General features: G+C 52.0%; 4 protein-coding genes across 13 annotated transcripts; 2 read left to right on the top strand and 2 right to left on the bottom strand.

Annotated features, from left to right (window-relative positions):
* Positions 1-14,166: 14,166 nt before the first annotated feature.
* TCERG1 (transcription elongation regulator 1) lies at positions 14,167-48,767 on the top strand. 4 transcript variants are annotated; one of them, XM_086621794.1, is made up of 21 exons: positions 14,167-14,252; positions 15,294-15,519; positions 19,203-19,355; positions 19,553-19,796; positions 22,497-22,739; positions 26,552-26,614; positions 27,938-28,138; positions 29,427-29,542; positions 30,653-30,741; positions 31,971-32,131; positions 32,960-33,026; positions 34,096-34,231; positions 35,191-35,280; positions 36,035-36,153; positions 38,234-38,384; positions 42,624-42,788; positions 43,617-43,799; positions 44,891-45,070; positions 46,032-46,115; positions 46,372-46,472; positions 47,705-48,767. In XM_086621794.1, exons 1-21 carry the CDS (start codon positions 14,167-14,169, stop codon positions 47,904-47,906), a joined length of 3,060 nt encoding a protein of 1,019 aa, XP_086477920.1. In that variant the 3' UTR covers positions 47,907-48,767. The 4 variants fall into 4 exon arrangements, with proteins under 4 accessions (XP_086477920.1, XP_086477921.1, XP_086477922.1 ...); XM_086621795.1 differs by having other exon boundaries at positions 14,224-14,252; positions 30,656-30,741; XM_086621796.1 differs by lacking the exon at positions 26,552-26,614 and having other exon boundaries at positions 14,224-14,252.
* A 5,407-nt stretch (positions 48,768-54,174) lies between these two features.
* Positions 54,175-147,019, bottom strand: PPP2R2B (protein phosphatase 2 regulatory subunit Bbeta). 3 transcript variants are annotated; one of them, XM_086621338.1, is made up of 10 exons: positions 147,010-147,019; positions 146,787-146,864; positions 76,231-76,328; positions 74,827-74,992; positions 73,040-73,152; positions 61,835-62,012; positions 60,140-60,304; positions 55,922-56,091; positions 55,264-55,355; positions 54,175-54,454 (listed from the first exon to the last, which is right to left on the bottom strand). In XM_086621338.1, exons 1-10 carry the CDS (start codon positions 147,017-147,019, stop codon positions 54,175-54,177), a joined length of 1,350 nt encoding a protein of 449 aa, XP_086477464.1. The 3 variants fall into 3 exon arrangements, with proteins under 3 accessions (XP_086477464.1, XP_086477462.1, XP_086477463.1); XM_086621336.1 differs by lacking the exons at positions 146,787-146,864; positions 147,010-147,019 and adding an exon at positions 140,717-140,795; XM_086621337.1 differs by lacking the exons at positions 146,787-146,864; positions 147,010-147,019 and adding an exon at positions 112,248-112,317.
* Positions 147,020-165,188: 18,169 nt separating this feature from the next.
* STK32A (serine/threonine kinase 32A) lies at positions 165,189-189,142 on the top strand. The gene is made up of 12 exons (XM_086621505.1): positions 165,189-165,240; positions 170,355-170,410; positions 171,607-171,758; positions 173,905-174,078; positions 177,635-177,672; positions 182,950-183,039; positions 183,944-184,041; positions 185,974-186,090; positions 187,001-187,126; positions 188,123-188,251; positions 188,603-188,667; positions 189,052-189,142. Exons 1-12 carry the CDS (start codon positions 165,189-165,191, stop codon positions 189,140-189,142), a joined length of 1,188 nt encoding a protein of 395 aa, XP_086477631.1.
* A 4,458-nt stretch (positions 189,143-193,600) lies between these two features.
* On the bottom strand, positions 193,601-231,145 carry DPYSL3 (dihydropyrimidinase like 3). Of its 5 annotated transcripts, XM_086621802.1 has the most exons (17): positions 230,997-231,067; positions 227,617-227,677; positions 222,139-222,181; positions 221,332-221,353; positions 209,295-209,381; positions 206,773-206,957; positions 205,562-205,726; positions 205,240-205,301; positions 205,033-205,113; positions 202,694-202,762; positions 200,112-200,232; positions 199,169-199,325; positions 196,242-196,383; positions 195,727-195,897; positions 194,947-195,126; positions 194,163-194,325; positions 193,601-193,689 (listed from the first exon to the last, which is right to left on the bottom strand). In XM_086621802.1, coding segments are annotated over exons 3-17 (1,695 nt in total). In that variant the 5' UTR covers positions 222,140-222,181; positions 227,617-227,677; positions 230,997-231,067. The 5 variants fall into 5 exon arrangements, with proteins under 5 accessions (XP_086477928.1, XP_086477925.1, XP_086477924.1 ...); XM_086621799.1 differs by lacking the exons at positions 221,332-221,353; positions 222,139-222,181; positions 227,617-227,677 and adding an exon at positions 230,828-230,868 and having other exon boundaries at positions 209,295-209,383; positions 230,908-231,145; XM_086621798.1 differs by lacking the exons at positions 221,332-221,353; positions 222,139-222,181; positions 227,617-227,677 and having other exon boundaries at positions 209,295-209,383; positions 230,828-231,145.
* Between the last annotated feature and the right edge of the window lie 991 nt (positions 231,146-232,136).

Raw genomic sequence — 232,136 nt, 5'->3', positions numbered from 1 at the left:
AGCGCGCCCCGGGCAGAGCCGCCGGGCCTCGCCTGGCGCCCCGGGGCCGGGCTGGGCTCTCCCGGCTGAGCTGCCGCACCGGGCTCGGTCCCGCTCCCCCCCCCGTCGGTCCGTCGGCCGCCCCAGCCCCGTCCCGCCGTGCAGAGCCCCGAGCGAGCGCCGCTCCCCTCCCCACTCTGGAATAAAGCTTTATTTTTCAACCCGAAGGGAAGTGTCTTTTCTCGCCGCCCGCGCGCGGCGGCGCCGGCAACACCGGAGAAAATATTTGCGAGCGCAAAAACAACGAAAAGCCTTCGGGGGGGCGTCCCCCGGGAAACGGGACGCAGCTTCGTCCCGCCGGGCCCCCGCGGTGCCATGGGTGCCCCGACCCCGGCCCCGCTCCGCGTTCGCGAAGCTCCGCGGAAGGTGGCCCGGCGGTGCCCCCTCCCCAGCGGAGCCCTTTGAGCGCCGGGGCGCGTCCCGCCCGTCGGATGGAAACAAAACATCCCCCCCCAAAACCTACCGCGGGTTCATTTCTAATGCTCTTTAAAAGGGGAAACGGCTTTTATTTACGATTCCCAGAAGCACCTTAACGATTAAAATTAATGATCGAAGCGCGAGTCTCCTCTGAATATTTCACTTCAGCATTTCAATGAGTGACAAACACCAAACCTTAGAACCGGGTCTCACCCTCCTCCCCCACGAGGGAAGGACCTTGCAAATTCAGCCTTTGAATTGCGGGTCGCCGGGAAGCCAGAACGCTCCCTCGCTCCGTGTCTTTCCAATCAGCCCCAATGATTTTTCCCCAATCAAATGTCCTTTAATAATAAATGCCCTTATGCCATTACATTATATTGTGGGTTCTGAAAATTTAAAATAAGGGTGATGCAATATTAATCGCCTACCGTAGTATAAAAGGGGCAGAAGGCAACTCAGACGGCATCCTTCCCCCGCTGCCCGCTCGGACTTCGGCAGATGCTCTCCGCTGCGCGGCTCCCGGTGCCGCCGGGCGCGGGAGCTTCGGGCGGGGGGGTTTGCACAAACGGACCAGGTAAGAGGCGGTTTCATCTCGTCCCTCGTCCCCGTCCACGGCTGGCAGCGGCCCTCGCCGCCTCCCCCCGCGGTCGCGGCCGCTCCGCGCTGCTGCGCGCGTCCCAGGCTCGGGCCGGGTACCGGCCCCGGCGGCCGTCGGGGCGGCAGGCGAGCGGGCGCGTCCGTCCCGGCACGGCCCGGCTGCGGCTGGACGCGGCGGGGGCGGGCGCGGGGCCCGGGTCCGGCGGTGCCCGGCGGAGGGGCCGTGCCCGGCGCTGTGTCGCCCGCTCGGCCGTCCGGGAGCGCGCACCGCCGGCACCCGCCGCCCCTCGGCTCGCCGCCGCGAAGGGCCCGTCCGAGGGCCCCGTACCGGGCAAGAGGCAGCACCCGGCCCGCCGGGAGCGGCGCGGAGGCGGCATCGGTACCGCCAGCCCGCGCCCCGCGGGAAGCAGCGGGCAGGGTCGCGGGGGCCCTGAGGCTGCTGCCGGTGTCGGGGGCGAGCGGGGGGCTCCTGCGGGAGCGGCGGGGCCGGGTCTCCGGGAGGTCCGGGGGGGCCGGAGCCCCGCGCTCACGGCGTGCGGAGCTCTGCTGGAGCCAGGCCTGCCGGGGTTCGTCCGTGCCAACGTCCCGCGGGGCGCCGGCCCTCGTGGGTAAATCCCAGGTGTTATTTTTGACAATCTGCATGCCGAGACGTTTTGGAACAGAAGGTGTCCAGGGCCCCGAGGAGCCGGGGCGCCCGTGGGAAGGAGAGATCCAGCCTGAAAGGCAGGCAGGGCACCGCAGAGTCACGCAGTTTCACAAGCCTTTGTGTTCCAGTAGGCAACAGAAATAACTTACACCTCCGAAAGCTGCCCTCAGACAGGATTATTACCCTCCCCAGTTTGCGTTAAACCAAGCTTGAGCCTGCCTTAGCCCGTGATTCTGCTCACCAGTGTTTACTAAGACAACCTCACAGCTTTGATGCAAGAAACTCATCTGATCTTCCTGGAGCTGGGGATTATGTTCCTTCGACTTCAGTCAGAATAGTTCAGAACCGGTATTTATTGCTGAGGAGGCACAAAGAAGCAGCCGGCGTTTTCTTCTTGGTATAACAAGTAGTGCCCTAAAGCCAGAAGGCAACGAATCCAGAGAGAAGCATCACCGGGTGGAGCCTGGCAGCGGGGTGCAGCCCCTCGCCCGCAGCGTGCTTGGCCTCCGTCCCGCCTGGCCTCCGTCCCACCTGGCCCCCATCCTGCCTGGCTGCCATCTCACCCGGCCTCCATCTACCCTGGCCTCTGCCCACCCCTGCACGCCTGGGCCGGAGCTGCCTTTCAGCTCAGCCCGGGTCCTGGCTCCCTGCCATGCCCGGGACCCTCGACGGAGGCCCGTGCCATCCTCTTGGGGTACCAGTTTTGTGAAGAGCTGCCACCAAAACGCAAACCTCTGTTGCCTTGTGCCCCGTTGATCTCTCCAGGTGCCTGAGGATCAGGACTCTCAGTTTTCTCGGAGAGCTGGGGCTCCTTGTCCTGGGCAGCAGGTCTATGGGATATACCCTGGGACAGTTAATTCCTTAACATGCCCCCCCCTCCCACAGGTAAAATAAAAAATGTGAGCCAAACGTCCTGAGAAACAGAATTCCCTTTTAGTGGCAGCCAAGGGGGAGGGGAAAATGAGACCTGGCCAAACTGGGAGACAGACAGGGAAACGCCTGGTAAAGCCCGTGTTCATGAGACCAAGGTTCAGTGGGCAAACCCCTGTCTATGGTTTCTGAACCACTAACAATTGATTTATTATTTTTTTCCCCATTCCGTGCTTGTTCCTTAATATCCTGCTCTCTGTCTCCCAGGGACTGTGCACAAGAGATGAAAGCACAGAAAACCAAACAAGCCACTGGCGGTGCTCACTCAATTGATTTTTACACAAAATTTGCCTTCATGCACGAAGGATGGAAAAATGATCCCATTAATAATGAATAACAAAAACAAATGCAGGGAGGAAATCAATAGCAGCACATCTGATATCACGGGAGCTGCCGGGGGGGGGGGGAAAGCCCCCAGATGTACAAAAGCATGTGCAGGAGGGGAGGGGAGGGAGGTGGGAAAGATGGGTGAGGGCCTCAGGATGAGGCACGTGGGAGCACCCAGCACCGGTGGGTTTAGGGTGGGGGTTGGGGCTGGGGGAGGTTGGAGTGTGCAGGGGTGATGCAGCGAGCTGCAGGGCCCTGCTGAGGGGTGGCACCGGGGGTGGTCAGAGGAGGCAGCTGCTGGCACTTGGAGCACCAGCCTGAGCTGGAGCGTGTTTACTTCCCAGAGAAAACTGGGAGTTTTCAGGTGCAAAAATTCTAACTTCCAGTCTCTTTTTTCTCCACACTTCCTCTCCTCCAAGATTTCATTTCTCCTGAGTTTGCAAGGAGGAGGTTCTCCTTCCGCAGGAGACACGTCCGATCTGGGATGAAAAATGTTCAGGAGCTCCCTGGAGACTCACTGGCTCAAGAAAATGCCACTTTACACCAATACAAAGCAGAAGGAATTCACTCCAGTTGTACAGCTTCACTGGTTACTTTCAGAACAGAGTGTTTTAAAGCAATTAAGCAGATTTGTCTTTAACGACACTAGTTGTGCTTTGCAGTTTGCCTGGAATCGTTATATACAAATTTATTCCATCATCAAGATACGGCTTAGACTTAGTTTCTTTAAGCAAATTTAGAACTATGTACGGAGATACATGTCACAACATTTTCAACAGAATTTTCTATGGAGGAGTAAAACAATACACAGTGGAAAATGAAACACTTTGGCTGTGTTTAAAGCCAAAGAGAATTAAAAATGTGCAATCATGCTACATGAATCTAGATCAGCTGTTGTAAAATAGCACTGACATACGCTGAACGTCTTCAACCTGCCTGGTGACAATGAAGCTCCTCAGTGCAGTGTAGAGTAGAGGTGAACTCAAACCTGCTGAGCCCCCACAGCCCCTCCTCAGGCAGCGGAGCTTGTGGGTGCTGAGTCGGCTCCGTGCCTGACGCTCCGCGCACTGCACGTGGATCGGCAAGGGCAGTGCCGTGGCCAGAGCGGGCACCCCTGGCCATGGCGTGTGTCAAAACGGAACGGGCTGCGTGGGAAATGAGGAATACATTCAGGAATAAGTAAGGGGCATCTAGTGCCCTGTTGTATCACACCAAGACGAGGGAGGGTCTCCACACCCCTTCTCTGTAGCAGGAAACACCAAGTGGTGGGATGCCGAGGGCTGAAGGGTCCGGACCTGCGTGGGCAGCGAGGGGGCTGTGGCGAGGGGCCCTGCCCTCCAGCGGGGTTGCATCTTCCCTGGGTGCCCTTCCTCCATGCCTTCCACAGTCAGCACGTTACGTGTTTTCATCCTCTCCAGGTGCACAAGAGGAACAGGAACCGACTGCCGGCACCGGCCGTGTCACCCGGCCCGTGCTGGTGGCTGCGTGGGAGCCCGCGGGGTGGGCAGCACCCGGCGCTGAGCCGCTCCCAGGACCAGGCGCCGCAGTGCTGCCTCCCACCCTGCCTGGCTCGTGGGTTATTCCTGATAAATGTTTGAAGAGTGCGGTATCTCCCCATTTCCTCACTGTCGTAACAGAGAAGGTGGGAGGGAAACGGAGCCGTCACCCACCAAAACAGCAAAGCATCTGGGTGGGGTGAGGGCACTAAATAATTCAGCGCCTATTTAAAAGCGTAGTGTTTTGTAATTTCCGTGGAACCATCTTGGTTTGACTCCCCACATCCTCACCCTGGAAGGAGACGCTCCCAGGCAGGTGAGCTGAGCTGCTCCTTCCAGGAGAGCAAGCAGCAGGGAGCAGGTGGGGAGGTTAATCACACCGTCAGCGTTTACTTCTTTGTTAAACTTGCACGAGTTTGGAGATCAAAATGGAGAGGAGATGTAGGGCAGATGGATTTGTAGGGAAACCTTTGATTCTTCTCCTCCCGAGGCTGGTGTGTCTATCGCGTGCCTTCTGCAAGTCTACCAGGGCTCTTGTTCACACGGGGCGGGCCCTGCTGCTGGGGCCCGAAAGCGCTGGGGATGTTGCCGGAGGGAGGTCCGCGATACTGGGGACAAATTCCCCCCTGGGATTCCTCCCCCCTCTGGCAGGGGCTGAGAGGCAGCGCCCTGGGCTGCCTGGGGGAGCAGCACCCTCCAGGGCTGCTGCCGCTCAGCTCAGCCGAGAGCTGCCCCAGCACCCCGGGACAGCGGGTGTGATGTCCGGGGCCCCGTCGCCCTTGGAGCTGCCTTCGCCTGGGCAGCTGAGCGCTGGCATCCTCCGAACAGACCTCTGCTGAACAGCCTGACACAAACCAAGGCGCTTCCCTGAACGGGAGGGGAGCACCAGCACCACAAACAGCCGGTGTCCAGCCCCTGCGCTCATCCCTGCGGAACAGCGCGGGAAGCCATCGCGTGGTGCTCTGCACGTGCCGGAGGGCTGGGGGGAGCTGGGTCTGGTGCCGCTGGGGACGGAGTCGTTGTCTCCCCTGGTACAGACCCCTCGGCCTCACAGCGAGGGGTCCCACCGCCGTCCTGTCTGCATCTCCATGTCCCATCCAACAGCAGCTGGAGCTGTTCTTGGGCTGAGGAATGGCGAGAGAGGGCTGGCGCGGGCAGTGCCCGGGCAGGGTCCAGCCTTCCGGCAAACAGCAGCTGCCCAGGACTCCCCGCAGTGCACGGCCGGAGGGGCGGATGGAAACCACGGACACTGTGGTGTGCTTGGGCTTGTCTGTGCCACCGGTTCCGGGGAGAAGAGACAGGGACGGCTGCAGGCGATGGTGCTCTGCGGACGCACCGTGAGCAGGGCCACGCGCACGAGCTGCAGTGTTTGTGGCACACGGAGAACATCCCTTTCATCTGCCGTGTTTGAAATCCTCCTGCAGAGCTACCCGGGCACAGCGCTGCTCAGCGCACGCCCAAACACACCGTGTAAGTCGTGCAACAAAAAACACAGAAAAGGATGTTGGGCCTAGAAAACAAACCCACTGAAAAATCAGGACATGATTAGAGAAAAGGATTAAATTTTCCAGACCTTTGCAGGACACGTAGCCAAGGGAGGCTCAGCTGAGCACCCCGTACAGGGTCACCTGTCGTTTGCCAGAGCCTGAAGTATTTTTGCAAGTCCCTTGGCAGATGTGCCCTTTGCACGCAGGGTACCTGCAGCTCCCCACGAGCCGGCTGCAACCCAACTGGCTCCGCCGGAGCAGCCCGGAGCTTGCACCAGCACATCCCCAGGAGCAGCCCAGAGCTTGCACCAGCACATCCCCAGGAGCAGCCCGGACCTTGCACCAGCGCATCCCCAGGCCAGAGCCCGAGCCCCACGTCTGCCACGGTCAGCGCCGGCTCCTGCCAGAAGCGTCGGCGCCTGCCGGGAGGACCCTGCACGCCGCAGCTCGGGATGAAGGCAGCCGGCTGGTCTCCCACCTGGCCCTGTGCCTGCGGGGCGCCGGCCATGCTGCCCTGCACCCGCGGGTTGAGCTGCCCCCCGAGCTCGCCACCCCACCACGCTGCCCCGGTGGGGCCTGGCACGTCTGTGTCCCTCCAGCAGCTCTGTGAGCAGGAACAGAATATGTCAAGGATCTGAGTCAGAGATGATGGTTAAAGTTTGATATCTCGGTTGTTTCAGAATACATCTGTTTTTCCCCAAATGCCAAACCAGATTAGATGACAAACGTTACCACGTTACCGTGTGAGTGCAGTTTCCTGCCTATTAAAAAAAAAGCAAAACTCAGAGATCCTCCTTGAAGCGATGTAGTGAGAACATCCGAAAAAACATCGGAACTTCTGGCCGTTGCTTGCTCGGTTTCACGCCCTGCGCTCCCCAGCGGCCGGTGGCCGTGGCTCTGGGGACTCGCAGGGGCTTTTCTCTGCAGCACGTGCCCAGCCTGCTCCAGCTGTGGCTGGAACGTGCCTCTGCCTGCGGGGAGGGTCTCCGTCCATCACCAGCATGGCGATGGCTCGTGGCCCGCTCCCATCCCTCCGCCCTTCCTCGTGCCGCGTGCTGCCCCTTCCTCCTCTGCCAGCATCTCCTCCGAAGCATCGTGTTCCCGTGGAGCAGAGGAACGAGCGTCTGGGTCTCCCTGGGGTAGCAATGGGATGGGAGGCTTAGGGACGGTGATTTTGGGGAGGCAACAAGGATGGGTCCTCCCGGATCCCTTTGCTGGGAGGGGAACGGCAGCGGCAGGTGCTGGTGGGATGGGGATGGAGGGGGCAGCTGGCCCGGCTCCATGGGCAGCACCGGGGTGTGTTCTGGCTGAGGCTGATGCTGCCAACAGCATCGAAACGCCTCACAACTCGAGTTAACTCTAATCTAAAGACAGAAGGAAATATTTAGGGAAATCTTTGATATTTCTTTAAATGCTGGACTTTTCAAAGAGAGATTTAGTGCTTTTTTTCAGTAGCTTGTTCTGGGGGGAAGCAGTGAAGGAACCTGAAGTATTTTGGATGAAGCAGGTGTTTTCCTTGTCAGACATGGGTAGGAGGAGCTGTTTGCTTCCTCCTTTCATGAGGAAACCTGAAATATTGTAAATTTGGGATCAGTCCAGGCCAAGGCTGCCTGGAGGAGCAGGGCGGGGGCGATGCCCGCAGCCCCGTCCCCCCGCGAACGGGGCACGTGAGCCGGTCATGCAGCATTGGTGGCTCCACGTTGCAGACGGGCTGGATGCCACGTGCCGGCACGTTAACATGGAAAACACATTAGCCCCCCCGAGGAAACCTGAGCAAATCGGCCATGAGATGCGGTGTCCTGGGATTTAACATCGATGCCGTTCCCCAGGATGCCACAGCGGAGCTGAGGCGGAGCCCGAGGAGCGGATTGACTCCGATTCACCGCAGCCCCAGGCAGCCAAAGGAACACCGGATCGGGAGCACCCCTGGAGCCGAACGGGCCCCCTCACCCTGCTGCAGCCCCCCGTGACCCCAAGCAGGGGCTGCTGTGGGCGGCTGCGGGTGCCACGGCTGCCTCCGCTGGCCACGTGCCCCACAGGGCAGCCCCACGGACACTGTCCTGGCGGCACTGTGACCCTTCGGCACCGCAGCACGAGCTGGAGAGCACGTCTGCCCGGCCCTCGGCAGACAGCTTCCATCCTAAAACCATCTCATTAAATATTAACCCCAGAGATGAAGCATTTCTGGTCTCTCAGGGAAAGAGGCACATTTTCAGTGCTCCGTGGAAGATCTCCTTTCCCTGCCATCCCGTCACGCGTACTTGCACAAGGCTGGCACGCCGCCACCCCGTGCCTCCCACCGGGATGGGACGCAGAACTGCTGCCGGGCCGTCCCCTCAGCTGACCCTGCGGCGCTTCCTGACGGTCGCCCCAACCCCGCTGTCCTGGGGTGATGCTTTGTGGGGACACTTCTGGGGTCGGGCACCACCGGTCAGCACTCTGCCAAATCGTGTCTGCACCATGTGCCCTGTGCCATGCGCCCTGCGCCCTGTGCCCTGCGCCATGCGCCCTGTGCCCTGTGCCCTGCGCCATGTGCCCTGTGCCCTGCGCCATGCACCATGCGCCCTGTGCTGAGGGAGGGAGCTGGGACAGCCTGGAGGAGAAGCCCCTGACAGCACAGGCTGCAGAAGAGACCCAGGGACAAGCAGAAGCTGTGGTCAGGAGCTGGAGGAGAAGACCTTCGCCTGAGTGGAGAAGCACATAGGGCATCTCCACATCCATGTAAAGCGCCCACCCGTGCCAGCCAAGAGCCCAGGTCTGCGTCCCAGCGTGGGGACTGAGCTGCTGGGTGGCGGGGGCTGCACTCAGCTCTGCTGCGGGGACACACGGGGGTCCGGGCCCCTGCAAACACCTCCCGGGGCATCGCCTGGTGGCAGCTTGTCCCCAGGATGGCGTGGGTCTGGTGCGGCTGCGGCAGCGGGAGCAGCGGCGGAGGAAACGGGAGAGCAGCAGCACCTAGGCACATCAATAATGCATAAAATGCCAGCAGCAACAAAGGGAGAGAGGGACCAGAAGCAGAACAGAATATCACAGAGCTTTTTAATGGTCTTTTTCTATTAGTGTCAGCTCTGTGGCTGGGTTTCAGGCAGGGGAAGTTTCCCTGAACGCCCCCAGAAATTTGGGACAGGGGCTGAGTGTGCCCTCCTTGGCCAGGGCCAGCTCCCGGGGCCGCGGCCGTGGCTGACAGTGGCCACAGGTCTCAACGCTTTCCGATGGCCTCGCAGGGTGGGGTGGCATGGCCCGAGCACGGTCCCTCCTGGACAAGGAGCTGCAAGAGATGAGACTGGGCTCGGCTTCGTTGGCGGTGCTCCATCCGTACCCTCCGAATGGGCCCGAGTCTGAGCGAAGCCCTCTGCTCTGGCTAACTCTGGGCACCCTCATCAACCTGGTGCCCGTCTCTGCAGCCGTTGCCATGGCTGAGCTCCGCAGCCATGTCCAGGGGAATCTACAGACTCCCCACATACAGAAAAAACAGGATTTTTCCATATAAATGCAGGGAAAGCATTAGGCTGGATCAGGGAGCAGCCAGCCCTGTGATTCCAGCCCCAAAATCTGCCTCTGGAGCCCCATCACAGTGTTACTGAAGGGTTCAAATAACATTATCCCCTCCCAGAGCTGCAGAAGCAGAGGGGTGGGTGGTGAGCGGTGCGGCGCGGTGTGATGTGATACGATGCGGCGTGGCGCAGCGGGTACCACGGCTGCAGCGTGCACGTCGAGGGCTGGACTGCCCACCGCTGGCTCCCTGGGCGTCCTTGAGACCACTCCTGCCTCTGCGTTTCCAAGGTATAGTTTCCAAAATCAATAATTATTTAAACTTCACCGAAACCCACGACCATCAATTCTTTTTTCTGCCCTCAGTGTAACAGCCTAGCAGTCGGAAAGGATGAGGGGATTTTCTACCAACGGGTTTGCTGTGAAATGCAATCAGCCCGTGCAGCCCATTACTGTTCTAACCATTGCTGTTCTGCGTAAAAAAATACACCAGGAGAAAAAACGGGTGTATTGCCAAAAGAGCGAGGACTGAGAACCTTGGACAGTGAGAGCCACAGCCCAAGACCTTTCCGTTTATCTCACCCTCTGCAAGTGTCTGCTGTGGCTGTGGCCGAACCCCGGGGAGCCCCCGTTAACCCCCGCAGTGCTGCAGGACGGAGACCCCCGGGGACAGCTCAGATGAGGGGGTGCGGGTGGCTGCTCCCCTCTCCCTCCCCAGCCCCGCTAGCCCAGCCGATGCCGAACACAAAGCCGGGCTCACATCTGCCGACGGCGCTGCGTCGCCCGCGGCTTTGCCAGAGCTGCTCTTCTCCGGGAGAAGCATCGAGGGACGCGCAGATGCAGCGCGGCGTTCCCCTTTGCCAACGCCGTGCCGTGCGTTTGCCGAGCGACTGTGGGCAGTCAGGTCGGGCTGGAGCCCAGCTGGTCCCTGTGCCAGGCCCCTGTAGGGACCCTCCCTCCCCGGGCACCTCCCTGGGCCCGCATGCCTCCGTGGGTGGCAGTGAAAGGCGAGGGCGAGTGGCGAGCTGGGAAGGTGAATGCCTCCATGGCCCGTGCCGGCGGGAGCACCCCCCGCTCTGCTGCCCAGTGCCAGCTCGGGGCTGTCGCCCTCCGACACGGGACCTGGGGGTCTCCCTGGCAGATGCTGGCACTGCAGGAGCCCAGAGGCCCTGCAGACAGCCCAGGGCAAAATTTTTAATTCAGCATCATGCTTCAACCTGAAATCTGAAAAAAAACGAGAGAAGAATGACAAGATGTCAGTGTCTCTGAGCTGGCACAAGCGAGCGGCTGATCGCAGCCCCGCGGAGCGGGCACAGAGCTCGGCAGTGGTGCGGGGTGCCTGCCCTCGCGGGAGCTGCCACGGCACCAGGGCCGTGACACCGCCAGAGGAAACCAGGGACAGTGCCGAAACCCAGCCCATGTCGCAGCTGCAGAGAGCAAGAAAAAAGGCACTGGCTTTGGACCGAGGGAACTGGGGGCGATTTGAGAGGGAGCATCCAAACCACGACATTTCCAGCATCCTTCCTGCACGCCTGGCAGAAACGCTGGATCACTTAAGAAATAGTCCTTTAAAAATTACAAAGAAATAAACTTTTTAAAAAGGTTTACAGCTTAAAACTCTCCACAGAGAATGCTCTTTCTCGAGCAGCGGCAGCAGCTCCATGCCCTTACCAGCTTTTGAGCTGCCCCGGAGCAACGAGCCTGGGGGCAGACTGGTGAGAGGGAGCGGGGAACGAAGGCTGCTGCGAGTCCCCTGGCCACAGATTTTTATGAAAAGCTGTCTGGATACTCAGCTGGCCTAAAAGACATCACATTCGCACTGTCGCATCAGCAGATCCCCACCACTGCCAGTTGGTTTAGGTTTGGTGTCCCCCCTGCCCAAGCACTCGCTGCAGCCCCTTTTCCCCAAGGAGCGGCCGGCGGTGCTGTCCCTGCGCGGGGAGCAGCGCCGGGGCACCCTGGGGTGCTGAGCGAGCCAGCACGGGCAAGGTCCTGCGCTGCAGCCGCTTTGGGGTCAGCCTGAGCGTGTCCAGGGTCTGCGGCTCATCGGCCCCCTCTCGTATCTGCGCTCCTGGAGCCTGACTCCGCTGGTTAATTAGTGAGGGTGTCCTGCAAACAACAAAGTGCCTTATCAGAATCCAGATTTTTAATGAAATCTAGGGGAACTAGGCATTAGGCACAATAAATTGTACTGTTTCCAAAAGCCACATCCTGCTGAACAGGTAGCTTGCCATCAAATTTGTCAAAATGACTCGTGTTTTGCAGCTCACAATTAATTGCTCTTGAAAGAGCTGCAGTCTGAGAATTACTGGCTGAAATGTTTTGAGGAAACAAAGAGAAAAATGTTTTGAGAAAACAAAGCTGAGCGGCAAGGGGGGGCCGCGGCACAGCAGCACGGGGCTCTGCGTGGAACGGCGCCAGCTCTCCCCGAACACGAGCAAGGGCCTTGCAGATGCTCCTATCTGCCAGCCCGTAATTAATAAATTATTGAGACAATCCTGGAACAAGCGGATGAAAAGGGGGATGAAAGACACTGGTGGAAGACAGACAGCCTCACTGTTTGGGGAGGATCTAAGCGATCATGTCCAAAAACCGTTTTCATCTCCTGCTGTCAGAAAGCACGGATCACTCGCGGCGCTGGCGAGGGAGGACGCGGCGTGGGGACTCCCGGCTCCATCTCCCGTCCCCTCGCAGGGCCCAGACGGGCACTTTGCACTCGCCTGTCGGGCAGAGCCGGCGGAGATCATCCCCAGCGCTTCCCTCGCAGAGGCCAAGGCAACAGGGAGGACCCCCAGCCCCCCGAGCTGCTGTCACCGGGGTGCGGGGCCAGGACGGGCTGGGGACACGCCGTGCCCTCTCCCGGGGAGCCCTGGCCCCCCCGAGCTGTCGAGAACCCCCACAGCAGCAGCGACTTCAAGCAAAACACATGAATAAAGAAACCGAGCAGTGAAATCGAAGTACGTAAGACGAAGTACGTCTCTTTAGCACAGCACCATCCAGAGTCCCTTAGTAATGCCTCTGACTTTTATTATTTAAGAAAAGACAGCTCTTTTTTTGACAGAAGGAGAGGAATGGGAAAAGTGGGATCACAAAATCAAGGCAGTTAGGGATGGAGTGACCCGATGGCTCCCAGCGTGCTGCCTGCAGCGGGAGGGGGCCCATGTCCCCCTGCACACCAAACAGCCTTGCTGGGGGGGAAGATCTGCTTCCCTGTTGTTCGGGGGTTTTTCTTTTGAAACGTGCAACTCAGCTGCAGGAGGCTTTTCCACGGAACATTTTATATCTCGTTACGTCTCAAACATGGTGTCAGTGCCACAGCCGAGCTCCCAGTTTCTGCAGTGGGTTACTGCAGGCTTTACCGAGAAATTCAGAGTTTTCTCAGTCCTCACCTGACGAGTCAGCGCTGGCAACAGTTTCACAGTCTGTTGTCCCACGTGTTGAGTGTTCCAGTCACGAGCCATAAACCAAACCCAGGACTGGGTGCACAAACTGGAAATGTGTTTCCTTCGCTGACCGCACGGTTTCCCACACACATCACTGGGACATAACGAGTCCGCAGCTCGTTACCCGCCTGCCGGGCCCCCCGGGCAGCCGGGGGCCACGTCTCAGGGGGACCCCCCGCCGCTTGCCCACGGTTCGGTTCGCCACAAGCAGCACCTCGGCCGGCCGCCGAGCCCGGAGAGAGGGCGTATGGCCGCCCGCCGTGCCCGCCCGCGGCGGGGCAGCCCCGGAGCAGCGAACCCCGCGGGCTGCACCAGGCCGTGAGCCCCCGAGCCTCCTGAGCCGGTTCTGCCCCAGGCACCCGGTGCACACACGCTCCCTTTCCCCTTCCGTGCTCTCCAGAGCCGCCGCCGCCGCAGGAGCGAACCACCGGCTCCGCCGGTGCTGCGGCCGGGCGCGCCTGAACGCGCTCCGCTTCCGCCCAGAGCGTGCGGACTGCCGGGCTCCTCCGCGGCCGGACTGCGAGCCGCGGGGCCGGTGCCCGGCAGCAGGGAGCGAGCTGGGCAGAGCTGGCACCGGCGCGGGGGGAGGGGGGGGACCGGCGGGGGGGGGGAGGCACCGGGACACCGGCAGGGCCTGACCGCGCCAGGGGCCCACGAGACGACGGGCACCCGGCCGGTCGGGTCCCGCGCTGCCGCCCGCCGGGAAGGGCCGGGCCGGGCCGCCCCGCCCCGCCGGGCCCGCGGGCCCCCGCCCGCAGACAGCGCCCCCCCGCGGCCGCTGCCCATTGGCGGCAGCTGCCGCCCCCGCGCCCACTCATTGGCTGCCGCCCGGTGCCCGGGGCGCTTGCCCCATCCTCGTGCCCCGCCATTGGCTGCTGCTTGAACCCCGCCCCTGGTGACGTAACAGGGCGGGACGCTTCTGCTCTGGCTTTCTGGTTGGGCGCGCGCAGCGGGGTGCGGGATGTGATTGGTGCGCGGGGCTCCGCCCGCTGATTGGATACAGCTCCCGTCCCCTCTTTCCCTGCGACCTGTTCCGTCTTACATGAGATCAGTTCCGGTGTTCTCCGCGCGTCACGCCTTACGTGATCCGCGCCGCTTGCGGCGCGGGACGCCCGCGCGTAGCCAATCCCGGCGCGCCTAGCTTCCTCCATTCAAAGTCGGCGGGCGCGGCGGCCAATCGGAAGGCGCACCCGCCTCCGCGCGCGCTGACGGGCGTGGGGGCCGGCCAATGGGGCGCGGCGGGGCCTGGCCGGGGCGGCAGCGGCAGGGCTCGGCGGCGCTGCGAGGCGGCGATGGCGGAGCGGGGCGGCGGCGGCGGCGCGGGGGCTGGCGGCGGCGAGGGGGAGGCGGCGGCGGAGCGGTACGGCAGCGAGCTCAGGTACCGCGCGGCGGCAGGCGCGGGGGCGGGCTCTCGCGTGGGCTGCGGCCTGGCCCGGCCCGCCCGCCGCGGCCTTCCCGCTGAGCGCCCGCGGGCCCGGCCTGCGCCCGGCGGGGGGAGCGGGCCCGGGCCTGGGCGCGGCCGGCGGGGCGGGGCCGGACGGGCGGCCCGGCGGGAGCTGCTCTCGCTGCCTCCATTTTCTGTCCCCGCGCGCGGCCGGGGCCGGGCCGGGCCCCGCGGGGGCGGCCGAGCCCTCGTCCCCGGGCCGGAGCGGGGCGGGCGGGCGGGTGGGGCGCCCGGCGGGCCCCCTTTGCCGGGGTCCCCGTGCCAGCTCCCGCCGCCCGCGGCCCAGGTGTGGGCGCCGAGCCGCGCGCGCTGCCGTTCACCTTCTCGTCACCTTTGTTTTTCCGATTTGAGCTTACGCCAACGGCGGCGTCGCACTGGCACCAAACGGTGGGCAAAATTGTTTTCCTGAGAGCAGCGGAAGAGCGTTTGTTGGCTCCAGAGGTGAACGTTTCTCTCGGTATCCACATTCCCGGAGCTCCCGTGCGGGGGGCTGGGGGCGCGGCGGGCCGAGCGCGATGGCCGGAGCTCACATCGTGCCGCCGGTCGCAGGTGCGAGGACGTGGGCAGCCCTGGCGGCACTCGCGCTGCGGAGCCGGTAAAGCCCCCGGCGCTGCCCTCACGCCGCTCGAGAAGCCACGACGTGCGCGCAGGCAGGAACCGGTCGCGGGTCGTGCGGAAGGAGCTCTGGTGGATCCGGATGCGGTTCCGCAGCGCCTGCCCGCCCTGACCCCAGCTCTGGGCTGTTCCTTGCTAGGGCTAAAAATTAACGGTTGAGGACTAACGAACTTCAATGGTGAAGGGGAAGAAACTGTTGAAGTAGTTGCACGCTTAACTTTGTTTATTCAAACTTGATGTTTTTTTCCACACCTCTTCCATTTTCATTAGGGGTTTCCCCTGTTTTTTGGAAGAATTGATTTTCCTGCAACTCCTCAGCAAGTGAAAATGAACTCTGTTTCCCTTTGGCCTTATCCACAGGATGGCTCAGCAGCAAGCACTGAGGTTCCGTGGCCCAGCTCCCCCACCAAACGCGGTCATGAGGGGCCCGCCGCCCCTCATGCGGCCACCTCCACCTTTCGGTATGATGCGAGGTCCTCCTCCACCACCTCGCCCCCCTTTTGGACGTCCTCCGTTTGATCCAAACATGCCTCCGATGCCGCCCCCAGGAGGGATTCCCCCGCCAATGGGACCTCCACATTTACAGGTAAAGAGCGGGAGATTCTCTTGGTTTGTCGAGTTGGGATTTAGGGACTTTTCTTGTTTGTTTCCACAAGGGGAAATGATCAGAGGAGGGACATTGACATGGATGAAAAAAATAGCAAGGCATGACGAAAACAAAAGGCCCATGCGTGGTGTTCTAAAACTAATGCATGCCTGTAGTATGTAAACACAGCTTCTGTTTAGCTGCCCGAGGCAATTCTAAATTAATCAATTATGCAGTTAGAATGTGCTCAGTGGCAGAGTCTTTCCTGACACCTGACGTGGCGTTGGTGCCCTGTGGCTGTGCAGAGTGCTGGGATTTCTGAATGCCTCCAAGCAGGCATGTGAAATACACAGCAGCCTTCCAGGCTCGTCTTGGTTCTGCCCGCGTTCACCGAGTGGGTGGTGATGGGTGCACACAAAGCCTGGCAGAGGAGGTGCTGCTGAATTTCGTGTGGCATGAGCTGTGGTGGTTTGTTGTTACTGGTCACCAAGGGATGGGTGAGGTGGGCAGGCAGCAGTTCTGAGAAGTGGGTATGTAGTCAGTGACGAGGTGTGCTTTGTTTCAGCACCGGGTTCAGGAGGGTGTATCGTTAGTGTGCCAGAAATTGTCAGCACCTTCACAAAGGAATACTTGACATTTGGAAAAAAAACCTAAGAGTAGGCTCAGTGTTTGACTGGAGCAGCTGCAGGTGGCCCTGGTGCTGACATAAGTTTACTCTTGGCAGAGGGAGAATGCCCTTTATCTTACATTTATTGTTGTTGTGCTTTGTTTTTTAAAACTTACAGCATTCCTAGCCCCTACAGGGGTAGTATGAGCCCGCTGGGCTGGAGTGAGCTAGATTTCTGTTTGTGTTTCAGGGTGATGTATGTTTAAGTTCCTTTGACTGCTTTTCGGAGACTAGGGCAGGTTGAAAGTTACAACACGTTTGCGAGTTAGAAATGCATTGTGAGAGTACAGTGCTACTGGGGCAGTGTAGTTACTCTGCAGGGCTGCAGGCGGGCCTGCACGGAGGAACAGTACGATGTGGTTTATAAATAGTGGTTTAATTCCACCATTTGTAGTAGAATAGTGAAAACTTTAGTGCTGTGAAATTTCCTTTAAAACGCAGAGGGTGTGGGCAAGATGGAAAGAGAACATGCTGACGTGGGTTGTTTCATGGTGTTTGAGGCTCTGCTTTGCCTGTGTTTTCTGGGAGCAGGGCGATGGGAGCGTTCCTCAGTGCAGATGGGCTCACTGTACAGCTCTGCTGACACACAGGGAGCAGCAGCAAAGCAGCAGAGCATGAACAAACACACGCTGGGCTTCAGCTGGAATAAAGTGACATCAACCCGCAGCCTAATTTGGTGTGCTGCTAGCATCCTGAGCACAAGATTTGGAGAAGAAAGCAGTGTATGTGTTCCGTAGCAGTTTATCTCTGTCCTCTCTAAGAGGATGCACACACTGTGGTGTGAGAACCTGGGCTGCTCAGGGATGTGGGTTTTGTTTCACTGAAACGTTTGCAGCTGAACAAAGCTCCTGGGGGACTGACAACTGAAACGGTGTGTTTGAGGGATGTGAACAGCCCCACTCCCCTCCCTGAATGTCATCTTCTCTCTTCCTTTTGTTCAGCACGAGGGGCCTTGTTCTCCGGTACGTTTTCATGCTCAGCTTAACTTTCTTTAAGACTATTTCCACCTGCTGCGCCGTTTTTCTGGTGCTTTATGATCCCATTTCCCCCTTGCTTGGTGTTCAGGTTCGTGTGCCCGTGCACTGCCGTGGAAGCTCTGGAACAACGAAGAGCATCGCAGCGTGCGGTGGAACTCAGACCGAGAGGGGAGAACGGGACCTTGCTGCTTTCTTGCAGTTTCAGGAATCAGCCAGAGTTAATGTGAAGCCCCAGGCCTGGCTGCTGCTGTCCTCTTGATTTGTGTGTGGTTTATGTTCTGAACGTGCCTCAGCTCTCAGCTGTTAATGGCATGGCTGCGTTACCGTGCCGTGCAGTAAGCGTGTCTTCTGCAGCTCATTGCCACACATGGAATCCGTGCACCAGACGTGTCTCAGTGTTGCGTGCCGTGTCAGTGCTCTGCTCTGCACTGGCGGTTCGGGTTTTAGCTTCTTGTCCTGGTTCTGGTGCGAGGGGCGACACGGTGCTGAGAGGTCCTGTGTAGGAATGGAGGAGAGGGCACGCCTAGAGTGGAGCCCAAGGGTGCTCCGGATCCCCTGGCCGTGCACCTGGGGTCCTCTCTTCGCTCCCAGGGCTGCCCTGGGGTGGTCTAACCGTTTTTTTGGGAGGGCAGCAACAGCAGGCAAAAAGTGAGCTCTTCTGGGTTCTTTTTACCGATTGTAGAGCATCAAAGAGAAAGATCATCTCGTGGCCAGATGGAGGAGCTGTGGAGAAGAAATATGGAAGGAGAGAAAGGCTGCAGTTACCTTAATGGCTTTTTTGTTTTGAATTCTGTCCGTGGACTCTTGATTTACTTTATATGGTATTTAACAAAAATCAGAGCTGGTACATGAATTTAAAAAAGCAGTTTACAACATCGCTCTTACCGCAGAAATTTTCATCGCAAGGCCACTGCTAAAGGAAACCAAGCGCAGGCAAAGCCAAGGATGTGGCACGTGCTGGGAACTGCCAAGGGCAGGATTCCCAGTTCCCAGCACGCAGGTGCAGCTCGGGGCCCACGTGTGCGGCACGGCACAGCGCCCGGGGCCGGTGGTGCGGGTTTCCTGCACCCAGCTCAGCGCCAGCCCCAGGCCTGCTGCAGGGCACCTGCCGGGCCCTTCGCTGCTGAGTGCAGAGCTCGAGGGGTTTTACTGGTGAGCTGTCGGGGTATTGCCTCTGCAGAGCAGATCTTCTGACTCACAAGCTCAGTTAGAACCGGAGCGGCGGAGGTGATGAGGTCAGCTGTGCCTGTATGCAGAGCAAGTTCAAGAACTTGGTGAATTTTGTCAGCTGCCTTTTTTCTAGAGGCGTGTTCGCTGTGTGTTAGGAGATTTCAGAACAGCCCAGATAAGCAGCTGGAGTAAGGGAATTCAAGGCACCTTGAACTGGAAAGCAGGCTTTCGGTAACGGTGGTGCTAGGGCAGCTCTGGATTTCTTACAGTGGCGCAATGATGAAAATGTAATTTGATTTTTTTTTTTTTTTTGAATTTGCACTGGTTAGAATTTTAATTAATGGGAAATCAAGAAGTAAATGGGTCGCGATGAAATGCCCTGCTCTGCTGTGCTAATAAATTGGAAGCTTACTTGCAATTTTTTTTGGGTGTGTATTTCTTCACCAGGAGGGTCACTGTGTAACTGTTCAGTGGTGTATTTAATTCACAGCTGGGGAAGTCTGAGTGGCAGCTATTAAGGAACAGTCCTTCTGTTCTTTCTCCTTCTGGTATTGGGATATTTTCTCCTTTTCAGGAGAGGAGTTTTCTCTCACCCCGCTTCTTTCCATGCCACCTTTTTCTGATGCTTTCTATTTATGTCAGCATCTCAGATGTGAAATGCCTACTGCAGCTGTTCTGGCATAGGTGGTGATGTGTCAGGAAGTGCGTTCCCTGAGTTGGTAGCATTAGATTTTTAAAGAAGCTCTTGAGACTGGTAGAGTTAACCTGTAGTGCTGTCATTGTACTGTCTGCTGGTGCTCTAGTAAAGGAAAACTCTGCTTGAAAATTGCATTATTGTCATCACCATTATTGTTGTTATATGCCTTTAGAGACCACCATTTATGCCTCCTCCCATGGGTAGCATGCCACCACCTCCTGGTATGATGTTCCCTCCAGGAATGCCGCCTGTCACCGCCCCTGGGACACCAGCAATGCCCCCGGCTGAAGAGATATGGGTAGAAAACAAAACTCCAGATGGCAAGGTGAGACAGTTACCAGGAGCAGCGCAGTAATGGTGGCTGTTGTGAGCATTGTCACACACAGCCTGGCACTGTGGCAAAATCCTGCACTCGTGTCTGTCCTCTCGTTAATTATTGGTAAAACAGGAGGGACTGGACCGCTTATAGATGCTCCTCCTCCAGATAAGCAGTCGTTTGACGGTGACGTTTCTCGATTGTAGGTCTACTTCTATAACGCGCGTACGCGCGAGTCGGCGTGGACCAAGCCGGACGGGGTGAAAGTGATTCAGCAGTCGGAGCTGACGCCCATGCTGGCGGCGCAGGCCCAGGCCCAGGCAGTCGGTGCCTCCACGCCGACCACCAGCAGCCCTGCGTCTGCGGCGGCGCCGTCCACCTCCTCGAGTACGCAGTCCTCCACAACCTCCACCACAACCACCGCCACTTCCGTGTCACAGACCATTTCCAGTGAGTAACGGGGTTTCGCAGCCCGTGCGGCGGTGGGGAGCGGGTGGTGGGGATGGGGCTTTGGGGAATGACTGCGGCAAAAACTTCGTGTCCAGGAGGAAGGTGTTGCAACGTAAAGTGGAGCATGAGTTTGCAGTGCAGTATTTAATCCAGAAAAACTCTGCATGCAAAGCCTTTTTTTTTTTCCTTCCCAATCTCAATGAGTTACTTCAGGAGAGTAATACTAGATTGGTACGCAACTCTTTTTCTTTAGGTCTTTGTGTATTTTTCTTCTCCTGTTATCACATCGTCTCAAAGCTATTATGCATCCATTTCCTTTTGACCATGGATAAAGCTGATTTAAAAGTATTTGACAAGAAGAGTTAATCTGAGTTTGGTTTTGTAGTTGTTGCAATTTCCTCTTTGTTTCCAAAATGTCATCTGTTGCTTTAAGAGGCTGGATCTGAGTGCTGCTCCTGGGCTGCAGAGAATTGGTGGATGGCAGAATAGAGCTGCTTCTGGTGTATTACTTTTATTAGCATTATTGTTCTGACTAAGCCTCTGTAAGTTCCCGTTTGCTAGAGCTGCACAAAAGAGGAAAAAGAAAGTCCTTAGAGCCCCGTTTAGTTCACTCATGACCTTTGAATAATAGTGTGAAGATGACTGCTGTTTGCATGGGCTGAGCCTTTGCTTCTAAGGGTTTGCCAGCCTAGGGAGTCTCAAGAGGAAAGTGGAGTGAATTTATGGCAGCGTGTGCACGATGCCTGTTTAGGCATAGTATCTGCATATAATAGAGATAGTGTGATCTATACTGTGGCACCTGTGTGCTACCAAAGTGCCTCTGGCGCAGAGCATCTGCCCAGAGATGTGTCTGAGGTGCTGTTTGCACACGAGTGTGCCACCAGCAGACCATGAGCACCATCACATCGCCCGAGCGAAGCCCAGTGCACCCGTGGAGGAGCAGAGGGGTCAGCGCTGCTGTCAGCCCGCAGGGCTGCCGACCGCACGCCGCGCACGCCCACCAGGAATCCCGGCCTTTGGCAGCCGTGATCCTTGTAGCCGCGCTGGCAGGAACGCGTGCACCAAGTCAGGCCAAAGAGGATGAGCAATTGCTGAGCTCCTCTAACTCCAGCTGTAGTGTGTAGTTGCATCCCTACTTCATCTTTTTCCTCTAACAGGTGAGGCAAGTCAAGCTTAACTCACCGTTTAACCCAAACTTCAGAGATCTTTGTAGGAAAGGGAGTCAAATTTAGGTAACTCTCAAATTGTGCTTTCGGTTAACACCGGAGGGAGGACAGGTCATTAGAGTAGCAAATAATTTGTGTTGCTCAAAGCATTTTAGGGCTTTTATTTCATTTGAAAAGTGACTTAGTGCTGCATTCAGCTGCTTTGCTGAAATACGGTCTGCTCTAACCGTTTTGCTGAGCAACAGGACTCAGGTAGGAGGTGATTGTTAGCTTTGAGCTAATGCCAGGCTTTTGAGAACGGATCCTTCTCTGGGAATAGCACTTTATGCACCTTTTCTGAAGCAAAATTTCCTAATATCGAATGCTGAGTCTGTTCCACTTCTACCTGTTCTACCTGCTAAACTTTGTCTTTGCTTTCAAGAACTGTTACTGTTGGTGTCTGTGCCTAGGTGATAAAATTTTATCATTTAAAATAATTTGATAACTCTCAGTCTTGTCCTGCAAAAGACCTGGGACTTCTGACTGAGCTTCATTCTTACCTGGTACTGATTTGACTTAGACCTTAAAAAAAAAAAAAATCACATACAGACTGTCTGCTCTGTTTCCCTAAATTTCAGGCAGTGCTAAGAACTTTCACCCTTTCTGAAACACTTAATAACAGATCAAAAATCTTTATTTAAATATGTTAATAGTGGTGTGTTACTGGGAATGCTTCTGGTAGTCATTGAATACTGAAGAAAATGCACAGTATGCCCATATATAATACAGTCAGAAGTTGGTGTGGTTTCTTTGTTTTTCAGTTAGCTCATTTTTACAACAGTTCCCCTTCCATCAAACTTTCCAGTGTAAATTTGCCAGGCTCGTCAGTGAGTTTAATCGGTCACATCTCTGGTTCTCGTCTGTCGGTGCTTTCATGCATAGCACTACTGATTCTCCGCTGGGGGCTGATTTCAGTCGTGCTGCAACCATTACGGAGTCGAATGCTAGTAGTGTGTTTTTCCTCTGGGAGGCACTGAAGACCAAGAGAGTTCTTGCAGCTTCTGAACAAAAGTACTTTCCTTTTCCTTGCTTATTTACACGGTTTTTAATTGCCATTTCTCCGTTCTTGGATCACAGCTTAATAAGCGTAGTTTTAGACAGACAGTTGTCATGCACACACTGCTGCTGTTATTGTTAAAAAGCATTTAACATAAGAACAATCTATTTCTGTTTGAAACTCTGTAACGTTCCCTTTCTAGTAGTGTGAACAGGCATACAGAGGCTACCCCTGTCCTTTAGTACACCCTTGCTACTGCCATAGCGACTTGTTAGGTGTAAAGAATGGGACAAAATAAAATTTGAAATGGACTTTCTTGGTGAATATTTAATGCTACAGAGAAGGCAAAGGTTTTTTGTCCAAGAGTGTCTTCCTGCTGATTATATCTAAGCGTATCTGCTTATATAATGTCTGTTGGGAAACAGAGAGCCAGTGTGTTTGCAGCAAATATATTGTAGTGTCGAAGATACAAGGTGTTCTTTGTTTTTTTTTTATCAGCACCTACCACACAAGACCAGACCCCGAGTTCGGGTGTTTCAGTTGCCACACCATCAGTCAGTGTTTCAACCTCTGCTCCTTCTGCTACACCTGTGCAGACTGTACCCCAGCCAGTCCCACAGACATTGCCTCCTGCAGTTCCTCATGCAGTACCTCAGCCAACTGCAGCAATTCCTGCTTTTCCACCAGTAATGGTACCTCCATTTCGTGTCCCCCTTCCTGGCATGCCTATTCCACTTCCAGGTAAATTGGCGAACTGTAATTGTCTTGTCTGCTACATGTCCATGTTGTCAATTTGTTTGCACTCATGTGTCCACTGTGTATGGAACTTGCCTGAATCCTCTCCACTCAGAGTATTTTTTGAAAGAATTCAGGGTTAGCAGACAGACTTTTTAATTAACAAAGAACATGAAATTTTTCGACTTCTAGTTCTTTCGTATCAGAAAACAGCTGCCTTTAAACATGTAAACCTTTTCGTTTTGGACGATAGGAAAATATAAGAATTGCACTAAACAGTTTTAATCTGATGGCACGTGTCTATCTTGTCATCCTATTTAAAAAAAAAAGTGAGCTTCTGAACAGAATCCATGTGTGACTGAGAGTATTGTTGCACTGTATTTTACTAACTGCGATGTTGCTATAATTTTTTTCTGCTTGCTTGATTTAGACCCTAAGTCTTGTGCATAAATATTTGTTAGGACATGGGTTATAGCTGAAAGAAATGAGAAGATGATATATTTGTGAACAGGCAGAGCTGCTGTTCGTTGCTGAATGGCGTTAGGTGCCTGCAGCTGGCAGGGGTGGTGCTGAGCGGGCACAGACCGCGGAGGGTGAAACGGAGGGCCCTGATGAAGGCGTGCAGGGGTGCCATTCACGGGCTCTAGATGTAAAGACTGTGGAGAAGAAATCTGAGATGGCAGCCCACGGGTTCCTGGGTAAATCCTATTTTCTTCAGGTTTTTATAAAATCTTTAGGTACTTAAGGAACTGATTTTGGGCCGGCCAAATGTGGGACTCGACTGCTGTTTGTGGTCGCTGCAGAGGTCCTAAGAGGCCGCCCAAGCCTCTCACTGCCTAAATACCATGTTTCGTTTTGCACGGCGACGGCCGAGTTCCTGCTCTGGTACAAAAGCCGTTGACGTGTTTTGGTGTGCAGTAGCAGTACCTGTGTACCGAGCTGGTGGTTTTCTGCTGCAAAGGAAGGTTTGAGGCTGCAGTTGGGTTGGATACAAGTCAGTTCCTGATTAGGAATTACCAAGAAGCATCTCTGAGCAGCGTCCTCACGTTTTTGACTCTTTGTACAAGCTGAGTGAAGCGGCTTCTTTCCTGGTGTCCTTTTAACGCGCCGATCCAGTGCGTATGAAGGAAGGAACTGGTTGGATGAAAAGTAATCTTTTGGAAGGCTTGTTTGGCAAAGAGTTCAAGTATTACTGTAGTTAAAATGGATATTAGTGCTGCTAACTAGAAGAGAGGACCAACTTGTAATTGCCTCTGCTTTTAGGATAGTCTTCTAAAATAACTGGGTGAAGCTACTTTGATCTGTAATTTGCTTGAGAAGAAAATCGCAGTGTAGTGCTCATTTTAGGGCAGGAAACAGGTACTGTTCTGAACAAGATATTCAAGGCTGAATGAAAAATGGATAGAGAACTGCGATGTCTGTATATTTGTGAGGTTTGGAAGAACAATAAAAAGGGTGAAGCCTTAAAGGTGGTCAGCTGAATGTTCTTAACTGCAATTTCTGATATTGCCAGCAAGGGATCAGCATAGAGTGAAGAGTCCTTACGTACCTTTGAAGGATGTAATTACCTACTGAGGTGTGAACTGTCGGGTAAAATGTGGATGGTCAAAGCAGTAGAGGAGCGTGCCAGAGAAAATAGATACACCAGAATGTGTGCTTGGGTTGGATTTTTTCATAAGCTCTCAGTTAAAAAGTTTTGGGAGTAGTGCAATACAGAAGGAAAGACAGAGCAAGAACATCGATCTCCTCCTCCTTAAACTCGTTTTTTGAATTTTATTTTTTTTCCAGAACTTTTCCGGTAGCAGGTCTTAGATCTGGTCTCTTCTCTGGTTCTCACAGTGAGATGAGCCTTTTGAGTGGAACCCATAATACATAAGAAAGATGCCTAGCAGTAAAGCACATACTCCCACTGATGAATCTGATTTGTCATTTTGCCTGTTTACAGAATAAATTCAGTCTGCTTCTTTCAGCTAATTCTGACTTGAGTTGGTTGTAATGGTTTATAAACACTGAAAAAGAAAAGGAAACGTTTTAAAATATTTTACAGTGACAAGAAACAAAAGAGAAGTCAAAATTACTTGATGGCAGTGTAACGTGAAGTCAAAAAGGCTTGCCAAGTGTTAAAGTGTAGATGTTTGGGGCTTTCACCACGGATGCTCTGATCAGCCAGACTGCTTTCAAGAGACAGAGCTGAACAATACGGTGTCAATGATTTCACAGTTAATCTCTGTGTTACGCTAGAGTAAGACGGAACAATGGAAGAGTTGATTAGTGATATCTGGTAATCTCAGATCTTAAAAAGTAAGTCTGCTTTCTCTTAATTCGTACGTTAAAAGTTAGTTGTGTGTTTGAGAATGAACTTGGCAGAGGAAACAGCTTGAGTATTTGCTCAGTCATATCTGCGCTGCAGTATCGTGATTTCAATGATCCCGCAGATGGCATTATTTATACTGACCCAGTTTTGAGACATGCTGTAACTTCCTTAACAAAACGAATTTTCAGATTCATTTTCAAATACGTAGCATGAAACCCTCCCCCAAAATTTAGACAGACACTTCATTCAGTGCTGCTTAAGTCAATGTTTTTGTGTCTCAATTCATACTACTTTTTATAAAACTAGTTTTGGATTCTTTCACTGAAATTATTATTAAAGAACAGTACAATCCTGTCTTCTCACAAATATTTTTTTTAAATAAATTGGCAGTATTTTTGTATGCTTTCCATACTAGACCTCTAATGAAGAAAAATATAAATTACTTTCGTTTTAAACACAGGGGTTTAATTTCACTTTGCACTGGAGAATTTCCAACCTCAGATGATGGAATTGAAACCATTTAAGGGGAAGTTTCAGAAGTCTGTCAGTTTCTGAGTGTCCAGACTGGACCAATGTAGAGAGAATCTCTACAGTTTCCTTCTGCACCCTAGAATGAAGGTTTTTGCAAACGTGTTCCCCTTCCCCCTGTCTAATTTCCTACTGAATTTTGCATCTAATTGAAGAAGATGAGATGCTTTCCTCTTTGTGACCTTTCTACGTCATTTCTTAGTGAGCTGGAGAGCAGAACAGTGCATGGTGCTGCCTTTTTTGAGGGCTCGTTATGCTGCTTTTAGAGCATTTTTCAGCTTGTGACTTCTTTATAATGAAAAATAAAGAAATGTTCGCTGCCACTGACCCAGTGCAGCTTTGTGTACCTCTGCTTGCAGCTTCATTGCTTTTATTTCTTTTTTCTCCCCTTCTTCCACCTCCAGCCTTTCCGTGATGACCCTCACTCATAACCTGAGCTTTCCCTCTGGGTTGAGCTTGGCTTTCACCCTGCTGCGCCTTGCTAGTCCGAACAGTTTAGATCTGTCCTGCTCTCACCACTGCTTTCTGAAGGCAGCAGCAGACTGAAAATAGTTTCACTTTGTTGCTGCTCCCCTGATGGATCTGTCTGAGCAAAGGCTGTCAGTGCAAAACAGCACCGGTCGTATTTTCCCTCGGTCCTGCCCTGCAAGGAGAGCCGGGTTCCCCCTTGAGTGAACTTAAACCCCTGAGTCTCCATTGAAATGCCTTTTTTCTTTTTAATGACGTCCCAATAATTTGCTGAACAGCGGTTTAATGTAGGCAGAAACTGTTGCTGCAGCTCAAAATTAGTTTTATATTTGATCTGGCGTAAAATGCTGGAGCAGAAAGCATTCACATTTTGTTACTGGGAGGCTTTGCTCTTTGCCGGCTGCAGACGGCATTCCAAATTGTAGCAGGAAATCCGTAGCACCCAGATCCCCGTGGTAGCTGACATCCGATGGCAGCTTTCCAACGTGCTTGCTTGTCCCTTTTACAGGTGTAGCAATGATGCAAATAGTCAGCTGCCCGTATGTAAAGACAGTCGCTACCACCAAGACCGGTAATTTTCAAACCCATCTTAGTTCGTTTTGTCTGTAAGTTGGCATGGTAGTGAATGTTGTTGTTTATCTTTTCTTTATTTATTTGCTTCCCCAAGTGAATGAGTATATATACTTTATTTTCAAAACCAGTATAAATGCAAATATCGTATTTGGCCAGGAAATAGCTGCCCCAAATAACTGTTAGCGTTAGCTTATTTTATAAAAAATGTCCAGTGCAGTTTGCTGTAATCATTGAGTTCTGTAATAACTGTGACTCTCTTCATGCCCATACTTCTTAGTTACTGGTTTCTTGTGTGTGGATTTTTGTTTTTCCTACTTCCATCCGTGTAGTGACATGACTGTGCTCGCATGTTGGTGTGCGTGTATGTGCGTCTTAGTATAAATTTTCATTTTTTCAAATTGTGGGTTTAAGAAAAGTCACTTACTGAGAACAGTTTATGGCAATGTGTAATGTGTGCTTTTCCATTCTTTAAAGAGATAGGCTTTTTCAAACAAATGTTAAAGGCTCAAATTTACAATCTTGTAGTTCTAGTCTTACCCAATTCGTTTTCTAGAACTTGTCATCCAAAGATGTTCAGTATATCCATCTTGTTGGCATGAGCTGGGAAACGATAGGATAATGTAGCATTCTGGCTTTCTTATCTTTGGATATTTACTTGCCACTTTGCTTTAGGATGTGAATAAAATGTTTTGTTTTTTTTTTTTTCAAATTGGTCTGCAGTACTAAACAAAACCATCACCCAACCTGAAATTATTTCATTCTCATCAGTTTTAATCCAAGGTTTGAATTAATGTTAACTTAATTTAAGTCAGGATTTAAGATTTAACAAGAGCCCTGCTCTGTATTATATGGCTCAAATTCAAGCCACTGTTGTTTGTTTTTCGAGAGCAATAGGAATATCTCTTAAAACAACAGCATAATTAAACAGTGGAGTAGACTTTAAAAAAAATAATTATTTGCTATAGAGATCTAATAAAGACTTTTTAAATAAATAGAGCACTTAATTTTGAAATACTAAAGCAAATGTCCAAAAACTAGCAAGCTTTGTGCTGTGCAGAATTCACGTTACTTTAATGAAAATAAAAAGCTATCTAATTTGCCTGGTAATATGGACATTACTTGTTGCAAAACACAGGAAGGAAATTTAGTAACAATGCATTGCTTTCCAATTTAATTTTGAAAACAATCTTTATTTATATAGCTTGATTATTTGTAAATTAAGTCAGTAAAGTGGTAGGTTGTGGGTCTCGGGTACTTCATCGTCACTTACTGTTTTCTCTCCTTTTTCCTTTTCTTTCTGTTTCTCCTCTCCCTGGTGCAGGTGTCCTGCCAGGCATGGCCCCCCCCATCGTGCCGATGATCCATCCGCAGGTCGCTATTGCCGCGTCACCGGCGACGCTGGCTGGAGCAACAGCAGTCTCGGAGTGGACGGAGTACAAAACAGCAGATGGAAAGACTTACTATTATAACAACAGGACTTTGGAGTCAACGTGGGAAAAACCCCAGGAACTGAAAGAAAAGGGTACTTCTTGACAAATACAGCTGTATACTGGGCAAAACTGCTTAGGCCGTTAGGTCGTTTGAAAATGTGAACGAGACTATTTCTAGTCCTTTATCTCCCTTAAAAATATTTTGAAATCCTGATTGTAAGTATCCATTTGAGTTGATCTGGACTCTGGAAGTTATAGTTTCTTTGGTTTGCCCTGTATTGTAAGAGTGTTTGGCTCTAGAGTTGCTTCCCAGCCCTGTGACGTTTGGGTAAATGCATGTTTCCGCTCCAGTAGAAAGTAAGTACTTCAGGTCCTCATGTGTTTGAGAAGATCCCAGTGCAGAAATGTAGAAAGTGAGGGGGAAGGTCAGTTACTCTGAAGAATGTAAACCAGGAAGGAACGAAGATCGTTGAAATGACAAATTTCAGATCTTCAAAAACTAAGCATATAAACAGGTTTGGAGCACGAGGAAAGAATAAACTACCTGCCCCCTCCACATCCCTCAGCGGTGTTCTGGCCCTGTTCCGTGGCTTGTTTTTGCTTGAACCCACGTGATATCCACGGGTGGTGGTATATTGGAGGGAAATTGTTCTTGCATCATGAATAAGGAAGAAGGGGCAAAAATCATGTGGCTTTTATTCAGTTTAGAAAGTCTTTTAGGAAAACAAATCCAGTTGGATCCAGATAATTCTTCCTTTTATTGTCTGCTGAATTTTTCAGTTACAAGAAGTCTTTGGTTAGGTATTCAGAACACTTTCACAGTTAGCTACTTTAATTAATGCCCATCTTTCTAATAATTCAGGTTTAAATAATAAGTCTTTTTACTGAGGTGAAAACATCTGAGATGGCAAGTATCGGTTTCATTGAGTAAAGATTATACATTTTATCCTTTTTTTTTAGATAGGTGCAGAGCAAGCCTCAGATGATTCTTCATGAATTTTCTCTGATTTTTTTTTTTTGTCAACACCATTTCAAATCTGAAAGTTGTCTTCAGTGTTGCACTGTTGGTTGCAACTGCTGGTTGATATTTTTCTTGGTGTTTCATCCATTTCTGTTGGTATGTTTTAGTTGGCTTTTTAATGTCATAGGCTGCCTTACAATATTTTGTTTTCCAGTCCCAAGTAGATCTTGGTACAGGAGATAATCGTGTCTTTATAAGCAGACTCTGTAAAGCCCAAGAAGGATAGAAAGTGGTGAAAATACATTAAAAATAAGTTTTGTTTGCAGTCGTGCTTGAAAAATCATACCGATAAAAATAAATTTGTTGTGATTCTATAATGGTTCCTTAATAATACTAAGGAAAATTCTATCTTTATTTAGAAAAAATGGAAGAGAAGATTAAAGAACCAATTAAAGAACCAACAGAGGAGCCTTTGCCAATGGAGACAGAAGAAGAAGAGCCAAAAGAAGAACCTATAAAAGAGCTTATAAAGGAGGTAAAAGACCTTGCCACCAAATAGTCAGTATTGCCATTTTGAATCCTGCATCCTACAGGTGTGGATGCATCTGTAGATCAGGCATGTGGGCAAGAGGCATGGTTAGGTTAGTAGTTTGAGTTCTTACGTTCCTGGGGTGATTTTGAAAGCCTTCCTTTCTGGACTCATAGCTTTTTGTTTCCCCCTTTTTTTTAATTGTTTTTTTTTTTACATAAGGAAAAAAGGACATTTAAAAGAAAAACACGGAGTATGTGAGTTAAGAAATTAGTAAGAACATGGAAAAAAGCTAGCTCATTACATAGACATGATCTTCGTTTGCTGATTTTAAGATATTCAGAAAAATGAAGCTTGTCCTGAATGTTTGAAATCTTTAAATTAATAGCTTTTTCTCTGTTTCTTTTTTACTTTGGTTTGAAACAAAACTTACACATTCTCCCTGTGCTACAACTGATAAGTTCAGTCTGTTTAGGAACACCTGTCTGAGAAAATGTGTGTAGTGTTTACACTGTAGAAAACAAAATTAACTTTTTTCTTGTAAGGCATTTTGTCACGCTGAGAAAGCATAGTGCTTGAAGATGCTAGGATGTTCGAATAAAAATTAAGGCTTTTATACAGATTTCTGTGAACTTCAACGTAGCTCAGTGGGCAAAGGCACAGAATTCAGTTGCTGTTTTTTATTACTGCTCTATCCTGTTTACTTTTGAGGTAGTTGTTAGTTTCCTTATTTCTGCTGCAAAGGTTATTGCAGATTTTTGACTGTTTCATACTCCGTGTCTCATTTTAAAGGAAAATTTTAAGAATATATCAAAATTTCTTTGCGAGAAGCTACACCCTTGCCCCTGTACTCAGACCCTGGTCCAAGGATTCGTGCAGATCTAGGATGGCATTTAAATAAGGTTTCATTGAAGTCAAAAGTTAAGTAAACACTTGGAAAATTGAGATTTTTGCATAGCAGGCACTGTTGGAATTCCAATGCCTCTGTTTTAAGCAGGGATGAAGCTGTTAGCGTTGTTTCAACACGCATTTGGTGGTTTAAACAAATGAGCTACTTTACAATAAATAATTAGCTAGCTGTCATTGCCTGAAACCCGTAACTTGTCTTCCCTTGAGGAGCCCAAAGAGGAAGAAATGACTGAAGAGGAAAAAGCGGCGCAGAAGGCCAAGCCGGTTGCGACCACTCCTATTCCCGGCACCCCGTGGTAGGTGGCGGTTTTCCCTGCGGCCCGCTGCTGCGGGGCTGAAGGTTGTGTCCTGTGGCCGCAAGGAAGGTCGCTGGGCAGTGGAGTAATGGCGTGTGAAGATGCTGTTCTCGGTGCGCTTCCGTCGCAAATCAAGTTGGATAGTTGTAGAACACTGGCACAGGTTGCCCAGAGAGGTGGTGGATGCTCCATCCCTGGAGACGTTCAAGGCCAGGTTGGACGAGGCCCTGAGCAACCTGATCTAGTTGGAGATATCCCTGTTCCTTGCAGGGGGGGTTGGACTAGATGACCTTTGAAGGTCCCTTCCAGCCCTGACCATTCCATGATTCTATGATCCTTCAGCCCGCACTGCGGGCACTGCGCCAGCGCCCCTGGTGCTCAGCGGGGTGTGCACGGCCTGTCTGCCACCCGCTGGCCGCAGTCCTGTCAGGTGCCTTACCAGTATGGATTCTGTGTCCCTGCCCCTTCATCTGCCACGGGTTCCTCCTGATCTGGTGTGAAATACTGGCCAAGAAAATATAAAAATATATTTGACTTCTTTTGCCCTTATGCCATGGGGAAGGAATAGCTGCAGCTACTGGCCAAAGCAATCAAAACGTTTTTATTTTCTTTTTTTTTTGATCTTGGCATAGATTTTTGTCAGCTGCCTATGATGAGGTTACTTTTGCTGTAGTATGTGTAAAACATATTTGTGTGCTTGGATAACCAAGGTAAAAATCTTACTCATGGGAAAAGGGATATCATTTTAATTTTTGCAATTTAGCTGTCGATGCTTTTTATTAATGTTTGATATTTAAAACTGTCTCTTCAAATTATCTCTGCGGTTCCTTCATCCCATCATTTATAAAATTCTGGTAAGATCATTAGGTTGCTTTTTCTCATATTTTGGGGGCATTGAAGAGATGAGGGTATGTTTTATCCCAAAATCCAGTTCAGCCATCTGAAACATTTTTCTAAAGAAGAACTGAATATGCTACAGCTCCTGATAAATAGCATTTTTAAAATGACATTAAAAGTGCTAGCAGGGAAAAGCAGTAATTCAGAATCCCATTTGGCCAGTAGGAATGCCTGGTACTTGTGCAGTGAGTATGACCTGGATCTGTCTGTGACCGTTACGCTTGCTTCAGGCTTTGCATGTGGGAACAGGTGTATAGATATGAATGAAGATAAAGATAACGCAAGAATGAAGATAAAGGTAATACAAGACTTTGTGTCTGTCAAATTTCTAGGTGTGTGGTGTGGACTGGTGATGAGCGTGTTTTCTTCTATAACCCTACCACTCGTCTCTCCATGTGGGACCGACCAGATGACCTAATTGGAAGAGCTGACGTGGACAAAATTATTCAAGAACCTCCTCACAAAAAAGGAATGGAAGAAGGAAAAAAACTTAGTAAGAGCAATCTTACTGCCTTCTTAAGAAGTCTGAATATAGTTTAGCACTCACTTTGTGTGGTTTTCCAAAGCTAGTAACATAGTGAAAGAAATGTAAGGATGTAATGAAAAGTGTATATAGCTTTGGAATTGAAGAAGGTTGGTGGGAATGCAGGTATACAGAGTCCTTTGGAAAAAAACAGTCTATTGAAGAAAGATGCTAACAAGGTTAATTTTTTCCTAAATGCCAACAGGCTGAAAAAACCCACAGTTCTTACTGACTAAAAAAAAGGGACTGTATTTGTTTTATTAGCAAGAAGAATTTGGGGGCCAGAAAAGATTAATCATAACTTACAAATGGGTTCTCACAGAATAGGATTTAACTTAGAGAACATCAACTGGAATACAGTTTTGGAAGCAGCTGCCAAGAGCAGAGAACATTCAAGAGGCTGCTGAGATGAGACTTCTTTCTGGCATGAGTTCTAGTAAATGATCCTGGGATGACACGTGGGCTTGGTAGTTGGAGGAGAGCGAAGTGCAAGTAGGTAATCAGGAGATCCACATGTGCCTCGTTAGACTGTTTAGCCTGACTTTTCCTACCTCCCAGCCCCCAGGAAATGAGAGGTCAATGTTTGTCATTTTAAATCCAAAGTTGACCACAGGTCCGTTAGTCCTGCACCAAATTCCAATAGTGCTGTTCTGGAATCAGCTGAAAAGCGTGTGTCTTCCGTTGTCAGAATACATTATTGCTGCACGCGTTGTCCTCTGGTTTTGCGCAAGGTTTCGTTTGTGATTTGCAAACTTCTCATAAAGATAAAATCTAAAGTATTACGGAAATCTGTTACAGTTAGAGAAGAGCATGAATCTACAGAGGACGCAAATGAAGATGAGCCTATTAAAATTAAGAAGCGCAAGTAAGTTTGCTTTTTCAATACTAAGTGGCCTGTGTGGTAAAATGAAGTTTTTAATCTGAGCAGTGTGTATACTGTTGTGTTCAGCAGAGGAGAACAGGAACTAATAGGACAGGTGAAACACGATCATCAACTTTCTGCTGTTTTACTTTAGCAGCTCAAGTATTTGATCTTTCTGTGAGAGCTGAAATTCATGTACAGAGGTAACAGCGTCTCCTTTGGAAATCATTTGAAATGGAAATAACTTATGCCATTTATTTGGTGAATCCAAGGAATATTTTGAGTGCAGTTTATCTTAAGTAGTTTGCTTCTGTTGCTTGTTAATTTCTGTGCACAGGGTTTCATTGCCAAAAAATCAGCCATCAGATTTTCATAGTGATTGCTCGGTTTCCACTCTATTTCAAAGCCTTAAGAGTTTTGTTTAGGTCTTTTGGTCTGTTTTGCGTATTGAAAGTGGAATACGTCACTACGCTGAGTTACTGTTTTGGCAGTGTTTTTACCATTTATCTGTTATTGTGTGCTGTCAGGGATGATCATAAAGTCGTGAGCAATTAGGGCTTTGAGTTTGTGTTTGGGACGAAGCGCGTTTGCTCTCAGTAAACGTACATCAACAAACGGCACGCTTGTTTCCGGCAATGCTTCGGTGGGTGAATGCCTCCTGTGCGTTACGGCGCTTTCTGTTCAGTGATTGCCAGGTATCTCAGTTTGAACTAACTCCCTTGGCCGTGGTCTTTTCACAGGGGCCTCATGGTCTTGAACAGGAGGTAAGAAAATGAGCGCAGCTGATGTAAAATCTTATCGCACGTCTGGCAAGACCATTGAACGCAGCCAGAACGTGCTCACTTCTTGGAGTCGTTTGCTAGAGCTGAAGTTACTGAGAATGCCTTTGTTCTTGAGCTCTTGCAGTAGGAAAGCATTCAGAGTTGAGTCTCAAAGAATGGCTTTCACCATTGTAAGCCTGTGCTTCTGAAGTAGTCAGTTATATCCGTTCTGTCCTGGTCTAGTTCCATTCCTAACGTACACGGTTGACCTGTTACTTCTCAAGTTACACTGTATATTTAATTTTTTTCAGGAAAGATGATAACAAAGATATTGATTCAGAGAAGGAGGCTGCTATGGAAGCTGAAATTAAAGCCGCACGAGAGAGAGCCATTGTCCCTCTGGAGGCTCGGATGAAACAATTCAAGGACATGCTTCTAGAAAGAGGGGTCAGAGAAATCAGTGTGTGTGTGTGAGAAGGGGAGGGAGGGAGGGGGAGGTTCAGTCTCAATTCCTAGCGAATTCAGAACCTGCAGTGCTCTATGTATGGAAAACAGTCTCACCCTTCCTCTGATTGAGGGATGCATTTGGTACCAGACTCCAAAGAATGTTACAGTTATAGCAAAATTTTGATTTCTAAGTAACTTATGTTAAACAGTATCAAGACAGGTTGTTTTTTTATAAAGTTGTTTCCAAGTTAAATAATTATGTAATTGAAAGCTGCTGTTGAAAGTAAATAGAACACCCAAACTGGAGGCATCCTTAATGTTTTTGGAAATGTTCCTACGTGAGAAAAGTAGTAAGTTCCGCTGTAGTCTGTACGCTCTTATCCTTAAATAGGAGACTTCTTGCTTTTAGTTAACTAAATTTGAAATCTGCTTGATACCAATCAGTTTTGATAGATAAATTAGACTATTAGAATACAAATTTGTATAGTAACTTTAAAGAATGGAAGTGATTCCAGCTACCTGTGCAGCTTTAATTTAGTTTCAATAACTGGATTTTATGGAATAGTTTTAATAAGGCTTATTCAAGATGAGCTCAAACATGTTTAAATTGATCTCTTTTGTAGCAGAACTGTTTACATGCATAACGTTTAGAAATTATGTAGAGCAGGCATGGGATTTGAGAATATAGAATCTCAGGGCTTTTTTCTGGTACACTTTTTTTTAATGTCACATAGTAGTAGTAATTAAGTGTGTGTTATTATTTAGAAGTTTTCAGAGCCTGTTAGTGTTGAAACTGGCTGTGGCAGCCTCCATCATCTGTTAGTAATGAAAACTTCAGTATGAGTTTGTTTCCCTCTTTTCATTGAATCTCCTATAGTTGTCAAGCAAAACTGTACAACTGCTGTGTATTTGAGGGAACTTAACCATTAGTTTAAAATCTGACTTTTTTTTAATTAAAGGTCTCTGCTTTCTCAACATGGGAGAAAGAGCTACACAAGATAGTTTTTGATCCTCGTTACTTACTTCTCAACCCTAAAGAAAGAAAACAGGTAAAACAGAAGTCAAATTCACTCCCCATCCAGACACAAATATTACAGACTTTATCTAAATCCTCAGTCTCCTATTTTTGTTCCTGCTAACCTTCCAGACTAATCAGTGTTGCAAGGGATTTTTGTTACGATTAAGAGTTTGTCTGGAAATAGAAAAAGCTAGCAAGAAAAGTGAGTTGATAGTTTTTATTTTTCCTGTGGTTGGAAGATCTTGTATTTGAACACAGTTGTACGCTTGCAGAGAGCTCCCAAAAGCCTGAATGAGATGATAAAAATCGTCATTATCTCTTCAAAATATCAGCATAATGAATAATCTGTCTACTTTAAAAAAATAAAAAAAGGTTGTTGGGGGAAAAACTAAAGTTCATTTTTATTGTTAAGCAAGTTCTCACTCCAGAAGTTTTTCTTCAAGTGGATATAAGGAAATGGAAAACTTCAAGAATACAAGCAGTGTCTGCTGTCTTAAACATATGACCCAGAAAAATGTTAACCTCACATGAACGTGTAAGAAACTTCTTCGCAGGTCTCGGACTACATGTTTAAGTGCAGTACGTTCAGCAGATGGGAGTAATTTACATGTCCAGATACAGAGTCCCTAACCCTTCTTTGTACCTCTCCTATGTCAGTTCTGTGGTGAGAGGGAAGGAAACAGGAGAAGAGGAAAGAAATGGTATTTTTTTCCTCCCTCTTGCCCCAAGCTCATCATGTGGCCTCAGGTTTGTATGTTTTATGTCGGTGACTGGTGTTTCTGTAGGTATTTGATCAGTATGTGAAAACGCGAGCGGAAGAGGAGCGCAAGGAGAAGAAAAACAAAATAATGCAGGCCAAGGAGGATTTCAAGAAAATGATGGAAGAAGCAAAGATTAATCCAAGGTAGGAGCTTCTTTCTTGTTCGTATGCATAAGCTCTGTTAGCATCAAGTAGTTGGGTGGTATTAGGTAGGTTAACCTCTTTCGAATAGGCAAAGAGGAGAAAAATAATCAAATATTGTTGAAATCTTCTTTCGCCTGTTTGTATTCACCTAACCCATGAAATAATAGAACTTATGATTTATAATGCTTTACATATTTTAAGTAATTTTGAAGAAATCCTCAGCATGCTGTCCAGATCATGAGAAAGGCCTCATGATCCACCACAAGTTTTCTTTAATAACCTTGTTTGTTTTTAAGAATATTAGTAGTCACTGAGAAGTACTAGGGAGGGTTCTTCAGTTTGGAAGGACCTGAAGGATGTTTTTTTGGTTACAAAGTGCACTGATGATAATGTGATAGAATGTTCTAGTTGCTGTAATACAGAAATTACTACATACCCATCACGTTCAGACCTACTTACAGTGCCAGCAGCGAGGCGATGCCAGTGAACGGACTCACGCTCCAGATTTAATTGCTAGAACTGTTTGCTTCACAGCTTTCTCGTATAGAGTTCATGAAATATGTGCTTTTGTTGCCAGATGAGCTCTAAAGCGTTCTCTTTCAGCATCTCTTGGTTTATCTGGCATTAATTCTTTTACAGTGAAATAACAAGTCATTTGTTTCACTTCAGCTTAATTTTTTCCAGTGATCTGTTTTTGGAAATCTGGTGGAAGCCAATGTTATGTTAAATTTTAAATTACTTCAAATCTGATTAATAACTCTTATTTAAAACACCTGTCTGCTCATTTAATAAGGGAGCAGTTTCAGCAGTAGTAGACTGGGAAGCATGGAGGCATGGAAATGTTTTAAGAAAAAGTTCATCAGGTTTAATATATAATTCAGAGACTAACATGGACTATTGTGCTAGCTTTATCATCCTCAGCTTCCGAGGCACCTCCAATGTGTCATATTGGGACTGACTCTTACCCGGTCATGGGTTGGGGTGGGAAGGAAAATTCCAGCTGAAATACTGTCTTGTTTAATCTTATCCTTTGTCTTCTGGTTTCAGTTTGTCTAAAGATATTGCTGTACTTCTGTGAGTGCCAGACGGGGTTTTTATCATCTATCTCAGTCCAACATGCTCAAGAGTTTGTGTTCCACTTCACTTAAACAGCTCTTGTTCTTCGATATAGCTGTACATTCACTTTATCTTTTTGAATAAGCTACCAAATTCTCTTCTTGTTTCAATTTACCCTACAGCAACAGTAGGCTGGATTTTCCAAGTCTAATTATTTCCATGCTGTGATGAAAACATTCGTATGATTATAAGTGTCTCACGTATTCTTGGGGCCAGATTTGCATCAGAGCTTGGAAAAAGCACAGTAGTGGTTTTTTTCGAGGTAAGTGGCAGTACTATATCTACTGCACAGATTGGAATCTGGCCCTGGAGGTGAGAGAATGGTCAGGGAAATGCTATGGGGATAATGGGTCGAAAGCCCAGTTGTGCTGCATCTGCCCATAGTGTTTAAAATATTTTCAACTCCGTGTGCTTTAAGGTTAGGCTGTACAATGTTCACTGTAGGAGGAAAAGTTGATTCAGCCAGTGTTCTATTGTGACTAATACCAGAAAGTGATTTTCTTGGTGGACTCTTAGCATGGTTTGGCTGCAAGTGAGTGCACGTAAAATTTTCAGTTTCACAGCTGTGAAATACCTGGACAGACCGGTGGCTGAACTGCTAACCCCAAAAAAGAAGATTTTTGTAGACAACTGAGTTTTTTCATTTCTTCCTCTTGGTTACGTTGTAGTCTCTCTTCCTACACCTGCACTTTCTGCAGGTAGCTGTATTGAAACAAGCAAACAAAACCCCCCTGTAAGTCTCTAACGATACCTTTCATGTGTGTGCCTAAACCTGACTCCTTTGTATATAGCCCACTGATCACGCATCTCTATAGTGAGGCCATAGGATGTTGGCTTTTTTTTTAATTTTTTTAAATACATTGTGCTCTGGCATGTATTGTAGCAGAAGAGACATTTCTCTGCTGAACCTGCTTCCCAGCAAAGACAGCTCTGCCAAATGAGTTCACTTGCCGTTTTGTTGCAGAACTACTTTTAGTGAATTTGCAGCCAAGCATGCTAAAGACTCGAGGTTCAAGGCAATCGAAAAGATGAAAGATCGAGAGGCCTTGTTTAATGAGTTTATCACAGCGGCAAGAAAGAAGGAAAAAGAAGACTCGAAGACCAGAGGTGAGAAGGTAAGGTGGCCTTTTTCGTTCCAGCGGTGTGAGTGGTGTGAGTCTGAGTGAGGTGGGACAAAGCCAGCACTTGGTTTCCAGTGAGCCCTTTCTGAGCCTCCTCTTTCCGTAGAGGTTTTACCATGTAAACACTTCACAGATGTCCCTTTGGTCTTTCTGAACTAACTATTTAAGTTTGCAGGTGTACTGACTTTTAGAGTACATCAACTTGAATATGCATTTACTTGTGAAGCTGAATTTGCTTACGTAATCACACTTTTTTTGTTTGCCTAAGCAGGTAACATTATATTCTTAACTGGAATAATGCCTGATTTTTTTTTTTTTTTTTTTTTAAGTTGTGTTATCACGAAGCGTTAAAAAGGAAAGGATTCTTATCCTGTTTGGCTGGAAACCCCAGAACTGGCCATTACCTCTCTGTTCTCTCAGTGGAGGCAGTAAGAACTTGAAATTCTCTGTAGGATACTCCGTTTAAATTTCAAACAGCTTCCATATCTTCTCCTTCTGTCTAAAAGCTAGCACTTTAGTGACTTTTTAATCTTTCAGTAAATATATCTTAGGTATAAACTGCTGCTTATTAGAATTAAAGGTCAACTATTAAAGATTAATGAACTCCAAATGTCACTGGAGCGCGTTGTCAATAGCAGGAGCAGGCGCTCTCCGCTGGGGAGGCCACTGCGGAGGTGGCATCAAATGTGATCAGGAAAACGTGTGGCCACTTCAGTGTCCCTGTGTGTTGTGTGAATGGAGAAAATAACCTCTAACACCCAATAATGTCTGACAGTTTAAAGTCTGCAATATTTATTTTGTTGTATAAAGTTATTGCAAATTTCACCTACTAAGAATGCTTACAGGAGACAAAAATGCTGAAGAACAGGTTAGATTTGAGGACAATTTTGTTACTGAATAAGTTTTGCTTACTGTTTTTAATCTAGGTACTCTGATTTAGTTTGATTCTGTACTTGCTTTTTTTCAAATGTTGACTTATTGCTGATATTTTCAATAAATGTGCTTTCAGAGGAGAGCTGATGTAGTTCAAAACTAGACTTTTACATACTGCATTTCAATTATGAATATGGAATTTTAAAGCATTCTTGCAGCTTAATAGTGCAGTTGAAGACTTGATAAAAAGTAAATGTTGTGTTGTTGCATGATTGTTCTAAAGTTGAAAAGTTAAAAGAAGAGAGATTGTGTTTGTTTGCTTTTGAAATAATGTTTTTTTTCTCCAAAAGCCTTTTGTAACCATTTTATGTATTCTGTTTTATAACAAGTGGATAGACTTTACAGTTATGTGCTGTGCGGCCTGTCAATCAGTTCAGTCTGACAGCTGTCAATCACTGACACGCAAATATTATGGGATTCCCTAGTGAGGAAAGAATTGGTATCTCTGTGTGGTGACTTTAGCCTCCCGCTGTTCCGGTACTTTACATTTTTTTAGTTTTTTTCCTTGTGAAGTGATGAGAGTTGTACCTGCAATGTGTTAACTGCCAAAAAAAAAAAAAAAAGACTTCTAAATACACCTGAAATATTTTCAGTCTTATTCCTTTGATTTTGAAAGTGCTTAAAACATAAAAAAAAATTAAGGCATTTAACTTGAAGCTTTCTCAGTCTGTTTTAAAAGTCCAAAATCTTTGTTTAAGGAGGATCAGCTTCACAGAAATCTTTAACGTAAGGGTTTCAAATTATGTAACGTTTTGATTTTGCTTCATTGAGTTGTGGCTTATTGGATGGTGATGGAGCAGCCAGCTTTTCAGATGGTTGGTTTTGTTCCCGTGGCTCGTTTCAGTGAGTAAATACAATGCTAATACTTCTCAGATGACAGAGATAAGGAAGTACATGTGGGTGAGAATATTGGGGAAGGGACTACGAGCTGGTGACATGGACCAAGCTGCTCACGTGCTGTCCCAGGACACAACATGTTCCATGTCCCGGAGATGAGCTGTGCCAGATGAGCCTGACGTCCCACCCTGCGCAGCCTTACTGAAACGCCCAGCGGCAAAGGTCCCGCAGCCCGCTGTGCCGCTGGCTCTCCTCTGTCCCTATCCTGAGTCAAGATCTCCGAACAGCTTCCTTACATTCTGCATAGTTGAGCTAGTTGCTGTGTTAGGCAGCATCATAGAGCTGTGATCTGAAAAGGTTATTCCTTGAGGAGATGGTTTTGACTCAATTTTTTGAGAAATTTTTGCCTTTTTTAACAATCGAAACCCAAATTGCAATACTTGCCCCATATACGTTGCGGATGACTGAAGTTAAACCCCCGCTTTAAGAGCATTAAAGGTCTGGATGAGTCATTTGTTTTTCTCGGGGGAGTTGGCTGTCCTCTCCCCGTTCTCTGCTGTGTCCCTCGCTGGCAAAACAGCAGCCGGCGCAGCTGGCATCGCGGTGCGGGCGCACGGCTCCTCGGGGCGCCAGGCAGGGTGCTGCGGGCAGCTCCTGCGGAAGCTTCTTCCTGCAGACGGTGGGTGGTGGTCTTGGGTCTGGTTTTGCATTGCAGCTGGTGCCACGGTGGTGCCAGCAGTGTTGCGGGTAGGCGCTTTCGATGCGGTGGAATATAAATGTGCCGATGTGATTTGTGCAGAAGCTTTGAGATACCCTTACTTTATAGAATTCTGTGGTAACGTCTGGGAATTGTTCCATTTTTAACAAATATTTCTAATGTCATGGCTTAGAAAGCTTCATATTTTTGATACTGCATGCATGTTTTAAGATATTTTGAAACAACATTCTTAATTTTACAATGAATAAACGGTTTGCTTAGTGTTTTGTTCAGCTACTTTAAGAAAAAGTGATAGTGCTGTAGATGTAGAGCAACTTCCCACTGACGCTAACCAGTTGTTTTCTAATCTCTGCTGACTATCTTAATCTCTCTGAGATAGTAAAGAAAAAAGCCTATAAAGCCTTTCATGTTTGTATGTTAATATTGTGAAGAACTAAAATTATCGGTGGGCAAGGCTGCAGAATGTTGGTTCTGATCTTCGTTTCGTTCTTGCATTCTGTGACTAAACACGTTTTTAGACAACGGGGATGTGACAGTTCTCTGGCAAGCCGGAGTCTGTTCGCCTGTCCATCTTCTCACTTCCCTTCTGAACCTCAGTGTTTCGCAGCTAAATTGCTTTTGGTGGCTTTCTTTTTTTTTAAAGGGATGAGGAGGGAAGTTAAGTAGCAAAAAAACGAGTGGCCAGCCCTTCTTCTAGGTTTTGGGGATTTCTAATTAGCGTGCCATGAGGACGGGTTTGTCCTGTGGACCGGCGGGTCTGGGATGCTGCGAAGGCAGCATGCCTCGCCTGGCGTCTGGAGTCCCTGGAGTCACCCTGGCACTCGGCGAGTGCGGCGCACCGGCCCCTCGCCTCTGCTTCCGAGAGACGGAGGCTTACATGCCAAACCAGACTTAAAGTGATGGGAATAAAAAGGAGAAAATGCCTCGGAGCTAAAGTGCAGCAGGAACAGGGAAATCATCTACCCCAGAAAAAGAGATCTAATAAAGGCACAGTAGTTGCTCTTGCAACTGCTGGTTCTGGGAGTCTGGATGAAAACGTGGTGCTAGTTGTCTCGATAAAGAGCCTGATACGATTGGTCCTCTGCCAGCCCTTTGCAGTGGCTGTTCTTATGGACAGGGTGCTGACGTGCCATTTCCAATTGAAAACCTGGACTAAAACATTTCCTTACTCTTAGTATGTGCCTATCCATCTTAAATGTAACTTCCTGCATTACCCTACATGGGTAATTATTGATTAGGTCCACCTTAAGACATTGCTCTTTATCAGCAGATCCAAGTGTTTGCCTCTGTTCATTGTACACTTGGAGGATGAATCCATAAGTCCTTGATTTGTCTAGAGCCCTGTTTAAAACTGCATAGCTTCTGTAGCATTAATATGCAAAATGCTATAATGTAGAATCAGTAACTCTTTACTTTGCTATATATATAAAAGCTAAAAAAAAAAGCTTAAATTGGAGTAAAATAATAAAAACTATATTGGTGAATCATTCTTTAAAAGATATAGTTTGTAGCAGATCTTCTTACTGTATCTGCTTTAGCAAAATTGTCCCAAGGGGAACCGAGTTTTCGATGTGGTTATGTCTAAATTCAGAGTCCTAGCGATATCTCTAAATTGTGGTGGTATGTAATGTTAACATGCTTCCCTCTGTTGGAGGTAAGTTGACCCCTTTTCTCGTAAGAGCAAACTGTTGGGTATCAAAGTGCCTGTCTCAAGTATTGTCTTTCTGTTTCTGTCTGTAAAACAGATCAAAATGGACTTCTTTGAACTACTGGCTAATCACCACCTGGACAGTCAGTCTCGCTGGAGCAAAGTGAAGGACAAAGTAGAGACTGACCCCCGTTACAAAGCGGTGGATAGCTCTTCACAGAGAGAAGACCTTTTCAAACAGTACATTGAGAAAATAGCCAAGGTGTGCACGCGATGTTTGGAAGTGTAACTCGGGATGTTCTGCTTGTCACGTTGCTGTTAATGTGGGAAGTAACCAACTGGGAGATAGACTAGTGTGTGCCGTAGTTCCATACTAAGGAGAATTCTGTACCATAGTTACTTGTAGAAGTACCCCAGAATGACAGCTTGAAACTTAGAAGTACTGTCCCTGGTGGTGCTGCTGCAGGCGTTCACGGTACGTGTGTGCGTGCGTACACACACGTGGTGTTGGTGAGAATTTGTCTGGCAGAGCAAGAAAGGCAGAGCCTCCTGTAAAACCCCGGCTTGTAAAGGTGGCTGTGAAACTTCAGAAAATACAGACGCCGCATTGATTACTTCCTGCCAGGATGGGCAGAGTTTCTTTTGCTGTGATGTTTTTGTATCAGCTGAGCTTCCTTCAGGAATATAGATGGTTCATACACAGTTCCTTCGCTGGTTCTTCTCTCTTAATCCAGTGTTCCTGCCTCTCTCTTCCAGGCAACTAATGGTGGAGAATGTAAAACTGGGCTAATGAATAGTGACTACCACTCTCCCCCTGTCGCCCCGTTATTCAGTTTGTCACTGTACACAACATGCACAGAACAATCACAGTTGTTCTGGGATCTGCACTGTGAACAAACTTCTTTCCCATGTAAACCCTGTGATGCTTCAGCATAGCTGTTGAAGCAAAATTTTGTAATCCATAGATCTCAAATCACTTTGAAGTGTTTTGTTCCAAGATGCCTTAGTTTGATAACCCTTTAACTTGTCTAACGAAAATACAAAAGGTGGTGTATGCTTTTATTGAGAAAAGTTTGTTCTTACATTTCAGAATTTAGATTCGGAGAAAGAGAAGGAGCTGGAAAGACAAGCTCGCATTGAGGCGAGTTTGCGCGAGCGAGAAAGGGAAGTCCAGAAAGCTCGTTCAGAGCAAACCAAGGAAATCGACAGGGAGCGTGAGCAGCACAAACGGGAAGAAGCCATACAAAACTTCAAAGCGCTCCTGTCTGACATGGTGAGAGATGGACAGGCTTTCTCAGCTCCTCGGTGCATTCTGTTTCTAATTGTTGCACTATGTAAAACGTTTTGCCATTTGTAGCTAAGTTCTTATAGAAGGAGAATCCTGTTGCCTTCTCCCCACTGCCCTGCCCTGACTGTTGGGAGTTTTGTCTTGGTTGGAAGAGGAAGCTTTGCATTTAGGGTTCGTGTTCTGCCATCTTGCCCGGGGAGTTAGTGGACAGCGTTATTCCTGCTGTGCTTCTCTGGCGTCTCACGGGTGATGGCAGACTTTCAGTCATGCTACTGTAAACTTCTGTATATCTGTTGGAAAATTAGATGTTGTTGAGCATTAAGAATAGTCATTTTTGTGTTGTCTCTCTTCATGCTCCAAACATAGGACCTTTGTCTTACCATTTCTCTGCTGTGTTGTACGTTTACTTTGATCTGCTGGTCAAGCTAACCTGCGAGAGAGCAGCTCTGACGTGGCAAATGTCCTGTTAAGAGGACGGAATTAGCAGAATGAGTTTTCATCAGTATGGGTACTATGCCCTTGCTCCCTGGTGTAAGATATTAAACTCAAACACATTATTAGTGCTTGGTTCCACATTTCAGCACTGAAATTTTTATAAGGGGGCAGGGCATAAGCAGTTCATCACTCTGGTCTGGTGGTGTAGCTACTAACATAAAGCAGCAGCTCCTTGAGGATGCTCTCTAGGCTAGAAGAAAGGCACTGCAAAGCTCCTAGTGTCTCTTTCGAAATGATTTTCTCTGAGGCTGCCTTTCCAGACCACTCAGGGTTAATATGTTGCGCAGAGAGGACTAGGATGCTGGATTTTCCATTTTGAGAGAATACTCAGCCAAGTCAGTGGGGTATCTCTGTCTGAATTTGAACTGAAGCAAAGTAATTCCTTCTGCCACTGCCTGTTTAGTATTTGTGGGGAAGCCACTACGGTCTCTTACTTAAAAACTGTTTTGTTTTGGTTTTTTAATCTTTAATTTGAACCTTAACTTAAAAAAAGAGAAAAGCCCAAACTGAGTAGTATATAAGAAATATCAGTGAACTATAGGAAAAAATGGTTTAAAAAAAATGATCATCTTTTGGCTCAGGTGCGTTCTTCAGATGTGTCATGGTCTGATACCAGAAGGACCCTGCGGAAAGATCATCGATGGGAATCTGGCTCCTTGCTCGAAAGAGAAGAGAAAGAGAAGCTCTTTAATGAGCACATTGAAGCACTTACCAAAAAGAAGAGGGAACACTTTAGGCAACTTCTGGATGAAACTTCAGCGGTAAGAGCTATATACGTTCAAACTTCAAATCTTTGCCAGCCCATGGTGATTTATCTTTTTCTGGTTTTCTGTCACACAATCTGATATGTGTGGTTTTATTTCCAGGGCCCCTTTGCTTCACCACTATCTTTTTTTTCTTCATAACAGAACTTGTGCATTATGTTTCCTTACCTGTTTACCTTGAGTGTTACTTTGGTTTAACATACAGTTCATTTACATTTGAACTTCTAATCAGTGGTCTTTTTAAGTCCTGCAGGATGTTACATTTCTCCAACACTGAGTTATTTGATACTCTTTGCTGTATGGCATCTTGCCCTTGCAGCAGTATTTACCCTAATGAATATCAGTATACAATCTTACCACGTTCATCTGTTTTGATGGTTTCCTACCTTGTCTGGTGCTACTGAATCTGAACTTTTAGTCTTTGTAATGCTGTGGGAATCTGTCACCTGTTCTGTGTACAGTGGGGCTTTAGTGAGTCTTGCTCCTTTTCAGTTACGTGCCAACTTCAGATAGCATTCTTTTAACCTGAAAGTTCCTACCTCATTTTTTAACGCATTAGTTGAAAGTAGGTAGAACATTAGCCAGGCTCTTGGTGTGATGGAATAAAGTGACGGACATGTAACTCTGAAGCAAGTTTTCTGGAGGTAATTTTTAACAACACATTCATATACGTAAATATGTGCTAGAAAAAGACTTTGGGATGCAAATGGTGTTTGTGAGGACTTTGATCTGAAAATGCCACCTCAAAATACCAAAGAAAAGTAAAATATATAAAATCAACTAATTAAAAATATGAATGTAATAGCATAAATAATCAAACCCCAGCACTTAAATACAGCAACAACTTTGTCAGTGGACTTGGGAGATATTTAAAAGCTTCAGGTGTAGTAATATTTATGTTCTATATTATTAGAATCTAATTTTCTTTTAATTAAACTATTTTTGCATCTTTTGAAAGATAACTTTAACATCAACATGGAAAGAAGTGAAAAAAATCATTAAAGAAGATCCAAGGTGCATTAAATTTTCTTCGAGTGACAGGGTAAGTGTTTTGCAACACTGTTGGTAGCTTTCAGAATGCTGCAGGATACAGAGAAAGTAAGTTAATGGCTGCTGACGTGGTGTCTGCTTTATGTGAACAGAAGTAGTGTTGTTTAAATAAGATTTTTTTTCAAAAAAGATGTAAAAGATAAGGAAAAACATAATTAACATGTAATTATTGCTTATATTCAGTATGTTAAGTTGCACAAAGTACTTAACCTGCATTCAGTGTTTTAAGCTTATCTTTTTTCTTTCAGAAAAAACAAAGGGAGTTTGAGGAGTACATTAGAGACAAATACATTACTGCCAAAGCTGACTTCCGAACACTATTGAAAGAGACCAAATTTATAACATACAGGTGTGTGGCACGATGTGAACAAAAGTCTAATCTCTTCACTGTGCTTTTCTATGTGAAGGGCAACAAACTGATGTCTGTTTTTTCTCCTAGCATAAGTTTGTGTCTAAGTTACACTTCACAGCCTTTCGTAACCTGTCAAAAAAGCCGAAAAGTCTGCGGGAGCTAGACACCTCTTTTTGCTGTATTTTGACATTGCTGCTGGACTAACAAGTAATGAAAATCAAACCCACAGAGGTGTGAGGTTCTCTTTGGCTTCAGAGTCGTATTCTGTGAATAGTACTCTGGGCTGTCAGGCATTAAATTAATGTTGTGGTGAGGGCCATCTTTCATGTTTGTGTTAGTCCTTGGTTTGGGCTCTGGAGGGATCAATACTCACTTCAGTGAGGACTCTATTTCAGGACTTTGGAGCAGTCAGCAAAGAAATATTTGCTCCATTGAAATTTTGTCCAAAACCCGTAAATAATTTGCCTGGCTTCTGTGGGAGGATGCCATTGGAAGGGTGACCCTTACAGGTGGGGGGCTTACAGGGCAGTTGACTCTTTCCCTCAGTTTCAGAGGATGGTCAGGCTGCTACAGAATCTTGGCTATGGACCAAAACAAGTTTCCTATCAGAAACATGAGTTCACTTAAAAAGGAGAAAATGAAGTTAGGTTCTTTGGATGCTAACGAAGCGCGCGGTTCCTGTGCGGTCGGCGCTGGAGCGTGTCGGAGTTGTGGTTTCAGGTGGTGCCGCTGTCAGCGGGCTCCAAACTGGTGCTGTGGATGCAGTTCATCAGTCAGGCTGGACCGTGGCTGAGGCTTCCACATCGAAATTCTAATTCTTTGTCTCATTTAGATGCCGAATTCAAAACTCTGTTGTTTGGGTTTTTTCCCCTCTGCTCCCCCGTAGGTTTTAGCATTTGTGTAGTTCCTGTCTGGCTGCAGTGGCCTGGTACAGCACTACATGAGTCTTCCACGGCGCTTAATTAGCGTAGCGCAGGCGTAGGCAGCAAGGCTTGATGTCCTGTGCGGAGAGAGCTGTTGATGTGCCTCGTCCTGACCTGAAGCGGCATCTTCCTGGCTAAGCTGGTAGCCAGGTCTCTGCTCCTTTGCCCTGCGTTGCCTTTCCACCGACTCCCTGTGCTTTCGCGTGGCGAGGGCAGATCTCCGGCTCGCGGCGGGAGCCGGGGGCGCTCCCGGGCGCCGCGGGTGCCCAGCACCACTGTGGTGGTAACTCTTACACTTACTTTCAGATCCAAAAAGTTGATCCAGGAGTCAGATCAGCACCTGAAAGATGTGGAGAAGATCCTACAAAACGACAAGCGGTATCTGGTACTCGACTGCGTACCGGAAGAGAGACGCAAACTCATCGTGTCCTACGTGGATGACCTGGACCGCCGAGGCCCTCCCCCACCACCCACAGCTTCAGAGCCTACGCGGCGGACGACGAAGTAGTTACGAAATGCTCTTAAGGCAAGAGTGTCTGTCAAATCAAAAAGCTTGCATGAGCCATCTGTCAGGTTTATACGTATACGTTACCGTGAATATATCGCAAAACCATCTGAGGAGCAGAGGAATAAATAAGCAGCATTTGTGAACATGAAATGGTCTCGGGGAGGGCGGGGCACGGCAACACCACCACCACCCCCACGATAAAAGTATTTCTGAGTTCCTTTGGGACAGGACTGACAAAAATCCGAACGTGTGGGCTGCGTTTGGCAACGCAGCTCTTGGAGCAGTGCAGTGTGCGTACGGGAGGTGCGGCTGTCCGACAGCGGAGGCGTTCGCGGCGGCGGCGTGCACGTGAGTCTTAAGGACGTTCACACTTGTGGCTTGGGCTTGTGCTACCTGTGTGCCACCAGCTTCCTGATGGCCACCCGCGGTCCCTGCCAGGGAGGTGAAACGCTGGCTGATAGCTTAAATTATTGATCACTGAAGACCACGTTCTGGAAACACGAGTCCCAATTCTCTGCTTGCTTTCCCCCTTGTAAATGGAACTAAATCAATTAAAGCCAGAGTTAGAACTGAGAGAGGAGAATTCGGACTAAGAGACCAAATCAAATTTGTTCACAGGTCTGCTTTGTTCCTTATCCTATCCATGAATTAGAAGCAAAATCAGGTTGCTCTGCCCAAGTGAAGATTTGTCTAATAATTTTTACTCAAAGCTGGAAACACTTGGTAAATGATAGTGGTTACTGGAGCAGAACAGGACGGTTGTATAAACACATTTTTATTTACAATAAAGTGATCTTTACATACTTTGGATTCGACTGTGGATTTCCCCTCTGGGCAATTCTTGTAAACTATACTCCTGTTTTGAATGTTAAACTTGTGTTTCTAAAGTTTAATTTTGAAATGTTGGGATTGTTCAGTTTATGTATTTGAACTACAATAAACCAACCCTTTTTATATATGGATTGTACAGGCCTAATACCAGGGTTTTTTGATTTTGTTGGACTTGTGAGTTTACGAGTAAAGCAAAGAACTGAAGTCATATGGCCTAAATTCTTGGCTGTGTTTGGCAAAACAGTACCTGTGGCACTGTGTAATGTCGGATTAACCTTCCTCAGCAGCAGCGTTCGGGTCGGCACGCGTGCAGTGGGGGCCGGGCAACGTTCTCTTCAGGGTTAGTTCAGTCTTCTGCTGAAACGTGAGAGGGTGGGGATGGCCATGTCCAAGTATTTCCTGCTGTTTCTTCTGTGTTTGATATGGATTTCTTCCTCTGAGTTGAGGGGTGGGAAAGGATTGATTCTGCCATAAGAAAATTGATTGATTTTTTTTTTCTTTTTTTTTTTTGGTCAGCAGTGCTGTTCTGGTGGCCAGCCGTTGGGACTGGCAGTCTGAGCACCGAGTCGGAGGGTTGTTCAGGGAGGTGTAGACAGCTCGGGAGGGGTTGGTACTGCGGGCAGCTGAAGCACAGTGCTGGTAGTAGGAACGCGCTCCCAAAATTCAGGGCAGGCATCCCTCCTGTCTTCGTGCCTGCCTGCTCCATCAGCGTGGCAGTGCCCACGGAGCCGTTGGAGACCAGCATCGGGCAGCGCCTTTGCTGGGAGTGGCGTAAGGAGGATTGTAGCTTGTGTAAGGCCAAAACATTACACCCTGTGGGAAGCAAAGTTCCCACCTGGAATGTCCAGCAGTTACTCTGGCAGTACGCCTGCCAGGGGAGCGGGGGCAGGCTGCCGAGCGGGCTGCGGGGTGCCCGGGCTGCGGGGCTGGGGGAGACGGCGGAGCTGCCCGGCGGACCTGGAGAAACCCCATCCCAGGGCTGCTGCCGATAGACTTGTTACCGAGTCAGACCATCAGCACCGTTTTCCTGATTTTTAACGTTCCTCATCCTGTGTTTGAATGTCAGATGTCTGAGTTTGGGGTCGCCCGCGTCAGGCAGGCGGGGCTGACGTTCATTCATACCTGAAGGTGGGAGCGGGGGACACGGGGGGACGCGGGGCTGGCGCGCAGCGCAGTGAGCAGGGCGGTTTGCCAAGGACAAAACGAAACGTCATGAAGGTTTTTGCTGCAGTAACAGCAATTCAGAAGAGCAGTGGTTCGATGACCCGGCCCCTGCTGCGGCGGGCGCTGTGCCCTGGCCTGCGGGTGCTGTGCGGGGTGCCCAAAGCGAACCCAGCACCAGGAGCGGTGGCTCCGGGGGGCTGGCGGTGGGCTCCGCGCCCTGCTGCTGCCGCCAGCCACGGTACAGCCCCGGCATGACCCTGGCCGTGCTTCGCCCACCGCGGGTCCTGGGGCCGCCCTGGTCGAGGGGAGCTGCGGGGCTGCCGGGGCCGGGCCCCGCTCCTGCAGGGAACCAGCCGCTGAGTCCCGGCCCCGCTGCCCGTTTCCCTCGTCCCCCATCCGGTCCAACCACTGCAGCTCCTCCTGAGCACCCTTTGCCAGCCCGGCGGTGGCTGACCCGCCATCCATCGCCACCCACCCGTGCCCCAGCCCCACCCTGCACCCACAGTAACGCGTTGCCAGCCGCCGTCACCCCCTGCGTGGTTCGAGTGCCCGTTGTATTTTCCTGCCTTTGTTAATTTGTCACCAGCGTTGTCACAACTTTCTGATTTCCTGCCCGTTCTCGCTGCCTTTCCTTAATCCCGCGTTTGTGGCGTGCGTGTTCCAACAGCTGGGTTTCCCACGGTGGGTTCCTGTGCTTCTCTGGCAATCGCAGCCTCTCCAGCCGGATCCCTGTGGGGCAACAGAGCAGCAAGAGTGGTTTCAATTTAAAGTTCTTTAAAATCTTATTTTTTTTATGAACAAACTGAGTCTGCTAAGCCACAGAATGATTTGGCCGTGAAGGGTCAGACGACTCCAGCAGACAGCCGTGATGCCGACGGACAGGTCAGCTCATTTCAGTGCTCAGCTGCCAACAGTGCAGCATCCTCTGACCCCCCCGGGCGCGGGGGGACCCCACAGCCGTCCCTGTGCCCAGCGTGCCCCATCCGTGCCTGCCAGCCTGCGCAGCGCCCGCGTGTCTCCCAGCAGCAGAGAGTGAGCCCCGGCCTCAGGCTCTGTGATGGGTCGGAGCTGTTGGCGCGGGGTCCGGGCACTGCTCGTCACTGTGGTGGGCAGTACCCGACCTGAAGCAGAGGAGCCCCAACCGCCCCACGTCCCCCCGGCTCCTGTGCAGCGCTCCCCAGTGCTGGGGGAAAGTGCCAGGGGAACGGCCCGTGCCCATCATGGTGAGCTGTCAGTGTCTGCACGGAGCCAACGGGGCAACCAGCTCTGGAGCCACCGTGACACTGGCAGCAGCCCGCAGCGGCTCACCTGAGCCCTGGCCGGGACGGGGGGAGCACTCGGCCCCCGCCGCATATCGCTGACCTGTTGGCTTCAGCCGAAACACCGCTCGAGGTCACGGGGCTGCTGCGATCAGTGAGTGTGTTTGTGTTTACTGCCAAGCCTGCCTGTGGAGCTAAAGCCAGGTTTGGTTTCCATGAGAGACGGTGCGTGATCAGACTGCTGCACAAGCACGGCCGGATGCGGCAGCAGGCCCCTGGCATGGCACTGGCACCAGCACTGGCACCCGCCCCGCTCCCTCGCTTCCCCTCGGCATCTTTGGGAGCCACCGCACTCCACCACGGGTAACATGGCGCGTGCACGGGTGAGGCCAACGGCCCCTTCCCCTCAGGGGAAAGGCCACCGACCCGCTGGGCTCCAAGCGGGGCTCCGCGTGCGCGGAGCAGAAGCCACCTACCACGGACGGGTACAACGCCGAACGTCCCCCTTTACGGACCATCGCCCGAGTTTTGCAGACGCGATTCCTGGTGAGCGCGGGGCAGGACGCTGATGGCAGCGGTGTTTCCAAAAGCCAAAGTTCTTCCTGGCTGAGGCTGGTGACAGTCGCTGCAGGACGGCTGCGAGCTCCCTGGCACTACAGCCCACAGTGCCCGGCCCTGTGCCAGCAGCAGCTCTAACCCTCCCCACCTGTGCACAACCACATCCTGAGCAGGACAGGGCCGTTGGGCCCCGGGGACAGCCGCCCTCGCAAGTCCTTGAACTACTGGACCAAAAGGAGACGTTCGGTGTTACACATCCTTGAGTTTCTGCACCCCTTCCCACATGCTGTCAGCAGCGGCCGCAGGTCCGGCGGGACATCTGCTCAGCCCCACCACGGCCCCTGCACCCGAGGACTGACCCTCGCCACTGCGCCCGGCGGGAGGGGCAGGCTCTATTCCAGCTCTCCAGTCTCCACATCATCCACTGCCCCGATGTCCCGTACCCTCCGCAGGGACGCAGAACCCCCAGGGTCTCTGGCACCCCTCAGCCACCCCTCGCGGGCAGAGCCGCAGCCACCCTCCGACCAGGGACCCTCGTCAGACACCGCTGGGTGCCGCAGAGCAACCCTCACCCGGCACACGCGGGGCACAACAAGCAGCGACCACACAAAGACACGTTTGGGACAACTTTACTTCCGATACCCGACTGCAGGCTTCTTTACAGGAACCAAAAAAGAACAATTTTTTTTAAAAATGGTTCATTTACTCTTGCCTTTTTTTTTTTACCATTTCATTTAGAAAAAAAAAAAAGTTACTCCTGAAAGCCATCACTTGTCAGAAATTTCTAAGCCGGTGCACTTTGTTTTTCCCTTCTGATCGCTCCTCTGGAGGCGCAGAGCTCTCCCCGCCGCTCCTGCACCGGTGGGCGAGGGGGGCCGGGGGTCCCAGCGGGTTGGCACCCCGAGGCTCCGGTGCAGGGGCCGGGCAGCGGCTCCCCCGTGGCCCGGCTGGGGGTCCCCGCTGCTGCGCAGCTCCTGGTTTTCCGTGTGGTCCCTGTGCTCCGTAGGCGGCCGTGGGTCTCCTTGGGGCTGTCGGAGCCGGGAGGCCGTCGCGGGCCACGCTGGACTCCTGCGGCAGCGGCTGTCCCACGGGGCCACTTGGCCCTTACGGAGTCCCGCGAAGGTCCCTGCTCGGCCGCGGGCGCCCACTGCCCCCGGCAGACGGGATGCGCTGCAGGGTCACCCCTGCGGAGCCACTTCTGAAGTGACAGTGCTGGATTTTGTAATTGACTTTATTTATTCATTTGCTTTTTGTTGCAGGAGTTTTCAGATTGACTGAAAATTCAGTAGTTGTTTTTTTTTTTTTTATTGAACAGTTGCTCAAGTAAAAGAGGGACCTGAACAATCTTTCGAGTAGAAAGGGGCAGCCTTGCCATGCAAAGAGGAAGAGTTATTGTTTTTATTATGATGATCATTATTATTATTATTATTATACTGTAGGACCACAGACTGCCTCTCTCTGAAGCAGTCAGGTGCTAACAGCAACATATGGTTGGATTCTTTTTTAAGGTGGTCATAAATTAGCAGCTTATATTTGTCTTTAAAAAAATTGAATAAATAGATAAATAAATAAAGAAAAGCAAAAAAAGGGAGAGAAAGAGTCACAACATGCCAGAGCTTACAACAGAACAAGTGACACCGACCAAAGCAAAGGACAAGAAATGCAGAAGAAAAGCCCAGGTTCAATTCGGTTTGCACCCAATGCAGTTTGGAAGCATCATTTATAAAGGTATTTCATATACCAAAAAAGGCACCACAGTGTCTACAAAGCCAAATCCTCAGGAGAGTTTCTGTGGGGTGGGGCGAAGGCAGCAGCCGGGCCAGAGCAGATCCCCCCCCTTTACGCTTGTCCGCTGCAAATCTGAACCTTCCCATTTTACGTTTGGTTTTGCTGTCTCTGTTGGTAAAAACACAAAATGATAATAATAAAAAGACAAATGTGAAAAATGGCAAAGGCGACAACGCTGTCCTGATCTTGCGACGTAACAGGTGGAATATTTCTAGGATCGAGTTTAGAACAATCGGAGCGCGACGGCTGTAGCTAGAGCTCTCCCAGGGCACAGAGCGCGCCCCGCGTGCCCCCTCCCCTTCTCCTCCCCGGCCGCCTGCTGACAGCCCACGCTCATATGGGCATCGCCACGCTCGTACGTTGGCAGACAACCGCAGCCATCCCAGTGCCGCCCGGGACAGCGGCAGCCTAACGCCTCCCCACCCGCCCCACGTCACGTCTCAGCTCTCCGCACACAAATAAAGCCAACTCCGGTGCGCTGGGCGTGCCCCCGCTGCGCCGGGCACGCGGGAGCGCTCGCCGCTGCACAGCCGCCATCAGCAGAGCACTAACTGAACAAAGGAATAGGAAGGAAAAGGGGAAAAAAAATAAAGAAAGAAAAGAAACATTTGAAATCTTGTGTTTACTAGTATTCAGTACATGAGATTCCTAAAGAACAACTCGTCCTCCTAGTTAACCTTGTCCTGGAATATATACAGGTTATTTGTTGCTGCCACGGCGATGATGTTCTCGGAAGGGTGCCAAGCTGTGTGCAGGATCTTTTTGCTAAAGTCCAGACTGTCCACGCTGATTTCGTCTTTCCTCCGCTTGCCGCCCACGCAGACCTTGCGGGGCTTGAGGATGGCGCGGGGTTTGCTGTTCTCCCGCGACGCCTCCAGCGTCACGTCGCGCTTGGTGTTGCGGTCGAACATGCGGAAGAAGTTGTTGTAGGAGCCGGTCATGATGACGCTGCGAGGCGGGAGGGAGGAAGAACAGGTCACCGCGCGCGTCCCCGGCCCCGCTGCCCCCTGCCCAGCCCTGTCGCCCCCAGACCAGCCCCGCCGCCCCCTGCCCAGTACCACCGCCCCCAGCCCCGCCGCCCGCCCACCTGCGACACCCCAGACCTGCCCGGCACGGGAACCACAGTGCTCGGCGGCACAGCCGGGAGCCCAGGCAGCTCATGCCTGTCCTGCACTGCTTGGGCAGTGAAGCCACATTCCATGTCCTTCTCCTTAACCCAGGGAACATGCCCGGGGGAGGCAATTCCTTTCGGGATAAGTGTGTACGGAGATGAGTCTTTACGGCAAAGATCGAGCTGACCCGAACTGACTGTCACACCTTTTCAGAGGCAAACTGCCTCGTGACTAGAGGCTGGGTGAGAAAAAAGGGTGGCAATCCTGCAGGTCAACTGCTCTCACATGCCTTCTGCCACCTGGCTCGGTGTGATTTCTGCGTGGATAGCTGTCACCCCCGGATTTTGGCAATCTGGAGCCAAATGCACCACCACCCTCCTGCGGGTGTGGGTGAAACGGAGACAGGAACCGAACTGGGCCAGGAGAGAGCTGGGATCCCACCAGACACCCTCGGCAGTGCCAGGTACGAGGCTGTGGATTTAGGGGATCCCTGTTGCACCCCCAGGACAACTCTCCAGACCCCGCACCCAGCCGCGGGCGGGGGAAGGGGCCATGCCAGGACGCGGGAGCCACGGGGCCATCGGGAGCCCGCACCATTTGGGCCAAAGTCGGCACCGGCCGGAGCTGCGCCGCCAAACCGCTCACCTGTCCGACCCGTTCCAGACGCACTCGAACTTGTCGAAGATGCAGTCGTTCTCGTAGAGCGAGCAGAGCTTGCTCCGCAGGTAGTCGTGAACCTGCCGGCAGGGAGGGACGGAGCGTGAGCCCACCACGCCGGCCGGCAGAGCCCCGTGGCTGGCAAACGCCAGCCTGGCACCCACTGAGGTCTGATGGGGCCGGCCCAGCCCTGTACTCCGCAGCCAAGCTGGGCAGCATTGGGCACGGCCCGTTATCGCGTGGCCACCGCCTCGGCCACCTTCCGCTGTAAGCAGCAGCACTGGCACCACTTGGCGCACAGCTCGGGCAGCACCGGGCAGCGCCGGGGCTGTCCCCCCGCACAGGGTGCCACGGACCGCTGCCCTGCCCTGCCACTCTGCTCCCATGCAGCACTCCGGGCTGCCCGCACCAGAGCATCCCCTCCTCACCCACGCCCCGCCTGGGAAGGGGGCTACAATCCACCAGGGCACTCGTGCCCACGTCCAATGTTTTTTTGTTCACTGTGCCACAATTTAATGGCGCGACTCTCCCGTCCATCAGGTTTGTCCCTGTCCCCTCTGCCCCCGGCCCAGGAGTGCAGCTCGGGCGGGAGCGCGGCATGTGCCAGTGCCTGACCGCCGCAGGTGCCCAGCTGTGCCGCGCTCACCTGGTAGGTCTCGATGGGCCGGTTCTCCATGTTCAGGTCCCACACCTTGACGGTGAGATAGTCCCGAGTCATGATGTACCTCCCACTGTGGCTGAATTTGACATCAGAGATTGAGGAGATGATCTCGGAAAAAAACGACCGGTTACTTGGGTCTTCGGGCTCTTCAAAAACTGCGGAAGAGGAAGGGACAAGCGCTGGCATCAGCCGAGGCAGGAGTCCCCTGTCCCTGAGCCAGGGACCTGCCACCCTGCCCCGCACCCCAGGACACTGCTGGGAGGGGAGCCAGCATCGCTGGAGTCACGACACCGCATGGCAAACGAGGCTCCGGTTTGGCTGTGACGCCCTACAGACGGCACCGAGCCAGTGTCCCGGGGCAGCCACCGCCACCACCCGAACGGCCTCCGGCCCCGGAGCCGCCCCGCTCTGCCAAGCAGAGCTGCCCACGTCCCCACGCGACGTCACCACTGCGGGCTGTGCCAGCGCTCCCCTCTTCGGAGTCTGGCCTAGACCAGATAAGTGCCCATATTTTACGGACTTGGCTTGGCACCACTGAAGCTCCTTTGTTTCTAACGCGCGCGATAAGCAAGAAGGATCATCGGAGACCGATCTGCCAAGAGTGCCACAGAAACCCGCGGATTGAGAGCCCTGCATGCCACTTCTGCTCTCTAGAAATCAATGTGCAGCGTCTCTGAAAGGCAATGTAAATGTTTTATAGTCACTGCAACCTACTGATTTAATCTGATCAGTCTTTGAGTAAATCACAGCTTGAAGGAGACCGATGAAGTTCCAAACCAAATGTATTTACGAAATTGATTTCACAGTAGCACCAGCTGGGCACGTATGGCCTTAAAAAGCCATCGCAGAGACGCATCAGGAGCGGTGCTGCTGGCGTGGGGGCACCTGTCCAGCCTCCTCTCCTCCTCCACAGCCAGCCTCCGGCACGGCATTAAGGGACACCACGGTGACACGGAGCAGCTCAGGCCACCTCACTTCTCTGCCGGAGAAAAACCCAGCTCCCAGCCGTGCTCGTCCCCCGTTCCCAGCGCCGAGGCTCTGCCACAAACCCTCTGCCTGGCGGCCACTGCTCTGCTGCAGGGGATGCGGCAGCCACCGTCCCTCTGCCTCTTCTCTTGCTTCAAATAAAAGTTCAGAAGTCCACTGATAGTTCACCTAAGCACAAAACCAACCACGAGCATCACGGAGGAAAAGCTCAGCTGGCACAAGCAGAGAACTGAGCTTTGCTTTATGTTGGAAAAATCAACTGCAATCCGCACTTAGCCCAGAGGTGCAGGAGCCTTGCAACCAAGGAGCAGAAATCACTCGTCTGGTGCCAGTTTCCCCCGTGAACTTGAGTGTTTCGCTCTTCTGCCTCATTCCTCCCACCTGCAATGAGGCAACAAAATGTGTTCCTCTTCCTCACAGACTGTCTGTGGGGTGGCTGGACACTGCTGTCCCGCAGACCCTGCCGGCACCGTCCCCACGGCCACTGGGTAGCAGGGCCACAGCCGCCCCGGTCCTGGTGCCGGGAGCGGCGGGGCTCAGCCAGGACTGGGGTCAGAGCACACAGGTGGTGCCACCCAGCCCGCGACGCGGCAGGTCTGCGCAGCAGAGCACACGGCCGGGCAGCACGGGGGCTCGGGGAGCTATTTTTGCTTCCCAGCTGAAGGCTTTTATGTGGCTTTGCTCCTGCTGCAGAAGCAGATCCAGGCTGCTGAGCTCACGGAAAGGATTTCTGAGCACTAATTCTCTGTTACACAACAAACCCATTTTCCTGACAGTGAGCAGGAGCTGCCCTCCCTGCGCTGGCTCCGGCCGCCAGCCCCCCGTCCCCAGCAGCCTTCCTCAGCACCCTCTCCACGGGGACACAGACCAAACAAAACCCCAAGATGGCCCAGAAGGGACGCACAGCCCGCGGGGTGATCGGGGGGGCCCACCACCCTTCCCACCACCCGGCTGCTTCTCCACTGCTTGGAGCGCAGCTGCGACGCAGAGTCCGGCTGGGGCTCCCTCCCGGGGCTTGCCCAGAAGGCAGCAGTTCCTGCCCCAATTGAGGGGGTTGTCTCAGAAACACTTCTGCAACATCAGTGGGTGAAACCTGTCAGCTGTCGCTTGCCTTATCAAAGCAGCTTTGTGTGCTTCTCCTCGCCAACCAAAGCCGAACCTGCTTCCAGCAAAGAATAAATGGTTGGCAGCGTGGCGGTAACGCAGTCCGCAGTGAACAGACAAGCAGGCAAAGGTGCCCCGTGGGAAACAGGCTGTACTTTGAGCCTTTCATTTCAGGAATTTGGTAGGTACAATCACATGGCTCCTTAAAAAAAAGGTGGAAAGCCCAATGCCTTTTGCTATGGGGAAATAACTGCAGTCACCCTCACCAGGGTTTTTCCTCACTTTCCCATATCCTTTTTGGAGCAGGATTACTTCTGCCGGCATTACCAGCAGCTCCGGGAATCCCCATCTCCCCTTTGGCTTCTCGTGGAGCCTTGGAAAATGCCGGCGGTATCGTTGTGCGCGGTGTGTCCAGGTGGGCACCTCCCACAGCGCCGCTGCCCTCCCTGTGTGGCAGCACAGGGCTCCTGGCACCCCTGCGGAGCGGCTCCGCACGGGAGCTGCTGCTCCCGCTCAGCCCGGCCACGCGCTGGAGGTAACACACGTGCCACCATCGCGGCCGCCTCCGACACGGTGGGCAAACAGAATTTAATAAGAGAAGCGCACAAGTAAAAGCCGGCGCCGAGCAGCACATCTAAATAAACTGGCATGTGCAGAGCTCTCTTCTGCGTTTTTATTAAATGTTGACAGTTATTAAATGCCTCCGTTGGAGGGTTTGCCTCCAAAAGCCAATGTTGCTTTTCATTTTGAACTTTGATGAACTGTCTCAATTTCGACTCACACATCTGCTGAGCTGCAACTGACTGAGGCTGATGCTTCTGAGGGATGGAGGGAAATCAATAAGGAAATGTCACGGGAGAGGTCACACCGAGCCGGGATGCCCCGCTGCCGGCGTGCTCACCGAGCGCCGGAGGGACGCGGCAGCACCTGAACGAAGGGAATGCTGGGGGGGCTTCTGCCACTGAAGTGTCAGGAAAATGAATTTTATTTGCTCCTTAATTGTATTCTGATTCTCAGCTGGGCGCTGTCACTGTAGGACTGCAAGACACGCTCATGAAATGCAAGAATAGAAAGGTGTGTTTTGCTCAGAATTTGGGAAAACTGCCGTTCAGTACTTCTGAACCGCTGGACAGTGACCGAAGCTTTCCTCTCCCCCCCGTTTTACTCAGTTTAAAACCAGGTACCAGTCTGCAACCACAGCTCGAGGGCACAAAAGCAGCAGCTGGTGTGTAATTCCCAACTGCCTCTCAGAAACCTAAATCCAAAACACACCCGGGTGCCCTCTGGATGCAGATTATTGGCACTGGGCTCCAGTGAGCTGCTCCCACTTTGTGCATCTTGTTCTCGTAACACGATCCCATTTTAAATACTGAAAATCCCCCTAATTTCCCACAAGACGCTGCCCATTTTCTGAAGCAAACTCAACCAGGAACAGGAGCCGCAGGGTGCAGCTGCCCAGGCACACCGTGGCGCAGCCCTTCCTTCCGCTGTGTCGGAATTTCGCTGAGCACCTGCTGACAGGAGAATATTCCCAGTACCGAGCTCCTGACATGCACGGGCTGAGCAGGCACCAGGCTTCGCTCCTGCCTCAGCAGCAGCCACTCACTGCCTCAGCCCGGGGAGACCAAGGACCAGCTCCCCACCTGCCCAGCTTCCTCCACATTTGCAGGGGGCTTTTCTGCACATCCTGACCCCCGCGGCATCAACCACAGCCGACACCAGGACATGGGGCTACTTGGACAAACAGCCTGAAGACACACAGCACTCCCTGTCTTCTGGCATTGGCGGCACCACAGTCGCTGTGCACCGACACCCCAGTGATGCCTCGGACCTGCTGCTGCCGAAACCTCCCCACGGGGCTCTTAATGCGCACCCCAGAAGGGTGCAGGGCCGGACTCGGGGGAAGCTGCTCCTTTTGGGGACGGGTAGCACTGAGGGCAGGTGGCCGTGGGAACGCGCGGGCAGGACCAGAGCTGGCACACCCAGACGGAGAATGGGGCACGGTGGCAGGGCAGACCGGAGCCCAGCTTGATCTCTGCGCTCCCTTTTTTGGGCTCTTTTAACCCAAAGGGGAACCCGTCCCGGCCCTCCCGGCGGCGGGGCTGTACTCACACTTGGCGTGGCGGTCGCAGAGGGCGGAGGTGCGCATGTCGCACAGCCGGATGGTGCCTTTGCTGCTGCTGTAGACAAAGGTGTTGCAGTGGTGCGGGTGGAACTCGGCGGCCGTGATCACCTCCGTCAGCTCCTCCATGTTGGCTGGCTTGATGTCCACGATGTCTGGCAGGGCGAGTCAAGGAGCCCCACGCAGCCCAGCCCAGACCCCATTCCTCCCATGGGGTCTCCTCCCGCTGCCCCTCCTGCTGATGCCTCAGGGCCCCTAGGCTGCCCCTTGTCCCGGGCAAGCCTGGTGTTCCCAGGAGAGCAGCACCATCCTGGGGCAGAACTGCAGTGCTGAGCCAGGGCCAGCCAGCACCAGCGCCGGGGAAAGCCAACGTCTGCCACATTTTCTGTTCAGCCAGGGACCGCATGGTACCTTGGAGCCCCTCTGCGTGGCATGGAGATCTGGCTCTGCCCATCTGCCCCAGGCCAGGGTGAATTGTTATTGCAGCATCTGGGCACGGTGGGATGGGACATCTGAGTGGACATCTCTCTAGTAGCGACGTTTCCCCATCAATTCTCAGCAAGCGTTTCGGCTGCTGCACTTGCACCTTGGCCAAACTCCCGCGGGCCATTTAAACTCCCTGAGGTTTTACCGAAATTTAGTACTCCTCACCTTTTTCCCCAAAATGCAACACGCATTGCAGCCCTGCTCAACCGTACCCAATTTGAGCTCCCACCAGCCATACACCTGTGACTGCTGAAATCCTTTCCAGATGCCTAAATTTGCCACAGGCCCATGGGATTTCTCAGAAGAAACCACTCTATAAATATCACCGATGATTAGTGCCCCATTGTTATTATTTCTGATGCAGCAGTTACAAGGGTGACTGGCACGACCTCATTTGTACGGCTGTGACTGGCAGCCTGTCACCCCGCTGCAGGGTATAACGGAGACTGCACTATTAATATTTCCTCTCTCCGTCTTCCCCAAGGCATCTGTCTTCTCCATCACCCGCAGACCCCCCTCCCTCCCGCCCGCCCACGCAGGCCCTGCAGGCGAAATTCAGAAATGTGTCACCCACCCCGGGAGGCAGCGTGGCTACGATGCCAGCTGAGCCCCGCACAGCGCAGGGAGCGGCTCGGCGTGACGGCCGAGCGTGCCTGCCGGAGACAGCCCAGCGTCCTGCCGGCGCACGGCGCAGCCTGGCAGCACGGGCAGAGACGAGAGGGACGTGCCTTGGCGAGAGGGACGTGCCTTGGCGAGAGGGACGTGCCTTGGCGATGACACCCGGGGACTGGCGGTTTCAGACCTTCTGCAGTCAGACGCACGGCGGGCAGCACTGTTTTGTACTCCTGAGCCCCCGTGAGCCCTTGCCAGGGGGTGAAGCTCCTGTACCAAGGAACCGTGAAGGGGCTGGGGGGGACAGGGCAGGCGAGATGCTGCGCTGCCTTCACAGCAGACACAGGCACGGACAGCTCTGCTGCCTCCCGCACAGCCACATCTCACAGGTCCCCCCTCCACCACTCATCTTCACCGGGGACCTGTCTCCCCTGTCCAGATTTCTCATTTTCCCACTGACACTTGCACGTGTCTGGGCTCCCGGGGCTTTTACACCCCACCTGCCAGCCGAGGCACCTCCCTTACTCCTGCTCTTGGCCAGGCTGGGACCATCCGAGGGGCTGTGGGCAGCACACACCAAAGGATACTAAAACTTTGATTTGTGATTTCAAAGTTCCACAGGTTTATCCTCAGGTCGTCTGCCGACATGTAGGTCTCGTAGTCGCTGTTGACGGAGATGGAGTTGATGTGGTAGGTGTGCGCGTTGGCAAACACCCTCCGGGGGGTGGCCTCCACCATCAGGTCCATGGGCCGGAGCACGGGGACCTGCGGAGGGGAAGCAGAGCGTCAGCACCCAGGGATGGGCTCCGGCTGTCCCACCGACCCACGTTAGCACCCGGCACGGTGGGGACACCCCCACGGCCACGGCAGGCGCCCGCACAGCTCTGGCTGGCAGCGCCCCATCCCACCCGCCGCACTCTCGCCAAGGGAACCTCACGCCTTCTCAGTGTATGAGCAGAGGGAGGAGCAGGCACAAAAGCCTGTTGCTTTAGAAAGAGGCACGGGTACCATCAGAGCATGGTGAGGCAGCGGGAGCCCAGTACGCCGGGCTCGCGTCTCGGCTGCAGAACCATTCCTTCTTTGGCTGAAAAAAAGCCCAAAACTTCAGCCTTGTTTTGTCACCGTTAATCAGAATCTGAAACCCCTGGAGCACTTCTAACAGAAATACATTTCTTGAGAGAGCCAGGTCAGCACAGATTTATCTGTTAACTTTTTGCCTTTGCTTCACAGTGAAGTGACAGATGTAAGAGATGAGAAGAGACAGGGAGAGGGAAAGCACAAGGCAGGGAGGGATGGAGGGAACGGGAACAGAGCTACACACGTTTGCCTTTAGATTAACAAACATAACTCATGTAAACATCAGGGGATGTGGAGATGCAGCGTATGCCAGGAGCGGTGTAATAACTTCAGGCGTGACGCTCTTAAGGCAACTTCAGACACCAGAAAGGCGTCAGTCTGAGCTCCCGTTGCCGGTGAGCTGCTCCCTCCAGCTACTTCATTACTCCGCACGTTGTCTGTGTGCTGCCCAGAGAGATTTCCCACGGCGGCGAAGGTGGGGACGGGAGTGTGACAGCCAGCTCGAGTGACACCGCAGCACAGGGACTGCCAGCTCAGAGCCTGAGCTTAATGTGACGAGCGCACCCGCTAATTCGGCCCGACACGGGCAATGATGCGTCGTTTGCCGCCGAAGGACTCTGCTCAGCCATCCGGGGACGCGGGCGCGCGTCCTGCTCAGGGATTACAGCACCCGGCTGTCACTCAGACCGTCAGGAACACGACGGTTGTGCAAAGGGAGAGGGTTCAGCAGTTACACCGGGCACAAAGACAGGCGCAGCAAAGGCTTCAGCAGGGGATCTCACCCGGCGAGGCGAAGCTGTGCAGCCTGAGCGCACCGCGCTGTCAGACTCCCGGGCAGTGCCCGGCCCCATGCCCGGCAGGAGCGCAGCGGCACGCAGGGACGCAGGGTGAGGCAGCCAGGGCAGCACGGCTCTGTGCCAGCGCAGTGCGACTGTCTGCGCCCTCCAGTGCCCCGGCACCACTCCCGCCTGATTCCCACGGGGCGGCTACTCCCAACCGCAGGGCGCAGACCAACTCTTCAGCCAACAAAGTCCACCACACGTTACTTCAGAGCCAGCCTCTGGGGAGTGTTTTATCTCTGGAACTTGGTCTGTCACCAGGTAAAAACCCCACCGGAGGAACAGACCTGTCATCCCCGAGTGTTTTGTTGAGGCAGGATTTTTTTACCTGCTAGGGTGGCAAGAACCTGCACCGGAACATGGAAAATAACACGCGTCCGTGCCCCTCCTCACCATGCGCTGTGAGCTTTTGCTTAAGGGAACAACAACAAGTATTTAAACCTGAAAGCACCGACGTTTTGAGGCAGGAGCAGCCAGGAACGCACTGGGAGCACACACCGGCTCGGGGACCTCGTCCCATGCCAGCAGAAGCCCTGCAGGGACGGCAAGCCCATCTCCGGACAGCCACGGAGAGCAGCCGCTGGCGCGGGCCGGGTCTGATCTCTCCTCCGCTGAAGCCGGAGATGCCGCACCGCGGGGGAGGCGACGCAAGACTGTGCTGATGGCTCGACTGCGGTGCAGCGCGGACGCAGACCTGTGCCCGCACGGAATGGCAGGCAGGGAAGAGCCTCCACCTGCCCTCTGCCCGCTCCCACCACCGGACTGCTCTTGGCATCTGCCCTCCTGCACTGCGGCTCCTGGCACGGTAACCCCGGTGCCCCGGAGCCCCTTCCAGCAGCCGAGGGGCCCGTGGGACGCTGCCTCTCGCAGGTGGTGAAGGTGGAGGGGTGCAAGGGCGGACCCCGCGGGGTGCCCAGGGCCACCCCAGCCCAGCCGGGCACGCCAGGAGCGGCTCTGGGTTGCAGCCCTGGGACGGCCAACAGAGAGCTCCAACAATCGGGGCAATGAGACGGCGACTGAAACTTGGTCTTTTTTCTTTTTTTGAAGCATGTGGAGTCCAAGCCACCCTCCAGCTCCCACCAGCATTGCCATGGCAATCCGCAACAGCACAGCGGCCGCCTGGGCACATCCCTGCTTCAGTTCTGGAGCCAGCCTGCGGGGCAGGCTCTGGTATTACACACACCCATTATTAAAGGGTAATTCAGTGTAACAAACCGCATCGAGTACATAGAAGGGCTGTCAAATAAAATAAACCACTAATAAATTAAATTACTTTCTGTTTTCAGCAAGAGGGGGGGAATGCCAGTCATTTTTCATTTAAAATAAAATATGTCTTAATTTTTCTTTTCTGCCTTTAGCAGGCACCCCCTGCCAAAGAGCCGGTCCCGCTCATTCAAAGCTCACGTGACACTCGATTCCGCTCTCCCTCTCTGGCAAAGGCTTCCCCTTTCCAGAGCTGATGAGGCACTAATCCTCCCTTGAGCTGTAAAATTCATTGTTTCTGTGGCTGGGGGTGCGGAGGGAGCCGGTGTTTCCTGGCCCCCTCCCACTGCTGCATTTCCTCCTGCCACCTCCAGCCATGGAGCAAAGGACCACGCGCTCGTAATGCCACGGCAGTAATTGCTGCCACTTCCCTACTTTGCCCCCCGTTCCCATCAGGTTTCCCCCTTTCATTGTCTGTCATGTCAACTGTCACCAAACGCTCCCTGCTCCCGGGGCACAGCTCCGTGCGGCAGAGCTTCTCCTCATTCACGGGGCAGTGATGGACGTGGCCTGGAGGGATGCAGAGATTCGGTGTTTCTCGGGAAAACCTCGTCCTCTGCCCACAGCTGCGACACGGCACGCAGCGTTTTCAAAACAATATACAGGGGAAAAGGATGAAGACCTCAGCTCCTGGAATGGCCTGGTCACATAACCTCCCCCAAGCACAAGTCCAGCGTGTGCCCTGTCCGCGCTGCCCGTTTCGGGGGTCAGACCGCTGGCACGGACCCCCAGCACCGCCCGCAGCGAGAGGGGACTCAACCACCGACGTGTGTGGCGAAAGCGCTGCAGGGAATCGTTCTCATGGGACATGCTGGAGGTCAAAAATTCCTAACGGGTGTGAGTGTGACAGGGCTGGCTCGTGAGGGGAAAGCACAGCGCGGAGAAGCAAAGCAGCAACACCGCCTCTGCCCAGCATCGCCCTGGCGCGGGGCCCGCACACCCCTGGCAGCACTCCCAGCCACGGGCAGACGGGGAGAGGGCGACCAAGGGTGACCAAGGCTGTCAGTGTTGGGACCACGCACCCGTTTCTGTGCAACGGAGAAGCAGGTTTTGCTCTTGGGAGAACTGTGGAAATGCTCTTAACACAATGGAGCCGTGCTGGACTTACGCCGCGACCCAAATCTAACCCAGAGTAATAGCCATTAAAAAAAAAAAATCAATAAATAATCCATTTAGGTGTCTATCTAACCCACCTCATCAGGGGTTACCAAGCATTAACTGCAGTCGAAGCTCTGCAGTTACCTGCTATGTGCAGCGGGACTGGCAGCAGGTCAGCCCGCGGGCGCAGCGCCAGCAATGCCGACGGCAGCACTCGCCACTAACCGGCGATGCGGTAAACTGGCGGACAGGGCAGAGCTTTCCTCTCTCCTCCTGCATCTACAGCTGCACAGGCTCTGCCCTGCGTGGTGCGGGCCGAGCGGCGGAAGGTCGGGCGGACAGCAGCAGCGGGTCGGCGCGGACGCCCAGGCGTACCCCGCTCCCACCAGCCCACCTGCCCCTGCTCCGCACGAGCGCTGCCTGGCGCACCGTCTGCTCTGCCGCCTGGCGCAGCCTCGGCGAGCTGGCAGGGTTTGGCCAAGCGGGATTAGTCACAGCCGAAGCCCAGATTAACCCCAGCCTCGGGTCTGCAAGAAGGAAAATGTAATCCAGCTCCTGGCAAAGCGGAGAGCAGAGCTGGCGGCTCGGGGATAAGCCCAGCAAGGCTCCTGGCCTGCCCCAGCCGCTGAGCTCCTCTGAACGTGCTCCCCAATGTTTGTTTCTTACCTCCAAACGGCAATTCTGTGCTGTCAGCACCAGGAATAACTGGCCAGCCCTGCCTGCAGATTAACATTTTGCAGACAAAATACGCATCCAACACTATTTTGATGGCAGATTGACAATTTCACACTCTTCAGGATTTTGTCTTATTGGACCTTCCCCATGAAGTGTGGAAGGTACCTCCCTGTGGGAGGATAAACCGCTATCTCATCACCAGTCCATGGAGCTGATAGAGCTTCTGCTGCCATCTCTTTTCATAGAATCATAGAATGGTCAGGGCTGGAAGGGACCTTCAAAGGTCATCTAGTCCAACCCCCCTGCAAGGAACAGGGATATCTCCAACTAGATCAGGTTGCTGAGGGCCTCGTCCAACCTGGCCTTGAACGTCTCCAGGGATGGAGCATCCATCCTGGACACTTTCCTCCCTGCTAAGCATTATACCAACACCGCTGCTTCTGCCGCCCGTTACTGCGCTTCTTTCCACGCAGTGAAACGCAGGCACAGACTCGCTGCCAGCTGAAGATCCGCCTTCGCCTGTGCAGGTCCGAAAGGTGCGGGCTGCACCAAAGGCTCCGGGTCCCAGTCGCAGGAGGAAGACCATGGACATCAGGTCTGCAGGGAGGATGGTGCAGCCAGCACTGCAGGGCTGGAGTGGGCGCGTGTGCTGCCCGGCAGACCTGCCAGCCGGAGACGTGTCCAGCTTCTCAGTGACCGCTCTGCCACGGAGGAGGCTGTGGGCACACTGTGGGGTGCCAGCACTGGCACTGGCAGGCAGGCGCTGAGCGTATGCCCGCAGCTGCAGGAGTGGGAGCTGGAGGGGGAGAAGGTGTGACACGTACCTGGCTGCGTGCCGAGACCTCACCGTGCCATGGGTGAGGGTCCCTGCACCGCCTGCCCCGTGCCCCGTCCCGGCGCCCGCCGCCCTTGGCAAGGCAGAAGCAGGGCCATCGTCCTTCTGTCCCCACTCGGATGCCCCGGAGAAGACAAGAAGAGCCGTTTGTGGGCAGCAGGTCCCAGCCGCAACGGGGACTGAGCCGCAGGAGCATCCGCCGGGCTCCGCTCCATCGGCACAGGGTTCAAAGCCTGAGGGCAGCCCGTGTGGGCCGACTGTCCGGGCCACCAACACAAACACCCCCCGTCTTTTACAGGGCCAGTTCACGAAGGGTTTTCAGCGCCAGGCCGAGCATTGACTGCAAGTGTTGTTCCACATACAGCCCAAATCATCCCAGATTTCCCATTCTTTGCATCTTTCTATAGCACAACAGGATTTTTTTTGTTTGTAACTGAGAATTTGTCCTAGTTCAGTTATTACACTCCAGGATTACTTTGACCATCTGTACTTAAATTCTGAAATGTTTGCAGAAACCCTAAAGAACAAACAGAACATTTTTCTTATCTGAAGTTAAAAATCCTGAACTCTTCACGCCAACCTCATTAGAATTGCCTTCCCCTTAAAGATGTGATTGTTTGAAAAGATGTTTCTTAACTTATTTCTCCTGCTGAAAAAGAGCCAGTGCCAGTAAAATCCCACCAGGCAGTTGTCAATTTTCCTACTTTTCCCAGGAGAAGCGTGCAGAAGCACACCACGTTACCAAACACACATTCAAAGCAATCCACACCTGTTTGATAATTCTGCCCAGCACATTGTTTTTACAGTACGTCTAGACACGGATACCAGCAGCGTAATTGCTGTGGAAAAAGAGATGAAAAAAAATATCTGAAAGGTCAATTCTGGTCATCGGCATTTCAAGGCAAGTTTACAAATACTAAAAGGATGAATAATGAGTTTTCACCAGAAATTCTACTCATGGCCTGGGAAAAGCAAATAATTGAGAAAAGCCATGGCAAAAACTATCTGTGGAACTGAGCAGGCAGAGGTGCCGGCAGCGCTCGCGCTGGCTGGTGCTGCGACTGGCTCAGCGGCTCTGCAGACTCTGTGCGGCCGTGCCGCAAGTGCCCGTCCCCATGCCCAGCTGGGCCCCTGCACCCCGCAGCCCTGGCACTGGCGCTGCCTGTCCCAGGGGAACCACCGTGACTGCACCGTGACTTGGGGGCCCGAGCCCGGCCGTGCCTCGCCGGGAGACTGAGCCAAGCCCTTCCTTCTTCATGCAGGGTGGTACTTTGAGCGTGACACAAATCAAGCCCCTCCGAGCCAGTACACCCCGCGGGTCCCCGGCACGTCCCAGACCAGCGCGATGGCCTCCCAGAGATGGCACTGCGTGGTGGTGAGCCCAGTGCCGCCCGCTCGGGCCGGGCTGCCAAAGGGCTGCCGAGCGTGCAAGGGTTACAGACTGAGCTGCTTTAGCACAATGTAAGCGACTAATGAAAACGGGAAAATACTTTTTTTTTTTTTTTAATTTCTGTGGCAATGGTTTGATGACGATCATTTGAAATTGATTAGTTCTGCTGTGTGCATTTTATAGCCAAAAAAAGCCAAATGTCTGCCATTACCTTGTCATTTACATGATAATGCTTTGGAGAACGTACACAAGGAGAAGACAGGCAAATCTCCTTGCTGGGGCAGAAACGCAGCAGCACAGCAGTTCTCCGAAGCATCCCCCATCCCTTTCCCTCTCCCATCGCACAGCCGGGCTCCAGGGCTTCCCGTCAGGTGCATCGGATGCAGCAGCAACACAGCACAGCCTCCCCAGGGGCACTGCACCCAGGGGCCAAGAAATCTGAGCACTTTGGCAAAATGGGAGATCTGAAACAGAATTTATGATGGAATTTGCTGGAATTGAGAGAGTGAAGTGGTAGCTCTTAATCAGAGAGCTCTGTGACAGCTACAAACACCAAGAACCAGGCACACCACTCTACCTGCTCATTGTACCCACGTTGTACTTGGCCTGGGAGGGTCATTCTTCACCCAGGGAGGTGCCCAGTGGAGACCACAAAAAATCACCTTCTGCACCACCGCCACCTCCTGAGTCCTAACTAACCTGGGCGAGACACTGCTGCCCAGAGCACTGGGTCCCTGGGCTCGTTAGGTGCACACCAGCCGGTCTGCAGGGCGCTTCCGCACTTACCAAAATTTTAAAGTGCTTGGGGCAGAGATCAGCTGCCCGGGTCAGGGAAAGTTGTTCCCAAATGATCTGTCTGAGCTGTCCCGGGCTGCCCTGGGACAGGGGAGGGGAGGCAGCAGCAGCTCCTGCCCAGAGGCCCCGCCAGCCCCGGCTCTCCCCCCTGCTCAGGAGCAAGGGACTCGGTGGAGCGGCAAAATCCCAGCCTGGCTTGAGAACGCGCAGCGGCCCGACACAAGAGCATCCTTCGGCATGTGCCTCCCCCAGCACATCGGGAAGGCGGGAGGCCGTCCCTGCGGCGCTCGGACGCTCCGTGCCAAGGCAGCGCGGGCAGCACAGCCCGCTGCTGCTGCTGCTGCTTCTCTCTAAACAGCGTAAAGATCAGATCTCTGTGGCGGAGGGAGGCTCAGGAGCTGTATCTCTCCTGGCCGGTTCCCCCAGTTCTGCTCATCAGAGGCACAGACAGTGTCTCGCCCCGCACAGCACCGGGTGCCCGCAGCCCGCTCCAGCCGGAGGGACGGTACCGGTGGGAGGACGCACACCAGTGTTTCACCGCAGTCTGACCTGCGCTGTGAGGGATCGAAGCAAACACATTCTCTATTTGAAAAGACTTCAGCCCTGGACACTACTTGTGTCAATTATTTCCTGCACACAGCCCACGGTGCAGGTACGGCTGTACATCGCGCGGCACCCGGGAGCTCGCAGAGGCTGTGAAATGAGGCCGACGGGCTGTAGCTGTTAGACCGGGGCTATCCAAATAAGCAGAGCTCTTAACGACCGCGCCAGCCTTACTTTACACTCTGAGCAGAGTTAAATATTGCTTTTGCACTACGTGGGTTAGAAATTCCTCAGAGAGCAATGCTCATCAAGCATATTTAAACCATTATGACGAACGGGTACGAGATGATCGCAGCAAGGTGGTTTTAAAACCCTTTTTCGCTTGTCTGTGGTTGAAAATTGAACTGTGGATGGATGCGGCTTTCCTCCAAAGCGTGAGCACCGCGGAACAATTAAACGGCAAAGATACACCAAGCTGCAGCGAAATGGTTACAGCCATGTAAATACCTATCTAAGTAAAACCATCAAAACATTAGATCAAACTGGGGCTGGCGGAAAACTCCTCGATCTTCCGTCCTCAGGGACGGCAGGCGCTGCACAGGCAGATACTGACAACCGTAACCCCGAGCACTCACACCGTGTTTCACCTCTCCCCATTGCCGTGAAGCAGGAGCCGCGCGCTCCCGCGGGGCTGCTCGCCGAGCAGCGCCTCATCTCACAGCACGAGGCAAGACACCCGAGTAGCAAACTCCTCCAGCCCCACGGCACCGGGCTGCTGCTGGGAACGACTGGACTGGAAGTCAAACGAAGGCTGAAACTTTCTAGTCGGACAGCGAACACCAAGAAACAGCGTCCAGTTCTCTGACAAGTCAGTAGGACTTTCTGTAGGGAACACCACAGCGAAGATAAGCACGACGACTATTTATTTATTTTCACAACCACATCGCCCGTGCGCCCGCCGAGGCATCATCAACCCTCATCGTGAGCTCCAGTCGATTGACAGCCACTTCCCACCAGCGCGGCGGGAACAGATGGGGGAGCACAGGGGCACGTTGGGATGAGAGCCCGACCCGCCAGCTCAGCACCCCTGCGCCCACCCTGCACCCACACGCCGGTGGCCTTTTCTTCCCACCCCACTGTCTGTAACACAGGTAAGAAGCAGAAGGAGCAGCTAATCGATAGCATTAAGCCCCCGGGCACACACAGCACTGCAAAGCCAACGTGAGCGGTGCCGCGGGGAGGGTGGCAGAGTCGGCACCGTGTGCCGGAGAGGATGCAGTGCCACACGGCCAGGGCCACCCACCACCGTCCTTGTGGCTTCCTCTCACCCAGGAAAGGAGGAACCCACCAGTGGGTACAGGCAGGCAGGGCTGTGGCATACGTGCCCCCCACTCCCTGTGCCTGCCAGTGCGGGTCTGACCAGTCAGTGGCCACCACAGGCGAGACGGATGTCGTGGCACCTACAGAGCTGATACCCAGGTCAACCCAAACGACAAAAAAAGGTTAAAAAGTTTCATTTCAAAATGTCAGAACTCACTGTTCCCATAATGAAATATTTTGCTGAAGAGGTTACATCAATGTTTTGGCAGTTTTAATATCACTCGTGTTGGAAACGAAAAGAAATATGCATCACATTTATCCTGGACTCTTGAGTTGCTTCACTTCCCCCAGCTTAAAGAATAAATTAGAAATAAAATGAAATCAATATTAAAAACTCGCTCCCTTGCGAACGCTGACTTTGCATTTCTGGTTTGTGTGGTCTCCAGCAGAGCGCTGGGGTGCCCAGCAGCCCCTGGGCACGGGACCGATGCTGACAGCCGCCCGCAGCAGAGCTTGGCATGGGCACCGAGACGGCAGAGCTGGGCGGAACTGTGCCCTACGCCTCCTCGGTGAGCCCAGGGCTCTTCCAGCGCCTGTAGGCAGAGACAGAAGCACCAACTGCAGTAACATCCCTCATCAGTGCCCTCTTTTAAAACCTGCCCCCAGCCCCGCAGAGGGCTGATAACCACAGACCCCGAGCAGACTGCTCCAACCGCTGTCTAGGAAACGGCTGATTAGGCTGGAAATGCTGCCTGAAACATGACAGCAGGTACATATACACATGAAATAAAATGTTTTCTTGCTCTGTAAAGAAAAACGCCTGCCAGTCACCAGGAGCAGCTCAGTACGGAGATGGGAATTAACAGCCTGTCTGGGTTCTCAATGGCTTCATCTGCAACGGAACGGGAAGCCGTAACAGTGAGCCAGGGGTAATCATAGGAACAATTTTATATATATAAATATAAACCCCCAAGTACTCAAAATGCAAATTCTGACAGGATGTTAATAAATTACAAGCTGGTCTGGTCTGATTAATGTCATGATGAAATTCCTGCACGCTTGGCATTTCTAGGCCTATGGGTTAAAGGAGTCATTATCTGTTTCTGCTCTAATGTCAAGCAGAGGGGCACCCCGCTCGCTGCTGGAGCCCACATGCTCAGGGGTCTCCAGTGCTGCCCGCACCCGCTGCCAGGGTGAGCTCTGATCCAATTAACGGGGTGCGCTCCGCCTGGGGCCGGAGCTGGCTCTTTATACGCAAATCAAAGATCACAATCAGCTATCCCAGGGCAGCACTGGGGAACAGCAAATCTGCCGGCACCGCTGGCCAGGGCAGGCAGCTCTGGGGGTGGCAAAGTGATGCCCAGCAGACGGGCGCTGCCATGCCCGTGGGCCTCCCCTTCCGCACGCTCCCAGGGCGCAGGGCGGCTGCTTTAGTGGGGTCTGTGCACCCACCCCCCGTGCCGCAAACAGAAGACGCAGCCTTAAGTGTTTCCATTGGATTCGGGAGGCCGGTTTTAATCTCCTTAGGCTGGGAGGAAAACTCCTTCAGAGAAAGTACTTATGGTCCCAAAGCAGCAGTGCCCTGTGTAGGCACTAAGAAGGGAGAGCTCGTTAACCGCCTCCGCGCCGGGATGGGCATGCAGGGCAGCGCAGCAGCACCGTGGCACTGGGCTACCTGACATGAGATGAAAGGTGGCACTTCACGGCACCCAGAACCAGAGCCAGAACCAGAGCAGCCCAGGCACCGCTCCAGCGGCAGCTCCCTCCTCCGCTCCCGTGCTCACGCACCGGTCAAAGCACCGGCCTCCGGAACACGGCGCATCCCCCTGCCCTCCGACATCGACCCGCCGTGCCACTCCGGCATTACCGGCACTGCAGCGCAGGTGACACCGGCAGTAGTTCCCATCCAAGGCCCCCAGGTGAAGGCTCCCTGACAGCCTGGTCTCCCCGCACTCACCCGTAGCATGGTGATCATGGAGGGGTCTCGGAGACGGCCGTCCTCATCCTTGAGATTGTATCCCTCCGGTCTCTTGTCCCGCTCGCTCACCTTCCATAGCTTCACAGTCTTATCTGGGGGCAGGGGAGAGGAGAGCGTTATGGCCACCAGCTCCCCCCGCCCCAGCGATGGACGTGCCAAGGCCACGCTGGCTGATTTAACTGGAAAAGCCTGCTGCGTCCCCACCGGCAGCTCGCTGGAAGCGGCTGCAGAAGGTGTACCTGTCACCATGGCACTGCAGCCCCAGAGCCCTGGTTTTACTGCTCCTGCCGGACAACTGCCGGCGCGTTTATCCCAGACACAGGGAGGTGGATGAACAACAGAACAGAACTATTGGATTAATGGAGAAATAATAGAAGTGATTTCCCAGGGCTCAGAGCCCCAGAGGTCATGCCCTGAACGTTGGCGTTCCATATACCGAGTGACGGGGCCGTCACCCCAGAGGAGGTGACCCGTGGGGGCACCGGGACGGGGCAGCTCCAGGAGGCTGAACCCGACACCCCTGCAGTGGGCGGCACGGCGGCGGGTGCCTCAGCACTGCCAAGGAGCAGAGCACGTGCGGCCATACGCCGTCCCGGCAGCTCCCTGGAGGAGGTGAAACGGTGCCTCTCACTCACTCAAAAGTCACCCTGACCTTCCCCACCCAGAAACCACAGAGCCCAGCATTCACCATGGACTGAAGGCAGCGCCAAACTGCCCCTGGGCACCGCCCCATCCCCTCCTGGCATCCCACCCACCCGTGCCGAAGCCCCCAGGGAAAGGAGCCCCAGGAACACGTGGTTTTACTCTGAATAATGGTGTTTTCTTTCCTCTCTCCTGGCAGAGACTCTATCAGTAGTTTATCATCACTTCCACCAGGTTTCATACACAACCATATCATCCATCTTCATTTTCTCCTCTACACGGCAATTCCAACAGAGTGCCATTAATTTTGTTTTTATTAACTCGCTTTACTTCAGGGGGTTTCTATATATAATGTTAGTTTAACAGTAAGAAGAAAAAGAAACAGCAGAACACGGGAGTATTTCTAAAAGAATCGTTTTGATAACCTGCTAGTATATGAACCACCATCCCAAATGGAAAGATAATATCCCTGTTAATCAAAAAACTATTTAAAAACTCAATTAACAGAACATTATGCTCTATAATTAATCTTCATTGCATTTCAATGATTCTCCCCCCAAATGAGTTTAGTAAGTCTTTGAATTTTATTACAATGATCAATAGAGTCAATTCTATAATACAAAGTAAGTTGGTTATGGAATATAATTAGACCCCTCCTTTTCCCCTGAAGTAATTAAGTCACATCCATCTTAAGGTTCCATTCATCCCAAGTAATATTCCTGGATCCTCCTGATATTTATCTGAACATAACATGGAGCTGCTGGGCTGAACGCAGCTGCAAACTGAGACAAACCAGCTGCAGTTTCTCCTTTAAAAAAAAAAAAAGTTCCCAAGATCCCAAAAAAATAATAAAAAAAAAGTTGACAGCAGGGGCAAAAGACTCCCTCCCTCGCAGGGAACACACGCTGTGAAATAAGGACAAAGCTTCGTGCGAGGGAACCAGGCTCTGCCAGACAGCTCCGGCCAGGCTCCCGCTCCCTGACACCGCGTCACCCTGCAGGGACTCGACTTGTTTAACCGGTGCTTTTCCCAAAAAACACCACAGAGCAGGTCCCGCCTGGCTGCGGGGCGGCAGCACCGGTGCGTGCCCAGCCGCTCCGGCTGCCCGCGGCCACGGCACGTACCGTTGGTGGAGAGCAGGAAATAGGCTGCGTTTTGCTGCGGGAGCCATCGGATCTTATTGATCTTCTCCTCTATCTCCAAACTCTTCAGGTAATCGAACTCTGGCTCGTGGCTCTGGAAGGTGCTGTAGACATTGTACTCTCCTCTGCGATGGGGCTGGTTTTTGCTCTGCGGGGGGAACGGAGGGGTCTGAGGCACCGAGCGCCAGCTCCTGCCGGGCGCCGAAACCCGCCCCAGAGGAGCTGCTGGCACCACGGCACCCACGGGGCGAGCAGCGTTCACCCCACGGGCACGCGAATAAAGCAAGAACGGAGCACCCACGACCCGGACACAGCCTCCGCAGGAACCGACGCTGTGCGCCGCGGCTCAGGCTCAGAGGGAACCGTGTATGTGCCAGTCCCAGGTGGTGAACCACCCAGCGCCAGCTCGGAACGGCGCTGAGGGAACCAAAGGAAAACTACCGCGGGGATGAACGTCCTGCTCGCAACGATGCGTTTGGGCCGGTGAAGCCCCTCTTGTCCCTGGAGCACAGTCCTGCTGCAGAGCAGGAGCTGAACGGAATACACCCCACGTGATGCTGGGAAGCTTAAAGTTGAAGGAAAGCAGTAGGATAATACAGTGAGAGAGAAATGAGAACTGAAATACTGCTGGAAAGGTTGACGAAGTGCCTATGAGTGCAACCTTTAACCGGTCGGTTCTCTCCAGCGTATATAGAAATAATTCTGAGGTTGTAACTTTGAGAAAAATGTAAAACCATCACTGGACTGTGACATTTTTCATGGCTGAGCCCAACTCATCCCTTCCCCCGTCAGCAAACACCCGCAGGGGAGGTCAGCTCCCGCCGGCTCGGGCCGTGCGATGCCATGTGCGTGGTGCCAGAGCAGCTCACCGGGACGGCTTTGGGAACAGCGGAATCTCCCGCGCGGAGGGGCCCACGCAGCTGCCCCAGCCGGAGCGGCTGCGCGCACTCGCCACCGGGGTGGGCAGGGTGAGGCTGGGCAGGCTGCAGCCTCAGAAAGAGTTTGTTAAAATATCCTGGGGCAAAGTGTTTTGGAAGGGAAACATGATTGCTCCATCCATCTACGCCTCCCGGACATTTTGGCGGTATGAGAGGGTTTTGGGGGGGTGTTAGCTGGGAGATGGCACCCATGGCACGCTCGAGTGCACCACCTGATCCAACTCATGCCCAGCTGCAGAGAGCTGCAGCCAGAGCAAAAGGACGCAGGAAACACAACACGGCTTTGGAGGGTGTTTTACAAGATGGAATCTGGTCCTGGTTATGTTAACAGCCGCTTTCCAGTCCGCCGGAGAGACCGGAGGTTGGGAGTGACAATAACGGATTAGGAAACAGCAGGAAGCTCCTCTTAAAAGGATAAAATGGGCATTTTGCATTCACTGACACTTACCTCCTGCTCACGCTGAAATATTACAACGCGGCCCCCCTTGTCCCCTGTTGCTAGTAATTCTCCAGTGTGGTTGAATTCTACTGTAGAGATGATGTCAGCTGGAAAGAAGAAGACAAAGACAATTTAAGTAACCGCAGATTGGCTTCCACACATCTGGAAAGCACCATTCCCTGCGCAACCACACGCCCTGTCAGCGCCCCGTCCCCTGCGGGATCGCCATAAATCTCCAGTTTTCTATTGTCTATAATAACAACGGCCACGGCATTTGGGAACTTTGCTGCTGTGAACCAAGACCCGCTCAGCACTCCTGGCCCCTGCCCGACAGCCCAGTTCAGGGGCACTGCCAGCTCCGCGCTGTGCCTGTGCCGAATGCAGCCTGGCGCAGAGCTGGGCGGCACGGCATGGCACAGCACAGCATGGCACACTCCTCTCACGCCCTGGGGAGCCGTCCCACCACTTTGGGATATGTGATCGGATCCTGGGAGCCAGGGAGGGCTCAGTGCCGCCCGGTGCCCCAGCTGCCCTTGCCCGGCACCTGCCCACGGTGCTGTGCAAGGGGCAGCCTTCGCTCCCGACCATCTCTTCTGCTTCCTCGCTCCCCTGCGACGTGTGGGGAGGTGGTTGCCTTCACCCTTGGAGGAGCGGGAGCAGACGGGTGAAGACACCTTTGTATTCTCCACCCAAGCCCACCAGGCAGAGCAGCCTGGGTGACCACATCAACTGTGCCAGTTTCCTCCACCCGTTGCTGAATCTGCCACTGTCTATCAAGGTAAATTATGGTGACACCTTTCAGCCCTCCGTCACCCCAAAAACCACCATGCTGGTGCCGCTCCCTGCAAACCAACGTGCCATCACCAGGATGCAAAACCCCTGCGCAGGGGCCGGTGCTCGGCGCAGGGACCGGAGGAGTGAGGAAACGCTCACGGACCTGTAACTTGTAAACACTTTAATCTGCAGCGTTCACCCTTGAGGCAAAGCGAGCAGGAGAGCTGCTAATGATTGGATTTATTGGGCCTATTTTTAGAAGCATGTCAGAGGTTAATTCCACGACAATTACTGCCCAACTGCTGCTCTCCCACTGCCCGGGGCGCAGCACCGAGCTGGGGCAGGGGAAGGGGCAGCACGGACGCAGCCTCCGAGACCCAGCGCTGGGTGCGAGGTGGGTTCTGCAACCAACAGCACTTGGCTACGGTAACAGCCAGCTGGCTCCTGCCACGACGGCCGCCGGGATTTGCGTTTCTTTCCCCCTCGTTTCTGCAGCCCACCTGTACTGACGGGGTCGCTCAGCACACGGCTGTGGCCTCTGCGGCTCTGCGAAGGGGCAGACCCCTGGCACCGGCTGTGCCTGCAAACACCAGCCGCGCACTCCGGCCGCCGGCACTGCCCGACCACGGGCACCGGCACCCTCGGAGCCCTCTGAGCACTGCGATGATTTCTCTCACTTATTAGCTCTGTCATGTGCCAGTGGAGAAAACAACTGAACCACATAACCGGGATTGCCCCTTCTCCCTCCGAGGATTTTTATCCCTCTCAGATACGTAATAGAAAGTTACCACAGCAGATTAGAAAAGACAAGGAAGAAAATGCCATCAACCCAAATTCAGAGACTGGCACAGACTTCCAGAGCTGCTGGGGACACTTCTGACGGTCTGTCTTCCAGGACGTCAGCAGAGGTAGCACCAACCAAACGCACGCCCCACGCCATGGTGTCTCCCAGACAAGGCACCTCAGAGCCCCTTCCGCAGCCGCAGGCTCCCCCGAAACAGCACACCCGTGCCCCAGGATGGATCCTCAGTCGAGCCAGCGACTCCAGGAGGGTCTGGGAGTCAGAACAGCCACCGGCAGCAGGCAGCGCCCGCGCATCCAGCCGTCCCAGGGGAGGAGGGCACTTGCTCACCAGCACACATTGGCACACGCCGCTGCTCATCGGCACACACCGCTGCCCACAGGCGCACACTGCTGCGTGTCGCTGCCCTCAGTCCCCCGCAGCAGCACCCCGACCCCAGGCGCTCCCCGGGAGGCAGATGACTGCCGAGCCCCCGTTCACACGGGCTTCGCCTCCTCTGAGCCATGCCAGCCGGGACCAGCACTTCAGCGCAGAGGAACCCGGGACACCAGACCACTCCCAATTTATTCTCGCAGTCCACCACTCTGTGTCTCCAAGGGGACTTCCCGCTCCCTCTCCGGATCCCCTCTGTCCCCAACAGGGCACAACGTGCCCACTGCGTCTGCTGAGCTGTGAAATCCAGATGGCTGCAGGCACGTGAGTGATGAACTCTGGCTGCTCCTACTAATATTTGTGCATCTCCCCCATCCTGCCCCACCTCTCCTGCAGGATGCACATTTGTAGTGACACACAAACGCATTCTGAAGTTCATCTTAATTCACCTACAACAGTTGGTTGCTGTGAACAGACTTAGGGAGACAATTCCACTGCAGATGGAGATGGTACTGCAGAAGCAAAACCCAAGAGGTCAATGGTAACACCCCTGTCCTGCCGAGCAAACGGAAAGGGGGTGCGTGCCGGGGCCAAATTGGCTGGCACTGAGCTGGAAAGCTCAAAGGTGAAGCACTTTATTCCCTCGCATGGAACCCTTCTGCCTCAGAGGGCAGCAAAGTCTGCCAGGCAGGTTGTAACCACCCGCTGCTGAGGTCAGTAAAAGGGCTGAAAAGTGATGCAGAAAGGCCGAGCACGGCTCCCGCTTACCCCGGCGAAGAGCCAGGCTAACGGCCGGCTGCAGCGCTGGGCACAGCCCGCACCTCGGAGGGGTTTCAGTCTTTTGGGGTTAAAGTCACTGAGTGAATCTTGAACTTCTTCAGATCACCTCTTCTTCCTCTCTCGCCTGGGTCTGAACTGTTGGTTAAATATTGTTCCCATTTAGCAACCAAGAAAACAGGTCATGGGAGGTTTTCAGGGTTCTTCTTTTCAGGCAATATACTCTACACATACTCTGTGGTTGCTGCTGCTGTTCTTGCACACTCTTTAAAACCTCTTGTAACAGACCACCTCTCTGCCGGCAGGTTTACAACCCGTGAACGCGTCAAGGCGATGCCCAGCCTCTGACCTCTGGATCACCATTTCACGTCCAACACAGACTGGAGGCAGCCAGGCACGGTCTGGGGCGCCCGCGACGCCCCTGTGCTGGGTGCAAGATGACCCCTCCTCGCCCGGCTCCCAGACTACGCCGTAACACGCTGCTTGGCTACCTGGTTTTGGCAGAAAGAAACAGGAGTCCAGCAACCCGCGCCCACCGCACAGACACGGCTTTGATGCTGCTTTAAGCAAGCATCTACTGCGAAAAACAACCTCTCTCGTACCCACCCAGCTCTTTAACCTTGGATTCACCCAACGGATGGGCCAGAACAGCACGGACCCACGAAGCCCCTCGCACGAGGGAAACCTTTGCAGAGAGGCTGCACTGAAGCTGGAACCTCAGAAACTAAATTAGCAAACTGTCAGTGAACAAAACCATATCCACCTGGTACAGCTCCGGTTCAGCGAATGCCTCCCAAGGGGCACGACAGGTTCGAGCACCCGGTCAAGGCTGGCAAGGAACACCCGGACACTGCAAATCCCACCACGCTGCTGCAGACCTGCCAGACTCGCTGCAGCCTTTGAGGGTCCTGCTGAATCAGAAACCAGTTTACAATTTCACGGAAAGCACATTGGGTCTAAAAATATAAGGAAAAACATATCCCTGAAAAGTTGAGCCAAAAGCCGTCTCCCATTCTCACAGGTAACTGCATCCAGAGCTGCGGGCAGACGCTGCAGCCAGAATGAAACAAGCTCCAGCACTGAGAAACTTTGTGTTGGGAACCAACTCTGGCTCAGCAGCATGAGCTAAGCCCCAGTTCCCGCAGAGGTTTCCACTCCTGTAGCGGGTGACCCCATCCCGGTGAGCGTGGCAGCGACATCCTCAGCCTCGGCCGGCGTCAGCAGCGGTGCCACGCGGAGAACGCGGAGCGGAAGCTGCAGCAGCAGCCGAGGAACCGCAGAGCCCACGGCCAGGCAGAGTTGATGTGCACCTCGTGCTAAGCAGCACTTCTTCCTTCTAAAATTACTTGGTTGAAAATGTATCTTTTTGCACTATTTAATCTTCTCCATCACCAACTGCTGCTTTTAGGTCATTCACTTTTCAATGAATTAAAAATAACTTTCCATGCTGCAGCGAGACATTTTTCAGACGGTGCCTGCTACGTACTGCATCACCCTGTCAGCAGAGCGACCCGCGACACTGGGACCGGGCACCGCGAGGGTCCGCGTGCCACCCTGGCCCCAACACCCGTGGGGATGCAGGTCCACAGAACCTCCTGGACCAACCGTTCGCTCACACCTGCCATCAGGATTTCAGACAAGGATAACAACAGGGCCTGGCTAACAGCACACTTCCATGCCTTCTTAAAAGCTAACAACGTGAAAACCCTCTTGTGGCAGAAGTATTGAACCCAACCCAGAAGCCACCACTGCCGACAGGAGCATCGCCCCCGGCACCCGCGGGCTGGGCACGCGCTCCTCTCCCCCACGTCTGGGTAGTACCAACAGTCTGACGTCGCGCAGGAAAACATCCCCAAGGGTGAAATGGAGGAGGTTACAACTCGGGAGCACAGTGCAGCATCGGACCCCTTCCAAAGGCGGCTCTCGACAAACTCGGGCCCCTCCAGCACCGCTGGTCGGTCGCGGGCTGCTGCCCACTCATCCCTACCCACCGCGCTTGAGACACACAACAGGGCGATTATTAATTAAAATTCACATGTATTAGCACTGAAATGATCAATAATTTATGCCCGTTTCTCCTAAGATTCCTACAGCAGTTTCGTGACAACAGAAAGTAAAAAAGCTTCTCTCTTTTTTCGCTTTTTCATTTCCTTCATCACCTCCTACATGCTCAGTGCCCCGAATGCGGGAATTTAAAGAAAACAGTTTCCATGGAGATCCTCCCCTCCGCCAGCACCGCCCGGCTCCTTCCCTCAGCACCAGGGCTGCTTCACGCTTTCATGCTAAAAATATCGAAGACAGGATTTGATTTTCGCCACAGCGATACAGTTTTATCAGAAAAAATAGGAAATTCATAATACACACACCCCCTCCCACCCTTCCCCCTCTCGCGGTGTGGAGGGAAGGCTGCGCTCCGCAAGGAACGGGGAAATAAACCCCTTGTTCAAAGGAAAGACGACAAAACCAGGGGAGCTGCAGTCAGTGCTGAGACCTGCATCCCCGGAGCAGCCTGACCCGGAGCAGGGAGCTGCTCCCGCTGCCGCCCCATCCTCTCGCCCACCAATTCAGGGGCCTGGGCGCCCCATCCCTGCGCCCGCAGCATCCCAGGCACCTCATCCCCACTCCTGGAGCATCCCAGGCACCTCGTCCTTGCTCCCGGTGCATCCCTCCTGCCCCAGCATCAGCAGCAGCTCCATGCAGAAGAGCCCCAAGAACACCTGTCCCAGCTGAGAGGCCACAGGGACACGATGTGCGAACCATCACAGATGCCAGGAGCCCGTGCCCTCGATTTGCGCAGGATGACGCCCATGGTCCCGTCTGTGATGCCCAGGGCGTAGCAGGACAGCTGTCAGCCTGGTGGCTGGGGCATCGCCGGGCTCAGGCCCGCAGGGCAGAGGGGCATCCCCCCAGGGGCTCTGCCCGCTGCCCTGTGCCCCGTGTCACATCAGTCAGCGCGGCTGGTGCAGGGCAGTGGCCCACGCCCGGCACGGTCCGGGACAGCCCATGCCTCTCCCTGACTGGCATCGTTTTCCAGAGCCTGCCTGGCACAGAAGTGTGGAGTTTTTGCCCTTTCTTCCAAAGCCAACCAGTTTCCAGCGGGGCAGAACAATTGCACCTGGGGTGGGACGGTGCAGCCCACAGCGCGTTGCCGGGTCGCATCGCGGGACTGATCCAGCGGGCTGGAAGGGCTGTGAAGAAGTGCTCTGCACTGCCTGCACAGCGCGGCCAGAAAGAGGTTCAAAGCAGGGAAAGCCAGGGGAAAATCCGTCTGCAGTCAAGAATACCCTTTCCAGCTGAGGTACCTGTGCTACAGCAACCTTGAACACCCAGAGCTTTACTGGATGACCCACAATCTTTAATCAGCTTTTCAGAACCATACCTGCACTGTGCTTACAACGACTACAGAACGTGTTGGGTGACGTGGCCAGGCAGGCTGGTGGGTACCGGCTGCAAGGTGCTGCCTGGCATGGCGGCGCGGGCACTGCCTGTGGCACCGAGCTGCTGCTCAGACCAGCTCCACTGCCAATGCCGGGAGGGACGTCGGCAGAGGCTTGTTTCAAGGCTGGCAGCGCATGGCTGGCACTGGCCTCACGGTGACTGCCGGAAGGTGTGCCGGAGCGCCAGCAGTTTAAGGCAGGGGACATGCGAGTCGCTGCATGACAGCATCGTCCCTGGCTGCCTCTGCTCCTGCACCTCCTGCTTCCCGGAGCACCACGCAGCCCTCCTGCCCACCATCTCCTCATCTGCAGGGCAGGACCACGACACACAAAAATTTCTGCAAAGCCTCACTCTCTGTGAGCCCCAGAGAAAACCCTTTAGAGGCACGAAGAGCGATACGCAAGGATCATGGTGATAAATTGGCTACAGTGGGAAGATGACAAACAGCAAACTTTGTGTCTGAGGTCCACAACGAGTCAGTCGTACAGCTGCAAAATCAGCAATTGCCAACCCAACAAGACCCAGAGCTGACATCTCCACACTGCTATGCATGGTTTCACCCTAAAGCTTGTCTTGCTGCCATGCTCCTGCCTGCACAGTTCTGCTGCCGAGGGCCCCAGGAAGGCTGCACGGGGGGCTCATGACCATGGCTCAGCTCCAGATGCCCCATTCTTCTTATTATTTGTATAAATCACTTGGCTGATGGCACCGCACACAAAGCCTCCAGCTCTGCAGATGATCATAAATTGGGAAGCACCATAAATAACAGCAGACCAGGCTGCCAAATGAAGAAGGATTTAGATCATTCAAATCCCAGGCTATGAGTTGTCAAATCCAGTTTAATGCTGATAAGTGCGGGATAATAACTCACGGCAAACACGTCTCTCCTCCCGCCCCCACCAGCCCCTCGACCCGAGCGAGGGCACAGGGGGGTTTGCCGAGCGGACGGGATGCTGCACCGACCCGGAACGTACGGAGCTGTTGCACGGCGATCCCCCGCCCAGCCCGCTGCTTCACTGCGACAGAGAAAGCAAATGGGATGCTGACGGGTCCTGTGACCTGGGGAACAAAACCTACGTCCGACACCATCCAGGTGGATGAAGAAGGCATAAGGAGGTCATGAAAAATTAAAGGGCTTAGGGAGGGAAGTGAACGACACAGCCACGTCTGGTAACGGTGAGCCCACGAGCCCAGCCACGGCCCCTCTGCAGGATGTAGGCACCATCTCCACATCCTGCCGCTCTGTGCCAGGAGGTGGGCCCCAGGACCAGAAAGGGGTTTCAAGGAGGATGCAAACCTTCGATTTCCCACTGAATAATGCAGCATGACCCTCAGCATCAGCCTCCCGAGGAGGACTCCTGGCTCCAAACCTCAGTGGCAGCCAGTGGGTCTTATCTTGCTCAGGAAATTGTGCGACTCTGCATTTCACTGTTTAAAAGAGATTCCTTTGGTTTCCTTTTCTGTCTGTCTTAAAAAAAAAAAACCAAAAAGAGAGATAGCAGGGTGTTTTTTTAATAACTCTGCAACGCACGGGCTGCCAGCAGTGAGGAATTCACGCTGCATGTTGGAGCTTTAAATGCAGGGATTTGATGGAGAGTGGTGAAAGTGCCAACGTGCAGGCTCGAGCACTGCAAGGCGTTTTAAAAGGAACCACGACCTGCTCTCACTTTTGTAATTTCAGATTTACAAAAGAAAAAAATCAAAACAAACCCAAACTAACCAAACGCCAGTCCCAAATGCAAACAGGTCAATCCTGCCTTTCTGCCACAGCTGCCGACCGTCGACACACGGGAATGCTTCTGGGGCCAAGTCCCTCCTGATCCACAAGCAACGGGACCTCGGCAGGAGTCATCCTGGCCACTTCAGGGACTTGGAAGCTTTACAGGTTCACCTCTTCCAGGGATGGCCAGAGCACCTCGGAAACACTTGCCATGAAATGAAGTGGAGCATCCCGGCAGCTCCAAGGGCAGCACCGGCTGCAAGAGCAGGACCCAGCCCCGTGCCCCGCCAGCGCAGCCGGCAGCCCACAGCAGAACCAGGGCTCCCAGTCTCCACCCCAGCAGGCAGAGCAAAAAGCTCACCCAAAGACCTGAATGCAGCTTTCTCCCCTGCCTGCAAAAGTGTCAATGAGGAACCAAAACGAGAAGAACTTCAGGGCCCCTCGGCTACACAGAAGATGGGCTATGGAGGAAGGCCTGGGCAAGGCTACGGAGCTGGAAGGGGACAGGGAAGCACCACCTGAGTCCCACCAGAACGGGGCAAAGTGCGATTCGCAGGTGGGGCAGGGCTGAGCCCGGGCCATCAATCCTCCCCCAAACGGTGTGGTCCATGGCAGGGGGAGTGTGTGGGAAGGGAAGAGGACAGCAGAGGTTAAACTGGGATCTAATGGCATGCAAAATCACATGTGATTGATCTGCATTGATTTTTCCCTGCTGAGGTGAATGATAGCCTGGCAAACAGAAATCAATTCCACTGCATTAAGCCCAGTAAGGATCTAGTATCATCAGCAAAACGTCCTGAAACATCATTGCTCACCAACACCGCGAAGCGCGGCACGACATGGCACGGCACCTGCCTGACCCCTCCGTCCCAGCTGGGCCAGGGCTGTGGCGAAGGAGGGCGGCCAGGCTCTGCGGACAAACACCACGCCTGAGCACCCTGAGTCCTGGGGAAAGTCCAGGCCCCCTCCTCCATCCCACCACGAGTCCTGTTTTCTGCCGGAGTCGCAGCTTGGTCCAATTTCCCGGCAGCTCTGGGGAAGGCAGGACGCGCCGCTGAGCTCTGCCACCCATTACAGCTTCTCGTCGCGACGACGCAGTGCTGCAGAGCGAGCAGCAGCTGCTACTCTTCCCCAAAATGGAGTAACTCTCCTGGATTTAAGTGCTAAAAATACTGGCGCATTCAAAATTTCTCTGCCCTTGTTACGGCAAAGAATAATTTCGTGCTGCTGACTGAGAGGAAAGAAACTTCCATCTGGTACCTCCCGCGGCGCATCTCTGCAGCATCCCCCGCCGCAGCGCCCGTCTCAGCGCGCCTACACGAAACAATGTGCATTTACTCCTCTCTCACCGTCCTCGCGAGATTTAATTCACTAAGTGCTGGGAATGAGAGCTCAGGAGGAAATAATTCCATGGAAGCGTTTAGCATGAAGGCGCACGGAGAGCAGCGGTGCTCGTGGTCCCAGGTGCCCGGATGGCAGCCGCGATCGAACACTCCTCCGGAGCCGAATGCAATCAGCAGAAACCATGCAGCTTCGAAATGTGCCGGGTCGGTCCGTTGGCAGAAGCAGAACAATAAAACAGGAGAGACAGCCAGCAACAGCTCCACACAGAACCGTCACCTCGCACGGCACTCGACAGAGACGCTTTTTTTCACCCCAACACAGCTTGACCGCAGAGGGTCCCGTCACAGCCGATTACAACAGGCACACGTGGCGAAGCAAAGGGCAGGAGCCTCCATTCCAAGGAGCTCCGGGCCCCCTCCCAGCACGGAGCAGAAATGCGTTCGCTCTCATCCTCCCTCCGGAACGTGAGACCCCAGAGATGTTGGGCTCTGGCCCCTCCTGCCCGGCCACCCAGCGCGGCCACTGCCCCACATCCGGGAGTGACAAATGGCACCTTCTGCCCGCGCGCACTCCGACTCCCCGAGAAGCACGGGGAGGGGAGCAGGGGGCTACGACTGGAGGACAAAGGTATGTCCCGGGGCTCAGCTGTCCCTCGCCCGCCCGGCTGCCCGGGGATGAGCAAGGAGCACGGCGGAGAGGGAAGAGAGGGGGTGAAACGGAGAAGTGCCGGGGGGTGGCATATGTGACAGGCTGAGCCAAACCTCCTGCCCCTCCCAGGACACTTGTGTGCCACAGAGTGGGAAGGACGTCCCACGCTCCGGGCAGGAACACCCAGACCCCAACAAGCCCAGGGAACAGCCGTCCATGGGGAAGGATGTGGCCTCTCGCAGCACTGGTGCTGCACCGGAGCAGACCGTGAACGTCGCGCACAGCAGCCACGGAGTCTGGCAGCACGTGCAGCCGTCATTGCTCTCGGGGCAGAAAAGCTCCAGAAAACCGTGGTGGGTTTAGATGGCAGCTGTGGGCAAGAAGGAGAAAAGGCAGAGGCACGGGCTGGAAGCAGCACGGCGGAGGCTGGCGGACACGGTGAGCTCCCTGCGCCGGGCTCTCACCTCCTCCTTCCCCCGGCGTTAACCAGACACGCTCGCTGCGAGCGGACAGGACGTTAGCAGAGCAGAAGCAAAGCTGCAGGGCTGGGTTCAACAGCGGCCCCAGCGCCCCTGGCTCTGGCAGTGCCCATGGCGGGGTGGCCCCACCAGCCCCAAAACGCCGGCGCGTGCCCTGTGAGCCCTCACCGGCTGCGGATCTGCAAGTGCAAAGCAAAACTTCTCTCCCAGCATTAAGATGTGCATCTCGTTAGCTCTTGGATTAATGACAATTTTTAACTGGTCAGACTTTGAGACCCTTACAGAGCTGTTACACATTGCACCTGTGATGGCGGAACAGCGCGTTAATCAAGACAATTAACATGGGACCCAGAGAATCTTTTACCAGCGCAAATAATCCTTCTCACTTTCAGAGGAAACTTAACAGCTGCTTTCCGGTGTCCCAGACCACGTCACTTCGCAGGAGACCTGGAGCAGCCCCCTGCCAGCTCAGCGGGTGCTCCCCGGCCAGGACGGCGCAGCCTCGGCTGCTGGCACAGGCTCTCACCCCCACGGAGTGGGTCTGCGGTGAGACGCGGGTGGGCCCGGTGCGCACTGGGGAACAGGAGGTGGCAAACAGGGAACGCAGCCGACAGAAGATAAACACCTTCTGCACGGTGCAGCTGAGCCTTCTCAGCCATAATCTACCTTTAGAGAAAGCGTACGTGGAAGCCACAGCCTTCAGAGAGTGCCGATACTTGCAAGAATGCGCTTAACATCCCCCTTCTGTGTTTAGGAGCAAGCAAACACTACGGCTATGTACAGACAGTCCCTGGCATTCGTTGCATAGATTCGAATTTAATCAGCTAAAGATGGCTTAATCCAACATCTGGGGCTGTACCGAGTAGGGGGGCATGGCAAAAGCATTTCTTTCATGTTGGGCTCAAGCGGCTGCAGCCCGGCAGTGCCGGGTGATGGTACCCGAAGCACAGCACTGTCCCCGCTCCATCGGAGCCACCCATGTCCAGGCAAACGGGGCATTTCAGTTTGACATCGGCCACCACAGTGCTCCGCCCGGAGCGCTTCTCCTGCGTCCGTCCCAGTCAAATCCCATCCCCTGTAGGTCCCCGTGCTCGTCCCCCAGCCCATGGTCCCCTCCCCAGGAGGTGGCGTTGCCCATCGGCACCCACCACCACCCTCCCTGGTGCCTTTGGAGACCAGTGCCACTCAAGGTGCTCTCTCCGGGATGCATCCCACTCCCACAGGCGCACAAAAGTGCTGGACCTGTGGCAAGCGGCCGCTGTTGGACTGCTCGGGCTCTGCCACCACGTGGGGCTCAAGAAGAATGTCCGCCGTGGCTCCACCGCCTCGCTGGGAGCACAAACCCCTCATGAAGCAGTGCAAAAACTCACGTTGACCCAGGAAAAGCTTGACAGAGCCCCTGCACGGGGCCAGTCCACCACACACACTTTGTCTGCTTGGTTTAAAACTCATCATAAACTACATTTTCTGCCTACTTCAACATTTCTTCCGACGGAAGCTGGATGTCTTTGCCATCACTTTCAATCTGCCCCTGGAAGAGCCTGTCTCAAGACATTTTCCATGCAGTATTTTAATTAAACTTTCTTTCTTTCAATTTAGTGTTAGTTCATTAAGTGATGTTCTGAGCCACTGAAATGAATTGCTTAAAAGTAATTTGTGCAGCAGCTGAAGGAGGAGATTATAGCTATAAATGAGTCCATCTTTTGAACACCGCATTTGTTGCTGCATCAGTTCGCAGCGTGTGCGCTCGTAGCATTCAGCACCGTTCAGCAGTACGGTTCAGAAAACGTAACAGGTGCCGGGCTCTGCAGAGCCCTGCCCCATGCCAGCAGGAAGCAGGCAGCGGCGGACCACAGGAGGAACCTGCCTTCCTGCTGCCCACCCACGGCAGAACCCGCAGCCGCAGTGCCGGGGCGCTGGGAGCGCTCCCACGCTGTACACGCTGCCCTCACCCCGGCACTGGCCTATGGTCTGTGTGAGCCAGGAAGCACTCTGTCTCTTGCTGGCAGGTACCAGAGAGTAAAACATACTTGGTTTATCAATTGCAAGTGTAAATAACAAATATTTCCTTTTGAAACCGATCGGGAATTTCACACACACATCTGGTTGTTCTGCTCTTCTCCCGACTTAGATACGGATCTAATACACCACCGGAATACCTCCTCCTCTCTGCCCAAAAAAGAAGTAACCTTGCTAACTTCCCTGAGAGATAAATCACTACTCAATCTGTACCTGAAATGGAGAGGTCACGGTCGTGTTATTTTTAAGATCTGCCAGGTTGTGATAACAAGAATTCATCTTTAACATGGGAGAACGAATATCTCTAAGCTTAAAGTCGTCCACAGTTGGGTCCGAGTTGGGCGGCGAATCATCACCATCACCTGCAAGCAACGTATATGGCAGAGCACTGAGGGACCCTGCAACAACGCACGACGCGGGGCACCTGCTGATCGCTCCCTGGCAAAGCCTCTTCATTAGCACAAACCAGTCAGTTTTTTCTGGGTTAAGTGTGCAAATGACCAGGATTTCAGGGAGCGGAGCAGGTACAGGCGCTCTGGAGCAAGTCTGGAGAACTCAGAAAGTTCCCCTGCTTTTCTGCTGCCGTGCATCATGAGAACTTGTCTCAGGGTTACGGTCGGGGCTGTGCGAACGGCATCGCCCCCGCACGGGGACCCAATCTCCCACTCCCGGGACACTGTCCCCAAAGCACTCGACTGACCCGTTGGCTCGATGTACACTTGAGGACGTCCAACACAAACGTCCTTGTGTCCATTCTCCAGGTGACCCGTTCAGACCAGCTCCTCCAGCAGAGTGAACAGGCTGCAAGGCACCTTGCTGCGCCAGCAGCCAGCTGTGCCCGGCCCACCGTCAGCCCGGGCAGCCACGGAGCCACGTCTTGCACGCTGGCAAACTCAACTACAGTCCCCTTGCTTTTCATTTTTAATTAATCATTCTACTATGGATTTTGTCCTCTTGGAGGAAAATTTATTTGGATTTATTTTAATCTAACTGTATTGGAAACAGGCAGACAAACCTTGCTTGTTATCAGGGAATAAACTCCAGGATGTAACATGCTTCCAAATGGAAGCACGGACAGTCATTAGATCAAATGAAAACCCTCTCCCAGTCAGCTGGGATTTAATTAAGTTGATTCTGACAGGGAATTAGAGGTCTTTGCTGGGAGCTCTGTTTCTGGTGTCAGGGCTGTATCATTGAAGCTAAACATAGCACTTCCCGAGGCAGTGTTAATACTAAATATTTTGGACAAAATTGTTAGACCGAGATAATCTTGACAGTGTTCATCCACCACAGTGCAGGAACCAGAGTTGCGGCTGAACCTGATTTTTCCAAGTGAGGTCTTATCGTTAACACATGGCAAAATTAATTAGAGTGCATGGAAAACCAACAACAAATGTAGAGACAAATACAGAAAACGATCCTGCAGCACGATACAGCCAAGCAGAGGCAGAAAGCTATCGCCTGTCTGGACGTGGCGACTGCTATTTCAGAAGATCCACGTGCAATCAAACAGCAACACCGGTGCCTTTGCAGTAGAACACTCCATTCTCAGGTCCACCGATTTCCCATCAAACTGAGAGCAATTCTGATCGCACGGATCGCCCGCCCAGCCTCGCCACGGGGGTCGGTGGGGAACACGGACCCGCAGCTCCTGCGCCAGGAGCACAGCAGCTCCCAGGGGGCCACGGACCAGGCGCTGGGCTGGGGGCACGGCCAGCACGGAAAGCACCAGAGCCGACAGCTCCGGCTGAGGCTGAGGCCAAAGCTGGTGCAGGGAACTGCCCGTCCTGCCCCATCAAACTGCCCAGAGCATCGCCTCGGCATAGGGCCACAGCGGTCTGCAGGAGCCAGGATGGGTGGGATGGGGGTGTCAACACCAGCCAGAAAATGGGGGAAATCCCTCCAAATGTCACATCTCAGCCCTACGCGAGGTATGGGGGGCCCCTCCCGAGGGAGGCCAGAGCCCATTATGAGCACATCCCTTCAGCGCCGTTCCCGCGGTGACCTACGGCTCAGGGACGTGTCAGACCTCGGCCGGTCACGGGCTCACACCAACGTCTGATTTACGGCGCAGGCTGCGAGGCAAAACCACCGGGATTTAAACAGCCTTTCGCAGCAGCGCCGCTGAAAACACTGCGCTTTACATATATCCTGGTTTTTCACAACTGTGCAATTTCCCAGGAGTCGGGGCCTTGTCGCAAAAGAAGGTGGAGAACTATTTTTCTTCTATTGTCCACACTTTGTCCGAACAAAGCCCCGATTAGCGGCAAAGCGTGTGACTCCACGGCACGTACATCGCAGGTGAACGGCGCGGCACTGCACGGACGAGGGTCCTCAGCACAACCCAGTTACCGACACGAGGAGCAGGGTGAGCGTGAGAAACGGCCCTGAGCAGCAGGAGATGGGTTATCCAGTGTGCCTCAAGCACCCACGGTCAGAACAGACGTAATTATACAAGGTGCAACAATTTCCACCGAAAACCCGCAGTCACAAACACTGTGCTCTCCCACGGACCGTCTTCTAGAAAAGACTTCAAGGTTTGCAGACACTAATCACCGCCACACCTCTGCGAGATAAGAGCGAGGTTCCCCCTCGCCACTCCCCCCGTGCTGTCAGTGAGAAAGCAGGTTACCAGATGTTACCAGATGTTGGGCAATGCTGCTTCTACACGCCACCCATGGCCTGCCCAGTGCTCATCCGCAGATGAGGCTTTGGGCTTCCGCTCCTCACACTGCTGCCCACTGGGGTTCACCAAGAAGCGCCCTACGCTTCCCGAGCAAGGCCACGCAGAACAGACTGACACCCCGCTCTGGCTCTGCGTCACCGCCAGCTCCAGCTCAGCGCTCCCACCCGAGCACCGCAGCACCACCCTGCTCCGGCGACTCCGAGCGCCGCTGCCAGCCCAACCACGCCTTTCCAAGCCTGGCAGTGCCCTGTGACACTAATGAGCGTGAGACAATCTCTGCTACCAGGAGCGACTGGCACCAGGATTGCTCACACACCCGCCCTGGGCAGGGTGATGCGGTGCCCAAACACAGCCCTCGAAACCAGCTCACGCCAGGAAGGAGGATCAGCCGTTTCCAGGGACGGATGACACGCTGTCAGTGCCACATCCTCCTCGCGCCAGTTTGTCGCCTGCCTGGCACAGCCTGTGCCAGACATAACTGCTTCTGCAGACTTCCACTGTGCCCGGAGAGCCGGGGACAGCAAACGTTCCACATTCCAGAGCAATGCTTGGAGCAGATCAGCAGGCTGCTGCGGCAGCTGTGCACGCGAGGTGGGACAGTGCTTCATCCCGAGGACGGGGGACATGGAGAAGCATCGCTGCCCCAAAACGGCCATCGTGGCTACAGCGACTGCAGGACACCCAACGGCCAACGGGGCCCCTTCCAACACGCCCGAGGGCAACAATGTGGATTTTAGCAACTGTGCTGGGAAGCTGCTCCCCACTCTAATGAAAATCTGGGGATTACTTAATTCAAAATGGAAAACGCAAACTGCACTGCGGGTTGTGAGCACGTTTGGGCTCTTTTCAGAAGGGGAAAAAGTGAAAATACTAATTAACCTCAGTTGTTGGAAGAACGCCCTGCAGAAACGTGACTCGGAATGGGTCGCAAATCATAAAATAATAATAATAAAAAAGCCACAATGCTCTGGGGACATTAAGCGATTACAGAGAGTTGTTATTTGGCTGATTTTCACACTTCATTAGCATATGCATAATTTAACAAGTGAACGTGCTGAGGGCTGGCAAGACATAAGAGCCACTTTCTTGAAACACGAACTGTAAATTGGGACGGCCATAGATTTTTATTTTTTTTTTTTTAAATCATGATGGAACAGCAGCAGACATCAATTCCAGGCCTTCAGAAGCAACTGATTTTCAGGGACCGAGGGCTAAGTGGAGAGCTGCTCAGGAAAGGCAGCATCTCCTTCGGAGCAAGGCTGTACCGTGGCCCAGAGCACCCAGTTTTACATGACTGGGAGCTACTTCAGAGCAGTTTAACACAGAATTAGATAAATCTGGGTGAAAACAACACAGCGAGTCAGTGCCCTTCTATCAAAAAGGGGCACACATTCTGCCAGCTAAGAAGGGCTGTGCCAAACCAGCCCGTGTCAGAGGCTCTGGCTGCTCTAAGGCACAGCTCCTTGTTTTTGCAACAGCAAAACGGACTGTGACACTGACTGTCCGGGCTTTCCCCACGGATTAATTGCTGCTGCTAATTAATGGTCTGTCAGTCCCTGGGAGCGCTTCCACCATACCCACAGGCCAACCCATCTGACACCCTGGGCCTCCGATGTGCAAGTTGGTCCACCAAGACTGAAACCTGGGAGGCCCTTCGGGAAAGCCGGAGCCTTCCGCTGCTGCCGGCACCCCCGGTGCTCCCACTGCGCGGCAGCGCCCAGCCAGCGGGCAGGCACGGGACTCTCCAAACATCGCTGCTCTTTAAGAGCTGCGGTGTAGGTAACAAAGGAGATGCCACCCCCAAGCAGCTCCTTTTCGGAGGGGTGGAAGGGTGGACAGGTGGAAGGGTGAACGGGTGGACGCGCTACGGCTCACACGCTGTGGCCGGTGGGGTGAGCCCTGTGCACCGGGCACCCCTGCATGTTGCTGCCCGCTCTGGGCAGATGACAAGGGTGTTTGGGGTGAGGAAGGACTCCAGTCACCCACAGGCATTTTGTTTTCCACTTTCTAGCGGACCAGCCCAGCGCTGGTTTATTAACCCCAATTTTCAGTCCTCCCCGGGCACACTGCTGTACCAAACCCTTTCTCTGCCTTTGATCTGCTAATTGGCTTCCGCCCTCTCCGAGTCCTTTTATGTGGCTGACTGCCCCTGCTCAGTGCCAGGGCTGCCCGCCCCCCGGCTGGGCACCCACTGCTCCCCCAAGCCCACCCGTGCCACGGGACCACCCCGCCACTACCCAGGGCTCCCGGTCTGGACCCGGGAGGGCAAGGGGGGTTTGCTGTCTGCAGCAGCTGCGTTTCCAACAACTGTTCCAGACTGTAATTTCTCCATATTTTAACAGATGTTCTGTTTATGAAACTGCAAGAGGATTTAGGACTTATGAATAATGCCGTGAGGTCTGGGAGATGTTTCTTTATATGATTAACTGACCACAGCCCATTTGTTTTACAACAAAGATGCTCAATGATCCGTGCACCCTGATTTATTCAGACCCTGTCTATCGCAATGTTTGATGTCTCCCTGGTACCCTTCATCAGCATCCACACAACGATGGGAGGGATGCAGATCATGAGAGTAACTCCCCGTTGCTCTCTGTGATAGCCCGTTAGCCAGGGCAGAATCAGCTGGCAGGAAACCCAAGATCTGGCAAATCAGACATCTCAAGTACAGCAGGTTCGGTCAGTCCTGCTGTCAGGGCATCCCTCACACTCTGCTTACCGGGGCATTTTTGCACGTTTCACCTACTTCTCTGATTTTAGATATAATATTTGCTGCAAAGACAACAGGGCAATCTCTCTACTACCCCACCACTTGCTCAATGGGACTGCTCCCAATTCCGTGCCAGCACGGCTCGTCCTGTGCAGCAGGAGCCCATCACCGCTGCCCGCTCCCCAACGTGCCCAGCAGCACCTTTGTCTTTGCTAATGAGCCACTGGAGCAATGAGGATCCCTGAGCAACAGGCAGTCTCCCAAATACGACGCAAGGCAAAATCCGACCCTTTGAGCAATGAGTCTCTAGAGGTGAACAGAATCCTTCCAGTGCCGGAGTGCAAATAAACTGGGGGAAGCAAATAACATCCTTGTCGTACACGAACACTCCTTGACTTTGCTTTGCAGCTGAAATACTGCAGCACTGGGACAATGTGTGAGAACTGGCAAGTGGATCTCACTCTAAATGAAAGTGGAACTGACAAATACAGTTTAATTGTCCAAATTAAACAGCTGATGGTGAGTACCTGGCATCATCCAGGTAACACATATTTGCTTTCCACAAGCACTTGATTTTGGCCGGCCTAAGTTAATAGCTGCTGGAAAGGTTATTTTTATTCTGACTTTGGCTCTTAATAAATGAACAAGAAATTTAATGACAACAAAAGAACTTTGAGTTTCTCCATCAAACGAAACACAGCAATGTTTGGATGGCACTTAATGTTGTTTTGCTTTGTTTTGCTGCACATAAATAATTATGAGTGAGGATGCAGTACTTTGAAGTTGAACTTACAAGTATGAGCAAAGCTATAGTGAGAGTAATAAATTATGCAAAACTATTTGTGCTTGGAATCTCAATGTTTCAAGACGATGCAAATAGGCACTTTTTGAACCTCTTCTAAAAATCCAAAGAAGCCTTGGGACCAAACCATATGGTTCAAGTCAGCTACCCATAGCAAGCTTAATGCTTCCGCCAGCCAGGAAGGATTTGGTCAATTAGTTTATTAATGTGTTTATGCAAACACAGAGAAAAATAGTTGAGTAAAGTCATCTCGATTTCTCTCTGCCAAACTTACTGAGCAACACAGGGCTGAGAAAATGTTAATCTAAAAAAATTTAAAACACCCAACAAAACCCCCACATCAGCACCCCGACAGGCAGAACCGACGACCTCATCAGATGGACAGGGCTGGAACAGAGCTGTGTCCCACCAGCGGCCAAAAGAAACAGGCAAAACAGCCCCTTCCCACCTCAAAAAACTATGAAATCTTTGGTGGAAAGCTGCCGTATCAGTTACAGTTTATTATTATATATCCTTGGCTCAGGACCGGGAATATCTAATTATACTAATTGCTTCTGGTTTAGGCACCGACCCTTTTCACTCGGATAAAGGTGCCTATAAACAACAGCATTCCTGCCTGCTCAGCCCGCGGGTCAGGTTTTACACGCACTGAGAAGATTAACTTTATTCCTAGTGAAGAATTTAATTACAGGAAGTGATCAGCCAAGCGCTCCCAGTCAATACAGCCGCAGTACCAGCCAGGAGCGGGCGCCTCTTCTCTTACACGGAAAGCCCAAGAATGGCAAAATTGTAGCAAAACCGTTGGGGTTTTAAGCAATACCAGCAAGACCTGGATCTCCACAGGCCAATTACAACATGCTGACTCCAGCAACATTCAGTAGGGCTGGAAAGGGGGAAACCAATAAAAAGACAGCAGGAGACTGAAACTCCATTTTGAAATCCAGGAATAACATCATTTTATAGGCTTCTTGTTTTCTAATTGCAATGCTGCAAAAATCAATGGCTTTTGGAAAGTAAAAGAAATGCACACAGGAAACTGCTTGCAAACTCTGCCAGCCAGAAAACAAAGCTTGTTGATAAATATAAATATAAATATTGTTTTTCCCATCTTTTGGAGAGGGATGGGACAAAAGAATGCCTTGACTATCTCCCATCTGCTGTAACATTTTTCACTACAGGTTAATAATTGTACCAGCAGCTATTCGCTAAGCAAGAAAAAACTGTAATTAAATATACCTAAAATAGCCTTCCAGCCCCCAAACAGCGCTGCCAAGAGAGTAACAAAAGCTAAACCTGAGAGCCTAACCGAGCAGTCTGCTAGAATTCTCGCACTGGAGGTACCCAGTGCCGCGGTTAAAACAAGCTTCTATTTTAATGTCCTCTCACGCAGAGGGACTACTTGAATGGCACCGGGAAAACGCAGCCCCTGTTTCTACAGAAAGGGCCTGGAGAAGCGGCCACACCGGCAGCTCCGTGCCCGGCTGGGCTGGCTGGGGCCAGGGTCCCGCAGCCCCAAGCACCCGCAGAGTGACCAGCGGCCCCCGGAAAGGCGGCTCTGCAAGGACAACCAAAGGCAACAGAACAGCCAAGAACAAATGCCACCTAAAACCAAACGTTAACAGAATTAAAGTCTTTCCAAGCACTCTGCCAAGACAGGGTTCTCCCAACAAACTATTCCCAAAATCTTCATCAGGATGAGCTACTATCATCACCCATTGGGAGTGTCTCCCCATTTGATGAATCTGACCGTATTCCTATTCTCTCCGGCTAACCTCACTGACGAGGTCAAGTTCGCCAGCGGATGACAGAGCGATTGCAGAGCCCACATCAGTACCAACGCCCGCAGGTGCGTCTGCGGTACCACCCCTGAACGCCACAGCGACTCCTGCCCGCGCCACCTGCCGCGCCACGATGCTCCTGGACGCCAGGCTGACACACAACAGCTGCGTCCTGAGACCGACTGAAAACTACTCCTCTTCCCAGGTGACACAGTGCTGCAGGTGTATCCTAGCCAGAAAGAAGGGCGAGGGTTTGGTGAGCGATATCCAACACCCGACGGAGGGAGAACTCGCAAGGACAGTATCACAGCATGTTTTTCTTGTGCTGAATGTCACTCGTATCTCTGCACGTGCACTGACAAGGTATCACTGGACCGTGGGCCACAATCACCAGCCTGGCGGTCGCTGCCCACGGCTGCCGCTCCCAACCCGCTACACCGCGCATCGGCACACGGACTCTACAGGGGGGATGGTTTCATTTGAAGGCCTGAGACTGTATGTGCAGAAGAAAAAAGCCTTCTTTTTCTGGCAAGTCCTAGTCCACCAGATTTCATCACCTTGTCAATAACTTCACACATTGTCAGAAACAGATTGCGAGGAAAGAAAGCGGTTTGGTGAGGCAGTAGCTCTCAAAAGAGAGAACAAAGTGCCACAAGAGTCAGGAATTCAGCCGTACGGTGGTACTTCAAACCAGGGCACGTCTCCTGCCCGGAGCCATGACGATCACTGCTAGCCAGCAAAGTGAACAGTCATGTCTTCTTCAGCCTTGCTGCATCACCGCCTGGCGAACGGGAGGGCCGGGAAGCGGAGCAGGCAGCGGCGCTGCTGCGGCTCGGAGAGGAACGCTGGCGCTGGCCATATTCACCGCGACTACTGAGGACAGAGTCACGTCGCTGTTCGCTCCACCCGACAGTGCCGTGGAGGCGAGTGGCCTGATCCTGCTGCCAGGTCAGCCGAGATGGTCACTGCTGCCGCGGGAGAGCCCCCGGAGAAGCAGCAGTGGTGGAGGCGCCTTTGTGCGAGCGAGGTGAGGAAGCCCTGCGGGCTCCTCAGCAGCTCAGGGAGGTGTGAAATTCAAGCGATGGATCTAGGAATGATCTACAGAACAATGGCACGGGTTTATCAGATTGACACAGTTATGGAAAGACGAGGCAAAATGCAATGTGGGCAATAAAATTAACCCGAGTTCCCAAGACTCCAAGCAGAGTAAAGATAAATGCAGAAGTCCACAGCTTTGCATGTCACATTACCAGCACTGGAGTTCGAAATGAACGTGGCACTGTGTCCCACTGTGCCCTCCGTGCTCCCCGCGAGGCCGCCCAGTGCTGCTCGCGGCCGCGCACCCAACGCGGGGACGGTCTCACGGGAGCTCTCCCTGCTCCACCTAAGCTGTCCTGAGCACACCTAACCCAGCCCGTCTGTCCCACGTGCCCTCCCGACTGCTCCCAGCTAAAGGTGCTTTATCTCTTCTCTCCCTTTTTCCTACTACCAAGTGCCAAGCCCAGCAAGCAGGAGGAGGTTTACCAGTGGTAATGACAAACGTTATGTGCACGCAGTCGAGCACGCGGGTATGCAGGGTGGCACGTGGAGACACAACCACCCGCCTTCAGCTGTACGGGCTGTTGGATTCACTGCTGCTCATCCCTTGAGAGAGGGGGTCCTAGAAATGCTGGTGAATATTCCCATGCAATTCTACCTCCTCCCACAGGTAAAAGCCCCAGCCAGAAAGGGAGAGGAGGCTTCTCCCTGCCACACAGAAAACCCTCGGGCAAAGAGGGCAGCTTGCACTTTGGTTTTAGCTGCTCAAGAATATGGTAGGAAAGGCAACACGTCAAAGCCCTCAACAGCCAGCGCCTTCAAGCCACACACACAAGCTGTAGAGCAACGACTCTCCTGTCCTGGTGCTGTGAACCACACGGGACATCGGGACTGCACAGCCAGAGGTGTCGGGACCAGGATCTCCCATCGGCATTTAACAGAGAGACAGCGCTGGTGTCGCAGGACCGCGGCCGTACCCTCAGCCACGAGCGCGCCGAGGGGCTGTGTTGTCAGGACCCGCCGGCCAGGCCACGCACGGGCAACCGCACGCAGAACCCGAGGGCGGCATGTGGCTCCGAGAACCTCACTTACAGCAAGCGTAATTGTATTAAGGACTACGCTGTGTGTTGCTTTATTTATAATGAATTTCAGGCTTCAGAAGCTGAGAATCCCATCTGCAAGAGCAGACTGTTGCAGGATTCAGTTATTAATAGCCACTGGTACACACTTACTCCCAGCTGAGGGACACGAGGGGGGAGGAGAGAACCAGATGGAGATAATGCATTAGGGTGACACAAAGCCAAAAAAAGGATGATCCACTTCCCCACATCCTCACACACATACCAGGCTTGCAGCAGGGAGCAAACAAAGTGTCACATGTGATTAACTCATAAACATCCTAATTAGAAAGTTCTTGCACTAGATCAAATGCCCAAACATGAGAAGACTTCATGTCTTCTCCTAAGAGCCCTGTGCAGACAAGGTAACGCTGCAGACTTCAGCTCCAGCTTCAAAGCAGCGTCGTCACAATCAGCACCCAGTCTGGAAGTCCACTAACAGGCAAAAACCAGTAAACACATCCACAACACACAAGCAAGAAGCCTCATCTCGTTTATGAAGTGCTTTGAGACCTCCTAGTGAAGGGGTGCTGGGTGAGAACCAGGAATCCTGTTGCCCCGTCGACGTACATCCAGACGCTGATTCCCAAGCACCTGACTCAGTGCCAGTCTCCCAGGAGGGAATATTGCCACCCGACAGGCACCGCACCGACGGTGAACACCTAACTCTGACCAGCTTGAGACCCATGGGGAGAAACAGATCCAGCTCCACTGACACCGGGGACAGCCTCGGTACACGGTGATCTCTGTGTGGCATCACAAACGCAATCTTGGGCCAACTAAACCAGTCCGTGTCGCAAGTATTGACCTCTGACTTTACCATTATGCCCCACGACTAATAAAGGATGCTCCTTCATTACTTCCATTGTTGAAAAAAGCTTAATAACCTGTTAGACAGACACGCTTCATCAGTAACACCAAGCTGCTGTATTTTGCAGGACTTCTAATGAAAGTATTACATCAAGGTGTCAAACAACAGTTTGAAACAGGATCCATGACCACAACGCCCTAGCTGCAGGGAGACCCAGACCTCACTGGTGCTGGGGTAGAGGGGCTTCCAGCTGCACTCTGCTGGAGGTGACCATCCAGTAGATACCTCCAGGGTGCCAGCAGCATGACAGCCTGCCCAGCGCAGGGCCAGGCTGGTGGAGAGATGGCATCTCTCTGGCTTTCTCGCTCACATGCATCCTGACACACCTGGCAGCAACAGTCCAGAGACTCCTCACAGCCACTGTGCCTCCACCTCTCTCCCACGCCCAGACTGGTTTCTACTCCAACACAAAGAGCACAGCAGATGCAAAAATCACAGGCTCAGAGCATTGTTCCGTGCAGTTTCCTGCCTAGCAAACTCCTGGGACTCACAGGCACTGCCGGGGCAGTCAGGACCCCACTGCTGCACGACCTCAGCCACGCTCCGCACGTGGCCGTGTCTCAGCAGGCTGAGATCACGCCGGTCCGGGGGCTGCGCAGCCCCGCAGCCCAGAGATCACCACTAAGGCTGGGGTGGAGGGACACCTTCTCCAGAACTTAGCCAGAATTCAGCAGTACGTCGCTGTTTGGAGATGCGCAGATCCCACCCACCCCAGTGCCTTCGAACATAACGACTTTTTGCAGAAGGTAATTGCTACAGAGATGCTTGCAAAGACTTTGACGGGCCCATGCGGTGGGACTCTGGCTTCTGCCAGGAAGCCAGGCAAGCAAACCAAGCCACGGCTGGATACCTGCGTTATTTGTATCCTCCAGCTGAGAGCGTTACCCCCAAACTCATCTTACAACCAGAGGCAATCACAAGCAGACATCTGGCGTACCACTCCTGCTAGCCAGAAATTTCCAGTGGGGAACCAGTTACAAAGCAACACTGCTCATGCTGTTATTGTAATTAAGGGTCTGTCAGCCTACTGCAACCAAGGCCAAGTTCATTTAGGGATTGTGAGGAAAGGCTCTCAGAAACCACCTCTCTAATTCTCCATCTTCCATTCCCCCCATCCCATGCTGACGCACACTCCCAGAGATAGCTTGGCCGCCAAGGTCAGAACAGCTTCCACCTCTGCCAACATCCAACCTCCAGCAGCCGACCGCACCTTCTGCTCCGAAACAGCAAGGGCAAGAGTCCTGAGCCAGGAGGCACTAAGTGATCTGCTCATTATGGAGGCTTCCTCTACCTGCCAGACAGGTGGAAACCAGTTGATAGACACAAGTTCAGAAAGGAATTAATCTTCTATGTATCCACCCATAAGTGTTCAGAAAATTCAGATTAAAAGTGTGAAATGTTTAGCTTCCTTCTGTTACATCTTACACGAATTACGAACCCCCACCAAAACACTCTGCATAAGACCGAGCCGCGCTGCACGCGGCTGGGCGACAACCTTCCCCTCCCCGGTCAGCCCCATCATCTCCACAGAACAACGACCAACAACGGCCACGAGAGCCATTTCGCTCGCTCAGGAAACATCACGTGTGCCTCGTTTTCTGAGTGCAGAGCGCTCATCCTGGCACCCAGAGAGCTCATCGAACTGTGCAGCCCAGCTATCTGCACCCAGGACCCACAGCAGCATTTTACGACAGAACATCACGTAGTGCTGCCCTTAAAATGAAGCGGCTAAAGAGAAAGAAATTCTCTGTGCCACTCCCAAGGGAGCTGGGGACACACGTGAAGGGCTGAAGGGGCACCCGGGTTGTTCACTGCCCTGGCACAGTTTTATTACAACTTTAAAACCAGAGCAATAGCCAAAGCTCAGCACCAGCACTGTGACCTCTCAGTAGACTCCTACGCACCCAGAAAGCCAGATGGTGACAAAACCACGTAAAGAGGGAGCTGGAGTGGGGCTCCCCGGCCAGTACGGAGGTTTCCCGTGAGGTGGGAGCAGCAGAGACGTGGCCCATCTGGAGGCCATACCATCTGGGTACGGTGGGACAGCTCCTGCCTCGGGGGTCACGCCACGCACCCGACTTTCAGAACACCACATCAGGCAGCAACAGAGCAGGGGCCACAAGGAAGCAAAGCTCATTTTCTTGCCAGCAGTTTCACACTGGCTGAACAGCCCCACACCTGCACACCGCAGCTCGAGGCGTTTTCCGTAGGGCTGCCATGCCCCCGACAAGCCGCACTTAGAGACGGGCACTGTTCCTGGCAGAAGGTTTTTGCAGGAGCTGCACCATGAGCACGGGAGTACAAGCACTTAAGTGTTCTTCACCATGCACCTGAGCAAGTTTAGTGGGTAAGAGCCGGGCGTCAAACACACCACAGCCTCCTTCCGACACCGGTCGGCATCTGGCGCCCATCGGTCTGAGCTCTGCGGTCAGACGGATCCATCAGTGAGCACTGCAAACACGGCGAGGTGGAAGGGTTGGCTCCGCTGCGTCCCCTGACCTCCCTCCCCTTCTCGCTCGGTGAGATTTACTCAGCCTGAAGTGAAGCAATCTGTCACCCCGGCTAATGTGGCTCCTCCGCTGCCAACTGCTACGGGACCGATGGCAGAAACGAGCTGTCAATAGCTGGTGCTCAACGTCTGGTCAAACGCCTGCGTTCCTCGGACATGCTGATTTTCATCACGGCCACACTGCTCCTCCTTTACTCACAGAGCTGACAAAGGAAGCGCAGGGAAGTGCCTCCTGACTCACCCCAAGGCTGCCCCACTCGTTCTGGGACTGCCCGGTGACACAGCAGCATCCCGACTGCTGCCCCAGGCTGCGCCAAGGCTGGCGGGGCAGGCGGCACCGGCACAGCAGGGTGGCTGGCGCTGACCAGGAGGCACCCCAGGATCCGCATTGGGCACCAGGTGCCCGCCCGGAGCTGGCCGTCACCGCGCGCTGCCACAGCGGGACACCGCTCCGACCTTGACCGGGGAGAGAGTGCCAGGGCCAGGGAGGGCAGGGCTTTGCCCAAGTTGGTGCTGGCTGCAGGGCCGGGCATTAAATAACCACTGACACACGTTTATCTTGCTACCAACGTCTGTGTCACTGAGGGCTTCTGTGTCGAGAATGAAACCACCAAGCTGAAGCTTAAAATACCAGTCGTCTCCCGAAGTCTACAAAACCTTGGAAAAGAGCATGCTCGGGAAGCCGCACGTGCGGGGCCGGGCTCACTGAAGCTGCAGCTGGTTCAGGATCCGGGGCTTCTCCCGCTGCCGTACTTCTTGGGGAGCCTGTTATCAGCATTTCGGAGAGTTTCCACTTCAATGCCCCCACACTAAAATGAGTTGCAGATCAAACCAGGCAACCAACAGAATTTTTAAATTAAACTACAAAATTATTTAAAATCCCCTTTGAGGATGTTATCACAGGGTTAACACCCACTCTGGCTTCAGATAATACAGCAGCAATAAATGGTAATGCGCGCTATGGAACATGATTTACTTTTGCTGAGCAGGCTCGGCATCTATAAATCTCAGCACTCTTAACATTTAAAGTTGTTATTCCAATGACAAAATAGACATGAGGGAGATAACAGTCTTTATCTCCATTAACATTTTATTGTTATTCAGAGAATATGGATACGGACTGATCCAAGGGTAGGAAAATCACAGCAATTTGTTTGCATACCCGGGAAGCTGAGATAATGGTTGTGTTTTATGACTGCACTGGGGAATCAACTGAAATGCAGGACAGAGAAGATCGAAATGGGAGATCAGCTATTTTGGTTTCTGGCTTCTATTCTGGTCACCTTCCCATTCACAGGATCTGCTTCAGCACAGCGTTAGGAGAGATGGTCCATCACGGACCGTCGAGCAGCTGATTTGCTGCACAGGAGCAAGTGAGGAAACAGTTTTTGAAGGAAACAAAACGGCTGCAGAACAGTTCCGTGCAATGCAGACAAGCAGCATTGCTCAGGAGGCAGATCTGTCTGGATACGCCAGCCGCCTGGAAATGACCCTCCGCTCTCTCCCCCCGCCCTGCTGCCTGGACCCCGCTGCAGGCAGCAGGGGTCTTTATTTTTATTCCTGCAGCCTCCCACGAGGCTGGAATAAAAAGCTCCCAACCCGTTTGGCATTTTCCTTTCCTCCCAAGGTACGTATCGCACCTTGAAGTACTACAACATCCTCTGTACGCTGACCCCAAAACAAAGTGAGCTGCAGCTGCAGTGGGGGCTTGATCGCAGGAGGCTTAAGCAGTTAAAGACTGGAAACCAAAGCAAAACAGAAGAACCACACAAACCATGCCACCACCGGCCTGGTCCCGGGACCTGCTGTGCCAGGGAGGCTTCGCTTCCTGCTTCCGAGCGTCACCTCCCACACGTAAACAGCTCCGGGGGTCGCAGCCCCATCCATCGCCCGTCCCTCCTGGGCACTGCTACTGGCGTTTGCTGCACCCTAAAAGGCAACAGTGGCACTGTGGGCTGCCACTCAGCAGGCAGCTGTATTCCCACTCCAGGGCTGCTCCAGCTCCGAATGCCCCGGGCCAAGCACTTCTCAGGAGGTCTCATGCTGACCCGGAGCGGGTACGACACCGAGGAGGGGCGGCCGCTTTGGGGTTTCCTTCACAGGCACCCGGCCGAGCTCTGGGCAGGACCACGTCTCCTCTCACCAATTCGGCTGAGCCCCCGTCCCTGAGAGGGGGCACTTGTGACAGAACCTGGGTCTGAGACGGGCCAGCCCTGCCCGCGCCAACACCGTGCCACCGGATGGATTCAGAGGACCAAAGAGCTCTGGACGAGTTTGAATTTGACAGAGGGCGGCGTAAAGTCTGCGTTGCTCATGGGAAACACCCAGGTTATAGAAAAGCCTCAAAAAAAGGCAAAACTGTCATGAAGGGGCTACCTCAGACTCTCTCACCCGCCTGCTCCTTTACTCTGCTCACCCGCACCGGGCAGAGGGGCTGGAGCCCGGTCAGCTCCACAGCCGTCAGCCGCATTCCATCGTCGAGGGAAAACCAAAAAATCATCCCAACTCAGTGAACTGCTGGATGCAACTGCAAACCTGATGGGGAACGGCACAAGGACGCCAGGATGTCACGGACGACAACAGTGCCCAGGACTCCCTTCGCTCAGTGCCACACTGACGAGGTCCCGCTAATTCCTGCCTGTGCTTCCCGAGCGATTCGAAGGCCAGTGGCACGGTGCAGGAGCAGCAGTACCATTCCCCGCTCCGTCCATGACTGCAGCTGCTACAGGAGAACAAAACCACTCCATCAAAGACCCTTCAAATGTTTCCCCTCAAGAAATCAGGCTCACAACGCATCAGGAGAAAAATAGCAACCGATGCTGGAACGCCTGCTCTGAATGGAGACATTGACTCTAACGGCTCAATTACGCCGTCACTGGGGAGGGCGGCAGCGACAGGAGCTGTGCACAGCGCTGCTGACAACACGCAAACAACGCGCCGAGTGTCTCCGCACCCGGGCTCCAGTGTCCTGGCGCTGGGGCAGGACAGCCACGGCGGCACCTCGCCCTTTCCAGCATCGCAGGACCCGGCACGGTGTGCCAGGTTTGCTCTGCCCCAGCTGCCCAGCTCCAAGGCTGCCAGAAGCTCGGGTGCCCCTGCACAGGGCTGTGGGGTGTCGAGACTCACAGCAGTGCTGCGCAGAGATGCCAAGACAAGAAACCAGTGGGTGTTTTGGTGTTCATCCACCAGCTCCAGACAGACCTGCAGCTATTGCTGGGCACCCCGGATCCCTGCTCCAGCCCCATGGCAGCAGGTGCCCGTGCAGCACTGCCCAGCACTCTCCCTGCGGTACCCAAGCTCTGCACCAGCCCCAACTGCAGCTGGGGCTTTGTGCCTGCTCAGCACATCGGTGTAAGCGCTTCCAGCTCCCGGTCGCAGCCGCACAGCCAATATTGGGAGGAGCAGAGAGGAAGCAGCTGCTATTTTTAACCTGCCTGATCAGCATCCAGCCACAGCAACACGCCTCAGCTCTCTACGTGTGCTGTGGCTCTGCGGGTCGCACCTCTGTGCGAGCCGGCACACACCTCTCACGGCGTTTCCAGCAACCCAGCAGCTGGGACTTACGCTCTCAAAGGATCTCTTCCACGAGCCTTTATTCCCACAGCCGACCGCCACCAAGCCTCTGCTCTGACCCCCCAGTTCAGGGTGGCTGACAACTACCTGGTCTGCCATAGCATTTGCCATTAAGCCCTACCACCTACTGACCTTCCAGGTGCAGGATCTCACCTCCTCTTTGGGGAGGAGGCACGAGGGGTTCGGCAGAGCCCTGCAGACTCGTTCACACCAGCGACCACAAGAACCTTGCCCAGGAGCAAGGCCGTGCTGCGTCAAATCAAGAGCACATCCCGCCCAGTATCCCATCTCCAGCAGACAACAGGAGATGCACACAAACACGTAACGCGTTTCCACTAATATTCTCCCACCCTCTAACGACGTTCAGCTCAGGGGCCTCCTGAGCCAGAGGTGATCCCTCTGTGTTTAGTAAACCCTGACAGCTTTCATGACCTTGTCCAGCCTCTCCTTGCAGATGCTAAAAGATCAGGATGGTTGACTATCCCGCGGGACGGTTTCCCAGGTCTGCTCCCCCTCACATGACTGCTGCTTTGCCAGACCTTCAGAAGTTTCCCCACCGGAGCTCCCCATGCCTCTGCCCCACATGGCCCAAAGGAGACCCCGGCCACAACACGCAGCCCCACACGCACACCGATGGCTGCAGGACAGAGCGGGAGGATGGAACGCTCTGCATCACTGCCAGCCTCCTCGCAGCTGGCACCACAGCATGACAAGGTCACTCGCACCCAGAAAGATCCCAAACCACCAACAGGCCCTCTGATGAGACACCAGTGATCTACGGAGATGAGGTATCACCACGGGAGCTGGCAGAGGAGCAAGCACACTGGCACGTCCAAGGGGAGGCACAAAACGGAGGTGGGCACAGAGGGGACCAGACGGGAGGGGCACAGGGAAAGCCACTGTGTTACCCCCGAGGCCTCCATCACCACTTCAATGAGTTCCACAATCCCATTTGGAAACCTGAGGATCGGGCTGTCCTGCACCAGCACCCCGAGGCTGGCTGTGTGAGCACCCGCAGTGCATCCCAGAGCCCAAGCTCAGGAGAGAGACTGGCGTTGGGTTGTGACCTGATGCAGCTGGTCCCCAGCGCAGATGGACCCCCACAGCAGCAGGGACGGGGACAACGCTGGGTTTTAAGGCTCCATGTTTCTGCTGGTGCCTGCTGGGAGCAAACCAATTTCCCCAGCACCAGTGTGGGAGCAGGTCCCAAGCTGGTCCTCGTGCAGAGACGGGGAGGGAGAGACGCCGAGCTCCGCTCCCTGCAGACGGGTGTGAGCCCCGCAGATGCCATCACCAGCGACCGGGTGCTCCCACAGCCCATCTGCGGTGGGTCGGAGTCACATCATTATCTGCTCCCAGTCCTCCCAGTAATCCCTAGATTACAGAGTCCCCAGGCACATCTATTCTCTCATTAATCCCTGGATTAAAGTATCCCCAAGTCGGCTTTGACGCAGTGCACTACAAACGGCCGAGTTACACTGCTCTCCTCGCAGTGATCCCCGGATTAGACAGAAGGAGACATGGCGTGGGTCCTTCCGACCCGGCTGGAGCACAGGCTCAGGGAGGAAAGGAGCTCTAAACATAGTACATGTATATAAATAAAAAGCATAAAGGATGGGACTGTGTTTCATAATCAAAGTACTTATGCGATAAAACAACAACTTCAAGGAGGTTCCCGGATTAATTAAATCCCAATCCAGATGATCCTCAAACAGCAACTCGCATCATTCGCAACAACAAAAATACCCAACAGCGCTCTCTCCTCCCGAACCCAGTGCTGGTGGAAAACACCTCACTTCATGCTTTTCTGGGCACTTCACATAGATTTTTTTTTAAAAAAAGTCACTGTTGCTGCCCCAGAGAGCTCTTGGCAAACTGACCCGGAAAGTGAAAAAGCTTTTAGGGACCCAGCACGGCACAACAAAGCTGTGGGTTACGGACAGCCCCTCTGGACCCCCAGGGCAGGCGGAGGGAGGCAGGGGAAGCTCCCAGACACACACTCAGCCTCCCGAGGCAATCAGTGACCGACTGCTCAGGGTTTCATTGCATGGATTGCTCCTCTCTCCCCAAAACAGAATAAAAGAGCCTGAACTCGTCCTCTGTTGTACGCAGAGGCTGCTCACGCATCCGACGGCTCCCGGGTACCCAAAGGTCTTGTCGAGGTGCTGGTGGGGAGACTCGCATGGCCATATCCCCAGCACTGGGGCCGAGGGGGATCGGCAACAGAGCTCCTTCCCGAAGCACGGCCGCGGGCAGGGATAAAGGCAGGATGGGGATGGCTGAGAGCCGAGGGGGTTACAGCTGGAAGTAACAAGATTAAACCAGGAAAAGGAAATGAAGGCTTAATGATAGATTTCTCAACAGCAAAATCAATTCAGTTTGGGAAATGGTCCTCAAGCGGATTAAAGACTCGCTGGGGCATCAGCCGGCACCCCAGGAATAGGGGCACACGGGGACCGGAACGGCGGTCAGGGAGCAGCCGCAGGGTGTCACGGCCAGCACATCCCCGAGACCACACAGTCCCTTGGCAGAGCCAGCAGGAGTCGGGGACACCCCGCTGGGGGGTCGGGATGGCCCCAGGACACAGCGAGTCCCACAGCCAGCCCACACCATGGCTGTGGGACCAGGGCCCTCCCAGGGGTCCTCCTCGGACAGCACAACCCCTTGCCCACAGGCCACCTCCCCCCGGCAGCACAGGCACGGCCACCGCTCCTCTTCCAGGGGCTTCACCAGGAGCTGCGGGTGCCAGGGAAACACCCACGCCCGTATCATCTACGGCCATCGCCAGGCCTGGGGGCATCTGCACTACATTGACAGTGGAAGTGCACACCCCAAAACGCACACCCCATCCAGAGACTTCTCCTGGTGCCAGCTGCAGCGCGGGAGCAGCCGTCTCTGGAGCAGCACCTAGGGTGCAGGGCACCCGTCACATCTCATCAGATTTTACTGTCCGTCATACTCAGCTGGCAGGAAGGGGCATGTGCCCATGCAGAAGGCTGGCCCAAGCATGGCTATCGCCGGGCCAGGCTCTGCAGGCTGGCGGTGCGGAGCCCAGCACAGAAGGGGGTAGGGACAGAGCTGGAGAGTAGAAACCTGTCCCTGCCAAGGGGGTCATGCACCAGAGACTTGCCAGGTGGACAGCAACAAAGGTCACACCCACAGCTTGAAGGCTTCAGGAGACATGTTTTGGGGCAAGGGACTGGAAATGTATCAACTTTGGGAGGGGTGAGGGACCCTTCAACATCTCTAGCAAGCATGTCTAAAAGTGGACACTACTCAAACAGTTTGTTTGCATTCAAATAGTCTCAGTTTGTCCTACTTTTGAGTGGGTGCTCAGCAGAACTAGGAAGGAAGATGGATTTATGCAGCAGAACAAACCAAGCATATTTTCTGAACGTTTTTCACATGAGATCCACTGTTCTGGGGCAGTGCGGCGAGGTCTGAGCCAGCCAACAACCTCACTGGCATCGCCCTGGAACCAGCTCACCCGGCTGGTCACACCGTGGTGAACCCTGCGACAGCACCCAGGGCTGTGCATGGCAGCTCAGCACCATAATGCTCCCAGCAGCTGAAGTGGAATTAGCACAATGGCTGCCCTTCCTTCGTTAGCCCGGCTTCGGAGCACCCCTTCCTTCGTTAGCCTGTTTTCGGAGCACCCCTTCCTTCGTTGGCCCGGCTTCGGAGCACCACATGAGAACAAGGCGTTGAGTGTGTGCTTTTGAAATACCATCCTCACCCCACATTTGCATAAAAATACCAGACCTATTTAAGTGACACCACCACTTCCCCAAACCACATTACATAACCTCATTTGTTCCCTCGTTGACACACCAGAGACACTTTCATTTCCAAAGCAAGCCCTCATCTTCTCAACAGGCTCTGGAAGGATTTTTGGTTTAAACAGAAGACAAGTTACCAACCACATCGTTTTAGGCATATGCTGCTTTCACATGTAGAAAAAATAAAACTGAATTATCTTCCTTATTTTTTTTTTCCACACTAGCAAGATCTACCATTTCAAAGCATGTCCAGCCTTCCTCTAGCAGAACAGCCGCACAGAGAATCACAAGTCCTAAACAGCACAAGGTGAAGAGAAACTCCCAGCTGACACACAGCCATCAAACACTCTCCTGTACCTCCTGCCGCCCCGCCGCAGCGACGGGGATCACCCCGGCTTAGTCTGTTACCTACTGCACAGACCCTGCTGGCTATTTCATTTCTCTGGAGAGGTTTGCCATAGTTTTCTAGTACGACGCACCAGGCTCTTCTGAAACAGCCAGCTTACAGCCTGGAAAGCTCACCACAGATTACCAGACAGACTGGATCTCACCACCGAAACCTTGGGATGGAAAATGCCCAGACCTCCCAGTGTCACCAGCTGAAATCACTGCAGGCTCATCTCAACCCTCCATCCTTCCTGACCAGGAAAACCAAGTTCTCAGCAGGTGATGACAGGACAGCTACCTTCCCATCTTTTATTTGCTGGCTGCTGCAGCTGCCTTTATAATGCAGCAATGGCAAATTCACCCTTCCATGGACCACAGCACAAGGCAACGGGAGCCAGGTGACCGGGACATACGGGAGCTCAGCCCCATCCTGGCCGCATCACCCTCCAGGAAGCACCTCACGCCATCCCTCCCAGCAGACATGTCCTTCCACCCCTGGGCTGGCAAACTGGCTGTGGCGAAGTCAGCATGGCCTCCGCATGTCCGCCTGCCTCCCAGTCCAGTCCTGTGGCGTGACACGCCGGAGAGAGCAGCAGAGCCAGGGATGCACCGGAGTGTCACCGCCCCTGCGTCTGGGGGCTGTCAACACCGAGCACTTACGTTTTGCCTACAGACAAACAACACGAACTTGTACATGATCGTTTTTGGTGGCTCACCAGATATCCAAAGCTTTCCACTACTATATTAAGCCGAAGATTTTCCTGCTAGATAAACTCTCCTTTAGCCATATGCCAGAGTCATAAAATTCCCAAAGTCTGGTCGTATGTTGGCTTCCTCTAGAGCCTTAGGATAAGGGAAAGCCTCTTCAGCTACTAATTAAGCTATTAATAAGCCTGTTCAGCCTCTCTGGTGTGGAGCCTGTTTTCTGAAGTTTCATGCAAGGGGTCAGTGCTACTGGGAGGGATGGGGGGGAATTGGTTTTGCTTTGCAGCACCTGCATCTTCCTCCTGAGATAAAGGAGCAGAAGGAGGTTGTGGCGGAGCCGATGTGAAGGCAGCAGCTCTTCGGCTGTCAGGAAGGGCAGCAGAGGCAGCCGCCGCTCTGTCCCCGTCCCTCCATCCCCACCTCGGCTGGTGGAGCCTGCCTCTTTGTGGCAGCTGCAGCGTCATGGGCAGGCTGCAGCTCCCCTTCCATGCCTGAACCGAACATGGCCACACCGTCTCCTCCGCTCCCTGAGCCATCACGGGAAACCCTGCTCGAACGCACCCATCAGCTTAGCCGGGGCTATGACATTATGCATGTCTAACAGTTTTGGCATCTCCTCGCCTCTGCAACACACAAGTCAGAATACGTATTCCTTCCTGCGGAGGCTTGTAGGAAAAATAGCCCTGAGACACCTCTCTCATTCCTGTAACAGGAATCGCACTCGTATTTGCCGTATTTCCCCACCTCGCGAACGCAGCCACACTCACAGCCTACCTGCGGACGCCACTGATGCAGTCACAAGCTAACGAAGCGCATTTCGAAACCGCGCCCGCCCGCATCCCTCCAGCTCCCAGCGAGCCCCGCAGCCACCAGCAGCGCCCGGCCCTGGCACCGGCACCGGCCCTGGCACCGGCCCTGGCACCGGCCGCCGCCGGCCGGCTCCGCTCCGGCGGGGAAGGGGCGGCGGACGGGCCTGGGCTCTCCCCGCTCCCACCGGCCGTCCCAGGCGTCGGAGGAGCCCGGCGACGGGCGAGGGAACTGGGGCTCCCCGGAGGGACCGGGGGGGCTAGGAGGCTCGGCCACGGCCCGCTCCGGCTCCCCGGGCGGGAGGTGCGGGCTCCGGGCGCCCCGGGCGGGGCCGGGCTGCGCGCCCCGGGCGCTGCTGCGGGCGGCTCGCGGTTCTCCGGCTCGGCAGCGGCCGCGGCGGCGACGAGCCGGGTACCGAACGGCTGCTCCCGCAGCCGCCGAGGGACCAGCCCGGCCGAGCGCGGCGGCTCCAGCGTGCGGGGGGCCGGACCCCCCAAGGCCGGCTCGAGGGAGCTCACCCCGGCGGGAAGGCGGTGGGAATTCGGCCGGTACGGCGGTGCTGAGTCACCGGAGCGGGTCAGCCGCGCGGCGCAGCCCGCACCGACCCTCTGGGACCCTCGCGCCGCCCTCGGCACCCGCTGCCGCGGGGCTGCCCGGCCCGGCCCGGCGGCAGGGAGCGGTGCCCGGCCCCGGCCTCGGCTCCAGCAGCGGCCCCGGCTCCGGCAGCGGCCCCGCCAGCGCGGCCGGCGGTGCGGGCAGCCGCGGGGGACGGTGCGGGGCGATGCGGGCGGATGGCGGGGCCGGCGGGGGCCGCAGGCTGACGCGGGGCGGCCCCCACCTGCTGCGGGCGGGCAGGGGCTGCGGCCGCCGCCCCCGCGGCACTCGCTCACCTTCCGTGGCATAGCTGTGGTCTCGCAGGAAACTGCTGCTGATCTTGCGGGTCTCAACGTCCTCCTCCATTGACAGCGGGCTGGCGGGCGCGGGGCGTCAGCAGCCGCAGCCGCGGATCCATCATCCCCCCCCGCGCCCTGCTCCGCGGCGGCCGGCCGCGAAATGCGGCGGCGGTGGGGGGGGGGCGCAGGGGCGGTGGAGCCGCTGGCTCCTCCCATACGGCTCGGCTCGGCGCCGCCGCCGCGCTCCGCCCGCCCCGTCGGGCACGGCACGTCCCGGGCGGGCGGAGCGCGGCCCCCGCCCCTGCCTCTGCCTCGGGGACGCACCTGCCCCCCGGGGATGCTCCTGCGCGGGGATGCTCCTGCCCCCGGAGGCCACCCCTGCCCCGGGGGAAGCTCCTGCCTGAAGGAGAGCTGCTCCCTGACCTGTCCGCCCACCCGAACACAGCCGGGGTCTGACATCAGGCCCTTTTTCGGCAGAAAAAGAGACACAGGATGGAAAAGCTCGGTGTCCCGGGGCAGGGGATGCAGCAGGGGCCAGGGGGTAGCCGTGCCAGCAGCGATAAGGTGTGTGCCCATGGATGCCTCGCCCAGGCTCGCCCTGTCTCAGCTGGTGCTCATGGCTGCAAAGGTCAGCGCGGGTGGGGGGATCGGTGGCATCCGAGGAAGAGCACGAGCACAGAGACTATGGGGGAAGAGAGGGCTCTTCTTTTCAGAGTACACCTCTGAAAGGACAGGCTGTATTCTGGATGCATCGTCTGGAGCACGCCAAAGTGAAACTATTTTTTGGGAGGGTTTTGTGTCTTGACATAGTCCAGCAAGAAATACGTCTTGGCACTCACTGAGCCACTGGCAGACAAAGGGAAAGAAACTCACGGGGGGAAAGTTCCCTCAAATCCACTTCTGTTAGCTCTTGCACCTGAAGTTGGAGGTGAAACCCAGCCGCAGTGCCAAGACTCAAGACATCCCCAGCCAGGCAGCGATACGTGCCCTGGGCAGCAGCAAGGGGGACAGGCACAACTCCCTGCTCTCACGCCAGCGCCACAACTGACCTGCAGTGTCCCCTCAGCCCCTTGCTCTGCTCTGCCCCAAAGGCTGCTGAAGGGAAATAGGTGCCTGGACACAGCCTGGGGTCAGACGCGGGCCTGCACCCCACAGCACACCTCTGCTTCGCAGTCCAGACCCACCTCCACAGCACCCTTGATAGCAGCAGAGCCCTCACTGTCCAGGATCGTCGTCAGTGCTGGGCACTGGCTGGGTGCAGCAGGGGACCCAGGTACACACAGGCACAGGCCCCATGGCCCCTCTGCGCTGTGTGCCCACCTGCCAGCACAGAAAGCCCAGTGCCCCCGAGCCCCGCCACAGCACAGGGCTGAGGTCTGTCACAGGAACCATGGAGCTCGACAGAAGCTGTCTGACAGCCCAGTGCCACATCAGCAGAGAGCGTTACTGTCACTGGGGCCAGAGGTGAAATAAGGGATGCAGAGGGAAGGGACAAAGATGCTGGATAACATTATAAATACAGTGGTGTGCTGCAGCTCAATTTCCTCTCCTAACTGTAGTATCATAATTAAAATCTCATTGGCAAGGTGCAAGATTTTACAGCCTATGTTATTATTCTGCTGAGATCGCACTGCCTCCTTGGGAACTGCTTATTTCGGGGAAAGCATGGGAGACAGCATCTCTGTGTGGGAAGGCTCAAGGACTCCAGTATTTCCAGTATGCACTTCTTGTGGACAGGGTGCTCCACACCTCCGCCGCACGCCTTTTGGAGGAACACGTGGATCCCTTCAGGCGAGACACAAGAGAGAGGGAAAGCTTCTTCTGCCCCGTGTCGTGACCTTGCAAGGAAAGGTGAATTCCCAGGCTCTCAGCTGCCTGCCTCCCCAGGATGCTTCCTGACATGCTGTCATGTGCAGGTTGATATAAGGCATTGTAAAACTGCACCTTGAAGAACTCTGGCACTTACTCATGTGCATATGTAACTTCAAGGATTTGTCAGTCACCAACATCATACCACATTGCATCACAGACCACTCATTAATACAGGGATTACCGATGTGACAAGCCAGAAGCATTCATTCATCAGACAGGCATGAGCCTGAAGTCTCCATGCCCAAAGCCTTCACTGAATTATTCTGGAATGTGCATTCCTTGCTATGATCACCAGGCACGTGTTTAAGTTAAGCAAACACATTGTCTTTGTGGCTGACGCTGCTCTTGTTGCAGTGGGCGAGACCCATAGGTCAGTCCGAATTCACTCCCTGCGACGAGGCACGAGACCTGGCCATGGTTTCACGGCAAAGTGCACAGATGTATTTACCAACACTCTCTCCCAGGCCAGAAAGAGTCACAGCAGTAACACTGGGCTTTAGGAACAACTTTTGCGTTGCGGGTAGCTTCCTGTACACGCTACAGCGCAGGGGACCGGACCCGAACACAGCACAGCAGGATGCAGAACTGCCGCTGGCTCCGGGCAGGTCGACTGACGCCCCCGTGCCTGCAGCTCCCTGTCTCAAAGGGAAGGTCCAGATACGGACCTCCCACGGGAAAAGAGAGAAGGAAAAGAAAGGTTAAAGCCAAACCAAAACAGGAACCAGATTACCTCTGCCTTCGATGTGCGTTTGCCCACAGATGTGCACTGGTGTACACCGTGTCAGACACAGCATCTAGCTGAAACACTCCCAACTCCAGAAAAGAAAAATAAAGACAGATTTTTAATAAGCAAACGTTGCCGTATCACATCCTCCCTTCAGCTCTTAGATGCAAGCCTCTGTCACAAGGCAATGCCCAGCTGAGTACCAACCACTGCAACGCTTATGAATATTATTTAAGAAACATGAACACAAATCAGCAACCTCCTTCCCTTTCTTTTCAGCAGCCTCTGTCTTCAGTGTATTTCCATTTTAACAAGTGCCAAGTCCTTTCTCCTTTATTAACTAGAAAAATAATTCCTCCCATTGCGCATGAATTATAATTACGTATTCATAAGTCCCGCAAAGTTTTTCAATACACCATATCATTTCAATACATCCACAAGCCACCTGTTTGTTATGCAACGTGCATAGGAGCTGCATCATGAAATCCATTTATTCTCAGCTTTTTAAAATCCAGGAATGAGCCTTTACAATAACTAAAAGCATTAGCTGTCCTAAGCAGGAATCCATTTGCAGATTAAATTCGCCAAAGGTCAGCTTGTAGCTGTCACTGTTTTCCAAACCCCCAGGTGTCTACCACGTTATATACTTTGACATCCCTTGAAGAGCCAGGACACTTTCCAGTCCATTGATTTTTGCTTCAATTAGAATAGCTTTAAGAGCCCCTACGCACAGGCTTCTGAGGGACTGAAGCAGTGTGTTAATAATGATTGAATTAAACCTCCGATTTTACGCTCAGCACAAAACTTCCTTCACCTCATTTATTTTACCTTCACATCCACGAGCACTAAATCTATTTTCCTAATTGCGGGGCTGGGTTAGAACAACACCAGCCTCATTTTTTTAACTGTGAACTATATTATTAGGCAACAAAATTTCTTTTAAACTTGTAAGAATGATTTCTATTGATTAACCAATCACTAGCGCAGCGCTGTCACGGACGTGCTGACTTGCTGGACGGTGCCAGGGGGTCAGCCTGTGCAGAGGTCTGGTGACAGCACGTGCATGGAGCTCCGCTGCCCGGATCAGGGACAGGGCTGGCAGCGGGGTCCCCGCGGCCCCTCTGCGCTGCCCCAGCCGCAGAGCGTGTGGGCAGCACGGCTGCCTGAGGCCACGGGCCAGCGCTGCTGCCCCTGCTCTGCCCCTGCTCTGCCCCTGCTCTGCACCTTCACGTGGTCGAACGTCCTCCTGCACCAGAGCGGGATGGGGAAATGCTCCCCGGGAGCAGGACGAGCTGCCACCCTGCGCACCTTCGACCGCTGCGGGTACGTGGCGGAAGGCGGCTCTTTGGAGACCGAGCTGCTGAGCAGCTCCCCGCACGCCGTGATCTGTGTTTTAAGGAAACGGGCACCTCAGAGGGCACAGCGAGACAGGCCGTTTCTCTGCACCGCTCTTGGTCAGCACCGGAGCTGACGCCGCTTTGGAGTGTTGCAGATGCTCCCCAGGGAACTCGGCACGTGGTGGGAGTGGAGGTGCTGGGAAGAGGCACTAACTGTGCCTACAGGAGATCACAACAGAGATAAACATTGAATTGTGTATTTTTGAAAGAGAAATACCATCTTTCTCGACAGTCCACTTTAATGCATATGTAAATGAAATAGAATTCATGGCATTTGTTGTGCCAATCATGACTTCATGAAGTGAGGCAATCCCTTAGACCAGTATTGGCTTCTGCATGGCCACTGTCACTCTGCAAACACAGCTGACTCCACGTTGCTGTTTTCTTATGTGGGAAAGACGTTTTCTTCCCAGGAGTGCTTGTAGACTTGTCAAACTGAGGAGGCAACACAACGTGTGGCCAGCGCTAGCCGCACTAACCAGCTCTGCGTAACGTCGGCGTACGAGAGCGTGCCTTGGCTGAACGCCCGTCTGCGCGGGAAGGGAAACCAGTGCTACCACGACACCGCTCTCCCACCCAAGTTGGCCCCTAATTTTTGATCTGGGTGAAGGTCATATCATAAAATTAATATTGTGAGAGGGAGAGCACTTAAAGCTCCTGTACGATTTCTCTCATCACGTCCAGTTCCTGATGCATTTATAAATGCACTCCGAGTCCTTCGGCTTGCAGATTCCACCAGACAGAGCACTTCAAATCTGAGAAGCTAATTAAGCTGCAAAAATGGGGTAATTATACTCCTGTTATCCCACATGTAATTGGTGTCAGCCAATCGGGTTGGTGGCTGGCTGGCCCGTATTTAAGGGATGACCCGAAGGGAAAGGGGCTGTCCCAGGGCAGAGACTCTTATGCTGCCCACGCTGGAAGAGCCACGTTACAGGAACCCAGAGCTCCTTATGAGCCCCAGTGCTGAACACATCCGACGCTGGAGGTGAGGTGGGAAGCCCAGGCTGCTGCTACAGGGAGCAGCACCTCTGAGTGACCACAGCAGATATTCAGGGGTCTGGCTCCTCCTAAAACCAGGGGTCTGGGTGCCGGTAGCTCCCTCCTCTCCACCAGCCCTCCCTCCAGACCTGCATATGAGGGGCTGCCTGGGGCGCCCAGCACAGGACCGGCACGATTCATCACCAGCAGCGCATTGGGAAGAACTGACTGACCCGCAGACGGAGGGCCGGGCTGCTGCCGGGCACTGCGGAACGCGTGCGAACCCCACCGCATGCCAGCAGCCTTGCTGAGCCCCCAGCGCAGCCCCCGCCAGGGCTCCAGAACCGTGCCCCATGCTTCTCCAGTAGGCACCAAAGGTCAACTGGGATTTCACCACACTAAGTCAGTTTGTTTCTCACATTTTCAACTATAAGGCACACAAGCAAGCTGAGGAAGCTGTAACCCACATCCAGGATGAAGTCCCAATCACATGAACCTCAATTAGCATGACTTCAGGAAGACCAATAATTTACTGGATTAAACAGAGATCAAGGAAATCGGGAAGTCAGGTCACACGCAGAGGGCGAGCTGCAGCCCTCTCCTTCCCAAATGACGGAGAACAGGGGTCAGGACCTCGGGGCAGGAAAGGGAAGAATCAGTTCATCGAATGCAAAGTAGGTGAAGACTTCTGCCTCCCAAAGGCCATATGATAAATTGATCTACTTGGCCTTCACCCCCGCTACGCGCTGTTACTGGTACCGGTACAAGCTGTACATGATTAACAGCACACCAGTAACGAGCGCTGCCACACACCCAGCCCCGCTCAGGGAAAAGCTGCTCTCCAAGTGCTTTCTCTTGTATCTTCAATTAGACTGACCAGCTTCTGGGGCATTTTCGCAGGCCTTTCTTCATTTTTACTTTTTCTATACAAAGAATTTTACGCCAGGGTCCGAAAACAGCCTCCCTTTACCTATTTACTGCTTCTGCCCTCGTTCTGAGCAGCCCCGTCCATGCGCGTTGCCAGTGCTTCTCGCTCCTTTCCTTCTCAGCCAAAACTTTGCTCTCCCTATGTACGTGCTCAAACAGTTACAACTGAGCCAGTGGGACACGTTTTTTCAGTGCAAAACCACACAGATTTTGCTCAGATAGTGTCAGAGCTTGCACGTGTACGTGTGTCTGTGTGCACACTGCACGTGGAGCAGGGAAAGGTCGTGTCAGCACAGAGCTCTCCGCACACCGAACGGGGCCAGGCACTACACCACCATCAAGTGCAACCATCACATCTTGGCATCTTTGATGGCAGCAGAACCATTTAGAAGAAGAAACATTTTTGTGCTGCTAAATGATTAAGGTTCCACATTTTGTTCTCTGCTTTTCTGAACGCAGTGATAACTGACAACCATCGCAATCATTTGGGATAAAAAACACTAGGAACTCTTCCCCAAGTTCAGACTGGGATACAGATATATTAGATAAAAAATAACAACTTTTCTCAACCATGTTTTCAGGTATTTCCTTTGTATTATCTCATTGCGTACTTCGGATATATTGTTTACTGGCACTTTCATATATACATGAACTTTATATATGTAAGAAAATACGTATTTGTCTTACGGATCGCAAAGGTGACATGACAAATCAGGGAGAAACAACAATGGACTACATAGAAATTAGAAAGAGAAGAGTCTTATTTCTATGTCTCTTAAGCAGCAGACCTGGATTACGCACTGGCTGTTGCACAGCAAGTTGACTTTTCTGCAGTTCATCGCGCTGCCGTTCTCCCGAGCGCGGGACCATGCCGCCCGGCACGGCGGTAACCCCACCAGCGGTGCCGCGGCTTCGCGGGGCTCCAGCTGCATTCGTGGGTGCCTCAGGCGTGGCAACCTGCTCCCAGCCCTTAAATAAGGGTTCTTATTTAAGGCATCAGCACAGGAGCTTGATTTCAAATGCAGCTCTTGTAAAGCCAAACCATCTTTCTCTTTACCAAATCACTCCTGTGATGCGACAGACACCGTCATGGTGCAACTGCAACGCAAACACGTCACTTCCAGGAAAAACTTGTCATGAATTATTTCTTCCTTTACGGATGATCTATCCATAACACACTCATTTTCTCTAAATTACTAAATTATATTATTGCTAAATCCACTGCAGAACACATACAACACCCCCGAAATGGAATGAGGCACTGAGTATTCCATGAGGGTCCAGGACTTCAACGTCCTTTAAAGGATACAGTGTGAACTGTTTGTCACATGTTCCTCACATCAGAGATATAATTAGCTTAAATACTTACACAGTAAATAGGATTTGCCACTTCTGAAGATTAAGGCCACATGTTACAGCATCAGTGCATCGGAACCAGTTGAGCACTCTATGCTAAGGAGTAAGTTTTTGCTTGAACACAGCTTCTCCGAGCAGTGCTGCAAACGAGATCTTCTGTTGGTGCTGGGGTTTCGTTTGTTCCTTTGGTGTTTAACTGGATGAACAAACTCCACCGCACATGACTGGAAAGCCAAAACCTGACTGGTGTTGGTTGGGTATCCAGGTCTGAAACACCATCATGAGACACCAGCGCAGAAGGTCTCCTGGGGACTTGGAGCACTATATATAGACCACACAGCTGATGTACACAGCACCGTGTAATACATAAATACTGGCTCCCTGCCCCAAAATGCTTACGGTCTGCTGCAGCGAAATGTGATACAAGGGATAAAGAGGATGCAAGATGACACTGGAACATTGTTCCTGAGATAATCATTATAGGAAGTCTAAGGCTGAACAACTAAATCTAGTGAGCACAAAATGGAAAACTAAAGGCAGTATTTTGTTTCTGGGATTTCCCTGTTGAATTATTTTCAGTTGGTGCAGAAAATCACCATGTTAATGTCACTATTTCATACAGAGATACAACTCCCAAAATGCTTTATATCAAGTTAGGTCACCATACGGGAGGGGAACATGTGAACTGGCACACGCGTTTGAGTGGAACAGACACTGCAAAACTACACTGAAGGTCATCTGCTCATCTTCAGCCGGCTGCACACCTCAGCTGTGCGCACCCCTCTTCATCTGCTGCTCACGAAACGTACGGTGCACAGGGCTCTTGGCATCAGCTTCGGGCTGATGGCTGCCGCTGGCGCCTACGTGTGTGTGAACTGGCTTCCAAACACCATTTCTCATTCATCACTCTCTTTCTTAAGAAGTTTCAGTAGCCGAGCCAAAGGCAAAAAACAATTCCACGGAGCAAAGATGACAATCACACATCACTGTAATAAAAAAAACACGACCACAAACCAAAAAACCTGGAAAGCTATCAAACAACCAATAGTCTGTAAACTGTTTATCCATCAGCTGCGTGTTCAGAAGAAGCAACAAAAGGAGAAAATGAGATCAGTTTGAAAGCAGAAAAAAGCTGTTTGCCATGTAACGTATTTCTACTCAGCACTCAGATGCTTCCCCATATATCCTGGGATGAGACAGTATTTGTGAGAATGACTGTTCAGCATTTATTTCTCTTAAATTAGCATTTAATATGCAAAATTTTGTATGGCCCCAAAGGTGGATTTTAATTGGAAGGACGTATGCCCATGTGAGATACCAACACATCTAGGTCATTTTGAATTGTATATCCTGAACTGCAATTACTTACTGCCTTCATTTAATTTGAACATGGACTACATCAAAAAGTAATGAAATCATGGTATAAATTAAACTAGGGCTGCCCCTCTCTTGTAACACAAGCACAGTAAGTTTTACAGCATTGCGAACTTGGCGCTGGGATTATCACTTTATGAAAATCATTCTGCTTGTCCTCAAATGTCATCTACCAGCAGAAGAGAGGAGAACAACCAGATGCAGCTTGGCCATCCTTGTAAAATGGAAAGCACAAAGGCTAATCAGTCAGACAGGATTAATTCCCCAAGGAAAAGGAAACTGCATGTCTGGCAGAACGGCAATCTTGATCTATACCGGGATCAGCTGAAGTTTCACAACCATCAGAAGGATGGCTGGGGTCTCAAAACCAGGCTGGTGGATAATGCAAAACTGGGTAGGGAAAAATAGACCAGTTGTTGGCTGCAATACTGCAAACAAGACAACCCAGAGAGCCTGTAACTAGTGATCTACTTGCTGACTGTTTCAACATTCACAGGAGTTTGTAAATTTTTAGTGATACTTAACAAAGCGACAACCCACGCAGGCGAAGGGTCTGCCCACCGATAACCGTGCTTCTTCCCCAGCTGCCTTGGCAGAAGGCTACAGTCTGTTGGCAATGTGCTGCAATAAACTGAGTCTGAAATTCAGCCGAGTGCTGGACAGCCTGCCCTGCATCATGCATGCTTCGGTTAAGGCAGACTTTATTTTAAGCACAAAACCACTCTGGTACGGGAAAAATCACAAAAGTCATCACAACATGCTCCGATTCACCTGCCTCGTTGGTATTGTATGGCCATACATCCCACAAGCACAGCTGAGCTGCCACCGGAGACGGCAGCCCTGGCACCGAGGGTGCACGGGAGCCTCCTGCTGAAGCCCAGGTGAGCCCGGAGAGCAGAGTGGGAGCGCTCGGGGGCAGCGTCTGCGCGCACGGGGCTGCACGCCGGCGGGGTGACGCTGCACCGCGCTCACGTCACGCCTGCGTTCGCACAGCGTCACTACATGGCGATATGATGCGATGTACTATATCATCCTGTAAAAAGAAGCCCTTTAGAAGGGAACGTTTCAGCTTGAATTGTGTTCATGTCTGAAGCATTTAAGCATTAACGGAGGGTCAGGGAGTGTTATGCTCTTCCCGTTCGGCGTTTCTTACGTGCACATGGTCCCAAATTCAGTCAGTAAAGCTGCTTCTCTGTAACTCAGAGCCACAAACAGAGCGAGGCCAACGACAGCAACGGAGCGTCTGCAACTCCAGCGCTGCGGGCAGGCTCTGCCCTCGGCACGGCCCTTCCCTCCCGCCTCGTTCCCATTTCATTCATTACCTGCGAACGCCTGAAATCCAGCGTTCAAATTCCACCCATCACTCCTGGGACTGTGCCTCCCCCTCCACGGGATCTCCCGGTGCCTCCGATGAAGACAGCAGCTCTGGGAAACGCGGCGCTGGGCCTGGCGGGGGACCCCACACTGTGCGTGTGCCCCGGTGCCCGGCTGTCCCCCGCCCGGGCAACGGAAGGGGCTGCTCCATCACAAAACAGACATACACCCCCTGACCCATGTTGGCAGTCCCAGCACGAGGGCTGGGCGTGACAGCGTGACTGCGGTCCCACCCGTGCAACGAGCCCTGCGCTGCCCTGCACCGCGCCGCTGGCCTCTCCCCGTTTCCCAGGAAAACAGAGCTCGTTTTTCCATTCTTCTCTTCACCCGTGTAACAGCTCCCAGAAAGGGCTGCATCCCAGGGTGGGAGTCGTTTTCCCTCCTGTGTGGTACGCAGTCCTTGTACCCACTTACACTGATTTCCACTTTCGGAAGCCTCTGGGAGGAAACACGGGATGTGAGAATCATACAGGGACATGAATGGGATGGAAGACCACCACGCAGGCAGGACAATCACAGAGAACGGCTTCGGACATCGGCCAAGTCTGCGCTTCCCGCACACTAAGGCGAGGCCAGCCTTCAACAAAACATAAAACCAGCTGTGCCACTAGAGAATAATGACAAGTATAGCTTAGAGAAGGAAAAAAAAAAAAAGACACCATGGGGAGCCTTAAAAGTTTGCACGACTTCTCAAAACACTAATGTTGTAAAACTACTATTTGTATGTCACTAATATTTACATATTATCTACTTCATGTCATTTGGAAAACCAAACGGAAAAAATGTTAATTAATAAAAGATATCACATCTTATTAATGTTCATATAGTAATTACAAAAACCACAAATCCATCTGTTAAGTAGCCAGCAAACAAGACAAACGACTGTGTTATGTTAAACAGATTATAAAATGCCTGAGGGAAGGAAATCTAACAGCCTCGACCAAATCATGAATCATGCAGCAGCCCAGTCCAGCACACGGGTTACACGCGGACAGAAACGCGCACATGTGCTCACACACGTACCCGCCTTTCCCAGAGCCTTTTCCTGAATTACACACAGTAACGATATAAGCAGTGAGGTCAGTAAGACATTCTGCATAAAAGTCTACATTGAAATGTGATGATGTGATCATTAAGATTTTATTGTCCTTTAAAAAAAAAATTACTTCCTAAACCAGACAACTATCCCCACCAGGATCAGACTGGAACAATATGCAAAATAACATTAAATCCAATTGCCCCATCCATATGGGAATCCAGTTACTTTAATCCAATTTAACAAACAAAACTGATTTCATTCTTGTCATGTTTCTGAATGATTTCTGAACATTTAAAGGAAGAAACAGTCAGGCACGGAGAGTAATTGATTCATTAGCATGAGCATCATCAATCCATCAGTACGTTCTCCGGACGTTCAGCAGCGTACTGAGGCATGCGGCACTGAACGCCCCATTCTTCATGCAATATATATGCAAAACTGGATGCCAACTTGCACGCAGTCTTACCATGATTACTCACTTAAAACAAGTAATGGTGCTAATTAAAAAATGCATCTGAATAGTACATTTCACATGACTATCCTGAGTTCCCATGTATTAGCAACCCACTCCACCTCCTCCGCAGCACTAGGTGCCCGCACTGCTGCAGGAGGATGCACCAGGACGAGGGGCTGCACACCCAGCCCCTCGCGCGGCGAACCGCAGACATCGGCACCTGCAGCTCTTGGTCCCCACCAGCTTGTCCCAAGCAATTCCCACGCTTCATCTCTCTCAGCCCTTCTGCTCCAACTTGCCACATCCGACCAGAAAGAGGGTCAGTGATGATCCTGCTGACTGCAGAGCCCGTTTTAGATCTATCCACACACCACCACACGGAACTCCTGTCAGCAGACTATGGCAAAGAGGTTGCGGCGCTCCATTTTCCTGAGACACAAATTTATGGGAACAAAATGTCAAGAGTCTAACAGCAATGTTCCCCTCATGTCTGCCCTCAGATAATCTGTGTCGGAAAAATTATGGCCACGACGTTCTATCAAAAACATTATCCGTGGTCTTCCCAGTCTTACACACGTGAAATTCCATCAGTGTGAATTTTGTGGCTTTTAAGTTCAGACAACATGGAGAGTGATGTCAAGCACAGCAAACCTGCAATGCCTTTCCTCTCAAGGACAACTACCCTGGAAAAATTACAAAGTCAGCACAAAGAGGAGAAGATAAAGATTAGAGGGCAGCCAGAGCGGTGGAGGATTGTAAATGGACTCATCTGCAGGCGATCTCTTCGCCGTGCAGTTGTGCGTGTGCTCACGTTCAGGAGACGGCACCCCCAGAAGACAGGGAGCTGTTCCCCTCCCCGGTGAGAGGAGGACGAGAAAGACACGGGAACGCCCCGAGGGCCAGGAATTAGGTCCGGGGCAGCCCCTGCTCACCCCCATGCAGGGCCAAGCCTCGCCCCTTGCACTGTACCAGCCATCCTCGGGTCTGGACCCGCTTGTGCACCAGGAACTGTCACCGCGGTGCTGCATCTCTCCTGAAAACAAGCATCTCTTGGCAACTCTGGACCCTCTCCTCCTGCAAGCTGCAGGGCCTCCAGACCCTCAGCTGGGAGCCCCCCGACCATCCCCAGGGCCCCATCCTGGGGCCACGGGCAGCCCCAGCCACGGAGAGCTATGGCCCGCAGCAGTGCCCATGCCCACGGGGACACTACGGATAAGAACCGTGCAGGGAACACAAGTGGCTCGTTTCCCCAAGCAACAAACACTTTTGCCTTTTGCTCTTAGGCTGCTCCTGTTTTTAATCAATTGGATTATTTGTTTTCATCTCCAATTATTCTGTCGCCTAGAACTTCAGATTAACAGCATGGATGGAGAGAAGCCTAAGCTGCTACTAGGTTAAACAGTCAAGTCAATTAGCCTCTTTCAATGGAATAACGTTTAACTATGTGGCAGTGGGTCAAAAAATGCACCTTGATGTTTTCACAAATGCTACAGAACGAGAAAACAAAGTGTTTCACAAAAACGTACTGTTCATTCAACAAAACTGAGCCCCACGCTTTCCCACTCGCTCTGGCTCGGTGACGCGGATCACACCTGACGCCGGCACCTGCGGTGCCAGTGCTGACAGCGGCCGTCTCCGCTCGGGCAGGGAGGCACAAAACACAGCCATGAGCCACGCAGGTGGGCACTCACTCCTGCCTTTGCGGACCTCAGCCCCGCCGCGCTGCCCGCGGCGCACCCCCAGTGCTCGGCACGCCCAGACCTCCTTCGGGGTCGACGCATTTCGCATGGCCGCTGTGTGCTGTCATTAGTCAGTGCTCAGTGACAGCCCAAAGTCATTTCAGTTTTCATAGCTCCCAATAAAAACAAACTGCAGTTCAAACCTCACAGTGCAAACCTGGCTCAGACAGTCACTGGTTTAATAGATCATGGTACTGACTGGTTTCTACTTATATAGGAAAAGATGCTTCAGCAGCTAAATCACGGCAGCCCAGACCCACCGACCAGGGATCCAGGTAAAGGAGGCAGTGAGGTCTCCAAGCAGAAGAAAGAAGACAGTAAACTGATTTCATTAATTGTTAGAATTCAGGAGAGAATGTGCAGCTAGCCAAAAAGTCACACTGTTGTGCAACATAGCACAGAAAGTTAAAAAAGCAGCCAGTAGCACTGGAAATGTTTGTGCGAGGACAAAACTGATGATGAAGTACACAGGAGTCTGTAAGAACTCACTAACGTAAGTGATTAATTGTATTGCTGAATGCGCGTTGCCCAGACAAGGGGTGGCCTACAACAACCGCAGCCAGCTGACCGCTCTCAGATCATATGCTGGAAAAGGGAAAAGAAAAAAAAGAGTGCTGAGCTGTATGCTGGAAAATGTATTACTAAATGCCATGAACTTGCATTTGAAAGGAACTGCTGATTGTGAATAAATCCACCATATGGCTCTACAAAGCTGCTAGTGCATTTATTTCCCAAATATAGCACAATCAGCCTGTGACGGTCTGTTTTTCTTTTATAATCCACATTAGAAAATTATTTAGAGTATAGTACCAAACACAATCGGTTGGGTTGCTGTCAGTTACCGGTGTCGCACAAGGCTTTCGCAGTAAGAATAGGGTCCTTGTGGTACGGCAATTACAGCCGCACAGCTTCACCACCGTAACGAAACACTGAAGGTATTTCTGACACTGTTTTGGTGATCGTGCTTTAGCAAAGCTACCTGTAGAAAAGAGAAAGGTTAAACTATTGCTTTTGTGAACGTTTTTGTTGAGTCGATGCACGTGGACTTATGGCCCTTCATGCCCTCTGCCAGCGTGGTAATTCGCGACGTTCCTGGATGGGTTCAGCAGAGGGAGCATACAAAATCCAAGAAGCTGCAGGCGGCCACTGGGTATTTCCCATCTGGTCTGCCAAGCCGGGATGGCAGCTAAACGTGCCTCTAGGCCTGATTAGAGTCACTGAGCTGTGCCTGTGGTTTGTGCCCAGCACAGCCCGTGGTGCTGGGGGGAACACATGCCCTCACCAGGGGCGCAAGGCGAGAGAATGGATTTAGCAATCCCACCTACACACAGGTGAAGCTATCTGTGATGGGGAGAATAAACAGACAATTTCCCTATTTTTTTTTACAGGTAGGTCACCCTGACCATATTCACCATCCTCCCTTCCCCAAAAGTGCTTAAAATAACTCCATTTCAAGCCAGCCACAGAATGTGAGATCTGCTCTGAAGCTCAGTTTCCCAGCCAGCTGCTCTCCTTCTCTCCCACTCTGAAGCATTTCTAGCTGTGCAACCCTGCAGCCTCAATCAGGTCTCTTCAGAGTGGGAGGGATGACAGAAGGTACCTTTGTGCTGATTTAAGCACTAACCAAATATAGATGACACAGGAACACTGGGAAGCTACAGCTGAACCCATCTGTATTGAGTGAAATACAGTCACATAACGGAAATATCTCTAGAGCCTTGGAAATATGCTCTTAATTCAGCTCTTTCTTTTGTTGGAGCTGGTCTGACGTGCAAAATTGCAGGAAGCCTCAGCACTAGGCAGCCTGGAGACCGTCGCTCGCGCTAGGATTGCTGATCAGCGCACGAGCGGGACGGGCAACAACTTCCCGACACGAAAGAAAAATAATTTTCAAAATCCTCTGATGACAGGATGGCACATCCACAACTGAAAGCATTTTTTACTAAAAACACCCTCAGCAGCATTTTTGTTACTAAAGAAGCAAGCCGTTTCCGCAGCCTGCGGCCATTCGGGGTGACTGGAGCCCCCGGCCCAGGGCAGGAGCACGGTCCCCGGCCCCGGGGCTGCACGCACGCCCGCTCCGGAGCGCGGCCGGAGCCGAGCCACACGGGACGGGCGGCCGGTGCCCGGGCCCGCTAACTCCGCACACGCGGCCGGAGGCGGCCGGTTTCCCGGGGCGGCGGAGCTTCACCGCAGCCGCGCTACCTGCGCGCCCCGCGCCAGCCGCGGGCAGGAGCCCCCGCCGCGCTCCTGCTCACAGCCCGGCCCGAAACCCGCCCCGGGCACCCCCGCGGCCGGGGGCCAGCGGCAGCTTTGCCCCCCCAGCCCCGCCCGGGCCTGCGGCGGCAGCGGCGGCCCGGTTGGCCGGAAGCCGCCAGCGACGGCTGGATCCCACCGAGCGCCTCCCGCAGGGCGGGCGTCCCGCGGGCGGCGGGGGCAGCCGCAGTCCGGTGCCGCGGGGGGTGCCCCGCGGGGGAGAGGCGAAGGGAAGGGGTGAGCGCGGCCGCTGCCCCCCCGAACCGCCCGCGCACCCCGAGACGCGCCGCTGCCGCCTCGCGCGCGGCTCAGAGGGCGGCGGGGGGACCCCGCCCGGCGAGGCCGCCGCCATCCCCCGCGCGCACCGGCACCGGCACCGGCACCGGCACCGGCACCGGCACCGGCACCCGCACCCGCACCCGCACCGCCCCCGCCCGGCTGCCGGCGGGAGCGCACCCGCCCCGAGCCAGCGCCCGGGGCCGCCCGGCTGCACCGCGCCCCTACCGGCACCGGCACCGGCACCGGCCCGGGGTCAGGGGGAGGAAACCGGGAGGGACCGGGGTCTCCCGGAGGGGCGCAGCGCTGTCCGCAGCGGGACACCCGACGCCGTTTCCGCCCGGCTTGCTCCGCTCTCAGCCCTGCTCCTACCTGGTACCGTCACCCGAACAGAACCAGCGCTGCGCAGAGACCAAAGGTCTGGATGAGAGAGTGAATGTGAACTCGTGGGAAAATAAATCAGTATGTCTCCAGTAAACAAGTAATATGTATCTTTTGTTTGTTTGTTTGTTTTTTTAAGAGTAAACATGCAGCTTCAAAGCCTAAAAACAAAGCTTCAGAAGAAATCGTATGCAACACCCTTAATGAGCTGTTTAAGTCAACAGCATGCAACTGTAATCACCGCCTCGCCCAGCAGTGCTAATCTAGATCCACTGTTTCAATTGCATTTTAATTAAAACTTTAAAAACCCCAAACTCAGCAGCAAATTGAGTTGAGCAAACTCCTGCTCAACGTCCACTCCTACTTAATATAATGAACTCCATGGTCAGGGATTTTCCCATGCTTGGCCTTCCCGCATGGAGAAGGCGTTGCTAAAAAGCAAAACTTAAAAGGACAGACTGGTCCCAGTTTACTTCACCCGAGAAGTACGGCCCCACAAGCCAGCCCACACGGCACCTGTATTCCACGTTGATAATCACCAAAATCTGACCAAAGACAACCCCAAAGTCTGCCCACAGCCCATCCAAAGGCAAATCCTGAACAACCTCCTCAACTGTGTTTATTCAGATAGCTCAGAAAGGTCCCTGTAGGATACGAAGATTAATTCCTTTCAAATAGCAGCTCAATGTTATGCTCATGAGAATTTAAAACCAAATTCAATCCCTCTCTCTACCCAATAGCTTCGAGAGAATACAAATAAGGTCATGTTTTAGCCTGGGAAATCAGTGCAAATGCATGTACTTTTGCAATAGTAAAAGCTGATCTCCAACTCAGGCCTTTGTCTGAGCCCACGAGCTACCAGGCTTTTTTTTTAAAAAAAAAAAAACAAACAACTACTTCAGCATAGTCATGTTGTTCATGGCTGTAAATTTAAAGTAGTGTAAAATCATGTGAGGGATCATGGCTTCCATGTAGAAAGGTTTATATTATCAGAGCTTATTTATAGATACAAAGCACTTTTATGTTGCATTAAGAGGTTTAGAAATGCCACTGGCTAGAATTAAAAAATTCCACCTCTAACTGATGAGAGCATCGTGTGCAGCTTAGACCTCTGTCCTCGTTTACACTGGCCTTCAGCAGGGCCTGCAATTACCCCCGGCTCAGCGCCCAGCGTACGCGCAGGGACAGGAACCGCTCCTTCCAGGGAGCAGCAGGCCTGCTCCTCCGGCCACGGCAGCCAGCGCAGAGCACGGCGACAGCAGCTCCTCCCGGGGGAAACAGGCAGAGGATCTCTCCCGTTCAGGGCGTAGTTATTACCAGCCGGAAGTCAAGGGAGATGTGTACACAGAAGACATGGCGAGGATCTGCAGGTCCTGGAGGAATCCCGACCGCAGCGGAGCTGAGACAAGAGCAAGGGAGAACTGGCTGCGGGGCAGCGGAGGATGGCGATGTGGCATGGCTGGGCGATGTGGCATGGCTGGGCGATGCGGCATGGCTGGGCGATGCGGCGTGGCTGGGCCATGCGGCATGGCTGGGCGATGCGGCATGGCTGGGCCATGCGGCGTGGCTGGAAGAGGCTCCCTGCTGCCAACCTAACAACCAGCGTTACCCCACCGGCCAGCTGCCTTCCAAGTCAGCCCAAACCGGCCACGGCCAAAGCAGCATCCCGACTCACACGCTACGTCCAGGCTCTTCCAGGGCTCAGACTACAAAAGGCAGTTTTTAGTTTTCTCCAACGTTTGTTTTTTGCTACATTTCCCTGGGCCCATGGCACTACGTGCCTTGCATGGTGAAGCAGGTACTATTTGGAAACGCGGGACATGCAATCAGCCCCAGCGTGCCCTGAGAGCTCACCTCCCGTGGCAGAGGTTGGCCCTGCACCGGCACGCAGCAGGTGGGATTCACAGAGCGCAGCGAGAGGCTGAGGAACAATGGCAGCAGCCACTAGTTTCCCAAGTGCCTGGGCACCAAGTGCTGGAAAGCCAGAGAGTGACACCCCTCCCTGGGCTGCGAGGTGCAACACTCCTTCTCCCAAACTCCTCCCAAAATCATCCCGCCACCACCACCTCTCGCTGGGCATCAATCCCCTGCAGCATCCCTGCCACTGTGGCTGGGGCCAGAGGGTCCCCTGTGGCCTGGGCAATCCTCACTGCTTTGGGTGACACAGTGGGAAGGCTCAGGGATGTGAGGATGGATCTCTGCTTCCTCCCTCTCTGCCATGGGGAAAGAGCTTTGGCTCCCCAGAGCCAGAGTCATCCCTCCTGGGGACACCAAGAGCTGGAGCATGCAATCAAATAACAAAGCACAGAGGAATCATCCAGAGCAGGTTTCCCCTCTCATCTTTGACTCTCTGCTTCTTAAAAGACAAAATTTAGCATATCATTAAGGACAGAGACTTCAAGCTGAGTTCTTAACAAAACAATAACATCTTTCAAAGCTTGTACAGTTTTCCTCCACTGAAGGTGCTCCAAGAGCATCATCATTCAGACAAAAAACATGGATCTTACCGAAAGAGTGTAACTGCAAGAAGAAAACTCTGTATGTGGTAGATGAAAGAGCCTTTTTCCTCTTTCATAAATTCCTGAAGCTAATAGAGAGCAAAATAAAAGACTGTAAGTATGTGTATGAATAATGAAAATGTAAATGTTATTTTTTCCTAAAAGGCCTTGAAATGGACAGAGTAGGAAAAAATGCAAAGGACATGCACTCAGTGTAGCCAAGGAAAGACACTTCCAGCTCCTGAGTTACCACAACAAAAACGCAGGTGCACCAGTCACCCCTCCTGGAGAAAACGGACCCATCTGCACCACCGATACGCCTAAATACCAATACGTGAGCCTGGCAGCGGCAGAGCTGGGCATCCTGACATTGCGAGAGCAGCACCCCTGCTATTGGGGCTCCCCATCATACCCCACCAGGACAACGGTTATCATTTCTCCTATTAAAAAGTCCAGAGATGTGCCTCAGCTCTGCCTCCTCTCCTGCTGCAGCACATCTCCCACCTCCAGGCAGCGCTGGGTGAGTTACCTCCTCCGAGTAAACAGGAACGAGTAAAGAGAAATGGATGTAGCAGAAACAAGACCTTAAGCTCACTGGGAGGAGAAACAGTTCTCACATAACCATGCTTCATTTTCACATTATACCTCGGTGTTTTGGATAGGGAATTTGCCTTTTTCCCCTAGCAACAATCTGTTTCTTCCTGGCTACACAGAACGAACCTCATTTACCGTTATGGAAAGAACAGACCAGGCAGTTGGATTCCAGCAAGTTCTGATAAATGTAAGAACAGAGATGAGACCAAGTCTGATGTTCGTCACTAAAAAGCAAAGGTTGATACGGCATCCAGACTGAGAAATTAAAGAACAGCTAAATCAGGAAATGCAATTATCGTAGAAAGCTCAGTCTTAGCTTGGTGTTCTCCTCCATCAGCCTACAACTAATGGCCTCTTTTCATGTAATTATAGACTATTAGTTACACCAAACCATATTTGCATATTTACACAATGTTACTGTACCTCTAATGCACATACCATTCTGTAGTATTAATGCCGCTTCAAAAGTAATTTATGTGGGTTTTGCTCCGGGGTGACTCAGGATTTCAGTGAAGCTGCCCACTGCTGGTTCCCGATTTACTCAGGTCAAAGCCATGGGAATGGCTCACCAGAAAAATAAACCCACCTGTGGTCAACACAGCGGGGACAAAACTGACAGGCTGACCGTAAGTGTAAGGGTCACATAATAACAAAGTTAATGTCTTCAAAAAAGAACACAGAGAAAATTGGCTATTTTAGGTTCACTCCAGGCCAAGGATCTCGGCTGCAGGGTCCTGCCATCCTGAGAGCCCTCCAGCACCCAGACCAAGGAGGAAATAATTATTTTTATTTTTTACATGCATCACTCAAACATATTCCAAAGGCCAAAAGCTGAGCCTAGAGGTGCCCCTAAGGTAAAGAGCTTAGTTTTAAGGTGCCGCTGGCTGAGCTTTCATGTTAAAGACCCCTAAAAAGCTGACCCTCTAGCTTAAGGGCACCTTTGAGCTGAGCTTTAAAATCGACTCAAACGTGAGTGATTAGAGATCCTGGCCTTCATGTCACCTCCACTGGAACCTCCAAAAATGCTACTGCAAAGCCTGGGCACAAACTGAGAAATGCGGGAAACCAGAGAAATGTTAAAGGCTTCAGGGAAAACAAAATGATCGTTACCCAGGGGGATACTTAAACGTAGGAATTGCTCCACTCTTTGGTAGCCTGAGCCAGGGAACTATTCATACAAATACTCTGGGAATTATAACTTCATTGATTTTAAAGGAAAGTCACATTTTGCTCTTTTAAGGACCATGAATCTTGTGAGTATCAAGGAAATAATCAGTCTACTTAAATACGGGTTTCATTATTCGGCATATTTTCTCACTAAAACAGTATTTAATTTTGAGAAAAAGGTTGGTTTCACTAATTGCACCAATTACCTGAGTAGTGCTTGTTGCTTACCTTGCCATCGAGAAACTTATAAATCAGGCCCTGGACATTCCAACACTTCATACTAATAAACCAAAGATGAAGTTAATCCTAAAGCAACAGATTAACTTCCTTAAAGTAATCACATTGACTGGATCAAGCTAGTTCCAGGCCTCATATACCAAAGCAGACGTTCTGTGACTTTTTCTAGCTTAGCCTTTGCCAAAACACCGCGATCAAATAGAGCGCACAGGACACACACTTGTAAAACGCATTTGCACCTCTTTGCACAAACTCGAGGGAGGAGCAGCACCCAGGCACGCCCGAGTACAGGGAGGTCCCAAGGACACGCGAGGACTCGCCACGTGCTCCAGGTGAGTCCGTCAGACTCCGGCAGCATCGCAGCGCCTACGCGACCAGCAACGGGCTCGTAACAGGCAGTTGTGCTTTTTCAGGACTCCCACTGCCCACAGAGGAGATGAAGCCGAATCTGAGACGTCCCGGGGTCAGGGAGACGCAGGAGCTACTTAACAGAAGACAGAGGAGTTGTTGTGACTTATCAAGCAGCAGAGACCAGAATCAGTCCGTGTCCTCCCCTGCTCTCAGCACGCGCAGTCGGTAATCTGGAAGTGCACGTAATTTCTGACGATCCCTGTGGATACGCTTTCTGTTTAAACCGCCCGCGGGACAGACCTGAACTGCTGGCAGGAGCAGAGCTCACCGCCGCTGACCGAGCTCCCCGCGGATTCGTGCCCGGTACGGCGCAGCAGTGGGCACCACGCTGGGACCGGGCTGACAGCCACAGCTCGTGCCGGTGTCCCCTCGGGATAGCTCTGGCAGGCTCTCCCAGGGCATGACAGGGATCAGGGACAAGGGCTCCCTGTACCCGGCGGCTGGGTGGAGTGGGGCTGCCCCACGGGCTGGTGCCCACCCTCGCTGTGGACAGGCGCTGCCCTGTGCCTCTGCGGCAGCTGCAGCTCAGGCAGAGCCCCCTGGCACCGGCGCCAGCCTTTCTTCAGCGGCCTTGAAAGAAACATTCATTTTCAAATGTGCAATATTGACCTCATTGATTTTTTTTAAATCTATTTATTAAACTGCCTTTTCATTTCTTTTCCCTGCTCAGCAATACGGCCGCCCTGCGCTCAGCGCGGCTCCCAGGGAAGCTGTTCGGAAGGACACGCGGCTGTGTGCCCGGCCGGGCTGGCGTGAGCAGCGTCACCAGGACAGTGCCGCCGGTCAGCCGCGCTGGTGGCAAAACGCACAGAGCACCCACGGAGGCCTTCGAAAGTGCACAGCTGCCCTCCTGCTGGCAGCTCTGCTGCTGCCACCGGAGGGTCCCAGCGTGCCCACTCGGCTCCCGCCAGCCCAGCCCATTTGGGAGCCCGGAGCATGCCCCCGGGAGCCCAGCCTGTGCGGGCACTGCCAGGCTCAGCTCTGCTCCCACTGGGAAACCTGCGCCGCTCTGCCGATTGCCTGCACCTGCAGCACATGTGCGTACCCACGGAGCTGACCCAGCCGCATCAGAGAGAATTCCTTGTCCTGGGAATGCTTTTTAATTAATCTTACTCTACATGTTAAAACACTAAAAGATGTACCAAGGACTGAAGATTCTCCCCAGAAAAAAAAAAAAAAAGTAGGGAAAAAGAAAACAATTTGGCTTTAAAATAAAGTTTTGAGGAGGGTGGAGGTGCGTAAGGCTGACAGCTCAACCCTCAACAAACCCTCATTTTTCATGGCCCAGGGTGTTACAGCCACGACCGACCACCTGCAGCAATACAGAAACAGCTTCAGCCAGAATTCCCCTACTGTGCGTAGGAAACCCATCGCAGTGGGGGACACGGGTGCACTGAAGAGCACAAACTGAATTCAAGCCAAGAGCACCGTTGGCCCAAAGGCCACACAGACTCACCAGATCAGCAGGCTGCCACAGAGCGAATACACAAACGCGTTCTCTACTCAGGATGGATGATTTTCCGTTACGGTACCAGTTCCCTTGCTGGCTATCCCACATAAGGGAAAATAAAAGAGCCCGACAAGGGTCACGAGAGGTTCAGAAAGCTTCACTGGTAAGGACAGGCTCAGACCAGGAAATTAACTGAATGAGACTAGATACAACAATGCAATAAAGCCAACGCTGAGCAATTCTTCTGCAGACTACGTAGCTGAGAGTGAGAATAATTTTAACTTGCAGACAGTTTTGTTAGAGATAAATGAACACAAACCATGAAGACAGCTCAGCACTAGAACCAATTACCAGCTAAGACAGCAATCTGGCATCCTCAGAGGGTCCAGACGTGTTTGACAAGAACCTGTTAAGTATCTGCTTTATTAGAGGCTGTTGCAAACAGAACGTGAACTGAGAGACCTCCCTTAGCTCCTACCAGCCCTCCAGTCACTCATCACTTCTCTGACTGTATGTTTCCATGCTAACTGTAATAATTGTCGCTTAAAAGCACTTAAATATTGTCACTTAAATCTTGGGAGAAGCAATACGGCACGATGGTTTTCTCCTGTATATCTCCTCCCATTCAAAAAACTCGAGTTGATTTATTAATTCATTTATTGCTAAATTAGAAGGGCCTGGAGACCAGCTGGATAGAAGTAAGATTCCAGACCAAATCTGTCATGGATGAAGATCTTTTATAAGGATCCCTACGCACTATGTCAATACTCCCAATAAGTACAGTTAATCCTGCTAGATGACTCCCAACGGACTTTTCAATGCTATTTTTTTGATTCCTTCCAAAATGCCACTAAGAAATTTTCCCATGTTTTCTTGCAGCCTTGATCCAACATTTTGATTTTGGAGGAAGGTGTGCAACCCCAGGCTGCTGTGCCTGCAGTTCCACCGAGCACTGATCGGAGCTGGTGACAGACATACCACCACCACCACCGCCACCTCCCAGGAAAGCCAGGGCTCCCAGGAGAAGCGCCGGACACATGGCCAGGAGGGTGGCCAGTGTGGCCATGATGATAACGTCATGAAGACACTTGAGATGTTAGCTAACGAGGCTCGGACCCAGATTGTGGCCTGCAGTAATTGTACAGCCAGCCCTTTGTTTTCTGTCTCTGCAGCTGTGATTCAAGACCTCCCCGTGCCCCCCCCCCCCACTTGTTGTTCTCCAGCATGAGTCACATTTGAACAGTATTCCTGCTCTCACATCTGCACCCAACAGCAGCTAGGATGTTTGGCAGGGTTCCAAAGCCCTTCCTTACCAGCACTGGCTCTTCCCCATTTGTGTGGCACACACAAGCCTGCTGCACCCCTTCTGCACTGCCTCGGTTTTAGGTATGCTGGACATAGGAAGTTTTCTTTTATTTCTATGTTTTCTATTTCCCAAGCAAGTAGAAATCTATCCGCACTACAGCATGAAGCTGTTTCTTCCCCCATGAGAAATAAAGCCAGCCAGCACCAGAATTCCACACCCATGATGACAGACCTTGTGCTTGCTTACTGCTGCTCATACTGCACTACCGCCGTAACTTTCTGTACGCTACTGATTCCATCATTCTAAATTGTTTGCATGAATAAGGGATGTGCAGGAATGAGCTGCAGAGCAATACTAAGCTCCTGGCGGACTCTTCAAAGGAAGAAATACCGAGACTTGTTGGTGCAGAACAGTGAGTTTATTGCTTGTATCAGTACCGCTCAAGCCTGCTCACAGCAACGGCTGAACTCCAGATCTTTGGCCTGACGTGCCTTATGCTCAGTGGACACTTTCTTTTGGTTCTTCACAAAAGGTCACGAGAAGTATAAAAGAGGTGCTAAAGTTTCTTCTTACATTGTTACGGTGATTAGAGTTTAAAAAACAGTACAAAACCTATAGTGTGTATTTGTTTTGAACCCAGCTCGAAAGTAGCAGTGCTTCTTTGACTTATGCCTCCTAAATATGTTTTCATCGTATTGCCCAGATTTTTAGCATTGCGGTATCAAACGTGCATCATTATTTTTCTGTTACAATTAATGAATTGCATCTAGACTTTAACAGGAAATTCAAATCTTGGATAAAGTATTTAATATTAAACAAAGATTAACATTTAAGTAATTCCTATCAATCGCAACGTTAGTGAGGGAACTGAAAGCAGATGCATTTGTATTCTCCGTGGGTTTGTATCTAACTATTAGCGTTAGTGTGTAACTAACACACTATGGCACACAGATCCCACAACTGCAGTGACAAATGGCTACACTTACCAGCATGAAATACAACATGACTCAAGACCTTCAGCCTTATTCATTGTCAACCAAATTTGGAAAAATTTGGAAGTTACTGAAAACGTATTCAAGTTGTTGGCCTGTCAAATTAAGAATGCAGTTAAAGATCTCCTGAGCACAATAACAGATTTTAAGAATAGGAAATAACTATTATATGTCTAAATATCAATTAAAGTATCCAAAAGAATGAATACTTCTGCAGAACAGCCAACATTTTGAATTCTGCTCAGAAAAGTGCACAAAAATACATTTCTGTTTAAATTCTGGAAGAAAAACATATGCATGACTCGAAGTTCAGCGATTGTATGATCTCAGAGAACTCACTTCCCATCTTTGTGCTTGCTTCCTCATCTGCAGGAAAGGATATTGTTTTCTTAATTCAAAGGCTTTTTTTTCTGAAGGTTACTCAGCGAAGGATTTAAATGATCTTTGATATCCTTGAGTTGAACATGTTCCAGAAATAATAAAAAAAAAAAGTTTGCATTTAAAAACCAGGCAGTTATTTTGATCAGTATATATGTATTAATTTTGAAGTGGTATATTTTGTAAATGTACATCCCAATTCTGCCAGCTGCTGCAGCTGATCCGTAGTTCTCAGCAAACCTGATACTAACACATACATACTTCTGTTAAGGCACCGGTCCCTCTGTCTTTTAACCCTTTTTCAGCAAATAATAAATGACAAAAAGACTATAGGGCACATTCCACATCAAAAGACATATTTGGATGAATTTTCAGTGCACACACCATCGTGAGAACAAGGCAGATCCAAATAGCTGGCTTGCATCTTAAGTAACAGGTCAAGAAATGCTTTTCTACAGCAATATTCCTCATTCAGATACAGTTCAGGAGTAGCAATCAGGGTCCAAAGGGTAGTGCTGTGGGCTCATATTCCGTCAAGCTGCTATTGCTCAGCCAAGCCGCAGGCACACCTTTCAGATCAACGGGACACGAGCACGCGTTCCTACGCGCTGCTGAGCAGGACTAACTCAAACACGCGTCACTAACGGCACATCTGAACGCGTCGCCGAGCTGTGCTATTAAGGCTCAAGTAGTCAACGTTTTCCAAAGATCTCAAAACACACGTGCTATACTATACTACATCCTAAGTCATGGGCCTTGGTACGAGGAGGACTGGCGTTTCAGGGTGACAATGAGGATCGGGAGCGTGATGGCAACAACAGGTCACACAAGAGAAGCCAGCACGTCTCCTGCTCAGCCCCACCACGTCCCCCACTGAAGGCACTTCACTTGCGCAGTTTTCTCCAGATGCACCCTCTCCTTCCCATCCATTACCATAATCCCGCACCTCCACAGCGACGGTAACGATGCTGGATCATCTCCATGGGCACTGCCAGCCAAGGACTGTGACTCCACAGCAAAGCAGAGCCCAACAACAAATCCGTCCGTGAGGGAACAAACGAGCTCAGCTGCAACTTTCTAGAACCGTTTCACAGGCAGTGCCAGAAGAGGCTGAACAAGCGTACTCGAATCTCAGGTTTACGACAGTTTCGTGCACTGTCATTGTTCTCTGTTCCAGGCTCTTTGCTGACCGAGAACTCTCGTTCCCAACTCTGGGAATTGGGGATGGACGAAGAAGAGAATTTGTACAGAAGGTAACAGAGAATACATTGGGACTTCAGGTCTCAGTCTTGACGGAGCCGCGATCAGAAGGGTCTTTGGAGGAACCCCTTTGTCAGGAAGGGGTGAGTACAGAGGGTGGTGCAGGGGCAGGAAGGAGTTCCTCCTCTGGTTATGACGAACACCTCTGCCAGGATGGGGAAGGAGAGGAGCCGTTTCTCTTTGACAGGCTCAGCTGACCTGTGTCTTCTGCCTGTGCGGAGTAAAGCCTGGCTGAAAGACTGACCAGGGCAGCATCTGATTGACTCCAGTCCCTGGAGCATCGCAGCTTCACTCCATCAAAAGTTCTGTCCATTTGTGAATCTTCACTCCACTGAGAGTGAACCAGAGATACCAAATCACAACTTCATCACTCAAAACATGGAGGGACAAGCACTATATCCTGCTGCTGCTGCACACCATATATTGAGGGTTCTTGTGCGCTACATCGGCCTTTTTAGCCACTCCGAGAGGACTGAGGCAGGAGTCAGGCTCTTACCTGGAGTCTCTTCTCAGTTCTGCTAGTGATTTAATCTGTAACAGAGTCATTTAAACTTTCCAGGTCTCAATTTCACCCCAAGTTAATGATATGCATCTGGTAATTGGTCTGAGAAACAGTTCTGTACAAGTTTTACTCTTTACATATTGTTCGCAATGGAGAAGAATCGATAGCACATCTGTGGGACATTCTTTCTCAAATTCATTCTCTCTTAATAGTCTCCTATGACCTCCCCTATAACAGCAAGGTCTGCTTCTCCATTGAATTACTTACTCCAGTAGAAAAATCCAAAAGTTACTTATTCAGAATATTTTAAGGAGCTGTGCCTTTGGACAAAGTCAAAATGAAAACAAAAGAGATCTTCAGAGAAATTTTCAAAGAAAGAACTCCAGAGCTAGTCTGAGTTATCTATTGAGATAATTGTATCTGCTTAAAACTTCTGAGAAAATAAATTTTTTAAAAAGTCCATAATGTCTGCTTGGACTAAAATAGAGCAACCTAAGTAGACAGAATAATTTAGCCCTGAGTGTCATCGTCTACTGCCCAGCCCTTCGTGCTTGACCCTTCCACTCTGCATCTTCAGCCTTATGACATTCTTGGTCAAGGCATCAGGACCGAGGCACAGTACTCCCTGCAACGCGTCTTTTTAGCCAGATACACACAGTGGGCAGAGGCAGAAGCGAATCCTCTCAAAACCAGCCGTAACCATACATCCCTACAGTGTTTGTCTGGATTTTCCCATTGCTCACGGATGAGGCTGGTAATCCAGTCTATGCACACAGTCTCCAACTATAAACGCCGGGTGACAGGAAGGGTGTTTCTCCTCACCGACTAACCATGGTCAGGGCGCATGACGAAAAGCGCCGTGGCCCCGCACAGGGGAGTAGCAGTGGTGTGAAATTTGGATCCCGGGGAGCTGTTTGGATGAGTGCAGAGGATTCACAGAACTGTCTAATAGCTCACACACAGCACACGCACACGCAGTCGTATCACACGGGATTATACATCAGCATGAACAAACACTCCTATGGGAGAAGTCCCACTGGAGTCTCAGTGAACACACACCTGATACTTCGCACTCCTGCCCAGAAAATACAAAGTTCAAACACCGCTGAGAACATTCCGTTTATCCCACATAGCTGCAGAGATGTTTCGCCCAGACCTGAAACAGGCTTTACTGAACGAAGGGCACAGGTACCCAAACGCAGGAAGCACTAGATATGAGTTTTTTCATTTTCTTGGGAACATATAGAGGAATTAAAGACCACAATGACAAACTACATGACCTTAAAAACGTGCAGCAGCGCAACTAGAAAGTCTTCCTTAAGCCGGTCCTGCTGCTTCTTTATTTGCACCATTAGTGCGGAGTTAACAGTAAACCGAGTAGCATCGGCAGGAATAAACGAAGTCATTTTCTGCTCAGCCTTCAGGCGCCCTCCGAGCCTTTTTTCTGCCTTCTCAGCCTTCTCCCGTGATAAACACCCGCCTAATCGCGGCCGCTCCCCCGCCTCCCCCCGCGGCGCGTACCTTCCGCGTGGCAGCTGGAGGAGAGGATGGCGCTCGGCGGTCGGAAGATGTACGGCAGATAGCGCGAGAAGCATTTCATCTTCCACACCCGTAATTAGGGGGAAAAAAAAAAAAAAAAAAGGAAATAAAACCATACAAAGCTAAAAAAAAAACCAAACCCAAAACACTAAAAAAACATAAGAAAATAACGCAACCCCTCCTCAATCCATGAGGATTTTCCGGTGCCCAGGCAGCCTACATGGCAGAGGCGGCGGGGGCTCGCTGCTGGGGCTGCCTGGCTGGGGGGGCCGGCGGGCCGGCCCCCATGCTGCCGCCCCGGCCCCGGCCCCGGCCCCGGCCCCGGCCCCGGCCCCGGCCCCGGCCCCGGCCCCGGCCCCGGCCCCGGCGGCAGAGCGGAGCGCAGCGCTCCGGCCCGGCCGGCACCGCCGCTGCCGCGGCCGGGATTGCTGACTCAGCCCGTCCCGCCCGCGAACACACCCCCGCGCACCGCGCCCCGGCTGCCCGTGCTCGCGGGGCGGCGCGGCCCCGGGCCCCGCGGCGGGCGGGGGGCAGCCCCGCGGGCGCCGGGAGGGGGGCAGGGAGGGGGTCGGCGCTGCCCGGCCCGCTCCGCAGCCGCCTGCCCGCGCCGACCGCCCCGGCGGCGGGTCCGCGCCCGGCGCAGCACCGGCCGCGCCTGCCCTGCCCGGAGAGGCGGCGGCGGCCCGGCGGGAGGGACGTGTCACCCGGGCAGGGAAGTGAGAGCTGGAGGAAATTCGTGTTTTTCAACTCTGTTGCCCTCCCGGTGCAAAACCAGAAACAGCCCAACGATTCCTGCGCCCAGGGAGCTCCAGGGTTCCGTTGCCGTTACGGATGAGCGGAGCCGCCTCGGTCAGAGCATCCCGAGCCCCCGAGGCTGTGCAGCTCCGCTCCCTCAGCCCTCCTGCATTCGGAAAGCGTTTTTAGAGCAGGGAGTCACCGAAAGACACCAGAAAGGCGCTTACAAACCACAGTGTGCAAATTGAACCATAGAATGAAAACACGTTTTGCTATGTTCTTCCGAGGCAGTGCTGTGAATTCAGGCTCTGCGATACCCAGTTGAACCTGCAGTGTTTAAGTGGAACAGATCTGTCTACATCAGCATTTCTAACCTAGCTTTTTCAATCACAACCCACTTTTTAAGGCAGAAATCTCCCACAGCTAAGGGCACTCCAAACTCACCATGCTGTGGCCTGCTCAGGTGCACATAATGGAAAATATCACAGTATCAAGAAGGCAGGTTGGAAGAAAATGATGTGATAAACTGCTGATGCTCACACCCCCTATCTTCCTGCTGTTTAATTACTCTCCAACCAGTTTTTGGTTTAGGACCGAACCACTCACTGTTCTTGGCTGCTGTAGTTGCCTCGTGCGCAGCATTGGGTCACTTTGCTGTTTGGTTTCATCATCGGTCTCTAATTTTGCTGTCATTGGCAGATGACAGCATGACTGCATTTACACCAAGGAGATGCAAAGCACCTGTGCCAGCAAAGAGAGAAGCTTTTCATTTCACTTCAATACGTTTCTCTTTATTCAAAATACCTTCTCTGAATGTTGGGGGGAAAAAAGCAGGTCTGGGCTGCAAGCAATGCAATGCCTTCCTGCTTAGAGACGATGGCTCGCTCTGACTGCATCACACAGAAGTGATGGCTGAAGGTTTAAGTACTATTGTGTATCTCAAGTCCATCCCAGAAAACTAGGTATGAAATAAAGAGTATTTTATAAAGCATTCTTCATGGAAAGTCACTTCATGTGTTCATGTATGACTCAGCCAATGAGATTATTTAGTATGCCAGCCTGGAAATGTAACTGACTGTCTCTGAAGCAAACACTGCTGTTGAACTGCACCCAGAAACTACATTCGGGTTTACCTGAGAAATTGATGAATGTCATCTCCAGCTGAAATTACAGAGGAAAGTTAGGTGCCGTATGCAGAATTAAACCAGATCACAGACGTGAAAACTGCAATTAAGCATCTCGAATGATCACCGCAGCTCAGTTACCACTTTCATAATAGTGTACAACAAAACCTGGAAAAGAATGTGAATTTCCAAGCGGCTAGTTGAACTGATATTCTGGAGCCAGGATGCCTTTAGAGAAGGCGAGAGCCACCCCTACGTTAGGCCAGCTGAGAACAGTTCTGGAAAAAGCATTCACCTTCTACAAAGGAAAAAGAGCGTATCGCCATCACCGTCACGGCCTCGCCTCTCTCCGCACGCGGCTCCCGCTCCGCACAGGCGGCTGCGCACCGCGAGAAGAGGGCAGCTCGTGCTGCGGCGCCCGAGGACGGCGTCTCAGAGCCACGCTGCCGCACCACCGACGTGGCCATCCACTGCGCGCGGACCAGCCTGCGCATTCTCCAGCGTGGACTTCCACGCCAAACACATCCCATTGCAACCCAGATCCTCACAATCACAGCACCGGGCTGTGTAGTGCACTCTGCTAACAGAGAGCTGGAAGTTCATTCCACCACTGGAACTGAACGGATAAAGTGAACTGCCTGCTGTGCCAGGAAGGGAGAGGAAAACCGACTGCTCCGAGACCAGGCCAAGTCCCTCAGTCGTCCAGACTCGGCTCTCTTTGGTCCTATGCTGAAGAGCCCAGAGAGAGATTTGCCCCAGTTCAGCTGACAAGATCACCAGTTTGGCTTCAGGTGGAAGAGGACTCTATTTCCTCCTACATCCGCATCTGTCCTCCTTTATGCCTTTTTATCTTTTTATATGGCATCTCTGAAGTTTCTGTGTCTGTTTGTATCACCTCCTTATGGATGCACATACAGATCAGTGAGAGTCAGAGGTTATGTGAGCCTCTGGAATAAAGATTATGCACATAGAACTGGGCAGTGTCTTGCTTCAGGTTTACTCAGGAACTCAGAGTCAGCTTGAAATAGAAGCCACGTATGAGACCTACTTGTAGGACTGAAATCTGCAAATACTCTACCTCTCTTCCACCGTATGTATAGATGTAATAGATTCTATTGTACATGGCAGAAATTTTTTTTTTTCCACTTAAAATTAGACAGAAACATTCCCTAAGAAACAGATTCATTCCGCCTCATTAAAATAATGTACAACACCTGCCTCCCTCAAATTATCTTTATTGTGGCTTGGATCTATTTAAATATTTATACTCTGTTTTTATGTTCCACTAACAAACTGAGTTTCACTTTACATGCAAAAATCTCTTAATTAGCAAGCAACACAAAAAGGAGACCAACATGTAAGAACATAACCCAGGCTCTGAGACAGCTTGGTGAGCCTACAGACCATCATTCAACACCAAAATCTTTGATTTGCAGTTACCAGTTACACATTTGGATGATGTGGCAAACACAGGGGTGTGCAAGCAGACATAATAAAAATCTCAGACCCACTGAGATTCACTGGTGGTGATGCAGCTTGCTAGGACCTCGCAACATTCCAACTGCAAAATACTTCAGACACTGGACAGAACATCTGACTTCATTAGGACCATTTTAATTTGTCCATTAATAGCTACGTGATATTCCTCTATTTGGTTACTTTACGTATGCTTTACGCTTGAGTAATTTAATGTGCCCAAGATTTAAATGCTGACTGCCTGGACTGCCAGCCCAGTGCACACAGCCCCAGTGCACACAGCCCACATCTTAAAGATGCAGAACATTATAAACATAATAGTAACATCTCCTTTCACCTATAACTAATGAAATTACATTTGGTAAATTCGGGATGCTTGGATGTTACTAAGAGTTCTGAAGGTCAAAAAATGTGCCACAAAGACGAGCACAAAACTAATAAGCTATGGATAAACTTCTGATGAAGAGGAGGCATCTGTGATACAAACACATTTATGACATATAATTCATGTGTAGGTACATCTGTATCCACACACATACACATTCACATACAAACACAAAACCAGCATAACAACCAAAAGCCCAGTCTCCTACCCAAAATACTCTCCTGAGCTTTCTGCTCGTTCATGGTGAGGCCATTTGTACCTGCTGACCAGATTCAACAGACCAACATGATCATCTTTTTGTTACTGGTTTCACTGAACGTAGCCTTTCAGTATGATCTATCAGCCTTTACTGTTCTGTGAGCCCAGATTACTTCAAGAAAAATATTACAGGAGTCCCTTCCTGTCATCATGCCTCTGGATTCCTCCAGTGTTGAGTCTCAATTGTAAAAAAAAAAGTAGCTTATAGCCTTCAGTGGATAACTGGCTGCATTAAGATACTTAATAAGAAGAGGCAAACTTCCATTTTATTAATCCTGAACTTGCAAACAAGTAGTCTTGATCATTTAAAACTGTTTTCAGATTCTACTGTAAAAGCTCAAACCACTTGTAAATATTTTTGGAAAAAAACACCTGAATAAAAAAATGTTGTGGTTTTAATTGCAATGGTGTCCTTTTTCCCTAGAGATTTAACAAACTGTTAAACATTCTCCTGAATTTCGTGCCCCATTGTAGTCTCCAGAGGTTACAGATTGAAACTCTCTTCTGCAAAAGCAGCATAACAGAGAACTGCCACTGAAGCCAAACGGTACTCCAGGCGGAATCTCGTTCCCTCCAGGAGGACATGTCAGAGCTCCGCTGTCAGGCTCGCGCTGACTCAGTCCTCTTCTCAGTCTTACAAGCTTGTCTTTTAAAGAAAGCATCACACTTCAGGAAATACAACAAAATTGAAGAAATATATCTAACAGGCCAACTCAATTCCTGCATTTATTATCTTAATATCCACATAAGGAGCTGTGAGCAGTTGCACTTTTAACAACACTCTGGCAGGCGTTGCTGCACTTGCTAGCAAGCTCCTTCCCCAGCATTATTCTCATGGCCAAAACCGTTCAGTTGGAGGGATGAAAGGCTACTAGTAACGTCTAAACCCTGGAATCAAGTAGAGAACATTGGCATAGTTCTGCCAGTGCAACAAAGTCTTGATGGGCAGCATCCTCCCACGCTACAACTCAGCTATCGGCTTGCCCATCGTGCGGTCAATCTGCAGGGTGATCCAGAAAACCCTGCTCGTGTCCTCTGCTGCTCCAGACAAAATAGGACCGAAGTTTACAGGCAAATGCAAAAGGTCACTGTAGTAACACAAACCAACCCGTTCTGCACACAGGAAAACAGGATTTCATCACTGTTTGTGGGGCCTCCCTATGGCACAAACCCACTGCCTATACTGGGAGGGTTAAGAGAAGAGGGATGTGATACAGGTTTCAGTTATCCTTGAGGGACAAAGAACATATAGGGAAGAAAATGTGAAATGGAAAGGGAAAGGAATTAATGGATTAATGGGTAATGCAATAAGAGAAAGGAAGATGAAAGTATGAAACGAGAATAAGAAAGTGCAGGAAAATGCCTGGTAAGGTGTTTAAACCAGAACAATCACAGGAGGAACAGAACAGAATAAATAAATTCAACTTTAAAGTCAGGAAAATTGAATGTATTTGTTTCTTTTCAATTGTCCGTGCTATTGCAGCCCACATGTTGGCTCAACGCCAAACAGATGTGCTTGCAGAGAGAGAAGTGCCGAAGTGATTGAGGAGCACAAATCATCCCGAAAGCTACTGATTGTGAAAGCTCTTAAGTCTTGCAACTGCCTGCGTGAATCCTTCCCACATAGATACATGTCTGTTGAAATGCATGCACTGCCGTTTATTTTAACTCCAGATACACGAATGAGCACCAAGTTATACTTCTGTTACCCAGAAACAGAATCCAACTGATTCCAGAAGAGGATGTTACAGCAGGAGAGGCTGTCTCGTAGTTCCCTGAAAAATTCTGTAAACAACAGCTGAAAACCAAAAGGAAATCTATTCCAAAGGCTATCAATATGATTAAGCCATAATGCCTTCAAATGAATTTTCTGGATCAATAGCTAATTTTAAAGACTCATCTCTTTCAAAGGCATAAGTACATAACAAAGGCAGAAATGAAAAGAGTGTAACTTAGCTCTTCACCAGTGGTTTCCAATAACATGCAAACAACCCTCCTGCACACTGATGAGGCAAGATGTACATGACAGACAAGTTCTTGTTGGTTACAGCAATAAAAGGAAAAATAAACTTACCTTCTGTCACCCCAATATCTATAGTTCCTTTTACTTGACTAAAGCACCACAGCACATCCTGCATGAGGCTTCCGAATCCTGCCAGGGAAACACATGCAGAAAGAAGATAAGATACGATCACATTTGTGTATAGCTTGTCCTTTTTTAAACACACACACACATGCACATACAAATTGGCACACAAATATCTGCAATCCCTGCATGAAGATAAATATTTGCTCACCTGGTATCATTTTCCATATGAAGTGCAAGGCTAACACTGCAAAACTGAAAACGTTATGCCCACATTATGAATTGCCCGTCTGTTTGTTTCCTCCGTACCATGGCGGGGCTATTTCGAAAACGGTGCAATTGGAGTCAGTCCCCTCTACATCCCTGGCAGCATCACAGAAGAGTCAGGAGGCCCTGTAGTCACGGTCTTTGTCACAGCCTCTCTTCATCAGAATACTAATGCCCCCAATCCTTTCCAACACTGTTAAAGAGAGAGTGAAACAGAGGAAAAGAGAACTGATCTTAGTACCACAACAAATTTTTTTCCAATTTATGGTCAGTGTAGTTGTGAACTGCTTGGCAACGAACCCAAGCAGAAAGAAGCTGCTTTACAGCAATTCATAGTATTATAATCAAAATTTGCCTGGAATCAGAAGTGCACTGCAGTTGCTTTAAAAGAATACTCCGGGCATCTCTATTACAAGGCACATTATTAAGCTGCAGCTCTCGACTGTGCTCGCACTGTAGCAATACTCTGTGTTAAGCCACTCTGAGAGAAATTAGGATTTTATCTACTGCTGCTCCTCATTTTCTTGACAGGTCAGCAAATTTCCCTTTCTGTAACACAGTTTTCACTGTAGCACAAAAAATCCACTGCCTCAAAGGACAACTTGCTTCCTTTTATCCTAACACACATTTTATCTCTAAGCAATTTCCAGACAAGAAGAAAGCTGCACAATGGAGCCATGAGGACAGGAAAGATCATCTTACCCATTCTACACACAGGCGAAATGTGGCACAGAAAATGTGAGTGTTTCGCAGCTGGCAAGTGTGGCACTGGACTCAGTCAGAGGGTGATGCTATGGGAGACTCAAACTTGTTACTTCCCTGAAAAAGAAAACATGAGATTGGGAGATAATGTATAGCTGGAGATATAACTGAGTTAACTGGACTATCTCAGGGCCTACCCTAATGTCTTTGTGAGACTTCTGTATCTCTGTCTGGTTTTATTTATATCATGATAAGTTTTTGTATATTAATACAGGTCAATATATATCATATATATTAAAAGTAATATAACCATCTTGAATACATAACAGATACAAAGTCCAGAATGAGCTTTTGTTGGATTATTCAAGTCAGGGGAAAATTGGAGTTTTAAGAGCATGAAAATATTTGGGATCTGAAGGTATGAGACAGTTTGATAAGATTATGAAAGAATATTATGTTTAGTGAGATTCATAATTTGAGACGTCTGAGCAATGGGAACAGCTACAAAATAGGACAGGAAGACATGAAAAAATGACATCTACAAAAATGGGTCTTAACATTATTGCATAAACTTGAATGTCTCATAATTTCTGATAGAATATTTGAAAAACAAGTAGACAAGATGGTGGTTGAGATAAGCAACATCATGATGCCTTTTCTAGAAAGCTCTTTTGTATTATTATCTAATTTCACTCAGATAAACTCCTGAAAGGGAAAAGGATTTGTGACTTAAAATTCTCCCTCCTAGTCTGGGAGTGCGATGACACCTAACAAGTTTCTGAAAAGAGGGTTTTTGTATTTTCCGGTACCTGAGCTGCTCACAGGAGCAGGTGCGGACAGAAGGACAGACAGCACAACACTCGCGGTGGTTTCCTTACCAGCTGCTTGCCCAGCTCCACTCAGCGTTGTTTGCAGCTCTTGTTCAAGAAAAGCTTCTCAGTATCAGATCAGAGTCTTTCACGTAACCAAACCCTGAGGTGTCAAAGGCATCACTTGTAACTCTCGCCTTTCTCAAGAGCCCTGGAAAGGGACACCTTGGACATTGTGTCTGCGGTGGTGACCCGCCGAGCTGCCGCGGTGCCAATGGACCTGTGTGCGCCCACTGGGCTGTCACGAAGCAGCTGCCAACACAAACTCATCGGGCAGTTTTATTTTAGACGAGCCAAGGCGGGATCCAACACGGTCCTGCTTGGTCACAGTCAGCTTTATTGGAGCTGATTTCTACCGATAGAAGCGCTTCTGACTACGGCAACGGACAGCCCTCTGCGCCCGGTGTAACTGTGCGCTGCGGGCCGGCTCCTGCGGGACCCCCGGCCCCGGGGACCCCCGGCCCCCAGCTCCCACCCCGGCCCCCAGCTCCCACCCCGGCCCCGGCGCTGCGCCGCACCGGGGCTGCCGCGCCCGGCCGTGCCAGGGCGGCCCGTCCCTCCGGATGAGGGATAAGGTGTTTCATTTTTCAGGAGAATGTCAACGTTCCCGGGTGGGGGATTTCTGCCGAAAACCCAGTTTCGCCGGGAATGACTTCCCGCTGAAAGCCGGCTCCGAGCGGCCCGGCCCGGCCCTCCCGGGGCGCTCCCCGCGGCGCCCGCTCCTGCCCGGCGCCTCGGCCGCCGGCACTCCCGACCGCCGGGCCCGGCCAGCGCAGCACCGTCCCAGCCGCCGCCGCCCCGGGGGCCAGCGCGGACCGCGCATGCCCGCCCGGCGCGGGGCGCGGGCGGCGGGGCGGCACCGGGCGGGGGCGGGCGGCGGCGCTGGGCGGCACCGGGCGGGGTGCTCGGGCCGGGAGCCGGCTGCGATGCGCTTCTCGGCTCGGCCTGCGCAGAGCCCGGGGCAACGAGGGAGCGTCGTGGCCGCCCTTCGGGCTGGCTGCGGGGGAGGGCAGACCGGAGCGGCCAGGCACGGCCCTGCCTCGGCTGCAGCGGCCCCGCCGCCCTCGCCGGCCGACCAGGGCAGCTGGCGGCCGGGCCGGCCGCTCCCGGCTGCCGGAGCTCTGCGCAGGCCGTTCCGCGCGGGCGTGGCGTGCGCGGGTGCGGGCGATGCTCGGTGCGAGGGTGGGCGCAGCCCGCGGCCAGCGCCGGTGTGTCCGGTCCCCGTTCCGTGCCGCCGGGCGGGCTCGCAGCGGTCGCGGAGCACTCGCAGGCGGCCCGTCCCGTCCCGTCCTTCCGCTATGAAGACGGCGGAGCCGGGGCGCGGCTGGCGGCGGGTGCCCGGCGGGCCAGCGCCGCCCCGAGGGACGGTCCGGGCTGCTGTTCTGAGCCGCCGGACCGCGGGCGAGGGGCCGGGCCCCCGCCGTGTGCCCCGGGCCGGCGGTGCGGGTCGGGCCGCCTGAGCCCGAGAGCCGAAGCAGGAGAGCGGGCGGCTGCTGCGGGCTCCGCCTGCGCGGATGGAGCGAACGGGCGGAGCGGAGCCGCCGCAGGGGCCCCACGAGGCTCCGCTTGCCCCGTGTTACCGGAACGGGGTCGTGGTGCCCCGGCCCCTGCCCGGCGCGGGGCGGCCTGTCCCTGGCGGGGCCGCGGGGTGCTCGGCAGCGCTGAACCTGTGCGGGTTCGGGGGGAAGCTGTTCCCTTCGGCCTCCCTGTTAGCGGGTCTGTCTGTCGGGAATCTCAAAACCAGCTACTCCGGCATTGGTAATGATGGCAGCCCGCTCTCCTGACACATTTTACTGCGCAGGGTGGAGGATGGGATCCAGCTGCTGTAGGATCTGCTGCGGGGCTCCGCAGTGTGGCTTTGCTCCATGAGAGCTCCTGTGCAAGGTGATCTGTGCGTTTGACAGACATCACTAATGATTTGCTCACTGTCATTAAGTGTTTCTGTAGCTCTGGCATGAGACTCGCTAGCAGGGGCTGAGCACCGGGCTGGTAGAGGTAACTCGGTGCTTTGAACTTTCCTTCAGGCTTTCTAGGTTTCATGCCAAATCACTAGACTTTTGTTATCAGTGGTCAGAAAAATTCCTGAAGTTTAATACATGGCTATGCAGCCCTTAATAAGTACTGCATGAACATTATGGATCTGCTAGCTCAGTCACTCGAGGCTCTTCAGTGTGGAAAAACAGACTGGCAAAAACATCGGGTTCCCATCTGCTTCACTAAGCACCTATTACAATTCTGGTCTTCAGTCACTGTTTTTACAGTAGGAATTACATTGGGAGTACTTCAGGGTCACTTCCTCACACTTTCCGGTGGGCAGGATTCTTGCTGCCTCGGTAAGAGCTAAATAAACACCAGTATGTTGCCAGTAGGAGAAAGTGCTGCGCTAGAAATGAAGGAAAGATTCAAGACTTGTGCATTGCTAATACATTAGTGTAACTCTCTTGCTGGGTAACATCCAAGGTAAAGTTTGGGATTTTTTTCATTTTAAATGTAATTAATTTTTAAATTCTCAACAGGGAAATTCTGGAGTTTGAGAGTTGACTCATTTCCCAGGAGAAACACTGCTTTTTAAATCAGAAGATAGAAGGTCTGCCAAATGTTTCCACATTTATTGAAACATGAAAACAAATTTAAGAACTGCAGAGTTTTGTTGGTTTTTTGTTTTTGTTTTTGTTTTTCAAAAAAAATAGGTCTTTCAGCTAGCTGTGGTCTTAACTGGAAGGTGTGCATGGCCAAGCACTAGCGTAGGCGAAGGGAGCTGCTGATTCGGGCCGGGTTGTCCATGAGAAAGGGAAGTTGGAGGGCCGTGGAGCTCGGCAACTGGGGTGGGGAATGGTGGCCCTTCCTTAGCCACAGCGGTGCTTTGGCAGCCAGATGTTCGATGTGGCCTTGAGGGAGGGGGAGAGCACAGCACTGAAGTCCTTCCCAGTGGTGTGTCTGGTTTCACCATGACTAGATTTACCCATCAGGGAAGAAACAGTAATGCTGAAATGACTGACTTGCGCATACGACGGAGTTTTTCAGATTAGCAGGAAGATGACTGTTTCTAAGGGAATAGATTTCCCTGGTTCATGTTTACTCAGGCTTTTCCCTGAAGGATAGGAGGGAGAACATTTGTGCAAGTTAGTTCATACAAATCAACAGCTGTTACAACAATTTTTTTCCTCGGAGATTTGAAGTGCGAATTATAAAAACTGGATAGCAAATACAGCAATCGAGCCCATCTGGGACAAGAATAATTTTAGATGTAAGATTTTCTTTATATAGTCATGACAATAATAAGATCTCTTTTTCTCTAACCTAAGAAAACCAGTGAACAAACACCTCTTTTTCTAATCGTTGTGATAAGGTTTATGCTGTTGGTATTTTCTTATTTGTTTATATTTTCATTATTTATTTTTTCTTACATTTCAGGGACACTGTAAGAGTTAGACCCTCATTTTACTTTGACAGTTATTATTTGATAACATTTGTCTAAAAGACTGAATGTGGTTTTGTTGAGTGAAGACTCGCTGTGTTCCTGGTTGCTCTAGATCAGGGCACGGGGTTTTGTGTGTGAGTGGATATGAGCGTGTGTGCGTGTGTGCGTGCTCTAGGAATGGCCAAGCTTTCAGTTGAGTCTGCTGCCTCACCTTGACTTCTCCTGAGTAACCACGAGATTAATTTTAGCCTTCGATGCTGATTTTTTTACATTTGCTAACCTGTAAATGCCTCACACTGCAGCTTTATTAGTGTCAATTTGTCTGTGTGTGATAGATGTCTAATGTTTTTAATGATATTCAGTTACTAGTGTTTTGCAAGGATTTCTATGCTTATAAACACGTCTATCTCATTTTATAGAATTGTTTTGAAGAAGCTGCAAACAACCATGTGTTTGATGACGTTTTCTCTTATGTTTTCAAAGCATTTCTCAGGAACAGCTGCTGCTGAAGACATTGATGAAAAGTTTTTGGCAGTGGGAATGTGAAGTTGGACATCTGAACTCTTCAAAATACTAAGCACCTACAAAGAAAAGCCGGTTATATGTGAGGGGTGTGTGTATGTATGTGTGTATATATATGTACATAAAGACATGAGCACATGATTACGCACACTGTTTTTACAGCTAAATTGTAACTGCCTCACAGATGTCCAAGACATTGAGAAAAAATATCCAGAACTCCTGATTTCCATTTTTAATGCCTGACTGCTGTGGCATGGCCTCCTGTCTTCTCTAATAGTTGAGTCCTGACAGATGCATGAAAAGTGCCCAAATAACAGAATCAGCATATTCTTAGTTTGCATTCAGGCAGTCCTTTCTGGCTGGGTGTAAGCTTCCTAGGAATTCCACTGTGGGCTTAGGAATAGTATGAAAGCTGGTTAAAGACACACAAGCAAAGCCTCGTTAATCACTTCCAGGAACTACTTTCTTTAATCCACAGCAGTGTCTTGGAAAAAACCTCCGTATTCTATCCTGTCAAAGAGTACCCCCAAAAGCTGGTCATGCCTGGGCAGCCCGTGCTGGAGCGGGCACGGCGATCCTCAGCCCCATGCCGGATGCTGTGCCTGCGATGGTCGCACCTATCCGGTGCCCAGGAGCGGTGCTGCGGAGTCGCTGCCAGGACGTCTGGCTGTGATCGCAGAGGGGGAGTTTGTACAGAAGGAAATAAATTCCAGGGAAAGCTGTTTGTAGGGGGAGAGGATGAGGATGAAATATCCAGATAGAGGCAGTGGAAGATGGATGTTTTCCGGAGGCTCTGCAATGCTTGTTGGAGATCAGGCTGCAGCTTGGAGAGGAGCCGCAGTGAGTCTCTTCAACATCTGGGCAGTTTGTGGAGTTCTGCCGTGGCTCTTCACTGTCGTAAACATTCAGTAAATTCTTTGCTCAACAGTCTTTGACAGGAATTGTTCCTGTCGTCACTACCGTAGTTCTCACCTTTGCACCAGGGACCGTTAATTCCTGCTTTGTGCTGGAAGTTCTGAGAGCAGCAGACAGGGTTTCTTGGGCCTTGGTACCTGCTGACTGCTGGAGCACGGATGCTGCGATATTACAGGTACCAGGTTGGGAAAAAGCTGTTAGTAACTGAGCCCCCATTTGATTTAAAGATGCTGTTGTGCTTTTTAAGTTTTATTGCTGACTTCACCTCTGCACATTCTTTGTGGACTGTGTAGACATCACCTGTAATTCTTGGACTTGTTACTTTCAAACACCAGTTCTTGCTATAAGGACAGGATTTCACTAATGAAGTACACATCTTGTGATATTGATGTACAAAAAAAGCTTGCCTGCAAGCTTTGTCTCTGTCTTCCCTGCATGCAAATTAAATGCCTTTTTATTCTAAGAATTTGAAGAACTCCTTTAAAAATCAGATATGCCTGGGGAAAGGCTGTGCATGGATATTGATTGGTTTTATGATGTCTGCTGCTAACCACGTTGCATTTGGTCCTGAAATGAAGTGAGTCATGAACGCTGTGTAGCTGTGGGAGAGCATCTATTTGAGTTGCACGTGACGGTCTATTAATATTGATGGGACTGGGTGATGTACACAGAGAATGTTTCCCGGTGTGTGAGCTTGTGATGTGTGCTAGTTGAAAGAAGTGGGAGTAGGAATACTTTTTACTTCCCAGTCCAGCTGTTGACACATCGTGTGACCACAAATAGAGTTAACTTGTACGTGGGTCTGTTCTCAGTGCTGTAAAACTGAGCTCGTTGGTTGTTAAGGGTTACTGTTGACGTGCCAGCTCCCTGGAGGAGGGCCATTACACGCTCACTGTTAATTTTTGTGTACAAAGCTATTCACAAAACATTCATTTCTGCAGAATCTTACTTAAAACTTTTGTTTCCATACTATGATTTTCCCTTAGTTTTTTGCAATGTAACTATTATGGGAAAGTTTAAAAAAAATCAAGAAGATGAAGATTAGGTGGTTTTCATTATGGCAAAATAAGAGAAGCATGAAGTGTAATGAGGTGGATTTCCTTTCGTATCTGCCCATACCAGAAAATAGACTCTCCTTATTCCAGGTGTCAGTAGACCTGGAGGAAGGGAGTGTGTGGAGCGAGGCTGAAGTTAAAGGGAAGCCCCTTGGTACAGGGTGCATGAGCCAGGGCAGTGTGAAACGGCTGGTGAGGGTCCCCAGCACCCAACGGAGCACAGCTTTCCAAGGAGGGGGAAGGGCTGGAGGGGGGAACAGCCTCTGTAAACCACTGTAGTCTGATCCTTATTTCTCCCATTCCCACTCTGCTTCATCCACAACTCTTGAGATTTCCTCAGATAGCATTTGTAGCTGTGAATGCAATAATATGTAGAGATGACTGAGCTGGAAGGAAAATGAGTTTGACAGAAGCTGATACACCCTGTTCTTGGCATGAATTTTGCAGCCAACTTTGCGGAAGTATTGACACCTCATCTCGCGAGTTCAACGTTGCAGTTACCAGCATAGAGGCTGCTGTGTAGGGAGGACTGACTTATTGAAGGGTAGTTGGGAACCTCAGGTCTGCGTCTCAAGATTTCTCTTCCATGTGCTATTGCAGTACTCCAGAGCTTGGAACCAGTTGGCAATAGGTTGAGAAGAATGAGGAGATGTGAGAATAGCAAAGGGACACTTGTATTAAATTTTGGGGAAAACTGAAATCTTTATAGAGTTGCCATCTTTTAATCTTGCAGACAAACAGAAAAGCACGGTGAATTTTACTGTGTGTTCTACAGACCACTGCCATGTAGTGAATCCTCCAAAAGCTGCCACTGGGAAACCTCAGGTTAGTGAAATAAATTCATCCTATGACAAACTAATTTGTGCCCAGTAGCCACAGAGTTGATCTGCTTTTGGGGACTGAAATCTTTGTGCTGGCTTTGTACTTTCAGTTAGTGCAGAGCAGGAAATGGGGGGACCTGGATAACAAAAAAGAAAGATAATAGTAAGGGAAGACTGATGTCTGAGAGTCTGGGTTTGCTGCTGTTTCATATCAGAAAAACAATAACTGGTAAAATTACAACTGCCTTTTCTTCTTTCTCCCTTCGTTTTTGGAATGCATGGCACTGGGTGAAGCTATTACTGACTGGACCAATGATCACAGACAGGATCAGAAGATGGAAATGGGATGCGTCTGAGCATGAGTGTGTGGAGAGAAGAAATGCACTTTGAAATTGTTTGCGTGTGAAATAATGTTACCTTTTATATATTAGTAAGTAAAATTGTGTTTTGGGTGTCAAAGGTTAGTTGGAATCCTGAATGATGTCAACATTTTGCTCTAATAACAGCTATTTTTTAATTAAAAACCTTACAGATGTTCATAGTAGGAAATTTTGATACTTTCATCCTACTCTGTTCTCCTCTGTCTGTGCCAGGAAGTACACATTACCTGCTTCACAGATTAAAGATGGTGTATGTCTATCTGCATTTTGTGTTCCACTAAGAGAATTGATTCAGTGGTTTTGTGTTGTAGGCGTGATTGAAAGGGGCCTCTTCCAGTTCTGGAGCCTGGTCCCTGCTGTCACAGCAACCACATTGTACAATCCTGTTTATAGATTTGTCAGGTTGTATTTTAAACTACTTAGGCTGACTTCTTGTGTTTTACTTTGGAAGGGAGTTTGCAGAACTTCGTGCTTCTGTTGGCGGCGTTCTCTGATGTTGTGAAGTACCGCGTGCAGCAGGAGATGCACAGTTTATCCTTTTAAATTTAGCCTGTAACACAAACTAATTTACTGAACTGGAACATTGATAAGCCCTCCATGAAACACTTTTTGTCCTTCAGGTCTGAGTATATTTGTGTGTATTTGGGATTCGGTGTTGACCTTTTCAAAGCAAAATGCAGCCTGCTCTGGACCCTCATGGCACGTTAGCAAAAGAAGAACAGATAAGGTGAGAGCCTGGTGCTTTGGCTGCGTGTTGCAGTGAGACACGGATGAGGACACTGCATTACCAGTGGATTCGTGCAAAGCGTTGGGATTTCACAATCTCTTTACCAGAAGCAGTATTATAGAAGGAACGTGGAGCTTCAGTTAATCTTGCTATTAACACATAAGAGCTTTTTCCAATAGCCCTCTCTGCAGAGCGTGTCCTCCCTCTGGAGTAACGTTAGATTCTGAAATCCTGCTCTGCCTTAAATTCCAGTGACCCCTAGCTGAGGAGTCCGGGCACTTCACAGACTGCAGCCGTGGAAAGCTGTTATTCTGTGTGTTTTCCAAACTGGAGCTCAGACCCTAACAGAAGTCTTGCAGCGACTGGCATGTTTAAAAATCCTCTCTTAACTGGGGCTCCTGCATACTGTGATTTGCATTATGAACAGGGTGTCCAGGGCGTTTTCAGAACGGGCCACCTAACAGCGCGTATCACGAGCGGGTGCAGGTGCCACAGTCTGTGCCGTGCCAAAGGCTGCGGGAGCCTGAGGACTGGCTAAGTCACACACATGTACACACGTTTTCTTTTTTTAAGCTGGATCTGTTTGACAGTAGCAATTTTAAAATCATGGGACTTTATAAACAAAATTAATTCATGATACTGACAGAGTATCAGCAATTCTGCATTGCTTTAGATGTTCTGTGTTGTTTAGTGGCTGAAACTTTAGCTCAACCCGGGAATGCTTCCTGCTGCACTGATGGACTTTGTGTAGGGATGCTTCAGCATGACAGAGCTCACCATGCTCTTTTTCCCCCACCTCTGCCAGTTACTTCATTAGCACAGGTATAATTGTTTCAATTTAACAAGCACGTAATTTGTTGGACACACAGTTACATCCCTTCATGAAAGCACATGGCTGCATCCTGCCAGGTCCCTTATGAGTAAGGAGATGGTGTCCTTCATTCTGCTGTCTTCAGAAGAGCAAGACCGGAGATGGACTGTGTCCGGATGGACAATGTTCTTGGCCCTGTGAGCCGTAGGCAGCTTTTAACTGACGTGATTATCTCTTGCTCGAAAGAGTTTGCCAGAGCTTTTCTTGGCTTTTTAGGGGTTTGGGGTTTTTGTGGGGGTTTGTTTTGGTTTTTTTCATTGTTTTGTTTGTTTGTTTGTTTTGTTGTTGGTTTTTTTTATTATTATTATTTTTAAGGCAGTTGAACTGAAAGGGAAAACATGGCTGTGCTCTGATGATGATTTAGCAGATGTCTTAGGTTTTTAAAGATGCTGTTAATGGGCTCTAACTGCATTTGTTAACATGATGTCAAAAGCTAAAATCCTGCAGGAGATGAGTTTAACCCCAGCAATGCCCTCCTTTGCCTTCCAGGCCTACAGTTAATCCTGTCAGCCCAGGGACAGAACCTGGTACTTGTCAACCAGATTCTGCTATCGGTGAGACATGTTTCGACCTGAGCATGCCCTAAGCATAGTGCACGGTGGAGAAGGGTCCGTCCTACCCTGAAATGGTGGAGGATGACCGAAGCCATCGAGAACAAACCAGCTTGAGGCTGATACACTATGATGCCTGTCAAAAAGCAAGCTCAGTTTACTTGGGCTGTTATTCCAGAAACCAGATACAGGATGCAGGATGTCACTGAGGATAAAGCCTTGTGCCTGTTCAAGGAGCTTTCCCAGAGCTATGCTTTGTTCCAGTACGTAACAGCTATTTGATATTTCACTCAGCTGAACTCTAATACGAACGTGTGCAGCGTGCAGTGTTGCACGGAGAAAAACCCAAGCACGTCTTAGTGTTTCTTCAGCGGGTACTGATGAAACGCTGCGTGGTCCCTCAGGGGTATTCTAAGAGCAGTTGTGAAGAATCCCTGTTGTGTATAGTGCACAAGGAGCTGGCAGTGGAGACGTGTCACTGCGGCTTCAAAGTACAGTTCCTAAAAGCCAGTGAGGAGCCTTTCCTGCTAAAAATTCTGGGGAATAATTACATTGCATTTGTATGAGCTCAGGAAGCTGAACAATGGGTCAAGGAAAAGAGGAAAAAGATCAAGATGTAGTGCAAGGTGATTATGCAGAAAATTAACAAGAACAGATTGTTTTCTTCTGTCAAGGCCAATGAGAAGAGCTGCAGGTTGCTCACTTTGAAAGTGCAGCTTTCTCACCTTAAAGGAAACACCTGAAAATTACAAGTATGCAGAATACTGTCTAACCAGTATCTGCAGCTCTGTGCTGCCATCAGCAGGGGCTGGTTTTGTTCCTTCCATGGCAGGGGAAATGCCTGAATGTCTCCTTTCTTGTTTTACACTGTCTCTCCAAAGGCCCAAAAGAGACGTTTGCACGGGGTTTAGCAGAGCTGTGAGCGAGCTGTGCGCGTGGTGAACAGAAGGCAAATGGTTTCCCTTTTTGGCAGCAGCAACCAGTGGTGTGGAAATCCCTTCCTTCATGGGCTCTGAATTCCTCTGGCACACCCATGAGGTACAGGAGCACTTTGCAACACCGTCCTGGTACAAGAATAGAGGTTGGATGACATATTCCTGACCCAGGGCCAGAGACACGAGAAGGCCCTGGGGATGCAGCTGACATCCTAGATACCATGATGCTAGCAGCAAAACAACTGCTATGTTGACTTCCCCATCTCCCAAATTGTTTAATATTTTCTTCTTTTCTGGTTAAACATAAGACCTAGAATAGACAGGAAACACCCATACCCAGGTCTTCTTGGCTGTGGGAGGAATTCGGACTTGTACCCCCAGGCATTTTGATTCTTGAGGATAAAGGTAGCAATTACATCTGTCAAATATAAACAAAAAAAACCCCTCCAAACCCTAACAGGGCTTTTCATTGTTTAACATACCATCTCTGCCTAGAGCTTTCCAAAGGCTTTTATTCAAGCCAATGTATGATATTGGCACTGTTTTCACATGATCTGCTGAAGACAACAATCTTTTTGTGCACTGTCACACCAGAAGCAGTGTCCTTGGAGGAGGAGTCTCCTCTCGTGATTTTTCTTAAGCAAATCTCATCTCTCGTGACTTTTAAGGGCCCTTCAGAGGAATAATATCGTTCCTCCACATCCCCCGGGAGGGTTTGCAGTCTGTTTATTGACAGACAATGGTTTGATCCTCAGCTGGAGTAAACGAGTCCTTGCTTCCATATGGGTTAGACGGGTCAACTGACACCAGGGACAGATTGGCCCATCGTGGGAGCGGCAGTGCTGCTGGAGGGGAGCCCGGGGTGGTCTGCGCTGCCGCGAAGGGAACAGGCTTCAGGAGGTGCCGCTGCTGTGGATTTGGGAAGCGTGAGCCATCGGCTGCCCACTTGTGACTCCTCATGAGCGGACTTCACCTTCCCGTGATGACTCTGGGTGTCGGTGTCCGAACCTCTGTGTCAGCCCTTGGAAGGAGCACGTGGTCAGTAGTGACCCACTGTGGCTACTGGCAAAGTGCTGTGTCCGGGCAGACCTCGCCCCTCCGGCACGGAGCCGTACAGGCATCTGCTGGAGTTTTAGGTGGGCTGAAAGCACTGGGGAAACTAAATGAAGTAGATTAAAATAGTCAACATAACAGTTTTAAGCTTGATTAAACACATATATCAATACCTATGCTTTTGAACAAGCATCCACCTATGAGAACTGCAAAGTCTACAAAATACCTCTAATTCAGTAGCAGCTTTGGGCACTCGTGTGGAAGTGAGCCTGCTTTAACCACAAGAGATGCCGGCAATGGATATTAAAATCTGTCACATAGAAGACTTACCATAATGTTAAAGTTCACCAGAGGGTTACAGCTGACATATGGCTGTTAAGTATAATTTAACTTCTTTTAGGGCTTAAGGTTCTGGGAAATATGTACTGTAAATATGGCTAAACTTCTCTATTTTTGTAAGTCATTGCTAAAAATCAGTTTGGTACTTGAAACAAAAATATAGTTGGCTGAATAGTTAAAATTGTAAGAGAGTAAAACATTTTTTTTAATGCAGCGGCATTAATTTGGTGCTGTGCTCCCTCTGACCTTGGCAGAGTCTGGGGGGGTTGTGCTGCGTGCACAGCCTGGGGTGCAAGGGAGGATTTTGGTACGCTGGTGGAGGTGCAGAGGGTGTTTTAGTTGTCACAGGAGCCTCTCGGAGAAGAGGGATCAGCCGTGCCTCTTCTCCGTTAGAAGGCACCAGTGACCACTGCCAGGTAGCAGTGGTGCTCCCATCACCCACCTGGGTGGGAATGCTGGAGGTGGCTGTTCCCCATGACAGATGCCTCGGTGAGCCCGCTCCTCTTCCCCGAGTTTCTGCTTGGTGTGTTTGGGTGCAGGGACACCCCACCGCTGCCTCTGCTCCACGGGGATCTCTACTGCTTCTAGGAATTTCGTTTCTGCTTCCCACCTCTGATGTGTCACCAGGAGCACATCTTCATCTGTTGCCCAGAGATGTCCTTGTGCGGTGGGAGTCTGTGGTGGGACAGGGTAGCTGCTGCTGCTGCATGCCTGAATCCTGATCTCTTCTTGGTCTGCTGCTCTTGGGCCTACCTGCTGGAAAGTGCTGGTGTTATAGGAAAGAAACCTAAGGAAAACCTGTACAAACGGCTCTGTGTGAGCTTTTCAGTGTATTTTGAACATGTAGCTCCTGGGTACGCATCGCCTAGGCGGTAGCTTCGTTTTCCTTTCAGGCAGGTAGTTCTCTGGATTCGGCTGCGACACTTCTGGATACCGTATATTGCACATAAAAGGAAACCTGTTCCCAGCGCTTTCCCTAAATTTCGAAGTTGGACAGTGGGTGTCAGTAGAAATGAAGGAAGGCTGCGAGGAGCAGCAGAGAGAACTGCAGTTCGTTATTCCCTACCTGCCTGCGTACGATGCCCCGGTTTTGTGCAGGGGATCGGTAGCATATTACACAGGAAAGTGGATTAGTTCAGTAAACGAGTAAACGCAGCGGCGGACGGAACGGTTCGGGAGCGCATCGGGAAACGGCAGAAGCTTTTCCGCCGCGGTGGGACGATCCGACGAGACCGTCCTTCCGCCGCCGCGGGAGGTGCCGCTCGCAGCGCGGCCGGAGCGCGGAGCCGAGCAGCGGCTGCGAGACGCGCTGCGCCGCCGCCGCCGCAGTCGGAGCCGCCGCCAGCCGGACCGGCGCTCCCGGGCCGCAGGGCCGAGCCGCGCCCGCGGATCGGGGCCCCGCGCCCCGTCCCCGGGGGTGCGGCAGCGCGGGAGGGGCGCGGCCCCGCGCCTGAGCCTCCGCCCGCTGCCGCAGGCTCCTCCCGCCGCCGGCGAGGGGCAGCGCACGGTGCGGCGGGCGCCCCGGCCGGCACCTCCGGCCCCTCCAGCTCCCGGGCTTCTCCCGGGCTCCTCCCGGCCGCCGCCGCAGGTTGTTGCCGCCTGAGCAGGGCGGCTGCTCGGTCCCGCCCGCGGCCGCCTCCCGTCCCCTCCCCGAGGTAGGTGCCGCCTTCGGTTGTGCTCTCCGGGCCGGGGGCTGCAGCAGCCCCGGGCGGTGCGGCGTCCCTCGCGGCTCGGGGGGCCGGGGCTCACCCGCTGTGGGAGCGCGGAGCCTCCCCGGGGGTTCGCGGGCGGCGCCTCCGCCGCTGCCGGCGGGGGTCGGCGGTGTCGGGCTGGGGCGTCGCACGGCCGCGCGGCCGGAGGACGGGCTCCGGCGGGGCGAGAAGCGAAGGTGACACCGGTGGTTCCTGATCTCGTCCTCCCTGAACTTCGTTGTGGTGATGGAGGAGTTCAGGATAACCTTTAGTTTCCCTGGGGCAAAAGCGACAGGATCACGTCACGTATCGCTGCCGCTCTGCCCAGTGTCAGTTGTTCAGCACAGCAGCAGCAGCAGCAGCCCCCGCCCCAGGCAGTACTTAAGCAATGAAGAGCTGGTAAGAGAAATTCTTTGTGAACCCCTCCGAGTGAGTGGTCCTCTGCCGAGGAAGCTCCGTGTGACCCGTCAGTGATAATTCTAACGATGCAGCTGCCCGCTCGCCTTTTGTGTAAACGCCTGGTCCTCTCCTTAGTCCTGCTGAGCTCTTCTCCTCGTTAGAGAGCACAGCCCGCTGGCAGTGCCCGGGTAAAGCCCTGGCGGTGGCACCCCAGTCGTTATTTTCCTCTGCTTTGCTTTGGTTTTACATTTATCTGCTGAGGACAAAACGCGCGTGGCAATGTGCAGCTGCTTTCTCACGCCTGCAAAATTTCTGCCGTGGCTGCCAGACTGAGTGACGAGGCTCCGGGACCACGGCCGAGCGGAGCTGCTGCCACGCTGCCCGTGGAACAACGAGTGGTCCGACGGAGCATGAAGTTGGCATGGAAGCCTTAGTTGTCTTGGCACGAGGGAAAGTAATGATTTTAATGATTTTGTGACTCTGCAGTGTGAAACAGGAAAAGATGCATCATTACTGTACACTTTGTAAAGATACAAATCCTAGTAATTATTACTCCAGACTAGCTCAACTTCAAGGAATACCTGTGCTTCCTTCTCATAGCTTTTATGTATTGACATATTGTCAAAAACAGAGCAAGCTACAGGCTCCTATACGAGAAAATTTCCTTGAGCAGCTGATCTTGGTTGCCAGCAATAAGATCACTGTGATGCAGAAGCATCAGTAGCAAACCTGATTTATGGCTATTACATCTGAAGGTGTATTTTTCCTCTGAAGAGTAAGTTTTGGGGCTTGAAAAGAGATGCTGGTGTGGCTTTGTTTCAGACCGAAGACTTGATCTGTTCCCTTCAGATGCACCAATAGGGATCACAAACATTTGCTGCTTCATTTGTTTTATTGTTGGATCTCATTTCAGTTCTCTCGAACGAGAAATCAAGATTTTAGAGATTTTGATAGTTTCCACTGTTGGGTGTGTTTTGCTTTTTGAGAAATGCAAATTCCCCTGCTCTTTGCTGGGAATAGGGAGATCTACACGAACCACCGAGCAGCGTGGTGAGTTGCAGTTGAGATTGCAAAATGCCTTGGAGAGAGAGTGCCTTGTGCTGGATCCACACAGAGCCTGTGCTCTGTGCTGGATGCCTCTTGCTGGTGCTGGGAGAGACTCTGGAGAGTGCTGGGAGACCCCTCAGCTCCAGCTGATGTGGGGAGGATGGACAGCACTGCACTCAGCCGTACATCGCTTTGGCAGCTGCTGCAGTTTGATCCACAGTTGGATTCCCCGGATTGTTGTATTGGGGACGAATTTTACATCACTGCAGCCCAGTTCAGGAGGACACCCAAATATGAGGGTTGTTTTTAAAGTTTCGGTAGTCTTTGGCACTTGCTGTAATGTCATGGTCCTGAGCCAGGGCATGAGGTTAGGGCTGAGCTCCTGACTGAGTGGGGAGATGAAGTTAGCTGGAGAGAAGGAGCCCAGTGTGCTGGTGCGGGGAACCCACAGCGTCCCACAGCAGTCCCAGTTCCTAAGACTGTCCCAGTAATTTTGTTGTAATAATGTTGTTTTCTCCCAATATTTTTTTAATGATTCCCCTTTTTTTGTGCTTCAATAACACGATTTTGTTACTTTGAAGTTAAAAAGTGAAGCTACTCAGTAGCTGTGTTTCAGAGAGAAGTAGATCTGAGAAAAATGAGTAAGGCTGCGTTGCGTCCTTGAACGTTCAATGAAAACACGAATGCCCTGGAGGACTCTCCAGGCTGGACAAAGTCCAGATTGTGCTGCACTGTTACTCTCCCATTTGATTCTTGCATGGTTTTGTACTTCCAACAAGAAATAAATGTGTATTTCACAGCGATGTCAGTAGAAAAAACTAAAATTATATATATATTTTATATATATGTATATAAAGGTGTCTTGCATGTAAACACTTTAAAAACGGAACTGCTACTGTACCCATATAAGATCGTTCAAGCAAGATTGAGTGTCACTAAACTATTCAGAATCACGTGCTCCAGTATACGTATATGTGTTCGGGAGAGAACTGGAAAATTAAAATCTATGTTGTCTGCTAACAAACAGACCTGTCCTTGTGCAGTGTAAGAGGAAATCCAGCCACTGCAGCCAGCACTGAACCATAGATCAGAAGATTTTCTTTTTTGTTCATAGTTCATATCCAAGAAGTTTTTTTAAGAATCTGAATGGTAACTACTCCTTGATTTTCTATTAAATCTTTTCATTAAAAAAAAGTATGACTTTATCCCAAATGAAAGATTTTTGTAACAGCTTAAATCAAAAGGTTGACACTTCGAATTTCTTCTTATATTACTTTTACTCTTCTGCATAACCTTGGTAGTCGAAAGTGTCTTTGTCATTTTATCTAACCAAGTCACTATGTCCATTTATTTTGGATATTGACCTCACTACAGTTAGTCACACTTTATCATCTCTAAATCAGTCATAACATCATTGAAGCTACAAAATATAATATGTTGGATGATACAGCAAACATGAGCCAGATCCTCAGATCTTTTGATCTGTCAGTCTATTTCTACACTTCCCCTTGTGGGCAGCAGTCCTGCTCTAGGTTACAAGATTATGATGTTACTGGGTTTCTCTGGTAAATGTGCTTCTTCCCTGATACTCAGTTTTGTCTCTAGAGCAGTGAACCTCCAGAGAGAAATTTGCAAGCTGCAAAACACTTCTCAGTCCTCAATGACGATGAGTTTTTGCCGCCTGCCTTCTCCAGGATGCACCAGCAGAATGTTGCCCAGGTCTGCTGGGAGTGACTCATGGTGACTCCATCCCGGGGGCACTGGCTTTGAGAAGGGTAACGTAACGGAGAGAAGTGGAGAAAGCTGAGCCGGGGCTGAACACACCATGGGAGCAAACACCTCCAGCAAATCGGCGCCCTTAGATGACAACGAAGACGGTAAGAGCCTTTCCTAGTTGCTGTCTGGCACTGCAGAGCCTGCCAGTGCAGAGGCTGTGACGCCCGGAGCTGCCGCCAGTGCCCGGCTGGTTTGCAAACACCCGGTGCCTTGGTTGAGCAAAATGTGTCAAGGTCAGCGACGGCCGCGTGTCCTGGGTCTCCTGCAGAGCTGTGGTCGGGTGCCAGGTGGTCCTTTCTTCTCCTCTCTCTGCGGCCAGGAGCTGGGAGAACAACTGTTGGCAGAGGGTTGGTTTTGGGACGTCTCTGGGACGCTGCCAGGCGGTTCGAAGGCAGGGAAGAAATGCTGCTGTTCTGAAGGCAGGGCAGGTTTATTCTGGAGATCACAGCACAGGGAGGACTGGTGTGAAATGTGGTGGGAAGATAGCTTGGGTGATGCATGTTCCCATCCCTGCCTTGGGCTTGGTGGGAGGGACACCGAGAAGAGCTGGTCTGCAGCAGCAGAGGTGGAGGTTCCTGGTGACTGCCCAGCTGGGCAGCTGTACCCCTTGGCACTGGGAGGCCAGCACGTGGGCTTGGTCAGCTGGAAAATGAGAATTCATTGCCGAGAGCAGCATTGGAGGCCAGTGTCACTGTGATGCCAAGATTATAGTCATTAAAAGATTGTTCCATAAATATATTTCCTGTTGCATGAGTCAGCTTGCTGACTGCCATACGGGCTTTCACCTGGGTACAATAATAAAATGCATGTGTAGGTAAATGCAAATACGTAGAAATAAAAGTAAAATATATGAGAACCTAGAGAACTCAGAGACTGCTATCCCAAAGACAGGAACTCCAGCCAGGGAGGTTGTAATCCTGATTACTGGGAACATAAGGGAAGAAGGAGGCAACACTGGCCAAAGAGCAAGCACCCTGCTGTGATCCTGCCCGTCCCTGCGTGCCTCGGTGTGCCATCCCGCAGAGGTTTGGCACTCTGGGGTCTGCGTTCGCCGCTGTCGCTCTCCAGGCGCAAAGGCAGCCGGCGAGTCGCGCTGTCCTCGTGCTCTGCGCTGCGGCGCCCGCGGTGCCAGCTGCGTGCGTCTGGCTTTTGGCTAAATTGGCTGTGGTTCTCAAATTACCTGCTTGTGATTTTCCTTTGTTTTTCATATTTTTTTTCAGCTTTACTTTAGTGCAAAAGAAATCTGTGCTGTGAGGTTTTCCAAGAGATTTTATTCCTGGTGCATCTAAGTGCTCAGTACTGGCACCTCTCGTACGTGACGGCGTGTGCAAGCTCTGCATAACTAGTGCTTTCACGTTCCTGGTCACCTTCCTTCGGGTGATATGTCCTGGCTGTGAGATTGCCTGTAACAAACTGAATTTTCATGGGGGCGGCTGATCCCTCTGCTGAGTCTTTCTCTGGGTTTGACGTGCTTCGTGCGGGATCAGCTCTGTGACTGAGAAATCAATAATACCCCAAGCAGCGCAGTGACCTGTGCAGAGCGACTGTCCTGGGGGCAGTAAATCTTCTCGGACAGGTGATTTCTTACGAGAGCCAGTTCTGCACTTGGAAAGGGCTTGCTTTCAGCAAACAAAACCTGACAGCGCGTGAAGCCCCGAGCAGCTCTGTGGCAAGTGCAGAATGCCGTACCCGATGCTCGGTGCGTTTGTGCATCGTGCTGGCATGTCAAGAGAAAGGCCTGGTCCTGGCTGCCTCGAGTGGTTCAGTGCTGATCCGTTGAGTTTCAGTAGGCTCAGGGGTCACCCTTGCACACAGATCCAGTGTCCAGATGGGTGCAGTTAGGTTTTCATGGCCTTGCCCAAATTTCAAAAGTGGTAGAGCATTTTTTCTCGGTTTGGTCATATTTTAATATACCAGGGGGGAGGGAAACCCAGCTGAAATGGCAATTTCTCCTGTTAACTTTTCCATTATCTTGGCAAATCTGTGACCAGAGACTGTATCACCTTGGATGTCATAATCTTGTCCTTATTCTAATTTCAAGTAAAACCGAAATGAATTAAGAGCTACTGGGTGCAGCAGGAAGCAGCACGACAGCTCTTCTGCTCCGTGATGCCGGCAGGTCACCTCCCTGGGCTGCGGCCGGTGGAGAGCGGTCCCCCCTCTTTGGCTGTGCCATAGAGAGACTTTTCCTTTGGCACCTGTGTAAGTACAAACAGCAGCAGCGTGAGCGGTGTGAGTGCTCGGTCCCAGGAAGGCACCTGTTTCCTCACAGCCAAAATTCCACCTCTGGCAGTTTGGTGCTGCAGCTGCATCCTCCGGTCGGCCGTTGTTTGCCAGATGCTGCTCCCTGGGGACACTGCTGGGACCCGCTGCCGGGGTGGGCGGGAGGAGGAGACATCCTGCCCCAATGAGCCTCTTGCCATCGCACCCAGAATAGGGTCTGTTTGTCAGAGAACCGTGCTGTAATGACTGGTGGTTTCATTTCTCTAAACTAACTCTCAATTTGCTTAAAAATAAAAAAAAAAAACCACAACAACTTGGAGAATACTCAGGCAGGTGCAACAAAGTGAAACCTTTCACAAAACAGTTGTTAAGGAGCTGATTCAAGGGTGAAAAGGTCTGGGTTTATATTGTGCTGTAGTTTTCTGAGTAGCCATGGGCAAGTTACTTCACCTTCCCGTGCCTGCGTTCTTCAGCAGCGGGCTCCCCTCTCCCACAGCTCGGCCGTTCGCTCCATGGAGCGCGGATCCCCTCCTGCCACGCAGGGACAGGCGGCACGGAACAGGGCTCCCGCCTTGCTGGGGCTCCCGCCGCCCCTTGATGTGCACACAGAGTCGTCATGCCTCTTGCATATTCTTCCAAATTGCTGTTGGACTATTTTCTGTGGCACCATGATTTGGCTTTTTTGAGATGGACTTCTCAAAGGGGCTTTGTTTGCCTTCGGCTGAAGTAGGACGACAGCGTTGGTTTTCTCTCAGTGTTTCCTCTGAGTAGGCACAGTTGTGGATAATAAGCTGGTGAGATGAGAAGCAAATGTCATAACCAGACCGAAGGTTCAGTGCTGCAACATGATCTCCCCTCCCGATGTACTCGGGATGAGACCACGTTAAAAGCTGGATTTTGTTTGTGCTGCTTCTGGGCAAAAGGGTGTGGAAAGCATCTGGAAGGAAGGCAGCCAGGTGCCCTCCCAGCCGGCCAAATTTGTTGGAAGATGAAGCAGAGCTAGATAGTAGGTGAAGACAGTGGCTGGGTGAGATGGACGTACATCATTCTGTGGTCCTTTGCCAGTGTCCTCTCTAGTCCACCATCAGCTGTTCTGTCTTTAAATTGCCCCGGGACTGAGAAGAGCCTTAGATGTATCTTTGCTCCTCTGCCTGGATCTGTGCCGAGTCAGCGCCCCGATACGGGGGACTTGCACTGCCGTCCCGATCCCGTGGTAGCACTCGTTCCCCTGAGGCTGCAGAGCAGGGAGTGAGGAGACAGCATGAAAACAGGGGAAGTTACGGTGACAAAGGGAAGACGAGTCTTACCAGACGGTGTGGTGTGGTGCTGCCTGTGCTGGGCTGGGTGACGGGTGGGACGACCCGACCCCCCGAAGCACTGACTTCACTTGGCGCGTGGAGTCGGGGGGCTTTGCCAGGGATGACTTGTCTCTGATGAGGACATTTTTCATGGCTGGTTAGGTTCTGTATTTTTTATCTAAATATTGTTCCTTGAACCTGGATTTAGAAACGCAGCCGCTGCTTTCAAAATGGTGTTTCATCCTCATGCTTCAGTTGGTTCCTTATAGCAATTGTATTGTCTTCCTTGGAGTCACTTAAACTTGATTTGTCTGAGGTAGCTTATCGCATGAATTTTCTCTCTGAAGGGCAAATGCTTTGGCTTTTTCATTGTTTTAGATGCCATCAGGCAGTGAAATGAGGCTTGTCAAATCTGTAGATGTGGATTCAGGATGAAAAACATGTGTTTGGTTCCTGATTTGGACACCACGAATTTCAGTACTGTTTGGAAGTGAGATTCTGGGTTGGCTCACTGTGAAAAATCAGGGATTATTCTGATTATTCAAATAATTATTATTATTATTATTATTATTATTATTATTATTATTATTATTATTATTATTATTATTATTATTATTATTATTATTATTTCTGATATTCAAATTATTTTGAGTGGGTTACCCAGTGGGTATTACTCTCCTAGCCAGGTACACAGTGGCTGTCTCCAGACTCTTTTTTGGAGGAAGTTTAGGCAGGCCCAGTGGGCTGTGTGGCTGAGGCAGCTTGGTGACCTTCATGCGTCATGTTTATGTTGAATGAAACCCAGTCTGCCTGGTTAATATCTTTGGAAAACACATGCATTATGTAAAAATAAAAAAATCCACTGGCAAAGTGTGAGTACACTTCCCTGTAGTAGCGTGGTGGAAAGGATCTAGTCTCTGTCCTGTGATCCTTGTCTTAGCTGAGACAGGACGTGTCCAGAGAAAAATGGGTTTATTTCTGACCAGTATGGTGCACCAGTCTGTAACGAGGAGGATTTGTCTGTTGCTGTGGCAGAGTGATTAGCAACGGCTTCCTTGCTGCCGATGTCATCTGATAAAAGCTTTGGGGACAAACACCTCTCGGTTTCCTTGCCATTCGGTTCAGTTAATGAGGAAAGCAGCAGACGACAATTGTGTTGAGAGCTGCGCTTTTCAGGACAACCTGTGATCTCGGAGAGCACGGAGAGGGAAAGCTTTGCTGCGCGAAGCACGCGTGACTCACACAGCAGTGTTGCTGTGAAAACAAGAGCCCGAACCGGTGGTGCCTGTTGGTGTTGGGTCCAGTTCTGGCTTTGGCGCCCGGCACAGCCGGAGCCCGAGTCATCTGGGAGGCTTGGAGCAGGATACAGCCCCAGCCTCCAGCTCCGCTGAAGCATGAGCCTGGGGTCGGAGCGGTGGGCATGGTGGGGCGAGGGGCTGGGCGCAGACCTTGCCTGATTGCCATTGAAAAAGGCCAACTCGGGGAACTTGCCTTTGCAGCTAAGCTGGAAAGAAAAAAATACTGTTAAACACCAAATTTTAAACAGCACCCAAATCTCCAAAAGCAACAGAAGATTGCTAGGATATCCCTCATCTTTCTCAGCTCTTGTCTTATGGAAAAAAAGTAGAAATAGTGTAATATCATCAGACGGTTGCTCAGCCATTTCATATTTGAATGTTTGCTCTTTCTTGCAGTCACCTTCGACCATTTTGAAATTTTGCGAGCTATCGGGAAGGGCAGCTTTGGAAAAGTGAGTATTTTGTGAACTAATCACCGTTTGGACAGCTGGAAATGTACCTGAGAAATGGGCGAATTAGAGGCTCAGAGGAGAGCAGAGAAATAAACCCCTGCGTTGTCAGTGAGCTTTGACCTGAGCTTCAACTCCTGGTAATCAAGAAAGAATCAGAGCCCGATTCCTCATCCATTCCATAGCCACACTACAGGAGATTAAAATGAGATACTGATAAATCAAATGAGCTGAATTTCATTATGTTTCTGGATAAGCATTTTCTAAGATTCCCCAGTGAAGCAATACTGAACATTGTGATGCATCTTGATAAGAAACTACAATCAACATGAAAGACCTGGCAGTGTTTTCAAGGGGATATTTCTCTGTGAAACGCACAAATCAGGTTACAGTCATAGGTTGATTTTATTTTTATGCCGTTATGGAATTCCCGCTTGTATACACTGACAGAATTCTAGAAGGTCATTTGCCCTTTCACGTAAAAACACTCGTGCCAGAAACGGGGCATGTCTGAGGTGCAGAGCGTGACAAAGATCTCTAGACACAGAGATTTGTTTGGTGGTGAAACAAAAAAGGTTGACTGAAACCTTGCAAATTCATCCTGAACTCATAAACTGTTGTGGAAACAAATCTGAAAAAAAACTCCAACCAGTCTGTTTTTGTTTTGCGCTGTTACAAACTCTGTCACTGAAGCGACGTTTCTTTCTAGATTTGATTAAATATAAGAAAGGTTAAAATTCAAACCCCAATATCCCTCCAACAAAGCCCAAAGTTCTTTGTGAGTTAAATGGAACTTATCAAGAAGAGGGAGATCAGGTGCTGCTCCTCAGTTTCTAACCTGGAGTTCTGTGGTGGAAAAGACTCTTCCAAAGAGTAACTGATGTGGGAGGGATGGACACGACCCAGATTAGTTAGTGCTGTTAAACAAAACGTTGACTCGTGTGCCATTCCCTATCTGCTCTCTTCGAGGTGATAAATTCCTTCCTCTCACCTTCCCCCCAGCAAAATTTCTTCTTTGGCTGGGAACTGAGTGAGAGATGTGGTGGCCATGTGCAGTGTTGCAGCATCAGCGCACGGAACTGTGGCTCAGCGGTGCCGACTTGGCCAAAGCCACTGGAGAACGCTCCTGTGACCAGGTGTTACATGCCTGAATTTGCTGACAAATCACCTCTGATTTATCCCTTGATTTGCTTTCTTAGGTCTGCGTTGTGCAAAAGAACGACACCAAGAAGATGTATGCCATGAAATACATGAATAAACAGAAGTGCGTGGAGCGCAATGAAGTGAGGAATGTTTTCAAGGAGCTGCAGATTATGCAGGGCCTGGAACATCCCTTCTTAGTTAATTTATGGTAAGATATTGCTCCTTTGCTGACCGACTAAGTCAGCATTGTCAGTTAGAGATGTCTTTGAGACCAGACTTGCCCCTTTCCTGCTGTGAGCCGTTTCGGGAACAGCTGGCACGTTGCCTCCTGCGGCGTGCCGGGCACCGTGCCGCCGGCCGAGCTGGGCCCGTGTGTCCCGCCGCGGCGGGTGGGCTGCCCACGGCGCTGCCCGGGCAAGCGGCAGCGATTGCCTGTGGCCGCTCTGCGGAACACGCGTGCGTGAGCCATGGACCGGCCCCGTGGTCCTTCGATGGGGCTGGGGCTCCTTGTCCGTTCCACGGACCGGGGCTCTGGTTTCCGGGGAATTTCATTTAATTAAACAATTAAACACAAAGTTAGCCCTTTGTCCCCCCAGATAAGCACAAGAGAGTTTATTCATGTGTTCCCTTGTGGTTCTTCCCTAGGCAAGTGTTGCTCGTTACCATAACCCGGTTTCAGTTCATAGTGCTCTTTTGCAACAAACAGCAGCTCCCGGGATCGCCAGTAACAGCGTGGGATCGATAGCCAAGCAGTGCTCTGTTTGCAGGGTTTCCCTGAGCAGAGCTTTCTTTTCTTCACTCCTGATTCTGATTTTGTGGTGTATTTTGTACTTTAAACAGCCTGCCTTAATGCCTTGTTGATATTTGACAGATTCAATGCTGATCTGCAAAGATAAAAGCAATTTATCATTGAATTTACTGATTGATAGAAAAATAACACCATTCAAATTTCATTGCAGAAACCCATATATCTGTTGGGGAAATGTGTGCATAAAACAGTTTCTTTCCTTTAAGAGTACCCGATAAATGCAACCCATGTGCTCTGGTTATAGTCCTTTTTCAGCCATTAGCAGTGGGATTGACCAGCTGAGTGATAAAAGACGCACTAATTCTTCCCGCTTCGTTTGATTCAGCATGTTTTCCTGCAATGAGGCAGTAGAAGGGAATTTCAAATTGCCAGGTTAATTTTATTAGGACACCAGTAACGTTTCCAGTGGTGTGGTCTCATACACCACATGATTCAGTGGCCAATATCCTGTAGTTATAGGATTCCTCTGAAAGCCGCCCGTAAAGCCTGCGCTGCCCCAGCCAACGCTCGCGCACACGAGATCCCTCCCCGGGATCCTGGAAGATCCCTTCCCCTGCCGCGAAGTCTCAGCTGGCTGCGCAGCTGCTAACTCCATACAGCAGTGGAAATCCACCCTGGAGCTCTGGATAAACGCTGTCTGCTCCCCTTGGGGTTCACACTGAGCTCTTTGAGGTGGTCATTTCATCTTCTCCAAGCCCAAGGGAACCGACCTTAGGAGCAAGTACAGAGGAGCCCTAAGGCAGCAGGCACAGCCCTGCCCAGAGCCACAGCCAGCAGACTGGGTGCCGGAGGCACTGGGAACCAGGCGCTGGTTCTCGTGGCACCAGTCGGTTAATAAACCCCTTTGCTGGACACAACAGGGGATGCAGCTGCTCTCTGCCGCTCCTCTTTAAGTGACCTAATTTGATGCAACTCTTTACAGCATCCCTTTGAGACAAATAATCAGCTACTAGCCTTCTTTTCATGGATTTTTTCTTACCAATACACCACATTCTCGATGGGATGAGAAGCAGAACAAACCAGAATATTACTCCACATGAAGCTTGTAGTCTTTGTATCATTCAGAGCGCAGGAAAGCCAAAGGCCATACCCAAGGCCAGGGATGACATGGTAAGAACAGAAGTAGGGAAATGCAGATGATTTGCTCTGTACGAGTCTATACATATATATGTGCTGTTTAGTTCTCAGCCGCTGAGTTTTTCCTGGAACTGCTCGTGCAAGTAGGAAAGCAAAGTCTGGAGATATGTCCAAAGCTCTGGGAGGTCTACATGCATGGTTCTCCTTCAAACCCTAGTTAGAACAACTCTGAATGGCAATACTATCAAAATCATGAGAGTTGACCTAACAGCACTCAGGTTATAAGAGATTTCAAAAAGGAACACACAGTTATTCAAAGATTTGTGATCTTCAATGTGCTTTAGCCAAATTTTTTGCATTTAGCATTGATAAGTTCTACCTGATTCTAAAAATAAATCCAGTATCCAATAAATGTAATTACCCCGAGGAATTACAGAGGCATCCCTGAACCATGCTTATGCTGTTCCAGGTATTCATTCCAGGATGAAGAAGATATGTTTATGGTTGTGGACCTGCTGCTTGGAGGGGACCTGCGTTACCATCTCCAACAGAACGTGCGGTTCCAGGAAGGCACCGTAAAACTCTTCATCTGTGAGCTGGTGCTGGCCCTCGACTACCTCCAGAGCAGGCACATCATCCACAGGTCAGTGGGGACCTCGTGGGTGGACTGATGCTCGCAGACTGCAGTAGGGTCAGACCTGTTCCTCTGTGATATGGAAGGACAATTAGAAGCTTCGGAGCTAAACCAAATGCTCTCTCACAGATGTTGGCTTTTGTGTAAAGCACTCGGCTTCCCAGAGAACAGCACTTCGTATACAACAGGGAGGATGTTCGTTCCCCCCCTGAGATAGCTCTGATATGGCATGTTTGGTTTGTTTGCTGATCCTGCAAAATGCTGTCTCTAATAGGTTTAATTAGCTGTAGCTCGTTAATACCCGTCCTGGTCTCGGGAGGGTAAGTGTCAGCGTTCAGCATTCCCCTGCTGTCGCGCTCGCAGGTGTCTCCCTTTTGCTCCCCTCTCTTACTGCCCTGAAAGACAAGAAATGGGACCAAACACAGCTTTTTCGTGAAGGAAGTTAAATCCCTTTCTCAAAGTGGTGAGAGTTTCTTTTTGGCCACCAAGAATTTTCGTGACCAGTGAAAAAATATTTGAGCTCTTCCCACACAGTCAAAGACCTACAAAGTAAGAGAGGAGGTAGAGCTTTTCCCTGCTGGAGAGGCAGGTTTGTCTGCGGACGGACAGATGCGCGGCTGTTTCCTGCCGGTGTCCTGGGCAACGCGCACCTTGGGGGTCCAAGGGTTTTGCTTAGTGGCTGCTAACACGGGGTGTGAACAGGGAGAGACTAGTGGGGGGGTACTAAAGGCAGGGGCAAGATTATCTCCTTCATAGATATCACTCCAGAAGAACATCTTGTGTAAAAATGAAGCATGGTACAGCATTTAAAATTGAAAGGATCCTGGCTGTTAGTAGAGGAAGGAACGCGCTGCCGAAGGGCTGATGAAGATTAACGCTTGTTCATGTCCGTAGCGTTTCTCGGCCGTTTCTGAGCTGTGTGAGCAGAGAGGCTGTCGCACAGCGTGCCGGCAGTGTGCCAGCAGCGTGCCAGCAGTGTGCCTCCCGTGGCCATGGGAGACCCAGGGCTCGGGGGGGTTTTGCTCTGCTTCGCCCGGAGCCAGCGCTCCGTGGGGAGAGCTCCTGCTTTCTCAGGAGTCTCATCTTTCCTGCTGCTTGTTTTGGTTAGTACCTGCATAGATTTCTGCTCTGATGCACCTGACCTTGGCGGGTACAACATCTCGTCCCAGCTGTCCCGTCCCGGCCATCCCGTGCAGGCTCCAGCAGGCACCGCTGTGCTCTGGGACACGGTGCCCGTGTGCGGTGACGGGGGCATTGCGCTGACCGCCTCCGCCCGGCACCTGCGCGCCGGCACCAAATAATGGATGAGCATGAATTAAACATCGTGAAACGCCAACTCGGCTGTCTCTGCCCTGGGCAGGGAGGGGTGAACCCTCCTGCTGTTGGCTTGGCCTGAGCAAACTGAGTGGGGCACGGGCGTATGGGAAGCACAGGGAAGAAATCCTTCTCCATTAGTAATGTTCTACCATCAGTAGCAGAGGTTATAGGACGAAGGGGCCGGAGGGTCTTCGCGATTTGATGCCGTAAGGATGAGTCTGCATGAGGAGACTGTTGCTCGTGACCATGGGAGACGTGCTGGCCGCGGGAGCACAGGGTGCCCGGGGGGCTGCGGGCGCCGCTCCGAGCCGTGTCCCTGCGGTCCCGTGGCCGTCGGCGTTGCCGAAGGGTGCGCTGGTGTCCCGCCACGGCTGCGGCATGAGGGCCGGTTCACAGGGGACAGCCAAGGGGCAAAACTCCTGGGATTTCCCAGGGGGTTAGTGGCAAACATTCGGGGGAAAAGCTGAACTGAGGCTGCAGTGTGTGTTTCGAGCAGCTGTATGTGCGAAGGCGAATTGAGCACAGCAAAACGTGTATGGCAGTCTGGGAAATTTACAACTTATTTAATTAACACTGTAATGCAAGTTGTTTAATTAACACTGTAACCCAGTGGGACAGTATTAGGTTGATAAAGTGACTCAGCTGAGTCAATTACACTGCAACATCTGTAACTGGGAACATCAGGAGACAGGCGAGGGATTGCTTATTTTGTGGGAACAAAGCTCTGCACAGCAAACACCAATGACAGGAATTACTTCCCACCTACGTGTAGAAGAGTGTGCAATATTTGTTAATTTTTTCAGGCTAGGAAGTGGTAAAACCAGTTAATAAAAAATAAATACACAAATAATCAATAAACAAAATTATCCCCGTTCATTGTTTGCATCCTGGGAATGATCTCATTGTGCTGGTGTAATTCCATAGGCTGCATACCAGACTGAGTGAGACCAGAAGAGGCCCCGGTGGAAATAATAATAATTTTAGAAAACACGTTGAAAACTGGATAAGAAATGAAAACATGTCTTTATGGTTCATTTCAAAACTTTGGAAACATTTTTATATCAAAGGATTCAAATACTATTTTTTTCAAACTCTTTTTGCTGAAATATTTCTTTAAGTTTTTCCTTAAATTAGTGCTTTCTCAAAAATAGCAAGTGTGGCATCCCCATTTTTCACTATTGAATATGGTGCCTCGGACCATCTGGACTGTTTGGCTCTGACCTGGGACACAGTTTTGTGGCTTTTACGGGGAAAAGCAGCCGCTTACCTGAAGCTGCCCCATTCTCCCTCGATACAGATGCCTGTCCCAGTCGTTGCCCATGGAATGGGGGGGTGGCACAAGGAGGGTGACTGGTATTTATAACCCACTGGAAGTACTTTGGGTGAGAGGAGGCCAGAGAACTGTAAGCTATTACATGATAATTGGATGTATTGTCTTTTCTTGATTCTAAGTGTCTGGGTGAATTCAAACTTTATCTTAGTGACTGCATTTTTAAAGCTAAAATCCTAAACCTGCTCGTTTCTTCCCTGCGAACCGCTGGGCTGGGGGGAAGCCGCAGCACGGCGCAGGGCGGTCGCATGCGTGCCTGCCTTGTGCACGCGACCGGCTCCTGTGGCGCGGTAATTGCCGGGTGCCTGGCACAGGCGGGTGGCAGGTGAATGGGGACTGGTGTAATTAGCTCATTAAAACCAGGTAATGTCTTGTAAAGTCACTCGGGTGGATACAGTAGGCGTATCAGGTGTATGTTTCCTCCCTCCAACAGAAAGTGCTTCCCTACGGCATTGCTATAGGTGCTATTATTTTACTGTTGTTTTTTTTTTTACTCAGGAACAAAACCTGTGGGGAACCCCTTTGTTTGTAGAAAAAGATGTTAAAATAATTTTATTTTTCCTGAGTAAATGGGGAACAGCCCTCGATATAGTACTGAAACAGATTAAGAAGGAAAAGGAGGAAAAGGTAAAAATAAGCTGTAATGTTGTAGGTGGACTGCCTGGGTGCTGCTGGACCAAACCACAGCAGCTTTTGCAGCCGTAGCCCTGAACCACCACTTCTGCTTTTGTTCGATTAGTCAGTCTCGTGTGCCTAAATGAAACCCTGCAGGAACGTCAGCGCTCAAGAGCTCCAGCAAAGACACCTTCCAGGGCATGATGTCCCCCAGAGCTGGGGTTCTCCTAAAGCCTCTGCAGATGCGTGTCATGTCACTTCTCTGGGCTAACAGCTGTCTCCCCTTCTCTGCCTTTCTCCTAGAGACATCAAACCTGACAACATTTTGCTGGATGAGCATGGTAAGTGCCAGTTGCTCTGCGGGCATCCAAGTTCAAGTGTCGGGGCTTACAGTTTTTCCTCACCTTGTGCTGCTTTCTCTCCCTCAGCCCTGTTAGGAATGGGACCGCCCGTCCACGCTTCGGTTGCCGTCTTTTGCTTTTTGAGGGGCAGCATCGTGCGCCTTCAGGGCGCTGGGCGCCCCGTGTTGCTGCAGTGGTTTTGGGGTGCCCTAGTGTTTAATCAACACCTCCCCTGACTGACTGACCTAATGGTGTCTCTAGAAGGCACTGGTGGAGACAACACGTTTTGTGCTGCTGGTGGTCAGTTGCTTCGCAGACCTTATTTTAAACTTTCTTGGCTCTTGCTTAAAACTTACTAAAAATGTCGTCATTTGAGTGGGAATGCTCATGTGATTGCAGGCTGGGTGTAATGTGTGCTCACAAACAGGATGAATTATGGTTGAATAGATGATCTTCATTCAGGTATTTCCTTTTCCCTTGAGCATTTGACTTTGGGAGGGAGCTCTGAAGAGGATTTGAGGCTGGGTATATTATAGATGTTGCTATCATTTTTTCTTTAGTCTTTTTCTCAGGCAAAACTCTAACTATATTCTTGCATTACTCTCTAGACACATTTTTTTTGTCCCGGCAAAGCTCTCACAATGAAGAGTTGTCTGATATTTATTAGCTTTTAACTCATTAGAAAAACACTTTGTCATTTCCTATTTTTTTTTAAAAATCTGTGTAACTGACTTGTTGTGAGAAATCTTTGTTAGCAACTACAGCACAGCACTCACAGAGAAAAAAGTCAGTACAGGGATAAGGTGCATCTGAATTCGTTATCGCTTCAGAGGCTGTAACAGAGGTCCCAAAGCTCCCGAGGAATCGCGGTGGCTCTTGTGTGTGACCGGGGTTGCCTGGCAGCACCCAAGCCCAGGCTCTACCCACTTTGCATGCGACCTCTAGTTTCGAAGCGCTAGCTAATTACTTATTTAGGAGCTGTCAGCAAAGCTGCTTCTGCCACAGCAGCCTCTGTCCTGCTTGCTTGGTGCATCTCCTGCCGTGGCCCCGTGCACGGGCCGATGCAGAGGCCGGTCCTCCCTCCTGCCAGCACCCACCGGTGCGGCGTGGCCAGCCTGGGGTGCTCCCGGCACCGCCGTGGCTCCAGGGCCGCCCTCGCACCCAGCGCTGTGCGGAGCCGCTGTGGGCTGTGTCGGGTCAATCCTCGCCAGTGGACATGGCGACCCGTGACCATCCTCTGGGAGCCGCCTGACCTCTGTGCCCGCGGGACCGGGGTGGCACGGCTGCCCACGCGGGAGCTGGGAGCGCTGGAGCCACAGAAATGCCGGTCAGCGCTCCCCGAAGACTGAAGAACAGACGGGAAAAAGCTCTGCTTCTCTCTGCAGTTGCATTCAGCTCAGCAGGACGTAACCTGCAAACTTCTGTAATGACACTGCAATTTGGGTCGATTTTTGAGCCCGTGCTCTGCTCGCTGTGATGTTTTAACTGTGTGTGGCAGAGGTTTCAGAGTCATTTCCTGTGGATGTACCCTTGGCTTCAGTGTCCTTCTGACTATGACCTGTAGTATTTCTTCTCTTCATCCGTGGCAGCAAAGGTGTGTCCTCTCATGCGTACAGAACGCTTTCTGCACACAGTTCCATTTTTTCTCGTCCCCAGAGCCACAGTTTTTGTAGTATGTTTATCTATATTTAGCCCAGTAGATTGTGCTTGGTTTTCGGTGTCTCTTCCCCTGTGGAGCGGAGCTGCAGCTCCCCGTTCCCTCTCCTCTCTGTTCACCAGGCTTTCACAACAGGGATCACAAAATATATGCAAATTGCTGATATCCATTTTTTATAATGTTGCTGATTGAAACCAGTCCCCTGAGACTGTGAAGCACCTGAAGACCTTCAGCAATCTGACTTCATTCCCTTGGGTTTTAGACTCTTCTTGCCTCCTAACTCTGCCCTGTGGGCCGTCTTCCTTCCCGGCTGTGAAGTACCTCTCCAGCTGTGACTCCTTCACCCTTTCTGATTTACACACCGCAAGGTGCCTGTGCCTGTTACAAACTGCAGCGCCCTTTTTGCTGGTGTTGGTCACTGGTGAGGCTGTGGGAGCCCTGGTCCGATCTCTGTGTAGGATTTCAGTAGTACAATCGCCTCTCACGATGCCATGTGTTGAAAGGTGGTGTCCTGCTGCTGACCATCGTCAGCTTCACACGCACCTCGTGCCTTTGCCTCTGTCGCCCTGGTCGGTGTCATTCTGCATCACCGTATCAATTTCAGCTGAGAAATTAAAGTGAGCCATAAATACAGTGGAAGATCGGGCACATGTCTTTCTGTGCAATAAATAAAGCAATTGTTTGACATCAGAGACTTGGATGGGGTCCCACAATGAAAAACTCCTCAGCAGATGACCACCTTCAGCCGTCATTCCGAGCACAAAGTGATTTCCTACTTTAATGATAAGTCTATCGATTTGGCTCAATGACAGCTCAGCTTACCTGGGAATAAAAGAATATAACCGATGGCAGTTTCCAGGAATTGTGACTAATTCATAAGGAGTTTTTGGGCAGGTCATTTGTCTAATAAAATTGAAGAAAAGCTCAGTTTTATCTCTATTAAAACTGAGGGTTTTTTTGCGAGAGCCCTGTAATGACTTTGCTCAGTGTTATTTCTTGCACTGCTGCTGGCGGGTTCTCGAGGGCAGTGCTAGAACAAGGGGGTTCATGCCAACGTGGGCACTGTGCACGCAGCCCGTTTGCTCTCTGATCTCAGATAAGAAGGTTGCGACAGTCTCTCCGACAGCCTCCGTACTCCGCAACTCCTCATGTTTCTAGTTTCATGTTCTTTCAAATGTTACCTTACTTGAACATCTCCGTCCAGAGCCTTCTTCCCCAGCTGCGTTGGCTTGACTTGGTGATTTCCCAAGTGGGCTAGTTTGTGAAACTTGTGATTTATTTGAAGTGAATCATTTAAAAGATGCATTCGGAGAAAGGCACATCTGTGCTTAGAATATCAAATTCTTAATAAGTCTTTATGATTCGTATTTATGACAACAGCTCCCCACAAAGTGGAACAAGAGCTAGAGATGAAAGAAAAAGCAATGCAAGGACATAGAGGACGTATCCAGGCAAGGCAGCCATGTGTCATGCTTTTCTCTCGAGTGCTCCCCTGTGGTTTGATGCCCGTTCTTTCCTGGGCAGAGCGAAGAAGTGAGGTCCTGGCTGGTTTTGTGCAGCCGTGTAAGCAGCAAGGAGGGACACGTGCTCTTGACACATTGGCCGGGCACGGTGTCCACGCTCTCCCAGCAGCGCCCACGGCTCACCAGAGGGACCTCCAGTTTTCCTTTCTTCCATCAAACTCAAGCCTGATGAGCCTCGCAGAAGCAACGAGGGAATCTGTGTCGCGGTGGGACACGCAGAGACGGGTGCCCCCATGCGGGGCTGTTGGCGGGATCCTGTCCTGCCTTCCCTGGCCTGAGGCATGCTGGTGGTGGAGTGGAAATTGCCGAAGAGCTGGGTGATGACTAAAGGGAGCAGCTGAAGGATTTATTCATCCTCACCAGATACTGACATGGAGGTTGAAGTTCAGTGGTTGTGGCTTGATCGCAGGGCCTTCTGGATGAGATGGTGTCTGCACGCCCGGCCGTGGTGCCAGGAGGCATTCAGACCAGGGCTCAGCTCGAGGCAGGAGCCAGTCCCTGGCAAAGAGGCGGTCTGTGTCCCTGGAAACTCCCAGCCTGGACATGGAACATGCCGGGTCTGCCCAAAGCATGGTGGGCCGCGTGCTCCCGCCGGTCCTGATGATGTCTGATGCGCTCCTGGCCTGTTTCCAGAGCAGCCGTACGTGTCCATCCAGCCGTCCTCCATCCAGCCGTTCTCCCCAGCTGCGGGACACGCACTTTGGGTGCACGTGCTCCACTGGCCACGGCTAACATGGCGTACAGGCAAGCCCCTGCTGTGCTTCGCACACCACACATGTCCTTGGAGATGCACAGGCAGGAACACAGGAGTGATACGGTGGTTTTAGGTGAAATCACAAATTCTGCTTTATTCCCCGAATTTTCCCAGGTAGATCAGGTATTTGCAGCTGGCAAACAACAGTTACTGTTCTCAGGTAACAGATCTGTAGGCACAGTTGTAAAGATTTACTGAAACGTTTCCTAGTGTCCAACAGGAGTTCATTGCCAAAGCATCAACTTTTAGAAATGTAAAGGTGATCTTACTCTGCTTTAACTCATGATCTAACGCAGCACTGAATTTCTAGCTGATGAAGCTAATGACTGAGGGAAGTATTGTCCTAGCATCTCCCTCAGTAGAAAGCCACTTTGATTTGATCTCTGTGGTTAGAGGAAACAACAGCAATTGAGCCACTCTGTGTTATTGCAGAGGAGAGTGATGAGTCTGCAAAACAACATACAAAACACCCGACGCTTTTGGTAACGAGCCCAGCTTTGTCAGGGATGAGCAAGTTCAGTGCCTTAGGAGGTGATGCATGAGGTCAGGAAGAAGAAGAGACTGCCTGTGTTTAATCAGAAGAATTAGACCAAACTAACCCACAAGTTTCAAAGAGATCCACTTCAGTGAAGCCAGCCTTGTACTGATCACCCGTAGCGCTGACCAGGATTGGTCTGCTCACTGGGAGGAGTGTAGTGAATAAGGAATAATAAATTAAGTGCTTGGAAAAAAAAAAAAGTGCAAGTAAAAGAGTAGGCAAGAGCTAGGTGGAAGCATTTCCCTTCTTATCACTGCAAATCACATCCACCTCTTGTTTCCTGCTCAGTTTGCAGGCAGCAGCTGTGCATCTTGTAGCAGAGATATCAGAAGCCGTCCCTGCCCCGCAAGGGGTTTTTTATGATGTTTGAATTTCTTGCACAAGGCTCATTTGCTTGCTGCCAAAGGGATTTTGTTCCATTCTAGAGACATCCTCTAAAGAGGAAAATGAAGAGGGAACACCAAAGAAAGCCAAAAATATCAAGGATTTTTTTTCACCAAAAACATAGTAGAATTTGTTTCCCCCACAAATTTAGGAAAACTTAAAACAATGATCATTAAATGACTTCTTGAAAAACTCCATTTTTTCACTCCCCAAAGGGTAAATAAGGGCATATTTGATTTAACAAGATACACCTGTAAGTAGCCTGCAAGCTGGAATATTTTTCTATCAGTTCTCCACCAGAATATTTTTTTTGCCTGGAAACTTCTTTCCATGGAGTATTTTACTTCAAGTTTCTGATTCAAAGCTATTTCTCCAGTGAAATTTAAGCAAATCCGTTTATGCACTAACCTCTGTCTTTCAGGCCACGTGCACATCACCGATTTCAATATCGCCACGATGCTGACCAAGGAAGTACAAGTCACCACCATCGCTGGCACGAAGCCGTATATGGGTAAGAGCCAACGACAATTGCGTGTTCTCGAATCGCCGTTTTATGAGCTGGGTCTGGCGGCTGTGGTGGGATGCAGGCGAAGCCCATCCTGGTAAGAGTTTGAGCTCTTTTCTCCCTGGTGTGTAACAAAACCCGTGCATTTGTTTTACGTGAGGAGCAACCTGGAGAGGTGTGGCGGGGGAGCGCGGTGGGGGTCCCTCCCCGTAATGCTGGCGCAGCGGGAAAACTGCTGATTTCACATAACAGACAACGCAAGTGTACTGCAAACGTGGAGTTTAGTGCCATTATGCCATATTGTACAGCATGTTTTTTGATTATAAAATAGGATATTGCCCTCAGAGCAGATCTCAGAGCATTTCACGAGCAGCAGTCAAGCCGTGTAGCGTGATGAAATGCTCTTGCTGCCCTTGGGAAGCCAAATGCAGCGCAAAGGCTTGTAGTTGGTCCCTCGGTACTTTAGCACGAATCTTACTCTGCTCCATCACTAGCTGATAATTTGAATTTTTATATAAACTAGCTGCTTTAAAAACTAGCATTACTTGTTTTTAGGCCAAGTGAGTGGCCTTGCTGTTCCCTCGGCTGCAGAATCTGCTCGGCACGGTGGGGAAAAGCCCGTAATGTGTGTCAGGCTGATGCAGTCGAGAGCATTGCCGTGCTGATGCCAGATCTGCGTCAGAAAGAAGCAAGTGAGGCAGTGTTTCGGTAAAGGACCAGTCTGCTAGCCATTTGCCACTGTTTTTTGGAAAAAAGCAGGCGTTGTCAAAGGCGTGGTAATGGGTAATAGGCTAATTGGTGCCCTCTGCAGAGCGGCAGGATGCTCTGTGGTGCAGAGCGAGCATTCTGTGCTGCTCATTTCCACTCCAGACTGTAGCGAGGCAAACTTTCCTTTTTCTGTGTTTTGCAGCACCGGAAATGTTTAACTCCACAAAACCCACTGGCTATTCCTTCGCTGTGGACTGGTGGTCATTGGGAATCACTGCCTACGAGCTGCTCAGGACGCGGGTACTGTGCGCACGGCTCCTGTCCCCGTCCCCCGTTTCTTTCCTTAAATGCTCTGTTGGAAAGGTTAATGCCTCGTATGGGGGATGAAAGGGCCCAGCCAAATTCGAGGCTGTAAGGGTTATTACAGCGTAGGAAGGAGAAACCACATCTTCACCAGGGTTCTCGTGGTCACAGCTGAGCTTAGAGAGACTGTCGCAATACAGAACAGCGCGTCACAACAGTTCCCGGCTGTGCCCGAGGGCCTCCGGGGTGGTGTAAGCTGGACAGGGCAAACGAGGGACGACTCCTGAAGTTTGGGCTGCAGCATAATTTACTTTGAGCTCCCATCCTGCAAGGAAAAAAAGAAAAATTGAAAAAAAAATCTTGTTGCTGTTGTAATAAGACTGAACAGATTGGGCAAAAGAAAACTGCAGTGTGTAAATTACTAATAAAGCACAATCCCTGCCTGCGACGTCAGCGTCCTGCTGCTAACTCAGGCAAGGGTGGGGCCCTATGGACAGATGATTAATGTTGGGGAAGTGTTGTGTAAAAGAACTGGGACAAAATTATTTAAATAATGTTCTTCTAAGCAAAAGGTTGTTTAAAGTCTTGTGAAGCTAGGAAACTTCTTCCAGTACGAGCATGCAAACCACATTTTTAAGAAACTCTATCATCAATCTTTGCAGAATGCCTAAAAAAATTTTTTTATGAATATATTTTAAAGAATATATTTTTTAAATGAATTTGAGTATCTCAAATTGTGAGTGATCAAGTTAGTACACATTAAGGGGACGTGGCTGTCTGACCTGTTGGGTGACTGAAGCCATATGTCCCCTGTAAGCACATTAATATAATATTTGAGTTTTTCATTTGTAATGTTAAATGAATTGCAGGACTGGTCATCACATTAAGTTTCTACTCGATGGCATCTACTCCCAAAGATGGGAGTAGAAATGCTGTTCGGTGTCCAAACCTGATGGCACAGCCACGATAAGATGGTGGCACCCATGGGGGTTACCACTGGGGGAAATGAAGGGAGACCTTGAGGTCCATCTAGTGTCGGTACATGTTAAGCACAATGCACCTGATTTGATCTCACAATTTATAGCTATGATTTTTTGAATATACTTTTAACACCCCACCACCACCAAAATATTGTAAAAATCTGGGAATCAAAAAATCTTTCAAAATGGAAACGCTCTACCATTGCAAATTCTCTTTCAAAGTAAGGCAATGGTATTGCTGTAGTTGGGAATTGAACGTGGAGGTGACTTTACCTGCATGGTACCACCAGCTATACATCATTTTCGATGGAGTTCCCCGGTGCTCAGCTCCTGCCCGGTGCCACTCCTGCTGCCAGCGTGCTGCCGAGTCCTCCTCAGAGACGGCACAGCCGCCTGCTTGCCGTGGCACTGGTCACAGCCAGAAGGGACGGGTCATCCTGCAGCCTGATGTCCCACCTGGGACTTGTAACCCTTCCTGGGACGTGATTTTTTTCAGCTGCTTTGATAAGTGGGAGAAGTCCCATTCCTTTTTACTTGTGTTGTCACCAACATGAGTGAAGCGCTTAAAACAGTGGCACGTTTTATGGGGAACGTTGGGAATGCTCTAACCATAGCACTGTATGTATAAAATCCTTTTTGATAGCCCTGTAAGACACAAATATTGAAAAGGCCAAGCAAACACAAGCTGGCTAATGACCAGATTTGGGTCTTGCCCCCTGTCTGTCATGCTCTTTAAATATCTAGTTATTATTGTCGTTCTTGCTGACGTTATTACTGTGTTTGTTTCAACTGAGCTACAGTCGCGCAGGGAGAGACTTCCAACGGGAGGGCTGGGAAGCGCACAAAGAGACTGAGTTTGCAGCTGAAGCTCCTTTGCTCTGCAAGGATTTCCTGAGATGCCTGAAAAAATAGATAAATTAAAACGCTTTCCTTGTGGCATTTTTCACAGAGGCCGTATCACATTCGCTCCAACACGTCCACAAACGAAATCGCCCACATGTTCAAGACGGCCACAGTGATGTACCCGGCTGCCTGGTCCGCGGAGATGGTGTCGCTGATCAGAAAGGTGAGGGCAATGCTACAAAAAATGCTGAAAATAAGCAGCGTGAATACATTATTTCACACTGGACTTATGCACAAATATTCCATTACTAGAATGAGAAAACAGGGGATGTTTTACTGACGTGGTATTAAATTGGGAACACAAAGGCGTGAGCTTAACTCCCTGTTCTGAAGCAAACGCTGATTTTTAACCTTGCACAAATTGTTTAATGCTGCCTCCTCGCCTGCTCCTGAAATGGGGATACGAGTTGTTCATAAAAGTGGGAATAAGTAGATGTAAAGGTTGTGAGCCCCTGGCACGCGCTGGCGAAGGGAATCGGAGCTGGAGCAGCAGCAGAGGCGCCCGCCCGAAGCGCCGCCCTGACACGGAGCGTCGCCAGTGCTGCATGTCCCGGGCCGTCCGACAGCAGGATGGCGGCTGGAAGGCAGGAGCGAGGCGGGAGTGAGGCAGCTGGCCCGAGCGCTGCACCGCGGTGCTGCGCTCAGCGGGGTGTCCCCGCGGAACCTCCCTGGGTCCCAGCGATGGAGACAGGGGCCGCGGGGTCCCCAGCAGCTGCTCTGTCACGGGGAGCGGCACGGCCGACCCTGCGGTCCGGCCCATCGGGGCTCCTGCCTCGGCCTCGCGCTTGCCCCCGTTACCAGCGACAGGCAAAGCCGCCCCGGAGCTCTGTCCCTGGGCCGCTGTCACCGCAGCCACGGCCATTCCCGCTCCCTCTGCCAGTCCCACCCGCCGTGGGCGAAACCAGCTCCTTCTCAAAAAGCAGACACGGACAGATGGGCACTCGGAACTCCGGCGGTCATTCCCCTGGCCAGATGTGACCTGGTGTAGCTCTGCCACGGGCACATCTGTACGTACCGGACCTCTGATCCCGCGCTCTCGCTGTCTCACCTCCGCTGTTTAACTCTCCCTGCAGTTGCTTGAGCCGAACCCCGAGAAGCGTTTTTCTCAGCTGAAGGATATCCAGGACTTTCCGTATCTGTCAGACGTGAACTGGGATGCTGTTCTCCAGAAAAGGATAATGCCGGAATTCATTCCTACGGTCAGGCAGTTTGATTTTGAAAGGCTCTCAGCGTGCGCCAGCGTGACACGCTGCTGCGGGCCCTCGCCCCCGCGCCCGGGGACATTCTTACGATTTTCCGCAAGAACATCAGATGTCATAAGGGACGGGAAAAGGGAGAAAAGGGCAACATTTTCACTTTCCTGTGGGTGTCATAAAGAGTAATGGGGGATGACTACAAAATGTGGGGGCCCCAAATTGATCTGCTCTGTTTGTAATATTCCCAGAATTTCTGGATGCAGAACTACTCTTAGGCATTCCGGACTGTCCGTGGCACACCCGATGAACCACACTGACAGTGCTCATGAGCGGTCCTGCTCTGAACCGCCCTTCCCAGCAGCGTGCACACAGCCAGTGAACAGACATGGGCTCATTAGTGGCCTGGAGATCACCAGCCATTTTATGATAATTGTTTCTTCCTGTAATGACTCTCCCTAACAAGCCCATTGTTCATAGTAAAATAACAAATATAGTAGATTAGTCTTTCTGATTCTTTTTTAATTGGATTAAAACAGCACAGAAGTAACATAATCCTTACAGAAAATAATCCAAGGACTGTTGTGTGCAGTATTACTCTATTTTTCAGCCAAACAAAAAGTTGGGCTAAGCTATGAATATTTCCTAATTTTATGTATTTTCCCCTCTGTTGCTGGTTTTCTCTGTGGTGGGTGTACGTGTATTGCTTTAAAACCAGTTTTGCAGGCTGCTGTGCTCCCCCCAGCACCATCCTCACCGTCTCATTGAAGCAGCCAAAGGGCTGAGTAAGAGCAGTGAGCACAAAAAGAGCCATTGTCTCACCTTGACAATGGCTGAGGGAACTGATGAAACATGTAAGAAGTACAGCAGATGTTCTGGCTATGTGTGCCCTTGTAATTGGTTTATTTTTTATAAAATTCAGCTCCTAGATGCAGTCCAATTTATGAGACATTCTTCAAGACAGGCTCTGATCACTTAAGGCCACCTCTCTCCCCCCTCTAGAAAGGCAGACTGAACTGTGACCCAACCTTTGAACTGGAAGAAATGATTCTAGAATCCAAACCTCTTCACAAGAAAAAAAAGCGCTTGGCCAAGAAGGAGAAAGACAGCAGCAAAAGCAGTTCCTCCCAGGTGAGAGCAGACAGGTACAAGCACGTGGTCAAGGAAGTCTCTAATTTTCCAAAAAGGCTGATTGCCATCTAGCAAGACCATGGCAACCTGTGTAAACAGACCATCTTTTCCCTTGTGACCAACTTTATTCCCAAGACTCTTCCGCATCTTCCCATCAGTGGAAGTCAGCATGTAGGTGCACCCGTTTTGTATGAGAGAAGAGTCTTAATGCCATTCTCCCCACTGCAGCACTAAAGATGCTCTGTACCTAAAGATATCTCTATATTGCCTTGAAGTTGTCCTTGTAATGTCTTTCTGTGCCAACTGTGAATTTATTCCCCATCTCTTTATTCCTCTATCCGACTGTGAAAGGCCTGCCATCTCCAAAAGCACCTAGAGATGCTCCAGAGGGACTTCATTGTTTTCAACAGAGAAAAGTAAGTACTGGTACAGAGGCAGCACGAGAGACCCCAGCCCTTGCCTGAGCCTTTGGCACACTCGGGCTTTGGGCTCCCTTGGCACACACTGCAGGTGGGGTTCAGGGGGTCACTATCATGGCAGCAGAGGAGGGCGGGTGGTGACTGCCGGGTGAGCTGCCGTCTGCTGGGCACCGACCTGGCATTTGGGCTCTTGAAGGGGAAGCGCGGGCAGATCGTGACTGTGGGGGCTCGGGGCTGCGGGGGCTCGGGGCTGCGGGGGCTCAGTGCAAGTGGCAGCTCATGCCAGGGAACGGGATGCTCCCAGGCAGCCACATCATTGCACGGGCCGGGGCACTGCCTGGGCTTCTGCTCACAGCTCGACCGTCCCTTTCTCTCCCTAAGGGTGAGGCACCATCATGACACCCAGGAGACCATAACGCTGGCAAAAAGCAGAGGCGCATACAAGGAGGACAACCAGAACAACAACCCCTGAGAGCAGCGCAGCCCCTGCCAGAGCGTTCCTTGTGAGGCCGGTGCACACCCGCCTGCACACCTTCACCACGCTGGGCCACCGGACTTGCCCGCTGCTGCCGGGACACTGACGACTGCCCAGGGCAGGGCAGCCGGTGGGAGCTGGGGCACCCACTCCCTCTGCCTTCCACCCCACAGCCGGTGGATCCTGGACATGGGGGCAGAGGCTCTGGGTGCTGCCTCTGCAATTTGCCAGTCAATCAGACTCGGATTCTATTATTTTGCCTTTCTTGGTGGCAGGAATGCGATCGTGTGAAACGGATGGGATGCTCAGTGTTCCCCGTTTTGGGTTGGCCAGCGTCACAGCCCGTGGTGCTGCCTGCCGGCGTTGGCGTGCATTGTTCGCAGAGGTGTCATTACTGATATCAGACTTGGTGGTGGGTCCACGGCAGCACTGTGGGTCCAGGCGCTGTGGAGATCGGGATTTCATGGGCTCACAGCTGATGGCTCCAGCTGGAGGAGGCTGCTCTCAGCTGTGGGGTCTCCACCAGTGCACAGCGACAAAGGGCCTTACAGACGCTCCTGTGAACATCTGGCGAGCGTGGGCACGGAGGACTGGAAGTGGCGACGATCTCCTTCCTTAGCAAGGAGGAGGAAGCAGAGATCTCCTCCTCTCTCCGAGCTGGTTCTTGTACCTGTTTCCCACAGAGCAGGGCTGGCTGGTGGGTGGTCAGAGCACGCAGACACGTGTGGAAGCAAAGAGGTAACAACCAGGCACTGGTGAATAACTGGTATCCAGATGCTTTTCCAGGCCACCCATTCACCATCAAACTGCTGCAGCTTACTGAATCTGATGGGGTTTGGCTTCTAACAGCAGAGGTAAATTTGAACATGTATTTTTAACCTCTCTACCATTGAAATCACACTTGATTTAAGCAGCTGCTGTTTGCAGGAACAGCTGTACTCCTGGTACGGTCTTTGCCAAGACTGAGGTTGGCCAAAGCATTTCTGTTACAGTAATGCTGGGAATGCTGCTATTACACAAATGCTTTAGCAGACCTGAGGTTTTACCTCATTTCATGTTTTTCCTATTCTCAGCAATATAATGAATGTGTGATGAACCATATGCCTCTCATTTACCCAAAGGTGTTCTTTGATCCCCTGTGCCTTCCTGTCTTTCTCTCTGGCTACATCAGATCAACTCAAAATAAATCTGAATAAAACCAACAGCAAATGAAAGGCTCCTTACCAGATGATCAACAGTCAATCTCACTTCTGAGATCACTTGTATAGCAAGGCCAAATGGGTGTTCCTCCTGCCTGGAGCCCACTAGGACTTTACTGGACTCTCAGTTTAAATCTGCTTTTCCACTGGCTGAAGACTTTCGGACACCCTCTGTCTATGGAGCGGTGGATTCGGTTCATTACTGACATGGATTGCATGCAGTAGGCTTCCCAGCGGTCTTCACAGCTGCTTCTGATAGACTGACACATGAACAATCCCTCCCATTGATCTGATGATGGCTGTCTGGTTTGCTCTGGGGAACATGTGGTTTACGCATGTGTGCAGGTGAGTGGCCATCCCTGTGACTGCTGGGCAAGGGGCATCTCTGTTTGCCCCAAGCGTGCCTGAATCCAAGGCAGGGGATCGCCCGTCCAAGCAGCTGGCCACAACGTCCTGTCTGCCTGTTCCGCCTCTGCAGTGGCACGTAGCAGGCGTCCCAGCACTGAGCAGCTCAGTCATAGTTCAAGCCTAAAAATAAGTTTTAGTTAGTGTCTTCTACTTTGTGGTCCCTTAAAACAGATTAGGTTCTGCACTCCCTTCACCCATCTGGTCTTTTTTTGCAGTAATTTCCAACAGAGATGTGTGGCACTGAATGCAGTTGTAGATCCCGGTATCTTTGTTAACCAGTACAGGGAGGATGCTGGCACAGCACTGCTGGGCCCTCGCCAGGCGCAAAGGGGGTCTGACCTGCGCTGCGCGTCCTTTTCCCAACGTGGTGCCGCAGCAGTACATACCTTCGCCTCTGTACCATAAAAATAAGCGGCTCTCCGGTTTTAGAGGATTTGCTGCCATCACATGAAGGTGCTGGGATAAAGAGAGCCGGCTCTGGGCGAAGGCTGCAGGCACTGAGGGCTGCAGCGCTCGCTGTGGGCATTGCTGGGGTTTCCTCTGTGCGGATGGCAAGTGTCCCACGGGCGTGCGGACCGATGCGCTGCCGTGCCACCACCTTCTTCCATGCACTGTGCCTGGCAGCCTGGTTCTCTTTGCTCAGGTCAGGCTCTGGGCACAGCTGCAGCACAATGTGTGCGTGTTGCAGGGCTGGGGAGCGGGGCGGCAGCATCGCTGTACGCTGCGAGTGCAGAAACAACCAGCCGGGAAAGCGTGACCATTTTCTGTCCAGGGAGCTGCAGAGCTGGAGTGGAATTAGTTCACCAGTAAGTGGTTATCAGAGTCCTCAAAGGGGGTCATTGCAATGGGAAAGCCACCTCTTCCTGCTAAGTCACAGCACACCCAAATTAGCATCGCTGTGTGCTCACTCTCCCCTTCCCCAGCCATCCCAGCTTTCCAGCAATAGGACTGCTGAGCCGGGCAGGGGTCTCCGTGTCTCTCTGCCTTCAGACTCCTCATTCCCAGGGGGGGTTAGCCAGAGCACCTGCAGCCTTCTCCATTAATCCTCTGTTCTTTGCCCAGTCCTGCACTGGGTCTGGGACGGGGTCTGGGGCCAGGCACGGTTGAGAGGGACCGTGTCAACAGTTGTACCCGTCCCCTACTCACCACACGGCTACAGTCACCTCGCTCTGGTGCGGGTGGTGGAGAGGTTTGTACACTATAAACGCGTTTGTCTGGGGCCCCAGACAAGGAAACTAGCCCTGCTCCTTGCTGGGGAAAAATCTGTTGCTGCATAAATACCATTGTACCGGCTGACCAAAAAAACCCCTAAACTCAAGAACAGTAAGAACATCGCATCTTTAAAAATTCCCCAAAGACTTCTAAAACTGTCTCTCCTTTCCCCTCTTCCTCTGTAAACAGAGGCACAGTCGCAGCTTAATCACTACCAGGAATGGAAAAATCTTTAATTACTTGATAGCAGAATTTCATAAAACTTCTAAGTATGAACAGCCTTCCCCGCCCCTGGCGCAACTATTCTGGCACAGCCCCTTAAGGATTGCTGCATGGACAACTTGTCCTGTCTGAGTTGCAGGCATGTAAAAATAAATATTTCAAGGTCAAATATTTAAGGAATTAAAAAAAAGAAAAGTGTATTTATTTAGCACAGCCTAAATTGACACTTAATTTTTGTAATACTTAAAAAACAATCGAGGGTTTCTCTGCGTGCTTTGCAAGCTTTAGAAGGCTGTGACCCTCAGTTTGACGAACACGGCTCAGCAGAAGGGGAGCATTTAACTCACAGGTGCCCACAGAAAGCAGCCTCCGAGCCAGCCCCAGCTGGGAAGACCCGAACACCACGTCCAGGCAGTGCCACGCGGAGCTGGTCTCTGCCACCACACCAACGACAGACGCAGCTCTCACTGGGCATCAACAGCCCGTGATGGCCACATCAGGCTGCAGAGACCGGACAGACAAACCGAACAGACTTCTACAAACACTCGCAACGCGCTGTTTTGCCAATGCCTTTGCTTTTGCCCAAGAAGCTACACCCACCCGACACCTACAGCAGCGCACACCACGCGGTTCCCACCTGGCAGCCTGTCCCTGCACTGCAGCTCCTCCGGCTCAAACACAGCCCAGGGCCCCTCCAGCAGCCCTGCAGCTCAGCTCGCCCACGGGGCACAGCCTCGCAGCACCCCTGCCCTCCTGAGGGCCAGTCAAGCAGCAGCAGCCTGAGGAAGAAAAAAGCCAACCAGCAACACAAGTTGTTTGAAGGAACAACGTTTTTTTTTTTTAATAAAGTGTACAAAGTAGTAAAACTTAACACGAGGCGCTGTGACAGCTGTTACAGAGATGATTCGGGCTCCCCCATGGGCCTCGTGGTGAAACGCTGACGAGCACTGGGTGGAGACGGAGTACATGACCATGACACAGACCCACTGGTCCCCACCAGCTCCCTCCCGTCCCACACCGCGCCTCCGGCCGGCACCCACCGCTTTGCCTGCGGGGCCGCTCCACCCACATGGGGTTGTTCCCGCTGTCCCACACCGTGGCATCCCACACGCGTTCAACACGAATAACACACTGAACCGAGCAACCTGTCTGAGCGGCATGCATACAGAAAGGAAGAGTAAAAACACAACCCGACCGAACCCACAACAACAACAACAGAATTTTAAGGCTATGCATAAACCAAAATGAAGCAGTATCTTTAAAGCTAGGTAGCAAGTAGCATTTGTGAAACATAAGGCTTGAGGCTTATTGATTCTTCAGAACAGGTTTATTTGCTTTTCCTTCTTAAACACCAATGTACCATTTTTCTTCCTTCGCTTGAACAGGGGTTTTGTTTCCTTCTCAGCAGGGACATTTAACTCAGGGAGGTTATGTTGGAGCGGCCTCCCGGGGGTGCGACGATGCGCTTGCTCGCCGAGCGAACGCCTTCATCAACCTGGGTACCTGGGAGGGGACAAGAAAGCACAAGGGGAAGGGGGAAACAGAAGTTAAGAGCATTTTCTCCACAGGACTGAGCAGTCAGGCAGCCTGGGGTCTCACTGAAGGGCCTCCTGAGGCTGTCTACAGCAACCTGTTCCCTCTCCAATTCCAGTAACCACCCCAAGAGCAGCAGTGGCTTGAGCATCTCTACTGAAGATGCTCCTCCGTGGACAGCCCCATGCAGCAAGACCAGGGTCTCGTGCGGTGCTGGCTCCTCCGTGGCCACAGTCTGCCTTGCTTCGACTGCAAGGTGCAGCAGGGTGGAGGGCCAGCTCGGCCATGTCCTTTAAGGAACACACAGGGTCTCACTCTGCCACGATCCACTCGTGCTCAGCTTGCCTCCGGCCATCTCCCAGCTGCTCCCGCCCCAGGCCAGGGGCCAGACAGCATGGTCAGTGGCCCTGAGCTCTCCCAGCCCAGCCACTGCGTGTGTTCACCTGACAGGCTGAATCCAGATTGATGGAGGTTCCTGACGGGGGGTGTCTGCCGTGTGGGGGACCCCCTGGTTGACCCTGCAGGGGTGCTCCCCTTGGGGGTGGTGGTCAGGTCGAACACGGGTCCGTCATACATGCCCCTGGGCACGGCATGCATCTCCGCCATCTGTCACCAGAGAGAAGAGGACAGTGATGCTTCTCTGCTCCCAGGGCGCACCCTGCCACGGAGCACCCTGCCATGGCAGTGCCACGCTCCAGCGATCCTTGGCTCCCCACTCCCATTGCAGAGGCAGTTCACACTGCCAGTTCTGTGACCCTCCATCCTGCATGCCCAAGACCTCCCTGCAGCACTGAGGCCTGGCGCTGCCCCACTGCTCACCTTCTTCACTCCCACCCTGCAGAGCCTGGTGCAACAGGCGATCCCTCAGCACAGGTTTACGCTGCATGGATGGGGAAGGAGAAGACCATTTTGCCCAGTCTCCTCGGTTTTAACTCAGCACTTCCCTCCAGACTCCTGCTGCAGCAGGGCAGCAATGAGGGCAGGCATCGCCCGCTGCTGACCCAGCTGAGCATCTGCCTCCAGCGGTGGCACACCATCAACACCAAGGTCAAAGCTCTCTACTCAAGCCTTAGCTACCCCAACTGTAGGTTCAAAATACACTAGTTTGCAGCACTGTTTCCTGGGTGCAGCAAGAATGGCAGAGGAAAATCAATCAGTTATTAGGGAAAAGGGCGACTTGGGCTAACACTGTCCCAGCTCTGTCTCCTGGCATCCCTGTCTCCTCACCTTTCTCCTGGCATTGATGCGCTTGTAGACATAGTCGGGGAAAGGGCTGCTGGGCAGGAAGCGTCCAGTCCCCTGGGTCACATGCAGGTTGCCATCCTCCAGCATGATTTTCCCCTGGCATATGACAACCAGTGGGGCCCCACGTAGCTCCATCCCTTCAAAGATGTTGTATTCAGCTGCCTGCAGCAACGAGGGGATGATGGTAAGGAGGGACACAAGCACTGCCTGCCCACTCGGGACTGTTCAGTCCCCACGCCTCGCTGCAGAAGTCACCAGTGCAGGGAGACGACACCTCTAACAGCCTTGTCTGCACCCGAGCCCTCCTTGAGTTCACTAGTCCATCACCACCAGAGCTCCCAATATGAATCAGGACCTGCTGCTTTGAAGCTCAGTGTGAGCAAGGACTCCAACAACAGAGGAGAGAAAGATCTAGGCTTGAGGTGAAGCATGAACAAAGCACGCTGGCAAAGCCAGGAGAAATTTGTACCTGGAAGAGGAATCCAGATAAGGAGAAATGCGTGTCCTTACACCTACGTGGGCCAGGCTCAGGAGAAGAGCAACAGAGCAGGGTGAGAAAACCCCCATGTGCAGAGCCCAGGGCTCAAAGACATCCCACCCCACACAGTCACAGCTGGCATCACCCGGAGCCTGAACTCAGTCGCTCCTCCTCAGAGCCCAGCACAGCAGGGCAGTGCCAAGTGCCCAGCAGCCAGGGAGCCTTTATACAGTGCTACTTGCACCCCACCCTCCAGAAGTCCTAGAGATGAGCAGAGCGCTTACAGACTGATGGGTTTTTGCCGTGACGATCTTCACTGCATCAGGATCCCATATAACCAGATCGCTGTCCGAGCCCACTGCTATTCTCCCTTTCCGTGGGTACAGGTTGAAGATTTTTGCAGCATTAGTGCTTGTCACAGCCACAAACTGGTTTTCATCCATCTTTCCTGTGGCCTGCTCAGACACAAAGCAAACTAAGTGCTCTTTTGGGGAAAAGCAGAGGCAGAGCCCTGGGAAGAACCAGACTCGCTCCCACACAAGCCACTGGCTGGGCCCAGATCGCTGCAGCTGATCTCACTGTTGGCACCAGACAGCCCAAAAACTGGAGGCATTGTCACAGCTCCTGGCTGTTCACCCTGAACTCACGACAGCTGCCTCTAGCACTCTGGCTTGTTTTGACTCTCAGTGCCAGAGAGGAGACGGGCAGCTGGGTGCCCAGCTCTGCGGGGCAAGCACACCAGTGCCTGAGGTGCCCGTTGACCCTGCCCGCGCTGCCCTCTCCCTGGCATGACTCTTACCACTGCCTTGTCCCAGATAACAGACATTCGTTCCTCTATGCCATTAGTCCCTTCGGGGATTGCCGTGAAGTTGTCTTTTCCAATGGCTTTCTGCGCGGTGCTGAACGTACAGTGGGCACTTCCTGATACCTGCAGGTCACCGCTGTGGGGGGTGGGAACAAAAGCACCGTCAGCTGTTTTGTGGTCAGACAACAGCAGGGGCACAAGGGACACGGACCTCCTCTGGGCACAGGCGGCCCCTGGCTCAGCTCTGTTTTACTCTGCACCCCCATTTCTACAGCCCCCCCAGTCTGAAGACTCCCACCCAACCTGGCCCCTGCAGCAGCTGCGTCACTGGTGGGCACAGGGGCAGGAGAGCTCTGCCACACCACGCTGCCCGCCTGTGGCACGGGCAGCATCCTGCACACAACAGGAGTCAACAGCTCAGCTCCTGGGGAAAACGCCTTGGTGGCCTTGTGTCAAGCCACAACATGCCCTTCCATATGAGACTCCAGTATTTGCACTAACACAAAAGGAAAAGACTTCTGAGATCTGCTTGGTAGAGCAGCTTTTCTGCCACATGGGGAGGAAGAGGTATCTCCACCCTTCAGCCCTTACATCCTCTACAGCCAGCCCTTTCGTTGTGTACTGGCAGCTCCTGCACCCTGGGAGCGAGCACAGCCCTCCTCTGCCCCGCGGGAAGCTTGCTGCAAGCAACTGTAACCCCTGTCTCTGGGAGAGGAGACATGGCCGCAGGAGTGGGCTCATGCGGGGCTGAGCCTGTGGGCTGCCCGCCGCTCGCACTGCCAACCTTCCCCAGTGAGGAAAGCTGCTCAGCCCAGCTCCAGGGCTCTGCCCAGAGATGTTCTGTCCTGCAGGAGCTCACCAAAGGCTCCTTTCAGCCCTGCGTGGACACTCACAGCAGGTGCTGCAGCAGCCAGCAGCACAGACCAAGGTGTGCTTTGCTTGCAAGTGCAGGCTGGCCAAGCTGCAGCCTCTGGCCAAGCTACAGCACCTCTGCCACACCACTGCTACAAAAGCAAATGCCCACTGCAGCCACATGTAAGTCTGACAGTGGGATGAAGAGAGTCAGATCTCCAGACACAGCTCGCTCCAGGAGGCCCAGAAGAGCTTCAACGGGGCCCTCTGCAGCAGCTGATGCCCAACGCTGTTATCCAGACCCCCTCTGCCCAAAAGGGTCACCCATCGGATGAGATGGCCTGACCCATCCCGCTCCCGACAATGACGGCAGAGGGCAGGAACGGGCAGAGTCAGCGAGCTGCCAACAGGCAGTGCAGGGCGAGGAGCTGCCCACGGCTCCTTGGAAGTCACCCAGCTGCTGCTGGGTCCTCGGGAGCCGGGGACAGGCAGCAGCTGGGAAGGCACTGCTGCCAGGCAAAAGGAAGCAGGCAACGCAGACCAGCTCCCAGTGCTGCCTGTCCAAGACAAGTGGCCTCGAGCACCAGCTTCCAGACTGGCTGCACCTGAATCCAGGATGGCACGGACACAACAGCTCTGCTTGGGGCTGCAGATCAGCCCTAATCCACTGGTAATCTCCATCTTCCTCTGATAATTTCTGCCATATGTCTGACTGACTGCACAGCCTGATGACACAACATGCTTCCTAATCTCCACCAGATTTGTCCTGGTGGAAGAAAACAAGCAATCCGGCCCAGCTGGAGCCTCGCAGCTTCTCCTCCTGCTGAAGCCTCACAGAAAACAGTGCAGGAAAGGTGTCGGGACAGATGCCTGTGGGCTGCAGGGACTCAGAAGTGTTCTTGCCTCTCATTTGAGGTCTGGGGTAAATCTGAAGTGGAAGGGAAGGATTAGAAAGCTGGTTCAGGAGCTGGGCTCACTTTTCTCTGCCAGTCCCTAAGACCCATTTCATATATCCAGACTGAGCAGAGGCATCTCTTGCTCTTTGACCACAGTAAAAGCCAGGGTGAGCTACATATTCAGACCCCAAATGCACTGGCACCTCTCTTACGTCAGCCAGGGCATTTCCACCCTGGCACAACCCATGTTTATCCTAACGTGCCCCTCTGCTGAGACCTCTTACTGCCAGTCATCCCTTGCTCATGTAGTCGGAGATGTTTCCACCATTACCTCAAAGGTCATTTCCATTTCCCACCCCGTCAGCGTCAGTGCTCTCCTGGCTAACACAGAGCGGCTGCCACACGCACAGCTCGGCGTGCAAACCCAGGGTGGGAGGGGGCTGCGACCCACACGAGGCACGTGGACAGGGCCAGCAGTGAGCTCCGTGTCCCTGGCTGCTGCACGCGCCTGGCCAGCAAGAGGATGAGGTACAACTGGGAAAGGTCAAAGCAAATTGCTGAAGTGCTCTTATTGTTTGCTCTGTTTTCAACAAGTCCTTTCCCCACTCCCTTGCCTTCAGGGTGAGAAAACAACCTATGGTCCCTGCCAGATGTGCGCCAGCTGCCTTCCAAAGCCTTGTGCACTCTGCAGGCTGTACCACCGCCCACCTGCTTTGTGTTCAACCAGTGGCCCCCACCAGTCTGTGCAGCTGTAACCCTTCCACCTTCTCCCACAACTGTCACAACCCAGGCAGCCATTCCCACCCGCATGTGTGGAAGGGCATCTCCAGCTCTGCAAACACTTTTGTTGCTAAGTCTGTGTTAGCTGGTCCTTGTTCCTTTGCCTTCTTCCAGACATTTAAAATGGTTCGTGACTACTTGCCCTGGCATTTTTCTCATTGCTGATGTTAAGGTTATGGTGCCTCCTCTGTCCTCCCTCCGCTCTCAGGGATAAGCCACCACAGCTCCTCAGAGCCATTTCATCAGTCAGCTCATTAAACATCTACAGTGAAGTGGTTCAGATTGGACTAATGTCTACTCTGCCCAGGTACTCCGTAACCTCTTCCTTCCCTATCCAAGACCAGAGTCCGCTTCTTCCCGCCAGCAGCATCACCCAGCAGAGCTGTCACTCACCTGGCCAGGAGGGAGTTGATGTAGTCAGGAGTTGTTGGATCTGGGCTCAGAGGTGGAGAGACCACAAATGCCGCAGCCTTAGCCCAGTTCTTGCTCCAGTAGTGCGTCCCGTCAGTCCCGAGACTGGCTGTGATCGGCTCGCCAAACACCACATTGCCTGGAAAGGGGGACACGAAGGACACTGTTTTGGTGGAGCCTGGAGGCACTCTCTGTTTCACTACCAACAGCCTGTCGTGCCCAGAGGACACCCAGACCCACGTCAGGCTGTTCCACGCTGCCTGCTTGGACCTCAGGTGCTGGGGCAGGCAAGAGGGACAGCAAGGACCACACTGGTGTTAGGGGCCAGCCCTGCTCGCCATCACCATAGGGCCCTCCTGCTCATGGGCATGGATCCTGCTGGCGCAGCAAGCCTGGTGGGAGCACAGCATGGGAAGGCATGGCAGAGCACAGCATGGGAAGGCACGGCCGCAGGGCACAGCATGGGAAGGCACGGCCGCAGGGCACAGCATGGGAAGGCACGGCTGCAGGGCACAGCATGGGAAGGCACGGCTGCAGAGCTGTGCTCCCCAGGAGACACCACAGAGAGGGGAACAATGCTGCACATGGATCAGATGAATCTCCTCAGAGAGCCCTTCACAGCCACAGACCAACTGTGGTGTTTGAAGCACTGCTCCTACCTGTGACCCACATGTTGATGTTACCTGATGTGACAACAGGAGGTGGCTCCATGTGGCCTGGTGCAGTGTCCTCGTACCCTTTACAAGTCAGGTAAATCCTTGAACTAACTGCTCCCCAGCAGAAGGGGATGCACTGGGCTGCACCTGAGGCACAGTGGTGGTCTGGCATGGCAAAACAACCATGAGGACATGGGGACCACTGAATCCAGCTGTCCAGGACCCCAGTGGCAACAGCAAGGCTGTGTGCAGCAGCAGCTGCCACTCACCTTTTTTTCTGGCTTGGGAGATGAGGTCAGCAGCGCTTTTGCTCATCACTTTAGTCACGTAGAGAGGACAGTTGGTCTGGCTGGCAATAGTGATGGCCCGGAAGACAGCTTCTGCTTCCAGCTGGAAGAGAGAATGGTGCACGGCTGCAGAGGAGCACTGCGCAGGCAGGGAAGAGCCCCTGCTGCTCTCGGCACACCATGGATTGCTGCTGACACCCTGTGCCCTTGTTCTTATCCTTGACTCCCTGGAGGGCAGGTTGATCAGGGAGCCCTGACAGTCTCCCTCGGGCCCAGCCCAGCCCGCAGGCTGCAGCCACACAACGCTCAGCAGTGGAGCACCGCCTCGACTGTCCTCAGGGGCCAGTGCCGAGCTGCATCTGCTGGTTTTTCCACTGCCTGGTTCCAGTTCTCCAACAGCCAGAGAAGCCGTGGGACCGCTGCCCGCACCTGACAGCACGGCTCGCAGACAGCGAAGGGTCTGCCCCTTCAGACCACTCCGTGCTCCAGGCTCTCCCGCGGCTGCGTTTGGTCCGTGTGCTGGCAGGCTGTTCGCACCGCGGCCTGGCTGTCCTGCGATGCAGCTGCTGCTCGTCCCAGCCTGCAGACACCCATCCCACGTTTCACTGTCCTGCCATTAGTGGAGGGTGGATTCCATCACAAGGGATATCTTTAGACTATTACATCAGTCCATGCTCAGCCTGAGCTCAACTCCAGAGTTTCTCCAAGTGTTTGCTCTACAGTTTGGCTTCAAGCTTCAGCATGAGAAAGCTCAAAACAGAAGCCTTAAAAAGACAATGTACCAATCAGCCAGCTCCCACGGGAGGCAGGACTGGCAGCTGCAGGGAAGGCAGTAACTGCCTGCGGGCCAGGCAGCTGGCTGGGCAAGCTCGAGTCTCCCAGGAGCAGGAGAAGCAGACCACTGCACCCAGACACACACGCACCTCTGGTACTTCTGCAGGCCTATTTGCTGCACAGTGAAAAGAGGTTTATCTCTTCTGCTTAAAGACTCTTTAAACAGAAATTTAAGCAATAAAATACTTTTATCAGCACACTTATGGACTTGAATAGTTGACGGAGTTTAACACATGGACAGGAGCAAACAGAGCCTTCACAGCAGGTTACAACCTGGAGTAGCCATCCTGCCCTACCAAATCATCACCATCACCTGATAGAAGAGCATGTCTTTAACCCCCACTGAGGTCCATCCAAGACAGAGCAGACCCATGGAGCTAGGGACCACCCTCCCAATGCTTTGCCATCAACCTGCAGTTTTAGGGGGGGGGAAGCAGGGTCATTTGTGCTCTACCTAACGTTTTTCCAGGTAGAGGATGTTCTGGAAGAGAGATGCCATTTATTTTCAGAGACAATGAGACCTGGATTTGGCTGAACAGACAGTATCTAGAGCCTTCTTGCACTGTTCTCAGTTGCCTTATGCTTTAATGGCATTTCAAGATCAAACACTCAACAATGTTTTACCAGCTTTGGACGAGAAGAACTGCGGTGCTGTCTTATGCTCATAGGACGGTTCTCAAATCCTGGCACAATCACAGCACCTCGTAATCGTGGGTTAGCTTGCCAACTAGTGGCAATGGGTCTAGAGCCTTAAAAATAAATGGCAGTTTACACACAGGGGGACTCCGATCTACTGTATTTGACAGCGAGTCTCTTCCCTGTACAGGAAAATGCTTTACAGTCTTATACTTCAAAGAGAGTAAGCACTGTATTACACTAGACTATATATGTTGTTACCAGCCATAATACAGTCAAATTCTTACACTTTCAACTTTAGCCAACTGATTTTACTTCCAGCAGACCCTGAAGTACAAATCTGCCCCTCTGCTCTCCTGCTCAACTTTGCTATTGCACCAAATTCCTATTGTTTTCTTCTTTCACATACTGTGGAAAGTTAAAAGCACCTCTCAGCAAGGAGCTATCTCAAGAAAACCTATCTAAAATTAGACTCAACTCAGATTAATGGACCAAACAGAAAAATACCCTGTGAGCTAAAATTAGAAGTAATCTAATTAGTGTCTTGACAATGATTTGTAACCAGGAAATTCCCCCTCTCCTTCCCTCCCACTACTTCCACCAATGGCTTTGTCTGTCTGATTTTGAAACACACTTTAGACCCTAAGCAGAGATTAAGCAGGAAGAGGCTGGAATCTGTCTGCACTCAGACGGACGTGAATGTGCATTTTCAGAGGAACTGAAACTTGCCATTTGATTCTTCTCAGGCCTTTTACACCAACCAGTAGTCACCTACACAAGACAAACGCCCCCTAGACTAGCCCCAAATATTACTACAGCCATACAGGTCTTTTGGTTGATTGACTAACCTCTGGGAGACTCAGAAGCCCTTGTCTCTGCAGGAGACTTGAGCATGACTGAAAAACGTCACGAATGCACACTGCGCTCTTTCCTGAGCTGAAGATGAAGACAGTATTGCCTGTATAAATGGATAGATGCATACAACCCACTGGCCCTGATGCTTGCTTGGCCCCACTACATACACTAAGCCCTTTTGTGACTTTTGGGGAAAGATCTTCAGTGCAGCAAGGCTGGTACCGTCCTTTGCATCTTACCTCCTCAGGTCTGCTCAACACATGGCCCTCGGGGCCGGTTATTCCCATCTCCAACATCCTCGTTTGTTCCTAGGACATTGAAAGGACAGAGGGACATTACAAGACTATGACACCATCGACCACACAAAAAAGCAGATCCTTCCTGTGTCGAGCCCTTCCCTCGGGACCATCACCACCCTATGTCCTGTGGGACCACCGTGCATAGTGAGAGGCTGCTGCACCCTCAATAGGTTTGAGGGAGAAAGAGGAAGGATGGCGAAAGGGGAGAGTTTGGAGGGAGCACAGACACCAACCGAAACCTCTTTGATGAGACAAGCACAGTGTGGAGGAAAAACGGTACAAAACTCCCCAGCTCCATGAACAGCACTTGATATTTACAGTCCCTTTCCAAGGCCTTTCCTGGCTCCTCTTCTGAAAAGTAGTCCAAGTAGAAACTATTGAGAAAACAATCATTAAAGCCAACAAAAAAAGCCTCCCAAGGCTACCCCTGGGTCCCCAGTGCTGTTTAATCATTTCGATATCAGCAAGTGCTAAATCTTGTCCTGTATCAACTTCAATAGTAGCGGGTGGTGTGAGGTGTTGGTTCCTGTATTACAATATCCCAAGTATTTTGCTGTTATAAATAAGGACCATGGATAATTGTGTGTGTGTGCACCACATGCACTGGCCTGCCCATCTCCTGTCTGTACCCTAAAGATTTCTCTCATATTCCCTCGTTTCAAACATTTTCAAACGTGGGGAGATTTCATGGCCTGTCCTGGCCAAGGTACTGGGGTTTCTTGCTGACCTTCACACCTTTATCCACATGCTGTCGCTGCCTGTGGTAATGCACGTGTTTGCACCCACCCAACACTTGCCCTTGACTTGCAGAAACCACATGTGGTTCCACAACAGGCAACCTTTCTCCAAGAGGTGTCGGGGGATGAAGTGAATGCACAGCAGCAGTAATAGTAAGCCTGTAAGTAAGCAGTTTTACGCACATTTTCTTGTGTCTTGTAAAGTATTGAGCATATTATGGGCATTCAATAATGCCACTAATCTGCATCAGGACTGTGTAACTCCAGCAACAGTAACAGACGTGTTCACAGCTGTGGGAGGAGCGTATCAAAGGACAAGGCTGCGCAGCAGGTAAGTGCTGCACGTTACCTCCTCTGACACCTTCCCTACCACAGTGAAAGTGCCAAGCAAAGACTTGACAATACTCATATCTTGTCTTGCTCTTCACCCACCATGAAGCACTCTCCCACCACCTACAGCACGCCAGTCTGAAGTCTGGAGCTCTGCTCACGTCCTACTTCTGTTCAGGCCATGCATTATATCTCTTCCCCTGCAATCTCCTCTCCTACGTTGAACAAACTCTGAAGAAACACACAGTCACTGAAGGTAAAATGGACTGAAATGGGGAATGAAGAGGGCAAATCGTCTGCCTTCTTCCTGGGAACCACCACCAGTGGATAACCATAAGCATCATGCCTCTTTGCTAACAACATACTGAGCCCCACACCAGCCTGTGATGTTTCAACCAGTCCTGACAGAAGGAAGAAATTCCCAGAGCAATGAAGTGCTACCAGCTAATAGTTTTGGGGCATATTGTGGTTAGGCTGGTGCTGAAGCAGAGATAAACTCTAGCTAACACAATTCCTCTGACCACTCTTTGTTTTCATGTGAAAGAGTCATCCAATTGTGCACTGCAGCTCTAAAAATTCCAAAGAAAAACTGACTCTTGTAGTCTGAGAGAATGTTCAAAGGATGACCTCTTAGCTCACAATCCTTCAACTCCCAAGAATAAGAGAGACAGGAAAAAACAAGTAGTTGCAGTGCATAACTGAGCAATGTCTTCTCTGTCTTAATGAAAATCAAACCACTTGGACTTTCCCTCATCCAGCATCAATTCCAACAAAGCAGGCCAAAACAGCCTACCCACTTGAACACCAAACCGCATCCCTCATAACAATTCCCTGGCAGATCCAGCTCCATTAGCCAGCTGCTTGCTTACAGCAGGGAGAAAATTCCTCTCTTGCCGTGGCCCTTTTCAGTGAACTTTAACTCTCTTAGCTGACTACACGCAAGGCGAAGGTCTCTGCCTCCCCACACCAAGACAGCGCTGCAGTTGCAGTGACCATGCCGTACTTGACGGTCCGCTCTCTTCCATCATTAATTCACTATTTCAGATTTGCTTATGCACCACATATTCACAGCAGAAAATCCTTGTCAATTCGATATTGCTGCTGAGCAGCAAAGAGATCACTTCCCAGAAGATGTCCACGCAGCTTTAGAGTCGTTTTGCTAACGCGCACGCGGGTTCTGAGTCCCTACGCGCCAGGAGAGCAGCTGGTTACCTGCGCGATTATGTCCCCGTTCTCAGCATGAACTTGAGCGATGGCACCCAGCTCTGCCAGGCAGCTGAATACCTCATACAGCTGCAAGAGAGGCAAGAGGAAACAATTACCAAGCAGACAGACCGCCCGTTGGCACCGCACGCTGTCCCAGCACGGCCGTCGTCCCCCCTCGCCCCAGCACAGCCACGGTGGCGAAGGGGGGCTCACCTCGGTGTTCGACATCTGGTACAAATCCTTGTAGGCCATATACACCATGAAGGAGTTGACTCCTAGGGGCAGAGCAGAGAGGAGCAGGGTCAGCCGGGGGCTCTCCCTCCCCAGCGTCCCTCAGCCGCCCGCTCTGGGCTGCGTCCCACCGGCATGCTGGCAGGGCACGGCTGCTGGAGGCCACACAGGAGCCCAGCAGGCACTCGGCAGCGAGAGGATGGACGACGGCACAGCCACCCCTCGCCCTCCTTCTGCCAGGAGCGCCCTGCAGCGAGGGGAGCAGCCGGCCAAGGCCGTGCGCGGGGAGCGGCGGGCAGCAGACCTTTCTCCTGGACCATGGCGTGCAGCTCCTGCCGGACACGGTCGCTCCAGCGGGGGATGTCCACGTGCAGCGCATAGTCGCAGCAGGCCTTCCCGTCGGCCCACTCCCGCCACCGCTCCAGGGCCTCCACCAGGCTGGACTCGGGCTCCGGCACCACATGGTCCACTGCAGGGGCACAGGGGGGCAGCAGGTGGGCAAAGGCTCCCGGCCCCCCCGCCATGGCGCCGCATGTCACCAGGCATGCCCGCCATCCCGGGCTCGTCCCCTCAGCAGCTTCAGGGCTCTGAAGAGGTCCCCATCACCTCCGCGACAAGCCTGGGCTCCTCCGAGTGCCTTGATCGGCAGGGAAGCACACGGAGCCTTCACCTAACGGCCTTTGGCACGGGACCAGGGGCTTTTACGGGCTTCTGCTGAGAAGCCAGCTGAGAGCTGAAGGGCCTTGTCCTTCCTCACCCCCACTTCCACCCATTAACACACAGCTCCCTCCCGGGCTGCAATACTAATGTGCCTTTTATTGCCCACCATGCCATCCCCATGTCCTGCTGCAGTCCGTTTCACACGACTTACTTTTTTGGCCCAGGAGGAAGGAGAACCAGTGGGGGGAGGGTGAGAAACCCAGTCCTTTACTGGAAGGACCAACAGTTGCTCCTGCATCCCAAGAAACCCTGCAGTGTCCACCTCTGCGACCAGTACACAGCAGTACAACCTGGACCTCACACCAGTGCACAGCTGTGGCCTTCTCCAGGGAAGGACCTCAGAATTCCCCTTCCTTTTTTGTTACCACTGTTTATTTCCAAGCAGTGCAGGACACCAGGACATTACTCTGTTCCTTTGCTCAGAGTCATCTGAGCATTGTGCTGCCCTATTTTTATTTTATAGGGAAAAAAAGTTGTGCCATTGTTCCTTTTTGAGGGCCCCAGGGGCACCAGTGGCTGCAGACAATGAAGCACTGCAGAACACGGCTTCTGCAAGGGCAAGGGTTCCTGTGCAAATCTCCTGTCTCACCACTTCAGCATTACCAAGGATCTCAAAGATTCATCCCACTCCTCACGCTCTAGACTGCATTGACAGAGATCACAGAAAGATGACCACACTGTCATGGACCTTTAAAACAAAGACGACTGAGAAAAGTAAAGAGAAAAAGAAATAACTAGGCAATGTTCCAAAAGCGCTGGGTGCTGTCATGTACAGGATCTGCCTGCTGCACTTACTGATCATGGTGGTTCCACCAGCCAGGGCTGCCTTTGTCCCTTGGAAGAAGTCATCCACAGCTGTCATCCCCTTGTATGGCATCTGCAGGCGAGTGTGGACATCAATTCCGCCGGGGATCACCATCTTCCCATTGGCTTCTATGGTTTTGACCCCTCCAGGGACAATCAGGTTGTCTCCAATCTGCCTGATGAGAGCACACCGAGATGGTGAGCTATGCACAAAAGAAAACCAGCCACCACACAATCAACAAACAGTTCACCTATGGAGCACCAGGTCAACTCCTCCCGCAGGCAGGAACGCCCCGCTCCTTCCTGCTTCCACGTGTGGGCTGCAGGAGCCAGCAGGGTGGAACCACCCCACTGCAGCAAAACACAGGACTGCCCACCCTGCTTAAACCCAGTTTGCACAGCCCAGGGGTGGCTGCCACCAGCCCGATGGCTCCAGTGGTGCTTACGATGGCACCTGCTGTCTGGGGCAGGCAACAGGTTGGGGCAGCTGGGGGTACAGTCTGCTGGGCGTGCAGATCTCTGCAGCGTATGGTTAGAAGCTGCCTAGGACACTTCATCCTGCACAGACTCACGAGTCGGGATGCTGCAAGCATTTCTAGCACAGCAGTCCCCTGTTCACCCAGGGCCCATGCTCACAGTGCCCGACATCAGCCCTGCTTCCAGTAAGCCACACCCCTCATCCCTCTTCTCCCCCATCCTCCTGCCCGCTTTAAGTAAGGCTCAAGCCTGCGGCTTACTTACAGAGAAAGATGATTTCCCATGTAATGCCACAGCTGCTAGGCCAGCTCAGGGCTCCGCAGGGACTGCAATGCTGCTCGTGGCACAAAGTCCGAGGGTGAAGGGAAGCTCTCCTCCAGGGAGCTCACCAAGCGCACAGCACGGCTGGCTGCACCCAGCGGGGCTCGTGGCACCGCCTGCAAGCACCGGGCTCACTCTTGTCCCAGAGAGCGCAGACACAGTCCTCCCCTCCCCAGGGCCTCCCCCTTCTCACATTGTCTCCTTCATGCCCCTGAAGGACATCTTTGCTATCAGCAGGGCCACGCTACAGTGAAGGCAGCTAAAATCCCAAGTACCTAAAAACATCATCTGAAAAGAGGAAACCTAAAAAGTTCCAGTATACATCTACTCATAACCCAAAATACCATTATAGTCCTCTGGAGTTCGTGCTGTTCTAACACATGACATTCCCCTCCACAGACATACCCAGGCCAGGTCACCTAAACCTTAGGACTCCCTTCACTCAGCCCCCCGCCCCCTCAATCCCTTTATCTGTCCATATGTAGCACTCAGCCTTCAAATCTCTTCTTTCAGAAATCCTATTTTCATCAAGCCTTCCTCAGTCTTCCCTGATAAATCAAGATAAAAGACAAGTTGGTTCTAGTGGAAAACTTCTGATTTCCTTGACACACTGAGGAGGTAACTGAGGATCAAATTCCATTTTTGCATTTCATTCAACCTTAGTCACCTTGCAGGTTTTTTTTTCCTTAGAATAACAAAAGTTCTGTGGACAGAACTGCTCACTCCAGTGTCCTCACAGCTCTTTCCACCGCTTTTATTGAGATGAATCCTTCACCAAAGGATTTAAACTGCTCACTGAATCCTTACCAGAATTCAGTGGCAAGGGCATTTCACTTCCAAGGCAAAGAAATTCTGTGACCTCCAGGCTGAGATGAGGCTAAGTGATTTACCCACAGATAGCCAGAAATTTGTGCCATAGCAAGACCTGAAGCTGGCTCTGATCCCTGCCCAGGTGTAAGTACTAGTCAATCACGAATGCACTTGTCCATCAGCCAAAAGCAGCCTCATAAAAGTACAGTCTTACTTCTTGAAGTTTTTCTCTGCTGACGGATTTTTAATGTATACCATCCTGGGAAGGCTAGATATTTCCCTCTTACCATAGAGCAAGCGACGTTTTTTCAAGTCCTTCTGCTATAAACTATCACGGTTCTTTCAATCCACCCAGCTTGGAGCTGGTCCCAACGTGATACATTGACCACGTTTGAACTGCAGCCTTTAAACAGTGGAGTTATTACTGCACCTCTGAAACACACACAAAGAAGCTGGGGGCACCCAGAGGTTTGTCTGCAATTCCTGAAAATCTCAAGGATGCAGTTGACCTGCAGCACAGCAGCATCCTTGTTAGTGCGAACAAATGAGATCTTGTGCGGGGTCATTCACGCTAACATCGTTAACGCAGGGCAAAACAGGAGTCAAAGATAAATCTTGTTCCTGGTGCAATCAGATACAGCTTTGTTGTACAACGGATGCTATGTCACAAAGTCACCAGCCCGACTGCAATTCAGTCCCTGCAGTTACTACGTAAACACGTCAGGCGATCATGCATGTGCTCACACACGCTGCAGAGAGCTGAGCCTCTAACCAGAACGCGCAATCGAGTTTTACTGGCTGGCAAGTTGGGTACAGACGACATCCACATAAAGCCAATGACCATCCAATCTGAAGCTGATTTAAAGGGAGATGAAGATAATACCCTCTAGAAGTCCCATACTTACTTTATGAGGCCATCCTCCATATAAATGTCAGCATAGAATGACTGGTCATCGTTGACTATTCTCCCTCCTTTAATAAGGAGACGATCGCTCTGTGAAGGGAAGAACACAGCAGCTGTCAGTAGTGGGCAATACATGTGCTTCTCAGCGGCCAGTACAGTGCCCTTCTTGGGTGCTCTCCTACTGCATCAGATGGCTCACCTCAACAGCCCACACTGCGGAAAGTTCACATCTGTAGTGATGCTTTAAACAACAGGACAAGAGCAAGGACTGAAAAAATCGTACTTGTAGGGCTGTTTCTGAACAGAGCAGGTGCTGCCAGATACACCACCGAGGTAGAATGAGCACAAAGCAGTCACTGGGGACACAGCAAATATACTTCAAAAAAATATATAGAGAGAAGTCAAAAGCCTCCTACACCAGGTCATTATGCACATAAATCTGCAGGCAGCACAAGCCACATACCAGCATTCAGAACAAGTTTGTTACTAAGGGCACATCCTTAAATCTTATCAAAATATCACACAAAATAGGTTGCATTAGAGAAGGTAATTTATCTCTCATCTGTTACCATCTTACAAAGACCACCAACAGACACCCCTGAAGACAATGCATCTGCTGTTGGAATCTGTCCCTGCCCTATGATGCTCAGAGTGATCCTTCTGAGGTGTTTCACAGCATCACAGGTCTACACAAGACCCAGAAGGCACTGAACTGCTTTCCTGTCTCATCCTTTACCACCTCCTCTGCTCTTCTGTCTATCGATCTAAGTGGCCAGCAGCCTTCCCTGAAGGAACACAGCCTGACAGCGGGGCAGTGCCCAGGCCAGAACTGCTCTTATGCCCTTCTTGTGTTCATGCTTTTGGACTTGGGCAACCCAGCACACTGATGAGAGGGAGCTGACACTGTCCTGTGGGGAACAGACCCTGTCCTGAGGAATCGGGAAGGCTGAGGTCCTGCTCTTCTACCTCCACCTGCACAAGTCCGAACAGCAGCCACAGGCAGTACAGGGGCAAACAGCCCAATCTCACACACAGCTACCACGTATTCTGTGACATAAGTTGATGGTGCTGTTCCAGAGAATATACAGTCTTCCTGACTGCTTAAAACACCTCCAACAACCCTCCAGCTCTCAAGATCCCCTTTTACTTTTCCCTCTGCTCCCCCTGGTGCCCCTAACTCGGGTTTCGGTATGTGAGTACATCCCCCTTCCACAGTCCGAGCCTGGACCACCGGCGCCTTCAGCAGGCCTCACGCACCAGCCTCACCCTATGAGGCTCTCGCACAATTAATTCCTCTACAGGGAACTGGGTTTGTTCTTCATCCACCACCCCTGGGGTGATTTCTGGAAGTATCACCACAGTGGTGGTAATTTGCAGCTTCCTCCCTGGCAACAGAAGGATGCGGGAGAATCGCTCCGTGTTCCTGCAGCTCACAGCAGCCAAAGCCCCGAGACCGGTGTGCGTTTTTACGGCAATCTCATCCACACAGGCGAGACAAAGAAACTGGGTGGGGAAAGGATCAGAATGCGCAGCGCTCTCAGCACCGGCTGCAGCTCAGCGCTGGTGCAGTGGGAAGAGCCACGGTCTCTCCTCGCTTCCCAGGCAAGGGCTTTCCCTCAGCTGTGCTGACGACCAGCAACCTGATGACCAGCAACGGGGATTCACCTTCCCCACTCAGCGCAGCTTAACACCGATCAGGAGCCTCACCTCCCACCAGGAAAAGCGCACGGCTGAGTGAGCTGTTCTCCCCACCTTTTCCCCACCCACCGTCCTCCCTGATAAGAAGAGCCAGGGTCAGCTCCCCTTCTCCCCTGACCTAAGCTAACACATGGGCGCAGAGGTCCAGCAGAACTTTGCTGTCTAAGGGAGAGTCTGGAAGCAAGGGCATGTTGCTGGCCACAGTCCTCCCTGCACAGGTCCTTTAAACAGCTCACTTTAACAGACCACAACCAGCACATGCAGGTACCAGCCTTGACTAGTGACTTGTGGGACCATTACCACCTCTCACCTGCAGCTCTCTTCCTCAGGTAGAGCCGAGGCACAAGAAGAGCCGGGTGCGCGCTGGCACCGGAGTCCCAGGTCCTTGAGCAGCTCTCAGCCTGCGCTGCGTCCCTCCCCGATGGGCACGCGCCAGGTGATGCTCGGCTTTGGGGCTGAGGACCCTGAGCACTAACAGATGCTGTTGATGAGCCACTGATTCTTCTCCTCCCCCGGCACAGGGTGCTTGCCCTTCCTTTTGCATATACCCAATTGTCATCTCACTAACAATATGGTACATTTAAGTTCAGAAACCTCTAAAAGAGCGAAGTGTGACGGCAGCCAGTTGCTTATACTGTCAGTCACGGGGGTCAAGCAGCTGAGCCATGGATCCTGTGGCTCTCAATGATGAGTATTTAAGTAACACTACAAGAAACGTAGATAGAAACTACCAAGCAACCATATCAGATGTCAGCTATGGAAGAATCAGGGCCGTGGTTAGAAACACAGGGAAAAAGATTCTTATTTTATATTTCAGTCAACTGTACATAGAGTTTCTCCCACACAACCAGTCCCCTATGCCCTGGCAGATCCTCCTCGGCTTCACCTAGCCTGCACGATGAGAAAAAAAATCTGTCTGCCCAGATCCAATAACATGACCAGGTCCCCGTTCCTTTTGTCTTGCCTACACCTTTTAAACCTCCCCAGCTTGCTTTCCTGAAGGCTCTGGAGCTCATGCTCACTAGAGCGTGGGAGCACCAGCAAATACAGATGGTGGCCTGCCTCTCCCTGCGCATCGGACAAGAGAAAGCAGAGGGAGACAGGCACAGGCACACGGGCAGCAGGACACTGCAGCACTTGCTAATTACTGAATAAACTGTTAATATGAACTCAGAAAATATGCCTGCCCACAGAGACAAACGGTTGTTCTGTGGCAGATGCGAAGGGCTGCTCAGCGCTAACTCTGTTAGTACACAGAATCATGAGGTTCACAATGGCTGGGGCATAAACAAGGCGTTCATTCAGGGACGGGGCGCTGCCCCAGGGAATGCCCCGAGCCTGGCGGGCAGAGACTCCTGTGCCCACGGGGAGAGAAGGGCTGCATCGGCACCTACCCACCAACTGTGATCGAAAAAAGTCTAATAAAGTAAAATAGGTAAAATCCAAATGACACCATATCTACAGGCTCTGGCATCGCTCAGGAGTGCACCCAGACGTTAAGAGGCAGTGGAACGAGAAAGGAAGAGAATGAAGCAGCTACGAGGAAACGAGCCTGACTTAATAGACAGGCTTCTGCAGCACAGGCTGCCAGAGCAGCCTCGGATTACAATAAAGGCCCTGTTTCCCCTGCCAGGGCTCATTTGTGTGTCTCCACACCCACCGCGTCTCCCCGCCAGCCAGTGTCAGGCTGTGTCATCAGCCATTGTTAGCAGATGGAAAAACCCTCCCGCGCCAGGAGCTGCGGAGGCACCGCAGGGACCACCTTTCCCCCCAGCCCGGCAGAAGCTCTGCGGGACGGGGCGAGCATTCCCCAGGCCCAAAGCCTGGCCGTCCCCGCTGCCCAGCTTGGCCCCGGCTGTGTGTGGCGAGTGGGCACCAGCCCCTGTGCGCAGGACCCGGCATGCCGGGCAGCTGTGGGAGTGAAAGGTGCCACGCAGACCGCGGCTGCACGCGGCTCTACCTGACTGCTGGCACAGACCTGCCGGCCTCATCTCCACCGCCGACTGTGTCCTGACACGTCTCCACGAAGCCAGCGACAGCCCGTTTGTCACCAGCGTGGTACCACTGGTGAGCATCCATTTCTGCAGGCACAGGTCTGCCCCACAGGCACCCTCCCAGCACAGCTCTGCCAGAGCCTGGCAGGCACCACCACTCCCAGCACCCCTGCCCTGCCGAGAAGCCTTTTTGCTGAATACTCCCTGTCCCAATGCCTGTTGGCATTTGGGATCAAGCTTTCAAAACTATTACCTGTACCCTCATGCCCACACTCTGCTCCTGATGCTCTTAAGCATCATTTGATCATTTGAGATCCCAAAATATCAGGGGGTCTCTTAACACTTCTCAGTGTGATGCTGCAGAAGAAAAGGGAGGCAGCACCTTCCAGAAGGCTGCTGAACCCAGCCAAGAATAGTGCTCACCTTGTTCACAAAGCACAAGGGCATAATCAGGGTAGCATGGAAGCAGGTGTTTGGCTTTACTGCTCTTTCCCTTGTGAAAGAAGATACACTAATTGCAATGGTGTTTCATCAGCAACTGGATGTCTCTTCCTTACTAATGTACCACATGGCAGCATGGAAAAACCCCTGGCTGGAATTGCAGGGACAGGCAGTCAGCCATCAGCTACACTCAGTGATTCCCTATGGTCTGTGGGCATGCTGAGAAATGCCATGCCGATAGCTGCCAGGTTACCAAAATCTGTCTCACCAGTAACTGAGGCTTTTCTCCCCACTTGTACCTGAGACAACATACAAGGCGTCCCCACGCAGACCTCACTGTTTTTAGAGGTGCCAGAGACATCGCACAGACGGTGCTCGTGGGCTGTAACAGGGTGGTTGGACGAGATGGGCATGGCTCACACCAAGAAAATAGATGAGGACTCCAGTCTACCTGGGATAGGAAAGGTTTTTGTGACCAAAGCACAAAGACTGGTTGATTTTGATCCAACCAACAGCTCTGTTAACAGTTACTTTGTGAAACCAGGGCAAGGCATTTCACCACTTTGGTCTTCCACCTCTCTTTCTGCAGGAATAGGAAAACATACTGTGGACAGCAGGAGGGGAAGTATTTTGATTATATCTCCAAACAACCAAAGAAAGGAAGTAACAAAAAGTCTCTCAATAGACACACAAGGTTTGAAATTACTGTTCTCTCGAGCTGGGCACCCCAGCATCAGCACACATCCACAAAGCTGTATTATGTTTACCAGTTTCCTGTGCACAACCTAAGGCACAGTGAGGAGCAACACTTCCCTACCAAGCTGATGAAGCAATCACTGAGAAAGCCAAAACACTGTTAACCTCCCCTCCCCATGTTTTCTCCACATCGCAACCAATCGATGCACCCATACTTCCCAATCTTCCTTCAATGGCTACAGTCTTGCCTGCCACACCGAGCTTATCATCAGGCTTTTCCAATTCAGGTTGGGAATTATTCCCACAGCAATTTCTCCCGCACAAACACATGCACCCCTCACTCATGCTTCTGGCTTCTCCGCTAAAATGGCTGCCCTAGAAAAGACCAGACATTGCTGCAAACAGATACAACAGGCAAACTGTGGTTTTTCAGATCTTACTGTCAGAAACTAACCATGAATTCCAACTGCAGCACTCTTGAGTACGAGAGAAACCAGGAGAGAGTGTGTGTACGTCTCCAGAACCACATTAGACAGTTCAAACAATAGCTGTCAGGAAGTAAAAGTACTCCAATTTCCAACACATCCTTTGCAAAAGCCAAACCTGCCTATCGCTTGGGTGACAGAAGCGAGAAGGGCACTGCTCCCTTCATTTGCAGGCTCAGCCATGCTTCAGTGCTATCAGCTTTGAGATCCACAGGTGAGTTACCTGCCAGCACAAGGTGGCTCCTGTAATTCTCTGTATACTCTCACACTCCAGACCTCCCTCAGCAGTGATGCTTCAGGTGCTTTAAAGGTGTCTGAGATATCTTATATCCTAATGGCACAACGCAGCCCCAAAAATCTCTCTACTAACAAGCACAACTTGGCTGACAATCTGCCATCCCCAGAAGTCACTACGTGTCTTGACACGCAAGAATGGATTCTGGGGCAGAAGGAGGAATAAACAGTTAAAACAATGCCTGGGGGGCCACAATCTGCAAAAAGGGACAGAAGAGGCTTTGTCTCCCCTACAGAGACACTGTAGCTGAGATTTTTCTTTCTGCCATTCCATTAAAATAGAGAAGACCACCCAACACCTGCCTTCATGTCATTGCTTCCCTTGAGTCTCAAAGCATGGGTTCAGGACGCATGGGTCATCTGACACGAATTCCAGAGCAATCTCCTCCACCCCAGCCAGGACACGACAATGCTGCAGCACAGGGCAAGTGAGTCCCAGAGGGTCATCACCAAGCTGCAGAGGAGAGAGCTACCTGTAACATCACCTACACAGACACTGCTCATCCACAGCATTTTCAGCTTCAGCAGGCTGAGGAAAGGATTTAACAGGGAGGAATAAAGCAACCTGCAAGATCTTGTTAACAATGAGGGGAGAAAGTTCCTGCAGGATCCCAGAGGAGCAGGAACAAGCCCTGCATATCAGTAAAGCATATCATAAAGGTCCTTATAGAAAAAGCCCCAGAGAATGGGAGAAATCCCACCTGCAGCAACAATGTTGTTGTCACCATGGTGGTCTAAGGATACAGAAAAGGCAAGATACGTGAAGTGGTCATATTGTTCATTAAAGCAATTGAATCTGGGTTGACAAAGGAATTTCTGTCTACAGTGGTTAATGGTCTTTAATGCTTCTTTGGGAATGTTTTGTTCACATCTGTACATTAAAAAGAATAATGAAGCTCAAGTGCTTTGTTCATCATTTTTCTTCAAGGGGCCAAAGCCATCCTCCGGGGAAAAACAAGAGCTATACGAAGCCAGCAGAAAGCCATCAACAAGATGAAAGACCTGATCGCTTTCCCAGAAGAAAGCCCCACGCAGCCTCCTCTAGGAAGGGCCCGGAGAAAGCACCAGCCCCTGGCAAAGGAAGGCACCAGCTGGATCAGCACATGAAAGCCCCGAAGCGGGGCCGGCACAGAGACGCCCCGGTGGGACCCCGCGGAGCGGGCTCCCCGCACCTTCAAAGAAAAGATGCCAGCCGGCCCCTTTCTTCCGGCCGCGCCGGCGGTAGGTGTGGTCCCTGCGCTACTGCGGCGGCAGCCGCTGCACCTGATGCGGCACGGCGGGAGCGCGGCGCGGGATGCCGCGGCGGGCACCGAGCGCGGAGAACGCCCCGCGGGCCGGGCCAGCCCCTCGCGGGACCGCACCCCCGCCCGCGGCGGCTCCTGCCCGCCCGCCTGCGCCCCAGGACACCGGGGACCAGCGCCGGAGCCGCGCTCCTGGCCTCGCCGCGCACCGGGAACGGCCGCCCGCGTCACGGGCAGGCGGGAGGCAGCGGGAGCCCGCTCCCCGCCGGCGCCCGCGGCCCCGCTCGGAGAAAAGCCCGCTGGCGCGATGGGCTCGCCGGGCCGGTCTGCGCCCGGGCGGGTCACGGCGCCCGCCCGGCTGGGGGACTCTGAGGGCGGCTGGTGCCGGGTTGCTCCAGACGGGAACGCTGGCAATGCCCGGGGAGCGGGTGCCGCCGGGCACCGGCCGCCGCAGAATCTCCAGCCAGGGCTGAGCCCGCCGGGGCGCGGCTCTGCTCAGCCTGGGGCGGCCGCCGGAGCGGGGACACCTGCGCGGGCGGCGGGCCGGGCCACGGCTCTTTGTCTGCGCGCCGCCGCCGCCCTAGTCCGGCCCGCAGCGCCGGGCACCGGCACCGTGCTTGCCGGCCGCCCTGGCACCTCCGCCCGCCCCGCGCTCCCCAGCCGCCCCGTGGGGCGCTCGGCACCGGCAGCACCCGCCCCGCCCGGGCACCCACCGTGATGCGCGGGATGTTCTTCTTGCCCTGGTACGACATGGCGCCGCCCGCCTGGCCCGACCCGCCGCCGCCGCCGCCTGCGCCGCCCGCCGCGCCGGCTCCGCACAAAGCCGAGCCCGCGTCCGCGCCCGCCGTGCCAGCCGCCACCGGGGACGACCGACCGCCGCCCCGCCCCGCCCACAACGCCGCCCGCGGCCGCCAGGGGGCGCCCCGCCACCGGGCACGGGGCTCGCCGCTCCGCACGGGAGCTGCTGGGCACCCGGCATCGCCCGCCGCGCCGGCGGCCCGCGCAGAGCGCAGCCCCGCGCCCGGGCCCCTCCGCCGGGGAAGCCCTGGGCTGGGGGCGGCTGCGGAGGGGCCGGGTCTGCAGCCGGGGCCGGCCTGCAGAGAGGGCAACCGGGGGAGCGGCCCCCAACAGGGCTCCTCGCAAGCTGCAACTCGTCCGTGTGATGGTAGGGAGTAAAAATGAAAGAGATTTCTAAAAGAACGGACGTTTCGGTACTGCCGGGGTGCGTTGGGATTGCCTTAAACTTTCTTTCACCAGCACAAGAATTGGAAACATTTTTAAAAAAATAAAATGCACTACGCATGTGACTCCGGGGATCTTGTGTCCTATGTCAACACTACGAGTGTTGGCAGCACTGATTTCTGTTATTTCCTCAGCTGTGATCTTGGCAGAAAGGTTTCAACTGTGGAGTTGGTTACGAGTGTTCTGCAAGTGCTGAGACAGACGATGCTGGGCCTGGGACCCCCTCTGACAGCGTGTCAGGACTGGGCCAGATGGAATTGTGCTATGACGAGAACAACTTGTCTGCCCTCTCCTGTCGGACGTGATCCACGATGCTGCCAGCAGGTCCACTGCCCTGCAGAGCCTGAATCTGGCTTTGTCTCCCAGGCCAGCTGCGACCCCTCTCACATGCAGAGCTCTGAATGCCATCAGCAAGATCTTCCTACAGATCCTGCTACCAGGCAGCAGCTACTGCTGTGTCCTCCACTACCCAAGTCTTACAGCCACACCTGGCACAGGCCTTGCTGTAAATCCAATTTCTCGCTCCTGCTAGAAAAACACGCTGACCTGGATGATCAACACTCAACCTTCCCTTCAGTTTGCTTTCCGAACTAGAACCAAACTAGGGTTTGCAACAGCTGCTGGGGCCCAAAGAGCACTCTGCTCACCACTACACGCACAAGCGAAGCAATTTTCATAGCACCTGCCCTGACACTGCAGCCCACCTTGCTGCTACAAAGCTCTTGAGAAGTGGGTGATTGCAGCGTGGACTGTCTGGAGCGTGTACTCTGCCGCCGGGGTTCAGTGGAGGGTCACACTCAATAGTGTTAATTACATATTCTCCTTTCTGAAGGGTTCAAGTACGTAGATTGGTTTGGCAGCCCTCCCCGACCACAAGCTTTGATGTCTCCACTGACTCAGTAACCCAGCCCAAACCTTTTATTACTCACGGAGTTTGTTACTCTGTGTGTGCTTCTGCTGAAGCTCTTAGAAAGTTTTACTGGATACACATTTATTCTAAAACCAAAAAGCTTTCACCAACTTAAAGTGAAAGTCAGCAACTTCACAATAACCTACTTAGTACTGCCAGCACTCTGAGGGTATCTGCAAAATCTCACGGGCTACTTGACCAGCTGGACCGCGGCCTCCTGCCTCCCTTCCCGCAGCTCCTGTGCTGCTCCCTGTGGGCTGCCGCACCACAGCAGTCGGCAAGAGATGGGCTGAAAGCCTTCTTGCTCCCCAGTGGGTCCATGGGCAGGGAGATGTCTGCAAGTGCTAGGAAGGGAACGAGGGAGCAGGGCTGTGGGGAGATAAGGTAACAGACCGTATTGTTCTTGCCACAACGCTGCGATGCTTCAAGAACAGGTCCTGGTCTCTACTGAAATTAGACTGGCTGGAGCTGGGACATGAGAAGGGCCCTTGACTCCTATCGCCAAGCCTTCTGAAACTTCACTCACCTGTTTTCCAGAAAGTTTAAGAGTATCTCTCTGCTGGGAAGTACCGTATCACTTTGTCTGGAGTAGCAGTTAGTTAATAATAGACAAATGACTATGCAGACAGATACTGCTGACTTGAGCACTTGCACAGTTTCAAGAGACAAGCTTGCATCAGCCCCCAGATGCTGGCCAACCATGGTGACTTCAGACCATTCTTTTGAAGAGCCGTGCTTTCCTCCTGGTTGCTATGTGACACTCACACAAATACACAGTAGAACGTGCTACCCTGGGCCCAAAACATTCAAAATGGAAAAAGATTTTTTTTTTTTCCAAAGGACCTCTTCCAGGTGCAGTCAGTGAAGCATTACTCACATGCTTCAAAACAGCCTCAACAAGACGCATGGTCAATATGAAAGTTACTTAAAAACGGGAATACTCTCACAGCTCATAACCTCCTCAGAAACACCTACAGAGATAACAGGGCACCAGATGTTTGTGGACAGCCACGATGGGTGACAGGAGCACGGCAAGGAACATCAGCAGTGGAAACACAGGGTAGAAGGCATGTGCTGCTGCAAGGACTTTGCCACCAAAACAAACACAGCTCTGACTGTGGTTTGTCAAGGCTCAGGCTCAGCACCTGTCCTGATCCAGCACTAGTGCAAAGGATGAGAGCAAATCCACCAGCCCTACGTGTCTGCGATCAACAGCTCTTACAAACAGGCACAACCAAGGTACAGTGAATACAACCAGTCACAGAATAATCAGGGCTCAAATGTCATAACGTTCAGCAGAGCCATCAGGACAGCCCGCTGTCACGCACGCCATCTCCTCCTGCCCATATGTATTCTTTGCATAAAACCCATCCCCTCTTCTCTCCCAGCAGTCGCGTTTTCAGGGGCTGAGCTACCTCGGGGCACGGTGAATCCAAGGGACAGAAACACCACAGCTGGTGCACCCTCTCCAGAGGGAAGCTCTAGCAGGACGCGGTGTCTCAAGAGGTCGGTCACACATTCCTACTCCAGCTCACCACGAACTTCCACCACACACCAACTTCAGAGAAGCTTCTCTTGTGCTTGTGTGTGCCATCCCTGGATGAAGGGGGCTGCTGACCCAGAGTCAGGGCTCTCCCTCCACACTCTTTGTCCCCTTCCCATTGAGATCCATGGCGTCACCCTTACTTCTGTGGGGGAAGGAGTCCAGCTCCAAGTGATGAGTGCTCACAAGCATTTGACGATCATGCTATCCAGCTCCAAGTGATGAGTGCTCACAAGCATTTCATGATCATGCTATTCAGTGCTGTCGGCTCCAGCCTTGCCAACCTCTCATGTTCAACTTGAGAGCCAGAGCCAGAGGGAAGCAGGAAGACAGCCCACTGGCTCTATCACCGAGAAACACGCACAACCACGCTGGCTTTCGCCACCATTCCCACCATCCACACCACCTCCCCAAGGCAACATGGAGCTCTGCAGCCCTTCAAACTCCCACTCGGGAGCAGCATGAATGGGAAGGAAACTGAAACTCAGCTGCTGGTGCCAGACGAACGTGAGGTCTGCCAGGAGGCAGCAAGAGACGCGTTGTACGAGGCAGGTGGTGGGCAGTGACACAAGTTTTTCCGCAGTGGAGCAACTCTGCTTAGTTTGCTCCTGGCTAGAATATACATTGGCAGTGGAAACAAGGAGGGAAATCAGCAGATGTATGGCCCGACACAAACTAAACTTCTAGGTCAACAACTGATGTTTCCAAGTAGGTGTTACTGCCACTCCACTCCAGCTGGATTACCACATGATTTCAACCACCCGTCCCAAGTGACATTAGGGTGGGTAATTGTTCGAGCCAGAGTTTATCTGCAGACTTATTAAGGATTAGAAGTCAAGAGCAATTTCAGGATCATTCCTTTCTTTCTCCTTTGGAGTGAAGGCAACGCCTTCCACAAGATCCTTGTGAGCCAGCTCAGAGCCTGAGATGATGCTTCATGGAACATAATAAAGGCTTTGGAAAAGCCGAGTCCCTGGAAGGGATTGCCCTTGGCCATCAGGAGCCCACAGTGACTCCAGTGCACTCACAGCTGATGATGAGACGACATCTCTGTCAAAACACCAGTTTCCACCCTGTGGCTTGGGGACATCTTGAGCTTTGTGGACTACCTTACGCTGACCACACGCAGCAATCAAGAACAGGTCTGACACCAGAGTGCTTTAGTCTACTGTGGAGGACTCCTAACCTCCTCCTACGCTGGAACGCGACAGTGGCCGGGAGGGAGGGGAAGGTGGAAGGGGCAGCTGGTGATGCTGACACAGCATTCATCACCTGCTTTTGCTTCTAGTTGCAGCTGAGAGGCCCAGCACTCAATGGGCTTTGTGACTGACCAGATCCTTCATTTCTCTGGAGCAAGCACACCTCTGGACAGGTAGCATTTGGAGACACAATGGAGACTCAGCTCCAGAAAGCACACCCTGTCTTTGTCTGCTTCGAGCTTGCTGCAGGCAGGGGACTCAAGACCACCACCCCAATATTGCTTCTCCCAAGGACATCTGCCTGCAGGCAGGGCTCACTGCCACACACTGCCAGCAGCCCCCTCACAGACAACCCACCACATTTCAGCTGGAAAAGCCAGCCAGGTTTTAGTTACTTGTCTTAAAAGGAAAGAATGGGGGGAAAAAAAACAAAAATAATATGAAAAAAAGAGCACCTTGAACTTCTACTGAATGGTGACAAAAACTTACATTTCAAAAATATCTAACGACAGCAGGACCTAACTGCTACCTTCAAAAGTGACAAACTCCTGGGCATGGACATGCTTATGTGGCTGTCTGTAGGAAATCAGTTGGTAGCCCCATGCCTGCATCCCTCAGGACTCCAGCTGTGCTGGAGCAAGCCTGCCTTCGGCTCCTGACTGCCTCTCCTTCAGACAATGGGATGCTGGTGCTTTTGCAAAAGTTCCCTGGGATTCTCATAGTCTGAAGTGGACTGCAGAGCCTCCGAGAGCTGACCAGCCTCAAACTGCAGAGACTGATCCATCCCTGCGCCAAAGCAGAGGAGTCTCACCCCCACGGACAGCTCCTGCACCCTGCATGCATGCAGAGAAGGGGTCCAGGCAAGGAAGAAGCTGCTGCTTCTCTTAGCCAGAAATAAGTGAGGTTGAAACCAAACATGTCAAATGGAATATGCTAATATGTGTACACGAGTGACTGCTGCTTCAAGGCCAATTAATTCAATTACAGCCTGATCCCGCAGAGCAATTAAGTGCCCTTGAGTTGGGTGGCTCAACAAGTGCTTTTCCTTTCCTGGGGCTGGGTCCACTCAGACACCTGCACCAGGCCAAGGCTGGGAGGGAGCTGCCAGCTGCAGTGGCTGGCCCAGTAGGCTGCGGGAGCGGGCACTGCCAGGGCCTCTGTCCCTCTGCTCCGCAACGCTGCCAGTGCCAGCAGTGACTGGGTGAGACGTCTGACCCCTGCCAGCTCTGGTGGATAATCGCCTCTGCCCAGTTCCTCCCTCCAAAGGCACGATGGAAATGTGGAGAGCCCAGCAGAGCAGCGTGTATGTCCTGGCTTTGCTACTGACTATGCACATCAATGATTCCCTGTCTTTCTCTCGTGCTCCCCTCAACCCAAGCCCCCAGGCTTCTGCTCCCTGGCTCCCTTCCCAGCTGATGTCTTCCTTCTCTGTGCTGCAAGCACTGTTCTTGCCGAGCAAGCCTTGGAAGAGCCAACTGAGGCTGAAAAACAACACCGAGCTGCGGACATGCAGCAGCGCTCCTGGGGTGAGGCTCCCTGGATGCCAGTGCAGGCACTGGGGATGTCACATCACCCTCCTCTCCCGGAGCAGGCGACCCCCATTGGGGTAGGGGCTCCCCGAGCCCGGAGCTCGGATGGCGCAGGGCTGGGCTCTGCAAGGGCTCCAGGCGGCGCAGGCTGCAGGGTTGGCACGAGGGGAGCCGCGCTCCTGCAGGCAGGCTGGAAAGGGCAGTACGAACTGCTGCTCCCGGGGGCTGACGCTGCTGCCCTGCAGCCCCCCGCCCGACGCAGACCCTGCAGGACGCTGCCGGAGGACGCGGTGCAGCCGGCGGGGAGGAAGGGCTGGGGAAACCGCGCAGCCCAGAGGGAACTGAAAAGCTCTCAGGCTCACAGCAGGAATTATACCAGGAAAAAAAGGAGGGGAGAGAAACACAAGAGCAAGAAGGCAGCTGCACTGGGCTTGCAGAACTCAAGGGTATGCGGTGGCAAAACTGTATCTGTAAATGGCCTCAGTGGCCCAAGGGCTTAAAACCTGAGTGCAGAGTAGGGTCCAAATGAAAGCAGCAGCACAGTAAAGAAGCAGAAGTGCCGGAGCATACAGCTGGGCTCCCAAGACAAAACAAGTGGTGCCCTGAGAGACACCTCATTCCCGTCAGGAGAACAGCACCAACCCGCAGACACGTCTCTGGGGGCGACGGCCAAAGCAGAAGCTACCCAAGCATTTCCAGGCACACTGGCTACCCATGCTGCTGGACCATGGCTGGGACAGGGTCCTGGCAGGTGCCCAAGCACCCAAGCAGGTGCCAAGCTCGAGGATCTCAAGTTGCTGCTGTGACACAGCAGACACTCCTGTGCATCCATGACAGGCACAGGGATGCCTTAAAGCTCTTTCTGGAGCACTACCCTAGAGTCCTGTGACACTCACAGGCACCAGCAAATCAAGACGCTATTAGAGATCACAGCTGCTGCAAACAAAGAGAGCACAGCATGCCTGGCTGCTTTGTCATCTCACCATCTTTAATCTAACGTCAGCGTTCTCGAGGCCCGACCCACGGCAGCGTGGCTGGGGACGCAGGCTTTCATGGCACAAGCTGACAATCCTGTTCTTGAGGACACGTCCTGCAGCCTCCACAACGCCTGCAGCCACACCAGCAGCCAGGACAGGGCAGCAAGTGACCTGGATGTCGCGCTGTCCGTTGCAATGGGCACCAACGTGCTGCGGATCCTGCTCCCTCCTTCCTGCTGTGCCTGGGCCAGAGGAGACAGCTCACCCTGAAAGTTGTCCCTGGCGAAACGCTCATGCCAAGCCTGGACGGAGACAGCTTCCACTTCACCCTTAGCTCCCTCCATGGGGTGAGCTTTGGCTACACAAGAGCATCTGGATTTCCACTGAAACGACTCAATTCCCTCAGAGAGCGGATGGGCCAGCCCGAGTCCATGAAATACAGGCACCCACCTTGTCCCCTTTAATGTGCAGAGCCATGACCAGAAAGGTCAGAGCGCTCTGCTCAGCATCACTTCTTGTCCCCCCCTCAGCTGAACAGAAACAATCGTTACTGGATCCAAATCCATGCGTGGTAAAATGGAGCTTGGCTGTTCCCAGCAAAGTGATGGGAAAGACGCTGCTGGACCCCACCCGCAGCCAAGAGCCAGCTCAGCTGAAGAAGCCAAGGTCCAGCTACATTTTCCAGCTTCTCAGCCCTGTCTCCAGGAAGGCTGCCGGCATGTTTGGTTTTTGTTTCTTCCTCCTGTTTCCTCCAGTCATCCATAGCAACTGCTTCGCAGCAGAAAAATCAGCCTTCTCCACCTTCCACCTCTTCGCAGAGGTCACAACAGAAGAGGTCCGTGTAGGGAAAGCTTTCACCCGAAGTAAAGTGACAGCAAACGCAGCTCTAGCTAGTCTCCACCATGGTTTTCCTTGAGATTAGGGTTGACCATCAGTGACCAGCTTTGCACTCACCCAGATCATCTCTGGAGGGTAAACCACACACATGAAATGACTTTTCTGGGTCTCATCACAAAACCTTTTGCTGTTCTGGCAGCTGCCTGTCTGCCAGCAAGACACCATCCCTTAGGAAAGTCCCCAAAAGCCCAGCCCACCTTGTCAGTGGCACGCCTGGCACATACCAGAGAGAAACATTCCTCCTACACAGTGGACAGGCAGAGCTGGGGTTGTTTTGGCCTGTTGGAGGTACTGACATCTTAGATAAAAAGAAAAGGAAATTATTCTTTTGGACAGAGCCAACTATTTTGCTGCGGCCAAACCACAATGTTTCATTTCAATTTAAACCTACTGAAGTTTGCATTTGACACTTTCAACTATGTTCATAGAAAATGCTTAGAGGAGTTTCCAACACAACAAAGGCTCTTCCAAGTGAGAAAGCAGCGAGTCCTGCCCTGCAAATCTCAAAATGTTTAGCTGCTTCTCAGAATTTTTCATTGCTTTCCTTTCTTTCCTCAAATGGGCAAAGTCATGCAAATTTGTGAGAACAGCAAGAAACGTTTACGTAGCTCATATAGTCTGTTTGGCTCACAAAGTACATATGTCGACTGAACACGACCTGCCAGGAGGCTCCCAGTGACACCTCCACACCACCTCTGTCAGGACCACAGATGCCTGGGAATCAGCCCTTCGTTTCTGCGCCTCTCCCCAAAGCCAGTGGCGTGGCAGGGACAGAGGCCCCTCATACCCCGCAGGGCTTCATCGGGCAGAACTGCTTCAGGGGAGAGAAGCTGCTGCATCCCTGGCACCATGCCCTGCTGCAGGTGTTCTTCTTGTGGCACCCCCAGCAGAGTACTGAGCCAGCCCACTGCTGGTCTGTGGCCAAGGGAGAAGCAATCTCAGCTACTCTGCAAGCTTCTCATGAAAACACATTTTTCCTGATGCAGCATCATGTGCAGGTCTTGCCATATTCTCTGACAACCTCAGAAAAAATAGTATTAAAAGAAGCATCACCTCTCCTATGGGCTGCAACGTGCTATTGCTAGAGCATCTTGTACACGGTGTACTTTATGGCATGCTGGGTGATGCGCCAGTGCTCCCACAAAACGTGCCGTAGCTAGGATCTACTATTAGTTGTTAAATGTGGAGAAAAAAACATCACTGGCTTTCTATTTTAAATTAAGAGTCTTTTGAGGTATCATTTGGCAAAGGTAAAGAGCATTACAAACCCTATCATGGACGTAGTAAAGAACTCCTCGCCCTGCACATTAGCCTCTCCTAAACCACCAGGCCAGAACCCCTCTAAGTGCTGCATGTCCCAGGGCCATGACACAAAAGAAAGGCACCAGCAGGAACACTCACCTTGCAGGCGGTGCCAGCCAGCCTCCCAGTGCCCCTGCCTTCTCGGCGGAGAGAGCTGCGAACAGGCTGGATCGATATGTGACTGAGTGATCAGTCAACCCATCTTTTTCACACCCGGCTGCAAAACCCAGACTCTTTTCTGCATAAAAGTTCCATAAAGACCTACATGTTCCTGGGAAAAGCATGAGGTATTCAAGAACACATCACCTAGAATCACGCTTGCAGCATCCTTCTGAAGTCCCAGCAGTGCAAGCTTGACATGGTGGCTTACAGATGCGGTGGCTGGGGATGCTCAGGCACCGCTGGTGCCAGCTCCCTGCTCCGGCTGCAGCACTACCCACCCCAGCGGGGCCGGCTGGCTCGCAAAGCCCTGACCACCCTGAGCTGAGAATGAGGACAGAAGGAAGCCAAGGGCTGCTGCCACGAGGTAGTGCGATAAATCAAGCTATTTTCATATTAGGGTGTTTTTTAGTAAAACAAAAGCTCTTTGCAACACGCAGGAACTCTTCAACTGAATCACAGTTTTCATAGATTTTCTAGGTTGGAAAAGACCATAGAGATCATTGAGTCCAACCGTCCCTAATCTCCCATTAAACCATATCCCTAAGTAGTTCATCCACCCTTTTCTTAAACACATCCAGGGATGGGGACTCAATCACCTCCCTGGGCAGCCTATTCCAGTGGCTGACAAGACAGAAATCCTTAAGAAACCCTTAATTTCTTCAGAAAACTAGCCCTACTGCATAACTCCCATGAGATCTATTATCTGTGTCTTCTTACACAGTGGGTGGTTTATAAAACTTTGCAGTTTTGCTTTACTGCGGGCAATAATCTGTATCCCGTCAGGAATAGCCAAAGAACTGACCTCTCATTGTTGTGCTTCAGGCATCAGATTTCTTAAAAAAAACAAACGAAAGTGCAGGGCTTTTTACAATCAACATCAGAGTATTTAGCATCAAACTCCATGAATTTCAATACAGTTTTCATTGTATTTGCATTGTGAGAATTAGTTCAGCGGCCTGTGTTTGTTCCTATTGTCTGTAAAAAAAACAAATAATGTAACTCCAAATCTTACTCTTTAAAAAAAAAAAGTAAAACCAAACCAAAAACATGAGCGCTCTGCTGAACGGGGTGATACTGAGGTTATGAATCAATGCTGTCAAAGTGCTTTATGATCTCTTCCATAAATGCAAGATTTTAAGCTGTGCTAAAAGGCAGTGCACAACTGCAACTTCTGGACCACGCTAAGTTCACCGCTAAGGAAAAGGCGGCTGTTGGCTTGGTGTTTCTGCTACAAATTACTGGCAATGGAAACGAAAAAAGCTGAATGCTGAAGTCATAGCACATGTTACGAGTGTCAGAAAAAGAAAAAACTAATAGAGAACCGAGTTAGTTCCAGCTTCCTTCTCCATACGAGGCAGCCCTCTCCAGGATTTATCACAATCAGGCAGTCTTTCCAGGATTTATCACAACCTGAACCCGAGTGGTGTCACACAACCGGACACGACAGGCATGTGTGACACTGGCTATCTCCGGCAGAAAGCCAAGGACTGGCTCCAGCGGGTCTTCTGGAGGGGACAGACCCCTCGCCTGCTTGCGCTGCCCTGTTGTTTCCCTCACACTCCTGGCTCCTGCAAAGGGTGAGAGCCTCTTCCTCCTCCTCTTCCTCCTCCCCGTCTGCCAGGCTGATGGAGCTGCCCCAGCCTGCGGTGAAGCTGTGTTTGTGGGCCCACAGCCAGTTGCCTTGGAAATGACGACTTCACTGCAGAACCACGCAGCAGGATGGGACGAAACGTCTGGGGGGAGCGCAGCGAGCCGAGCGCTCCTGCCTGCGTTACTGAACCGGAGGATGAAAAGCAGGGGCTCTGCACGGCTGAGCAGCAAGGAGGTACATGGAGGAGGCTACCACCAACCTCTTTGCCATGCAAAGCTCCTTCCCCACTCCTCAAAGCAAGCGGTGCAGCTCTCCAGTATCTATTCATACATTACTAGCCCTCAGTGAACATCCTTACCACAGGAATTCACAGGGTATTGTCTGTGACCTACAGAGAAACTCTCTTTGACTTCATTATAGTAAAATAAACATTGTAATCCACTCTGGTTAGACAAAAGGCATGGCAGCGCTTGAGGAAAACTGCAGGAAACTTCACAAGGGTAGAATCCACGTAGGCTATTACTGACAGAAGCCTGCACTGAGTTAAATTGCTCTTGTTAAATAAGGTCTCTGCAAATAGTCTAGATCAGAGCAGAATCTGGTCCCCCAACATTGTTCCTCCACATCTTAAGCGTTCTGAAAAAAAACCCTTGCCGTAGCAGATCCTCGTAGCGAGGAAAGCAGGCTCCTGCTTTTAGCAAGGTGCGCCTGAAAGGTGTGTCTCTTGTTTGGCAAAATCCTGCACCAGGACTGGGCACCGGCATGTGGCCGAGTCCAGAAAGCCCACCTGCCTGTTCTGACGGGCAGCAGCCTCCGTAGCCATGGCCTCCTCTAGCATTCACCACTGGCTCCTGCCCCAACGACCGGGCACCCTCTCTGTCCCTGAATCAACTGGCAAAGCCCAAATACCCACCAACAAAGCAAAGGCATGGGACCTAACTGCTCTTAGCCATATCCCTTGCTGCTACTATGGCTTCACTGCGCCCAAATCCATGGCTCAGTTTTTGTCTTTCCAATACTCTGTGATGAAGCAAAGTGAGGTTGAAACATCTACCCGGACCTGTATTACACCGACAGGTTGTATGACATCACATTATCACTGGGCAGGTACACATTGCCATTGTCTTCCTGCAGAAATGCTGGTGCTTTAATAGTAATTAATGTCATTACAAAAAAAAAAAAAAGTGTGTCCATCTGTTGTACTTCCAAGAAATGGTTCACTACAAAAATTAGGAGATCCAACTCTGCTGCCCTGTGCACTCAAGTCTCTTACTCTCAGCTTTCCTACTAAGTTGCTTGGTCGAGGGTAGGTGACTTAACCTCTCTCTGTTTCTTAATCTGTGAAATTATTCACAGAAGTTCGATTTGCCGTGACAAAAGAGCCTTTGTGTGCTCTGAATCTGCAGAGTTCGACACAAGCAAACTCTCTGTGGCTGCGCAGGCACACAGCGTGTCTCTGTGCACGACGGGCATTTCCCATCGCGACTGTCGTACTCTGGGGCACTCCTGAACTTGAAGTTTTATTGAAGTTGTAGTACTGAGTCATATGATTCCTTCTAGCTGTGTGTGCACAGGAACACTTATATATATGAAGCTTCCCACCGTCTCTGGCAAGACATGCAGATAAAAAGGGTTTGGTTGCTGATGCTTATCAGGTGGAAGGCCTCAAAGGAAGAAATCTGGGAGTAGAAATCATCAGGAAGAGAGGAGTTGTTGAAGGAAAACCTCAGCTACAAAACTCTGGAGATAAGGGTCTACATGAGACCTTAAAAGGGAACAAGGCTGTTTCGAATTTTCCGTATGGCTAATAAAGAAAAAGCTCATAGCAAAGCCTACAGACAGGCCGTCGTGCGTTTTTTTCTTTTCCAACAAGCAGCAGCATAAAATTGTTAATGCAGTGGTCAGTTCTGTAGCCGCTGTTCAAACCACATGGACAAGGTTGGTACTGAGAAGAAAAATTTTCTTTCTGACCCCGTAAAACTGTCTGTAAATGAGCAAAGCTCAAGAACAGGAATCAAACAGTGTCTAACAGTGTGCCAATAAGAAACCAAAAAGCAGAGGCTGAAGAAATTCAAGTGCAATAAAGAAACCTCAAAGCAACCCACTGTCTAGCTAGAAGTTTCTACAGAAGACAGCAGACGCTAAGGACAGCCTGATGCTTTTCCCCAAAACCAAACCAAGCCAAGTCATTGCACTTTGGTGCTTCTGCTCCCATCAGGCTCTAGCTGGTGAGGTTAGTCCTCCTAACTAACACCTGCAGTTTATCAAGGTTCACATTCTGGACACAAACTGAGGCTTCTGCAGAACCCCAGGACAACCACACCACTTCTTCAGGCTAAGATGCAGACTTGCTATTTACTTCAGTGATTTTTGCTTCCACTTTTAAAAATGGGTTTTATTAATTTGCCCTGTTCACCCCTGAAAACCAGTGCCCTTAGGACAACCATTTACTAAAAAGTTCAGCCCCAACTGAACCCACCGACCAACAGGCTGGCTGGCGGCCCTACCTGCCTCATATGTAAATGAACAGGAGGCTCACTGAAATCCCAAGCGAGGAATTTACTCAGCACTATTAAGTGAATCATCTTTCTGTGAAACTCATGCTGGAGAGACCCAAACCAAAAAAGCAGCAATCTCAACCTCGGGCAGAAGGATCCATGCTGTGGAGCTGGATGAATCTAACATCTTGAGTTTAGCACAAGTTGAGAAACTTTGTGCCTGGTGGTACCTTCGGTGATGCCACTTCCAGATCAATGTGCTGTCCCTCATTTCTGATGCAGCACTTCTGATTCGTGTCAATGCATGATAACGATCAGCCTGGTTTGGAGTGACAGCTCCAAAATGCCCCCCTTTTTTTGTTTGGGGGGTGGAGGCGGGGCGGGCAGGTATTCTTTCATAGAAGTATAACAAGAGCAACTGTAGTAAAGCGAGTCAGCCACTTCACGCTCAGCTTCACAACTCCCGGTAACGCGCCGAGGACCCTTCGGTTCTGCTGGGAGAACCGCCAACATCCCGCTCCGCCGGCAGGATCCCGCACACCGGAGGCTGCAGCACAGCCCTCCTTCCCGCGAGCGCTTCCCCGGAGCACACTGCGGACACCGGAGCGGAGCAGCCCCCCGCCGGCACCCGCCCCGCCTGCGGCTCCTCCGGGACCAGCCACGGGGCCGAGCGGCGGCCGAACCGGCGCCCGCCGGCAGCGCCCCGCGGCCCCGCGCCCCGAAGCCACCCCACCCCGGCGCTGCCGGGGGCCGCCGCGCAGCAGCGCCCCGAGCCTCAGCGCCGGGGTCCCGGGACCAGCCCCGCCACCCCCAGCCGCGCCGGCCCAGCACGTACCGTGTCGTCCGCGGGGGCCGCGTCCTGGAGCCGCTCCTCGTCTGAAGCGGCGCTGAGCTCGCCGGCGGCCGCGCCGGGGCCGGGGGCCGAGCCGGGCTCGGGGCCGGGTTCGGGGCCGGGCTCGGGGCCGGGGCGGGCGGGCAGCGGGGCGCGGCGCTGCCCGACGCGCAGCGCGCCGAAGTCCAGGGTCTTGCTCTCGAAGGCGCCCTCGACGCTGCAGAAGAGCCCGCCGCGCTTCTGCCGGGGCACCGCCGTCGTGCCCGGCCGCGCCAGGTACACCGGCAGCTCCTCGCCGCCGCGCCGCCCGCCCGCCGCCATTCCCGCCGCGCCGCCGGGACGGGACGGGACGGGACCGCGGGTGCGCGCAGCTCCGCGCTGGGCGGGGCTGAACGGGGGCTTCTCGACGGGGAGGGGCGGGCGACGGGGCCGGCGGCCGGGCGGGGCGGGGCGGGTCCGCTCACCGGCGGCGCCTGCGGGAGCAGCGAGAAGCTGGACGGTTCCCAGCAGCGCGGTCCGTCGCGTTCAGCTGCCGGCGCGGGGAGGGCGCGCCCGCTCCCGCCGCCGGTGTGGCGGAGCCCAGTTCCCGCGCGCCCGCCGGCGGTGGCGGGAGAGGGCGTGTCGCGGGGCGGCGCTCGGCGCCGGCGGGGACAGCCACGTGCGCGGCGGGCCCGGGGCCGGCTGCTTCCGCGTCCGCCGGGGCAACGCGGGGTGCCGGTGCGCTGCCCCGGGGCCGCCGCCGGCCCCCGAGGGGCTGCAGCGGTGAAATGGTGCCAGCCGCGGTCCCGGGACGTGTCTCCAGCAGTCGAGGGCAGGGAGCGGGGACTCGACAGGGAAACCCGGCGAGCGCCTCGCTGCTGGCTTCGCCGGTGGCGTTCCCCGCCGCTTGCGCTCAGCAAACGGGCTTCTCCATAGAAGCACGGGCAGCAGCCTGGCACGCTCCTGAGCTTTGGCCCTTGGTGCCGCCTGCAAACGGGCGTTCGTTCACAGGCCCAGGGCTGCGTGGCGTTCGGCGTGGGGCCACAGCCCCTCGGCAGGCGCTTCGGTCAGGCCAACGTGGCAGGCTGCACACGAGAAACGTCAGCTGCACAAAGGGTTAACTGTTCACACTCGTGCACTCGTGTTCCTGCCATGCAGATGCCACCAGACACAACCGCGCAAACAAGCTCCATGGCTAAGGTCAAGAGTTGCTCTGAGAACCCCATGGCAACTTCATTTCAGAAGTGTAAGAGGCCTGAAGGACAGGGACAGCCACGGCTGATCTTCAGCATGCTAACGGCCACGTAACTGAGCAGCAGCCTATCAAATCTAT

The sequence above is a fragment of the Tauraco erythrolophus genome, chromosome 16 (genome assembly GCF_009769465.1).
Source record: "Tauraco erythrolophus isolate bTauEry1 chromosome 16, bTauEry1.pri, whole genome shotgun sequence".
In the NCBI taxonomy this organism is placed as follows: domain Eukaryota; kingdom Metazoa; phylum Chordata; class Aves; order Musophagiformes; family Musophagidae; genus Tauraco; species Tauraco erythrolophus.
This window is presented reverse-complemented; position numbering and strand designations above follow the sequence as displayed.

What these genes read in the sequence shown, in the direction of transcription:
- TCERG1 (XM_086621794.1), top strand. Translation starts at nt 14,167, where the DNA reads ATGGCGGAGCGGGGCGGCGGCGGCGGCGCGGGGGCTGGCGGCGGCGAG. An exon ending in TAAAAGAGCTTATAAAGGAG is followed by an intron (nt 29,543 to 30,652) that starts GTAAAAGACCTT and finishes TCTTCCCTTGAG; the next exon opens with GAGCCCAAAGAGGAAGAAAT. An exon ending in TTCTGGATGAAACTTCAGCG is followed by an intron (nt 45,071 to 46,031) that starts GTAAGAGCTATA and finishes ATCTTTTGAAAG; the next exon opens with ATAACTTTAACATCAACATG.
- PPP2R2B (XM_086621338.1), bottom strand. An exon ending in TATTTCAGCGTGAGCAGGAG is followed by an intron (nt 74,993 to 76,230) that starts GTAAGTGTCAGT and finishes TTCCCCCCGCAG; the next exon opens with AGCAAAAACCAGCCCCATCG. An exon ending in GGCCCATCGAGACCTACCAG is followed by an intron (nt 55,356 to 55,921) that starts GTGAGCGCGGCA and finishes CCCTGCCGGCAG; the next exon opens with GTTCACGACTACCTGCGGAG.
- STK32A (XM_086621505.1), top strand. Translation starts at nt 165,189, where the DNA reads ATGGGAGCAAACACCTCCAGCAAATCGGCGCCCTTAGATGACAACGAA. An exon ending in GGAAGGGCAGCTTTGGAAAA is followed by an intron (nt 170,411 to 171,606) that starts GTGAGTATTTTG and finishes TTGCTTTCTTAG; the next exon opens with GTCTGCGTTGTGCAAAAGAA. An exon ending in CCCTTCTTAGTTAATTTATG is followed by an intron (nt 171,759 to 173,904) that starts GTAAGATATTGC and finishes ATGCTGTTCCAG; the next exon opens with GTATTCATTCCAGGATGAAG.
- DPYSL3 (XM_086621798.1), bottom strand. Translation starts at nt 231,145, where the DNA reads ATGGCGGCGGGCGGGCGGCGCGGCGGCGAGGAGCTGCCGGTGTACCTG. An exon ending in ATCAACTCCCTCCTGGCCAG is followed by an intron (nt 196,384 to 199,168) that starts GTGAGTGACAGC and finishes CACCCCCCACAG; the next exon opens with CGGTGACCTGCAGGTATCAG. An exon ending in ATCTGGATTCAGCCTGTCAG is followed by an intron (nt 193,690 to 194,162) that starts GTGAACACACGC and finishes GTCCCCTCCCAG; the next exon opens with GTACCCAGGTTGATGAAGGC.